General features: G+C 42.8%; 11 protein-coding genes, 1 long non-coding RNA gene, 1 other non-coding gene and 1 pseudogene across 17 annotated transcripts; 7 read left to right on the top strand and 7 right to left on the bottom strand.

The window, feature by feature from the left end:
• Nucleotides 1–17,635: 17,635 nt before the first annotated feature.
• Nucleotides 17,636–41,709, bottom strand: LOC139539569 (GTP-binding protein Di-Ras1). The gene is made up of 2 exons (XM_071342636.1): nt 41,411–41,709; nt 17,636–22,366 (listed from the first exon to the last, which is right to left on the bottom strand). The coding sequence occupies exon 2, from the start codon at nt 22,209–22,211 to the stop codon at nt 21,615–21,617; it is 597 nt and encodes a 198-aa protein (XP_071198737.1). The 5' UTR covers nt 22,212–22,366; nt 41,411–41,709; the 3' UTR covers nt 17,636–21,614.
• A 6,749-nt stretch (nt 41,710–48,458) lies between these two features.
• On the top strand, nt 48,459–92,885 carry apc2 (APC regulator of WNT signaling pathway 2). Its single transcript, XM_071342635.1, has 15 exons — nt 48,459–48,579; nt 70,585–70,746; nt 72,072–72,162; nt 72,336–72,627; nt 72,831–72,939; nt 73,873–73,986; nt 74,194–74,280; nt 79,304–79,390; nt 81,666–82,053; nt 82,164–82,262; nt 82,388–82,527; nt 84,286–84,363; nt 84,522–84,638; nt 84,773–84,987; nt 85,108–92,885. Exons 2-15 carry the CDS (start codon nt 70,606–70,608, stop codon nt 90,617–90,619), a joined length of 7,470 nt encoding a protein of 2,489 aa, XP_071198736.1. The 5' UTR covers nt 48,459–48,579; nt 70,585–70,605; the 3' UTR covers nt 90,620–92,885.
• A 963-nt stretch (nt 92,886–93,848) lies between these two features.
• LOC139540537 (UPF0449 protein C19orf25 homolog) lies at nt 93,849–94,449 on the bottom strand (the record flags this gene model as incomplete). The annotated part of the gene is made up of 2 exons (XM_071344418.1): nt 93,849–94,126; nt 94,329–94,449. Coding segments are annotated over 2 exons (273 nt in total), but the record flags the coding sequence as incomplete, so codon positions are not given.
• Nucleotides 94,450–95,122: 673 nt separating this feature from the next.
• Nucleotides 95,123–109,873, bottom strand: LOC139539567 (receptor expression-enhancing protein 6-like). Of its 2 annotated transcripts, none has more exons than XM_071342633.1 (5): nt 109,560–109,873; nt 107,199–107,292; nt 103,413–103,551; nt 102,864–103,032; nt 95,123–98,022 (listed from the first exon to the last, which is right to left on the bottom strand). In XM_071342633.1, the coding sequence occupies exons 1-5, from the start codon at nt 109,690–109,692 to the stop codon at nt 97,913–97,915; spliced, it is 645 nt and encodes a 214-aa protein (XP_071198734.1). In that variant the 5' UTR covers nt 109,693–109,873; the 3' UTR covers nt 95,123–97,912. The 2 variants fall into 2 exon arrangements, with proteins under 2 accessions (XP_071198734.1, XP_071198735.1); XM_071342634.1 differs by having other exon boundaries at nt 95,123–96,013.
• A 15-nt stretch (nt 109,874–109,888) lies between these two features.
• On the top strand, nt 109,889–116,042 carry LOC139539566 (tetraspanin-33). 2 transcript variants are annotated; one of them, XM_071342631.1, is made up of 8 exons: nt 109,889–110,009; nt 111,452–111,509; nt 111,778–111,902; nt 112,125–112,199; nt 112,372–112,467; nt 112,736–112,864; nt 113,372–113,533; nt 115,706–116,042. In XM_071342631.1, the coding sequence occupies exons 3-8, from the start codon at nt 111,795–111,797 to the stop codon at nt 115,859–115,861; spliced, it is 726 nt and encodes a 241-aa protein (XP_071198732.1). In that variant the 5' UTR covers nt 109,889–110,009; nt 111,452–111,509; nt 111,778–111,794; the 3' UTR covers nt 115,862–116,042. The 2 variants fall into 2 exon arrangements, with proteins under 2 accessions (XP_071198732.1, XP_071198731.1); XM_071342630.1 differs by lacking the exon at nt 109,889–110,009 and adding an exon at nt 110,922–111,106.
• Nucleotides 116,043–124,236: 8,194 nt separating this feature from the next.
• On the bottom strand, nt 124,237–138,215 carry LOC139539560 (thimet oligopeptidase-like). The gene is made up of 14 exons (XM_071342625.1): nt 138,071–138,215; nt 136,868–137,074; nt 135,471–135,619; nt 134,799–134,906; nt 134,461–134,563; nt 133,981–134,138; nt 133,519–133,654; nt 132,351–132,493; nt 126,875–127,098; nt 126,221–126,422; nt 125,681–125,867; nt 125,381–125,509; nt 125,094–125,230; nt 124,237–124,834 (listed from the first exon to the last, which is right to left on the bottom strand). The coding sequence occupies exons 1-14, from the start codon at nt 138,081–138,083 to the stop codon at nt 124,673–124,675; spliced, it is 2,058 nt and encodes a 685-aa protein (XP_071198726.1). The 5' UTR covers nt 138,084–138,215; the 3' UTR covers nt 124,237–124,672.
• On the bottom strand, nt 134,291–134,416 carry LOC139540575 (small nucleolar RNA SNORA16B/SNORA16A family). The gene has a single exon (XR_011668235.1). It is a non-coding gene; the product is annotated as a small nucleolar RNA SNORA16B/SNORA16A family (small nucleolar RNA).
• Nucleotides 138,216–138,229: 14 nt separating the features above from the next.
• On the top strand, nt 138,230–144,034 carry LOC139539561 (small glutamine-rich tetratricopeptide repeat-containing protein alpha-like). Its single transcript, XM_071342626.1, has 12 exons — nt 138,230–138,356; nt 138,997–139,145; nt 139,277–139,380; nt 139,465–139,555; nt 140,322–140,421; nt 140,599–140,703; nt 140,818–140,953; nt 141,040–141,102; nt 142,517–142,554; nt 142,717–142,914; nt 143,094–143,216; nt 143,362–144,034. The coding sequence occupies exons 2-11, from the start codon at nt 139,046–139,048 to the stop codon at nt 143,203–143,205; spliced, it is 1,047 nt and encodes a 348-aa protein (XP_071198727.1). The 5' UTR covers nt 138,230–138,356; nt 138,997–139,045; the 3' UTR covers nt 143,206–143,216; nt 143,362–144,034.
• Nucleotides 142,556–145,750, bottom strand: LOC139539565 (uncharacterized). The gene is made up of 2 exons (XR_011667962.1): nt 145,579–145,750; nt 142,556–142,970 (listed from the first exon to the last, which is right to left on the bottom strand). It is a non-coding gene; the product is annotated as an uncharacterized lncRNA (long non-coding RNA).
• LOC139539562 (zinc transporter ZIP3-like) lies at nt 145,706–150,529 on the top strand. 2 transcript variants are annotated; one of them, XM_071342627.1, is made up of 3 exons: nt 145,706–145,821; nt 147,795–148,126; nt 148,511–150,529. In XM_071342627.1, exons 2-3 carry the CDS (start codon nt 147,917–147,919, stop codon nt 149,246–149,248), a joined length of 948 nt encoding a protein of 315 aa, XP_071198728.1. In that variant the 5' UTR covers nt 145,706–145,821; nt 147,795–147,916; the 3' UTR covers nt 149,249–150,529. The 2 variants fall into 2 exon arrangements, with proteins under 2 accessions (XP_071198728.1, XP_071198729.1); XM_071342628.1 differs by lacking the exon at nt 145,706–145,821 and adding an exon at nt 145,836–146,983.
• Nucleotides 150,530–152,124: 1,595 nt separating this feature from the next.
• On the top strand, nt 152,125–171,732 carry LOC139539564 (excitatory amino acid transporter 5-like). Its single transcript, XM_071342629.1, has 11 exons — nt 152,125–152,939; nt 155,000–155,079; nt 155,629–155,844; nt 162,458–162,500; nt 162,662–162,869; nt 165,633–165,732; nt 166,714–166,947; nt 168,120–168,314; nt 169,311–169,445; nt 169,678–169,780; nt 170,048–171,732. Exons 1-11 carry the CDS (start codon nt 152,628–152,630, stop codon nt 170,210–170,212), a joined length of 1,791 nt encoding a protein of 596 aa, XP_071198730.1. The 5' UTR covers nt 152,125–152,627; the 3' UTR covers nt 170,213–171,732.
• Nucleotides 171,733–178,523: 6,791 nt separating this feature from the next.
• LOC139539559 (multidrug and toxin extrusion protein 1-like) lies at nt 178,524–202,272 on the top strand. Of its 2 annotated transcripts, none has more exons than XM_071342624.1 (17): nt 178,524–178,955; nt 179,262–179,363; nt 179,609–179,677; nt 179,909–180,012; nt 187,216–187,258; nt 187,364–187,408; nt 195,270–195,367; nt 195,463–195,560; nt 195,997–196,110; nt 198,454–198,521; nt 199,138–199,246; nt 199,576–199,651; nt 199,800–199,869; nt 200,698–200,830; nt 200,925–201,019; nt 201,164–201,227; nt 201,350–202,272. In XM_071342624.1, the coding sequence occupies exons 1-17, from the start codon at nt 178,617–178,619 to the stop codon at nt 201,550–201,552; spliced, it is 1,830 nt and encodes a 609-aa protein (XP_071198725.1). In that variant the 5' UTR covers nt 178,524–178,616; the 3' UTR covers nt 201,553–202,272. The 2 variants fall into 2 exon arrangements, with proteins under 2 accessions (XP_071198725.1, XP_071198724.1); XM_071342623.1 differs by having other exon boundaries at nt 178,526–178,955; nt 179,864–180,012.
• On the top strand, nt 201,774–211,850 carry LOC139540536 (B-cadherin-like; annotated as a pseudogene).
• A 4,470-nt stretch (nt 211,851–216,320) lies between these two features.
• Nucleotides 216,321–255,337, bottom strand: LOC139540535 (B-cadherin-like). Its single transcript, XM_071344417.1, has 23 exons — nt 255,188–255,337; nt 246,676–246,760; nt 246,525–246,562; nt 246,282–246,422; nt 246,039–246,194; nt 245,783–245,927; nt 245,492–245,664; nt 245,277–245,405; nt 244,936–245,136; nt 244,515–244,756; nt 243,954–244,093; nt 243,610–243,834; nt 243,313–243,473; nt 219,020–219,181; nt 218,469–218,553; nt 218,318–218,355; nt 218,075–218,215; nt 217,832–217,987; nt 217,576–217,720; nt 217,283–217,455; nt 217,067–217,195; nt 216,778–216,915; nt 216,321–216,550 (listed from the first exon to the last, which is right to left on the bottom strand). Exons 1-23 carry the CDS (start codon nt 255,218–255,220, stop codon nt 216,440–216,442), a joined length of 3,147 nt encoding a protein of 1,048 aa, XP_071200518.1. The 5' UTR covers nt 255,221–255,337; the 3' UTR covers nt 216,321–216,439.
• Between the last annotated feature and the right edge of the window lie 1,256 nt (nt 255,338–256,593).

Below are 256,593 nucleotides of genomic sequence, written 5' to 3'. Positions count from 1 at the left end.
TGGTCAGACTCTATGTCTAGTGTCCAATTGCTTTAGGCGCCTCTCTGTCTGACATGTATGTACGTAATGGAATGGTCAGACTCTATGTCTAGTGTCCAATTGCTTTAGGCATATTTCTCTGGTATGTGTGCTTTTAGTGGAATGTGTAGACTATAAGTCTAGTGTGTCCAATTGTTTTAGGTGCCCATGTGTCTGGTCAGTCTGTCAGCACAATGGAGAAAATAAGAGGGCCAGAACGTCCCTTAGTATATCTCCATTACCACAGTCTCATGATCAACGTGAACATGTGGTTCGTTACTTTAATGTTCAGCTGTCTTATGTCTTTATATGTTATCCATGTGTCTTATGTTACTACTACACTAGGTATCAGGATAGATAATAAACAGAATAGCAGCAGCGTGTGTGTGTGTGTGTGTGTGTGTAGAGTCCAGTAAGTGTGCATAGAGTCAGTGTAAAAGAGTGTAAAATGTAGTGAACATCTTCTTCATGCACTCCCCTAAAGGCACAAGCACAGAGGAAGATTTGGAGGACCATATTAGTAATGAAAAGTTGTATTAATTAAACACTCCCTTTCAAGGAAGGCTAAACTCTCCACTGGTTTATGTTCAGGGATCAAATCTTAATTTCAGATTCAGAATAACCTCTCAACTCCCAAGAAAGATGCTTGTTAGTACCATTCTGTACTAATACAGTACAGGCCTAGCTGGGCAAGTATCACAACATAATGACAAGTATTATAAGGTAAGTACCACACATCCAGACATCAAACAGCACAGTAATGTGATTGGAAATGTGAACATATTTCCACCAGGTGGCGCCTAATCACTACAATACAGTATTCTGGCTACTCAAGGTAATCGTGACAGTGTGATGGCTCCAACCTGTTATGACATATAACCAAAACTAAACCATGATATCTACATAGTGTTATTCTTATTCTGAGTTATTTTGCTCTGATATAGGTTAGATGCCATGGCACACTAACATGTTGGATCCTGGTGCAAGATCAAACAGTATTGAGAAGCATGTGAACAGTCATGGGACTCCTTACCTGAAACAAGTATCCCTGCTTATTGGTATGCAATTGCTCCCTTCCCAATATCTTTAATCCAATTTAAAGTATGCTTCTATAGAACCAACCACATATTTGAAGTATGATTGAAGAATAGGTGACGTATCAAATACAAACCTAAGAAGTTGGACCATAGAAAAATGCTGCCGTAAAGTAAGTTGCTGTTAGAGATGAGGAGTTGATCCTGCATTGATAGAGCTAACAAGCAGCCAATCTGGCATGTCTTTAGAACATATCAGCCTATTTTGCCTTATTATGGTCCTGCATACAACACTAAGACAGCCTAGCTTAGCTTCCATGCATTTAATATGACCCACAAGTAGCTATAAAAGCTGCAGATGTAATTACAGCTACTGTCTTAAGTAAAGTGATTGATACTAACAATTAGTGCTCCGAGCAAGTCTATCAAAAAGTTGTACTACAAAGGGTCCTGGTAGAATTTAGGAGAGAAACAGTGACCTCATCAACAAGCCTGATGGAAAAACAAAGCTGAACAGAAAAGTATGCCTTGTCGATTCTTTGAAGCCAGAGAGATTCATAGATCAAACTACAGTAGTCCCTTGCCAGTTGTCTATCCCCACATAAAAAAGACTGCAATGCACACACTTAAGCAGGACTAGGCTAACAGCAGGTGCACATCTGGAACATCGCTATTTTTTCAACTGAATCCAATGCGACACAGTGCACCATATCAACTTCTTCTTTGTGAGGCTTTCCTGCAGACTAGATGCTGTGTTGCGTATTGCTGCCTTTTGCAGGTCGGAGTACGGATTGCACAGTTTGGTCACCGAAATAAAATGGAAATGAGGAATGGGGGAAAAAATGTACCCTGCACTTATACACTGACTATCTCCAAAAACCCACCCCCCATCCAACTACTTTGGCCCTAAATGATTCTGGGGGGATGGAAACCTTTCTCTCTCAAAAATCTCTCAAACCCAAATATTTTTCTGCTGCTGTAACTACTGTACCACATCAATTTTCTGTGATTTCCGCCCCATGGCTATAAACGCAAGAAATCCAACCTTACTAAACCTCACCCTCTCTGTCTCTCTCTCTTCAGGTCTACTCACTGGAGGCCTCCCAGTCAACTTAGACTGTCTAGTTTGAGAAACAGATGCCTCACAAGTCCTCAACTGGCAGCTTCAGTAAATAGTACCCACAAAACATGGTCTCAACGTCAACAGTGAAGAGGCGACTGTGTCTGTGTTCTTTTGTCCATCTTAATATTTTATTTTTATTGGCCAGTCTAAGATATGGCTTTTTCTTTGCAACACTGCCTAGAAGGCCAGGATCCCGGAGTCGCCTATTCACTGCTCTGGATAAGTACTAATGTACTTGTCCTCTTGCTCAGTTGTGCACCAGGGCCTCCCACTACTCTTTCTATTCTGGTTACAGCCAGTTTGCGCTGTTCTGTGAAGGGAGTAGTACACAGCGTTGTATGAGATCTTCAGTTTCTTGGCAATTTCTTGCATGGAATAGCCTTCATTTCCCAGAACAAGAATAGACTGACGAGGTTCAGAAGAAAGGTATTTGTTTCTGGCCATTTGAGCCTGTAATCGAACCCACAAATGCTGATGCTCCAGATACTCAACTAGTCTAAAGAAGGACAGTTTTATTACTTCTTTCATCAGAACAACAGTTTTCAGCTGTGCTAACATAATTGCAAAAGGGTTTTCTAATGATCAATTAGCCTTTTCAAATGATAAACTTGGTTTAGCTAACACAATGTGCCATTGGAACACAGGAGTGATGGTTAATGATAATGGGCCTCTGTACGCCTATGTAGATATTCCATTCAAAATTTACAGAATTTACATTTACAACATTAACAATGTCTACACTGTATTTCTGATCAATTTGATGTTGTTTTAATGGACAAAAAATGTGATTTTCTTTCAAAAACAAGGACATTTATAAGTGACCCCGAACTTTTGAACGGCAGTGTATATTATTTCAAAAAATAAAGATTTCAAGGGCAAACGTTGGAACACTCTACCACACTTGTTGTAGGTAGGCCCACTACATCCTGGACTGGCTTCACTTTGAGATCATCAAGGTTCTCAAGAGAGCATGAAGACCTATATGTAAGATTAGTTGGTTTGTAATCAGGAGATGTTTTTATGTACACCTCGAACAAAGGTGTAAACTCAGGAGAAGAATGTCTGATTATAACAGCGCCATTCTTACACTTTCACTTAATCTCAGAACTTTGTAGGGAATCATGTCAACAAACCTGAGCCACCTGTCACGTTCTGACCTTAGTTCCTTTTTTATGTCTTTATTTTAGTTTGGTCAGGGCGTGAGTTGGGGTGGGCATTCTATGTTGTTTTTCTATGTTTTGTTCTGTAGGTAATTTTCTATGTGTTTGGCCTAGTATGGTTCTCAATCAGAGGCAGGTGTCAGTCGTTGTCTCTGATTGGGAGCCATATTTAGGTAGCCTGTTTTTCATTGTGTGTTGTGGGTGATTATTTCCGTTTCAGTGTTTGCACCATTCGGGACTGTATTGGTTTTCATTTGATTCGCTTGTTCTTTTTTGTATTCATTCTCGATTAAACATTTATTATGGATACGTACCACGCTGCACCTTGGTCCTCCTCTCCTTCCACCAACGAAAGCCGTTACACCACCATAGCAATGATATATAATCCATTGTTTGATGGAGCGTGTGAGCGCGTTCCAGTGGATCACTTTTGTCGAGTCAGTGACCATTGATCAATGCATTTATAAGTGTGTTGCATTTTTTTTTAATTGCCGGACTTGCACCTACGTACAGTACCAGTCAAAAGTTTGGACATACCTACTCATTCAAAGGGTTTTCTTTATTTTTACAATTTTCTACATTGTAGAATAATAGTGAAGACATCAAAACTATTAAATAACACATATGGAATCATGTAGTAACCAAAAAAGTGTTAAACAAATCAAAATATATTTTATATTTGAGTTTTCTTCAAAGTAGCCACCCTTTGCCTTGATAACTGCTTTGCACACTCTTGGCATTCTCTCAACCAGCTTCATGATGTAATCACCTGGAATGCATGTCAATTACCCGGTGTGCCTTGTTAAAAGTTCATTTGTGGAATTATTTTCCTTCTTAATGTGTTTGAGCCAATCAGTTGTGTTGTGACATGGTAGGGGTGGTATACAGAAGATAGCCCTATTTGGTAAAAGACCAAGTCCATATTATGGCAAGAACAGCTCAAATGAGCAAAGAGAAACAACAGTCCATCATTACTTTAAGACATGAAGGTCAAAGGTTTCTTACATTTACATTTACATTTAAGTCATTTAGCTGACGCTCTTATCCAGAGCGACTTACAAATTGGAAAGTTCATACATATTCATCCTGGTCCCCCCGTGGGGAATGAACCCACAACCCTGGCGTTGCAAGCGCCATGCTCTACCAACTGAGCCACACGGGACCGTGCAGTGCAGTCAAGTGCAGTCACAAAAACCATAAACTGCTATGATGGAACTGGCTCTCATGAGGACCGCCACAGGAAAGGAAGACCCAGAGTTATCTCTGCTGCAGAGGATCAATTCATTAGAGTTAACTGCACCTCAGATTGCAGCCAAAAAAAAATGCTTCACAGAGTTCAAGTAACAGACACTTCTCAACATCAACTGTTCTGAGAAGACTGCGTGAATCAGGCCTTCATGGTGAAATTGCTGCAAAGAAACCACTATTAAAGGACGGAAATAATAAGAAGAGACTTGTTTGGGCCAAGAAACATGAGCAATGGACATTAGACCGGTGGAAATCTGTCCTTTGGTCTGATGAGTCCAAATTTTAGATTTTTCTTTCCAACCACCGTCTCTTTGTGAGATGCAGGGTAGGTGAACGGATGATCTCCGCATGTGTGGTTCCCACCGTGAAGCATGGAGGAGGAGGTGTGATAGTGTAGGAGTGATTTGCTGGTGAAACTGTCAATGATTTATTTATAATTCAAGGCACAATTTTAAAACTCATAAGGATCCTCCCCTTTTTTTCAAATTTTTGCCTAAAATGACATACCCAAATCTGAGCCTGTAGCTCAGGACCTGAAGCAAGGATATGCATATTCTTGATACCAGTGGAAAGGAAACACTTTGAAGTTTGTGGAAATGTGAAAGGAATGTAGGAGAATATAACACATTAGATCCGGTATAAGATAATACAAGATAAAACCAACCGTTTTTTGTTTTTTTTGCACCATTTTGAAATGCAAGAGAAAGGCCATAATGTATTATTCCAGCTCAGGCGCAATTTAGATTTTGGCCACTAGATGGCAGCAGTGTATGTGCAAAGTTTTAGACTGATCCAATAAACTATTGCATTTCTGTTCAAAGTTTTGTATCAAGACTGCCCGAATGCGCCTAATTGGTTTATTAATAACTTTTCAAGTTCAAAACTGTGCACTCTCCTCAAACAATAGCATGGTATTCTTTCACTGTAATAGCTACTGTAAATTGGACAGTGCAATTAGATTAACAATAATTTAAGCTTTCTGCCAATATCAGATATGTCTATGTCCTGGGAAATGTTCTTGTTACTTACAACCTTTTGCTAATCGCACGTTAGCTCAACCGTCCCGTGGACAGGACACCGATCCTGAAGACATTTTTAAGATGAGGGAGGACAATTAATTTTTTCATGAGAATGGCCTTATTTCTATGACAGCATATTGGACGACTGTCATTCATTTTCCGTTCACCAAGTTCAATGTAACATTGATAGGTTTAGGCTTACATGATAGGTTTTGATAATACTCACATTTTCTCTACGCCCATCATGAGGTTGCTACAACCTAGCCTATGAATGTGTCACGACTTCCGCCGAAGTCGGCCCTTCTCCTTGTTCGGGTGGTGTTCGGCAGTCGACGTCACCGGCTTTCTAGTCACCATCGATCTATTTTTCAGTTTCGTTTTGTTTTGTCTGTTTATACACACCTGGTTTCAATTCCCCCATCATGTTCCCTATTTAACCCTCTGGCTTTCATTTCTGTTTTGTCCGTGATTGTTTTGTGCGTTAGGTGTTGTGATGATTACGTGTATGTTTATGATTATTTCCATTTGTGGAATTTTTGCATATATTTTGAGTAAAACACTGTGGTTTCACTCAACACCTGTGTCCTGCGCTTGACTCCGATACTTCTCCGCACACAACCCTGACAGAATCACGGACCATCTTCAAATGGAGTCAGCAGGCGCCACCAGCCCTTCTCTCCCAGTAGGAGAGCAGGTTCAGCAGCACGCGAACATGTTGCATAGTTTAGGGACAGCCATGGATCGCGTGCTGCAAACAATGGACAGATGGGAGAGAGGAGGTCTCCCAGTAAATCATACCCCAGCACCTCTACCTACACCACCGTCCATCCTTCCATCGTACGGACCCAGTGGGATTCGGCTCTCGCTCCCAGGAGCATACGACGGAACAGCAGCCGGGTGCCAGGGGTTTCTCCTACAGCTGGAGCTCTACCTGGCCTCTGTTCATCCGTCCCCTTCGGGACACGAGAGGGTGGGCGCCCTCATCTCCTGTCTGACTGGTAAAGCCCTGGAGTGGGCCAACGCCATCTGGGGAAGAGAAGGTTCTACCCGGGATAACTATGATGACTTCTCTCGCCGCTTCCGGGCAGTCTTTGATCATCCACCTGAAGGGAGAGCGGCGGGAGAGCGATTATTCCATCTAAGACAGGGGATGAGGAGCGCTCAAGAATTCGCCCTGGACTTCCGTACTCTGGCCGCTGGTGCGGGATGGAATGAGCGGGCCCTGATCGATCATTACAGGTGTAGTCTACGAGAAGACGTTCGTAGGGAGCTAGCCTGCAGGGACACCACTCTCAACCTGGACCAGCTGGTGGATTTATCTATCCGGCTGGATAACCTGTTGGCCTCCCGCGGGCGTCTAGATCGGGGTCCGTCCATTCCATTACCCAGCTCCTTGGATCCAACCCCTATGGAGTTGGGAGGGGCTGATAGGAGGGAGACCGGAGGGGGAACCACTCCATGTACCAACTGTGGACGCAGAGGGCACACTGCTGTCCGGTGCTGGGGTGTTTCTCCTGGAAGTCGAGGTAGCAGGCGGAGCACTGGTGGGTCGTCTCAGGTGAGTAGGCACAGAACTCACCCAGAGCCTTCTGTTGCCCTCATGTGGTTACCTATAGAATTTCCTGAGTTTTCCCCGCATCCCCAGCATAAGGCGCTAGTAGATTCAGGCGCAGCTGGGAACTTTATTGACCGCTCTTTGGCTCATAGCTTAGGGATTCCTATTATTCCTGTTGATGTTCCCTTCCCTGTACATGCCTTAGATAGTCGTCCTTTGGGGTCGGGGCTGGTTGGGGAGGTCACAGCGCCCATCGCTATGAGAACGCAGGGGGATCACGAGGAGAGAATTAGTCTCTTCCTGATCGACTCTCCTGCGTTTCCTGTTGTGTTGGGTCTTCCCTGGTTGGCCTCTCATGATCCGATTATTTCGTGGCAACAGAGGGCTCTCAAGGGATGGTCCTGTCAGTGTTCAGGGAGGTGTGTAGGTGTTTCCTTAGGTGCCACTACGGTGGAAAGTCCAAACCAGGTTTCCACCATGCACATTCCTCCCGAATATGCCGATTTGGCACTCGCCTTCTGTAAAAAGAAGGCGACTCAATTACCACCCCATTGACCGGGGGATTGTGCGATAGATCTCTTGGTAGACGCTAAACTTCCCAGGAGTCACGTGTATCCTCTGTCACAGGAGGAGACGGTGGCTATGGAGACATATGTCACCGAATCTCTGGGACAGGGATACATTCGGCCTTCCATCTCACCTGTCTCCTCGAGTTTCTTTTTTGTGAAGAAGAAGGATGGAGGTTTGCGCCCGTGTATTGATTATCGCGGATTAAATAAGATCACGGTAAAATACAGTTACCCGCTACCACTTATAGCCAGTATGACCGAGTCATTACACGGGGCGCGCTTCTTCACAAAATTGGACCTCAGGAGCGCTTACAACCTGGTGCGTATCAAGGGGGGAGATGAGTGGAAGACAGCATTTAGCACCACTTCTGGGCATTATGAGTACCGAGTCATGCCGTACGGGTTAATGAATGCTCCATCAGTCTTCCAATCCTTTGTGGATGAGATCTTCAGGGACCTGCACGGGCAGGGTGTAGTGTTGTATATAGATGACATTCTAATATACTCCGCTACACGCGCCGAGCATGTGTCCCTAGTGCGCAGGGTGCTTGGTCGACTGTTGGAGCATGACCTGTACGTCAAGGCTGAGAAATGTCTGTTCTTCCAACAGTCCATCTCCTTCCTAGGGTACCGCTTTTCAGCGTCAGGGGTAGAGATGGAGAATGACCGCATTTCGGCCGTGCGTAATTGGCTGACTCCAACCACGGTAAAGGAAGTGCAGCGGTTTTTAGGGTTTGCCAACTACTACCGGAGATTTATCCGGGGTTTTGGTCAGGTAGCGGCTCCCATTACCTCACTGCTGAAGGGAGGACCGGTGCGACTGCAGTGGACAGCTGGGGCGGACCGGGCGTTTGGTCACCTGAAGGCTCTGTTTACCTCAGCTCCCGTGCTGGCTCATCCTGATCCTTCCTTAGCATTCATAGTTGAGGTGGACGCGTCCGAGGCAGGGATAGGGGCTGTGCTGTCTCAGCGCTCGGGTACGCCACTAAAACTCCGCCCCTGTGCGTTCTTTTCGAAGAAGCTCAGCCCGGCGGAGCAAAACTATGATGTGGGGAACCGGGAGTTGCTGGCTGTTGTCATGGCTCTGAAAGCGTGGAGACATTGGCTTGAGGGGGCTAGACACCCTTTTCTCATTTGGACTGACCACCGCAATCTGGAGTACCTCCGGGCGGCGAGGAGAATGAACCCTCGCCAGGCAAGGTGGGCCATGTTTTTCACCCGTTTTGATTTCACCCTTTCCTACAAACCAGGTTCCCAGAACGTTAAGGCAGACGCACTGTCCCGGCTGTATGATACAGAGGAGAGGTCCTCAGATCCCACTCCCATAATTCCAGCTTCTCGCCTGGTGGCACCGGTGGTATGGGAGGTGGACGCGGACATCGAACGGGCGTCACGTTCAGAGCCCATTCCACCTGACTGTCCAGCTGGGCGTATGTACGTTCCGTTTGATGTCCGCGATCGTTTGATCTGTTGGGCTCATACGTCACCCTCCTCTGGTCATCCTGGTATCGGTCGGACGGTGCGCTGCCTTGCTGGGAAGTACTGGTGGCCTACTTTAGCTAAGGACGTGAGGGTTTATGTTTCCTCCTGTTCGGTATGTGCACAGTGCAAGGCACCTAGACATCTGCCCAGAGGGAAATTACAACCCCTTCCCGTTCCACAACGACCGTGGTCACACCTATCGGTCGATTTTATGACGGATCTTCCCCCGTCGCAGGGTAAAACCACGATCCTGGTAGTTGTGGATCGGTTTTCTAAGTCCTGCCGTCTCCTTCCTTTGCCCGGTCTCCCTACGGCTCTACAAACTGCGGAGGCTCTGTTCACCCACGTATTCCGGCACTACGGGGTGCCTGAGGATATAGTTTCTGATCGGGGTCCCCAATTTACGTCTAGAGTCTGGAGGGCGTTTATGGAACGCCTGGGGATCTCGGTCAGCCTTACCTCAGGTTTCCACTCCGAGAGCAACGGGCAGGTGGAAAGAGTCAACCAGGATGTGGGTAGGTTTCTGAGGTCCTATTGCCAGGACCGGCCGGGGGAGTGGGCAGCTTACATCCCCTGGGCGGAGATGGCCCAAAACTCCCTCCGCCACTCCTCTACCAACCTATCACCATTTCAGTGTGTGCTGGGTTACCAGCCGGTCCTGGCACCATGGCATCAGAGCCAGATTGAGGCTCCTGCGGTGGATGAATGGTTTCGGCACTCAGAGGAGATTTGGAACGCTGCCCATGTGCGGTTACAGCGGGCCATCAGGAGACAAAAGGCGAGTGCCGATCGCCACCGCAGTGAGGCCCCGGTGTATGCACCGGGGGATCGGGTCTGGCTCTCGACCCGAAACCTACCCCTTCACCTGCCCTGCCGGAAGCTGGGTCCGCGGTTTGTGGGGCCATTCAAAGTCCTGAGGAGACTGAACGAGGTTTGTTATAGGTTACAACTCCCCCCTGATTACCGTATTAATCCCTCGTTCCATGTGTCTCTCCTCAGGCCGGTGGTGGCTGGTCCGCTCCAGCAGTCTGAGGTGCTGGAGGTCCCTCCGCCCCCTCTTGACATCGAGGGGGTCCCGGCGTATATCGTAAGGGCCATCATGGATTCTAGACGTCGGGCGAGGGGCCTTCAGTACCTCGTGGAGTGGGAGGGGTACGGTCCGGAGGAGAGATGCTGGGTACCGGTGGAGGACATTCTAGATCCGTCCATGTTACAGGAGTTTCACCGTCTCCACCCGGATCGCCCTGCACCTCGCCCTCCGGGTCGTCCCCGAGGCCGGTGTCGTCGCGCTGCTGGAGCCGCGCGTCAGGGGAGGGGTACTGTCACGACTTCCGCCGAAGTCGGCCCTTCTCCTTGTTCGGGTGGTGTTCGGCGGTCGACGTCACCGGCTTTCTAGTCACCATCGATCTATTTTTCAGTTTCGTTTTGTTTTGTCTGTTTATACACACCTGGTTTCAATTCCCCCATCATGTTCCCTATTTAACCCTCTGGCTTTCATTTCTGTTTTGTCCGTGATTGTTTTGTGCGTTAGGTGTTGTGATGATTACGTGTATGTTTATGATTATTTCCATTTGTGGAATTTTTGCATATATTTTGAGTAAAACACTGTGGTTTCACTCAACACCTGTGTCCTGCGCTTGACTCCGATACTTCTCCGCACACAACCCTGACAGAATGAAAGTTTACAACGTAGGTGCACACAGGTTGAGAGAAAATGTTTAGTTGACAGACAGTGACACATGGACCGATAGTGACACATTCAATATCGCCTTGCACACTCTTGCCTGCATCAAGCTGATCTAGAGTGGAATCATGTGTCCAACAGTTGCAAACAAGAGTTTCTATTGGACAAATTCAGGTATGTTTGCTTCCGTTCCATTTGCTTCCGTTTAAGAAACGTTTTCCAACAGATTCAGCAGAATGAATACACCCCTGATTACATGTAAACACAGTTCACTTTCATAGCAGCCACGTTGTATTCCTTCTCGCATCTTCTTCAACCGATCGCTGCCCGCACCTGCCCGCCCAACTAGCATCACTACTCTGGATGGTTATGACTTAGAATATGTGTACAACTACAAATACCTAGGTGTCTGGTTAGACTGTAAACTCTGCTTCCAGACTCACATTAAGCATCTCCAATCCAAAATTAAATCCAGAATCGGCTTCCTATTTCGCAGCAAAGCCTCCTTCTCTCATGCTGCCAAACATACCCTCGTAAAACTGACTATGCTACCAATCCTCGACTTCGGCAATGTCATCGACAAAATAGCTTCCAATACTCTACTCGGTTGAAAAGCATGCATTTAGTTTTACTAGTGTTTGGAAGCAGTTGGAGGCCACTGAAGGAGTGTTGTATGGCATTGAAGCTCGTTTGGAGGTTAGTTAACACAGTGTCCAAAGAAGGGCCAGATGTATACAGAATGGTGTTGTCTGCGTAGAGGTGGATCAGGGAATCACCCGTAGCAAGAGCGACATCATTGATATATACAGAGAAAAGAGTCGGCCCGAGAATTGAACCCTGTGGTACCCCCATAGAGACTGCCAGAGGTCCGGACAACAGGCCCTCTGATTTGACACACTGAACTCTGTCTGCAAAGTAGTTGGTGAACCAGGCGAGGCAGTCATTTGAGAAACCAAGGCTATTGAGTCTGCCGATAAGAATACGGTGATTGACAGAGTCAAGAGCCTTGGCCAGGTCGATGAAGACGGCTGCACAGTACTTTCTTTTATCAATGGCGGTTATGATATCGTTTAGTACCTTGGGCGTGGCAGAGGTGCACCCGTGACCAGCTCGGAAACCGGATTGCACAGCGGAGAAGGTACGGTGGGATTCAAAATGGTCAGTGATCTGTTTATTAACTTGGCTTTCGAAGGATGCAGGATGGATACAGGTCTATAACAGTTTGGGTCTAGGGTGTGTCCCCCTTTGAAGTGGGGGATGACCGCGGCAGCTTTCCAATCTTTAGGGATCTCGGACGATACGAAAGAGAGGTTGAACAGACTGGTAATAGGGGTTGCAACAATGGTGGTGGATAGTTTTAGAAATAGAGGGTCCAGATTGTCTAGCCCAGCTGATTTGTACGGGTCCAGGTTTTGCAGCTCTTTCAGAACATCTGCTATCTGGGGAACCTGGGGAGGCTCGGGAAAGTAGCTGCGGGGGGGGCTGTTGGCCGGGGTTGGGGTAGCCAGGAGGAAAGCATGGCCAGCCGTAGAGAAATGCTTATTGACATTTTTGATTATCATGGATTTATCGGTGGTGCCTGTGTTACCTAGCCTCAGAGCAGTGGGCAGCTAGGAGGAGGTGCTCTTGTTCTCCATGGACTTTACAGTGTCCCAAAACTTTTTGGAGTTAAAGCTACAGGATGCATATTTCTGTTTGAAAAAGCTAGCCTTTGCTTTCCTGACTGACTGCGTGTATTGGTTCCTGACTTCCCTGAACAGTTGCATATCGCGGGGATTATTCGATGCTATTGCAGTCCGCCACAGGATGTTTTTGTGCTGGTCAAGGGCAGTCAGGTCTGGAGTGAACCAAGGGCTATATCTGTTCTTAGTTCAACATTTTTTGAAAGGGGCATGCTTATTTAAGATGATGAGGAAATTACTTTTGAAGAACGACCAGGCATCCTCAACTGATGGGATGAGGTCAATATCTTTCCAGGATACCCGGGCCAGGTCGATTAGAAAGGCCTGCTCGCAGAATTGTTTTAGGGAGCGTTTGACAGTGATGAGGGGTGGTCGTTTGACCGCGGACCCATAGCGGATGCAGGCAATGAGGCAGTGATCGCTGAGATCCTGATTGAAAACAGCAGAGGTGTATTTGGAGGGCAAGTTGGTCAGGATAATATCTATGAGGGTGCCCATGTTTATGGATTTAGGGTTGTACCTGCTGGGTTCCCTGATGATTTGTGTGAGATTGAGGGCATCTAGCTTAGCTTGTAGGACTGCCGGGGTGTTAAGCATATCCCAGTTTAGGTCATCTAACAGAACGAACTCTGAAGATAGATGATGGGCAATCAATTCGCTTAAACCACATCAGGGGATTACTTTTGAGGTCTGGGGATTTAAAAAAAAAAAAAAAAGATTTTTATTGTAGTTGCCCTTTATTTCTGTAAACATGCCCTGCAGTGTTGTTTGGTTAGCAGTGTTTATGTAGGGCACATGTAGGGCATGTGATGAGTTTGCAAATCAAATGCTCACTTGTGATGCCACTGGACAGCTAAAAAATAGTAAGTTACCTTTTATTTATTGTAATTTAAATTAGTTTGTAGTAGTTAAGTGTTGAGTTAGATTACATAGCTACCTCAATAGTTATTTCAAATAATTTCAGTGACTTCACAGCAATTGCTACCTAGCTAGCTAATGAAATTTAGCTAGCTAGCAGGATCAGCTAAATCCCTTGAGATACAGCCACGTCTCATAGCCATGTCATGAGTGTGTAAATAAAAGAGGAATACAAAAATAAGAATGGAGGTTCCCATCTCCTCTTTTGGAGTATTTCTGGGCCAGCAAAGAAATGCCCTTATCCAGATGTTGTGACAAAGGCATTTCCTTACATACCTGCTAACTTGATTTGTTGTTACTTTAAGGTGGGAACCAATATGCAGTACCTCCAGCAGGCAGAGGCAAGAACCATTCATCCACCAGCTCAGGAACAAGCTACACTGTTCACACTGTTCACTGTACACACTGTTCACTGCCCTGTGTAATAATGTTCAATGTATTTACATTGCTGGACTTTTTTAAACTTAATGTATGTGTATTGTTTAAAAAATGTGGGGAAATGTATGGTTTAAACATGTCTTTAATGTTTATTTGTATTAACTGTTAGTGATAATTCCCTAAGTATTAATACATTTGTGTTTACATCATTAAGCCTTTAAGTATGTGTTATGGATGACCAAAGATGTCTCACTTTATGGTAAGTACAGCATCATATGATACAAGGCATTTATGTATGTGTTATAAATTACTAAAGGGGTCTGACTTTAAAGTAAGGACATTACATAAAGTGTCAATAAATAGGTTATTAACGTTCTTGTAACATGTGCACTGGGAGCCGGGAAGCAAGTTCAGGGAGTGAATCAGTTAATAAATAAATGAAAACATAATACAAAACACGAACAACCCACAGAACTGAAACAGAAACAATGACGCCTGGGGATGGATCCAAAGGGAGTGACGTATATAGGGCAGGTAATCAAGGAGGTGATGGAGTCCAGGTGAGTCTGATGACGCGCAGCTGCGCGTCGCGATGGTAACAGGTGTGCGCCATAACGAGCAGCCTGGTGACCTAGAGGCCGGAGAGGGAGCACACGTGACAGTTCTGCTGATATATGAAGGTTCTCTCATGAGCCGAAGGTTACTGTAGAGTGAGAGCTACTTAAATTGGTTGATGGACCTGCAAAGCTTGTGTTTGGGTGTGTGTGTGTGTGTGTGTGTGTGTGTGTGTGTGTGTGTGTGTGTGTGTGTGTGTGTGTGTGTGTGTGTGTGTGTGCGTGTGCGTGTGCGTGCGTACGTGTGTCAGAGCGAAGATGATTTGGAGTACTTCAACCTGAGACTACTGCACCAGGTATTCCTCTTCTGTTCCCATGGAGACCAGGGAGTGATTACAACCTGTTACAACGGTGCCAACATGTTGTGTCTGATCTTTCAGTGGGGGAGTGGGTGAATGGGTCAAAGACCTGACTGAGCCCAGCCACGCACGGTAAGGTTCATTATACTGCTTTGTAGGTGTTTGTGTAGTGAGGAACATGTAACTTGGTTCCAGAAGAAAGCCACTTTCAATTTCCTTATGTTGGGGGCTTTCATCAAGGTAAGAGTTTCTTGGTGTAATGTTGTCCCCAGGCTATTGCACACACAGCACATATAAGCCTGGTATATCAACCATTGAATGTTGGCCTTAGTGGGAGTGACCATAGAATTCTATGGTAGTGACCTTACCAAGTAAAGTATTTGTCATCATTCGCCCTGATCGTCACTAGTTAATACAGTCACAAAGTCATAATTATGGCGAAATCCTGCTCATTTGCACAATTTATCTTCTTGAAATTAGATCTTAAACCTAACCCTAACTAATGAAGGCCACGTTTGATGCATTGGTCCACCAGACCTTCCACCTTTATGAACCCTGTATAAAGCCTGACATACGGTTATAGATGCTTTGTAACACATTTATGTAGTGCTCATGAAGGCATTATGAAGGCTTTATAAGCTGAACGTCATTTAAAGCGGGACCAATATTTCTATGGTAAAATCATGAACTATGGGAAAAGCCTCAAGGTAACTTTAAAATCACCTGGTGTAGCCTACTGTACAGATTACAACATTGTTTTATTTATAACAGGCAAACTTTATCAGAAGAAGAATATTACAGTAATTCTGTCAAGAATTTTTTTTTAAATTAAACAAGAAAATCATCACTTCCTACTGGGTACACACATTTTTCAACCTATCGTGTTTGCGGAATCTATGTGACAAACACTTTTGGATTTGCAAAAAGTAATCAACTAGTACTGTTTTCATCTCATTTCAACCAATGTTTCCATTACTTTAACATTACACTCTCTTTAGTTCTTGGGGGTTCTTGCAGGAACCTAACTGCCCAACAAAAAAATGTGGATTGGAATAGCAAGTGCAGGCACTTAACTGAAAAACTTTAAGATCTCCTCAATTTTAAGATCCATATCCAAAGGTAAAGGTTTATTATTAATATTATGAATTTGCCATTCTATTTATAGGGCCAATGGTGACTACTTTTAAACTTCCAAATATCCAATCAACCATGGATGAATGATAGTATACTTAGCTTCACGTCGAAATGATGTTGTCCTTTGGACAAATGTAGCCTACAATGTAGCCTACATAAACCCAACCGCACTCTGAATTTACAGCTTGTGTAAAAAAAGAAGAGTAACTTTCTACTATTCAAATGAGGCATGGACCCTCCTCTTTTTGCCCTCTGAACAGTCTCAGTTGGTCAGGGGCATGGACTCTACAAGGTGTTGAAAGCGTTCCACAGGGATGCTGGCCCATGTTGACTCCAATGCTTCCCACAGTTGTGTCAAGTTGGCCGGATGTCCTTTGGGTGGTTGACCATTCTTGTTACACACGGGAAACTGTTGAGCGTGAAAACCCCAGCAGAGGTGCAGGTCTTGACACAAACCGGTGTGCCTGGCACCTTCTCCCATACCCGTTCAAAGGCACTTAAATCTTTTGGCTTGCCCATTCACCCTCTGAATGGCACACATACACAATCCATGTCTCAATTGTGTCAAGGCATAAACATATTTACTTAACCTGTCTCCTCCCCTTCATCTACACTGATTTAAGTGGATATAACAAGTGACATCAATAAGGGATCATAGCTTTCACCTGGATTCACCTGGTCAGTCTATGTAATGGGCAGGTGTTCAACATGTTTTTTACACTCAGTGTATATCAGTAGAAGTCACTGTTCAGGCAGGAATCGTTGGATGGTGGCTTCTAATTCTATTTAAATATACCTCTTTATTTAGGTTGATGACATGATGTCGAAACAATGACGTTGATTCAAAGATGCCATTTTACTATCAACATTGAAACAAGATCAATTAAAATGTCTAATCAAATATAAAATCCTGTGTAGTGCAGTGACCTGGGTGTGGTTTCATTCTCACCCAGTAAAACAGGTTTTAGGGTAATTGAAGTTGACCCTTGACCCTCAAATCAAAACAAATACAAAGTAGTCTACATTTAGGTGTTGTTCATAATTGCATGATATGGAGGTAACATATCTCTGGATGATGGTGTTAATATAAAGTGAAACTTTAAACTGTCATGGGGAACAAATCTTCTTGACCCTTCCCCAGTCAGTCAGAGCACATTGGGGTCAGTCATGTGTTGCTAATTATGAGATATAATAGCCTTGAATCTGTATCTGTCAGTCAAACAGTGACACTCTGTAACCCTGTATTCTGTAGTGTACATTGGTCCCCTGGCTAGGCTACTATGGCCCAGTGACCCTGTGTAATCCCCTTATGGCAGTCTGTTGGCCCACTGCAAACAAGTGTACCTCTATCTCTCTCTCCCTCTCCCTCCCTCCTGCCTTCTACTTATTGAGCATCCCGATGACAGCTCGCGCTCCTTCTAAGCGGTGATCAAACACTGTCTGCCTGCGGCCTGTCCAATCCCTCTGAGAAAATCCTGCCATTGATTTTAGCCTGCTCCTTCCAGCCCCCCACGAATTGAATATGAATTCATATAATACTTCCTTCTCATGTATAACACACCTGAGAACAAGTATTTTTTCTATACATGTATAATACATCTGAATACAATTATCATGCAGCCTAATCCCGCAGGTTCATGCTCACTCGAAATACATTTTGCCACTAGAGACAGCGACTCAGACTTCAGAAATATGTGAATTAACCAATGACCAATTAATTATATGTACATTTAGTTGTCTTTATTTAGCAGTTCCTTCACATGATTCAAGTGAAAGTGTTCACGTATTAAGATAGGAGAATGTGTGACGCAACCAGAGGCCATCAAAGGGTTTACCAAAAGATCAAATGTCACTCTGCTCCAAATCCTCAAAGTGCTGTCATGTCATATTGCTAAAGCAGCGGTATGTGATTTTGGGATTGGAAAAAATATTCAATGGGGGGCATTACGAGCATTTGGAGCGTAAAAATATATTATTTACAGTGCATACAATATATAAATAACAGTGGATTGTAAAAATGTAATTAAAAATCCATCAAAGAGTTTTATCGAAGGTAAAATCAACGTTGATACAGACACCTAAATTGATGGTATGAGGGTCCAGACATTTGTGCTAATAGATATTAAATAAACGTATTCAAAAACATTTACATTTCAAACGTGCTTTGTCTGCTTGTTGCTTTTGTTCTGGTTGTGCTTTGTTCGGCTAAAGCTCACTTTGATTATGAAATTATGCAAAATGTCAAGTCAACTGGTAGGAAAGGCATTTCAAATGTACAGCAAAATGCAGAGACCACTTGCAGCTATCTTTTCCATATTTTTATTATCTACACTCACAGTCGCATGCTACTGTTAATTAGCAATAATTAGCAACCTTTGATAGGCCTAATCTGTACCTGTAATATACTGTATAAAGTATTAATAACTTTCAATGAACAACTTTATTGATTGCAATACGTAGTTCTCAAATCCCATCCATTCACCAGGTTACAGGTAGACACGGAGATACTGAAGGCGAAAGCCCAACTTGTGCTTACGGACGTCCATTTGAATTGATGAAAGTCGTGTTTCCATTACTCTAACATTAAACTTGATACTTCTCTCATTCTCCTGCAAATCCACCCTATTACCTATCCAATCATTGGAGTCAAGGGGCTGCCCAGCAAACAGGGGACATCCTGAGGACATTCAGTGACGTTCCTTTAGGTCCCTTAAGGGTTTCAGCTTGACGTTATCCTTGTGACGTTCTGAGAACTTTCTAAGAACATTGCGCAATGGTCTCAAGGGACCTTTGTCTGGTTCCCTGTAAATTCCCAGTCACTGAGTTAATCTGACTATTGTCTCATTTATTTCAATGACCTATTTCAGCAATTTGAGTTTGGATTTTCAGTATAGTTGTCTAATTTTGGTGGGGCATATTTTCTCTTTTAATGTTACTCCTGAATCACTATGATAAATATAACCGTTTTCATGAGTTTACAGTACCGTTCAAAAGTTTGGGGTCACTTTGAAATGTTTTGTCCATAAAAAAAATATCAAATTGATCAGAAATACAGTGTAGACATTGTTAATGTTGTAAATTACTATTGTAACTGGAAATGGCTGATTTTTTATGAAATATCTACATAGGGGTACAGAGGCCCATTATCAGCAACCATCACTCCTGTGTTCCAATGGCACATTGTGTTAGCTAATCCAAGTTTATCATTTGAAAAGGCTAATTGATCATTAGAAAACCCTTTTGCAATTATGTTAGCACAGCTGAAAACTGTAGTTCTGATTAAAGAAGCAATAAAACTGGCCATCTTTAGACTAGTTGAGTATCTGGCGCATCAGCAATTGTGGGTTCGATTACAGGCTCAAAATGGCCAGAAACAAAGGACTTTCTTCTGAAACTTGTCAGTCTATTCTTGTTCTGAGAAATTAAGGCTATTCCATGCAAGATATTGCCAAGAAACTGAAGATCTGGTACAGCGCTGTGTACTACTCCCTTCACAGAACAGTGTCAGGATTCACCTAGGGGTCATGATTTGGGGCTGTACAAATGTTTGATGTATTAGAATAATTGATTATGCTTATGTTATATTAATAGAAGGGGAGGGGTTATAAGACTCCTCCCTCCTTACATTTATAGGGTCCTAGACTACAGATTAACAATATTTATATTCATTATATAGTTTTAGAATTGTTCCACAGTTGTTTGCTCTTTCTCTCTCTTATAATGTGTGACTGAGACAGAACTCTGCAGGGGAGTGTGGGAGATAAGAGACTACTCAGACATTCCACTATAAATCTACTTTGGGGAGGGGACATTTATTGCCTAGCTTTTAGATAAACACTGAAACTCTATGTTTTTATAGCTATGGATGCAGGGTTTTGGTGTCAGGAGTAAAAAGGTAATGACGTTGTCAGTGACATCACTAAGGCGGGACTTCGGTTTAATAAAACAACTTGAGACCTTTTGTTTGATGCAGAACTTACTCAGAAACATGTGTGCTATGTTCCTGTTTGTCAACTTCTGTCTGCAATTGCATTAATAAAGGTTTTTGAATGATTTAATTAAAGATATTGTCAAAATGCTAATTTCACCAATGAGCCAATGATGATTGACAAGGAGGAAAGGAACAAACCTAACAACAGCACAAACTGGCCCTAACCATAATAGAAAGAGGAGTGGGAGGTCCTAGTGCACAACTGAGCAAGAGGACAAGTACATTAGAGCGTCTAGTTTGAGAAACAGACACCTCACAAGTCCTCAACTGGCAGCTTCATTAAACAGTACCCGCAAAACACTGTCTCAACGTCAACAGTGAAGAGGCGACTCCGGGTTGCTGGCCTTCTAGGCAGAGTTCCTCTATCCAGTGTCTGTGTTCATTTGTCCATCTTAATCTTTTATTTTTATTGGCCAGTCTGAGATATGGCTTTTTCTTTGCAACTCTGCCTAGAAGGCCAGTGTCACGTTTCAAATGGTGAAGGAAGGAGTCAAGCGCAGAGAGCAGGAATTTGAGCAAGTGGAATAAACTTTAATATTCCGTTCAGAATATAAATGTGACGCCTACGCCAAACAACAAAAGGGCGCGTCAAAAATCCAGTCCAACAATAAACTCGGACAAAATTCACATAACAAAACACCACCACACCAAACAGAATAACAAGCCCGCACAAAAGTCGGCGGGCCAACTGGGTTTAAATAACCCCCTATCCTAAACACAAAACAGGTGATACAAATTAGACAAATTAGACAAACTCAAAAGAAAACAGAAAAGGGGATCGGTGGCAGCTAGTAGACCGGAGACGACGACCGCCGAGCGCCGCCCGAACGGGAAGAGGCACCATCCTTGGCGGGATTCGTAACAGCCAGCATCACGGAGTTGCACCTTCACTATTGACGTTGAGACTGGTGTTTTGCGGGTACTTAATGAAGCTGTAGATATTCCATTAAGAAATTTGCCGTTTCCAGCTACAATAGTCATTTACAACTTTGACAATGTCTACACTGTATTTCTGATCAATTTGATGTTATTTTAATGGACAAAAAATGTGCTTTTCTTTCTATGGACATTTCTATGTGACCCCAAACGGGTAGTAGTGTATGTTTCACAGTGCTGAGATTAAATTTAAAGTGCAAAGTCTCCATGGGACTATGGCACAACGTCCCAAGAACGTCCTAAAAACATCCTCGGAACAAACCGGGAACTAGACAAAACCTCCAGGGGACCATGACACAACATCCTGACGACTTTAGGCGACCATTTTGTGATGTCCTGGGGACGTCTTAACAACTCATTATTGTTTGCAGGGTGTATCATATTAGCAGGAGAGAGACAGCTATAGGAGAAGAGGGCGAACGTGGTGTGAATAATATTGAAATGGGCTCTGAGTTAGTAATAATGCCCTGAACTTGAGAGGATATCAATTGTCAGGGCTCCATATTCTTTCATTTTCCCCATCAAAGTAGAATTGCATCAAGGCTTGATCTTCTCCTCTCTTTGAACTTGAATAGCCTCTTTGTGGGGGGGGGGGGGGGTCACCTCTTTCGGGATAAAATAACCCCTCTCAGACAGGCCCCGTCCCACCCCTACCTTCCCTCCATTCCTCGAAGTGACTCTCTTAAAGAACATCTACACTTTGCACCACCACCACCACCCTCCCCAACCCCAGTCTTTCCTTCTAGGGGTCAGGCATCAACTCTCCCTCCCTACATGATGCTGCACTTGCCCTTGAGCTTGTCGGCACGCTTCTGCTTGCCGGAGCGCTTGCCATCGATGCTCAGACTCATGTTCCTCTTCTTCTCCAGGGTGAGCAGCTCCTGGAAGAGCTCTTTGACGTTGTAGTTCATCTTGGCAGAGGTTTCCATGAAGGCACACTTCCATGTTGCCGCCTGCGCCTCACCCTCCGTGGTCTCCACCTCACGCTGGGTTTCGTCACTCTTGTTACCTACCAGCATGACAGGAATGGCGTCCACGCTGCCCTTGATGGCAAGCACCTGCTGGTAGATGGGCTTGAGCTCCTCCAGGGACTGGCGGCTGGTGACAGAGTAGACCAGGATGAAGGCGTGGCCCTTGGAGATGGACAGGCGCTGCATGGCGGGAAACTGGTGGCTGCCCGTGGTGTCGGTGATCTGGAGGGTGCACACGCTCTTGTCACAGCTGATCACCTGGCGGTAGGTGTCCTCCACAGTGGGGATGTAGGTGTCCCGGAAGGTGCCCTTGACGAAGCGGAGGACCAGGGAGCTCTTGCCCACGCCGCCGGCCCCAAACACCACCACACGGTAGTCGTTGCTCTGCTCCGGCATGTTGGGCCTCTTGGAGGGGTTTCCTAAGACCTGTTTCCTAAGACCTAAGGTTTACCTAAGACCTAAGGTTTCCTAAGACCTGTTTCCTAAGACCTAAGGTTTCCTAAGACTTGTTCCCTAAGACCTAAGGTTACCTAAGACCTGTTTCCTAAGACCTAAGGAAGAGAGAAGAAAGAGAAGATCAGGTCATCAATGGAGGGGATCAGAAGCAGTATCAGGAAAAACATGAATGCCATTCTATGTTGATTCAAATCCAATCAAATTTTATTGGTGACATATACATGTTTAGCAGATGTTGTTGTGGGTGTCGCGAAATACTTGTGGGTGTAGCGAAATGCTTGTAGGAGGGATTGCAATTTTTCTTGTTGTTGAAGCTACTCCAGTAGTTGAAATGATGTCAAATGATGTCAACCACTTTGGCCAGTTGGGACACGGCTACAAAACAACAACAACATAACAATCACATCTGGGCAGGCTTTAGCCTTTTGGCGGCCCAAAGTGAGATTTGGTTGTGGGGCCCCCACCTTTTGGCAAAACCTTTTAGTAGCCCCCCTCTTGACGGTGGAGAGAACAATTTAAGCTTGAAAGTTAATTTCCTGCAATTCTATTATTTGACCATGGGACGTAGAGAAAATGTTGCTGTTTTAAAACAAGTTTTCTGCAATTACACAAATTTTGCCATGGTGCAGAAAGAAAACATTGCAATTTAATAACACATTTCATGCAAGTCTACAGATTTTGCCATAGGACAGAGAGAATATTTTTGCAGTTTGAAAGCAAATTTACTGAAATTCTACCCACTTTGTCATGGGGTGGAGAGAAATGTTTGCAGGTTTAAAGCAAATGTTACGCCATTCTACACATTTTGTAATGACATGCCATATTAATAGCATAACTGAGTGAGAATTAGTAACAAAATCAATGGGAGCCCCCTGGAGGTTAGCTGGCTAGACAAAGTAGCAACATGAAAATGTTTAGCTGACAATGCTAATTGAGAGAGAAACTGCTGATGCATAACCACATTTTGAAATTGCACTGGGTGTATTCTACTATTCTTACTCAGTAAGTTGAGACCCCGATTTAGTTATATATACACAGTACCAGTCAAAAGTTTGGACACACCTACTCATTCAAAGGTTTTTCTTTATTTTTACTATTTTCTACATTGTAGAATAATAGTGAAGACATCAAAACTATGAAATAACACATATGGAATCATTTAGTAACCAAAAAAGTGTTTATCAAATCCAAAAATATTTTAGATTCTTCAAAGTAGCCACCCTTTGCCTTGATGACAGCTATGTACACTCTCGGCATTCTCTCAACCAGCTTCGTGAGGAAGGCTTTTCCAACAGTCTTGAAGGAGTTCCCACATATACTGTGCACTTGGATGCTTTTTCTTCAATCTGCAGTCTAACTCATCCCAAACCATCTCAAATGGGTTTGAGGTCAGGTGATTGTGGAGGCCAGGTCATCTGATGCAGCACTCCACTGTCCTTAGTCAAATAGCCCTCCACAGCCTGGAGGTGTGTTTTGGGTCATTGTCCTTTTGAAAAACAAATGATAGTCCCACTAAGCCCAAACCAGATGGGATGGCGTATCGCTGCAGAATGCTGTGTTAGCCATGCTGGTTCAGTGTGCCTTGAATTCTAAATAAATCACAGACAGTGTCACCAGCAAAGCACCATCCCGCTTCACGGGGGGAACCATACATGCGGAGATCATCCGTTCACCTACCCAGGCCTGTTCTGTAAAGGGAGTAGTACACAGCGTTGTACGATATCTTCAGTTTTTTGGCAATTTCTTGCATGGAATAGCATTAATTTCTTAGAACAAGAATAGACTGACGAGTTTCAGAAGAAAGTCCTTTGTTTCTGGCCATTTTGAGCCTGTAATCGAACCCACAATTGCTGATGCGCCAGATACTCAACTAGTCTAAAGATGGCCAGTTTTATTGCTTCTTTAATCAGTTTTCAGCTGTGCTAACATAATTGCAAAAGGGTTTTCTAATGATCAATTAGCCTTTTCAAATGATAAACTTGGATTAGCTAACACAACGTGCCATTGGAACACAGGAGTGATGGTTGCTGATAATGGGCCTCTGTACCCCTATGTAGATAGTCCATTCAAAATCAGCCATTTCCAGCTACAATAGTCATTTACAACATTAACAATGTCTACACTGTATTTCTGATCAATTTGATGTTATTTTAATGAACAAAAAACTTGCTGTTGCTTTCAAAAACAAGAACATTTCTAAGTGACCCCAAACTTTTGAACGGTAGGTAGTGTATATATAAAAACTGGTCTTGGAGACCATACCCAACACAATATCTTAATCATGGCATAAAACAAGTTTTTATCTAAATAGCATCCTCGCTTACACAGATTTTGTTGTGCACTTGAACAATATATAAGCGACCCTGAACTGAGATAAACAGTGTGATAAGCTGGTTTTTCCCTTTAAAGCCAGGCTTGCCGTCATAGATTATGCCAATCAATGAGTTCTCAGATCTATCCACAGCACAGTGGGCAGAAGACGCCAAGCACATTGTCGTCAAACGTGTGTTTGATCCCAGATCCCAGATCTGTTTGTGCTGTCTTGCCACCTCCTATTGAGATTGCTTGGAATTGTCACGCCAACAGTTTTTGGAATGACAATTACCATAGGAGTTGGCAAGACTGCAAAACATATCTCGTACTCGGCAAGTGCTTGTGCGATCCAATGTTACATGGGGGCTGCATTGCAATAATGCCAAAGAATAGAAAGGTATGGAAAACATCAACACAAAATAGTGATCCAAATAGTAATTGAAAAATAATGATATGTACTGTATCATTGATCTTAATGTTCATTAGTTGGTAATGGATAAAAATGGATGTTAGAAAATGCAATACTGTAGCTTCGTAGTTGGAGTGTTATGTAGGCCTATTGCATTTTCAGATGCGAGCTCATGTGCATGACAATGAGTGTAAAGGAGGTGGTTCAGTAAGCTATGCTTGCATTTTGAATAAACTTGCCCAGGCTTTAGCTCAGTGGACTAACACAATCCTGAGGTGACAGACAACCCAGGTTCAATACCCAATCAGTCACATGAGCACGGGTTCAGACATGCAAATAAGTACACACATGGGAGTGTTAAGGTATGTGTCTGTGTGCAGGCATGTGTGTGAAAGATCGTGTTTGCTGCCATCAGCACTATAGTCAGGGTGTATTAGGAAGTCATTCATCTTGCTGTGGCTGAGCAGTGGGCTATCAGTCTTTGGGTGTGTAGGTGGAGAAACAAGGTGGAATGGAAGGGGGCCAAGCCTGGGGAGGGCTGACAGATTGCCACTCTGAGTGGGAAGATGACTGAGTGAGAGACTAAGAGGAAGAACAGTCCGGATCTAGTGTCAGAATGTGTCACGCCTTGATCTGTTTCACCTGTCTTTGTTATTGTCTCCACCTCCCTCCAGGTGTCGCCCATCTTCCCCATTAGCCCCTGTGTATTTATACCTGTGTTCTCTGTTTGTCTGTTGCCAGTTTGTCTTGTTTGTCAAGCTTACCAGCGTTTGTCCTGTCAGCTCTTGTTTTTTTCCAGCCTCTCTTTTTCTTGCCCTCCTGGTTTTTGACACTTGCCTTCCCTGTCCTGACCCTGAACCCGCCCGCCGGACCACTCTGCCTGACCTGACCCTGAGCCTTCCTGTCGTCCTGTACCTTTGCCTTTGTTGCTGTAATAAACATTGTTACTTCGACACGGTCTGCATCTGGATCTTACCTTATCCTGATAAGAATGACTAATTCAAGGTTTTGGTTGGGGGATTTGCTCAAACATAGGGACATGGTCAAAAGAGCGTTTTGCCAGCTTTCTGTCGGTTAATCAAGTGATCACTATCAGTTCTATCTATGTACTCTAAGTGACATTAAAACACTCAAAATATCACTTAAAATATATTACTGCAGTTTGAGTGTCAACCCAGACTATTCCAGGCAATCAAAAGCCTTAACAAGGCCATCCAGGTGACCATCAAAATGGAATATCAAGGTACATAGGACAAGACAACACTCATCTACAAGACAGTCTACCAGGACTTGATTCATGGGTCTCTGAAGGTTCCTGGAGCATTTTTTAAACCGAATGGTATGCCCTTAAACTCAGAGACCATAGGGGAGACAAAACGTAATATTGGATCTGCTATCAGCTAACATCTCCACCTGCTAGTTGTTTACTTTCAAAAAACACAAGATTCCAATAATTCCTCTAAGATCAAGAATGGAGTTCCTTCAGTAAGTAGAGCAGTGGTGAAAATACCCCCAGCCATTAATGTCTACTGCAGGAGAGTGCTTGAGTACAGAGACACTGACAGGATTGGGATTCGGATAATGGAGGGTCTAGGTGTCATAAATCAACAACTATAAGTCAATCACTGTGAATGGAGAGTTAAAGGGTTACATAATAGGTAGCATACTCCACCACTATGCCTTGCTTGTCTTGTGAGTATTGATCATTAAACCTGGGCAGGTAGAAGCAATATCATCACACCCATGATCGTTGACGTTAAAGGGATAGTCCACTCTAGCTTCACAAGGTGTGGGACATAGACTCATCTCGACATCGGACCACATCTGATGTCTGAAAACATCTGAGCAACTTGGATTTTTCAAGCAAACTATCATTCGAATGTACTGTACTAGAAGACTACACCATGTTGCTCCTACCTATTCAGTGCTTTCAGCTCAGCGAACAGTAGGAGACATATTTCCCTGTGTGGGTATCTGAGTCTTGTATGTTACAGCCAAATGATTCCCAGTGACCAGACAGATGCTAGATGGACCACCGCCGTTCGTCTGTGGATGAAGGCTCAATGTTAATGTTGTTGCTTATAGCACAACATTAATGTCCTGTATGATGAACTTAAAAAACAACTCTGATTTAGTTTATGTCAGGTTTGTTCATATTTCTACATATTGAAATGGTGATGTGTCACTCCTAGGGTTTAAGTCACTGCTCTGTCTCTGTCAGTGCCTGCTGTACTGCTGTGTCCACCCAGAGAGATTGCTGGGTTGGTAATGAAGGCTCTGTGGACCAGTGGAGAGATAGGGTCCCCCGCCAGAGACGTTTCCATACTTCCACCCCCATCTATATGCCTGTGATAGCAATACGTAGTGACAGCCTGCACACTGCTGCTCTGGGCTCCCCCTGGCCTGCATGTCTGGTGGCCAGACCATATAGCCCAAGAGGTCACTGTTAGCCCAAGAGGCCTTAGCCAGGGAAATTGTCATTTGTTCCATGATTTACATTGCCTTCAGAAAGTATTCACACTCTTTGACTTTCTCCTCATTTTGTGGTGTTACAAGGTGGGATTAAAATGGATTTAATTGACATTTTTTGGTCAACGATCTACACAAAATATGTCAAAGTGTAAGAAAAACTCTAACATTTGAAAAAACTAAAATGAAAAATAAAACACTAATATATCTTGATTACTTACAGTACCAGTCAAAAGTTTGGACACACCTACTCACTCAAGTTCATAGTTTTTCTTTATTTTTACTATTTTCTACATTGTAGAATAATAGTGAAGACATCAAAACTATGAAATAACACATATGGAATCATGAAGTAACCAAAAAAGTGTTAAACAAATCAAAATATATTTTATATTTTCAATTCTTCAAAGTAGCCATCCTTTGCCTTGATGATAGCTTTGCACAGGCTTGGCATTCTCTCAACTAGCTTCACCTGGAATGCTTTAACAAAAGTCTTGAAGGAGTTCCCACATATGCTGAGCACTTGTTGGCTGATTTTGCTTCACTGTGGTCCAACTCATCCCAAACCCTCTCAATTGGGTTGAGGTCGGGTGATTGTGGAGGCCAGGTCATCTGATGCAGCTCTCCATCACTCTCCTTCTTGGTCAAATAGCCCTTACACAGCTTGGAGGTGTGTTGGGTCATTGTCCTGTTGAAAAACAAATTATAGTCCCACTAAGTGTGGTTTTCTTTGCAGCAATTCAACCATGAAGGCCTGATTCATGCAGTCTCCTCTGAACAGTTGATGTTGAGATGTGTCTGTTACTTGAACTCTGTGAAGTTTTTATTTGGGCTACAATTTCTGAGGCTGGTAACTCTATGAACTTATCCTCTGCAGCAGAGGTAACTCTGGGTCTTCCTTTCGTGTGGCGGTCCTCATGAGAGACAGTTTCATCATAGCACTTGATGGTTTTTGTGACCGCACTTGAAGAACCTTTCAAAGTTCTTGACATTTTCCAGATTGACTGACCTTTATGTCTTAAAGTAATGATGGACTGTCGTTTCTCTTTGCTTAGTTGAACTCAAATTCATTAAGAAGGAAAGAAATTCCACAAATGAACTTTTAACAAGGCACACCTGTTAATTGAAATGCATTCCAGGTGACTACCTCATGAAGCTCGTTGAGAGAATGTCAAGAGTGTGCAAAGCTGTCATCAAGGCAAACAGTGGCTACTTTGAAGAATCTCAAGTATATAATATATTTTGATTTGTTTAACACTTTTTTGGTTGCTACATGATTCCATATGTGTAATTTCATAGGTTTGATGTCTTCACTATTATTCTACAATGTAGAAAATAGTAAAAATAAAGAAAAACCCCTAAATGAGTACGTGTGTCCAAACTTGAGTCATTACATGTTAGAATCACCGTTGGCAATTATTACAGCTGTGAATCTTTCTGGGTAAGTCTCTAAGAGCTTTGCACACCTGGATTGTACAATATTTGAACATTATTCTTTTAAAATTCTTCAAGCTCTATCAAGTTGGTTGTTGATCATTGCTAGACAGACATTTTCAAGTCTTGCCATAGATTTTCAAGCCGATTTAAGTCAAAAATGTAACTAGGCCACTCAGGAACATTCAATGTCGTCTTGGTAAGCAACTCCAGTGTATATTTGGCCTTGTGTTTCAGGTTATTGTCCTGCTGAAAGGTGAATTTGTCTCCCAGTACCTGTTGGAAAGCAGACTGAACCAGGTTTTCCTCTAGGATTTTGCCTGTGCATAACTCTATTCCATTTCTTTTTATCCAAAAAAACTCCCTAATCCTTGCAGATGACAAGCATACCCATAACATGATGCAACCACCACCATGCTTAAAAATATGTAGAGTGGTACTCTGTGATGTGTTGTGTTGGATTTGCCCCAAACATAATGCGTTGTATTCAGGACATGAAGTTAATTTCTTTTTGCTGTTTTACTTTAGTGCATTATTGCAAACAAGATGCATGTTTTGGAATATTTTCATTCTGTACAGGCTTCCTTCTTTTCACTCTGTCATTTAGGTTAGTATTGTGAAGTAATTACAATGTTGTTTATCTATTCTCAGTTATCCTATCACAAACATTAAACTGTCACGGCTGTTGAAAGGAGAGGAGCAAGGTGCAGCGTCGTGAGCGTACATTTTCTTTATTAAATCAAAATGACGCCGAACAAAACAATAAACACTACAAAAACAAACCGGGAAGCTCAAAGGCTATGTGCCCTAAACAAAGTCAACTTCCCACTAGGACAGGTGGAAAAAAGGGCTACCTAAGTATGGTTCTCAATCAGAGACAACGATAGACAGCTGCCTCTGATTGAGAACCACACCCGGCCAAACACAAAGAAATACACAACATAGAACATAGAATACCCACCCCAACTCACGCCCTGACCAAACCAAAATAGAGACATAAAAATGATCTCTAAGGTCAGGGCGTGACATAAACTCTAATTGATTTTAAGTCACTATTGGCCTCATGGTGAAATCCCCGAGCAGTTTACTTCCTCTCCGGCAACTGAGTTAGGAATGACACCTGTATCTTTGTAGTGACTGGGTGTATTGATACACCATCCAAAGTGTAATTAATAACTTCACCATGCTCAAAGGGATATTCAATATCTGCTTTTTTACTCATCTACCAATAGGTGTCCTTTATGCAAGGCATTTGAAAACCTCCCTGGTATTTGTGGTTGAATCTCCGTTTGAAATACACTGCTCAACTGAGGAATCTTACAGATAATTGTATGTGTGGGATACAGAGATGAGGTAGACATTCAAAAATCATGTTAACCACTATTATTGCACACAGAGTGAGTCCATGCAACTTATTATGTGACTTGTTAAGCAAATATTTACTCCTGAACTTTTGAAGCTTGCCATAACAAAGGGGTTGAATACTTTTTGACTCAAGACATTTCAGCTTTTCATTTTCTATTAATTTGTAAACATTTCTAAAAACACAATTCCACTTTGACATTATGGGGTATTGTATGTAAGCCAGTGACACAAAATATAAATGTAATCAATTTTACATTCAGGCTGTGACACAACAAAATGTGGAATAGAGACCTAATATTGTTTCATCACATGTGCTTCATGTTTTTTTTTAATAAATAACTTACAAATAGATCAATTCAATCTCTCTGGTCTTAAAGGGAGAGTGTTTGTGATTCTACATATAGTTAACGCTATATTTTTACTATATGAACAGAGCTTAAAGATGAAAAGATTATAAGTAATTTCACACAAAGTGGCATCTCCAGAAGGAGCTTTTTTTAGTCGCTCATGTTTGACGTCAGTCCTCTACCCACAGTGAGAGACAGATTTAGAAGAATGACTTGAAGGTCTGGTAATCAATCTACTCCCAATATTTGGTTCATGTATGCTCGCCCTCAGAGACAACCGTAAACAACTGTGTGTGTGTGTGTGTGTGTGTGTGTGTGTGTGTGTGTGTGTGTGTGTGTGTGTGTGTGTGTGTGTGTGTGTGTGTGTGTGTGTGTGTGTGTGTGTGTGTGTGTGTGTGTGTGTGTGTGTGTGTGTGTGTGTGTGTGTGTTCCCTCCCTCTGCAGCTCTGGTATTTCTCCGTTGTGTGTATTGTTTTTTACAGATCTCTGGGCGTTCTCTGGTTACCGTGGTAACAAGGCCCAGAGGAAAATCTAAGACAGAGGAAGAGAGGGTGTGTGTGTGTGTGTGTGTGTGTGTGTGTGTGTGTGTGTGTGTGTGTGTGTGTGTGTGTGTGTGTGTGTGTGTGTGTGTGTGTGTGTGTGTGTGTGTGTGTGTGTGTGTGTGTGTGTGTGTGTGTGTGTGTGTGTGTGTGTGTGTGTGTGTGTGTGTGTGTGTGTTTGTGTGTGTGTGTGTGTGTGTGTGTGTGTGTGTGTGTGTGTGTGTGTGTGTAAAAGGAGATAGACAAAGACAGCAGAGGGGTGATGACTTGTACATTTTGGGACAGGTTATAAACATGTAATCGCCCCTGTCATCACTCGGTTGCCATGGTTACCTGCCCACGCGTTTTTATGTCATATCCTTTTTCAGAGAGGTCAACAACACAACAAGAGAATGTCAGGGATTGACGTCAAATTTTCCCAGACTCGTAGCTTTCTGGCATTGACAGTATGGCAATTCCTATCATTATCAAATGTTTGGACCATTACTGAGAATTGACAACTTGCTAGCCATATAGAGTACCACAGTTTGAACCATAATACCCATAAAACCTAGAGGTCAAATAGGGAAATGGTTCCAATCGTTTTTCTACCATTCATTTTTCCCATGGGGGATTTTAGACACACTTAAAATAATGGCTGTATCTTGTGTAGGCTTACCCTGGCGTGAAGTTTTGATAACTGTGTAAATCTCTCGAGGACAAGGTCACTTTTATCAATATATTTGCCTGTATTTACCCCCCAAAATTGAAAGGCTAATTAGCTGCTAATCATAAAGAACTACAAGAGGGATTTACACGGTTATCAAAATGTCACGCCAGGGTAGGCCTACACAAAACACAGCCCTTATTTTCCCCTATAGGAAAAATGAATGGTGGAAAAATGATTGGAACCATTTCCCTGTTTGACCGCTAGGTTTTATGGGTATTATGACACCTCCAATGTGGGGCTCCAATAAGCCTCATCTCTGTTTGAAGGTATCTATACTGGAAGGCTTGAATAAAGTAGGAGTTTGAATTCATATGCACTATGCTGGTTACTCCCATAAGACCATTCAAACATTTGGCACATTTGATAGCACAAAATCCCTGACAATCTCCAGAATCTTAGGGCTTACTAAAGCCAATTTAAATTCTCTATGTCTGTTTCATCCATGCATTTCCATACAACTCATATCCTATCTGTGTAGCGCCTAGCCATCTGCATAGATGCCTACCTACTGTAGTAACCATATTCACACCAGCATTTCATATTACAGTAATAACTATCTAAAATCACAAACCACCACATTGTAAGAATGCCAAAGCTACATATCTCATCGCTCCACCACCAACATCAACAACAACAGCCAAGATGGAGAACTCCTCCAGAGAATCGTCCAGTGAACAACATGGCTTCCTCACACACACCTAATGAATGGTGCCATTGTCTGTGGCAGGCATGTAACAGCCCAGATAAAGGGAGTAGCCTTGTTCTGCCATCTCCCTTAGGCCCAGCTTAGTGCCTCTCTTCCCTGCCTGCCTCCCCCAGTGTAGTCTTGGGCTTTGTGTGGACAACACCCTGGAGAATGCAGCACGCTGTCCTGAGAATGTGTGTTTGAGCGAAACGTGCTGATGCCTGCAACAGTCCAAGGTGCCACACGTGATTAAGTGTATAGCCTATCCTGGGGATGAGATATCTACCAACACACACACAAACCACACACACACACACAGAGAGAGAGCCATCTATAATAGACATTAAGTGCCGTCCAGACCAGTATTGCCAGAATGGTGTGGGGGAGGTAGTAGACAGACCACAACAGTATGTCAAGAGAGAGGGATTTCGATGTCATGACAATTGGGAAATAACGCCAGCCTCAAATATCTTGATTCCTGTGCATTTTGGCGAGGAAAACCATGGCAACACAACTGCAAAACCATGGCAACACAAACACGTTCGCAGGCACGCACATCAATTTTTCAATGGTTGGACAGATTGTTCCACAGGGACTGAGTTTCAATACTTTTGAAACCTCGGCTGCGATTCCCTTACTACACGTTTATAGTGGCACCCACCACCCGCCACACACCACACACCACTCACCACTAACCACTAACCACCCACCACCCACCACTAACCACCCACCACCCACCACCCACCACCCGCCACACACCACTAACCACTAACCACCCACCACCCACCACTAACCACCCACCACCCACCACCCGCCACTCACCACTAACCACTAACCACCCACCACTCACCACCCACCACCCACCACACACCACTAACCACTAACCACCCGCCACACACCACTCACCACTAACCACTAACCACCCACCACACACCACTCACCACTAACCACTAACCACCCACCACCCACCACCCGCCACACACCACTCACCACTAACCACTAACCACCCACCACCCACCACCCACCACCCGCCACACACCACTCACCACTAACCACTAACCACCCACCACTCACCACCCACCACTCACCACTCACCACTCACCACCCGCCACCCGCCACTCACCACTCACCACCCACCACTCACCACTAACCACTAACCACCCACCACTCACCACCCACCACTCACCACTCACCACTCACCACCCACCACCCACCACCCGCCACACACCACTCACCACTAACCACTAACCACCCGCCACCCGCCACACACCACTCACCACTAACCACTAACCACCCACCACTCACCACTCACCACCCACCACTCACCACTCACCACCCACCACCCACCACCCGCCACTCACCACCCACCACTCACCACCCACCACACACCACTCACCACTCACCACTAACCACCCACCACCCGCCACACACCACTCACCACTAACCACTAACCACCCACCACTCACCACCCACCACTCACCACTCACCACTCACCACCCACCACCCACCACCCGCCACACACCACTCACCACTAACCACTAACCACCCACCACCCGCCACACACCACTCACCACTAACCACTAACCACCCACCACTCACCACCCACCACTCACCACTCACCACTCACCACCCACCACTCACCACCCACCACTCACCACCCACCACTCACCACCCACCACTCACCACCCACCACCCACCACTCACCACCCACCACTCACCACTCACCACTCACCACCCACCACTCACCACTCACCACTCACCACTCACCACTCACCACCCACCACTCACCACTCACCACTCACCACTCACCACCCACCACCCACCACTCACCACCCACCACTCACCACTCACCACTCACCACTCACCACCCACCACTCACCACCCACCACTCACCACCCACCACTAACCACTAACCACCCACCACTCACCACCCACCACTCACCACTCACCACTCACCACCCACCACTCACCACCCACCACTCACCACTCACCACCCACCACTCACCACCCACCACACACCACTCACCACTAACCACCTACCACACACCCACTGTGCCACAACCCCATGACACTAATAGACCCATCCACAAACATGAACAACCCCTAGTTCCTCCATACCCCTCAATGTTTAGATTTGAAACGATTGGATATGTTGGAAAATTTCACACATCAACCAAAATGATAGCAGAAAAAAGTCATTGTAATATGGCGTAGGCTAGATTGGAAAATATATTCTTAACATCTGGTACAGGGGTCATTGATGTGGAGTTGGTTCCGGTTCGACTGGTGGTGGTAAAATGATGAATGATTCCCTATAGTGATCAAGCTGTGATGATTGCCCCACTCCTTTCCTAACACATGCTAAAGTTAGCGGTTATAGAGTCAGGGGTGGCAGGTAGCCTGGCGGTTAGGAGCGTTGGGCCAGTAACAATATAAAAATCTGTTCCGCCCTTGAGCATGGCAATTAACCCTAATTGCTCCAGGGTCGCCGTCAATAATGGCTGGTCCCCTGGCTGTGACCCCACTCTCCGAGGGTGTCTCAGGGGGAGTGAGATATGCAAAAAACACATTTCCATTTCACACCTGTAGAGATTACCCACTTGTACATACAGAGAAACAGGACTATATAAGCACCCCCTAATTTGTATTATTATTATTATTATTATTTATCAGGGTCTCACCCCTACAATACATTTTTCTTACATCTGTAAGGACAGACGCTGGGAGCCGAGAAGCAAGTACAGCGAGTGAATATTTAATGAATAAACAGACAGGAAACAAAACACAAACAGCGTCTGGACAAGGGACACATTACGACATTAATGCCGACTCAGAAAATAAACTGAGGAGGTGACAGATATAAGGGAGGTAATTAATAACGTAATGAGTCCAGGTGAGTCCGATGAAGCGCTGATGCGCATAACGATGGTGACAGGTGTGCGTAATGATAAGCAGCCTGGTGACCATGAGCGTCAGCGAGGGGGAGCGAGAGCAGACGAGACAGTACCCCTCCTCTAGGGGCGTCACCTGGCATCCCACCTGGGGAAGCCAGACGGGCCGCTGAGGCGTGGGAACCCGACGAGCCGGCCGAGGGGAGGGAGCCCGACGAGCCGGCTGAGGCGCGGGAGCCCTTGAGCCGGCTGAGGCATGGCGTGGGAGCCTGACGAGCCAACCGAGGCTTGTGAGCCTCTGGAGCCAGCTGAGGCATGGGAGCCTGACGAGCCAGCTGAGGCATCCCCGGTTGCTTCGGCAGCGGCACCCGGACCCAACGCCACCAACAAAAACAAAAAACTCCCTGATGCTTCTAATTGTGGAGTCAGCATTCTGCAAGGACAGACGCTGGGAGACGAGAAGGAAATGTACAAGGAGTGAATATTTAATTAATAAACAGACGGGAAACAAAACACGAACAGCGTCTGGACAAGGGACACATAACGACATTAATGCTGACTCAGAAAATAAACTGAGGAAGGTTCTCAAATGAAAAAGGTTCCCTGCTGAACCCTTGAAGAACTCAAGATTTATTTGTTTGTTCTAAGAGTGTACTATGTCAACGCTGCAATAACAAGACCTTACCAGTGCTTCAAAACTATTAATGGGCAAAGAAAATTACCTACAGTATCTGGGTTAATTCTTTGAATGAGAACGTCCCATTGGGGTACCCTCCTGATGTCCAAGTGGGGGACCCTCCTGTCTGAGGTGTTCAGTGTCCCGTCGTAAAAGACACCTCACCCTCTGCCCTACTAGATCCTCAGTCTATATCCCACCTCGCATGTCGTCGCAGCAGGGGACCAGCTGAGCTCTCCTGCTGCGGCCTAGCATCAAAACCCGGGGTCTTCGTCTGGTCACCCTACTTTGCCCTGGTCTCCTGATCTGAGGCCTTCGCCTGGTTCCTCAGCCTGGGTCTGGCCTGTCCGGTGGCCACCGCCCGTTGCTGCTCCGTGGGTCCAGCCACCCAAGTATCCAGTCTCAGACTCCTTGTTGAGCTCTGTCGCTGCGGCCTTGAGGTCTCCAGTCCGAGTGTCCTCAGCTGACACCATGCTGTGGGTCAAGATGACTCCTGTTCCTCCGCTGGAGGCCTCACCTGCCCTCACTGCCGAGGTCCTTCTGTTGCCTGTTTCTTGGCAGAGGTTGGCGCTCCTCTTCCACAACTGCTGCACAGCCTGCACTGGTATCGGCCTCATCAAACAGCCAGGTTCGGTAACCTCAAGCACCTACTTGCCGGGGTGGCCAGATGCACCAAAAAACAATTCCTGCTTGACCAGATGCCTATGCTCTATGATGTTTCTGACGGGGTGGCCAGACACACTCAAGGACTGGACTTTCCCTTGTATGGCTCCTTCACAGCTCTGCCTCCCTGAGCATTTTGTTTAGAGTTCACATTTACACAGTAAATGTGGGGGTGGCTGATAAAAAGGACAGCTCTGATTTAGCAGTTCAGCACCACTTAACTATTAGTTAGTTGTACTTGCCCGACACCCCTTATTTTCTTATTAGTCGTACCTGCAAGTCACCCGACTTGTATTGGCCAATCACATTTCGCCTTTCCCCGTGCACCTCACTCAACCCCGCTCCCGCCGTCAGAGTGAGATTGTGCCTGTATACACTGAGTGTACAAAATATTAGGCTCTTTCCATGACATAAACTGACCAGGTGAATCCAGGAGAAAGCTAGGATCCCTTTTTGAGGTCACTTGTTAAATCCATTTCAATCAGTGTAAATGAAGGGGAGGAGACTGGTTAAAGAAGGATTTTTAAGCCTTGAGACAATTGAGACATAGGTTGTGTACACTACCGGTCAAAAGTTTTAGAAAACCTACTCATTCAAGGGTTTTTCTTTATTTTGACTATTTTCTACATTGTATAATAATAGTGAAGACATCAAAACTACGAAATAACACATATGGAAACATGTAGTAACCAAAAAAGTGTAAACATATCAAAATATATTTTACATTTGAGATTCTTCAAATAGCCACCCTTTCCCTTGATGACACACTTGTCATTCTCTCAACCAGCTTCATGAGGTAGTCACTTGGAATGCATTTCAACTAACAGGTGTGCCTTGTTAAAAGTTCATTTGTGGAATGTCTTTCCTTCTTAATGCGTTTGACCGAATCAGTTGTGTTGTGACAAGGTAGGGGGGTATACAGAAGATAGCCCTATTTGGTAAAAGACCAAGTCCATATTATGGCAAGAAAAGCTCAAACAGCTCTCCTCTCCTTCCAGACTCACATTAAACATCTTCAATCCAAAGTTAAATCTGGAATTGGCTTCCTTATAGACTTATATCTCCCTCACTAACTTAAAGCGTCAGCTGTCAGAGCTAAAGCAACTGCTTTGTTTTATCTTGGCCAGGTCGCAATTGTAAATGAGAACTTGTTCTCAACTTGCCTACCTGGTTAAATAAAGGTGAAATAAATAAAATAAAATATTATAGTTTTGAATGTCCCTTTGGTAGCTCAGTCTTCTGCATAGGTCATGTATTTTATTGTCCATAGATTGCACGTTTGCTAGCAGAATGGAAGGAAATGGAGGTTTATTCGATCGCCTACGAATTCTCAGAAGGAAGCCCGCCCTCTGGTCCCTTTTTCTCCGCTTCCTCTTTACGCAAATCACGGGGATCTGGGCCTGTTCCCGAGAAAGCAGTATATTATTTGCGTCGGATTCGTCAGGCTCGTTAAAGGAAAAAAAGGATTCTGCCAGTCCGTGGTGAGTAATCGCAGTCCTGATGTCCAGAAGTTATTTTCGGTCATAAGAGATGGTAGCGGCAGCATTATGTACAAAATAAGTTACAGACAACGCAAATAAACGAACAAAAAACACAATCGGTGGGGGACACGTAAAACGTCATCCTTATTCTCAACACACCCCCAGGCTGTGTAAGGGCTATTTTACCAAGAAGGAGAGTGATGGAGTACTGCATCAGATGACCTGGCCTCCACAATCCCCCGACCTCAACCAAATTGAGAGGGTTTGGGATGAGTCGGACAGCAGAGTGAAAGAAAAGCAGCCAACAAGTGCTCAGCATATGTGGGAACTCCTTCAAGACTGTTGGAAAAGCATTCCAGGCAATGCTGGTTGAGAGAATGCCAAGAGTGTGCAAAGCTGTCATCAAGGGAAAGGGTGGCTATTTGAAGAACCTCAAATATGAAATATATTTTGATTTTTTTAACACTTTTTTGGTTACTACATGATTACATATGTGTTATTTCATAGTTTTGATGTCTTCACTATTATTTTACAATGTAGAAAATAGTAAAAATAAAGAAAAACCCTTGAATGAGTAGGTGTTCTAAAACTAGTGCCATTCAGAGGGTGAATGGGCGAAACAAAAAATGTAAGTGCCTTTGAACGGGTAAGGTAGTAGGTGCCTGGCACACCGGTTTGTGTCAAGATCTACAATGCTGCTGAGTGTTTCATCCTCAACAACTTCCTGTGTGTATCAAGAGCGGTCCATCACCCAAAGGACATCCAGCCAACTGGACAGAACTGTGGGAAGCAATGGAGTCAACATCGGCGAGCATCCGTGTGGAACACTTTCGACACCTTGTAGAGTCCATGCCCTGACAAAAATTAGGCTGTTCTGAGGGAAAAAGGGGGTGCAACTCAATATTCGGAAGGTGTTCCTAATGTTTGGTATACTCAGTGTATATTGAATGTAAGCCAGTACTCATGGTTATTCCTTTCTATTCTTTCTCCATAGAACCTCTTCTTATAGACTTTCACGTCGGTGAGCTGTCAATACAGAGGACTGTGTGGTGTGGTTGAACCCAATATCTAATAAACCTGTTCTGAAGACATTGAGACTTGTTCTTGCCGGACAGACCTGTGGTGGCTGAAATCTATCCATTGGCACCTAATAGCTCTCTACTAGTTAGTGCCTATTCTACATGGTCCCCCCCAGATTGGACCTTTAGTATTTTTCACAACTGTTACATTCCTCAGTCTCCCTGCTGTATTTCTTTCCCCTGTGTTATGTGCATGGATTTGCTCAGGTAACCTAAACCAGGGGTGTCAAACTCAATCAGGGCACAGGACAAACAGCCTATTATGTTTGTTTTTCAACAACAGAAAAAAAGGGAATACAACTGGCCCAAACTTGCAATTGTTTTATTAGAAAAAATTGGGCCCTTATAATATCCTCTTATGTACGTAGGATGCTGTATGTAGCATTTCAACATATTAAAACAAAAGAAGAAATGCATCATATTTTTCCAGCCTTTGCTGCTATGCTTGCAGATGTGCATACTATGCTGTGACCCTAATCAAAAAAGTATTTAATTACTCCAAATAACAAAAACGTACCTATAGGTTGTTGTGACATTTAAAAGTAAAAGTGTTTCATTTTTTTGCACTGCATGTATCACTGGTGCGGTTGAATGCAGCATTGTTGTATGGTGCACTCAATGTATTGTAGTTGAGTAGCCAGCCTAGACTACTGCTTAAATGTTGCTGTAATAGGCCTGCATGTTTCTCCTTTGTCTGGTATTTTGTTGCAGGTTCTGTTTTTTTAGTTATTCATTGTCAAGCTTTAAAAACCAAAGCCAGACTGCAACATTTTAGTAGCCTAGCAAGGACTGTGTCATGTCTCTGTACACTCTCCCTCCACTGAGTGCTGTCGGGACACATGAAAGCAGCGCAATTGAAGTTGAATTCACGAATGCGAGCACATTAGGCTGTAATTTCATAAATTAGAATACTCAACTGTTGACTCATTTATGCTCGCTTGTTTGTCCTTTTGCCCATTAGTAGTAATTTATACCCGCGTGTGAATCCTTTATCTTGTAACTTTTTGACAACCAAGATTACATTTTGTGTGGCTACAGCAATGACCAGTTGGAACTGCAACTTGGCATGGCCATTTCGTCTACAACTTCAGTTCGGGTAAAAGACTTGACCAGTGCCATTAGTGATGATTTGATACAGAGCGCAGGCTGGCTCGTGTGTTGGTGGGTGTGAGGCAATGCCGTTTGGCTTGCAGCACTTTGACAGTGCTTGCTGTGACTTGTAGTGCAGCGCGTTGCGGGCTGCATGGAATGGGGCCAAAATGAATTGACAACCCAAATAATTGCGCAGGCCAGATAGAGATGTGTCACTGGCTGGATTCGGCCCGCGGGCCTTGTGTTTGACACGTGACCTAAACCCCATAGAAAATGTATGACATAATTGCAACCACGCGTCTTGGATAATCATCCAGGTATTTGACTTAACGGGCCAAACTACCGATTTAACGACACTAAATCCAAGCATCAATCACTCATTCATGGCATAATGTTTGGCGGCTACCTCCCCATTGTGGGTTGAATGTACGACAGGTTGATAGCCCTCCATCATACGCGTTTATGCTACACAAACACACACTCCGCATTGTAGCACATTCCATATGCATGTCCATATGATATTATAGCAGCTACTATAGCCCTGTATAACAGTGAATCCTATGGTAAACTATGGGAAGTCTGAAATTAGATATAAATCAAAATCATATTAAGCTTATATTTGCAAAGTTTATTGTGGGGTTAACTTTGAGAGAGAAATGTAGGGTTTCGAGCCCTGCATAACACAAACTTATTTGAACACAACGGTGGTTGTCAGACGCATCTGATTTCATTCATAAACTTGTCTTGAAAACGCCGCGACAGTGTCTCATCCTATGACCAGGTATCATTATCACACGGCAAAACAAAGGATTGGCCGCATGATACCGCTGTAACATGGAGCCAAACGCAAATAAAAAATGTCCACCAGATACTGAACAATAGAAATTAGAATGTTGAATGAGTCAGTAGGCTAGATTAGTGGAGGAATGGAGAGTGAGTGAATGAATGGATGGAAGTACGTGTTGAGTTGAAATTAATCGAACTTACCTTTAAGCTAACTTTCCCAGATCCGTTGTGATTTTGCGGATTTACATATGCCCGCATGTAACACTTGTAAGTAAATACATTGATGCTAGAGTCCTTGTATAGTGGGCTAATAGCATTTTACAGTATGCGTGATGTGCTGTTTAGCCAGGTCCTCCTCTTTTTACTGCATCTCTCTCTCTCTCTCTCTCTCTCTCTCTCTCTCGCTCTCTCTCTTTCTGATTTAAACCCCCTGATGCCAAAGATAGGAGGTGCTTTACTTTCTATTTCGTCTCTCATCGAATACTGACGCAAGCGAATGGGCAGATCAATTCCAGCAATCTTGCGCTCTTGACACTCCTTCCTGCTTTTGCTGAAGATGTAAGCTCCATCATTCTGCTAAGCGTCTGAGATATGTCTCTCATTCCACTCTGTCTTTGTCTTTCTTCTTTTGAATACCTAATATGGTTACCTGATTCAATATTTGAAATTATTTGTAGGTTCTAGACTATTATTCGTGAAACCTCAATCGGTTTATTTTTTAGAGCTGGAATAGTACATTGTCAATCTGACATCAATATACACTACATGACCAAAAGTATGTGCTCATCGAACATCTCATTCCAAAATCATGGGCATTAATATGGAGTTAGTCCCCCTTTGCTGTTATTACAGCCTCCACTCTTCTGGGAAGGCTTTCCATTAGATGCTGGAACATTGCTGCAGGGACTTGCTTCCATTCAGCCACAAGAGCATTAGTGAGGTTGGGCAGTCAACGTTCATTCATCCCAAAGGTGTTCGATGGGGTTGAGGTCAGGGATCTGTGCAGGCCAGTCAAGTTCTTCCTCACCGATCTCGACAAACCATTTCTGTATGGACCTTGCTTTGTGCACGGGCCTTCCCCAAACTGCACAGAATTGTCTAGAATGTCATTGTATGCTGAAGTGTTAAGATTTCCCTTCAAATCAAATGTTATTGGTTACATACACATGGTTAGCAGATGTTAATGTGAGTGTAGCTGTAACGAAATGCTTGTGCTTCTAGTTCCAACAGTACAGTAATATCTAACAAGTAACCTAACAATCCCACAACAACTACCTAATACACACAAATCTAAGTGAAGGGATGGAATAAGAATATGTACATATAAATATATGGATGAGTGATGACCGAGCAGCATAGGCAAGATGCAATAGATGGTATAGAACACAATATATACATATGAGATGAGTAATGCAAGATATGTAAACATTATTAAAGTGGCATTATTAAAGTGGCTAGTGATCCATTTATTCGAGTCTGTATGTAGGCAGCAACCTCTCCGTGTCAGTGGTGACTGTTTAACAGTCTGATGGCCTTTCGATAGAAGCTGTTTTTCAGTCTCTCAGTCCCAGCTTTGATGCACCTGTACTGACCTCGCCTTCTGGATGATAGCGGGGTGAACAGGCAGTGGCTCAGGTGGTTGTTGTCCTTGATGATCTTTGTTAGCCTTCCTGTGACATCAGGTGCTGTAGGTTTCCTGGAGGGCAGGTAGAGTGCCCCCGGTGATGTGTTGTGCAGACCGCACCACCCTCTGGAGAGCCTTGCGGTTGTGGGCGGTGCAGTTGCCGTATCAGGTGGTGATACAGCCCGACAGGATGCTCTCAATTGTGCATCTGTAAAAGTTTGTGAGGGTTTTTGGTGACAAGCAACATTTCTTCAGCCTCCTGAGGTTGAAGAGGCGCTGTTGCGCCTTCTTCACCACACTGTCTGTGTGGGTGGACGATTTCAGTTTGTCCGTGATGTGTACGTCGAGGAACTTAAAACTTTCCACCTTCTCCACTGCTGTCCCGTCGATGTAGATAGGGGGGTGCTCCCTCTGCTGTTTCCTGAAGTCCACAATCATCTCCTTTGTTTTGTTGACGTTGAGTGAGAGGTTGTTTTCCTGACACCACACTCCGAGTGCACTCATCTCCACCCTGTAGGCTTTCTCGTTGTATTTGGTAATGAAGCCCACTACTGTTGTGTCATCTGCAAACTTGATGAATGAGTTGAAGGCCACCCAGTCATGGGTGAACAGGGAGTACAGGAGGGGGCTGAGCACGCACCTTTGTGCGGCCCCAGATGTTGTTTCCTACCTTCACCACCTGGGGGCGGCCCGTCAGAAAATCCAGGACCCAATTGCACAGGGTGGGATTGAGACCCAGGGCCTCAAGCTTAATGATGAGCTTGGAGGGTACTATGGTGTTGAATGCTGAGCTGTAGTCGATGAACAGCATTCTTACATAAGTATTCCTCTTGTCCAGATGGGATAGGGCAGTGTGGCGATTGCATCGTCTGTGGACCTATTGGGGCGATATGTAAATTGGAGTGGGTCTAGGGTGGCAGGTAAGGTGGAGGTGATATGATCCTTGACTAGTCTCTCAAGGCACTTCATGATGACAGAAGTGATTGCTATGGGGCGATAGTCATTTTGTTCAGTTCTTTTTGCCTTATTGGGTACAGGAACAATGGTGGCCATCTTGAAGCATGTGGGGACAGCAGACTGGGATAGGGAGAGATTGAATATGTCCGTAAACACACCAGCCAGCTGGTCTGCGCATGCTCTGAGGACGCGGCTAGGGATGCCTTTTAGGCTGGCAGCCTTGCGAGGGTTAACACGTTTAAATGTCTTACTCACTTCGGCCACGGAGAAGGAGAGGGGTGGCCTGCAATCCTTGGTAGTGGGCCGCGTCGGTGGCATTGTATTATCCTCAAAGCAGGCAAATGAGGTGTTTAGTTTGTCTGGAAGCAAGACGTCGGTGTCCGTGACATGGCTGGTTTTCTTTTTGTAGTCCGTAATTGTCTGTCGACCCTGCCACATACACCTCGTGTCTGAGTCGTTCAATTGCGACTCCACTTTGTCCCTATACCGACATTTCGCTTGTTTGACTGCCTTGCGAAAGGAATAACTACACTGTTTATATTCAGCCATATTCCCAGTCATCTTTCCATGGTTAAATGCAATGTTTCGCACTTTCAGTTTTGCGTGAATGTCGCCATCCATCCATGGTTTCTGGTTAGGGTAGGTTTTAATAGTCACAGTGGGTACAACATCTCCAATGCACTTCCATATAAACCAATGTTATTCTCTGAGGCTGCCCGGAACATTTCCCAGTCTGCGTGATCAAAACAATCTTGAAGCGTGGATTACGATTGTTCAGACCAGCGTTGAGTAGTTCTAGTCACGGGTACATCCTGTTTGAGTTTCTGCCTATAGGACTAGAACTAAGGGGCCAAGCCCGAACCATGAAAAACAGCCCCAGACCATTATTCCTCCTCCACCAAACTTTACAGTTGGCACTATGCATTGGGGCACGTAGCGTTCTCCTGGCGTCCGCCAAACCGAGAGTGCAATGGCGATGACCTTTACACCACTCCAGCCGACGCTTGGCATTGCGCATGGTGATCTTAGGCTTGTGTGCGGCTGCTCGGTCATGGAAACCCTGTTGTGGAAATTCACCACTAAGGACTCAAAGTCAAATTAAATTAAGTAATGTTTATTAACGCACAGAGAGGTTCACAAACTCAATACAAGCCTGATGAAACTCTGAAAAGGGGCGTTCCCTTTCAGTCCCTTTATACTGCTACACAAACAAGTCATATAACCTTCAAACTGAGACATTTTATAACTCTTCTAGTCCCAAGATAATGTTTTACAAATTGCTTATTAGTGATAGTGTGGTTTACTCCTTTGTGCAGTCAATCTGTCACTCGCATGAACCCAACCAAGACAGGTTATTACAAAACAGCATTGTGCTAAACATACGATCTGATACACACAGAGACAATTTCCATTACAAACCATTCCATGAAGCTCCCGACAAACAGTTCTTGTTCTGACGTTGCTTCCAGAAGCAGTTTGGTACTCAGTATTGAGTGTTGCAACTGAGGACAGATTATTTTTAGGCACTACTTGCTTCAGCACTCTGCGGTCCCGTTCTGTGAGCTTGTGTTTCCACTTCAAAACAGAACTTACTTTTGAAGCTCTAGCAGGGCAGAAATTTGACAAAGGGACTTGTTGAAAAGGTGGTATCATATGACGGTGCCACGTTGAAAATCCCTGAGCTCTTCAGTAAGGCCATTCTACTGCCAATGTTTGTCTATGGAGATTGCATGGCTGTGTGCTCAATTGTATACACCTGTCAGCAATGGGTGTGGCTGAAATAGCCAAATCCACTAATTTGAAGGGGTGTCCACATACTTTTGAGTTGTATCTAGCATATGATTATCTTTGATTAGATGGGGTTCTTTAAGTCGGTCAGTTTAATGTAGTGTAGGCCAACATGCGGTGCTTTAGGCTGCCACATAATTTGTGTCAGTGAGTGGATACCGTTTGCTGCCTGTTAAATATCATAGTGGCTCCAGAGTGACATGGTGCAGAAGGAACAGCTCCCAGGTTTTTTTCTCTCTCTCTCTCTCTCTCTCTCTCTCTCTCTCTCTCTCTCTCTCTCTCTCTCTCTCTCTCTCTCTCTCTCTCTCTCTCTCTCTCTCTCTCTCTATTGGTGGGAGTGAACATGAAGCTAAGCTTCAGGCCTCAACCCTAACAATACATTTAACGATTAATTTGCCCCTCCCCCACTAAATGGCAGTAAGGTAGGCCTCACTGACCTAGAATTAATGTGCTTTTGAGTGACAACGGCAGAAAGGTTGAGGCTAGAAAGAAAATTCACGCATGGGATCGCTCAACAGACGCTTCCGATGAACGCAATCCAGCATCTGACCATGTGAAATTAACCCTTCACAGTGAAAACTTGGTCCCACAGAGAGCGGAAGGAGAGAGGGAGTCAGTATGCAGACAGAGGTGGGAAAGAGGAGGGAGAGAGAGTAGGGAGAGGGAGAGAGAGAGATGAGAGGAAGGCAGGGAAAGACAGAAGGAGAGAGAATGGAGGGGCGAAGGGAGAGAGAACATGGGGAGAGGGGGAGAGGGTTAAGGAGGGATGGGAGAGAGATTAGAGTAGGGGGAGGAGGGAAAGAAGGAGGGAGAGAGAATGGAGGAGGAGGGTGCGAGAGAGAGAGGGAGGGGGTGAAGGAGGGAGGGAGGGGGAGAAAGAGGAGGGAGGGGAGAGAGAGAGTCAGTCAACAGACAAACAGAGGTAGGAGAGAGGAGGGAGAGAGACGATGGAGAGGGAGAGAGAGACGAGAGGAGGGGGAGGCAGGGAAAGAAGGAGGGAGAGAGAATGGAGCGGGAGGAGGGAGAGAGAAAGGGGAGACTGGGGGAAGGGGAGAGAGAGAGGGAGAGGGTGAAGGAGGGATGGGAGAGAGAGGAGGGAGAGAGAATGGAAGAAGGAGGAGGGAGAGAGAGAAAAGGGGAGAGTGAGGGAGGGGTAGAGAGGGGAGAGAGAGAGAGAAGGTGGGAGCGGGGTGAAAGAAGGGGGAGGAGAGAGAAGAAAAGGAGTGGGGATAAAAAGGTGGAGAGAGAGAGACAGACATGAGATGAACAAGAAAACCGTCAACCCTGTGACACTCATATTTTCCCATTGACTGCAATATACTGAGAAAAATTCACTGATGTGAGAGAGATGGCGCCACTGTCTGTAGATTTTCCCAGACAGCCTTTCTTGGTGCAGCTGACACTAAAGATTAGCTGTCGTCTCCCTCCAGTGGTAAATTGAGAAATTACAAGAATAAGAGGCAACGCCCACCTCTAAAACAATGGCGCATGGTTAACCAATTATGAATGGGGTCATGTGTCTTTCTTCATTATTTATCAACGAGTTGGGTAAGGTGAATGAATAACTAAATTATACCTGGATAGGCAAAGTACTCAGGGGATCTGTCCGTTCAGCACCCCACTGCCCTGGTCAGGAACCTCTGTCAAGGCAGCGGCCCCATTCACCTGTTCAGCACCATGGACAGCAACCCCTGGCAAGGCATCGCCCCCATTCACATGTTCAGCACCATGGACAGCAACCCCTGGCAAGGCAGCGCCCCCATTCACCTGTTTAGCACCATGGACAGCAACCTCTGTCAAGGCAGCGGCACCATTCACCAGTTCAGCACCATGAACAGCAACCCCTGGCAAGGCAGCGGCCCCATTCACCTGTTCAGCACCATGGACAGCAACCCCTGGCAAGGCAGCGGCCCCATTCACCTGTTCAGCACCATGGACATCAACCCCTGGCAAGGCAGCGGCCCCATTCACCTGTTCAGCACCATGGACAGCAACCCCTGGCAAGGCAGCGGCGCCATTCACCTGTTCAGCACCATGGACAGCAACCCCTGGCAAGCTTTGAGCAGAACATGTCAAAACTAAGCCTTGATACGACCAAAGTTTGCACAGTATTATGATTCACAGATGCACACATTATAGGTGGGAACCAAATCTGACATCTGTGTGCTTTCCCATATACACGTTTAAAGTTAAAGTTAAAAGTTTAGGCTTAGATTTTGCTAACCAGTCTTTACGCCGAACGTATGAAGCAAATCCGAAGGCAAATCATTTTTTCCTCAAAACAGCTTCAATTCATCTGGGCATGGACTCTACAAGGTGTCGACTCTACAAAGCGTTCCACAGGGATATTTGCCCATATTGACTCCAATGCTTCCCACAGTTGTGTCAAGTTGGCTGGATGTCCTTTGGGTGGTGGACCATTCTTGATACACACGGGAAACTGTGGAGCATGAAAATCCCAGCAGTGTTGCAGTTCTTGACACAAACCGTTTAGCCTGGTACCTACTACCATACCCCATTCAAAGGCAGTTAAATATTTAGTCTTGCCCATTCACCTTCTGAATGGCACACATACACAATCCATAGCTCAATTGTCTCAAACATAATTCTGTAACCTGTCCCCTCCCCTTCATGTACACTGATTGAAGTGGATTTATCAAGTGACCTCAATAAGGGATCAGAGCACCTGGATGTCCTTAATATTTAGTACAATAAGCGTATACATTTCGAGTCTAGATAAAGGTACAACCAAATATGCGTGAAATATTTATAATACTTTCTATATTCAAAATTGCCTACCAAGAAAAATAAATAGCGTTTTTAGGGAAATTGAGAGACAGCGAGAGAGAGAGCGCGAGAGAGATGGGGAGAGGTTGTGGTGTGTGACAGACTAGCATCACAACAGTAACACGCAGCAGCTAGTGGCGAATTCAGTTTCACTCCCACAGATTCCCGAGGTCTCCTTCCACACCCTATTGAAATCAACAGCTCGGGAAATGAGGTAAGAATAAAGCACAATTGTATGTCTTCTAATTATTTTACATGCCAGCAACGAATGCATCATCAAACGTAGATTTAAAAGCTACGATTTTTTTTTTTTTATCGGTTTCTTACGATGCTGCATGAAAATGGAGGTCGGGTTGGTTACGTTGCGAGCTGAGCAGAGGGGGAATAGTCCTGATGCGAATAGAATGTTAAACAGGCGGATGAATGGACGTTTTTTTCAAGATACACATGACGCTTTTAGCCTTGAATGCATTTTATTTTCAATCTTCACTGCAAAAAGGGATTTGTAGCCCAGATTGTTCAATGTATAGGCAGGTACTGAAAATGTATTGCAAGGTCGATTGAAACAGGTAGGCTTGTCCAGGTGACCTAATGTGATGGTTTCGAAATGGTACATGTGCAGGCTATTTCTCTAACTGATCATCTCTCCACTCGACGTCAATAAATCATGGACATATTTTGCATTGAAATCGATTCGTGTATTTTCGTAGCTACGTGGTGGCCTATTTGAAGTCGCCAATGGAAGAAAACAGTAGACCATCGCTGTTGTGTGATTGATGGACTCCTATTTGTTTTTATTAAGTTGTTTGGCTGAGCGATGTAAGGCTATATGGATATGCACAATGTTTAACAACAATGCATGCTGTTTTAAGCTTTTACATTTTTATTAGGCCTATGTGGTAAATTCCAGAGATATAAGGCCTACACTTGATTATTGAGAATGGTGGATAGACATTTAGAGCTGTACTGGCTTATGTGCAGGAGGCTGCGTGTGTGTCTGTCCTTATTTTGTAGCCTATGGATTACAAAATGTATCGAATTTACATTAGAATGCATACGCACACAAAAAGTTCATAAAATTAGGTTATTTTTTGTCAGTTTGAATCAATCACCGGAACCTCATCAGTGTAAAATATAATTTTTGTGACATTGTGACATTTGTGTAAAATTACATCACACCTCATTAGAAAAATATATATTGTATGGAAAGGAAATTAGTAGCCACATACAGCTTAATACTACATGAATAATAATGTGTAAACCCAGAAGTAGAGAAGAAAATATAATACCTATTTTTTAAATCAGTTTTATAGCATCATTGATCTCACTGTAGACACACAATCAGTACAGATCCTACTCTAATGAGTCTCTTAGGGACTGGCCACCCACTGTGGCCATGGCTTTGATTATCCTGTGAGTGGCTTCTATCATACAACTAGGGTGTGGCTGTGCCCTATTAGATCTGTTGCAATCTGTGTATGTGTAACAGTATTGCTTCCGTCCCTGTCCTTGCCCCAACCCGGGCTTGAACCAGGGACCCTCTGCACATATCAACAATTGCCTCCCATGAAGGGTTGTTACCTATCTGTCACGTTCCTGACCTGTTTTCTCTTGTTTTGTATTTATTTTGTATGGTCAGGGCGTGAGTTGGGTGGGTTGTCTATGTGTTGTTTTCTATGTTGGGGTTTTGTGCGTTCGGCCTGGTATGATTCTCAATCACAGGCAGCTGTCAATCGTTGTCCCTGATTGAGAATCATACTTAGGCAGCCGGGGTTCACGTGTGTGTTTGTGGGTGTTTGTCTTTCGTGTTCGTATTCATGCCACACGGGACTGTTTTCGGTTGGATTCTATTTGTTAATTTGTTTTATTGTAGTGTTCAGTTAATTTTATAATAAATTATGGACACTTTCCACTCTGCGTCTTGGTCCGATCCCTACACCTCCTCTTCAGACGAAGAGGAGGAAATCTGCCGTTACACTATCGCTCCACAAAAGCAAGGGAAACAACTACTTCAAGGTCTCAGAGCGAGTGACGTCACCGATTGAAATGCCACTAGTGTGCACCGCTAACTAGCCAGCCATTTCACACCGGTTACATATGTCTCATATCAAGCATTCACGACAACATCCAGGAATCCAATGTTATTTTCTCCGTTTTCACTTCCATCACTGCAGTTGGTTAACTAGCAGCGAAACTGTATGCCATGATGTTCTGAGCTGTCTGGACACTGTCTGGACAAAACTGCCCAAGGGAACTGAACTTGACCACGAGAGAACTGCCAGGTTAAACAGACCATCGATTCATAGCCCCTTTAGGCCTGGAAACTAAGCCATCGCCAGGCCTTAAAAGGCCTCAACATGGAAGGCGCTTACATAATGTTATATAATGTGATGATTTTTTAGTGAAGGGATGGGCTACATGTACTACACTACATGACCACTTTCTCGTCTCATTCCACCATTATGAGCATTAATATGAGTTTTTTCCCTCCCCCTTTGCTGTTAGAGCAGCCTCCACTCTTCTGGGAAGGCTTCCTACTAGATGTTGGAACATTTATGTGGGGACTTGCTTCCATTCAGCCACAAGAGCATTAGTGAGGTTGGGCACTGATTTTGAGAGATTAGCCCTGGCTCGCAGTTGGTGTTCCATTTCATCCCAAAGGAGTTTGATGGGGTTGAGGTCAGGGCTCTATGCAGGCCAGTCAAGTTCTTCCACACCGATCTCGATAAACCATTTCTGTATGGACCTTGCTTTGTGCATGGGGGCATTGTCATGCTGAAACAGGAAAGGGCCTTCCCCAAACTGTTGCCACAAAGTTGGAAGCACAGAATCGTCTAGAATGTCATTGTGTGCTGTAGCGTTAAGATTTCCCTTCACTGGAATTAAGGGGCCTAGCCTGAACCATGAAAAACAGCCCCTGAGCATTATTCCTCCTCCACCAAACTTTACAGTTAGCACTATGCATTGGAGCAGGTCGTGTTTTCCTGGCATCCACTAAACCCAGATTTGTCTGTCGGACTGCCAGATGGTGAAGCGTGATTCATTACTCCAGAGAACGTATTTCCACTGCTCCAGAGTCCAATGGCTGCGAGCTTTACACCACTCCAGCCAATGTTTGGCATTGCGCATGGTGATCTTAGGCTTGTGTGCGGCTGCTCGGCCGAACAGCGCCCGGCTGCCGACGAACAGTTTTTGTGCTGACATTGCTTCCGGAAGCAGTTTGGAGTGTTGCAACTGAGGAAAGGCGATTTTTACTCGGCGGTCCCTTTCTGTGAGCTTGTGTGGCCTACCACTTCGCGGCTGAGCATTAGTTGCTCCTAGACATTTTCACTTCACAATAACAGCACTTACAGTTGACCGGGGCAGCTCTAGCACGGCAGAAATTTGATGAACTGACTTGTTGGAAAGGTAGCATCCTATGACGGTGCCACATTGAAAGTCACTGAGCTCTTCAGTAAGGGCATTCTACTACCAATGTTTGTCAATGAAGATTGCATGGCTGTGAGCTCAATTTTATATACATGACAGCAATGGGTGTGGCTGAAATAGCCTAATCCACTAATTTGAAGGGGTGTCCACATACTTTTGTATATACAGTGCCTTCGGAAAGTATTCAGACCCCTTGACCTTTTCCACATTTTGTTACGTTACGGCCAATTCTAAAATTGATTAAATCATTTTCTTTCCTCATCAATCTACACACAATACCCCATAATGACAAAGCGAAAACATTAAATGTTTTTGTAAATGTATTAAAAATAAACAACAGAGATACCTTATTTACATAAGTATTCAGACCCTTTGCTATGAGACTCGAAATTGAACTCAGGTGCATCCTGTTTCCATTGATCATCCATGAGATGTTTCAACAACTTGATTGGAGTCCACCTGTGCTACATTCAATTGATTGGACATGATTAGGAAAGGCTGTCTATATAAGGTTGACAGTCCATGTCAGAGCAAAAACCAAGCCATGAGGTCGAAGAAATTGTCCGTAGAGCTCCAAGACAGGATTGTGTCGAGGCACAGATCTGGGGAAGGGTACCACATGTTTTGCAGCATTGAAGGTTCCCAAGAACACAGTGGCCTCCATCAGTATTAAATGGAAGAAGTTTGGAACCACCAAGACTCTTCCTAGAGCTGGCTGCCCGGCCTAATATAACAATCTGGGGAGAAGGGCCTTGGTCGGGGAGGTTACAAAGAACCCGATGGTCACAGTGACAGAGCTCCAGAGTTCCTCTGTGGAGATGGGAGAACCTTCCAGAAGGACAACCATCTCTGCAGCACTCCACCAATCAGACGGAAGCCACTCCTCAGTAAAAGGCACTTGACAGCTCGCTTGTAGGCACCTAAAGACTTTCAGACCATGAGAAACAAGATTCTCTGGTTGAATGAAAACAAAATTGAACTCTTTGGCCTGAATGCCAAGCATCACGTCTAGAGGAAACCTGGCACCATCCCTACGTTGAAGCATGGTGGTGGCAGCATCATGCTGTGGGTATGTTTTTCAGCGGCAGGGACTGCGAGACTAAGCAGGATTGAGGGAAAGATGAACGGAGCACAGTACAGAGAGATCCTTGATGAAAACCTCCTCCAGAGCGCTCAGGACCTCAGACTCACATTCGATTCACATTCGCCCCAGTCAACAATCCTAAGCAGACAGCCAAGACAATGCAGGAGTGGCTTCTGAATGTCCTTGAGGGACCCAAACAGAGCCCGGGCTTGAACCCGATCGAACATCTCTGGAGAGACCTGATAATAGCTGTGCAGCAATGCTCCCAATCCAACCTGACAGAGCTTGAGAGGATCTGCAGAGAAGAATGGGAGAAACTCCCCAATTACAGGTGTCTCATCTGAAAGTTGTAAATTCTTGGTTATCTTCACGAACCCTGGCTTAGAAGTTGAATCAGCAATACAAAATTTGGTTTAATTATTTATTTACTAAATACGTATACATATACACAGAATGTATCATACATTGATTACAAATTATGTCATAAAGGAAAACATCCCTAGCGGACGGAACAGATATGACGGCTGGTTACACAAAGAAAGGGGGTTGGGTTTGAGTGAAAGAGCAGGAAGACTGAGGAGCAAAAAGGTTTTGTGTCTCTATCGGGCCGTAGGCAACTATGCTATCGTAAATACAGTATCTTATGCAGTCTAAATAACCGCCCATTTGAAAAAGGATAATGCAATAAATATTTACTCTGAGCTGCGCTTCGGTAGATTGGTCGTAGATAGTTGGTCCAGCATGGATCTCTGGTCCTCTGAAAGATGTCCAGTGGTGAATTGGTGCGTGGTAGAATGGATACTCTGTCCGTCCTCTCCTAGCCCACGTCTACAGTTGCTGCGCTAACGCAACGGCTAGGAGGTATCACTTCTTTAGTGAATAAGAGTTCAAAGTTCATACCAAGTTGCCATACTTTGCTCATGCTATTTTCTGGTTGGTATAGTCGAAATCCATCCTTTCGGCGTGTGGATCGTCATCTTCACGTTGAAATTCGATGGTAATTTCGTTAGGTTCTTGTCGTTCAACCAGAGCTCACGCTGAGGTTGGCTTAGTTCTGTAGGTGACCTTGTCCTTTTTAACGCGGGGACCACAAGTCCTCACGTCCTTGGAACAGGAAGTAGAATTTTCGTCAACGAGTTTATATAGTGGTGAAAAAAGGGCGTGTTTCATAGTTTACAACCAAAGTCTGTTCACTTGGGCGGGGCCTCTGAGTGAGCAGAGTTTCTCTATGACAAACCGTTCTCTCATTTAAGAAGCTAAAATTACATCTCATCTTTTCACAAATAGTTTCATATTTAAACATTTAAATTGCACAACAATTCCATGTGAATCTGATAACTATAATGTGTAGACTTTCCAAGATACCGTTTATGTTGTCCTATCATCAGCAATAATGTCTCAGACGCCAACTGATCTGACATCATGTTCATTAAGTACTAACGCATATTTTCAACTGGTTGGATTACCGAAATAGGGTTCCATTTCCCACCTTTTGATGTTCACAGACTCTCTATGTTAACAAAGGGATTTTCAATAGTCACATTGGTAGAATAGAGAGAGAGGAAAATGGGAAAGGTATTTATGGGGGTCATAAACCTCTTCCAACAGACCAACGTCATGACACCATTAATTAGCTAGCCTCCCATAATTTTACTGACTGTTCCAAAGCATTTAACATCATATTTGAAGCAAATGTAGGATATAGCACTTTATGAGTGTCTAATGACATGGTCAGTCAAACCCAGAGAATCAGTATGAAGAATTGGTATTATATATTTCTTTGTAAGACATGGTTCTTGAGGGAGGCATTTGTTACAGTACAATAGCTATGATATATTCGTTTTTCCGAAGGATGATGTGTATTTCTTGACACGCTCAAGGGAATATCCAAGTTCAGCAATGTCTTCAGATTACAAATGTATATCACCTAATCATATCCATTTCTATTTTCCTAATATTTCGGCAGTTGGTTGCTGAACCTCACTTCAGATGCATGTCTATTAAATTGAAAAAACAACCATCTAGACATTTGAGCAGTTTGCCAGTTTCTCTCTATATAGCCTACTGCAATTGACATTCCCAAACATTGGTAGGAAGGAACGCAAATCTAATACAGTTAAGGGCCTTATTTCCATTATCACTGAACGCATTCTTTCCTGTAATGGATGCTGAAATGTTGCTGCTGATGACTCTGCTTCAGATACAATCTCTGAGGCAGTGCCTTTAAACTCAGAGCCAAAGTCATTGACATAATTAGCCAATGTGAACAAAGGCTTGCCTTGCTCACAATGAATGTACGTCATTCAGAATGCAATGGAAGATCTCTTATCCATAGAGGCTATAGTGGGATATATAATGTTGATCTCTGTCACCTAAACTGTAGGAAATGTCATCCCTTCTACCTATGGAAGCCTACCACCTCTTTCCATTGTAAATTTATCGGTTGATGGTGTAATGCTAACCTCCTCTTTTGACTCATCCTTACTGTAGTAGTTGCTAGGAGACCCCCTTAGGTTACATACCATAGGGTTGGTCTATCTAGTGACTGTACGTTCCAACCCCAACCAGAAACCATGGATTACAGGCAAAATTCGCACTGAGCTAAAGGGTAAGCTGCCGCTTTCAAGGAGCGCGACTCTAACCCGGAAGCTTATAAGAAATCCCGCTATGCCCTCCAACGAACCATCAAACAGGCAAAGCATCAATACAGGACTAAGATTGAATCGTACTACACCGGCTCTGATGCACGTCAGATGTGGCAGGGCTTGCAAACTATTACAGACTACAAAGGGAGGCACAGCCGAGATCTGCCCAGTGACACGAGCCTACCAGACGAGCGAAATAACTTCCATGCTCGCTTCGAGGCAAGTAACACTGAAACATGCATGAAATGACTGAGATCACACTCTCCGCAGCCGATGTGAGTAAGACTTTTAAACAGGTCAACATTCACAAGGGCCAGACGGATTACCAGGACATGTACTCCAAGCATGCGCTGACCAGCTGGCAAGTGTCTTCACTCACATTTTCAACCTCTCCCTGTCTGCGTCTGTAATACCAACATGTTTCAAGCAGACCACCATAGTTCCTGTGCCCAAGAACACTAAGGTAACCTGCCTAAATGACTACCGACCCGTAGCACTCACGTCTGTAGCCATGAAATGCTCACATCAACACCATTAACCCAGAAACCCTGGACCCCCTCCAATTTGCATACCGCCCCAAAAGATCCACAGATGATGCAATCTCTATTGTACTCCACACTGCCCTTTCCCACCTGGACAAAAGGAACACCTATGTGAGAATGCTATTAATTGACTACAGCTCAGCGTTCAACACCATAGTGCCCTCAAAGCTCATCACTAAGCTAAGGAACCTGGGACTAAACACCTCCCTCTGCAATTGAATCCTGGACTTCCTGACGGGCACGCCCCCAGGTGGTAAGGGTAGGTAACAACACATCCGCCACGCTGATCCTCAACACGGGGGCCTCTCAGGGGTGCGTGCTCAGTCCCATCCGGTACTCCCTGTTCACTCATGACTGCACAGCCGGGCACGACTCCAACACCATCATTAAGTTGTCCGACAACGATGAGACAGCCTATAGGGTAGAAACCTCACCGTGTGGTGCAAGGACAACAACCTCTCCCTCAACGTGATCAAGACAAAGGAGATGATTGTGGACTACAGGAAAAGGAGGACCGAGCATGCCCCCATTCTCATCGATGGGGCTGTAGTGGAGCAGGTTGAGAGCTTCAAGTCCCTTGGCGTCACCAACAAACTAACATGGTCCAAGCACACCAAGACAGTCGTGAAGAGGGCACGACAAACCTATTCCCCTTCAGGAGACTGAAAAGATTTTGCATAGGTCCTCAGATCCTCAAAAGGTTTTACAGCTGCACCATCGAGAGCATCCTGACGGGTTGCATCACTGCCTGGTATGGCAACTGCTCGGCCTCCGACCGCAAGGCACTACAAAGGGTAGTGCGTATGGCCCAGTACATCACTGGGGCCAAGCTTCCTGCCATCCAGGACCTCTATACCAGGAGGTGTCAGAGGAAGGCCCTAAAATGTGTTCAAGACTCCAGCCACCCTAGTACATAGACTGTTCTCTCTGCTACCACACGGAAAGCGGTACCAAAGCACCAAGTCTAGGTCCAAGAGGCTTCTAAACAGCGTCTACCCCCAAGCTTTAAGAGTCCTGAACATCTAATCAACTGGCTATCCCCCTCTTCTACGCTGCTGCTACTCTCTGTTATTATCTATGCATAGTCACTTTAATAACTCTACCTACATGTACATATTACCTCAATTACCTCAACACCGGTACACCCTGTATATAGCCCTGCTATTGTTATTTACTGCTGCTCTTTAACTAAGTATTTGTTATTCTTGTCTCTTATTTTCTTAAAACTGCATTGTTGGTTAAGGGCTTGTAGTAAGCATTTCACTGTAAGTTCTACACCTGTTGTATTCGGCGCATGTGACAAATAACATTTGATGTGATTTGATCATATGTCTGTCATTGGGACCCATGTATGGTTTTAGAATCTGTAGAGACAGCTATAGCTAGCAAAGCCTTTCCCTTCTTGGTGTAGGCTTGTATAAACAAAAGGCCCAGTGCGTGACACTAAGATTATGCAATCTTCTTTAGTGGTCTTTACCATGCACATATCTCCCTTTACATCTGACATGTAATACTTCCATGTAATTGATGAAAACAAAATGTTGCGGTCACTTTTGAAGGACGTGTCCCCAGAGACATTTATCGTTTTGGGTCTGGGTCATTTAAGAACTTGTGCACAGAGTCGAAGGCTTTTGACTGGCAAGTGAATTCCAGTCAACTCCGATGATAACACCGTATTGATTCTTCACTTAGTGAGCATGTACAGAAGATTCAATCCCAGCTGTGACAAACTGATAGAAACAGTCTAGCTTTTACAGTCCATTCCCTAAGCTGGGATGGCCAGTCAGTTCCAGGCTAGCAAAGATCGGTTCTGTTAGCATTAGCTGTAACGTTAGCAATGTTCTAGCTAAGAAGGCCTACTAACTATGTTCTAACTATTGTATGTGCTGACAATGCTGTGTAAGCTATGTGCTAGCTCAATCAACAACAACAAAAACACTCTGCTCTATGATATTTCCCCGTGCGAGGACAATCCTTCTGTAAGCTTAGGATGTGTCCAATTGTCATGACAGTCACCATTTTGAAAGAAGAAAAACATCTGTGTCTGGAAACCTCACATAACTTCACCATTAGGAAATAAGCATTTGATCAGATTGCACAACTTCTTCCCCCGTTCACAATATCTGAATAATTCATGTTCTGGGTTTCATTTTGGATTAAATTGTAAATGCTCCTCCTACTTGGGTCAATCGAAGTGTATTGGAATGACAGTATATTACCTGGCCTTTTGACCCCAAAAGCTCCATCTCTGTCAGTATGGGCTCGTCTGACCCCATGCTCAATCCATGGAAGTGGGTTCCTCCATTATTGGAAAATGGGGCTGTGGTGATGCATTTCTTGTAAGATGGAAAATGTCCCTTATACTGCTTCATACGTATAAGAACTAGTTTTCATTAAACACCTGTGTTTGACTATATATGTTTTGGACCAAATTGACCATAATAATAGGTAGGATCCAACAACCTGAGCACGGCCTCATTGTTAATCCGTAGCCTATGGCTATTATTCTATTGCATTTTATACTAGCAAAATACTTAATAGCGGTTTAGACATTCATCAACACCTTGAACGCACCCGTGGTACTGCCCTACTGTGAGAGCTTTGTTGATTTTTAACCTACACCTACAGTATGATAAGATTGATTCTATTCAATTGTGCACAAGGACAAGACAGCCTGGTTGAGAAGAGAGATTCTCAGGCTCGCCATCTTCACTGGCAGGTGACGTTGCCGTGGTAACCAGACAGTCTTGGAGTGAAAGGGTGATGTAGGAAGAAATGCAGCAGTGGTGGGCGGGCGTGTTGGTTGGGGGAGAATCCTATTATGTATGCTACTCCTGTTCTTTGTTCCGGCCTCACATTCATGGCCTTCGTATGACTGTACCAATAATAACAGTGATAGCGTAATAAAAGTAAACTTATAGCTATGATAATCATGATAATGCAAATCTATTACTAATCTTTTTTAAGACTGAAATACATGCAGAAGTTCAGTAATGATAGAAAATTAGTAGCCTATTTTTATTATAAATAATTATGAGTTTTTATTAATCATTACTAATAACAATATTGTTACTACAGTATAAGTTGTGGTAAGAATGTTTTTACGGATTCGACTAGGGGATGAATTATTTTGTACAAGCTTCCATTGACAGACAACAAACCTGCTATTAGTGGCTAATTACTTAAACAAATTACCATAATTAGGAAAAACAAGATGGGAGAGGCAACAAACAGCTTGTTTGGCTCCGACTAATACTCATGGACCCCTGGACTTGAGCCCTTGACTGCTTAACCACAACAGACAATACTCAGAAACCAAATGTGCTTGTTCTTTCAGACTCAGATCCCCATTTATGTCCACGCAGCGTTTAAGTCATCGTCCGTCAGGAGAAAGTGCTCTTGATTAGCCTCTGTTTCGCATGACTTGGTTCGCTGGCTACACAAGCGGCAGTTGCATCCAGTGGATGTGGCTCAGACCTTTGGCTCCTATTGTGTTTGCATGACTGGAGATAGAAAGAGCCTGCTGTACAGAGCTTACTAGCTAATCACAGCACTGCTCGGCCCTAGCCCACTGCTGCTGTGGGGCATCTATGCTCTAGCATGGTTGATGTTCAGCCTGACCTTATAGGCGTGAAATGAGGCTCTGTGTTACGCTTTGTTTCTTTAAATTGTCTAAACATGGTTATTACAAAATCCTAAACTGGCCATAAGTCCATTTGGGTTCATCTTGCCACACTGCTCCATAGAGAGTTGGTGTGTACTGTGTTACTCACAGTAGGTGAGATAGTAGTGCCAGCTGAAGGCTGACTTCTTCCAGGTCATGGGTTGTGTAAGTTCTGGCTACTGCATATATTAGTCACTCACTGATCAAAATAAACATTCATTTAATGTCAGATTGCGGTTCTGAATGGAAACTGCACAGACCAGTTGTGAAGTAGGCAGCACATCATGTCAATGGCATTCGTTTAGCTGGTATCAATAGCCTTACACTATATGAGATGCCCACTTAACCACACACAGCAGGGGTGTGATGTCCAACATGGTTGCAGGACAGAGGATATGATATGGCATTTTTTTGCTCTATGACATCGATTACCCCTACCCTTCTATTACCCCTTCTGCTTAGTTCGCCTTCATTCATCTCATCCTCTCTTTTACCACCTTTTCTGAGCGTGAAAAGGGGATTGGCTGTTGCCATAGAAACTGTCTCGAACTGTAGCACGCCATTGGCAGGCTCGCTAACACTCGCACGGCTCCGTCTGAATTATATTCCTCTTGGGGACGATTTCCTCCTCCAGATTATCCAGCATGCATTGCGGCCCCACCAGCAGCAAATAGGACACAACATAAAGAGCCATGTAGGGGGGAAGAAAGAGAAAGGGAGGGGAAAAAACGCCAGGGAAATAGTCATCACCTGACAAATGTCACTGCAATTAATGCTTTTGCCACCGGGGCAATTAAGATGGAAGAAGGTCGTGATAACATTGGCCCGCAAGCCAGCTCATGAATAAATTGCTTTGATGGAAGAAACCTAATGGGCAAAATCAACCGACTGTATTGAATTCCCTTTGGACCACCATTCAGCACGCCCTCTCTCAGTCTCTACTCACTATCAGTGGCTGGCCTTCAGTAACACACTGCCACACTGCCTTCAAAGCTGTCCAGCAGAATAATAAATGTGTTTCATGTCTCCCACTTTGAAATGATAAAGAGAGTGGTGTGTTCAAGGCATGGGCAATGATGTGTCTCCATATGTCCACAGCCATTAGCTAGACATGCTGAGGCTGCTTTGTGCAGGCCGGATGCATATATTATCTTGCACCTGCCTATTTTCAGTACATATTGCCTTGCTTATTTCTATATGTGGATACAGATAAATGTGTAAAGAAATGCGACTCACTGATGGGAAAAAGTAGGAAAAAGACCACCTCTCTCATTGCTCCAACCCTCTGGGTTTATGGTAGAATGGCCAGACGGAAGCCACTCCTCAGTAAAGGCTCATGACAAACCGCTTGAAGTTTGTCAAAAGGCACCTAAAGGAATCTCAGACCATAAGAAACCAGATGGCCTGAATGCCAAGCGTCACGTCTGGAGGAAACCTTGCACCATCCCTACGGTGAAGCTTGGCCATATACCACAACCCTCTCGGGCCTTATTGCTTAAATATAAAACATTTAAACACGTACAATACTACATCAGCCTGATCTCTATTTTGTTCCACTGTGAATTCCCTAAGTGGTGACAGACACGCAGTAATGAAATGCAGTGCTATTCCAGCGGAGGGTTTGCTGCACTGACATTGCCTGCCTGCCCGAAAGCAGTGGTCCATAGCCTGACCTTTGTGACCCGCCAAAGGCGTAGATGCCCTCCCCAGTAATATAGAAGTGGCCTGAATTGTGCTGGTGTGTGCAGAAATACCTCTAATGTCTGGAAAGCACCTCCCCCCTCATCAGCACTGCCGCTGCGGGGAGGAAATCTCATCACTCAGGCTGACAAAGAACTGGCCGAGGTCCTTTAGCAATTCAGATGGCTACATTGTGCAGGAATGAACGTCTGTTCAAATGAAATTATGTGTCGTCAAAATCCATTGAATAAGACACCTTTTTTTGTGTATCTGTGTGTATTCATAGGAGTAATTCTTAAACAAATGTTTCCAGATAATATTTACAAAAATGAAATGGTGGACTGTATAAGGAGGCCAGGTAAGGAGTGATGTTACCACTATGGTGCATCTGTAAGAATGAAGGAATCATTGTTGGAGACAAGGTTTCCAGTTCAGGGTATTTATTAACTAACAATTAAGCCCAGCACAAGGACACAAGAAGTAGGATGGAGATTTGATGGCTTCTAAAGCAGGTAGGTTAGTTTGTGATACAAGTTCTAAGCTTGTGGTAGTGGCTGGAGCGGAATCAGTGGAATGGTATCCAAATACTTTCCAGCCATTATTTTGAGCCGTCCTCCCCTCAGTAGCCTCCACTGAGAGGTAGATACAACACATTAACAGAGAAGACAAAGTGCCATAACTAAGGAGAAATGTAAAAGTATAACAACCATGCTAACCAAACAAAGTTGTCAGGAGAGGGGGCATGTCCAGAGGGTAATTAGGGAATAGGTGGGCTGGCATGATCCTTCAGAACAATAGTAGGGCAGATGGATGCGCTTGCGCTCTCTGAAAAGCCAACTATGTTTACATTCTCAAACTACTTGCCATGCAAGCTTTATGCTTGAAAATGATGTGTGAAATTACAGGCCCAGGAGAATCACTGTCGCAGGTGCTGTTATCACCAGTCATGAAGAGCAGGAAGGCGTTAATAATGCACATCTGTCACTGTCGTCTGAGTCTCCATAAAACGCAGTGACTGACTGCTTCAGGCATAATGCACAAATGCGTACTGGCTTCATTTGTTTTCATTGATGTCAAGGTGACTAGGGGGTGAATTTGATTTGTTTCTATATAATTGCATTAAAGCCACCAGAAGTGAGTCGTATTCGATTTTTTGCATGCGTCATATATTTATGATACACTTTCAAATCCTTGAAATCTCATTAGCAAAGCAGCAATGGCTCCCTGCACACAGTCATTTATCAAAATGGCTGCGCTGTATTCCCTCACTGACAGCATTTCTGATTTTGTAAAAAGAGGTCCAAATCATCAAAGAACATAGCCCAGACAAAATCTATGAATTTGATGCATACATAATTGATGGACACAGAGGTTTTAGAATGATGAGCAACTATAATAAGTATGCTGTAATGTCAATTTGATATGGTTTGGTATTCAACTGATGTAACCAGCAAGGCTCCCGAGTGCCGCAGCGGTCTAAGTCAGTGCAAGAGGTCTCACTATAGTACCTGGTTCAAATCCAGTCTGTATCACATCCAGCCGCGATTGGGAGTCCCATTGGGCGGTGCACAAATGGCCCAGCGTTGTCAGGGTTTGGCCGGAGTAGGCTGTCATTGTAAATAAGAATTTGTTCTTAACTGACTTGCCTAGTTAAATAAAAAATCTCATACCATAATAACATCCAATATCTGTACCAATAACAGATTCTTAACCAGATTAACAAGATGCTTAAACAAAACACAGAGCATCTGTGTTACTGTGTCATGAGGCTTGAAAACGGGATAGACGCTCGCTGCCTTTTAGTCCTGTGTCTGTGTGTTTTGTAGCATATTGAATGGCCACACACAGAGTGAATACAGGCTCGGCCAAGCACAAACATTGATCAAAACGGAGCTAAACTTGATTTGACAGATGATACGTTTCTCTGTGTACCATCTGCTGCCAACCATACACTGCAGAGAGGAGAGATGTGGCCATTGTTTATATGTATGGAAGAGCCCTAAGCATTGCTCTTTCTATGTATGTTGTTTATACAGTACATTTAGAAAGTATTCACACCCCTTGACTTTTTCCACATTTTGTTGTGTTACAGCCTGAATTGAAAATGGATTCAAAGTGGAATTATGTACAAACAATACTCAATGATGTCAAAGTGGAATTATGTTTTTCGAAATTTGTACAAATTTATTAAAAATGAAAGACTGAAATGTCTTGAGTCAATAAGTATTCAACCCCTTTGTTAAGGCAAGCCTAAATAAGTTCAGGAGTAAAAATGTGTTTAACAAGTCACATAATAAGTTGCATTTACACTGTGTGCAATAATAGTGTTTAACATTATTTTTGAATGACTACCTCATCTCTGTATCCAACACAATTATCTGTAAGGTTCCTCAGTCGAGCAGTGAATTTCAAACAAAGATTCAACCACAAATACCAGGGAGGTATTCCAATGCCTCACAAAGAAGGGCACCTATTGGTAGATGGGTACACATTTTAAAAAGCAGGCATTGAGTAATCCCTTTGAGCATGGTGAAGTTATTAATTACACTTTGGATGTTGTATCAATACACCCAGTCACTACAAAGATACCCAGTTGCCAGAGAGGAAGGAAACCATTCATAGATTTCACCATGAGGTCAAGGATGACTTTAAAACAGTTACAGAGTGTAATGGCTGTGGTAGGAGAAAACTAAGGATGGATCAACAACATTGTAGTTACTCCACAATAATAACCTAATTGACAAAGTGAAAAGGAGGAAGCCTGTACAGAATAAACATACTCCAAAACATGCATCCTGTTTGCAACAAGTAAAACTGCAAAAAATGTGGCAAAGCAATGAACATCTTTGTCGACACGGAGCCCCGCCGCTCCATCACGACTGGTCTGCCGACGTAATTCCATCCATTGTGCCTGAACCGGCCTTCGTAATTCCATCCATTGTGCCTGAACCGGCCTTCGTAATTCCATCCATTGTGCCTCAACCGGCCTTCGTAATTCCATCCATTGTGCCTCAACCGGCCTTCACCGGACGTCAAAGCAGAAGCTTCTACTAGCCCCGGCCTGCTAACTTTTTGAACGCTGTGTCTCTCGCTTGCTAGCGTACTAACGACTACCTAGCGGCTTCCCTGTTTCATCTATTGCTGTTCACTGGACCCTATGATCACTTGGCTACATAGCTGATGCCTGCTGGACTGTTCATTAATCATGGTACTCCATTTTGTTTATTTTGGTTATCTGTTGGCCCCAGCCTTGAACTCAGGCCCTGTGTGTAGTTAACTGACCCTCTCTGCCCAATCATCGCCATTTTACCTGTTGTTGTTGTCTTAGCTAGCTCTCCCAATCAACACCTGTGATTGCTTTATGCCTCGCTCTATGATTCTCACTAATGTCAAATAGCGCTTGTATACTATTGTTTAGGATTGTTATCATTGTTTTAGTTCACTGCGGAGCCCCTAGTCCCACTCAACATGCCTCAGATACCTCCTTTGTCCCACCTCCCATACATGCGGTGACCTCACCCAGCATAACTAGTGCGTCCAGAGATGCAACCTCTCTTATCGTCACTCAATGCCTAGGTTTACCTCCACTGTACCCGCACCCTACCATACCCCTGTCTGTACATTATGCCCTGAATCTATCCTACCACGCCTAGAAATCTGCTCCTTTTATTCTCTGTCCCCAACGCACAAGATGACCAGTTTTGATAGCCTTTAGCCGTACCCTCATCCTACTCCTCCTCTGTTCCTCGGGTGATGTGGAGGTTATCCCAGGCCCTGCATGTCCCCAGGAGCTCTCATTTGTTGACTTCTGTAACTGTAAAAGCCTTGGTTTCATGCATGTTAACATTAGAAGCCTCCTCCCTAAGTTTGTTTTACTCACTGCTTTAGCACACTCCGCCAACCCTGATGTCCTTGCTGTGTCTGAATCCTGGCTTAGGAAGGCCACCAAAAATTCTGAGATTTCCATCCCCAACTACAACATTTTCCGTCAAGATAGAACTGCCAAAAGGGGAGGAGTTGCAATCTACTGTAGAGATAGCCTGCAAAGTTCTGTCATACTTTCCAGGTCTATGCCCAAACAGTTCGAGCTTCTAATTTTAAAAATGAATCTCTCCAGAAATAAGTCTCTCACTGTTGCCACCTGATATAGACCCCCTTCAGCTCCCAGCTGTGCCCTGGACACCATATGTGAATTGACTGCCCCCATCTATCTTCCGAGTTCGTTCTGTTAGGTGAACTAAATTGGGATATGCTTAACACCCTGGCAGTCCTACAATCTAAACTAGATGCCCTCAATCTCACACAAATTATCAAGGAACCCACCAGGTACAACCCTAAATCCATAAACATGGGCACCCTCATAGATATTATCCTGACCAACTTGCCCTCCAAATACACCTCTGCTGTTTTCAATCAGGATCTCAGCGATCACTGCCTCATTGCCTGCATCCGCTATGGATCCGCGGTCAAACGACCACCCCTCATCACTGTTAAATGCTCCCTAAAACACTTCTGCGAGCAGGCCTTTCTAATCAACCTGGAAGGATATTGACCTCATCCTGTCAGTAGAGGATGCCTGGTCGTTCTTTAAAAGTAATTTCCTCACCATCTTAAATAAGCATGCCCCTTTCAAAAAATGTTGAACTAAGAACAGATATAGCCCTTGGTTCACTCCAGACCTGACTGCCTTCGACCAGCACAAAAACATCCTGTGGCAGATTGCACTAGCATCGAATAGTCCCCGCGATATGCAACTCTTCAGGGAAGTCAGGAACCAATAGTCAGTTAGGAAAGCAAAGGCAAGCTTTTTCAAACAGAAATTTGCATCCTGTAGCTCTAACTCCAAAAGGTTCTAGGACACTGTAAAGTCCATGGAGAATAAGAGCACCTCCTCCCAGCTGCCCACCACTGAGGCTAGGTAACACTGTCACCACCGATAAATCCACGATAATCAAGAATTTCAACAAGCATTTCTCTACAGCTGGCCATGCTTTTCTCCTGGCTACCCCAACCCCGGCCAACAGCTCTGCACCCCCTGCAGCTACTTGCCCCAGCCTCCCCAGCTTCTCCACCCAAATCCAGATAGCAGATGTTCTAAAAGAGTTGCAAAACCTGTACCCGTACAAATCAGCTGGGCTAGACAATCTGGACCTTCTCTTTCTAAAATTATCCGCCGCCATTGTTGCAACCCCTATTACCAGTCTGTTCAACCTTTCTTTCGTATCGTTCGAGATCACTAAAGATTGGAAAGCTGCCGCGGTCATCCCCCTCTTCAAAGGGGGTAACACTCTAGACCCAAACTGTTATAGACCTATATCCATCCTGCCCTGCCTTTCTAAAGTCTTCAAAAGCCAAGTTAACAAACAGATCACTGACCATTTCGAATCCCACGTACCTTCTCCGCTGTGCAATCCGGTTTCTGATAATGGTCATGGGTGCACTTCAGCCACGCCCAAGGTACTAAACGATATCATAACCGCCATCGATAAAAGACAGTACTGTGCAGCCATCTTCATCGACCTGGCCAAGGCTTTTGACTCTGTCAATCACCGTATTCTTATCGGCAGACTCAACAGCCTTAGTTTCTCAAATGACTGCCTCGCCTTGTTCACCAACTACTTCTCAGATAGAGTTCAGTGTGGCAAATTGGAGGGCCTGTTGTCCTGACCTCTGGCAGTCTCTATGGGGGTACCACAGGGTTCAATTCTCGGGCCGACTCTTTTCTCTCTATATATCAACGATGTCGCTCTTGCTGCGGATGATTTCCTGATCCACCTCTACACAGACGATACCATTCTGTATACATCTGGCCCTTTTTGGACACTGTGTTAACAAACCTCCAAACGAGCTTCAATGCCATACAACACTCCTTCAGTGGCCTCCAACTGCTCTTAAACACTAGTAAAATTAAATGCATGCTTTTCAACCGATTGCTGCTCGCACCCGCCCGCCCGACTAGCATCACTACTCTGGACGGTTCTGACTTAGAATATGTGGACAACTACAAATACCTAGGTGTTTGGCTAGACTGTAAACTCTCCTTCCAGACTCAAATTAAACATCTCCAATCCAAAATTTAATCTAGAATCGGCTTCCTATTTCGCAACAAAGCCTTCTTCACTCATGCTGCCAAACATACTGTTGTAAAACTGACTATCCTACCAATCCTCGATTTAATTTACAAAATAGCCTACAACACTCTACTCAGCAAACTGGATGCAGTCTATCACAGTGCCATCCATTTTGTCACCTAAGCCCCATATACCACCCACCACTGCGACCTGTATGCTCTCGTCGGCTGGCCCTCACTACATATTCGTCGCCAGACTCACCTGGTCCAGGTCATCTATAAGTCTTTGCTAGGTAAAGCTCCGCCTTATCTCAGCTCACTGGTCACCATAACAACACCCACCCGTAGCACGCGCTCCAGCAGGTATTTCTCACTGGTCATCCCCAAAGCCAACACCTCCTTTGGCCGCCTTTCCTTCCAGTTCTTTGCTGCCAATGACTGGAACGAATTGCAAAAATTGCTGAAGTTGGAGACTTATATCTCCCTCACTAACTTTAAGCATCAGCTGTCTGAGCAGCTTATCGATCGCTGCATCTGTACACAGCCCATCTGTAAATAGCCCATCCAATCTACCTACCTCATCCTCATACTGTTTTTATTTACTTTTTTGCTATTTTGCACACCAGTATTTCTACTTGCACATCATCATCTGCACATCTATCACTCCAGTGTTAATTTGCTAAATTGTAATTACTTCGCTACTATGGCCTATTTATTGCCTTACCTCCTCACGCCATTTGCACACACTGTATATAGACTTTTTTCTATTGTGTTCTGGACTGTATGTTTGTTTATTCCATGTGTAATTATGTGTTGTTGTTTGTGTCGCACTGCTTTGCTTTATCTTGGCCAGGTCGCAGTTGTAAATTAGAACTTGTTTTCAACTGGCCTACCTGGTTAAATAAAGGTGAATTTTTTTGGGTGTAAAATAAAATTCTGTCTACTTTCCACCAGACACTGGGAGATGAATTCACCGTTCAGCAGGACAATAACTAAAACACCAAATCTACACTGGAGTTGTTTACCAAGAAGACAGTGAATGTTCCTGAGTGGCCGAGTTACAGTTTTTACATAAATCTACTTGATAATCTATGGCAAGACCTGAAAATGTTTTTCTAGCTGTAATGAATACGATGGGAGACAGAGAGCTGGTTTCAAGCACAGCGCACAGCAGATGTTTATTTGTAAAGGACCACAGGAGGAGGCAGGTAGCTGGGTCCAGGGGCAGGAAGGTCATACACAGGAGGAGGCAGGTAGCTGGGTCCAGGGGCAGGAAGGTCATACACAGGAGGAGGCAGGTAGCTGGGTCCAGGGGCAGGAAGGTCATACACAGGAGGAGGCAGGTAGCTGGGTCCAGGGGCAGGAAGGTCATACACAGGAGGAGGCAGGTAGCTGGGTCCAGGGGCAGGAAGGTCATACACAGGAGGAGGCAGGTAGCTGGGTCCAGGGGCAGGAAGGTCATACACAGGAGGAGGCAGGTAGCTGGGTCCAGGGGCAGGAAGGTCATACACAGGAGGAGGCAGGTAGCTGGGTCCAGGGGCAGGAAGGTCATACACAGGAGGAGGCAGGTAGCTGGGTCCAGGGGCAGGAAGGTCATACACAGGAGGAGGCAGGTAGCTGGGTCCAGGGGCAGGAAGGTCATACACAGGAGGAGGCAGGTAGCTGGGTCCAGGGGCAGGAAGGTCATACACAGGGGGTCCAAAAAGGCAACAGTACAGGCAGGGAAAATGCTAGTATCGTTGTCTGGGAGATCAGGCAATAGGTTGATAACAGGAAATCCGATAGGCTAAAGTACAAGCAGGGAATAGGCAAAAAGGGTCGTTAGTGAGCCAGGCAAAAACTATCATACACGAGAGGATTAAATTACAGGAAAACCAGCGCTCCGAATAGAAGCGTGTCACAAAACAAACAATACCTCACAATAATGGGGTGCAACGAACTGAACTAAATAGTGTGTGATAATGACACACCGGTGTGTGAACAGGTGATCAGAATTCAGGTGATTGGGATCTGGAGTGAGCTGCGTTCAGGGGATCTATGTGTTTGAGAGTGTGAGCTGGAAGCAGACGTTACACTAGCAAAGATAAACAACCAATTTGACAGAGCTTGAAGACTTTATAAAAGAATAATGGGCAAAAGTTGCTTGAATAATTTTGAAAATGATGATGTTGCACAATCCAGGAGTGGAAAGTTCTTAGAGACTTACCTAGAAAGACTCACAGCTGTAAGCACTGCCAAATGTGCTTCTACAAAGTATTGACTCAGGGATATTTATTTATTTTATTTCCACTAAATGTGAAAAAAAATTATAAAAACATGTTTTCACTTTGTCATTATGGGGTATTGTTTTTAGATGGGTGAGCTGTTTTATATAGGGACTGGGAGATTAGTCAGGATCGAGGGAAAACGCACACAGCAAAGTACACACCTCAGACTGGGTCGAAGGTTCACCTTCCAACAGGACAACAACCCTAAGCATACAGCCAAGACAACGCAGGAGTGGCTACGGGACAAGTCTCTGAATGTCCTTGAGTGGCCCAGCCAGAACCTGGACTTGAACCCGATCGAACATCTCTGGAGAGACCTGAAAATAGCTGTGTAGCGATGCTCCCCATCCAACTGACAGAGCTTGAGAGGATCTGCAGAGAAGAATGGGAGAATACAGGTGTGCCAAATACAGGTGTGCCAAGCTTGCAGCGTCATACCCAAGAAGACTCGAGGCTGTAATCGCTGCCAAAGGTGCTTCAACACAGTACTGAGTAAAGGGTCTGAATACTTATGTAAATGTGTTATTTGTAAAAAATAAAATAAAAAACAACAACATTAAAACCTGTTTTTGCTTTGTCATTATGGGGTATTGTGTGTAGATTGATGAGGACACTTTTAGAAAAAGGCTGTAATTTAACAAAATGTGGAAAAGGTGAAGGGGTCTGAATACTTTCCGAATGCACTGTATTATGAAATAAACTGCCTGTTTTCCTATAACTGTTGCTGCAAAGACACAATGGAATTATAATAAGCAATGCATAATGTGCTGGAGTTAGCCATGAAAGTTATCTCCAACGCTCATTAACCTCCGGCCCCACTTGTTCTTCTGCCTTGCAGGGACCACAACATTGTCTGAAGATGGCAAACTCCACGGCTTCCTATGACCAACTAGTCTACCAGGTGGAAGCTCTCCGCCAGGAGAATTCCCACCTGCGTAGAGAGCTGGAGGACAACTCCAACCACCTGTCCAAGCTGGAAAACGAGACCACCGACATGAAGGTGAGAGAGGTTAGAGGGACAACCCCAGGGCTAAGGGAGAAGAATAGGAGGATAACATTGGGGTGTTGATTTGATGATTGGTTAGAAAGGTGGAATTTCAACCATTTCCTTGACCTCTTCATTTGTTATGTTTGTTATTTCTATTCATCTGGACTTAAGATTTTTTTAAATATGAAGACACAGATGAGAATATGTTGCTTTGATGCTCATAAAGATGGCAGCAATTGTCATTTGTTTTTTAAAAGGACACATTTTTCTTTTGGGATTTTCTCTATGCCTACATGCCCTCCATTTTGTCAAGCCATGGCTAATAGTATGATTTAGATAGAGATAGGACATTTCCCCATTCAAAATCCACTCAGTTCTGCCTCAGATGGATAGAGTTCAGCCCCAATTCTGAAGGATGCTGTAGACTTCATGTAACTCCTTCGCTAGTGACCCGGTTTCTCTCCTGAGTGACTGAAGACACTAATGCTTCATGGCTAGAATTCCTGGCCTGGATAGACGAGGCACTGAGCTACCCTTCAAATCATTCTTCTTTCTGCACTTGTCTCAATCCCTGATACCACCAGGGATTGAGACAAGCTGCAGAGGAAGAAGGAAACCATTAGACAATATAGCCCGCTAAGACATTTTCTCGTTATCGATTATTTTGCTGCTTGAAATCCCAGCTTGTCTGACAGGATATTTCTTCTTTGATAGTCATTTTTGTCTCTGTGGCTAAACCTGCTTCAGATTTCTATACACTCCTCCCTGTCACAACATGTGCAATTAGGGTTTACTGTTAGGTATCTGTCTGTTTGTCAACAAAACGTTTGGCTTTTATAGACATGCATCATATAATAGTCTGGATAGGTCACCATTTTGAGATTTAATTGTAGGTGCCAACCCCAGTTCATGCTGGTCTGCCCTATCACTCCTCTGGCACACAGCTGGATTCTCCCCAGCTAAAGCCTTTATATTCCTGAGGGCAGCTTGAGCTATCAGCAGACAACCAGGACGCTCTGTAGGGAGCTCACAAAGCCAGACACTGGTGGCAAACAGACCTAACCTTCCAACCTCAAAACAACCCCTTGGAGAATATTGATTTGAGGAAAAGGCTTGGATTTTACATTGACTTGGCTGTGATTTCAGGCGGCCTCCTGAGGAAAAAGAAAGAACAGGAATAGGAGGCATACAGTAGTTGCTTTGCTTTTTTCATCTCTAGGAGGACATTGTAATCCCAACAGGTTGTGACTCATTTTTGGTTTCACTGTGGCCACAACAATTTCATTTGACTGGGTTTCTGGTTGGACACAGATAGTGAATTGCTTTCTCTTCTCTAGGGGGTTTTGAAGGGGCTGCAAAGCAAACTGGAGCTGGAGGCTGGCACTTTGGCCTCCTCCGGGAGGACTGATGTGCTGGACCAGCTCAAAGGTATGTGTGCCTTAACTGTGCTTTTCTGTCTATTATCTCACCATTTAATGTCTGTTTAGACTGATATTGTACACAACTCATTAATTAATTCAATATCAGCCATTTCAATCATTCATTTTTAGAAAATAAAATCATATTTATTTTTCCAAATATGAATGACATTTCTCTCTCAGAGTTGCACATGGACTTGACCAACTACTATGAGCTGAAGTACCAGCCGCAAAACATGCGCGTTCTCCCAGACAGTCTAGCCAGTCTGGCAGCTCAGTCGGGTGACATGGACGATTGTCTGGCCTGCTTGCCTCCCTCCTCCTCCAGAGCCAGGAGCCCCCTGCGGCCTTCATCCCGCCAGAGCTCCTCTCTGTCTGGGGAGGGCACGGCTGTGCACCCTGGAGCCCTGGCCAAAGCCATGCTGGGAGACGGACGCATTACGGCCCAGCATCTGGAAGACCTCTACAAAGAGAGGTTAGCACTTTACCATAGTTCAATCAGATGTATGTATTACTAGTAATACTAAACCAAACATCTTTAAAATAATACCTTAAAAATTATAATTCACTATAAATCACTAGTCCCTTCAAAAAAAACAAAAGCGAGGTACTATGAATCCCCAGTGATGTTGTGGTGGATGGTAGTCAAAGTGTTAAATGTATCTGGGTGTGTTCCAGAACGATGCTGCTAAGTGAGATAGACAAGGAGGAGCGGGAGCGTCACTGGTACTACAGCCAGCTCCAGGGACTGTCTCAGCGGCTGAACCAACTGCCACGCATCGACACGGTGAGAGCACTTTAACACCATTGAGTCTCCAGAATATTCTCTCCTCACAGTACTCAGACACAGTGGACCATAACAGACAGCAGTACAGTACAAAGTATACTTGTACTCAGCACTCAGTTGCAGGAAATGTAGGCACTTTTTTTAAACTGTCACCCCCTCGTATTTCATTGTGTGCTTGTTGTTTGAAAATGACTCTTTGGAAACAAGTTTAGAGTATGAGTAGAGCATTACTTTATTCTTTCATAGACAGACACAACATGTCTTATTGCTCATTGCTTTCTTGCATGTTCATTGTCATGAAATCAACTCATTATTGTTTTAACAGGCGCACAGGCGAGAGTTAAACCATCAAATAGAACAATGAGACAGATATTTCACAGGATGTATAAATGTGAAGCATCCACTTGGTGTTTCCACTCACTACCAAATATGGTGATGAGAGGAAACCCAGTGGCCGGCAGTGTGAGAAGATGGAGCGAGATGGATTTTGGCCGACATTCTGCAGATTCTTTCGTCAATGAAACATTCGGTCTCCATACAGTTCTCTTTCCAAAACTATAATCTGTAACAAACAGAGTGGACTGCTTCTTAAAGACTTTACCCTTTGCCTAAGTAAAAAAAAAAAAAATGTTTAGAAGGAGTGCAAGGGCGAATTCAGTTATTGCACACGCGCACTTCACAGAGTAGGCGTTCCATAACAGAAATATGCAAATAAATGCTAGATTGCGCCAGTAGGATCTCTCTAGCTCATGCTTGGTTCTGCCCACTTGGATTAATTTGGTCCCATTGGAAACAACAGGCTCTGGTCTATCTTGGGTTAAATCTTTGGTTAAACTCTTTGACAGAGAAGCTAGCATCCATTTAGTTTCAGAATGCCCCTAAATGGAGGCTTGTGTTGTGCGGAAACTAATCTCTTTTTCCTTATCTTAACAGTTCTCCATACAGATTGACCTCATTCGCCAGCAGCTGGAGTTCGAGGCACAGCAGTTGCGTTCTGTCATGGAGGAACGCTTCGGAACCAGCGATGAAATGGTCCAGAGGACACAGGTAAGGAGAGGCACTCTGCCCTGTCTGTCTCTGTCATGGCAACACACACAGTAACATTTGGCAACTGTTCACATCTTCACATTTTACATGAAAATACCAAGATATTAAAACTGCCCTCAGAGGGTGTTGTACAATGTTTGGACAATGTTTGTCGTGCCACAAAATGACTGTGGCGACTAAAGACTCTCTCTCTGTCTCCCCTCACAGATCCGTGTGGCTCGTCTGGAACAGCTGGAGAAAGAACTACAGGAGGCCCAGGAGTCTAGAGGCACCCAGGAGAAGAGCCTGTGTGAGGTGAGAACACAGTTCGGACATATAAAGTTTGTATTTGAAAACTATTTCTAGATGCATATTTTCAGTTTTTCCCGAACCCACTTCAGTCGCGCAAAAAAAGGAGGCTCACGCTGCTCTTGCTGGCACATGTGCAGATCAAATACACCGCAGTAAGTATGATGAAGAAGTTTACATGTCCTTATAATTTGAAAGATCGCTCATAAAACCAGGTGTTTTAATCGGCGTATGCTTACTTCGATTATGACCTAACGCCGATTAAGATAAGCAGAGTAAGGTTTTTACATGACTAATGCCATACTCGGCTTACTGCCATAATCAGTTTAATATCAAATTATTAGTCTGCATGTAAACATACTGTATTCAGAGATTGAGACAAGCAAGTGACAGTGACAGATAATCCTGTGTTCTGTTTTCACAAAATTATTTTGTACTGTAAAAATGAAAGATGACAAGGATTATTTCCTCTCAGAGGTGATTTATTTATTTCACATTGTCCGCCGCCTCAGTAGCTTTCAGTCAATTTAGATCATATTGTCAATTTTCCTCGTCCTCACTACTTCCTCTCCTGAGTTGAGTTGAGTTGATGTTATTTTTACAGGGACAGTGCACATTAATGAACGTTTCAGTAAAAGTGCCGGAGCTCATGCTTTCTGAGGATGTAACAGTGATGATGGCTATTGGGCTTCCTATCAAGCACTTTGAGAGCCTGTTTGTAGACAGACTGAATAGGTTTTAATGTTGTACAGCAAGCTCGGGCCCAACTAGTCAAGCAGTATGTTAAGTGGGGGAGTATCATAGATTTGAAGTACAGTTTTGCTACCTCTGTAGTCAAACAATTTCGTATAAATCGGAAATTAGCTAGGTTGAATTACCTTTTTCACATGCTTTTTAAGAGAGGTTGGAATCAAGTTGTCACGTTCGTCGTATAGAGGAGACCAAGGCGCATCGTGATTGGAATACATTCTTCTTTTAATGAAGAATAAAACAAAATAACAAAACGAACGTGAAGCTATAAACACTGAGTGCTGACATGCAACTACATATAGACAATAACCCACAAAACAAAAATGTAAAATGGCAACCTAATTAGGATCCCCAATCAGAGACAACGATAAACAGCTGTCTCTGATTGGGAACCAATTCAGGCCACCATAGACCTACATTTACATAGACAATATCAAAACCCCATAGATATACCAAAAAAACCTAGAGAAGACAAAACACCCATACCACCCTCGTCACACCCTGACCTAACCAAAATAATAAAGAAAACAAAGATAACTAAGGTCAGGGCGTGACACAAGTATGTCAGTACTTGTGTCAGATACCACCTGGAGCTTCTCCCCTGACACATAGACATCTGGCTCAGTAGCATCTGTTGCCCTCTTTGTGAAGAACATGCAAACAGTTTTTTTCACATTGAGATGCAAACACGAGTCACTCAGCCACTTTGTAACCTGGACCATTACAGTAGTGAGTTCTTGTGCAGCTTGTTGTTTGCTCTTTGCATGCACATATATCACTGTATCATCTGCATACATTTGAACTTCAGACCCAGTACAGACAGAAGGCAGATCATTAATGTACAGGCTGAACAGGAGGGGCCCCAGTATTGACCCTTGGGGCACACCCACATCATAGCTAAGAGTGGGCGACAGCTCATTACTCACTCTGAGACACTGAGTTCTGCCTTCAAGGTATGATTTCATCCATCTCAAGGCATCGGGGGAAAAGTTGAACTTGAACAATTTTGTGATGAGAGTCTCATGGTTAACAGTATCAAAAGCCTTCCTTAGGTCCAGAAACACAGCCCCAACAACGCCCCCTTTATCCATCTTGGACTTCACATTTTCTAGAAGAAAGCAGTTGGCCGTTTCTGTGGAGTGTTTCGCTCTGAAGCCAAACTGCATGGAGTGTAATGTGAAGGGGCTGTTGTTGAGGTGGGCAATCAGTTGTTCTGCTACACACTTTTCAACAACCTTTGACACCACAGGTAGTATACTAATGGGCCTGTAGTTACTCACGTCAGATGGCCGTTATTATGGCCGACTTCCATACCCTTGGAAACACCCCGAGACCAATAGATGTGTTGGTGACCTTAGTAATGGGGCCAATGAGTGACTCTTTGTAGTTTTTAAGAAAGGTAGAGTCCAGCCCAAACACATCTTTGGCTTTAGAGTTCTTTAGTGAGCTAATCACCTTGTTTACCTTTTCTCTATCTCTCTCTCTCTCTCTCTCTCTCTCTCTCTCTCTCTCTCTCTCTCTCTCTCTCTCTCTCTCTCTCTCTATCCCCCTCTATCCCCCTCTCTCTCTCTATCCCCCTCTCTCTCTTGCTCTCTCTCTATCCCCCTCCGTCTCTCTATCCCCACCTCTCTCTCTATCCCCCTCCATCTCCCCACTCTCTCTCTCTCCATCCCCCTCTCTCTCTTGCTCTCTCTCTCTCTCTATCCCCCTCCGTCTCTCTATCCCCACCTCTCTCTCCATCCCCCTCCATCTCCCCACTCTCTCTCTCTATCCCCCTCCGTCTCTCTGTCCCCCTCCGTCTCTCTATCCCCACCTCTCTCTCTATCCCCCTCCGTCTCTCTATCCCCACCTCTCTCTCCATCCCCCTCCGTCTCTCTATCCCCACCTCTCTCTCTATCCCCCTCCGTCTCTCTATCCCCACCTCTCTCTCTATCCCCATCCGTCTCTCTATCCCCCTCCGTCTCTCTATCCCCACCTCTCTCTCTATCTCCCTCCGTCTCTCTATCCCCCTCCGTCTCTCTATCCCCACCTCTCTCTCTATCCCCCTCCGTCTCTCTATCCCCACCTCTCTCTCTCCATCCCACTTACCATGCGCTCTATCGGTGCCGTGCTGCTATGCAGAACACAGCTCGGCTCCAATTGGTCGCTCCTCCCAAAGAGTATAGTGTTGCTTGGGCACTGCAAGCTTGGCACAGCAGGAGTGGGTGTTTCGGTTGAGTGGGTCTCAGACCAGCCCGTTTAGGTGTCTGTGTATCTATCCTCTGGGGCTCTGTAGGAGAATAGCAATGAGTTCTCTAGTACCAGGATGCAGGAAGAATGTGAATTAAAAGGGACAACAATAGACACATTGTTCCATGTTTTTCTGGGCTATTGTCAACCATCTTGCATCACACAGAAGGTTCCTATGCAATCCATTGTAAGCGTTTGATTATTTATTTGAACTGTGTGGCTACGACAATTAAATGGGTGAAAGCCACGGCAGATTCAATCCATCAAAACACAGACACATTTAGCATGTTTATCTTGTTATCGGCGAGATCACACTTTATTCTCTTACAACATGATGGAGCTATTCAGACTAGAATATGTCTAATAGCCCTTCCCCTTTGTCTGAAAGCTAGTCTTCGGTGAGATCAGGCACAAGCCTGGTTACCATGGTGATCGACTGGGGGGATGAAAGAGTTGATAGATGACTCTCTGAAGATTTGTCATGGAGCCAATCGGTTTGTTGAATCCAAATGGAGTGTGTCTGTATGCTGGGAGTGTGCAACTCATACCTTATGAGAAAAGACATGAATGTCTGTCTGCAGTGCCAATATTAAGATGCAGGAGGTGAAATTAAATGTATTGATATCGGTTAGTTGCTACTGACAATAACATCTCACTCTGGTGTTCACTTCAGGAGATACTGATGCTGACTACTAAATACTTTTTTATGTTTGGACAGCAAATTTAAGTCATTTCTTTTTTTCCTATTATCTACTAATGCCAGAGGCTGGATACATTTGTTATTTATTCTGGCCTATTTATCTGGTATAATTATATTTGCACGATAATTAATGGGATCTTAACAAACATTATTTTAAATTAGATGTTCATAATCTTTCTATTCAGATGTAATTATTTAAAAATAAGTTTGTTAAACCCAATAAACTTAACCAACTCAAATTTGAATACATACAGTATTGAATATAATTATAGAATATAATTTATCTACAACGATATTAGTCTATTTTAAATAATCAATAAGATTGTAATTTAGACTGAAATGAATAACATAATACATTTTTTCAAGGGCACTTGAAGGTCAGTCTTGATTTGTTTTGGATGATATTATATCAGTACTTTGACTCCAAGTATCGATTTGTACAATTATTATAATATATACAGTAAATCAAATGTATTTATATAGCCCTTCTTACATCAGCTGATATCTCAAAGTGCTATACAGAAACCCAGCCTAAAACCCCAAACAGCAAGCAATGCAGGTGTAGAAGCATAGTCAAAGGTTTGGACACACCTAGTCATTCCAGGGTTTTTTATTTTTGCTCTTTTCTACATTATAGAATAATAGTGAAGACATCAAAACTATGAAATAACACATATGGAATCATGTAGTAACCAAAAAAAGTGTTAAACAAATCAAAATATATTTTTGATTCTTAAAAATAGCCACCCTTTGCCTTGATGACAGCTTTGCACACTCTTTGCATTCTCTCTGGGATGTCTTCACTGTTATTCTACAATGTAGAAAATAGTAAAAATGTAAAACTCTGGAATGAGTAACTTTTGACTGGTACTGTATATATATATTTATTATGATTTTTTTCTAGGTAGTATTAGCTAGCGCTAGTCGGCTGTACCTGCACAAAACTCTGGTATTTTTCATCCTGTTTTCCATCTTCTTTTTCAGTTGAGCCAAGATTTTTTCAGCACTTTTATTTCCATGACTGATCAACATTTTTCTCATGCTCTCTCGTCTCTCTGCAGCCGACATATAGTGAGCAATATGCTTAGGAAATTGCAATAGAATCACAGTATAGAATCGCAATACATATAGAATCGTGACAATCGCAATACATATCGTATCGGCAGCGATGTATTGTGATAATATGGTATTGTGAGGCAATTCTCAGCCCTAATAGAAAGTTCTAAGCAAACCGCCTGCAATTTACTTTTATGCTACAAAATGAGAAATTATTAATGTCAGTTACATGACCCTTATTGACATGAAGCAGTTTGAAACCATGTCATTTACGATCCCTCTCTTTCTTTGCAGACCTCAAGCTGTGAAAAGCAGCCTATTCCAGAAACTGAACATGCGTTGACTGGTTCTGCTCTGGATGCACAAGGAGATGGAAGCAAAGTAAGGCCATCTTCACATCTTTAGTAATAATGAATGGAGTTTGCATTAGTGGCTCTGCATTTTTTAGATGACTATTTGTGTGTGGACAATAATCAGATCCCATCGAGCCATGTGTAGTGAAAGTCGATCTTAAATGCTTATGATAATATTCAACCACCATTTTCCAACAGGGTATTTCGATGGTTTTACATATGTAACCCTCTCACCAGGCTCGAATTTGACTCTTACAATATTACCTTACTTAGATTTCTGAACAACATGGGATATTAGGTGAGATATTAGGACATAAGAATCCCTATTGTAAACTCGCTAGGGTGATTACAAACTAGAGTATTAACTTCAGATAAAATGATTAGGTTTCTTCCTAGGTTCTGGCCTTTCTATGGAGTTTTTCCTAGCCACTGTGCTTCTACATCTGCATTGCTTACTGTTTGGGGTTTTAGGCTGAGTTTCTTCTGTACGGCACTTTGTGACATCGGCTGATGTAAAAAGGGCTTTACAAACGAAGCATCGGGGAGTGCTGGCTTTCCGGTTGGTGGTGACGTCGGGTCCGGGGGCCGCCACCGATAGAACCGGGGGTGCCTAAGCCAGCTCGTCAGGCTGTCACGCCCAAGCTGGCTCGAGAGGTTTCTTGCCCCGGTTGGCTCGGAAGGCAGCCATCCCACATCAAGCCTCATCCAGATCGTCAGGTTTTTACGCCCAGCCGGCTCGTCAGGCTGCTACGCCTCCAACGGATCATCGGGCTCCCACACCTCAGCGGGATAGACAGGCCTTTATGCCTCAGCCGAATCGTCAGACTCCTATGCCTCAGCCGGCTCGTCAGGCTCTCACACCTCTGCCGGTTCGTCGGGATTTCACGCCCAGCCGGCTTGTCCAGCACCCGTGCCTCGGCTGGCCCATCAGGCTCGCCCAGGTGGGACGCCGGGTGGTGCCACTAGAGGGGGGGGGGGGTACTGTCACGCCTGCTCCCGCTCTTTCCCCCTCCCCAGCATTACGCACTCCTGCCACCATCATTACGCACACCTGCTTCCTCTGTCACGCGCATCAGCGATTATTGGACTCACCTGGACTCAATCACCTCTGTCATTACCTCCCCTATATCTGTCTGTTCCCCGCTGTGTTCCCTACTTCAGCATTGATTGTCATATGTCCTTGTATACCCGTGTGCTGACGCTGTTCCTGTCTTGTTTCATGTCTGTTCCTAATTAAATGTTTGACTCACCGTACCTGTTTCTCTACTCTAGCGTTGGTCCTTACAGTTACTGACTACTCGTAGATATTTCCTCAGCAACGTATAGCAGTTTGGTGCAGGTGTCCTCACAAGATCCACAGCAAACACAGTTTTCAATGCAGCCAGTACTCCGTAGCAGCAACGGACATCCCGTGAAAACCATAATTCGCCGATCGTCCACAAGTAATTCTCTCCAGACCTTGCAAGATGCTAGGCTAACCTTGAGGATGTTGAATGTATCCACAATGCGAAGGCAGCTCCAGTCTCCAATAGGTCTTTCTTAACAAAATAATAATACTCTTATAAAAAATAAAATCCGTATTTCCCTTCAAAACTCTGTAGGTATGTCGTTGTTCCCTCCTTATAGTCTTCTTTAGTCGTTTTTCTTCAACACTGATAACGTCTCTCCATTCTCTTTTTTCAACGTCCCCCTCTCTCTTATTTTCAACGTCCCCCTCTCTCTTATTTTCAACCCAGGCCTCCTGTTAACCAGGTCAACTATCCCATTGGCCACATCTTAACAAGCTACTTCATTAGTCACAACTTAACCAGATACATGGGAAACTTAAACTTAACAGTAAACCAACCTATTCACTTGTACATTAAAGAAACATTGCTTCAAAAGAAATGCATTAACGACATAACAAATCAGGAGTAATTCAATCACATTTTAAATCTAATACCAATGAATTATGGCGGCAGGGTAACCTAGTGGTTAGAGTGTTGGACTAGTAACTGAAAGGTTGCAAGTTTGAATCCCCGAGCTGACAAGGTACAAATCTGTTGTTCTGCCACTGAACAGGCAGTTAACCCACTGTTCCTAGGCCGTCATTGAAAATAAGAATTTGTTCTTAACTGACCTGCCTAGTAAAATAAAAATTATAACAAATAAACTCTATGCTTGGTTTTCACAAAGGTATTACACAATCTGCAAGTTATGCTTATAATCATTGCTATAAAATCTCTCAGTCGACTTATCTGCCAAAATAAAAGTTAATGAATAAAATATGTACTCTCCACGGCCATGTATTTCACCTGGATTAGGTGGAGATGGTGTTCTGGCTGCTCTCCATGCTGGCCAACCGGGACAGAGATGAGATGTCCCGCACTCTGCTGGCCATGTCCAGCTCCCAAGACAGCTGCATCGCCATGCGCAAGTCCGGCTGCGTCCCCCTGCTGGTGCAGATCCTGCACGACGGCCCAGGGGGCGCCGGAGAGTCGGCCAGGAGTGTAGCATGCAGCCGGGAGGCCCAGTCCAGAGCCAGCACTGCCCTGCATAACATTGTGTACTCCCAGCCCGACGAGGGCCAGGCCCGGCGGGAGATGAGGGTGCTGCACGTGCTGGAGCAGATCCGCTCGCACTGTGACAGCGGCTGGGACTGGATTGAGAGCCATGTGCGTACTCCCTCTCCTGGAGGTACTACAACCACAGGTTAGTAGAGGAGGATTATTTTAGGAGATTAATGTGATCTCTATAGCAGACTGTGGATTATATAGTGATGTGAGAGTAATTCAAGATGTACTTGTCCGTGTTCCGTTCAGACATCCCTGAGCCAGTGGAGCCCCAGATATGCCAGGCCATGTGTGCTGTCATGAAGCTCTCCTTTGAGGAGGACTACCGAAGAGCCATGAATGAACTAGGTTAGTGAACAACACGTCAATGGGAAATATACACAGACGATAAAGCATAACCATAAAGAAAAATATGATATGTGAATGAATCTATTATTCAGTTTGTGATGTGCATGGCGGGTGTATCTGTTTAGGAGGGTTGCAGGTGGTTGCAGAGGTGATGCACTTGGACCAGGAGCTGTACGGCATGCTGAACGATCCCATCAATATGGCACTTCGACGCTACGCGGGAATGGCACTGACAAACCTTACTTTCGGAGATGTCGTCAACAAGGTATCATCCGAAAAGCATCGAACCACTGAGAGGGATACATATTTATCTGATTTGTAAAGGCATTTTTCAATAAAGATAAATTACTTACAGTTGAAGTCTGAAGTTTACATACACCTTAGCCAAATACATTTAAACTCAGTTTTTCACAATTCCTGACATTTAATCCGAGTAAAAATTCCCTGTCTTAGGTCAGTTAGGATCACCACTTTATTTTAAGAATGTGAAATGTCAGAATAATAGTAGAGATAATTATTTATTTCAGCTTTTATTTCTTTCATCTCATTCCCAGTGGGTCAGAAGTTTACATACAATCAATTAGTATTTGGTAGCATTGCCTTTAAATTGTTTAACTTGGGTCAAATGTTTTGGGTAGCCTTCCACAAGCTTCCCACAATAAGTTGGGTGAACTTTGGCCCATTCCTCCTGACAGAGCTGGGGTAACTGAGTCAGGTTTGTAGGCCTCCTTGCTCGCACATACTTTTTCAGTTCTGCCCACAAATTTTCTATAGGATTGAGGTCAGGGCTTTGTGATGGCCACTCCAATACCTTGACTGTGTTGTCCTTAAGCCATTTTGCAACAACTTTGGAAGTATGCGTGGGGTCATTGTCCATTTGGAAGACCCATTTGTGACCAAGCTTTCACTTCCTGACTGATGTCTTGAGATGTTGCTTCAATATATCCACATAATTTTCAGTCCTCATGATGCCATCTATTTTGTGAAGTGCACCAGTCCCTCCTGCAGCAAAGCACCCCCACAACATGATGCTGCCACCCCCGTGCTTCACGGTTCGGATGTTGTTCTTCGGCTTGCAAGGCCCCCCCTTTTCCCCCCAAACATAACGATGGTCATTATGGCCAAACAGTTATATTTTTGTTTCATCAGACCAGAGGACATTTCTCCAAAAAGTACAATCTTTGTCCCCATGTGCAGTTGCAAACCGTAGTCAAGCTTTTTTATGGCGGTTTTGGAGCAGTGGCTTCTTCCTTCCTGAGCGGCTTTTCAGGTTGTGTCGATATAGGACTCGTTTTACTGTGGATATAGATAATTTTGTACCTGTTTCCTTCAGCATCTTCACAAGGTCCTTTGCTGTTGTTCTGGGATTGATTTGCACTTTTCGAACCAAAGTACGTTCATCTCTAGGAGACAGAACGCCTGTCCTTCCTGAGTGGTATGATGACTGCGTGGTCCCATGGTGTTTATACTTGCGTGCTATTGTTTGTACAGATGAAAGTGGTACCTTCAGGCATTTGGAAATTGCTCCCAAGGATGAACCAGACTTGTGGAGGTCTACACATTTTTTTCTGAGGTCTTCAGATTTAGCTGATTTCTTTAGATTTTCCCATGATGTCAAGCAAAGAGGCACTGAGTTTGAAGGTAGGCCTTGAAATACATCCACAGGCACACCCCCAATTGACTCAAATGATGTCAATTAGCCTACCAGAAGTTTCTAAAGCCATGACATAATTTTCTGGAATTTTCCAAGCTGTTTAAAGGCACAGTAAACTTAGTGTATGTAAACTTCTGAGCCACTGGAATTGTGATACAGTGAATTATAAGTGAAATAATCTGTCTGTAAACAATTGTTGAAAAAATTACTTGTGTCATGCACAAAGTAGATGTCCTAACCGACTTGCCAAAACTCTAGTTTGTTAACAAGAAATTTGTGGAGTGGTTGAAAAACTAGTTTAAATGACTCCAACCTAAGTGTATGTAAACTTCCGACTTCAACTATATGTCTGACCTTTCTTTTACACAGGCCACTCTCTGCACAAAGAAAAGCTGCCTGCAGGCCATTGTCACCCAACTTGCATCTGATAGTGAGGAACTACATCAGGTTCGATGTTGTTACTACTATACTAACTACTTCCAGAGTGTATTAATTCTGTCACCCTTTCAGGATCACTAGGCATTACTCTTTTTAGTTTCAGTGCTTCAAATACATTTTTCCAATACCACATGGCTGAAGAGGTTATGTCTATTGTTCCCTCACAGGTAGTGTCGAGTATTCTTAGAAATCTGTCATGGCGTGCAGACATCAACAGCAAGAGGGTCCTGAGAGACGTGGGGAGTGTAACAGGATTGATAACATGTGCTCTTCAAGCTACAAAGGTAAAATCACACCTAGATTATGTGATTAATACATGTTGGCAATTGTAACCAAAGCAATTATCAAAGGAAATAATTGCAAAATATATATTGTTTTTTAATCTCTAATGCAATGTTAATGCAAAAACCCATTTTAGGAATCCACCTTGAAGAGCCTCCTCAGCGCTCTGTGGAATCTGTCAGCACACAGTCCTGAGAACAAGGTGGCCATTTGCTCAGTAGATGGGGCTCTGGGTTTCTTGATCAGCACCCTCACCTACAGATGTCAGACCAACTCACTGGCAATCATTGAGAGTGGAGGTGGCATCCTGCGTAATGTGTCCAGTCTTGTGGCCACCAGGGACGATTACAGGTATTTCCTTGAATGGAATTCCACATCAGTGCAATTGTTCAATGATTATTGTCATCAATGTCTGCACATTTCATTCTGACATGCTTGTATACTTAGTATGTTCCCATTCTTTCAACACAGGCAAATCCTCAGGGACCACAACTGCCTCCAAACGCTGCTACAGCACCTGCGCTCCCACAGCCTGACAATTGTGAGCAACGCTTGTGGGACCCTCTGGAATCTCTCTGCCCGCAGTCCCAAGGACCAGGAGCTGCTGTGGGACCTGGGAGCGGTCAGCATGCTGCGCAACCTCATCCACTCCAAGCACAAAATGATAGCCATGGGAAGTGCCGCAGCTCTACGGAACCTGCTCACGAACCGGCCCCTCAAGTATAAGGATGCCGCGGTCATATCCCCTGGTTCCTGCATGCCCTCACTCTACATGAGGAAGCAGAAAGCACTAGAGGCTGAGCTAGATGCAAAGCACCTGGCGGAGACATTTGATTCTATTGAAAAAAAAACCTGTGCCAAGCATCCAAGCATCAACAAGCCACTGCGGCACATCGAGAGCCTGGCAAAAGATTATGCATCTGACTCAGGCTGCTTTGACGATGATGAGGCCCCTAATGTCTCCAGTAGTCTGGACACAGGGAGTTTCTCCATGCTCTCCATGTTCCTGACCAACTCCAACTTTCTTCAAAACCAGCCTCGCAAGAAGGACAGTGAACTGGAGAGAGATGTGGAGCCACCACAGACAGAGGATAAGAAGCCAGCGCCTCCAGAAGATGAGGTGTCTGTTGCAGCAGAAAAATTAGCAAAAAAGATCACCAACACTGTGGCTAAGATTGATAAGCTTGTGGAGGACATTACCATGCATACATCTTCAGAGGACAGCTTTAGCCTTAGCTCAGAGGACCATTTTGCAGACCTGCCCTATGGATCAGATGAACTCCATGAGGCCCGGGCCAAGTCATGCTCCCCCTGCCGCCTCTCTGATACCAGCAGCTTTGCACACAGAGAACGTCTAAACAGAGCCCATGCTATCTTACGTCTCAAAACTACCCATGCAAGTTTGTCCACTGACAGTCTGAACAGTGGCAGCACCAGTGATGGCTATTGTGGTAGCAAGGACCAGATTAGGCCCTCAGCGAGACGGCCTAACAAGCTTGATCTTAGGGTGGCCCATCAAGAATACCTTAACGTCGGAGCTCATGTCCTCAATGAGACAAGTCAGATCGACGTACCAGAGAGAGATTCTGTGGACAGCAAAGATGTGAAATTGCCTGATCTTAATAGCACAGAAACAGAGAAGAGCCAAGCGCTGCCCCCTCAAACACCAGCTAGTGCATCAACTAAATTCTCTTCTGATGTCAGCATGACTTCCATAAAGCTTTCCCCTTCCTATCAACATGTCCCTCTAATTCAAAGTGTCGCTAAGTTTGGTGTTGCAAAGACTGCCATCAATGTACATGCAGCTCAAGCAATGAGGAGACAAGCCTGGGTCCCAACTGTGATGACTGGGGGGAGTTTAACCAAGTTTTCTCCAATGAGCTCTGCTAGAAGTCCTACCATTGGACCAATGGAGACACTGCAGAAGTATTCAGTGGAGAACACACCAATCTGTTTCTCCCGTTGCAGTTCCCTGTCCTCCCTCTCCTCTGGCGATGAAGCTCTTGACGGGCAGAGTCAAAGTGAAAATGAGTTGGAGAGTGACTCATCACTTGAGATCATTGAAGTGGAAGATGAGGATCTGGTAAAAAGGGAGGAGGAGAATGAGACCTTGGAGGATCTTAGTGATAGCCAACTGCTAGTCACTGATTCAAAAACCTGTCAAAGCCTTGGGACTGATCCAATTGAAATTCCCTGCCCCACCAAACATGAAAAGGTGTTCCTGAGGGGTGTATCACCAGGCATACTTGAGGACAGATCACCTTCAAGTTCGTCAGAGAACTACATCCATGAGACCCCACTTGTGATGAGCCGTTGTAGCTCGGTCAGCTCACTGGGTAGCTTTGAATCTCACTCAATTGCCAGCTCCATACTAAGTGATCCATGCAGCGAAATGATCAGTGGGACCATAAGTCCAAGTGATCTTCCTGACAGTCCAGGGCAAACCATGCCTCCCAGTCGAAGCAAAACCCCATGCTTTGCTGAATCAAATGGACCAGAAACCCAAAACGCCGGGACAGCAGGGCAGTGGGAAAGCAGCTTGCGCAAGTTCATGGACATTGCAGACTTTAAGGAAAGGTTCAACCTGCCTCCAGATTTAGACATGATCTACTTTACAGTGGAAAAACCCACAGAGAACTTTTCATGTGCCTCCAGCTTGAGTGCTCTACCTCTTCATGAGCACTTCATTCAGAAGGATGTGGAACTGAAATTGACCCCCATACTCCAGCAAAAGGACAACAATCCAACATTCCCACAGGCTCAGGGAGAGCCAGATGACAATGAGGGCAATTCAGATGATGATATAGAAATTCTCAAAGAATGCATCAATTCAGCAATGCCCTCCAAGTTCAGGAAAGTAAGGCCCTCCCTGATCTCCACCTTACCCACCCATGTTCTAAACTCACAAACCCGAAAACCTATACCTGTTTATATGATGGTTCCTAACAATGCCAATCAAATGTGCTCAGGGAGAAGGATTGTAATGCAACAAAAGGACTTATATCTTGATGATTCCTCATATACTGATTCTGCCGAGGGCACTCCCGTAAACTTTTCCAGCACGACATCGTTAAGTGACGAAACACTTCAGTACCCAGTGAGGGACAAGGGGGCAAAAGATTGGAGGGTAAGAAATATGAACAAACAGGAATTGTTGGATCAAGAGGCAAAGAGAATTGAAGACCTTCGGGTTTTCTCGCACTTCCACAAGACCACTAAAATGACCAGTCAGCCTGACATACCAGTCAATCAAATGAACAGGTCAATCAAACATGTCATTCCCACTCAAAGAGTACTGATGCAGAGCAAAGAGGTGGCTGATAGAGTGGCTAACCAGAGAAACCATGATCAATCACCCAATCAACAAAGACAAAAGCAGGGACAGGTCCTGACAAGGAAACTGGATCTGCCTATCATAAAGCCAAACACGGAGGGGAACCAAAATCAGAGAGCACTCCAGGGGAACAAGGCTTTTCAGTCCATCCGCTGTCCTACAAAGGAAGCCATTTACTGCTTATACAATGAACAGACAGACAAAGAGGAGGGAGTGATTAAAAGGGCAGGGAAAAAACAGATGAGAGAGTCCAGCAAGAACACTCTCTCCCGAAGTATGACTAATATTGGTCGGATTGACAATTCCCAGACAAGACCCAAAGGTTTTAATAGGATCAAGCACAAACTAATAATGGACGAAACGCCCCCATGTTACTCTCTTAGTGGATCTCTTAGCTCTTTGATTGATGCAGAATTTGAGGAACACCAATCAAAAGCCCAGCAAATATGGGTGAAAAACAAACACAACAAGATATCTAACCAGGCCCAACAAAAAAGACCAATGCACATCCACAATCAGTATGAGGAACAAAGCTCACTAAGCTCAGTCAGTATGGATTCAGAGGATGATCTTCTGCAAAAATGCATAACATCTGCAATGCCCAAGCAGAGGAAGAAGCTCTCTGCAAGAAAGAAAGCAGAGAAGAAGCAGAAACAAAGAAACGTAATGCAGAATGTGGCCAGTGGATGGAACAAAGAACAAGAATTTGACAGTGATGATATGGCTTCGGATAAAGACTCAGACCTCAACAGTGTTGAATGGAGAGAAATACAAGAAGGCGCTAATTCTGTTGTCACACGGTTACAAGCATCAAAGTCTCAAGAACCGTCCTCTGAAGAGACTGAATCTGTCCTCTCTTTTATGTCTGGATCTAGTTTTACTCCTAAAGAAAAGAAGATCTTTAAGGACAAAAAAGCTAACAAACCTCTGGACTTTAACCAACGTAAGCCAGTTCCAAATCTGCCAGTGGTCTTCAGAGGTAGAACAGTGACATACACCCCTAAGAAAGAGATAAATCTCTCACAAATACCTCCTCCTAATAAAATGTCACCCAAGACAGATGCTCCAAAGAATCCAAACCTTGCTCAACAGAGGTCAAGGAGTCTCCACCGTTTGGGACAACCCCATGACTCCACACAGTGGTGTTTGCCGAAAAGAAGCTCAACCCCACCTCCAAGGATACCAAAGAGCTCATCATCTGGATCATCTCAAAGCTCTACTCCATCGAGACAGTCACCGAAGAAAATAACCTTCCCCTCACAAACTAGTCAATCTGTTTCCAAAAAAGATACCACTCCAGCAAGTAGTCCACCTGAAAGGAAGGGACGTTCCACTGTTCCTTCAAATCCGACCCCAAAATCTCCAGCACACAAAACACAAAAGTCACCCGTTCGAATACCCTTCATGCAGAATGCAGCAAGACAGTCCAGAACTCTATCACCATTGGTAACCAACCAACCCACAAGTATCAGCAGGCAAAACAGTCAGGTGGCAGGAAAAAGAATTCCTCCAGCCAATCGCATGACATCTGTCCATTCAAGCTGCAGCGAATCTGACCGCAATGGGTTCCTGAGGCAATTGACCTTCATCAAGGAATCAAAGACTATGATGAGACGTGACGGTCCGTCCTCACGCTCTGTTCCTACCTCGCAGCATGCATCGCCCAGAAAAGCAATCCCAGGTGCTCCAGCCGTCTTCCTCTGCTCATCTCGATGCCAAGAGCTAAAGGCAGTTGCTCAGGGACCAAAGAGGATGCAAGGAAGGGGGCCAGGGCAAAGGCAAGAGTCAAGGCAGGGGCTACAAAGGCAGACTGTGACTCTGTCCAGAGCCTGCTCTAGTGACCGAGACCTCTCAACCAGGCATCCAGCCAGGAGAACCAGCTCAGAGAGTCCCTGCAGGTTGCCTCAGAGGAACGTCTCTGCAACCAAGCAGCAGGAAAGAGACACAATCAAGCGCCATTCCTCATCGCCCAGCATTAACATACTGAGCAGAGTAACCAGTCGTTCCTCCCTCCGCTCCTCGTCCTCTGACTCAAGTGGGCGAGCCAAGAGTGAGGACGATACAAAGAAGAAGCAGCAGAGAACTGGATCATGTCTCAATGACAGAGTCACCTGGAGGAGAATTCGGGATGAGGATGTTCCTCAAATCTTGAAGAGCACTCTGCCATCTACTGCACTGCCTCTGTTGCCTGTTCTTGAAGGGCCAAAACCAAAACCACCAGCACTGCCAGGGAAAATGCCGACCATATTACTTAAGTCAAGAAAGACGAGCGATGCCACAGTCCAAACAGAGGATTTCTCGTCCAACAAGACCAACTCAAGCACCTCTCCAACTGTTGAGACAGCTCCAGTCATCTCAGAGGAGGCAGCGAGACTAGCCCTCCTTAGAAAGATCAGCATTGCCTCCGGCCAAGATGGAGGCTCTGATGGATCCCTAAAGAGCTACAGCACAGCCTCTACTGGAAATTCACACTCTGTGGAAACTCACACAGGTGGCGTCGGTCATTTCCGTCAGAGCTCCCCCAGCATGGCGGTTAGGGTCACCCCATTCAACTACATACCCAGCCCCATGGCTTGCTGCCTGCAAGACGCACAGAGCCAAGAAACAACAATCAATGAGAAGTCATGTGATAAACCTGAAGCGCAGTAGCTACTACGTAGTACCGTATGTACTTCTGTACATTTGAGATGAATAAAATCCTACTGTGTTCCTGATTGATACTAACACTCAGGTGGCTTAGTTGTGAATATCAATCATTTTACCTCGGGTATTGAACCTTTTTTTTTCTCACTGCATCAGAAATGTGTCTTCAAAAAAGAACACTTCTCATGTCAAATCATCTGATCCCACATGCCATTCATACAAGTTGGATGTATGCATAAGACAAGAGTTCAATGGATAGACTAACACTATCCTTTAGAGAGGAGTTACGGGGAATAGCCTATTCTCATACAAAATAACATTTTTGTACTTTTTGTATTTGTATATAAATCATTGCCTGTTAGAAAAGTAGTGTAGACATGACAACATACAAAAACAGAAAATTGTATGTGGATTTCAAGACATAGAGTACCATCATCAAAATGAAGGAAGTACCATTAATGAAAAACAATATGCAAATGATTGAGTGAAAACCCAGCTAGAAGACTTGTGTGTTTTTGGAAAGGTACTACTGTGTCTCCAAACTCATTTGAAAAAGACCATTGAAATACATCAAAATAAGGACATCATCTCATGTACAGTATTTCTTATGTACTCACATGTTACTGCTTCGCCTTCACCACACTACTCACTACTGAGGATACAACACTGTTAGACTTCACTTTTGAACCACTGCAGGAATTATTATTGCTAATAGTTAACCTTAAACAATCAGCACTGCTGGAACTCTGTGTTATCTGTATTCTGTCTTTAAAGTAGTATTTAAACGCGTGCAGGCATACAGTAGAACTATAAGCTTCCCAGTGAGCAAAACCAACTCTGTGTTGCTCCTTACAGCATGTTAAATACACCTGTATTACACCTCTTAATATTGTGGATGTTGAACTAAAATCAACTTCTCAGTGGTATTCTTCATTATTTCAAAAGTTCAACAAAAAAGAACCAGTAAACATGCATTTCTAGTCCATCTGCAATCTGGATCAAGTGGCAATGAGGAAACGTCATGCTCATTGATGCTCGTTGTACATGAACAGGCTGAATGACTTGACTGTATTTCAACTTAATAGCTGTAAATGCCTTTGTCTATTGAATGCTATAACATATTTGTGTTTGCCTCTAGAATCAGTTATACTTAAAGTAATCACAGGCAGGTAAAAGATGGTGTTAAGGTGGCTGATGGTCACTAAGAGAGAAACAACTGTTGGGTTTTACAGAAGTGTACTCTTACAGAAATTATTCTGTATAACTATTTACAGAAATGTGTTAATATTTGCTTAAACGTCTTGCTGCCAGTAGTGATAGGTCAAAGAACTCGAGCATTAAAAATTTAAATTTACATTCTCTGTAGTTGTAACATCACCTGTTCATATGTTCTCTGGTCATATGTTCTCAGAGATGTAACCAAGACAAAAGTGCTTGACAAAAGTTAAACTAATCTGGCTTAATCTCCATGAAATTTAAGGGTTGTTTATTCTCATTAAATGTGCAGTGTTGAATTGTGTCAACAAGTAACATTTCCATGTTTTACTCATGTTTTCAGTAATGCAATGAACCAAGTCTCTTTGTCACACAAACATTGTCACATAATGGCCATTGATAATGTATAAACAGCCCTTAAAGACAAATAGTGAGTGTGCAGTATGTAGGAAAGTTTTGTCAAAGACGAAGACATTATTCTTGAAAGTTTTGTCAAGATCCTTGCAACTGAAATGTTGTATATGCTATGTTACGAATCGGATTAAAATGTCCAAGGTCGTCCACCATGAATGTCATATGCTTTGTTTACACCTGGCATTACATTACTTAAAGTTATATTCAGTGCTTGGAAGTGCCGGAATGATTTTCAAACTGGTTGTGAACGAGTCTAATGAAATCACCTCCAAAGTTAGAATATAAAGCTGATTTGCATCGGCCATGACTTGGAAGTGGAATACTGTAGCAGTTTCCTATGAAGATAACTGTCATTTTGATATTACCCACTTTGCTACAACTAGAATAAATGAAGTTGGACCACTGGGTGAAGGGAAGGAGGATTATAACAGATCAGATATGGGGGACAAGAAATATCATGCCAGGTGGGAACAGAGCCATAGGCAGCAAATGGTACAATGTGATATAGTCCAAGAAATGAAAGTCATCATAATAAATGTTCTCATCAAATAAATTGTGGACACATTTCATTAACCTGGCTGACTTAAACCTTCATTAGAATTTTTCTTGAATTTATCAAAACAATAAAATGGGCTTTCAATTATATTGACTTTGCCATGCACTCATGCCAATGAAATGTGGACATACTGACAGTTTTATGAGCTAATCGGGATATAAACAAATACACTTCTACTTCATCCTGGCATTAATTTCATAATGACCTTTAAGTAAAAAATATCACATGGCTAGATATTATCACATGGCTAGATATTATCACATGGCTAGAAAATATCACATGGCTAGATATTATCACATGGCTGGATATTATCACATGGCTAGATATTATCATATGGCTGGATATTATCACATGGCTAGATATTATCACATGGCTAGATATTATCACATGGCTAGATATTATCACATGGCTAGATATTATCATATGGCTGGATATTATCACATGGCTAGATATTATCACATGGCTAGATATTATCACATGGCTAGATATTATCACATGGCTAGATATTATCATATGGCTGGATATTATCACATGGCTAGATATTATCACATGGCTAGATATTATCATATGGCTGGATATTATCACATGGCTGGATATTATCACATGGCTAGATATTATCATATGGCTGGATATTCATATGACCCATGTAGCTTAACTCCTGCCTGACCCTTGATCCATGCACATAAAGTCTGTGTGGTTGAACATTAAAACCAAGTTATATTTATTCACAAATCAATATTTTATTCATATTCATTATATAAAATCTAGAAATGTAGACAATACACATAACTAATTTGTTTGACCATTTGTGAAAAGTCACACCAATTTATGGAGACAATGTTAATGCCAACAATTATTTGGAACAACAATTAACTGACAATATACAATCAATCTGTTGAGTCCCATTTCCATTTCTGAAACACTCCTGATTGAGGTGGTGTGACTCAAGGAATGCCAAGTTTTCTCGTGATGAATCTGTTCAAGCTGAGGTAAGGTGCTACCCCAGCCCTGAGGTTAGGTTCTCCCCCAGCCCTGAGGTTAGGTGCTCCCCCAGCCCTGAGGTAAGGTGCTCCCCAAGCCCTGAGGTAACGTGCTCCCCAAGCCCTGAGGTTAGGTGCTCCCCAATCCCTGAGGTGTGATGCCTCAAAGACTAGTTTGAGGGCTCTCCCTTTGACCTCAGCCACACTGATCCCCAACTGCCCGCAGTTCCTCCCTCTGCTGCATGAGTTCACCTCTGACCTCTTGAAGCCGCTTGTTCATCTCCAAGTACCTGCAGCTCTGAAGATACTTTGTCTCCACTTCATTATCTGATGACCCCTTCTTGGCATCTGTGGAAGGGGGAAATCCAGTTTAGTTCAATAGGTTTCCTGAAACACAGGCCACCAAATCGAGTAGACAATTTGCTGAAAGCTACAAATTAGATGCTCTCCCTCATAACATTACATGTGAAATAAAGTGAAGGGTGTCTGCTTGAATTCACTTAGTAATAGTGTCGTCTATTTGACTGATGTACAGTAGCTAGGTGCATACCTTGGTTAGCATCCTCCAAGACGCTGAAGACTGGATCATTCGGAAAGACTCTGATGTCCGCAAGAATGTGATCCACAGTGGGCGGATCTGGTCGACTATGAAGCACCACTCGCTTCTTATTTTAGCACCCATGCTGATATTCATTCTGCAGAACCAAAATGTGGACTATCTGGAATAATGGCACCGTGGAGAAGTATGTCTTAGATAGCCAGCGAATTTATATGTCCAATTAGCTATTATAGCTAAGAGTCCTATTTTGCTACTGGTGTCTGTCTACACATGTCAAATTTCATAAGTAAGACAGTCATGGTTTTACGGGGTCTCCTAAATTTGCCACTTCTCTGTTGGTAGCTAGCTGAAGACTTTCTACGGTGCAATTTCACCAAGCTGTCTTACAAACGTTTAGAACTGTGCATACAACATAACTTAAACAAAATCAATATGCAAAAAAAAACATTATTGTGCGCGTGCGTGAACCTGAAGTTGAGACGTCATTTGTGTGAGACAGACACGACATTACGCACGTATTTGTTATATTCTTTGTTAACCTTGTTCATTATGTTTTTAATGTTGTTTTTTTATTTTTTATATCTGTTGAATAATACATCAAATTTTATGTTTTTATTGCCAACACGCAATTTAGACGCCGTTTTTCATTGCTGTTGAGACAATGATGATGACGACCAATAGAGGGCACTCTCCTCTAAAATGCTTTGTCTCCGTTGCTCCATGCCAAAGAATCTGTGATCATCTTGATAAGCAACATGTACAGTAAAAAACACACTGAATAAGAGGACACTTTTATTCATACACAATTGGTACAACTTTATGTGCTTTTGAGAGTACAACATATGTACATGTATAATAATAATAATAATGGAATGTTATTGAAATATCTTATTGCATTGCTAACTCACAACTACAATAAGTAGCACTTACTCCGTTTCTCATTCCATTTAAATTATTGGTTAAATACATAGTAGCAGTATTTACCATTGGAAAATGATCTCACTAGGATTCCAAGACCCACTGCATTAAAATCTAACTTACAGTAGAGGTATGTGGCAATTTCATTTTAATACAGCCTAGATCTGACTATAATACAATTTTACAAGACAAAAAGAGAAAAAAACATGTTCAAATAAAAAAAAAAGAAACAAAAGACAACGATGAATAAATATTCAATTCAGCACAATGAAGTATGTGAAAACAAAAACAAAGAAGTCTAAGACTAGAACACTGTGCCTATTGTTGAAGCATTGAGCCCACACACTCCCTTATCGGAAGACAAGGACATTCATTGTAAAGCAAAGACATATCAGACAAATTCAGTTACTATAATCAGGTGATGAGAAGGTCAAAATATCAGACATTGCATAGCATTCAACTGACCAGACACACGACCACGCGGCTGTGAAGTGATTTCAGCTGCAATGGTTTTGGTCGATATGAAGCGGCATTATTTTAACTTGGCTATGTTTCTTTCCTGTCCCGTTATCTGTCTGTGTAATGGTATCCCATCTCTGTCAGATTTGTTTAATCGTTTTCCCACCATAGGACATCAAGTATAAGTGGTTCAGTAGTTTGCAAGTCAACATGGAAACCAAAGTCCTTCCGGTGAATCTGGCATGGTTTGGTTTGCTGTCTTCAGTACCATCACTGAGACGTTGCCTCTACCTGTGGATCTGTAAATATAATGAAAGACACTTGCTCATAGTTCACTCAAAGTTGCTCATTGTTCTCTCAAAGTTGCTCATAGTTCACTCAAAGTTGCTCATTGTTCTCTCAAAGTTGCTCATAGTTCACTCAAAGTTGCTCATTGTTCTCTCAAAGTTGCTCATAGTTCACTCAAAGTTGCTCATTGTTCACTCAAAGTTGCTCATAGTTCACAAAATCTAATTTTGTAAAATACTTTCAAATCCCAAAGGTAGTCTTATGTCGAAAGTAGACCATGTCTATATCTCTATTATTCATTTGCGATTGAGGCATAGCTGGATCTACACAATGATGTCATGGAACATAAACTCATATCGACATAAGACAACTTTGGAAGTCTGAAAACATCTGACAAACTTTTGGAGTGAACGATGCTTTTAAGAAGTTAGGTATTTTGCTTAATGCAATTAGTAATCTATCTATGCCACCAGATCCAGCCACTGCCCTTGTGGTTGACCAGGTGAATACAGTGAGTAATCCTGTGTACATACAGTATCACTGCGTGTCACTTACCATTAGTCTACTTTGGGTTCAGTGTAGGTCAACTCATGAATCATCTTATGAACAGACATAGAATAGGACCAGACAAGACAATGAGGAGGAATTACTTTCAGAAGAGCTTCACAACCATGTTATGAAAGGGAAACAAAGCAGTGGGAAGCATACGTTTAGCATCCTTGAAATATAGGCTAATTGGCCGATAGTCGACTACCTCTTTTCACAGCTCAGGTAATGGCCTTTGTAGTGGTTCTAGATAAGACCCTGAGGAGGGAAGCCTGGGAGAAGCTTTAGTCCTGGCATGTGTTCTTCTCACAAGCGGGATTTGCTGATTTATGTCCTTTTTTTTCTTCTTCAGAAAACAGCCCTCAAATCCAGACCTCACCATGTGGTTGCTGTGATAAAGTCTCTGACGAACCATATTTGAAAGCTTATTTTGTGTTGAGGCTGCACTTGCTACTACATTTCCTTCAACAAACCACACAAAACTGAATGTACAATAGACCCACATTCAAGGCTTGCAGAAAGAGAAAAATAACTTTGCTACTCATGGCAGCATTATCAGTATCCATTGTCCACAGAGGAGAGCGATTGGTTTGTTAGCACCCCCATTAACTTCAGCATGACTCTACAGAGGAATCGCTCAGGACACACCAACAACATTTACCAGCCGAAGGGGAGAAAATAGTGGTCCACAGTGTGACTGAGGGGTTTGACACTTGCACCATACAATGACAAGCACTTTCAATAGTGTTTTGACTTTCAATCCCACCGAATGTTTTCATCTTCTGTTTTCGACAAATAATAGCAATAAAATTAGATATACAATTGTTGATTTTCTATGGCTATGTTCATTAAGGGACTGACAGGCGACTAGAATGAAGGAGTGGTTTGCATAAGGTTACAACAAAATGACAAAAATCATGAAAAGGGGGCTTGCCAAGAAAAACTTCCTAAAGGACTAAGGGCCTATTCTCATTGAAGAGATTTGGAGTGGAGATATCGGGACGATTTTTCAATTTACATAATATGTACATAAGTTTATCAATTCACATTAGCAATGGGAGTGTCATGAGCCGAGAAAGGGAACCATTGTTCAAGATGAGATCAGTCACCTGTACGCTCATTCTGAACAATGGAGTAAAGTGAGCTAATAATAAATGAATCTCTTGTTGAGTGCTGCAACTCCTTTCTGCCACAAATGTGTCCTTTTGGAAGTTTTTCCTGGTAAGCCCTTTTCATGATCTACGGGAAACACCTCGCAGGCTCAGCTAACGTGCAAGTTAACTAATAGTTGGACTATGTTAGCTGAGCTGGAGGGTTGTTAGGGAGTAACTAGGGACCAAGGAAATAAAGTCATAAGGAGTTTGTTATGAAAATAAACAGTTTGTTTTACATACAGGTGAGTCTGATGTGCTGGGTAAGCCTTTTGTCTCTGATGCTTGTTGCATAGTCTTGTTTTTCACCAGTGTTTGAAGGACTGAGGCCAGACAGGAAAGAGAGAAAGAGACATGCAAACAAAGAGACATGAAGGTTCCTACAGAAACAAGCAATCTATGCATATGATATTGCAAAAGTAATTGGGAAAATTGTATACAAATAATCAAGGCTGAAACACACACAGATGCACACGCATGCACACACAACAGAATAGCTCTGTTTTTACTGAAATTTAAACGGTTCTCAATATTTAGGCTAATTAGATTGTTCCGTATACTTTGCATTATTCTTACAGCAAGTATGCATTATTTCAACAGGTTCCCTCTTTCAACAGGTTCCCTCTTTCAACAGGTTCCCTCTTTCAACAGGTTCCCTCTTTCAACAGGTTCCCTCTTTCAACAGGTTCCCTCTTTCAACAGGTTCCCTCTTTCAACAGGTTCCCTCTTTCAACAGGTTCCCTCTTTCAACAGGTTACCTCTAGATCTATTTATATCAGCTGACCTGGTTCCTGCCATCCTTTCGTCTACCTGGTGTAAGCTGTCTATGACCTCAGCCGACAATGTTAATCCCTGCTAGACCATTTGCCAGTTTATGAAATCCACCACTGGTGTGACCTCATACAGTAGTCTACAGCACATTGATTCTATCCTCATTGTTTACACGCAGGTCTCTAATAGGATTTATACTGTGAAATAATTTAGGGACTGCATAGAGAAGTAATTTAGGGACTGCATAGAGAAAATAGCTATGTAGCTGAATCTGGTGCAATATGTTGGGCATCCTTTTAAATGCACCGCTAACCGATACAATACGTTTTCATTAGCATTGCTACATTCTCCAAACATGCATAATTGAAACAATGGAGGCTCCTCAGAGGAGGAAGGGGAGGACCATCCTCCTCAGTGAATTTCAGAAGAAAATAAAAATAGTGAAACATTCAAAAAGTTATCAAATAAATATATTCACGTCACCAAATAATTTATTAAAACGCACTGTTTTGCCATGAAGGTCTACAGAAGCCATAACAGCACTCTGTAGGGTAGCACCACGGTGTAGCCGGAGGACAGCTAGCGTCTGTCCTCCTCTGAGAACATTGACTTCAATACAAAACCTAGGAGGTTCATGGTTTTCACCCACTTCCATAGACTTACACAGTAAAAAACTTCCGGAGGACTTCCTTCAACCTATCAGAGCTCTTGCAGCATGAACTGGCATATTGTCCACCCAATCAATGCATCAGAGAATTAATCTAGTACTGAAAGCATAAACTACAGCTAACTAGCACTGCAGTGCATAAAATATGGTGAGTAGTTGACTCAAAGAGATAGAAAGACAATAGTTGAACAGTTTTGAACATATTAATGTCTTCCTAAATTAAGGAGAAGCAGCAGAGAGAGAGCGCTAGCTACAGTATATTTGGTTTTATGTTTTTTAACTTTCACTTAGTTAGCAAATGCAGCTAGCTAGTTTAGTCTATTCAAACACCTGGCTCAAACAGAGAGGGATGCTATGTTAGCTAGCTGGCTATGGCTATCCAACACTGGAACTCTTCCAAGTCAAGCTAAGCGTTTGGTTTTATTAATTTATTGTCATCGGGGCCCGCCGGTGTAACTGCTAAACTGTTTTCTGGCTGTACACTGTACTGCGTGATTGTAGCGGGTTTACTAACCTCATTAGTTCTAGTAGTTCTAGTTGACAATGAAGTGACAACTATGTAGGCTGTGTGTAGGGGTTAGAGTTTTTTTCGCCTGGTCACAGACAGCTGATGTGTTGTGCACTGAAGTCCACAAGCGAGGGAAAAGATGAGAGGAGGAGAGCACGCAGATAGTTGGAGAAGGAATTGTATATACAACGAGCAAAGTGATCATGCTGTTTTTATGTGGCTGCTATGAAAGTGAACTGTTTGCGTGTGATCAAGGGTGTATTCATTCCGCCGATTCTGTTGAAAAATGTTTCTTAAATGGGACGAAACGGAACGAAACAGGGATAAACATACCTGAATTTGTCCAATAGAAACTCTCATTTGCAACTGTTGGACTAATGATTATACCCTAGTTCAGCTAGATGCTGGAAGAGTGTGTAAGGTGCTATTGAATGTGTCACTGTCTGACATCTTGATTACTCGATATTCTCTCGACCTGTGCACCTACTTTGTAAACTTAATTCCTAGGTTGTAGGTTCCTAGGTTGTAGCAACCTCATGATGGGTACGGGGGAAATTTGGGTATCATGTAGTAGCCTAAACCTATTGATGTTTCATTGAACTGGGTGAATGGAATATACTGTAAATGACAGTCATCCAACATGCTGTAATTGAGATAAGGCCATGCTCATAAAAAACAAATCATCCTCCCTCATCTTAAACGGCACCGGCCGCCACTGAATATGAACATTTATTTTTGGTGGGGGTAGGAACTCAATGTACAGTGCCTTCGGAAGGTATTCAGACCCCTTGACTTTTTCCACATTTTGTTACGTTACAGCATTATTCTATAAAATGGATTACATTATTTTTATATTCCTCAGCAATCTACACACAATACCACATAATGACAAAGTGAAACAGTCTTTTAGAAGTGTTTGCAAATTTATAATAAATGAAAAACAGAAATACGTTCTTTTCACAAGTATTCAGACCCTTTGCTATGAGACTCGAAATTGACAACAACTTGATACAACTTGATTTTAGTCCCCCTGTGGTAAATTCAATTGATTGGACATGATTTGGAAAGGCACACACCTGTCTATATAAGGCCCCACAGTTGACAGTGCATTTCAGCGCAAAAACCAAGCCATGAGGTCGAAGGAATTGTCCGTAGAGCTCAGAGACAGGACTGTGTCGCGTAACAGATCTGAGGAAGGGTACCAAAACATTGCTACAGCATTGAAGGTCCCCAAGGACACAGTCAAATCAAATCAAATCACATTTAATTTGTCACATGCGCTGAATACAACAGGTGTAGTAGACCTTACAGTGAAATGCTTACTTACAAGCCCTTAACCAACAATGCAGTTAAAAAAAAAAAAAAGTTTTGAGTAAGAAATAGAAATAAAAATAACAAATAATTAAAGATCAGCAGTAAAATAACATTAGCGAGGCTATACACAGGGGGTACCGGTAAAGAGTCAATGTGCAGGGGCTCCGATTAGTCGAGGTAATTGAGGTAATATGTACATATAGGTGGAGTTAAAGTGACTATGCATAGATAATAACCAGAGAGCAGCATCAGCGTAATGGGTGGGCAATGCAAATAGTCTGGGTTGCTCTTTGATTAGCTGTTCAGGAGTCTTATGGCTTGGGGATAGAAGCTGTTAAGAAGCCTTTTGGACCTAGACTTGGCGCTCCGGTAGCGCTTGCTGTGCGGTAGCAGCGAGAACAGTCTATGACTAGGGTGGCTGGAGTCTTTGACAATTTTTAGGACCTTCCCCTGACACCGGCTGGTACAGAGGTCCTGGATGGCAGGAAGCTTAGCCCCAGTGATGTACTGGGCCGTACGCACTACCCTCTGTAGTAGTGGCCAAGCAGTTGCCATACCAGACCAGGCCGTGATGCAACCAGTCAGGATGCTCTCGATGGTGTAGCTGTAGAACTTTTTGAGGATCTGAGGACCATGACAAATCTTTTCTGTCTCCTGAGGGGGAATAGGCTTTGCCGTGCCCTCTTCACGACTGTCTTGGTGTGTTTGGACCATGATAGTTTGTTGGTGATGTGGACACCAAAGAACTTGAAGCTCTCAACCTGCTCTACTACAGCCCCGTCGATGAGAATGGGGGCGTGCTCGGTCCTCCTTTTCCTGTAGTTCACAATCCTCTCCTTTGTCTTGATCATGTTGAGGGAGAGGTTGTTATCCTGGCACCACACGGCCAGGTCTCAGACCTCCTCCATAAAGGTCTCGTCAATGGCGGTGATCAGGCCTACCACTGTTGTGTCGTCGGCAATCTTAATGATGGTGTTGGAGCCGTGCCTGGCCATGCAGTCATGAGTGAACAGAGAGTACAGGAGGGGACTAAGCACGCACCGCTGAAGGGCCCCCGTGTTGAGGATCAGCGTGGCAGATGTGAGTGCTACGGGTTGGTAGTCAATTAGGCAGGCTACCTTAGTGTTCTCGGGCTCAGGGACTATGGTGGTCTGCTTGAAACATGTTGGTATTACAGACTCAGTCAGGGACAGGTTGAATATGTCAGTAAAGACACTTGCTAGTTGGTCAGCGAATGCTCGGAATACACGTCCTAGTAATCCGTCTGGCCCTGCGGCCTTGTGAATGTTGACCTGTTTAAGGTTTTACTCACATCGGCTACGGTGAGCGTGATAACACAGTCGTCCGGAACAGCTGATGCTCTCATGCATGCTTCAGTGTTGCTTGTCTCGAAGCGAGCATAGACGTAATTTAGCTCGTCTGGTAGGCTCGTGTCACTTGGCAGCTCGCGCTGTGCTTCCCTTTGTAGTCTGTAATAGTTTGCAACCCTGCCACATCCGACGGGTATTGGAGACGGTGTAGGACGATTCAATGGCCTCCATCATTCTTAAATGGAAGAAGTTTGGAACCACCAAGACTCTTCCTAGAGCTGGCCTCCCGGCCAAACTGAGCAATCGAGAGAGAAGGACCTTGGTCAGTGAGGTGACCAAGAACACGATAGTCACTCTGACAGAGCTCCAGAGTTACTCCATGGAGATGGGAGAACCTTCCAGAAGGACAACCATCTCTGAAGACCTCCACCAATCAGGCCTTTATGGCCAGACGGAAGCCACTCCGCCGTAAAAGGCACATGACAGCCCGCTTGGAGTTTGCCAAAAGGCCCCTAAAGACTTCAACAGAGTGAACTATCACTTTGAGATGTACATTAACTACAATGGGGCTAGGAGCTAGCAGTTTCTCTGTACCTTCTCTGGTGACGGACTCGGCTGCGTTCATGGCTTTCCCGCTGAGGTCATTGACCATGCTGTCCACAGTGGCCTCGTGCTTGAGGAAGAAGGGTCGCACCACCCGGTTGTACAGGATCTGAGAGCCGTTCCATGTAACGGGGGCCATGCACCACAACAAGAACAAGCACTGGGAAAGAGGGAGGGAAAAAACAGGAACATTGTGACACGTTGAAGGGCAGCACATACTAAAGGAACGACATAAGCAAAGCATGACTCCCCCATGAGCATAGTAAACCATAAATACATGTGTTTGACAGGTATTTCACAGCATACCCAGGATTTATTGACAGGAATGTATGAATTGTATGTATAGCTAGCTTATAATGGCTTGTTAATTGTTTATTAATGTGTTATATACCATTCCGTAGCCTGTAGTGATTTTGAATTAGAGTGTAATTGTAAGGTCAGTGGTTGGTCACAATGAGTGAGTTGAATCCGTTTTTGCTTAGAACATAAAGCACACAGATAGTGTCTTTCTGTGTGAAACACATCTAATGCTCTCCTTACCTTGAAAGCATAGTAGAAAGGAAACCAAAAAAGGAAGATGTCGGAGAAGAATTCCCCCACACTGAAGATTCCGTAAACCACCCAATAGGTCAGCCATTTTGTGTCATCATCTTTGTTTTTACCCTCGAGGGCTTTGATTCTACATAAAAGAGTGGAAAAAGTAACCAACATTACATAAGCCTACTTGACGCAAGGTACTACATAACATAAAATGGCAATACATACACGGTCTGGCTAATAAATAATACTATCCTGGGCCCAGATTCACAAAACCTTAAGACATTTCTTCTTAACTGACATTGTTTCCTTAACTATAGACTTAAGTAGAAAGTGAAGTAAAGTTGTTATTCCTCCAAAAGGTTCTTGGAAATTTTCTTACGTAATTTCTCATGTTTCTCCAAACAGTTTAGAAGAAATTCGATTCTTGAAAATACATTTATTGGAAATGTTCTTAATTCCAAGATTGCTAAACCCTTGTCTTAAACTCAGGGCATTGGGAGAAAAAGCTCATGAAAGCAATTTGTAACGCGCTTCCTCCTTCTCCTCATCAGAAGAGGAGTAGCATGGATTTGACCAACGTGCAGCGGGTTTTGAATACATCATGAAACTTTATTTACAAGACAAAACTAAACACACGAAGAACACTTGAATATTTTACAAAACGAAGAAGACAGACCTGAACGAGAGTACTTACATAAAACACGAAGAACGCACGGACAGGGAAAAACAGACTACACAAAAACCGAACAAACGCTACAGTCCCGTGTGGTACACCGACAAGGACACAGGAGACAATCACCCACAAACAAACAGTGAGAACAACCTACCTTAATATGACTCTCAATTAGAGGAAAACGCAAAACACCTGCCTCTAATTAAGAGCCATACCAGGCAACCCAAAACCAACATAGAAACAGCAAACATAGACTGCCCACCCAAAACTCACGCCCTGACCATCACACACATACAAAACAACAGAAAACAGGTCAGGAACGTGACAGAACCCCCCCCCTCAAGGTGCGAACGCCGGGCGCACCAGCACAAAGTCCAGGGGAGGGTCTGGGTGGGCATCTGACCACGGTGGTGGCTCAGGTTCCGGACGCTGTCCCCACACCACCATAGTCACTCCCCGCTTCTGTATCCCCCTCCCAATGACCACCCTCCAACTAAAACCACCTAAATGAAGGGGCAGCACCGGGATAAGGGCCAGCACCGGGATAAGGGGCAGCACCGGGATAAGGGGCAGCACCGGGCTGAGGGACTCTGGCAGGTCCTGGCTGAGGGACTCTGGCAGGTCCTGGCTGAGGGACTCTGGCAGGTCCTGGCTGAGGGACTCTGGCTGATCCTGGCTGGACGGCTCTGGCTGATCCGGTCTGGCGGAAGGCTCTGGCTGATCCGGTCTGGCGGAAGGCTCTGGCTGATCCGGTCTGGCGGAAGGCTCTGGCTGATCCGGTCTGGCGGAAGGCTCTGGCTGATCCGGTCTGGCGGAAGGCTCTGGCTGATCCGGTCTGGCGGAAGGCTCTGGCTGATCCGGTCTGGCGGAAGGCTCTGGCTGATCCGGTCTGGCGGAAGGCTCTGGCTGATCCGGTCTGGCGGAAGGCTCTGGCTGATCCGGTCTGGCGGAAGGCTCTGGCTGATCCGGTCTGGCGGAAGGCTCTGGCTGATCCGGTCTGGCGGAAGGCTCTGGCTGATCCGGTCTGGCGGAAGGCTCTGGCTGATCCGGTCTGGCGGAAGGCTCTGGCTGATCCGGTCTGGCGGAAGGCTCTGGCTGATCCGGTCTGGCGGAAGGCTCTGGCTGATCCGTTCTGGCGGAAGGCTCTGGCTGATCCGGTCTGGCGGAAGGCTCTGGCTGATCCGGTCTGGCGGAAGGCTCTGTAGGCTCTTGGCAGACGGGCGGCTTTGCAGGCTCATGGCAGACGGGCAGCTTTGCAGGCTCATGGCAGACGGGCAGCTTTGCAGGCTCATGGCAGACGGGCAGCTTTGCAGGCTCATGGCAGACGGGCAGCTCAGGCGCCGCTGGGCAGACGGGCAGTTCAGGCGCCGCTGGGCAGACGGGCAGCTCAGGCGCCGCTGGGCAGACGGGCAGCTCAGGCGCCGCTGGGCAGACGGGCAGCTCAGGCGCCGCTGGGCAGACGGGCAGCTCAGGCGCCGCTGGGCAGACGGGCAGCTCAGACGGCGCTGGGCAGACGGGCAGCTCAGACGGCGCTGGGCAGACAGATGGCGCCGACGGCGCTGGGCAGACAGATGGCGCCGACGGCGCTGGGCAGACAGATGGCTCCGACGGCGCTGGGCAGACAGGCAGTGCAGAAGGCGTTGGGCAGACGGCCGACTCTGCCCTGCTGAGGCGCACAGCAGGCCTGGTGCGTGGTATAGGCACTGGCTGCGCTGGAGAGGAGGAAAGCTCTGACAGCGCTGGACAGGTGGGAGCAGCTGGAGAGAGAACCCGGAGAGACAGCCTGGTGCGGGGGGCTGCCACCGGTGGACTGGTACTTGGAGGTGGCACCGGGTATACCGGACCGTGAAGGAGGACACGTGCTCTTGAGCACCGAGCCTGCCCAACCTTACCAGGTTGAATGGTGCCCGTAGCCCTGCCAGTGCGGCGAGGTGGAATAGCCCGCACTGGGCTATGCTGGCGAACCGGGGACACCATTCGTAAGGCTGGTGCCATGTATGCCGGCCCGAGGAGACGTACTGGAGACCAGATACGTTGGGCCGGCTTCATGACATCTGGCTCGATGCCCAACCTAGCCCTCCCAGTGCGGCAAGGTGGAATAGCCCGCACCGGGCTAAGCACGCGTACTGGGGACACCGTGCGCTTTACCGCATAACACGGTGTCTGACCAGTACGACGCTCTCTCACTCCACGGTAAGCACGGGGAGTTGGCTCAGGTATCCTACCCGGCTTTGCCACACTCCTCGTGTGCCCCCCCCCCAAGAAATTTTTGGGTCTGACTCTCGGGCTTCCAACCGCGTCGCCGCGCTGCCTCCTCATACCAGCGCTCCTGGGCTGTGGCTGCCTCCTCCTCCCGAGAGCGGCGATTCTCTCCCACCTTAGCCCAGGGTCCTTCTCCGTTGAATACTTGCTCCCAAGACCATAAATCCTGCTTCGTGCGCTGTCGTTGCTGTCCATTAACCCGCTGCTTGATCTGGGTTTGGTGGGTGATTCTGTAACGCGCTTCCTCCTTCTCCTCATCAGAAGAGGAGTAGCATGGATTTGACCAACGTGCAGCGGGTTTTGAATACATCATGAAACTTTATTTACAAGACAAAACTAAACACACGAAGACACTTGAATATTTTACAAAACGAAGAAGACCGACCTGAACGAGAGTACTTACATAAAACACGAAGAACGCACGGACAGGGAAAAACAGACTACACAAAAACCGAACAAACGCTACAGTCCCGTGTGGTACACCGACAAGGACACAGGAGACAATCACCCACAAACAAACAGTGAGAACAACCTACCTTAATATGACTCTCAATTAGAGGAAAACGCAAAACACCTGCCTCTAATTAAGAGCCATACCAGGCAACCCAAAACCAACATAGAAACAGCAAACATAGACTGCCCACCCAAAACTCACGCCCTGACCATCACACACATACAAAACAACAGAAAACAGGTCAGGAACGTGACACAATTGAACATTTTCTTTTATAATCATTCTAGGTAGTTGCTGTAGTGTACATTAGAAGTAGATATACAGTACATAAAGATATACAGTTTTAAGTTAATGCTAAATACATGTAACTTTAAACCTAATTCGCTACTGTACTTACGAGTAATATGCAGGATACACAAAACCAATCATGTTACAGAGGAGGGAGGCGCCATAGCCATATACCAAATACAGTCCTGTCATAGACACTGCACCTGTCGATAACAGAAAAGACACGACGAGAGGTCAAACTTTATACTGCACAAATATCTTAATCAAGCATTGCACTGCTACTTCATGAGAATGTAAGTAGTCTTACGGAAATTATGAAAAGAGTCTCAAATGCTGTTATTGACTTTTGGTAAAGGATTTACAGAACTGTAGAATGCCATGCAAAATGCATAACTGTCTTCATAATTATGGAAGAGAGAGAGAGAGAGAGAGAGAGAGAGAGAGAGAGAGAGAGAGAGAGAGAGAGAGAGAGAGAGAGAGACCAAGCCATGAGGTTGAAGGAATTGTCTGTAAAGCTTTGAGACAGGATTGTGTCAAGGCACAGATCTGGGGAAGGGTACCAAAACATTTCTGCAGTATTGAAGGTCCCCAAAAACAAATGTGTCCTCCATCATTCTTAAATGGAAGAAGTTTGGAACCACCATGACTCTTCCTAGTGTTGTCCGCTTGGCCAAACTGAGCAATCGGGGTAGAAGGGAGGGGAGGTGACCAAGAACCCGATGGTCACTCTGACAGAGCTCCATAGTTCCTCTGTGGAGATGGGAGAACCTTCCAGAAGGATAACCATCTCTGCAGCACTCCACTAATCAGGCCTTTATGGTAGAGTGGCCAGACGGAAGCCACTCCTCAGTAAAAGGCACATGACAGCCTGCTTGGAGTTTGCCATAAGGCACCTAAATGACTCAGACCATGAGAAACAAGATCCTTTGGTCTGATGAAACCAAGACTGAACTCTTTGGCCTGAATGCCAAGCGTCACGTCTGGAGGAAACCTGGCACCATCCCTACGGTGAAGCATGGTGGTGGCAGCATCATGCTGTGGAGATGTGTTTTTAGTGGGGGATTGGGAGACTAGTCAGGATCGAGGGAAAGATGACCAAAGCAAAGTACAGAGAGATCCTTGATGAAAACCTGCTCCAGAGTGCTCAGGACCTCAGACTGGGGCGAAGGTTCACCTCCCAACAGGACAATGACCCTAAGCACACAGCCAAGACAAAGCAGGAGTAGCTTTGGGACAAGTCTCTGAATGTCCTTGTGTGGCCCAGCCAGAGCCCTGGCTTGAACCTGGTTGACGATCTCTGGAGTGACCTGAAAATACTTTACGTTTTTTATTTTTAATACATTTGTTAAAATTTCTAAAAGCCAAACGTAACATGTCATACTCAATGGAGTGTCTCGGATTGACGTACAGAATAATACGAAATGCTCTGAGTATGGTGGCGCTGTCCAGGGCTAATACCAACATGTAACATGTATCAGTGGAGGCTGGTGGGAGGAGCTATAGGAGGACGGGCTCAGTGGCTGGAATGGTATTAATGGAACGGTATCAAACACATCAAAGATGTGAAAACCACATTATACTCCGTTCCATCAATTCCATTCCAGCCATTACAATGAGCCCATCCTCCTATAGCTCCGCCTCTCCTCCAGACTCCAATGATCAGTACCACCCACTGGCATGAATACACCTGTCCCATGCCTTGTCTAAGTCCTCTGGAGGCTGACAATGATATATTAGACATAACTACGAAGACATTTTTTTATTTAACTAGGCAAGTCAGTTAAGAATAAATTATTATTTACAATGACGGCCTACCCTGGCCAAAACCTAACCCAGGCGAGGCTGATCCAATTGTGCTCAGCCCTATGGGACTCCCAATCACGGCTGGTTATGATACAGCCTGGAATCGAACCATGGTCTGTAGTGACACCTCTAGCACTGAGATGCAGTGCCTTAGGACACTGCGCCACTCGGGAGCCCATAAATGGCATGGCATGGTATGGTATTGGCACTGTGGTTGGATTTCTGACAGTGAAATCTTTGAATGGAGTTGCGTTGTTTTTGTTTACATAGTAACAGCAGTAGCATGTTATATTATAATAATGCACCATTAAAATATTCCTATTCCTAAACATAAAAACATGATATTATTAAGTAGTTCGATTTATTTCAAGTTACATTGATAGAGTTTCCCCCGATGAGAGTGTGTAAGTTGGTCAATACCAACTGTGTGCGACAGCCTAATTTACGTATAGGTCTACCATTTGGCTGGCTGTAGTTCGTGTTCACAGCCAGGATTAACCGAAACGTGTTGTACATTCAACGAACATAGGTTTACAATGCATTATAGCCTTCACAGGTTGCCATCATAGACATAACTAGACATCATATTTCGATTTAGGTATCCAGTTATCATCTTTTCATGCACATAAAATGTGTCATCATAATAGGCTACACAGAAATTACATACCTATGGCAAAACATTTTTTCTTGATCCCCGTTTTCTCCTCCAGTTTCCCAAGGAAATCTGTCACTATGTTTTTCTCATTTAGAAATGTATCTGCGCGATCTCGAAGTTTGTCAAGTAGTTCTGAGATTCCCATGGTGAAGAATTACACGTTTCGGAGTTTAAGGGTAAATTATAATAATAAACATGTAAATAATATAATTTAAAAAAAAATCCCTGTGGAGATCTAAATCCCGTGCAGTTCAAATCCGCTGACGGGACATGTTTCGGATCCCCAATCCGCTTTGCTGGAGAATCCCTGGGTGCGTCATTTTGCGGTGGAGAGGGAATCGTCAATGATCACGTCTGGCTAGAAGGAACTCAAAAGGAATAGGCTACAGGTTATAATTCTCTGAAGTTGTACAGTGCCAAATTCCAACAGGTGTATCCGCTACACTGTATTCATTTCAGCAGGTAAACAACCTGTAATTATATGGGTGTGTGCCTATAATTTGTCTCTATTTCCAACGGGAATAATATTTGTTGCTGTGTGGAATGTATTATGTTACCCAGCAGTGTATGCAGTGTATGCATTCATAGTGAGGCATAGTGGAATGAAATTGCCCTGGCCTAGACAATGACCTCAGGTCAGTTTTGCGTAAAAACGCAAGTTTTAGTGTAAAAACACTAATGTTGAAGTTTAGCCCTTTGGAAAGGTAAGCTGATCCTGCATATGTGCCATGGGGCAACTTCAACTTTAAAGCTAGAATCATTAGTTCAGGGGAGTCAAACTCAATCCGCGGAGGGCTGTGTCTGCGGTTTTTGTTTTTTCCTTTCAATTAAGACCTCGACAACCAGGTGAGGGGAGTTCAAGGGTGGAGCGAAAACCCACAGACACGGGCCCTCCATGGCATGAGTTTGACACCTGTTCCTTAGTTGATACATCCATTTTTGTATTATAAATGAATGCATTGATTCTTGAAGTGTATTATAAATGCCTAATGAGCTTAGTTCAACTGTCATACTCCCTCAGAACCCTACATATAAGCTTGTTATACTCCAATGTTGGTAAACAAAAATGAATTTAAACAAACACCTTATAGCCTCAAAACATGGTTAAAACTATACTTTTGATATCATGGATGGTGAGTCCTGCATACGTAGGTCTCTCTTTGAATTTGAGAGCTGTTACAGCTTTTTACCAAAACACAGGCGTGGTGACTGCTTTGTTATTGTTTCAATTAAAGGATTCCAGTTTTAAGTGAACTTGACCATTATAAATAATGAGGAACGTATTTGGGGTCGACGTCAAGTAGCCAAAGTTCTCTCTCAGGTGTAAAGAATGTGTCTTGTAGTGTTGCAACCAGTCCCTAGACAAGCTGAGACACATCTTGAGAGTATAAGCAGGAGAGGGGAAAGGGGAAGAGAACTCTTTGCTGTAGTCTGGCGATTTCAAACCACCACACCCGACTTTTCAAGAACTCACATAATACACAAGGAGAATGGTGAAAGGAATTAAAAAATATATAACCATTAAATACACTTTATTCATCTGCTGTTACATTTTTTGGGTAAGTTGACAAAAACTATATCATTAGCAGAGACATGCCTTGTGTAGCCCATATATATTTTCCTTTTAATATTGTCAAAGGATGCTCTGCTACTCTATTTTCTCATCAGAAAGATAAGACTGCCGATAGAAGTAGATGTCCTGTGTGTATGTCGTTAACAGTCACAATATCACAAAAAGCCTGCTGTGTTTACTTTAAAGTTCAGTGATTGATTATTCCTTGTAGCTAATGACAGCCTGCCTACACAGAATATTCAAAGTGAAAGGCTACTATGAAATACAAATGACAAGTTTGTAAATCCAACTGCATGCTATATTACAATTAGTTCAACATTCCTTTCTCCAGGTAGCAAGTGCTGTTCTTATAGCAGTAGGAATCTACGCCAAAGTTTCCAAAGAGAAAGGTCAGTCTAAATGTCATAAACACACATTTTCAATGGCAAGTGCTTGTCTAGACTCAACTGACACATATAGCCTATTTAGTGCGATACATGCCACTGATGAGACTGTGTGTGTGTGTGTGTGTGTGTGTGTGTGTGTGTGTGTGTGTGTGTGTGTGTGTGTGTGTGTGTGTGTGTGTGTGTGTGTGTGTGTGTGTGTGTGTGTGTGTGTGTGTGTGTGTGTGTGTGTGTGTGTGTGTGTGTGTGTGTGTGTGTGTGTGTGATTCCACAGATGTTGTGGACACTTTGATGACTGACCCAGCTCTCTTGCTGATCGTCATTGGCTCCCTAATGTTTATGATCACCTTCTTTGGGTGCTTCGGTGCATTGCGCAATGGAACCTGCCTACTGAAGACAGTGAGTCGCTCCTTGCTTGAGACAATAGTTTACAATATCACTGTGATGAGCTAGCCACACATAACATATTGATTTAAGTACATTGGAAAGCCATAGATAGATGGTGGTGAATAGTAGACATGTAATTATCTAAACATTGTTTATCATTATAATGATTACAGAGAGTAATTCATGCAACTGTCCTGGCCTACTACAAGGTTGAAATGTCCCTTCTGTTGCCAGTTTTCAGGGATATTGGTGGTAATCCTTCTCCTACAGATTACAGCTGCAGTGCTTGGATTCCTGTTCACTGACAAGGTAATGTGAGAACCCTGAAAGTCAGTTTTATGCTGAGAATTGCATGCCCTTTATAGCCAAGCAGGATGCAATTCTCAGCATGCCAACATTTAGAATACAAGTTTACACCATAATCAAATGATGTTGTATTAGATACTATTGACTCATGAGATGCTTTCTGATGTTCTTTCAGGTTTTGGAGAGGACGGAGAAGTTAATGAGAAAGGCAATTGTTAGCTATCGGGAGGATTTGGACTTGGAAAATGTTATTGACTTTGTTCAGAAAAAGGTGAATTACACTGATAATCACAGTCAACGTGGTTCCGATGGTTCAGTTGGACGAAGCATGGTGCCGGCCCTAAAATAGAATTACTAGAATTGAGGGTTTTATTTCTTTATAGATCACATATACCGAGTATTTGTGTATTGGTGTCTTTGGATAAAATAATCTGATAAATGAAAATATTATTAATATATTATCTATTTAAGTACAGCACTATTCACTTTGCTGTACAAGGGTTTATTGATACTAATGCACTTGTCGGTTCTGATTTCAGTTCCAGTGCTGTGGTGTTCACACCTATGAGGACTGGTCCGATAACGTCTACTTCCAGTGCTCTGCGGAAAACCCCAGTCTGGAAGCCTGTGGAGTGCCTTTTTCCTGCTGCCTACGACTGCACAATGAGGTCAGACAAACAAATAACCTCAAAACAACACATTCATAATTCATAATATATTTCCTTCACTCAGCTTTATTAAAGCACTACAGTATATAAATTACCTCTGGGAACAACCTTTGCTATGATTATGAAATGAGAAGAAGTCGACCACAACACTATGCACTGCATACCTACAGAACAATGGACAGCAGGCTGCTGAGTCAACTGAAATACTTCCTGTGTTAGCAGAATCCATGCAAGAGCAATGAAACACAACCTACTATCCTAGAATAGAATGGCGCAACTGCAGTGAAGCAACTCAATCTAAACCTCAGGAAAACATTTTTAAATCAAGCTTATTCACTATAGTCAATCAGTTTGCCTGGTGTCAGAAGATTCAGGTGTTTTAGAGCAGTGCCGCAACAAAAGCCTGCACACCCAGTAGCTCTCCAGGAAGAGCGTTGGCCATTCCTGGACTTCAGTGTCTGTCCCAAAACTCATGCTTACTAATGTTATATCCACTGTATTCCCCAGACAGTTTTCAACACCATGTGTGGCTATGAGGTCCAGAGTATGGAGCCGAGTTCAGCAGGGAGGAGAGTGTACACCAACGGCTGCCTGGATAAGGTTGTGTGGTGGGGGAAGCAGAACCTCTTCCTAGTGGGGGGGATTACTGTGGCTCTGCTCTGCCTAGAGGTAAGACATGGCTCAGTAGTAGGAGATTCCAAACATAGTCGATTCTGGAAAAGTACAAACCCCTTTCCAATGTAGTGCAGTTAAGCAGTTACAATTTAAATACATTTGTTATTTGCTCTGGAAATCTACCTGGCAACAAAAATCAATTTAAAATCATTAGGAATCAAATGTATGATGAACCAGTAAGAAGATGGCATGAACAAATATACAATGTTACATACACTAGCGTTCAAAAGTTTGGGGTCACTTCGAAATGTCCTTGTTTTTGAAAGAAAAGCACATTTTTTTCTTTGTAGCTGGAAGCGGCTGATTTTTTAAATGGAATATCTACATAGGCGTACAGAGGCCCATTATCAGCAACCATCACTCCTATGTTCCAATGACACGTTGTGTTAGCTAATTCAAGTTGATCATTTTAAAAGGCTAATTGATCATTAGAATACCCTTTTGCAATTATGTTAGCACAGCTGAAAACTGTTGTCCTGATTAAAGAAGCAATAAAACTGGCCTTCTTTAGACTAGTTGAGTATCTGGAGCATCAGCATTTGTGGGTTCGATGACAGGCTCAAAATGTCCAGAAACAAATAACTTCCTTCTGAAACTCGTCAGTCTATTCTTGTCTATTCCATGCAAAACATTGCCAAGAAACCTAAGATCTCGTACAATGCTGTGTACTACTCCCTTCACAGAGCAGCGCAAACTGGCTATTACCAGAAAAGAAAGAGGAGTGGGAGGCCCCGGTGCACAACTGAGCAAGACGACAAGTACATTAGAGTGTCTAGTTTGAGAAACAGACGCCTCACAAGTCCTCCCCCCACTAGAAGGCCAGCATCCTGGAGTCGCCTCTTCACTGTTGACATTGAGACTGGTGTTTTGCAGGTACTATTTAATGAAGCTGCCAGTTAAGGACTTGTGAGATGTCTGTAACAGCTTACAGACGGTAGGCAATTAAGGCAACAACGTCACCTATGGGCACAAACCCACCGTCGCTGGACCAGACAGGACTGGAAAAAGTGCTCTTCACTGACAAGTCGCGGTTTTGTCTCACCAGGGGTGATGGTCGGATTCGCGTTTATCATCGAAGGAATGAGCGTTACACCGAGGCCTATACTCTGGAGCGGGATTGATTTGGAGGTGGAGGGTCCGTCATGGTCTGGGACGGTGTGTTACAGCATCATCGGACTGAGCTTGTTGTTATTGCAGGCAATCTCAACGCTGTGCGTTACAGGGAAGACATCCTCCTCCCTCATGTGGTACCCTTCCTGCAGGCTCATCCTGATATGACCCTCCAGCATGACAATGCCACCAGCCATACTGCTCGTTCTGTGCGTGATTTCCTGCAAGACAGGAATGTCAGTGTTCTGCCATGGCCAGCGAAGAGCCCGGATCTCAATCCCCATTGAGCACGTCTGGGAGCTGTTGGATGGGAGGGTGAGGGCTAGGGCCATTTCCCCCAGAAATGTCCGAGAACTTGCAGGTGCCTTGGTGGAAGAGTGGGGTAACATCTCACAGCAAGAACTGGCAAATCTGGTGCAGTCCACGAGGAGGAGATGCACTGCAGTACTTAATGCAGCTGGTGGCCACACCAGATACTGACTGTTACTTTTGATTTTGACCCCCCCCCCCCTTTGTTCAGGGACACATTATTCAATATCTGTTAGTCACATGTCTGTGGAACTTGTTCAGTTTATGTCTCAGTTGTTGAATCTTGTTATGTTCATACAAATATTTACACGTTAAGTTTGCTGAAAATAAACTCAGTTGACAGTGAGAGGACATTTCTTTTTTTGCTGAGTTTATATTTGTAGGGAATTCTCAGTCGCAAAGAGGCCACAAAACCACAATTAGATTACCAGTCCAATAACATGTGTAATCACATTTGAAGATGCACTGTGTCAGTGCAGTTGAAAACAAGCAGAAACACATAAAGCTACACAAGTCACAGAAACAGAAACAAAAATACTGTGATTTCTAAATTAACAGAAAGACAGTGATTTCTAAATCAACACAAAGACAGTGATTTCTAAATCAACACAAAGACAGTGATTTCTAAATCAACACAAAGACAGTGCTTCAAAAAGGACTTGAGAAAATATGAGTGATTGTAGGCATGTTTGTTGTGGCCATTCTTTTTTCATCATGTACCAACTTTTTGTTTTTGTTTTCTTGCAGCTGTGTATGATTACTTTGGCATCTTGCCAGGTGTCTCGAATAAAGACGGTTCAACAGAGGCCAAAACAAGATGGTGGAAAACACCCTTCTTTGACTAGAGAAAGACTAGACAACAATGTTTGGTACCCTGCTTCCTGGGACTTCAATAAGGAATGAAAGGGCCCTCCTCTCGGTCCATTAGAGTTGTACATGAGCAACAGCTTTGAACAGAAGTAGTCTGTACCCACTGTGAATCTATGTACTTTCATGTCAAAAGGTTGTTCAAGAAAGCACTGTGTGGTCCACTGTGCACAGATGTGGCCTTGATTTTTGTATGTTATTAAAACTGTGATTCTGATCATCGCCTGGTTTTTCATTGCAAGCCGGAAACCAAAGGCATTAACTATTAAATACATGATTTCCAACCACAGGAAATGTCTCAGATTATCTTATCAATATAAGAAACTTTATTTTAAAACGGATGTTCTATCTTAATTTGAACAGTTTCTCACATCAGGAAAATAATCCTGTAGCAACAGGAAATGTGAATGAAAATGACAAACTTAAGAAGCCGTTTTAAACCTTGAATACACTAGAATTTGCATAATAGTGAAGAATCAAAACTATGAAATACCACATATGGAATCATGTAGTAACAAAAAAAGTGTTAAACAAATCAAAATATATTTTAGATTTTAGATTCTTCAATGTAGCCACCCTTTTCTTTGATGACAGCTTTGCACACTCTTGGCATTCTCTCAACCAGCTTCATGAGGAATGCTTTTCCAACAGTCTTGAAGGAGTTCCCACATATGCTGAGGACTTGTTGGATGCTTTTCCTTCACTCTGTGATCCAACTCATCCCAAACCATCTCAATTGGGTTGTGGTCGGGTGATTGTGGAGGCCAGGTCATCTGATGCAGCACTCCATCACTCTCCTTGGTCAAATAGCCCTTACACAGCTTGGAGGTGTGTTGGGTCATTGTCCTGTTGAAAAACAAATGATAGCGCAAATCAGATGGGATGGCATATCGCTGCAGAATAAGTGTGCCTTGAATTCTAAATAAATCAGACAGTGTCACCAGCAAAGCACCGTCACACCTGCTCCTCCATCCTTCACGGTGGGAACCATTCACCTACTCTTTCTCACAAACACGGCGGTTGGAACCAAACAATCTCAAATTTGGACTCGTCAGACAAAAGGACAGATTTCTACCGGTCTAATGTCCATTGCTCGTGTTTCTTGGCCCAACCAATTCTCTTCTTCTTATTGGTTTCCTTTAGTAGTGAAGCATGTATTTGGGCTGCAAACTGAGGTGCAGTTAACTCTAATAAACTTATCCTCAGCAGCAGAGGTAACTCTGGGTCTTCCTTTCCTGTGGCGGTCCTCATGAGAGTCAGTTTCACCATAGCGCTTGGTGGTTTTTGCGACTGCACTGGAAGAACCTTTCAAAGATCTTGAAATGTTCTGTATTGACTGACCTTCATGTCTTAAAGTAATGATAGACTGTCATTTCCAAATAATAGAAAAATAATAACACAAGGAATAAATGCACTTCGACATGTTTCAGTAATCTGTACCTGATAGAGAAAGCCCTCCTTGGATGCTATAAGTAGTCTGCCATGTTTTGCAGTGAAAGGGTAGTTGTAAGGGTCAAACTATGTGAAGAGTTTTCCAAACGGGTCTGCACTGTCTTGGCCTCGGCGGATGGGTGGGAAGATGTGCTGCGTCTGAGAGGGAGACGACAATTCTGTTCAATACTCCAAGAATGGAGATACCGGTATCTTTGACTTGGAAGAGTATGTCTGCTGTGTTAAGATGCCATACTTTCACCTGCAGGTAAAGCAGAAGTGTTAAAGGGGTGATGATAATAATTTGGGAGTCCCTACTGTACGTATCAAAAAAAGCTAGAAACAGAATGATTGAAAAGGTGCATTTGAAGGAAAATTCATAATTCATTTTTTTGTTGTTGATATAAGACAATTAACTCCTTCACATCCATGTCATACATGGCCTCCAGAGTGGGTAAAGACGAGGGCCCACTCCTCAGACACGTGGATGTGTGAGGTGGAAGGCGAGGGGTTACTAGACACCGCCTCCAGGGTACAGTACAGCTGCCTGCCACTCAACAGGCTCCACCTCCTCAGAGTCCCGTCAGCAGCCAATGAGAGACAGTGATCACCGCTGTCAATCACTCTCACTGATAGCACTTTAGCTGTAGAGCACAAACAAGTAGACACACACAGACAGAGAGAGAGAGAGACACACACACACACAGAAATAATAAGCAGAATTTGGATATGCCTCACAGCGATTCTGGCAAGGAGATTATTACACAATCAAATACCTTTCCTAAGAAATGAATGCACGCACACACACAGAGAGAAAGAATGAGCAAGAAACACACACACACACACACACACACACACACACACACACACACACACACACACACACACACACACACACACACACACACACACACACACACACACACACACACACACACACACACACACACACACACACACACACACACAGAGAGAGAGAGAATGAGCAAGAATAAGCAGAATTTGAATATGCCTGACAGCGTACCCATACTAAATCCTAACCTTAACGATTGGAGAGGTGAAATACAGACTGAACTTAGATCATCCTATACTCCTGGGCTCATTTGCATTAAATAAGCAAATCCTACAGTACTGTGTACCAACCTTTCTGGAAACCAGCGAGCGTTGTCTTTAGCGCTCCTCCTGGAGACTGGAGGAAGGTGCACTTGGGGATGAGGATGGGGTCGGGACAGCACGAGAGCCAGTCGTGACAGTGGTTGCAGAGTCGTCCTATCAGTGAAGGGTACATCTCAGCGAAAGAGTGGAGCCTGGCCAAGACCTCTGTGTAGAAGAGGGAGGGGTCTTTGGAAAGGAAACATAGTATTAGAATGGAGTGAGATGGTTGGTGAGACACTGTGAAGAGCAGGCTCTCCTGATATCATCCATCCAGTATAATGTCAATGTTTCTGGTTCCAAGCCATAGAGGAATGTATTAGGGACTCAAATCCATCAATAACCAAATAATCTACCCTACAGCATGGCTTGTAAATATGTGACATAGTGATCTACTTTATCAGAAACAGGACAGATTTAAACCCAACAGAACATGCATCAATTCAAACATGTGACACTTGACTAAGATGCCAGCCCCTGACCAAATAGAGACTGCCCCATCTGTCCATCTAGGAAGTCCAGGGTGGGCTTGAGGAGAATGAAAGTGTCTCGGATCAGTTGAGTTTCGGGACAGTCCATGTTCGGTGCAGAGGGTCACGTCCACAATGACATTGGCCACCCCACAGGTCAGAGTCTCAGCTTAAAGGTAGACTTTGTAATATGACATCATACACAGTAATTCAAATTGACATTCTTGACATTAGCCACTCCTGTAGCGAAACACAAGGGCTGAGGGGCACCTTGAGAAGACAGGTGTATTTTAATGATTCAACACCACACAAATATCCCATGGGAACATTTTCACTATGGAAACACGTCCGGTTAGCTTCATGCTAGTTTCAGTCCTTATTTACTGTGAGGTTCTGGCTGTGGGTGGCGTGAGACAATTGGTCGAACTGAACTGAAATCCCATCATTCTGTTACCTTGCGGTCAGCATCCATTGTGGTATTCAGTGGAGGTCAAAGGACCGCTATGAATTGGCAATGGCTCCAGCAAGCCAGGAAGTACTCTGCCAGGACCCTGTGTTTCTCAGCCCGCTGCTCTGACCTCCTCTACCTCTCTCGCACTGTTTAAAATTGTTAAAGTGGGCTGTCCAGACCATTTTGATTCAGATCTAGATTTCAGATGTATTGTCCTCAACACTCATATTACCATATCAAAATATACAAACACTGTACACTGTGCAATTGTACAACACTGTACAATTGATCGAGGGCGTCTAGTAAGATAAAAAGTGTGTGGCCTCGCTCCGACACCCCAGCTAGAAGGCTATGGAAGAACCTCATCAGGTCCTCATGCATGTGTGCTGTTAGTGGGGTGGGCGGCGGCAAACTGAACGCAGCGCAGATCCGGAGGATGCAGTCCACGTCAGAGCTCTTGGCCGACATCCCCAGAAACCTTAACACCACCACGGCCCTGGGATCCAGGAGGCACCTCCTGAGCCAGCTTGCAGAGCAGCACCGTCTAACCCACGCCCGGAAGCCCGTGCACCACCAGGGGCGCATGGCAGGAGTTGGTGTACTCCCACATGGCCAGGCAGATCTTCCCCAGGAAGAACTCCCTGCCGCAGAACATACCCAAACCCTTCCTGGTGCTCAGAGCCATGTGGTGGCTCAGCTCCTGGAGCATCCACCCTTGGTTTATTAACTGCAATCGTAGGGTTTATTAGGGTTTATTAACTGCATTCATGTCGTGTATGCAGTCCGGGAGTGTCCATTATGCGTGTGCTTTGAATTTACGGCGACTTTGTGTAAATATGCTAAAGGCTTCCATGCAGCAACCTGTTTGGATAATGTATTATATATGTTTTTGCTAACCTGATGCTGGGCATGTCGTGTGGAATTACATTAGTGCCAACATTGTGGATTTTGGGGAAGTCTTGTCATTTTATTTTTTTCTGGAAAAGTGAAGTGTTCCCAGGACAGTCCCGGTTACCCATGTTAATCCCTACCGTCGGATACTTAAGGTTCGGCAACATTGGAAGATGTAGATCATACATAAACATAACATTTGATGCTTTATGGATATTTAATATAAATCAGATTTCAGAAACCCTCCACAAAGTAGTATAACCTGATTATAGTTGCTTGCCTTTCGAATAAATAAAGATATCTGAGATAGTGTATTCATGTAGTTAATCATTTGCACAATAACTAGGCATTCCAGCTCATTACCCTGGTCCTACGTCATGATGTTTGTTCCCCAGTACTGTACAACCCTTAAAATGTTTTGACACTGGGTACATTTTACCAAACGTAATCCTGGTAACACGACAGGAACGTGTACCACCAGGGAGTTAATTTGATCATCAGGGTATTTAACTACAGGTTCAGAGCTCACAAATTAAAACGAGTCAAGGCTGAGTTTGCCTCTGGTTACGACTGGCAACAATATCTACTGCAATAAAATGCAATGTTCCTGGTAGTGCAAGTTCAAAAACGGAATAAAAACACCTACAGTTGAAGTCGGAAGTTTACATACACCTTAGCCAAATATATCTAAACTCAGTTTTTCACAATTCCTGACATTTAATCCTAGAGAATGATTTATGGAGGGTTTCTGGAATCTGATTTATATTAGAATGATTTATTTCAGCTTTTATTTATTTCATCACATTCCCAGTGGGTCAGAAGTTTACATACACTCAATTAGTATTCGGTATCATAGCCTTTGAATTATTTAACTTGGGTCAAACGTTTCGGGTAGCCTTCCACAAGCTTCCCACTATAAGTTGGGTGAATTTTGGCCCATTCCTCCTGACAGAGCTGGTGTAACTGAGTCAGGTTTGTAGGATCCTTGCACGCACATGCATTTTCAGTTCTGCCCACAAATGTTCTATAGGATTGAGGTCAGGGCTTTGTGATGGCCACTCCAATACCTTGACTTTGTTGTCCTTAAGCCATTTTGCCACAACTTCGGAAGTCTGCTTTGGGTCATTGTCCATTGGGAAGACCCATTTGCGACCAAGCTTTAACTTCCTGTCTGATGTCTTGAGATGTTGCTTCAATATAGCCACATAGTTTCCTTCCTCATGATGCCATCTATTTTGTGAAGTGGACCAGTCCCTCCTGCAGCAAAGCACCCCCACAACATGATGCTGCCACCCCCGTGCTTCATGGTTGGGATGGTGTTCTTTGGCTTGCAAACCTCCTCCTTTTTCCTCCAAACATAAAGATGGTCATTATGGCCAAACAGTTCTATTTTTGTTTCATCAGACCAGAGGACATTTCTCCATGTGCAGTTGCAAACCGTAGTCTGGCTTTTTTTATGCCGGTTTTGGAGCAGTGGCTTCTTCCTTACTGAGCGGCCTTTCAGGTTATGTTGATATAGGACTCGTTTTACTGTGGACATATATACTTTTGTACATGTTTCCTCCAGCATCTTCACAAGGTCATTTGCTGTTGTTCTGGGATTGATTTGCACATTTCGAACCAAAGTACATTCATCTCTAGGAGACTAAACGTGTCTCCTTCCTGAGCGGTATGATGGCTGTGTGGTCCCATTGTGTTTGTACTTGCGTACTATTGTTTGTACAATCAAATGGCTACCCAGACTACTTACCGTGCCACCCCCCCTCTCCCCTTACACCACTGCTACTCTCTGTTGTCATCTATGCATAGTCACTTTAATAACTCTACCTACATGTACATACTACCTCAACTAACCGGTGCCCCCGCACATTGACTCTGTATCGGTACCCCCCTGTATATAGTCTCGCTATTGTTATTTTAATTACTTGTTACCTGCTCTTTAATTACTTGTTACTTTTATCTCTTATTCAAACATTTTTTTTTTGATTGGCAGTAGAATGGCCCATACTGAAGAGCTCAGTGACTTTCAACGTGGCACCGTCATAGGATGCCACCTTTCCAACAAGTCAGTTTGTCAACCTTCTGCCATGCTAGAGTTGCCCCAGTCAACTGTAAGTGCTGTTATTGTGAAGTGGAAACGTATAGAAGCAACAACGGCTCAGCCACAAAGTGGTAAGCCACACAAGTTCACAGAATGGGAGCGTCGAGTGCTGAAGCACGTAAAAAAAATAGTCTGTCCTCAGTTACAATACTCACTACCGAGTTCAAAGCTGCCTATGGAAGCAACACCAGCCCAATAACGGTTCGTTGGGAGCTTCATGAAATGGGTTTAAATGGCAGAGCAGCCACACACAAGCCTAAGAACACCATGCGCAATGCCAAGCATCGGCTGGAGTGGTGTTAAGCCCTCCGCCAATGGACTCTGGAGCAGTGGAAACGCGTTCTCTGGAGTGATGAATCACACTTCACCATCTGGCAGTCCGATGGACAAATCTGGGTTTGGCGGAAGCCAGGAGAACGCTACCTCCCCAATGCATAGTACCAACTGCAGTTTGGTGGAGGAATAATGGTCTGGGGCTGTTTTTCATGGTTCGGGCTAGTCCCCTTAGTTCCATTGAAGGGAAATCTTAAAGCTACAGCATAAAATAACACTCTAGACGATTCTGTGCTTCCAACATTGTGGCAACAGTTTGGGGAAGGCCCTTTCCTGTTTCAGCATGACAATGCCCCTGTGTATAAAGCGAGGTCCATACAGAAATGGTTTGTCGAGAGCGGTGTGGAAGAACTTGACTGGCCTGTACAGAGCGCTGACCTCAACTCCATCAAACACCTTTGGGATGAATTGAAACGCCAACTGCGAGGCAGGCTTAATTTCCCGACCTCACTAATGCTCGTGGCTGAATGGAAGCAAGTCCCCTCAGCAATGTTCCAACATCTAGTGTAAAGCCTTCCCAGAAGAGTGGAGGCTGTTATAGCAGCAAAGGGGGACCAACTCCATATTAATGACCATGATTTCAAATGAGATGTTCGACGAGCAGGTGTCCACATACTTTTGGTCATGTAGTGTATACTCAATGGTTTCTCTGACGTGGTTCGTCAGTGATCAATCCGCAGAGATATGTTAAGATTATAATTATAAAGTAAAAGTTGTATTCTTACGACAGTGTGCTGTAACAGCTTTATGGCAGCGAGTGTAACAGTTGTATTCTTACGACAGTGTGTTGTAACAGCTTTATGGCAGCGAGTGTAACAGTTGTGTTCTTACGACAGTGTGTTGTAACAGTTTCATGGCAGCGTGTAACAGTTGTATTCTTACGACAGTTTGTTGTAACAGCTTTATGGCAGCGAGTGTAACAGTTGTATTCTTACGACAGTTTGTTGTAACAGCTTTATGGCAGCGAGTGTAACAGTTGTATTCTTACGACAGTGTGTTGTAACAGCTTTATGGCAGCGAGTGTAACAGTTGTATTCGTACGACAGTGTGTTGTAACAGCTTTATGGCCGCGAGTGTAACAGTTGTATTCTTACGACAGTGTGTTGTAACAGCTTTATGGCAGCGAGTGTAACAGTTGTATTCTTACGACAGTGTGCTGTAACAGCTTTATGGCAGCGAGTGTAACAGTTGTATTCTTAGGACAGTGTGTTGTAACAGCTTTATGGCAGCGAGTGTAACAGTTGTATTCGTACGACAGTGTGTTGTAACAGCTTTATGGCAGCGAGTGTAACAGTTGTATTCTTACGACAGTGTGCTGTAACAGCTTTATGGCCGCGAGTGTAACAGTTGTATTCTTAGGACAGTGTGTTGTAACAGCTTTATGGCAGCGAGTGTACTTCAAGTGAAAGGCTAGAGCCTCATTTTATCAGACAGGATACTGAATCTGTCAGAGATACTGACCAAAATGAGTTTGAGGCCCCATGCTCAAGGTACAGTACATATTGCAGCTCTGCAGAAACTGGAGAGCTACTTCTTCTGAGAAAACTGACAGAAGTCAACAAATGCCGACAAAAGGGTCAAGTCAATTCTTTGTTAGTGTATTTTGCTCTTCCTTACTTGAATACAATTGCAGTTTAAAATATACCTCCAAACTCAAAACACAGCACAAAAGGGGGGAAACTGGGTGATATTGCATGCAGAGCAATCTTTCCCAACCCTGGTCAGTACACATTTTTATTGTAACCCTGGACAAGCACACCTGATTCAACTCATTTAGGGCTTGATGATTAGTTAACAAGTTGAACGAGGTGTGCTTAATAAAAATGTCTACTGTTGGGATACTGGAGGACCAGGGTTGGGGAACACTGCTGTAGAGCAGCAGAAACTGGAAATTCTTCTCTTTATCAATTCTTGTCTTCGTCTTTTTTTTTGTTGTTGTTGAAAATGGAGGTCCCTTGTGCCCATGTCCTAAGTGTATGATTGGTTGGGGATGTTCACGCTGAGCTGGTTGTGATTGGTCAACATGCACATGGAGTGTCCGCCTCCAGCTCAACCGTTAGTCCTTTGCTCAGAAGGAAAGCTTCCTGCTTTGGCTCCCGCCCTAGGAAGTTCTTCAGCATCAGTTCAGCATCCTCCGAGCCTCCGGGCTTCAGGATAAAGTTTCTGTAGTCAAGCCCCACCTGGGAGAGATGGAAAAAGATCTCGGCATCAAACAGGAGGCCATTTTAGCCAAAAAACAATTACATTTCTGCCATGGTGAAATCATTTGGAGCTCAAAAACCAAAGTCAGATGACATGACTCCAGTCCTGGAGGGCTGCAGGCAGTCACTGCTCACTAGCATCAATAACCAATGACACCTGATATAAATTACTAGATAATAGCTGAAGATGGTCAAGTGTAAAAACAGCATTGTAAATAACTAGCTCAGCTGTGCCAACCTTTGGGTTCATGATGCCCTCCTGCTTGAAGCGGGCGTAGAACATGTCCATGGAGTAGACCTCGCTCCAGAGGTAACCGTAGTACTGGGCGTCATAACCACCTGCCAGGTGGCCAAATGTGGCAGGCATGTTGGTTCCTATGGGCACAATGGCAAAGAGAAAGGATTGTTTAAAAGCTGTGACAATGACCATAGGAGTTGGCAAGATGGCACAAACATATCTGGGACCAGGCTACCAAACTACAGCTGTGATGGTGGTCTGGCTCACTGGTTGAGGTTGTCTCTGACCTGAGGATGCGGGCACACCCAGGATCTCCTGGCACAGCCGGGCATACTCCTCAGCCGGGTCCAGGCCATTCTTGGTGTGGAGTGCCTGGTCCACCTTGGCCAGGACAATCTGACGCAGGTTAAACAGACCTGCATGGGAGGGAGAGAGTTAACACAACACACTGATACCTGTAAACCAGGTAGTTCATCAGGAGTCTGGTTGGTGACCACAGCTGAATAACCCAACCTCCAGCACTGGTGTACAACGTGTTAAGGGGTGTTCTATTAAGGAACCAGGACATTTTTTTTGTGGTGACCCACCCGTGTTGGCCAGCCGGGACTTCATGAGTTTATCCAGCAGGTCGTCAGGGATAGGGGCGCCCGTCTTGTAGTGTTTGGACATGCGCTGCAGGGGCTCTTTCTCCCACACCCAGTTCTCCAACATCTGGGAGGGTGCCTCCACAAAGTCCCGCTCCACGTGAGTCCCGCTGAACATGGCAAAGTTCGCCTGGTAGCAGCAGAGACAGAAGAGAGACGGGTATCTGTTAATAAACGAATCCTGAGGTGTAGTAGGTTTAAGTAGTTCATATCAGTCTGAATAAAAAATATCATACATGTATAATATGAAATATATATTTTAGATTGAATGATCAGAGGAGGACAATACCCTCTCTGGCATTAAAGTGACTTGTAAGAATTCCTTGCTTACAAAGTCTTTTAGGTTGATTTGACAGGAAATATATAAATAAAAGCCAGAGTGGGAAATATATTAACCATCACACTAAAATGCCTTTATTCAGACAAACATTAATTTCAGTGCACAGGAACAGAACAATGCTGTATACTAGTAATGACACACACCTGAGCGCAGAGCTGGTGCATGACATGGCCAAACTCGTGGAAGTAGGTCTCCACCTCGTCATGCTGCAGCAGGGAGGGGGCATCGGCCGTGGGCTTGCTGAAGTTGGCCACCATGGCTGCCACCGCCATTTGGCGGGTCCCGTCCGACAGCAGACAGCCGGGCTGCAGGCCGAAGCAGGCAGCGTGGCCGTACTTTCCCTCTCTGGGGGGGGGGGGGATAAACACAATCACCATGACTGTTAAACATGACTGGCTAAATCTGAGTTTTTTTTTATTGTCTCCCTCATTATGTTGATGAGCAAAGGTGAGCTCCTTCTCTATTTTGATTGCAGTTTAACTTCATTTACAAAATGAAACCGTAACTCTGCAGAGCAATGAAATACAGATTTCTTCCCCTCCAAAAAAATGACAAAATCCTTATAAAAGATAGATATATCAAAACAATCGTACAAAACACATTGCTTTGCTTTTCATGTATTGATGTGAATATTGATGTGTATAGTGTTTGATGTGTATACAGGGGGCACATGTTAAAGAGACCTTGGTCTCAGCATGATTCCCTGTTAAAATAAAGGCTAAATAAAATAAAATAGTAAACCAAAGGCGGCCATCTTTAAAATCCTTTTCTATCTCCTCTGCTTTCCTTCGACTCACCTTGGGAAGAGGTCCAGGTAGAACTGGCCCACCACCGTGCCCGAGGTGCGGTCCTTGACGCAGTAAAGGGTGACGTCGTCGTGCCAAACTGGGGCGCCCTCCACCAGATCAAAGGTGAGGTTGAGCAGCTCCTGGTAGATGTCCAACAGGCCCCGGGTCACCACCTCCATTGGGAAGTACTCTTTCAGCTGGTTCTGGTCCACCGCGTACTGGGTCTCCTCCACCTAAAGGGGGGCAGAGCAGAGGAAATATATTTAATTAAACACTTCAAAACTGTATTTATACCCTCAGGGGCAAATAAAAACCACACAGCCGAAAGGGTCAGCTCTACCGCCGCAGTAAAAAAAATTGATGTTTTTATTATCACAGTATTATTTTGTTTACATAAATATACACAATACACACATATACAGTGGGGAGAAGAAGTATTTGATAACCTGCAAAATCGGCAGTGTTTCCTACTTACAAAGCATGTAGAGGTCTGTAATTTTTATCATAGGTACACTTCAACTGTGAGAGACGGAATCTAAAACAAAAATCCAGAAAATCACATTGTATGATTTTTAAGTAATTAATTTGCATTTTATTGCATGAGATAAGTATTTGATAAATCAGAAAAGCAGAACTTAATATTTGGTACAGAAACCTTTGTTTGCAATTACAGAGATCATATGTTTCCTGTAGTTCTTGACCAGGTTTGCACACACTGCAGCAGGGATTTTGGCCCACTCCTTCCTCCATACAGACCTTCTCCAGATCCTTCAGGTTTCGGGGCTGTCGCTGGGCAATACGGACTTTCAGCTCCCTCCAGAGATTTTCTATTGGGTTTAGGTCTGGAGACTGGCTAGGCCACTCCAGGACCTTGAGATGCTTCTTACGGAGCCACTCCTTAGTTGCCCTGGCTGTGTGTTTCGGGTCGTTGTCATGCTGGAAGACCCAGCCACGACCCATCTTCAATGCTCTTACTGAGGGAAGGAGGTTGTTGGCCAAGATCTCGCGATACATGGCCCCATCCATCCTCCCCTCAATACGGTGCAGTCGTCCTGTCCCCTTTCCAGAAAAGCATCCCCAAAGAATGATGTTTCCACCTCCGTGCTTCACGGTTGGGATGGTGTTCTTGGAGTTGTACTCATCCTTCTTCTTCCTCCAAACACGGCGAGGGGAGTTTAGACCAAAAAGCTCTATTTTTGTCTCATCAGACCACATGACCTTCTCCCATTCCTCCTCTGGATCATCAGGATGGTCATTGGCAAACTTCAGACGGGTCTGGACATGCGCTGGCTTGAGCAGGGGGACCTTGCGTGCGCTGTAGGATTTTAATCCATGACGGCGTAGTGTGTTACTAATGGTTTTCTTTGAGACGGTGGTCCCAGCTCTCTTCAGGTCATTGACCAGGTCCTGCCGTGTAGTTCTGGGCTGATCCCTCACCTTCCTTATGATCATTGATGCCCAACGAGGTGAGATCTTGCATGGAGCCCCAGACCGAGGGTGATTGACGGTCATCTTGAACTTCTTCCATTTTCTAATAATTGCGCCAACAGTTGTTGCCTTCTCACCAAGCTGCTTGCCTATTGTCCTGTAGCCCATCCCAGCCTTGTGCAGGTCTACAATTTTATCCCTGATGTCCTTACACAGCTCTCTGGTCTTGGCCATTGTGGAGAGGTTGGAGTCTGTTTGATTGAGTGTGTGGACAGGTGTCTTTTATACAGGTAACGAGTTCAAACAGGTGCAGTTAATACAGGTAATGAGTGGAGAACAGGAGGGCTTCTTAAAGAAAAACTAACAGGTCTGTGAGAGCCGGAATTCTTACTGGTTGGTAGGTGATCAAATACTTATGTCATGCAATAAAATGCAAATGAATTACTTAAAAATCATACAATGTGATTTTCTAGATTTTTGTTTTAGATTCCGTCTCTCACAGTTGAAGTGTACCTATGATAAAAATTACAGACCTCTACATGCTTTGTAAGTAGGAAAACCTGCAAAATCGGCAGTGTATCAAATACTTGTTCTCCCCACTGTATATATATACAGTAGCAGTCAAAAGTATGGACACGTCACCTCATTCAAGGGGTTTTCTTTATTTTTACTATTTTCTACATTTTAGAATAGTAATGAAGACATAAAAACGATGAAATAACACACATGGAATCATTTAATAACCCAAAAAGTATTAAACATATCAAAATATATTTTAGACTCTTCAAAGAAGCCACCCTTTGCCTTGATGACAGCTTTACACACTCAGTCACCTGGAATGTATTTCAATTAACAGGTGTGCCTTGTTAAAAGCTCACTTGTTGAATTTCTTTCCTTCTTAATGCGTTTGAGCCAATTAGTTGTGTTGTGACAAGGTAGGGGTGGTATACAGAAGATAGCCCTATTTGGTAAAATACCAAGTCCATATTACAGCAAGAACAGCTCAAATAAGCAAAGAGAAACGACAGTCCATCATTACATTAAAATATGAAGGTCAGTCAATCCAGAAGACTTCAAGAACTTTGAAAGTTTCTTCAAGTGCAGTTGCAAAAACCATCAAGTGCTGTGATGAAACTGGCTCTCATGAGGACTGCCACAGGAAAGGAAGACCCAGAGTTAACTCTGCTGCAGAGGATATGTTCATTAGAGTTAACTGCACCTCAGATTGCAGTCCAAATAAATGTTTCACGGAGTTCAAGTAGCAGACACATCTCAACATCAACTGTTCAGAGGAGTCTGCGGGAATTAGGCCTTCATGGTCAAATTGCTGCAAAGAAACCACTACTAAAGGACATCAATAAGAAGTAGAGACTTACTTGGGCTAAGAAACACGAACAATGTACATTAGACCGGTGGAAATCTGTCCTTTGGTCTGTTATGAGATGTCTTTGTGAGACGCGAAGTAGGTGAACGGATGATCTCTGCATGTGTGGTTTCCACCGTGAAGCATGGAGGAGGTGGTGTGATGGTGCTTTGCTGGTGGCACTGTCAGTGATTTATTTAGAATTCAAGGCACACTTAACCAGCATGGCTACCACAGCATTCTGCAGCAATATGCCATCCAAACTGATATGCGCTTAGTGGGACTATCATTTGTTTTTCAACAGGACAATGACCCAACACACCTCCAGGCTGGGTAAGGGCTATTTGACCAAGGAGAGTGATGGAGTGCTGCATCAGATGACCTGGCCTCCAGAATCACCTGACCTCAACCCAATTGAGATGGTTTGGGATGAGTTGGACCGCAAAGTGAAGGAAGAGCAGCCAACAAGTGCTCAGCATATGTGGGAACTCCTTCAAGACTGTTGGAAAAGCATTCCTCATGAAGCTGGTTGAGAGAATGCAAAGAGTGTGCAAAGCTGAAATCAAGGCAAAGGGTGGCTACTCTGCAGAATGTAAAATGTACAGTCAGGGCCAAAAGTTTTGGGAATGACACAAATATACATTTTCACAGAGTCTGCTGCCTCAGTTTGTATGATGGCAATTTGCATATACTCCAGAATGTTATGAAGAGTGATCAGATGAATTGCAAAGTCCCTCTTAGCCATGCAAATTAACTGAATCCCCAAAAAAACATTTCCACTGCATTTCAGTCCTACCACAAAAGGACCAGCTGACATTGAACCGCAGTCAGTGATTCTCTGGTTAACACAGGTGTGAGTGTTGACGAGGACAAGGCTGGAGATCACTCTGTCATGCTGATTGAGTTTTAATAACAGACTGAAAGCTTCAAAAGGAGGGTGGTGCTTGGAATAATTGTTCTTCAACTGTCTACCATGGTTACCTGCAAGGAAACACGTGCCGTCATCATTGCTTTGCACAAAAAGGGCTTCACAGGCAAGGATATTGCTGCCAGTAAGATTGCAACTAAATCAACCATTTATCGGATCATCAAGAACTTCCAGGAGAGCAGTTCAATTGTTGTGAAGAAGGCTTCAGGGCGCCCAAGAAAGTCCAGCAAGCGCCAGGACCGTCTCCTAAAGTTAATTCAGCTGCGGGATCGGGGCACCACCAGTACAGAGCTTGCTCAGGAATGGCAGCAGGCAGGTGTGAGTGCATCTGCACGCACAGTGAGGCAAAGACTTTTGGAGGATGGCCTGGTGTCAAGAAGGGCAGCAAAGAAGCCACTTCTCTCCAGGAAAAACATAAAGGACAGACTGATATTCTGCAAAAGGTACAGGGATTAGACTGCTGAGGACTGGGGTAAAGTCATTTTCTCTGATGAATCCCCTTTCCGGAAAAAAGCTTGTCCGGAGAAGACAAGGTGAGCGCTACCATCAGTCCTGTGTCATGTCAACAGTAAAGCATCCTGAGACCATTCATGCGTGGGGTTGCTTCTCAGCCAAGGGAGTGGGCTCACTCACAATTTTGCCTAAGAACACGGCCATGAATAAAAAATGGTACCAACACATCCTCCGAGAGCAACTTCTCCCAACCATCCAGGAACAGTTTGGTGACGAACAATGCCTTTTCCAGCATGATGGGGCACCTTGCCATAAGACAAAAGTGATAACTAAGTGGCTCGGGGAACAAAACATCGATATTTTGGGTCCATGGCCAGGAAACTCCCCAGACCTTAATCCCATTGAGAACTTGTGGTCAATCCTCAAGAGGCGGGTGGACAAACAAAAACCCACAAATTCTGACAAACTCCAAGCATTGATTATGCAAGAATGGGCTGCCATCAGTCAGGATGTGGCCCAGAAGTTAATTGACCACAAGCCAGGGCGTATTGCAGAGGTCTTGAAAAAGAAGGGTCAACACTGCAAATATTGACTCTTTGCATAAACTTCATGTAATTGTCAATAAAAGCCTTTGACACTTATGAAATGCTTGTAATTATACTTCAGTATTCCATTGTAACATCTGACAAAAATATCTAGACACTGAAGCAGCAAACTTTGTGGAAATTAATATTTGTGTCATTCTCAAAACTTTTGGCCACAACTATATTTTGATTTGTTTAACACTTGTTGGGTTATTAAATGATTCCAAATGTTTTATTTAATAGTTTTGATGTCTTTACTATTATTCTACAATGTAGAAAACAGTAAAAAGTACAAATAAAGAAAAAACCTTGAATGAGTAGGTGTATCCAAACTTTTGACTGGTACTATGTGTGTGTGTGTATATATGGTGTAGCAATTATTTAATAGGTTTCAAGTTTTATTAGACATATGTAGGGGATACACATGGTTCCTTCTCGACAATGCAACAATAAGAAATAATAAAAAATAAGAATAGGAACATTCTAAATGGTAAATGGCTCAGTAAAATATAATAAACATTTTAGCATGAGTATAATACAGGAAGGCACAATTTATAGTCCAATATTTACACGGGGGATTGGGGGGAAATACAACAGAACAATAATCTTTGCATCCTGCAACTCTGATATCATCCCACACCGATGTATTGATGTGTTAAATAAAGCGGTGTTGGGTAACTGAGCATAACAGAGTTGTAGACATTTGTCTTTATTCCCCCTCTGCCCTACCTGGGTCATGAAGTAGCGCGTGTCCCAGGCTTGCAGCTCGCCATTGAAAGGCAGGCTCCTCTTCTGGCACTCCTTCTCCTTCAGCGCGAGGATAACCTTGCGCTCCTCCTCCCCCAGGGGCTTCAGCTTACGGGCCAGCTCCTCTGGAAAATACAAACAGTACCTTATTGTCAAAGGTACTTACGGGCCAGCTCCTCTGGAAAATACAAACAGTACCTTATTGTCAAAGGTACTTACAGGCCAGCTCCTCTGGAGAATACAAACATTACCTTATTGTCAAAGGTACTTATAGGACAGCTCCTCTGGAAAATACAAACATTACCTTATTGTCAAAGGTACTTACGGGCCAGCTCCTCTGGAAAATACAAACATTACCTTATTGTCAAAGGTACACAAAGGATATGTGTATCCTCCGAAAGACAGACACAGACGTTGGAGCAGAGCGGTGGTAACTAGTGTGTGTATTGTTTTTTGCAATGTGAAACATTTTGTGTTGTAGCAGTTGTGTTTGTTAATGCATAGTTGAGTGTGAGCAGTGCCCTCAACAAATACAATATGACACAAATACTTTGACTAAAATGGAACAGGGTGGTTACGGCCACTGGGGTCAGGGGAGTATAGGGAAGCAGCTGCAGCACACACACTTCAAAATGTTTTATTGTCACATACACCGGATAGGTGCAGTGAAATGTGTTGTTTTACAGGGTCAGCCAGAGCAGTACAGTGCCACTGGAGCAACTTAGGGTTAATTATTACATATTTTTCACGTTGTCGGCACAGGTATTCATGTGACCTTTCGGTTAGTGGCGCAACGCTCTAACCAGTAGGCTACCCGCCTTCCCAATACCTTGTTTCTGATAGAACTGACAGCAGCCTCTGCAGCTAACAATAGTAAACCACAAACAACTAGCCAAATTGTACACTGGTCAGTTGAAAATGGAACCGCGTACCATAACAACCTTTCAATGAGTTGTACAGTCCCGTGTGGCTCAGTTGGTAGAGCATGGCGCTTGCAACGCCAGGGTTGTGGGTTCATTCCCCACGGGGGGACCAGGATGAATATGTATGAACTTTCCAATTTGTAAGTCGCTCTGGATAAGAGCGTCAGCTAAATGACTTAAATGTAAATGTACGAACTCCTTTCTCAACCCCTCCCATCTCGACCCACCTAGGAAGCCGGCCACCTTCTTGCCAGACTTGGCCATGTTCATCTCCAGGACAAAGTCAGTGTGGGTGGTGAAGCCCAACAGGGAGCTCTTCTGAGCCCTCAGCTGCACCAGCTCTTTCAGGATGGCAGAGTTTTCCTACACCAGGAGAAAATTACAGAGGTTGGAATCTGAAATGAATTCCAGGGGACCATTTTTCAGGTTATACTTGGTGCTCAGAGAAAATAAAAAATGTGGAGCTGAAACGCACTTTGTTGTCTATCATATATTTTGGCTGAAATAAACTTAATGGTACATTTCCGTGCAGCAGTCTGACTTTATTTGAGGGGGCTCAGCAATTTTCTTGCTTCGAATACTTTCTCTGGCCATTGCCGTGTTTAAATTTTTTTATTACAGTAGGGTACCCAATTCTCTTCCAATACCGGATAGTATCTCTGTCTCACAGAGAACAGACAATGGCTCACCTCTTTGCAGCGAGAGTTGAAGGCCTCCTCCAGCTTCCTACGGGTCTCAGGGATGAAGCACTTCTTCATGGTGGGGAAGTAGTGAGGGTACTTGAGGGTGATCTTCAGCTTGTCCCCGTCCTTCTCCAGCGAGCTCAGGAAGTCCTCGGGGAGACCGCCTAAAGTGCATCGTCATACATGTCAGAAGTCATACTTCGGGATTTGCTTTCAATGATACAGCCAGCGCTTGTTGCTTCTTTTTTTAAGCAATTCAATTGGAAACCTGAAAACTGGACTAGAAACAGAGATCAATTTGCTGAGTACAATTTACAGGTGTCCTTCCCCTGAATCAGTTATTGTCGAACTGCACAGCCACCGTCGGTAAAAGTGATGTTTTTGGCATTCTTTAGACCGTGACTTCTACAAAAGAACAGGGACCGCTTTGATAGGTGTCTGACCAAAGATCAAAAAGCAGACCAAATCTATATCCTGTGAACTCACCCAGCTCCTCTCTGGTGAAAACCAGACTGGTGGTGTCTTCGTTCAGGTGTTTATTGAAGTCAATGCACAGGTTGCTAAGCTTCTTCTTAATCCTTTTGACTTCCTGTTTTGAGATCGAAGTAAGACAATGGATTGACAATGACCCTAATGATCAGAGGTAGAGCTGGGTTGAAATACTATTAGAAATCATTTCAAATACTCTAGCTGTGCTTGTCTGAAGCACTACAGGCAGGCTAAAGCAATCGCTCAGTATTGGGAAGATGGCAAATAGTATTTGAACCCAGGTCTGATCAGAGTATGAGCTTTGGAATTTAAAACCTTTCAGTAAAGTCCCTTACATTCTGTGTCTCTTTGGTCAGGTGGAGGCCATTCCTTTGACCCAGCTTGATCAGCCTCTCCATGTACCTCTTGGATTCATCAGTGAGCGTGTCAGCGTCAACCTTCCCCTGTGAGAGGACGGAAAGCAGAACTCAGCTGATGAGAATGATTCTGCACCCAGCTTTGCGTAGCCATAGGATACTTCTAAAGACAACATGATGAGGCAATAACATGTGAAAACATACAGGCCTCACCTACTGAGATCCTATCGGTACATCTCAACAGGCCAAAGGGCATTTTCCCCTTCTTTATTAGTCCTGATCGCTCAACAAAGTATTTATCAGCTGTACTGATCTGATGAAGTAGGCAGATGAAAGCACATCCACTGAGTGTGTTTTCAGATCAGTTTTCATCAGTCAGACTGCAGATGAAGAATAAATAAAGAATAAATAAATTGTTTTTCTTCCCCTTAATAGCTTGTACCTCACAGATAACTACTTTATTGAGGAAAAATGTACTCACTATGACTGATATGTGGTTGTCCCACATATCTTAAGATGAATGCACTAACTGTAAGTCGCTCTGGATAAGAGTGTCTGCTAAATGACTAAATGTCAATGTAAAGAGATGAGGACAGGAAGCCACTTCAGACTATTGAGATGGACCTCCTTTATTGACCTCTTCCTCCTCACCTCCAGTGCCACGATCCTCTGGTAGACGTCCTCCCTCATGCTCATCTCCACGTCAAACTCGGACAGCTTCTTGTCGGCGTCGGTGCTGGCCGTGCGTACGTCCTTGGAGGAAGACACGTGCTGGGGGAAGTCCAGCATATTGCGCTCAACTGGAATAACATGTCAAAATGCAAGAGTGAGCAGGTATTATGAGTGTCATTTTCTTTGCAAGTGATTTTTAGTATTATTTAAAACAGGGAATCCCCCTGAGAACTTACAAAACACGATCATGAAAAAGACATTCCTCACTAATAGAGTAATCAACTGTATCATGATGCACTGTATCATGACGATGATTATATTTTGGGCTTTTTCAGTGCTCAAAATTATTTCGTACTGAAAGAGGGGGACTCACCTCATCCTTTACCAATGTGTAACACCCACCTGTAGTTTATAAATCCAGTCTAATGTGACCATTTTTAGCTTGAAACATAAGCTCAGGTTTTGGGGAATGTGCATTGTGATGAAACAGTTAATAAAAGGCCTAAAATGATGAGAGGCAGGATAGTGATAATAAAAACATGCTCTTTTGTACATTTTGTATGAGATATTTTGCTGCACCGGGTTTATAAAAGGCTACAACTGCCTGATGTAACATGTACAGCCCAGTGTCCACTGCCTGTGCCCTGGTTTCAAAACAATGCCAAAAACACTATTGTGGTGAGCATAGGCTGGTCAGCTAGTCTTTATGTAAAAAGTGCTGATTTGTCTATAACATTGCATACCTCTTTCCTGCCAACTCAGACTTTTCCCCATCGCTTACAATGGCAGTGGAATAGATGCTAGGGGTGGTTGCTATGAACTGAACTGCTGGACTGAACTGATTATATATATCTTTAGTTTTGTTTTTGTGAAACCTGCCCATCAGCTACCAACAAAGTGCATGGACTTGTTCTTTGCCCTCTTTACACAAGTATATGGTTCTACTGAACAAATGCACCAATTATGTATCAACCAATTTTTTCTTTTATTTAACTAGGCAAGTCAGTTAAGAACAAATTCTTAATTACAATGACGGCCTACCGGGGAACAGTGGGTTAACTGCCTAGTTCAGGGGCAGTTACTGGCCCAACGCTCTAACCACTAGGCTAACTGCCGCCCCAAACCTATAGGTTCGTACATAGAGGAAATTATAGGGGAAACCTGTTGGGAAGCACTTGTCAAGTCACATACACTTAATATCCCTCCTACCATCTAATTATTTCCTTGATGGCAGACAACTCTTTAAATAACTGGAGAGGTTGACACCATATTTTCACCATACTGCTGTAACCTTAATTCAGTTATTTCAATTCACTGTCACAATAGAGGAAAGGGGTTAAAGAAAGGTGTCTTTTTGGAGTATGAGTCTCACCCACCTGTGTACTCCACCTCTACATCAGCGAGGGATTTCAGGGTGTTCTCATAGGAAACACTGGCCAGGTCCAGGGCCCCAACACAGTCATACACCTTTTTGGTCTTGTCAATAAGCTCATCTGATAGCTGATGGATTTGCTCGGGGGTCAGGTCCCAGCGCAGGCGGTTGTCAGCACACACTTGCGCACCACTGCCAGACGCCACCTCTCCTGTGGGGTGAAATAAGGAATGGTCACGAGTTGGATGGTTCGTCTTGGAAAAGGCGTCTTGGAAAAGGCGTAACTGCTGAACTGTGAGGAAATGTACAGGTTATAAGGAAATAGCTTTTTTTCACTATGGCGACATTCAATGGCATTTTCTATAAACTATGCCTAGTTTCAGCATCAGCACTGCTCACGTGGTTAGAAGATACTGTGGCTGATGTACAGTCAACACTACTGTGACCGTTTTAACACCCCATAAAAATACTAGCTAGCAACAGTTCAGTGCTGCCCTTAAAACACTAGCAACCAATTGGCAGTATGCAAATGACAACCCGTGATTATAGTAATAGTGTTGACATTTCTACTATTTACTCTATGGAAACTATGTGGATGTGCATTGTAGTAGCTAATCCAGTGATACTTTGGGGTTCAACACTGATTATCTAAAACAATTAGCTAACGCTAGCTAACTATCGTTTAATTAAATTAGGCGGTTGTCATCCTCCCTACTGAAATATATATATAGTTAGCAAATGTAAGAGGCATTGTCAGTACTGCTTACTTTGTACTTCACAAATATTGTAACATTTGGAAGGTTCATTATCAAAACGCGCCAGTGGGATTCTTGCCAATTTGTAATCACGCCTGGCTTTTGATCTAGTTGGCTAGGTAGCTAACTGAATGGGACGGATGCATGCTGTATTGGAACTAGCTAACTATCAATCGTGTTAGTGCGTGGCTAAGCTGGTTATTTAGCTAGATGCGATGAACCTGCAGAGATGTGCTTGCTTGCTACAAACAACATTTTAATAGCATGCAATACATTTTCTGTTAAATAAGGTTAACGTTAGCTAACTAACGTTAAAGCGTTAGTATACAGAAAGCGTTATCAAGTCCAGCACAGACTGACGATCGAATATGCAAAACGTTGAGTTTATTCATTTGACAATGACGTGTTACAAAATACCCAATGTAATATTAATGAATTTCGTAAAGACTCACCTGTCGGTGCCATATTTCAGAAATCTGAGAAGCAACGTTCGCGGTGAGTTTTACAGCCTGTGGTTGACGATGCCAATTCAGCGATTAGGGGTTTTGACCACTGATGTTTCCCTTAGGTACCACAGCCACAAAGTCAAAATTGGGGGCACGCACACTGACGTACAGACGCATGCTTCAGCCTACACTGATATGACGCGTCACACATGCGACGAAAATCAACAAAAAAAATTCTCCCATCACCACCAGCTAACGTTACTGCGAGGAACTTCTGAAGCAAAGGCAACTGGTAAGACTAATTATTGCTAGTTAACACATTTGTATATATGTTATATCGTGTGGCATAGCTGAACGCTCTTTAAACCACATAGCTATCTGTCAGTTGAGTAAATCGGGGTAAAGTGCTCAGAAAGCCATGTTATTGCCGTCATGTCAGTAATGCTAAGCTAGATAGCTACAATCAAAATACTAGTTAGCCCTAGTTAAGCTATCCACGTAAGTTTAACCAGCTCCTTACACGTAAACAAAATTAGCTCGTCTGTTAATGTGGCAATACAGTGAGTGCTTTCACATGGCAGACCAACTGCTAGCTGTGTTAGCCGTATTAGCATTAGCTAGCAGCCGACCATAAGCAACTTACTAGAACAGTCTAGTTAGCTAGCAACGTCACCTGCCAAGTAAACTAACTAGCTTGTTAGCATGTTTGTTATTAGTTTAGGATTAAGAAACGAAACGATCTAGTCACTAGCGGACTTAACTCCACGGTGAACTTCAGTCCGCTATCGAAATAGATGGTAACGTATAGGCTTTTATGTTATGTAGCTATAATATAAATGTAGGAGACAATTAATCCCAACCAGTTGCCAGTTATTTACAGTGGATGTTGTTGTTTTTTATACCTACAACATCTCATTAACTTTCTTCTTCAGGGTCCCTCGCAATACACATTCTACTGAGAGGTTTGGACCTCAATCCAAAATGACAGACACAAAGCGTCTTGCCATCTCCATCATTCAGTTTCTTCATGATCAACTGGGCTCTGGGAGTCTATCTTCAGATGCTCAGGAAAGTTTAGAAGGTAAGTTGGAGTAAGGAAGCCAAGAGTCAGTCTGAGGAGATGGGTTCTCAGCCTTTGTTGGAAGATGGCCAGGGACTCAACTGTGTCCAGTTAGTGTCATTGCCATTCCTCAACATCTGATTATTTTCCAGTTGCAGTCCAATGCCTGGAGACGGCCTTCGAGGTCTCGACCGATGACCAGACCCTATCTGTCACTCAAACATTACCAGAGATTTTTGCCTCTGCGACACAAAAGGTAGACTCAAAAGACATCCACTTAATATGAAGGTGATTGTGGCCAATAGGCCTTTGTCTCAGATGTGTTGACTGTCTGTTGCAGCATCCAGACACCTCCCAGGTGAAAATAAACACAGCCACAGATTCCCCTACTGAGGAGGAAGTAGCAGAGGCAGAGAGACTCAAAACTGACGGTAGGACCTCCCCGTAATAGTTTGTGCATTACTCAGTCTTCACGATCAGCTTTAGTATTTTATTAGGATCCCCATTAGCTACTGCTAAAGCAGCAGCTACTCTTCCTGGGGTCCACATAAAACATGATATTACGGAACATTAATAGACAAGAACAGCTCAAGGACAGAACTACGTTCTTTAAAATAAGATTGTATGAAAATGTGCACTTATGCCTTGACATTCCATGCATTGTGTACTCATCATCATCAATGCTAACGGCTATACTGCAGCAATTAATTTTTCCCATACGTGCTCTAGTGCTACAACTGCTTTCTCTAAGCCGGCCCTGATATCCTTATCTCACAGCTCCAGTGTTCTGTCACAACACCAGAAAGAATCTCACAACATCAGGGGGAGAAAAACAGAAACAATCCCTGTTCTTATACCTTTAGCAGTCTGACTCCAATATTATCAACAGATATGAACATTCGAGTCTAACATCCTCAACTTAGTACAAACACACTGGCAGAATCATGTGTTTACCATCTGTGTCCTTCCGTCTGATGTCAATGCTAAGCATAAACATGTGATGCAAAGATGCTATTGAATGTGAAGTTCAATCAAAGTAATTTAATCCTGCTCGGTTCCCCTGATGTGAACAGATCCACATACCATACGGAACGTTGCGCTCCCTCTAAAGTTCCCATGACGTGAACTTAGCTCTCTTCAAATCTAAGGTAAAGAGCTGTTTGTAGGCCTATAATATTTGTATTTTCTTTATGGCAGGCAATGATCAAATGAAGGTTGAGAAATTTGGGGCAGCTGTGGAATTCTACTCAAAGGCTATTGCCATAAACCCCCGGAATGCAGTTTACTACTGCAACAGGTATTGACCAACAAACTCCTGAACTTGGACTCTGACAATTAGTCACACATTGTGTATGTCCAAATGCACATTTTGAGGATTTTCACGCATGTGTGCAGCTTTAGTCAAGCAATAAATTAATTTAAGCTTTTGTTTTAATGTGAAGTACTGCTAATTGTATGGAATTGTTTTTGCTAGGGCTGCTGCATACAGCAAACTAGGCAACTACGCTGGAGCAGTTCAGGACTGTGAACTTGCCATTGGGATTGACCCAAACTACAGCAAAGCATATGGAAGAATGGGGTAGGTTAGACACTAGCGTTCAATATTACCGTGGACATGGGCCAGTGTGTTGCTGCTTTGTTATTGACTGATGATTGTGAACATACATCGACTTCAAACGTCCCATGCTTCCAGGTTGGCTCTAGCCAGTTTAAACAAACACACAGAAGCTGTAGCTTATTACAAGAAAGCCCTAGAGTTGGACCCAGAGAACGACACCTACAAATCCAACCTGAAAATAGCAGAGCAGAAAATGGAGACTCCAAGCCCAGTAAGTTGGTAACATCTCAACCACAATGGAGAATACATATCAGTTGTAATATATCATTGTTGATCATGTTATTATTTTTTCTTCAGACAGGAGGAATGGGAGGAGTTGATCTGGCTGGTTTGCTCAGTAACCCTGGTTTCATGAACATGGTGAGTTCCATGAAAGCGGAAATATGTAACTTTTTGGGTGACCTGACCAAATACACATAGAAATAGGAGTTATAGATCTGTCATTTTATTTATTTTTTATTTGTACAAATTAATTAAAAATATGTTATGGCAAGACTAAATAAGGTCAGGAGTACACATTTGCTTAACAAGTCACAGAAGTTGCATGGACTCACTGTGCAATAGTGTTTAACATGATTTTTGAATGACTACCTTATCTCTGTACCCCACACATACAATTATCTGTAAGGTCCCTCAGTCAAGCAGTGAATTTGGAACACTGATTCAACCACAAAGACCAGGGAGGTTTTCCAATGACTCACAAAGAAGGGCACCTATTTATAGATGGGTAAAAAGCAGACATTAAATATCCCTTTGAGCATGGTGAAGTTATTAAATACACATTGGATTTGTATCAATACACCCAGTCACTACAACGATACGGTCGTCCTTCCTAACTCAGTTTTCAGAGAGGAAGGAAACTGCTCAGATTTCACCACGAGGCCAATGGTTACTTTAAAACAGTTAGAGTTCAATGGCAGTGGTAGACCTGAGGATGGATCAACATTGTAGTTACTCCACAGTACTAACCTAAATGACAGAGTGAAAAGAAGGAAGCCTGTACAGAAACATGCATCCTGTTTGCAACAAGGCACTAAAGTAATGCTGCAATAAATGTGGTAAAGCAATTAGCTTTTTATCCTGAATACAAAGTGTTATGTTGGGGGCAAATCCAATACAACACATTACTGAGTACAACTCTCCATATTTTCAAGCATAGTGGTGGCTGCATCATGTTATGGGTGTGCTTGTAATCATGATTCATTCTGCTATCCACCAGCCACTGGGGGATTAATTCACCTTTCAGCAGGACAATAACCTTAAAATGCAAGGTCAAATCTACGCTGGAGTTGCTTATCAAGAAGACGGTGAATGCTCCTGAGTGGTCGAGTTACAGTTTTAACTTAAATCTATGGCAAGACCTGAAAATTGTTGTCTAGCAATGATCAACAACCAATTTGACAGAGCCTGAATTTCTTATTTTTAAGAATGATAGGCAAAAGTTGCACAATCTAGGTGTGGAAAGCTCTTAGACTTTACCCAGAAAGACTCTCCGCTGTATTCACTTCCCAAGGTGCTTTTACAAAGTATTGACTCAGGGGTGTTAATACTAATGTCAATTAGATATTTCTGTATTTCATTTTCAATAAAAGTTTAGAAATGTCTAAACTTGTTTTTAAATGAGTTTCCCACTAGTAATTATTAGTTGGCGAGGCGTTCACCTGGATTTCCCCCCCCCCAGTCGTATTTATGAGATGTCATGAATGCAGCATATGTAGAGAAGGTTAACTAAATTAGAAATCATATTGACATTGTTAGGGCTGCTTTGTCCTAGGCATCCGGTTTGATGAACAACCCACAAGTACAGCAACTGTAAGTTATCCATTAATTGTCTATCAAATACATTTATTTTTTATTTTTTAGATGTAGCACAAGGACTTTAATTGCACTCTGAGATTTCACAATTAGTTGTGAAATGTAGGGCGCTTTTAAAGTAAATGCATGTAGACCACCTTTCTTGTCTGTATTGTACAGGATGTCGGGGATGATGTCAGGGGCTTACGGGCCAGTGGGAGCTCCAGCAGCGCCTGGAGTAGGGCCTGGGTTAGGAGCAGGTCCAGAGTCAGGGTTAGGAGCCGGACCAGGGTTAGGAGCCGGACCGGGGTTAGGAGCTGGACCGGCGGTTGGAGTAGGGGGAGCTGGTCCAGGTGACATCTCTGGTCTCATCCAAGCGTAAGTCTACCACCAGCTCTATGCACTCTGTGCCAAATATTACTTCTATATTATACCTGTGGCATCAGTGATAAAGACATGATAACATTTTAATGTGAGTATTAATAAAATGCATTGTTTTTGTGACTTGTACTTGGTAACTGCCATTCCATCACCTTGCTGTGTCCATGTCCATTTAGGGGCCAACAATTTGCGCAGCAAATGCAACAGCAGAACCCAGAGCTAATTGAACAGCTGAGGAGTCAAATTCACAGCCGGACACCTAGTGGTAGCAACGAAGAACAACCTTGACCCTCAGACGGGTAAGATTATCATTTTTAAATGGTTATGGGTTGGTCCATGTATCGTAGATTCGTACTGGGTTTTTGCAATGTCTTCTTTATTCCCCTTTACAAAGCGCACATGTAGAGCTAATCATAAAATTGTCTGCTCTCCCTTTTCTGACAGAGGAAGATTTGTGTGGAGAAGTGAAGACGTGTATTTTTTTTTTAAATGTATGATTTGTATTATCTCCCAACTCCATGGACAAAAAGCTTTTCATCACTGAGTAATTATTGCATGTGTGCTCCACCCCCCCTGTCTTTAAGGAAACTGATCAGCAAAACCTTGCGGGAATGATGAAATTTGATAAACCTGTTGTCAACAGATATCTAGTCCGAAGTGTCTGCAATGTCACACCAGTGTAGCTCTTGGTTTAGCTGTTTATTGTTACTATTCCTTGCCAGTGAACTGTTGTCGGAACTGAATCCCCCCCCCCCGTGACCTAAATGCAGCTGCATCACTTGAGCTTTATCATTTCAGGTACACAGAAACATCTTGAGATTATTATGCGATGATACAGTTTAGCAGTCATATATATTTGAGAAGCATCTATTTGTACAAAGAAATACTCGTTGGCAGGGATGGTATCTAGAGTACTGTCAACATTATGGGAATATCAAATGAGCATATCAAATAGGACCTATTGGTGTCCTCTGTAATCCAGGAGTTGTTTAAGCATGATACACTGTTTTTTGTTATTTTATAATGGGAATGTCAGTGTTACACTTTTGTTTTTGTCTAACATGGGTGGCTGTCTGTTTTTGTTCACAATCTTTGATTAAATCATACTAATAAATTAGCCTAACATGTTTGCTTGATTTTTAAACCCATGTGTTATTTCAATTTAGGAAATTAATTGAAATTAAATTGAAAATTCCATTTAGAAAATATATTCATGAATTGAAATTATTTATTTGACTTGATTGCATTGATATTGATGCATTTTGTACAAAACTAAACTCAGGAGTTTAGATTTAATTTACAGTAGAGAAACCTCAGTCATCTGGAGACCTGTTTACAAAAGCCCTTTCATCGAAACGGCATCACTTAGCTCATTGCAAGCTTTTGCAAAAAGCTCAAAACTCGTAAATTTCCAACTTCAGCGTGTTCAAACAACTGGGAACTTGCGTAAAAGAACGAGCCTTTGCTGGGAAAATTGTTTAATGGTCATTCAACTTGGAATTCCAAGTCGGAAACTTGGAATATTTATACAACCAAAGATTATGGATATACTATCAAGATGCATGTCTCTCCGCCCTGACAATGGGTGGGGGGGTGCATTTATTTATTTTCTTCTCCAAATTCGACACTCATTGATCTCCATAAAAAAAAACACCCCAAATACAATAGGATTTTGAGAGTTATTTGTCAGAGGCCATATTGTAGAATGGAAATGATAAATGTACTGTAGATAATCATAGAAAACAATCTTCTGGAATGATCTCAATTGTCTACAGTATGGGCTGGTTTCCCAGACTCAGATCACACCTAGACTTAAGACGGGAGAGGACGGAAGAGGGTGAGTTGGAATATACAATATTTAGCTTCGGTACAAGCATGCTAGGGGTTGGAATATACCATATTTAGCTTGGGTACAAGCATGCTAAGGGGTACACCAGATGAGACGAGCTGACCGTGGCCCCTATTGCAGCATAAACACTGGAGACTGGGACAGGGGTATCGAGAGACTGTGGCGCCGTCCAACGCCAACCCTGAGTGCAACAAGCCAGGGACTCAGCCCCCTGTAATAGTCAGTGGTATGGAATCTCAGTTGAGAGTGGGGAGTCGACCAAGCAGAGACCGCAAGGATGGTTCATCAGTCCAACACCTTGGGACCTGATGCCTCTGCTTGGCTCTCAGCATTAGGGAACTAGCGTCCTGTCCAGGAGGTATAGGCTACTAGTACATTAAACTGCCTTACGTGACAGAAACAGGAGAGGCTTCTGCCCGTATGGGCCGCACAGGCAAGGATTATTTGTCCAAGGTTTAGATACGTAATGTAATTTACAAGACTGAAATCAAGCCTGAGTCTCTCACATAAGAGGAGCTTTGTAGGAGAAAGCCCTGTATCCATCTGTTTTCTTAAATATTGGAGGAACAAGAAGTCCTGCATCTTGTGGTTCTCTTCTGTTTTCCCTTTAACACATACGCTATTGCAAGTTTTCACGAGAAGTTAAACAACTGACAAGTTAGAATAGCAGTTCATTTTTATTGTTAACTTGATGGATGATCTAACATCGATTAACACCCACGTCTGTCTACTTATTGTAGCTATCTAACGTTAGTCATCAGAGTTAGCTAGTTTACTAACGACCTAGACTAATATCACTCCTTTGAACTCACCCTTCTGTCCAGACGCTTTATAATTGTTGTTTACAACAAATGTTGTCCTTGTCTTCTGTTTATAATGGTTCAGATTGTCTTCAAGAGCTTGTAGGCTAGTAAAATACTTTGCAGACGGGACTATGACGTATCTTTTACAAAATCGATATCCCTTCTAGCCAGTTGTCTTGAAAGCATCTCCACCAATCAGAAACGTTTTCGTCATGTGAACAGGAAGTGTTACGGGGGGAAAAGCTGTGAAAGGTCAGTGTAGAGGTATTTCATATTTCTCGTCAAAAAGCCCGATAGAAATTATTATGTACGTTTCAGCTGCTGGGAAAGCTTGCAACGTGACGCAAATTAATATGAATGATAACTAGCATCTACTTAAAGCTTTGTTTTGTGAACTGGTCGCCCCGATAATTTGCCAACGTTATGTTGACATGTGTGCTAGTTTGGCTAGAATAGCTATAAGGGACTTCTCATAAACTAGGGTACCAGTGAGGATTTCCTACGCTGGACAACTTTGTTACAGCTGTTGCTAAATTATTGATAATCTGCTTATTATTTTAATGTCATTACATTAAGATATAAGGGGGAACATAGCTATATAACGTTATATTCAATAATATTCACGAGTTGATTTAAAACCGACGTTTAACCCATTATCATGGTTGGTGTCTTAAAACATTACTTTTCTGTCCTTGCATTTATGGCAGTGTAAATTGTAGTTATATCAAATATTAAGCATGAATCAGTTAAATTAGACATTCAACTTGAACCTTGTAAGAATCCTGGATCTAGCTATCGGACTGTTTTTTTTTTGTGTGTGTGTATAGAGATCTCTCAAATGTTTCATGTGATTGTAAAATCGAATGCTTCTAACCGAAAATCACTTTACCTTGATACTGTTAGGGCCTACATAAAGCTGTCCCAACAGCAGAGATTTCTTTCCAGCACAATGGAGTGAATCCTTACCATGCTACACCTGGCTATTAGCGGAGCCTTGTCTGGCAGCGAAATAATTAATCATGCCTTGTTTACTGCCTTTTTTTTAAACAGCTGATATGGCTGCCCATATCTCCCTGGCATATTACATAATTTATGCAGAAGCATATAAGACATTTTTGGACTCACCTTGTCATTCACTTGCAAATTTTGTCATCAAAGAAAGAGAGATTTACAATTCTGAGTTGGATGACAAAGCGTATTTTTCAAGTCTGACTTCCCAGTTGCAATGCTTGCGGTTAGCAACTGTCACCGATTCCTTCCAAACAACTCATTGTTGAATTTGCGATGGCTGATGAGCACCGATACGTTTTATCTATAATTTTTCCTTATTTCTCTTCATATGACAAGGATTAAAAAGGATTTGCCAGTAGATTGTCTACTTGATTTATGATGACTGCAAGCTAAGATTTTGAAAGTAAGATGTTGACATGATCAGTCCAATCAAAGCTACTGTAGATATGTGATTTGAAGTCATTTTATCTGTGGCCAATGACCTTGAGCCTTCTTGGAAGGGCACTTCTAATCTAAGTCTATGGTTGGACCCAAAGGGCTCATATTCTTGATATCTACCCTTACTAAAGGCGGGTGATGTAGTGTCCCCATGGTTGACAGAACACTGAGCCAATCACGGTGCAATGCTCCTATTTTCTGCTGGTCTGCCCCAGCACAAACAGCACTGAGTTAGGCTGAAACACCTGCATTTTGGAGCTGCCTGTTTTGTATGTGGCTTTATTAACTTTTTTTTTACATTGTTTGCAAACTGATATGTGACACGTATTAATTCCAAAATAACATGCAGAACAGGCAAGCCCGCCCCATTTCATTTTTTTGCAAAAAATGTGGGTCTCAAAACAGGTGGGGATCTGGTTTTTGGTCGCTTAATCATTATGAAAATTGCGATGGTAAGATTCAAATGGTGAGATTAATTCTACCGCTATTCACGACCTTATTATTTGTGCCTGCAATATGGATTTTTGTCCATATTGCCCAGCTCTAAATGATGCTTTGCAACATTCAAGATTACACATCTAGCTTTCACAACTGTTATCATGTTGAATCAAACCAGTCAACAAGGTGGCCATATTATCTTAGTTAAATGATAGCTAGCTAGCTGTTTTAGTTTCTGATTGACTGTCATGACAAATATGACATATGACAGATAAAAGTTTACCTAGTTTGTTTGCACATCTTTGACATTTTTCTTTTTTAATTTGTTCATGTCACAGTTGGAATTGTCTCTAGGACCAGGATGACGAGGCTCTCTGTGACCTGACAGAGAAAAGGAGCAGAAGAGGCTTTGAGGGTTATGTGCCACTCATATTACTGAGCAATACCATATCTGGACATCATGGAGCTTGTAGTGGCCAAGGTCCTTTGCCTTCTGGGAGTGTTTGCCCTCATGTTGGCTGGGATTCTTGTCCCAGTGCGCCTGATGATGCAGGTGGACTATGAAAAAGCCCAAAACTACAGGAAGGCTCTTGCACTCTGCAATTCTTTTGGCGGTGGTGTATTTCTGGCCACTTGCTTCAATGCTCTTTTGCCAGCAGTAAGAAACAAGGTAGGTAGCCATGTCTTATCAAAAGGGAACCATGGGGCTCTCCCAGAAGCTTGGCTGATGTGTAAAACCCATGAATTCAGACAAAGAAGTGTAATGAAGTTCGTACTCAAAAAGATGTTGCGTAAAGCTTACTTCATTATTCAATGTTTTTAATTATTTTCACTGCATCAGGGACGTCTCGGCTTTACAGCTTTCTTCAGTGTGTGTAGGTCTTGAAAACATGGTATTTTGCAGAGTAAAATGTGTATATATATATTTTTTTAAATGATTATCTTTTTAATTATATTCTGACAATCTGTTGAAGCCGCAAACCATTTTGCTGTTGTAGAATAGAAGCAGAATGTTTATATGCTGATGTTAATTTACTGAGTGTCTTTTCTTTAGGTGGACGAGGTCCTTAAGCTGGTGAATATAACCACAGACTACCCCCTGGCAGAGACCATGATGATGCTGGGCTTCTTCCTCACCGTCTTTGTGGAGCAGGCAGTGCTCACCTTCAAGAAGGAGAAGCCATCTTTCATCAACCTGGAGACCTTTAACGCAGGGGTCTCCGAGGCTGGGAGTGACTCTGAGTACGACACTCCATTCATTTCTCCCACCCGGGGCTCCCCTGTGGGCCACCACCATGGGCATCACCACGGACACCTCAGCCCCACTGAGCTGGCCAGAGCTGGGCCTCTGCGGCTGGCCAGCCTGGTCCTGGCTCTCTCTGCCCATTCTGTATTCGAGGGGCTGGCCCTGGGCCTCCAGGAGGACGGGGCCAAGCTGGGAAGCCTCTTCCTGGGGGTGGGCATCCACGAGACCCTGGCCGCCGTGGCTCTGGGGGTGAGTGTGGCCAAAGCTGCTTTGCCCATGAGGGATGCCATCAAACTGGGTGTGACGGTCAGCCTCATGATACCCATTGGCATCGGACTGGGCATGGGCATCAATAGTGCCCAGAACCTGGCAGGTAGTATTGCCTCTGTGGTGCTCCAAGGCCTGGCTGCTGGTACTTTCCTCTTTGTCACCTTCTTTGAGATCCTGTCTCGGGAGCTGGAGGATAAACATGACAGACTGTTAAAGGTGCTCTTTCTCATACTGGGCTATGGGGTACTAGCAGGCCTAATGTTCATCAAGTGGTGATGGACAGAAGAGGCCTTTTTAATGCACTGAGATGTCTATGAGTATCTTACTGGCCACACTTTGCATTGTGCGCACACCTGCACTACCACAGTAAACTTTTTTTGTTTTGATAAAGGGGTACAGTAAATCAAGTTTAATAGTTTTTTTTATTTTGCATTTACACTGGGACATGTTTGCTTACTAAGTAAGGCTACGTTGCTCTTTTAGTTTCTGCCATAGGGAATGTCCCATGTTCCTGCCATTGAGTAGCAATAGTAAAGTGAGTCACTTTGACAGTATAATTTTGCATGTGTTGCCAGACACATGATTACATCTCATGTAGAGAAATCAGGAAAAGTACTCCACCACACTGTTGTCTTATTGGCATTTTGCAAGACGAGTGAAGTGATATACAACTTTATGTTATAAGTAGGTTTACTACTGTATTCCTAATCAAATATAAGAACCAGTTCCCATGAAACCTTTTGAGTAGCCTGTTGTATGGTCCTGATATCTATCGTCCGAGATTAAATCCATGGTTTGCTTTTCAAGTTTTTATTGTATTTTAAACATTATACATTTTAACAGGGAGTCACATTGAGAACCATGTATCTTTTTATAAATGATGGGTTACAGCTTTTATGGGTAGTAGAAGGTCTATTAAATTTCAAATTTTGTTTTAATGATCATAAAGTATTGGAAGACCACTGTGGTCTCTACTGTACATTGTTGTCACTTTTGTGCTGTTTGCAAATAATGGGATCCCTGTGACTGAAACCTTCAGACTTGGAGCTCTTGTTTGTATTATGTGTTAGGTGTCTTTACCACAGTTCGCGATGACAGATAATGTTATACAGCTTCTTAGATTAATTCTAATTTAGCTATTTTCAACTAAACACTCCTATTTCAAATATTGCCCAGGAGTATCCTTGTTTGTTTAAAAAAAAAAAAAAAACTTGTTTATTTTTCTTTTCTCCTAATGTGAATGTGTAGAACTTGTTTTGTAGAAGCCACTTACTGGAGGAAGCCTACAGATAAAGGTACATTTATCAAGTTCAGATCTTACTGCACTCCCGAAAATCTACATAAGATCAATTCAATTGCTGATGGTCACATACACATATTTAGCAGATGTTATTGCGGGTGTAGCAAAATGCTTGTGATTATTTAAACATATAGTAGGCTAGGTCAGTTTGAATTTGTCCATATCAATTTGTGCTTTCAGGGACTTTAAACAAAAGGAAACATGAATTGCTATTTTAATGCTGTATTCCAAAATAAATTGTACTGCTAAATTCTTCAGTGGCAACCAGATTTCCTTTTATAATGAGCAGTGGAAATGCACATAAGTTACTTGTATTGCAACATGTTAATGGTTTAAAAAACTACTTTATGTTAGATAAAATAGTAATCCTTCAAGGAAAACTGTTTGCAATGTTATGACAATTAATTTATTTTCCTTTGTTGAAACTATACCATGTGTTGTCAGTAAAAGTTTCCAGAAATTTGAATTCGATTGAATTTAGCATTAAAGTAAAACCTTACCCACTCCTTGGCCAGGAAAGTCTGTGCCTTTTCAGATGTTTTATAAACATCAGATGAACAGTTCTCCATTCCAGTTGGTGAACTGGCTCCTGGCCAAAACCATTCTGTTAAATTTAGCATTTATATTTTTGTTCAGTGTATTTACATTCACACCTTCAATGACATGTTCCAAATAGCACTTTTCCAAGTAAGGAGATGTGAGGACTAGAATTGGCAATACTACAGTAGTATCCTGTTAAACACATCTAGAGGGTCAGAGTAGACATGCTTTTGACACAACGCCCTGTTCAGCATGTTAAAAGTTAAACTTCTAGCTAATTACTGAGTGGGTATTACTGAAGGTTCTGAGTATTCCCCTACCAAAATAATTCCTATCAAAGTAAATAAACCATGGGAACAGTCAACAGTGATTCAAATCTACTACTGTAATAAATATGTTTCACATTCTCAAACATGAAGGGATATAACAACCAAGGGTATAGGGGGAATTCAACCTAATTACAAATTCACCTCACCATATTAATACCCAGAAAGACAGCAAATCATCAGTCACTGACTCTCCAGGACCATACATGCTAGGTATCCATGAGATGTTAGCTCCGGCCCTCATAACTCACTGCAAATGGGTCAGTATAGATCAGAAAACTTTGGTGGCAACAGGAAATATTACTGCTGTCCTGTGCTGGACAAAAGTATACCAAAATGCTTAGGTTGTTATATGTTAATGAAATGTTATAACACGTTAATTATTATGTAGCAAAGAGTACGTCAATAGTAAATATAAATGTAAATCCACAGAAAAGATATTCAGTGGCACATTAAGAAGATCTTGAATTAATTGAAGACCTTTTGGCCCACACATCTAGGTCAAAATGGGGCACAACCTCTTCCCAAGCCTCTCAAACTAGTTGCATTAACCATTGCTTAACTGTTGGCTCACCTTTCCACCTACACATCTTATATAGCCTGTGCAGGGTTAGGATTTGATTGGATTGCAGCCATCCCTTTGTTTTGTTATCTAGATCACAATGACGATCAAACTTTATAAGATTGACCTTAATGGGGATTAATCTACTGATTCTTAGATGTTCGAGATGGGATCAGTTTAATTGGGATTCATTTAATCTCAGTTCATAAATTCATTTTGAAAGCACATTTTAAAAAAGAATCAAGGATGCGAATGCAAACGTTTCTGAATGTATAATTTAATTGTGCAATGCTGGGGGGAAAAATGTCCTACAGGCGGCCATATTGGTCAGCTAATACGGGACTAGTAAAGACACAGTGCACTACTTTGTTATTTAAAAAAGATATATATATTTCAAAAAAAAAAATTTATTCCGATTTTTCAGGGGGTGCTGCAGCATCCTCAGCACCCCTACTTCCCACAGCTATGCCTTCAGTAGCCTATTACTTGTCCAAGAAAGTTAAAGATCCTGCGAAAAGCAAGGTTGTAGCAGATTGCCTGTTACAGCTAGAATAGGATGGACCTTACGTTCTTAGCTTTGTTCCTCTCTAGGTTTTTCTCTAGGCCTCCAGGGAGTTTTTCCTGGCCACTGTGCTTCTGCTTCCACTTCTGCTTGCTCTTTGAGTTCTATGCCGGATTACTGTAAAAACACTTTGTGACAACTGCTGATGTAAAAAGAGCTTTATAAATGTGATGATTGATTGAGTTGACAAGACATCAACAATGAAGAAGTACAAAAGCATGGCAGCCGCCTGACAAGAAAGACTTGTTAGATGTTATTACACACTTGTAAGCCTCTTAGTCCCACTAATTCTCCCTGACTGTAGGCTGTGGCTGGCAGGTGTTTACTCTACACAGCAATGATGGCTTAATCCCCATGTAGGCTATATGGTTCCTCAGAATCGCCCCACTCCAGAAGAATTTGACGGTCTTCACAGTGAAGGACTTGGAACTATGGAGGAGCTACTACTGCCCACTGAAGGCGAGGAGACGCGCTCCAACAATAGCTCGTATTCTCCAAGAGGAGAAACCATGTACCAACGTGTCAATAGATTTCTCCATGGGGCTTTTGTTGATGACGTGAAACAGTGGTTAAGGGGCTACCTGAAGCGCAACGGCCTGCTGACGCTCTCGGTTTTTGCCGTGTTGACGGGCTGTGTCCTGGGGGCTGTGTTAAGAGGGAGCCATCTCTCTACCCAGGTAAGTTGCTCTTTATCACAGTCAGATGCATGTGCAAATTCTGTTTGATTATTTGATGTGCCAGCCCTCCAGGTCCATATGTCTCTTGGTTTGGAAGTCTCTTAGCAGTGTATACATACACTGAGTGTACAAAATATTAAGAACACCTTCCTAATATTGAGTTGCCCTCCCCTCAGAACAGCCTGAATTTGTCGGGGTATGGACTCTACAAGGTGTCAAAAGCGTTCCACAGGGATGCTGATGCATGTTGAACCCAATGCTTCCCACAGTTGTGTCAGGTTGACTGGATGTCCTTTGGGTGGTGGACCATTCTTGATAGACACAGGAAACTTGAGTGTGAAAAACCCAGCAGCGTTACAGTTCTTGACACAAACCGGTGTACCTGGCACCTACTGCCATACCCTGTTCAAAGGCACTTAAGTCTTGCCCATTCACCCTCTGAATGGCACACATACACTATCCATGTCTCAATTGTCTCAAGGCTTAAAAATGCTTCTTTAACCTGTCTCCTCCCCTTCATCTCCACTTATTTACAATGGATTTAACAAGTGACATCAATAAGAGATCATAGCTTTCACCTGGATTCACCTGGTCAGTCTATGTCATGGAAAGAGTAGGTGTTCTTAATGTTTTGTACACTGCGCACTTTTCTGTTTGACCACCGCTCCCTCTTTTCGTGACGGTGTTCCACTTAAATGCCTACAGAGCTCCTGTTTGCATTGCCTTGATGCACTGGAGCATTTCGTTGTTGGGTTGTGGAAAACTAAAGGATATCATCAGCAGCCAGACCTAATGAACCATTGAGAGGAGCTTCAAGTGCACAACACTATCAGCAAAGGATGGGACTGGAACCCTGTAAAGTAGTGTGCGTTACAGTTGTTATAGGAACAGAGAGCCAGTGCACAGCTATAAGAGCAGCCTGCATTCATCCCCTTGATTGAAAAAGTGGTTGTAGGGAAGGAGATAATGACCTCTACTAAGCAAAATGTTTCTGAGAGGAAAGCACATGTCTCAACGCATTTTGTGGAGGAAGAAATTCTCATCTAGACCATAGATGGTGAATCGATTACTGGCTTCAGAAAAAGAATTGCAGCATATTCTTGTAAAGCAACAGGAGATACCTAGATGGTTATAGGCCATCTTTTGGGACTCATAAGTTTAGGAAGGAAATGTATCATCTGCCCACATTATCACGCCCTTCCAGTTCACTTTTACGTGAAAGACGAAAGAAAACCGATGTTCAGAACAGGTCAATCCAAGCTCAGTCGTGTCAGGAGAGGAGAGGGGATTATTTGATCTCAGACTGAGAATTGGCTTGCCAAAGCAAACATGGCCTTAAGTGTGCTCGATAATCACAGGTGACGTGTGACCCAAGGCTGATGTTTAAAAGTGAGCAAAGGTTTAACTGGAGGGAATTACTGTGCGTGTTACAACTAAGGACTGTGTCACTTATCAGGGTTGTGGTCAATTCCATTCCAATTCTCTTCAATGTATACTTTCTGAATTTAAATGAAATTGACCCCAACCCTGTCACTTACAGCTAGTCATCTATGGCTCTGAGACCTACAGTATCAAAGCCATCCAAACATTTGAAACCACATTGTTTTTAAATTTGATCAATGACTAATGTAAATTATAAAGTTTCCATTCCTATGAACCTGATCGAATCAACCAAGATTCTTCCACCTTTTTTTGTACTATTTTGAAAACCAAGAACAACCTTTTCACACGGGGTGAATCTGAACAGCAAAAGGCATTTGAGATTCACCCAAGTGTGTGCTGATGGGAACTTTTTCCTATAGGAAAGGAATACTTGAAACAAAAATATCTGTCCAACCTTTGAAAGGGTCTCCTGTGGAAAGAGTTAAAGTTAGGAACACTGCTTGGGTTTCTTAAGTTTTGTAATATGTTTGAAGATGCTCTTTGGCTCTTTTTTCCAAAATCATCATCTTCCTCAAATTAAGTCACCAGCTGCCACTGCTTTGGATTGATTCATGTCTACTTATAAGGTATAATAATTGTTTTTATGTAACTTATCTTTCTTCTGATTTCTCCTCCAGGCTAAGATATATTTCTCGTTCCCTGGAGAGCTTCTCATGAGAATGCTCAAAATGCTGATCCTCCCCCTCATCACATCCAGGTAAACATGTGTGATGTCAGCCTCTGTCCAGTAAAATGCTTGTATATTTAATCAGCAACAGCGGAATACAAATATTTGATGTTCACTCAACACAAAAGATATTCAGCCTCAAAAGTGACTTAAAATGCTTTTGAGAAAATTGCATAACTGGCCAAGGGATGTTGACCAATTTTGCTGCTGTTATCACACTACACCTGATGATAGTAGCTTACCCCCTACAGAATGGTAATTTTTGGAAACCAAATGTCAATAGATTCCATATTGTCTACAAAACATGACCGGTTCCAGTTATATCACACCTGTCCGGTGGTATAACAAGTAGTAGTACTTACAACAAACATTTGAAACGGGGTCCTTCTGCCACTTCATTAGAAATTAGAATTAGATCTCGCTTAGGTCCACACTCCTGGTCATTCTCCGTAGCTTCATTTAACAGGTCGTAGATTGGAACAATATTTGAGTACAAATTTAGGCACCAGAGCAATTATGGGGACATTTTTTATTGTATATTTGCGTTATTTGATGCTCTCGCTCTTTTCCCTTTTACAGTTTAATGTCAGGCCTGTCGTCCATGGAGCCCAAAGCCTGTTGTCGTGTGGGTGTTCTCACTGTTACCTACTACCTGTGGACCACCTTCATTGCGGTGGTGGTGGGTATCCTGCTGGTGATCATCATCAAGCCTGGGGTGGGCACTGAGATGGACAGCATCAGGCTAGGAGGAGGGCCCGTCATGACTTCTGCTGATGCCTTGCTAGATCTCATCAGGTGAGTGACCAATGAAGATAAACCTGAAGCTCGACAAGCAATATCTACAAACAATCAATACTGTCTAAGGCAGGGGTAGGCAACTAGATTCAGCCGTGGGTTGATTTTTGTCAGAGCGGATGGTCGGGGGACAGGAACAAAATTGTAATAATTTGTACACTGCAAATTGACCACAACTAAGCCCAAAAATGTATTTTATTCTAAAATAACAATAATTTCATAGCTTGATTACATTGAGACACGATCACATACACTCCATGGCCAAAAACATGTGGACACCCCTTCAAATTAGTGGATTCGGCCATTCCAGCCACACCCGTTGCTGACAGGTGTATATTTCTGCCCTGCTAGAGCTACCCCGGTTAAGTGCTGTTATTGTGAAGGGGAAACATTTAGGAGCAACAATGGCCCAGCCGCGAAGTGGTAGGTCACATAAGCTCACAGCGTATAGTGTGTAGAAATTGACTGTCCTCAGTTGCAATACTCACTACCGAGTTCCAAACTGCCTCTGGAAGCAACGTCAGCACAAGAACTGTTGGTCGTGAGTTTCATGAAATGGGTTTCCATGGCCGAGCAGCCACACAAGCCTAAGATCACCATGCACAATGCCAAGCGTTGTCGGGAGTGGTGTAAAGCTCGCCGCCATTAGACTCTGGAGCACTGGAAACACGTTCTCCGGAGTGATGAATTATGCTTCACCATCTGGCAGTCCGACGGACTAATCTAGGTTTGGCGGATGCCCGGAGAACGCCATTTGCCCCAATGCATAGCGACAACTATAAAGTTCGGTGGGGGAGGAATAATGGTCTGGGGCTGTTTTTCATGGTTCGGGTTAGGCCCCTTAGTTCCAGTGAAGGGAAATCTTAATGCTACAGCACACAATGACATTCTAGAGGATTCTGTGCTTCTAACTTTGTGGCAACAGTCTGGGGAAGGCCCTTTCCTGTTTCAGCATGCAATGCCCCAGTGCAGAAAGTGAGGTCCATACAGAAATGGTTTGTCAAGATCGGTGTGGAAGAACTTGACTGGCCTGCACGGAGCCCTGACCTCAACCCCATCGAAAACCTTTGGGATGAATTGGAACGCTGACTGCGAGCCAGGCCTATTCACCCAACATCACTACCCGACCCCGCAGCAATGTTCCACCATCTAGTGGTAAGCCTTCCCAGAAGAGTGGAGGCTGTTATATCAGCAAAGGGGTGGCCAACTCCACATTAATGCCCATGATTTAGGAATGAGGTGTTTGACAAGTAGGTGTCCACATAGTTTTGTACATACTCATGTAGTGTGTATCTCTTTCCTAAATGACTTGTACAAAAAAAAAATGTGGGGTTTACTTTGGGGGGCCAAATATACGTCTAGGTGCTAGGGACAAGCAATATTACAAAATGCCTATATTTTATGGACAACCAATATCTACAACAATACCTTCAGTCTAGGGACAAACAATATGGTAATTTTCATGTTAAAGGAAACATAAGCACCAACATGTGAAGATCATAGGAGCATGTCAATTTGGGTGTCAAATGAAAGCTAACAGTATATATATATTTTTTTTTATTAAGGCATATCAAGATTTTCAACCATTTACCATCCTCAAAATGTGAAAGAAGCAAAAGCTTTGATGCTCAAAGAGTCTTATAAAACATCCTACCAGAAAAAGTCTCAAGGTATTAGAAATACATCAAAAGTAAAGACCCCTGCCAACTAATATCAACATTTATATTAAGTTTAGGATCATTTTTTGCCTTGTGCCTTGAAATTCCGTTACCAAAAAATATATTTTCTAATTTCTCTCCCTCATGAGGATAATGAAAGTTCACAGAAGTAACAGGTCAAGGTAGACATATTAACTAGTTACATTTTTTACTGATATCAATTTTATTTATGAATTATTACGTATTCTTTCAATTTGATTTATTTTACCTTTATTTAACTAGGCAAGTCAGTTAAGAACAAATTCTTATTTTCAATGACGGCCTAGGAACAGTGATTCAAAATCGAAATTCTGTTACCAAATCGGTAATGGAATTTCAGAAAAATATGAATTGCTGCAATTTAATTAGCTACAATGGGAAATCATGGTAGTTACAAACCCCAGTTGGGTCACCTGCTATTGTCTTCCCTTCCACTGGCATACTGTTATGTTCAGCTGATGTTCAACTGTTTTCTCTCTCTTTCTGTCATCTGGTGGTCAAACCAAAAGTCTGGACAACCCCTCCTCTCTCTCTCTCTCTCGCTCCAATTAATGTCACCTCTCCCAGCTCTTACTGACCGGACCACATCCGAACCAGTCATAGAGGTCTATGTTTCACAAATTCGGACATCCCAGTACAGTACATTACAGTAGAGCACACTACTGTACACTAAAGAAAAGTATAGTACAGTACAGTAGTGTAGAATAGAGTGGAGTAGAGTTGAGTACACTATAATGTACTATACTCTACTCTTCTTTACTATACTGTACTGAACTATACTCTACTTGACTATACTCTACTGTACTGAACTCTACTGTAATGTACTGAACTATGTTCTATGTTGTACTGTACTCTACTGTGCTGTACTGTCCAAACTTGTAAAACCTAGACGTCTATGATTGGTTCAGATCCGTACCAACCAAATTTGGTTTTGTTTGGTGGCAGAGCTCATTAAAATAATAGCCAGTGTATAGAATAATACCCAAATATGAAAAGAGAAATATACAATATCCTCATCTTTATGTACCTATTTAGAATACATCACCTTGAAGAGAATGGCATTCATATTCATTATTATGCATTTCTGTACAGATCAGGGACCCATGATGAAATTCCTTTACCCCAATTCTGTTACCGCGTATAAATCCACTTAATTTACTGTAGTTCAATAACCAAAATATAGTTTTTCATAGTCAAGGTGTCATGTCATAGCTGACACCTCATTCTTAATTCAGAGCAGATATTAACATTTTTGGAAAATGTGATCACATAAAAAACTGAGGGAGATTTTATTGTTACCAAACTTCGCATCTGCACAGTTCTTCCAGTAAATGTGTTTTTGTAAACATTTCTTTGTAAATTGTAAAAAGTAGTCCTTGTGCATAGAGTTGTATGGTTTGTTCAACTTTGAAATCAGTGGTTTTTATGTGGCATATATTTTAAGTGAAAAATATGAGAATCAGCGCAATTCCGTTACCGTGGAATTGCCCATATAAAATACTTACAATCTAGGTACCAACACAGCGGCCTTGTGGTTAGTGTCTCCGCTCTGAGATTGGAAGGTTGGGAGTTTTATCACTGGCTGAGTCAAGACTGTAAAAATGGTACCCGATGCGTCTCTGTTTGGCACTCAGCATTAAGGAGATTGATTGGGGGTAAGGTCCTGCGATCGACTAGTGTCCTGTCCAGGGGGTCTACATGAACATCAAGCTGCCTCACGGTACAGTAATAGACTCCTGCTCTGTTCCGGCTCAAGGCTACTTACTTTTTCTTACAGTCTAGGGACAACTAATAACCTAAATCTTTAGACTGATTGCCAGCAAAACCTAGGCCAGTGTTCAATCAATTGCAGATAGCGATTTTCCAAAAAGTGCTTTCAGGAGTATAGGCCTAAATTGGATTTGTTACAGCAGTGTATCCTGGGTAAAGGGGAGCTGGCACCAGATTTAGGGACTCTCAGTCCTGTGGCATGACACTTCAGTGCTGATGACAAATCAGGCTGAGAAGTCATCCAGCACCCACAACCAGACTGCCAATTTCCATATCAAATGTCCACTCCCTTCATAGGACTTCTTTCTGTGCAAATTAAACACACTTTTGCTAACTGGGAATCCACTGTCTACAGTTGATTAAATACTGGCCTCAGTCTAGTTACAACCTTCACCTAATGTCTCACAGAAACTAGCATTCTCAAGCAAACTAGTATCTGTAGTTTCACAACAGCCTATATATCCAGTCTAACAACAATCAATTACCAGAATCTCACATCAAACTCCTATCTAATATCAGTCCCAATCACAGTGGGGCAAAAAATAGGGAGATGCATATAGGCTTTTACTGTAATACAAGACATGCTAACGTTTCAAGCCTATGTCTTAAAGTAATCTCTAATGTTTGGGTGTTAATCAATATGTTTTTTATAACGGAGTGCTGCACGTTATATGCTTTCTGTTCTGTGTCTTGAACAATCAGTGTCAAGTAAATCACCGGTTGCGCAGGCCAGACAAACTATGTAATGTAGCGCGCACAGCCCCATTGTCCTCCGGTATTTATTTACTAGCAAACGTGATAACACACCACCCCCAACATACACAAGGAATAACTCTTCACAGACATGTTGCAGTACCCTACACCTAAACTGTATGGGAAGAAAACGAGACGATTTTTCAGTCTGATCAAGTAGGCTACTGATAACAACAGCAGCTGCATAGGCTACAGCCAATGCGCCCTGTCCCGTCTTGCCCTCTGGCCAGGGTAGACGAAATGGTCATGTTATGTAGCCTATTTATATCCCCTTTATTCGTGTTAGGAGAAAATGTATATGTTATCAAATAAATTTGGTTTAGGCTATATTCAAATTTGGGGTGGCTGGCTAGGCTACCTTGACCTTTTCAGTCCAAAATGATGAACTGAAATTAATCAAACAGCGCAATACTGATTATGTAAATAGACTTTGAGAGTAACTTTTTTAACTGCAGTTGCATAGGCCTTTACGATGCAAACCTGCATAAAGCAAGCTCAGCCCTGTGAGTTATATTGTCCAGTTGCAGTGGTTGCGTCTGTGTAAAGGGAAGGAAAGTTTTCAAATAAAATGTTATATAAGTAAATGTTAAATAAAATGGTTGCTGCAGTCTGACAGGATTTTCATCCTCCCTAGGGCCAGGAGTTTTTCCAGGATTTATTTAAAACCATGTGACCTGTTTAGAACATACTGTGTCTGTATACCTAGGTGAGTAGGTGGCAGGTAGCCTAGTGGGTAAGAGCGTTGGGCCAGTAACCGAAAGGTCAGTGGTTCACATCCCTGAGCTGACTAGGTGAAAATCTGTCAGTGTGCCCTTGAGCAAGGCACTTAACCGTAATTGCTCCTTTAATTCGCTGTAAATGTTAATCTGGTCCCACTCCCATATAAATACCTTTTTGCAAGTACTAATTAATCACTGTCAGACCCTATAGGGTCCTGATTTATACCTGGTTAGGTTACCAGATTAGGAAAAGCTCCAGGCCCCAGGGAAAACAATTTGCCCCACCACTCTGGGACCTGTGGGGCCACCTCTGCATCAGGGCATCATCAGTCCCAAACATTGTTGCATTCAGTTTCAAAGACTGTGGTAGTGGGGGGGAAAGGGATGCAGTTTGTAAAACATGTGGTCCAAAATCACTGATGTATTGCAACTGCATTGAAATTGGCATAAAACACAGTGACTTGAGGACTCTAAACCCCAAATTAGTGACTTGACCTGAGCTATGGAACTTGGAATTTTACTTGAGACTTGCCCATTATTACTTGGGAATTCACTCGAGACTCGAAGATTAAGACTTGAGACTTACTTAAGACTTCCAAATTGTGACTTGGTCCAGTCTCTGGTACTAGATATAGGCCTAATATGCATGCTACTACCTATTATTGTCTATGCTTGCGTAGTCCTGTGCAGTAGCAATGACTGTCTCACAATCCAGTTAAATCACAGGGGTGATTAGGGTATTTTTAGTAATCCATAAGGGATGATTTACAGATTAACTCAATCATGAACGGTGGGGATACAATGATCTCGGTGGAGGATCTCTTGGCCGGCACACGTCAGGAGGGAGTCTGGCTCATGTCTGTCTGATCGTACCTCCCTCTTGTAAGGGCCCTCGTGGGAGTGGTCTGTTCGTACCTCCCTCTTTTAAGGGCCCTCGTAGGAGTGGTCTGTTGATCGTACCTCCCTCTTTTAAGGGCCCTCATGGGAGTGGTCTGATCGTACCTCCCTCTTTTAAGGGCCCTCGTGGGAGTGGTCTGCCCACTTTATCCAACTATTAAGGACAGACCGGAAGAGAGGAGAGCCCGACTTAAACTGATAACATTTATTGACATTTTTATTTCACTAGGCAAGTCAGTTAAGAGCAAATTCTTACTTACAGTGACGGCCTATAACATACTGTAGGGGGCCTATAACATACTGTAGGGGGCCTATAACATACTGTAGGGGGCCTATAACGTAGGGGGCAAATGGCCTCTACTGTGTTCACAACTGAGACACTTCACAAGTTCTTACTTTCTTTGCAAATACATCAAATTACTTGTTTGGCCCATGCAAATACTTTAAACACATCAAATATTTTATGCAGACATATCTCAAAATGTGTATTCATCACTGAATATATACATTCTGTAGAATACACCACATCAATTCTCAGAGTGCAGAGGACCACTTTCCTTTGTATGGCTCACAACTTCCTGTAACAATTCAAAAGGATGCTATTTGTGATAATCATACTCATCAAGTTGGAATAATTATAACCTATTATGACTCTCTCTTGTGCTGTATTCATTACACCTTACTGACACTGATCATTAATGAATGACCATGTGTTTCACCCTTAATGCAGACACCAACATATCAACATGCTAAATTATAACATATTATCTTTTACAGGAATATGGTTCCTTCCAATCTTATTGAGGCAACATTTCAGCAGGTGAGTAACACTAGACCAATGCGAATGTACAGGTATGACACATTTACCATTGTTCCTAATAAGTCAGATGCTCCATTGGTTGTGATTAACAAATCCCTACAGCTGATGGGTATTGTAGTTTATATTGCCTTACTCATCCGCAATGTTCTTATTGATTCCAGTACAAAACAGATCTGGTTCCTATCCTGAAAGTCTCCAGGGTCAAAGTGCAGCCCAACTTTGTGTACGACATACCTGATGAAAGTGACCCCAGTGGTCGGACAGTGTTCCTGGAGCTCACTCCACCCCCTGAGATCCACTACAAGACCAGACCTGGCAACAGCCAACAGATGAATGTGCTGGGGATCGTCATCTTCTCTGCCACTATGGGTAAGACCAGCAGTGGTGTAAAGTACTTAAGTAAAAATACTTTTAAATACTTCTTTACTTTACTATTTATATTTTTTACAACTTTTACTTCACCACATTCCTAAAGACAATGATGTACCTTTTACTCCATCCATCCGGACACTCAAAAGTACTCGTTACATTTTGAATGATTAGCAGGACAGGAAAATGGTCCAATGTGCGCACTTATCAAGAGAACATCCCTGGTCATCCCTAATGCCTCTGATCTGGCGGACTCACTAAACACATGATTTGTTTGTAAATGATGTCTTAGTGTTGCAGTGTGCCCCTGGCTATCCGTAAATGATGTCTAAGTGTTGCAGTGTACCCCTGGCTATCCGTAAATGATGTCTAAGTGTTGCAGTGTGCCCCTGGCTATCCGTAAATGGTGTCTAAGTGTTGCAGTGTGCCCCTGGCTATCCGTAAATGATGTCTAAGTGTTGCAGTGTGCCCCTGGCTATCCGTAAATGATGTCTAAGTGTTGCAGTGTGCCCCTGGCTATCCGTAAATGGTGTCTAAGTGTTGCAGTGTGCCCCTGGCTATCCGTAAATGATGTCTAAGTGTTGCAGTGTGCCCCTGGCTATCTGTAAATGATGTCTAAGTGTTGCAGTGTGCCCCTGGCTATCCGTAAATGATGTCTAAGTGTTGCAGTGTGCCCCTGGCTATCTGTAAATGATGTCTAAGTGTTGCAGTGTGCCCCTGGCTATCTGTAAATGATGTCTAAGTGTTGCAGTGTGCCCCTGGCTATCCGTAAATGGTGTCTAAGTGTTGCAGTGTGCCCCTGGCTATCCGTAAATGATGTCTAAGTGTTGCAGTGTGCCCCTGGCTATCCGTAAATGGTGTCTAAGTGTTGCAGTGTGCCCCTGGCTATCCGTAAATGATGTCTAAGTGTTGCAGTGTGCCCCTGGCTATCTGTAAATGGTGTCTAAGTGTTGCAGTGTGCCCCTGGCTATCCGTAAATGATGTCTAAGTGTTGCAGTGTGCCCCTGGCTATCCGTAAATGATGTCTAAGTGTTGCAGTGTGCCCCTGGCTATCTGTAAATGGTGTCTAAGTGTTGCAGTGTGCCCCTGGCTATCTGTAAATGATGTCTAAGTGTTGCAGTGTGCCCCTGGCTATCTGTAAATGATGTCTAAGTGTTGCAGTGTGCCCCTGGCTATCTGTAAATGATGTCTAAGTGTTGCAGTGTGCCCCTGGCTATCTGTAAATGATGTCTAAGTGTTGCAGTGTGCCCCTGGCTATCTGTAAATGGTGTCTAAGTGTTGCAGTGTGCCCCTGGCCATCCGTAAATGATGTCTAAGTGTTGCAGTGTGCCCCTGGCTATCCGTAAATGATGTCTAAGTGTTGCAGTGTGCCCCTGGCTATCTGTAAATGATGTCTAAGTGTTGCAGTGTGCCCCTGGCTATCTGTAAATGGTGTCTAAGTGTTGCAGTGTGCCCCTGGCTATCTGTAAATGATGTCTAAGTGTTGCAGTGTGCCCCTGGCTATCTGTAAATGATGTCTAAGTGTTGCAGTGTGCCCCTGGCTATCTGTAAATGATGTCTAAGTGTTGCAGTGTGCCCCTGGCTATCTGTAAATGGTTTGCTTATATAAGGAATTTGAAGGGATTTACCGTGCCTTCAGAAAGTATTAATTTCCCTTGATTAATTCCACGTTGTTTTGTTACAGCCTGAGTTCAAAATGGATTAAATAGCTTTTTTTCTCTCACCCATCTACACACAATACCCCATAATGACAAAGTGAAAACATGTTATTAGAAATTTTTGCTAATTTATTGAAAATTAAATACAGAAATATGTTATTTACATCAGAATTCACACCCCTGAGTCAATGCATGTTAGAATCCCCTTTGGCAGTGATTACAGCTGTGTGTCTTTCTGGGTAGGTCTCTAAGAACTTTGCACATCTGAATTGTATAATATCTGCCTATTATTCTTTTAAAATATTCTTCAAGCTCTGTCAAGTTGGTTGTTATCATTGCTACGCAGCCATTTTCAAGTCTTGCCATAGATTTTCAAGACAATTTATGTCAAAACTGTAACTAGGCCACTCAGGAACATTCAATGTAGTCTTGGTAACCAACTCCAGTGTATATGTGGCCTTGTGTTTTAGGTTATTGTCCTGCTGAAAGGTGAATTTGTCTCCCAGTGTATGTTAGAATGCAGACTGAACCAGGTTTTCCTCTAGGATTTTGCCTGTGCTTAGCTCTATTTCATATATTTTTATACTAAAAAACTCCCTAGTCCTTACTCATGACAAGAATAACCATAACATGAAGCAGCCACCACCACCATGCTTGAAAATATGAGGAGTGGTACGCAGTGATGTGTTGGATATGCCCCAAACATAACACTTAGTATTCTAGACATAAAGTACATTTCTTTGCCACATTTTTTGCAGTTAAGTATATTTTGGCAATTACATTTACTTTTGATATTTAAGTATATCAAAACCAAAAACTTTTAGAATTTTACTCAAGTAGTATTTTACTGGGTGACTTTCACTTTTACTTGAGTCATTTTCTATTAAGGTATCTTTACTTTCACTCAAGTATGACAATTGGATACTTTTTCCACCACTGACTGTATGCTGAAGGCCAGTCTTTTCTGTTTCTTTCTTTTTTCCCATCTGTCTGTTTACATTATACATCTGCAGCTGTCTATCCCTCTAGTATCAATATTATATGTATCCATCTCTCTAGACTGAGTAGATAGAGCGAGATTTATATTTTTATTTTATTCCTTCAGGGCTGTTGCTGGGGAAAATGGGCGAGAGAGGAGCACCACTAGTCAACGTGTGTCAGTGCGTCAACGAATGTGTCATGAAAATCACCAACACTGCTGTTTGGTAAGCGGGGTACCAGCTTTATAAGTACCAGCATCTGTGTCCGTTACCATATTTATCTTTAGTTTAAATGATAAAGGTTCTAATTTACTGGCTCAGTGGGTTAGAGGATGGTACCGGCAACACCAGGTTTGTGGGTGTGATTCCCACACTGTATACTGAATACTGTACACTGTATACTGAATACTGTACACTGTACACTGTATACTGAATGTGTGTCACTATAAACTGTCACTTTGGATACAAGCATCTGCTAAATTACCCAAGAAATAGGCAACCTAGCCTTTTGGATTTCTGCTATGAGCAGCATAACCCATGACCATTCAAACTAGTGGGATCTAAAGAAACAGTCTGCTACCCAGATGTGTGTTCAGTGTGACTTTCTGAGGCTACGACCTGTACACGGGCATGTGGTGAGAACGTGGTCATCGTCTTGTGGTCAAGCTGTGGTGGAGACGTTAGGCAATCATCTTGCCTTGTTCCACCCAGCAGTGAACTGCACATGCCGAGGATTAGTCGACCAGGAGTAGCACACTCTGTGCTCAGGGTCAACAGTGACTAATCCCAGGGACCTTTGGCACCACCCATGCAGCTCAGGTTTACCTCAAACGGCCCGGCCATATTGTTCAAACGGCCTTACCATAGAAGTTCAATTGCTAATAGGATTGACCTCAGAAGCCTTGAATGACTCTTGGCTCTGACATGGTTTTAGAGGCAGGGATCAACTCGGGTGACACAACAGGGACATTTTTTTCTTATGATTTTTTATGAATAAAGTACTTGTCTAGTTTTCACAATACATAACATAATAGAAAATTACGATGTATTTCGTTTTATTCTGTTCCACTGGGTGGAAACTACTCATTAGGAAAAACACATTGACATTTGACCTAGTATAGACAGTGTTTGGAGGTGTGTATTTAACAAAAGTGAAACACAGTTTTATATATACAGTAGGTAATTCATTCTTCCTTTTTCTTTCAGGTATTTTCCATTTGGGATCATATTCCTCGTAGCTGGAAAAATCCTTGACATGCAGGACCCATCTAATCTTGGGAAGAAGCTGGGCTGGTACACCATCACTGTTCTGACCGGGCTGTTTGTTCACGGCCTCATCCTCCTCCCCTTCTTCTACCTTGTCCTGACTCAGAAAAACCCCTTCACTTACATCAGAGGCCTGCTACAAGCCTTGGTCATAGCACTGGCCACCTCCTCAAGGTAAGCAGTTGTCTCTCTGTGCCCATTTTTCTCATCGAACAATGATGTTCATTGTCCTGAAGGTCTGCAGTATGCAACCAGGGTTGGGTTCATTTCCTTTCTTAATTCAGTTAGTTCAGCAAGAAATTAATTGGCATTCAACTCATGTTGAATTGGAAATTGAGCTTTGCTTTTTATGAGGAATTGAATTTCAGCTCACCCCCTGAATAGAAAAGGAACTGCCCCCCATTCAACGAAGTTCCATAACACCTGATTCATCAGGTGTGTTAAGGCATCAGCATGCTTCAGGTTCGGCTGGCGCCTAGCCAAACCAAACCTGTGTGCTCGCATATTCCCTTAAAAGACCTTCGCTTGAAAAATAAGAAAAAAGCGACAATAGTACTGTTTGTCCATTTTGAGATGCCATAGCCAGTATGCATTTCCTCAAAATAGTCAGGATGAATCTAAGATAACTCAAGAAATCTGTCATTTATTTTAGCGTTCTTGCAGAGATCTTAGTCACGTCGTTTCACATCTAACTATACTGCTTGGTGCAGTATTTTTCAATAAAAAAAAATTGCAGATAAACGAGTCGTCTCTGGTTGAATGACAGCTAAGACTTTATTGAAGAATCCTTCCTGTTGACCAATCACAGAAGAAGGGGAGTAGACTTTGGCTCCAAACTTCGGCTTTCCCCCAGCAAAAAATGTAAGCAATAATGTAATGTGCCCGAACAGCCGAAAAAACGCTCACTGAAGTCTAGTGTTGGGCAGGGACAAATGCTTGCAAACACTGTGGCCCTCCAGGACCAGATGTGAAGAAAACTGTCAGAGGTTTGAGCTGAATGCATGAAAAAGGTTCCTTATAAACATTGTAATGGTGAGTTTGATTGATCAGCTTCAAACACTACAAAACCCTTACCGTAGTCAAATTCATCTGTATCATGTTGCAACTGATCTCCAGTATGGTGAGTTTCAAGGGGAACAGTCAAGGACAGAAATGTATTAAGATAATAATAACTTAAATGTCAAAATTCACTTTAAATGGCTTTAAAGCTCAGTGTTGCAATTGTTGTAAGTAAGGAGTGTAAACAGAAGGATGCGAAAAGGAGGAAAACTGACAATATTCTATCCAGAGGATACCAGTTCATAATGGTAGAAGCCCCTTAGTTAACGATCTCTCTCTCTCTCAAGTTCTGCCACTCTACCCATCACTATGAAGTGCTTGCTGGAGAACTGCAATGTGGATCGGCAGATAGCACGCTTTGTGCTGCCTGTGGGGGCCACCATTAACATGGACGGAACGGCTCTTTATGAGGCCGTGGCGGCCATCTTTATCGCCCAGGTCAACGATTATGAGCTGGACTTTGGCCAGCTGGTCACCATTAGGTATGTACAGTGGTGGAGAAAGTACCCAATTGTCGTACTTGAGTAAAAGTAAAGATACCTTAATAGAAAATGACTCAAGTAAAAGTGAGTCACCTAGTAAAATACTACTTGAGCAAAAGTCTAAGTATTTGGTTTTAAATATACTTAAGTATCAAAAGTAAATGTAATTGCTAAAATGTACTTAAGTATCAAAAGTGAAAGTATAAATAATTTAAAGTTCCTTATATTAAGCAAGCCAGATTGCACCATCTTCTTGTTTATTTAAATTTACAGATAGCTTGGGGCACACTCCAACACTCAGACATCATTTACAAATGAAGCATGTGTGTTTAGTGAATCTGCCTGATCAGGTAGTAAGGATGACCAGGGATGTTTTCTTGATAAGTGTGTGAATTGGACCATTTTCATGTCCTGCTAAGCATTCAAAATGTAATGAGTACTTTTGGGTGTAAAAAGAAACAGTATGGAGTAAAAAGTACATTATTTTCTTTAGGAACGTAGTGAAGTAAAAGTAAGTTGTTAAAAATATAAATAGTAAGGTACAGATACCAAAAACACTACTTAAGTAGTACTTGAAAGTATTTTTACTTACTTTACACCACTGGGTATGTATTGGGTTTCAAATCATAAAGCTACCATTGCATCTGCAGGGTGAAACTTTGAGTCCAAACTCAAAAGCAGTAAGCACCCGGTGTAGTCTGCCATGACAGCCTTGGTCCTGGGTGCTGAGATTATAACCGGTGTGACAAAAGTAACATTCCTCCTGATATTACATTTGTTTCACACAACATTAGTACATGTGAATGTGCATTATCGCTGTACTGAGTAAATATAATTATTTTCATGATGAGATTCAATCACTGTGTTTGATTTAATAAAAAATCCTTACAAGCAATAAGGCTGTCAAAAGGTATTGCTCATATCAGTGTTACCATGGCAGAATAGGATTGTAATGCACCTTCTTGCTTTGTAATTGATTGTTTTGGTCTCTAACAGTATAACAGCTACAGCTGCCAGCATAGGTGCTGCTGGGATTCCCCAGGCCGGCCTCGTTACCATGGTCATTGTCCTGACGTCAGTGGGTCTGCCGCCTGATGACATCACCCTCATTGTGGCCATCGACTGGGTGCTGTAAGTTCACTATGACATAAATTAATTATATTCAATATCTACAGTAGGCCTACAACATATTCGAACATATGCTACACATGTAGTTAATAGGGAAACCTTAAATCGTTTACTAACTTCATGGCATAGGAGAGACTGGTTGTTATGGGGAAGTATTTTGGTGCATTCAGAGACAATGTTTGTGGTTGGAGTGGGAGGCTGATCTCTGGAGCTTTTGTATTCCCTGTCTTTTCAGGGACCGATTCCGAACCATGATCAATGTGCTTGGAGACGCCCTGGCAGCAGGAATCATCGGCCACTTATGTCGGAAAGACTTTCCTCGCAGTGGTACTGGCAAGGTAGGCAGCTGTCACTGTCTAGCTGCAACCATACCATATCATCCACCTATAGTCCTGAGTTTCTGTAAAACTGTTTTAATGTGAGGTATAAGAGACCCTGCACAAAATAATTACTGAGGTCTTAATTGAATGTGTGTGCTGGCCAGGGTTACAAAAACAACAATATGAAAGCAATATGTCATGTGAATATAGACCTCTGAACGTCTGCACAGTTTCTGTCACTTATCACAGAGATACTGATCACTGTGTGTGTGTGTTCCTTCCCAGTCCCAGCCTTCATACGGCACACAGAACAAACACAACTTGCACGACATGCAGAATGGCATGCCACTGACCGAGTTGCCTTTGCACAAGCAAGACTGCTGTTATGAGGTGATGGAAGACACAGTCAACGAGAGCCCCACTATATACTACAACATCTGTCAAGTTTAACTCCTGGGAACACGCCAACCTCAAATGCTGGACATTTTTGGAGCGCTTTTCCCTCACCTCTGCCATGAAACAGTATTAAACTGCTGTCACCTACCCCTTTTTTTGTGACTTAACTTTTTGTGACGGAACATTTTGTTCCGCTTTGATGGTGACACTGCAAAGGACAAATCAGTGTTTTCCACAAATAATTTTTTAAATATATTTTTTAACAGTGATGAGTTAGGAATTGCCCCATTGTACCACTACTATCTTATGTGGTATTGACTATGGCAATTGACTCTGCTCGTCCAACATCAAGTGGATTCCCTGGATATTTGTATTGTATTTATTATTGTTCTCTACTGAACTGTTCCTCATCATGATCCATGTGTTAATAACTACATCCATTTTGAACAACTTTATTGGGAGTTGTAGACTATGTGCGTTATTGATTTGTTTGACAAGCATAGGAAGTATTGTATGGTCATATTGTACATTCTGGGTCAATTGCAATGAACTCATATTTAACTCAACTAAATCTTCCTTTTAATGTACCTAACATTTAGTGGCAGTTTCAACCATCTCTAAATGTAATAAAGTACAGGGAGAAATGCTGTAAAATTCAAAACACCTCCTCTGATTATCATTGTATGAGCCCACTTTATTAATATTCATAGACTTTCAAAAAACAAAATGTAGTGTTGCCTTAAATAAAATATTTAATTTATCATCTACACAGACACCAACCATTTTGTCTGCCAACAAATAAGCAAACTAACCATAACTATACCATTCCTCCCTTAATCCTAGCAACATATTACTTTAGGAATAACATTGTTTCTTCAGATTAATTTATTGTACATATTTTGATAAATATATTTTTGTTTTTGATTTCAAGTGATTTCTGGTCTATTTATATTTTGCGATAAAATGCAACATCAACATGGACTTGAGTTCCTTCCCACTGGGCACAAACTGAATGAATCAACATTGTTTCAACGTCATTTGTCAACATATTTAGACTTGGAATCTACATGAAAAATAAATGTAATTTGAAAAAAGTCAACGTAAACTGTTTTGAGGGTGAAATTTCAACTACAAGATTATGTCATCATGGGAACCAACTTTCAACATAGACAAACCTTGTAAAGAATTTGTACCTTTGAACAATGTCAGATCATCATCGTTATATCCACTGTCAGAGAGAAAAAAAACAATAGGCTGGGCAGCACCTCCTACTGGAGAGTTGATCTATCTACAGCTATCCATTTGGTCTCCCATCCAGGGTTTTAACTAAAACCAGTCCTGCTTAGCATTGATATTTGTTACTGACTACTACCAATGTGCTATCTTGAGAATTAATGTTGCGAGACCTCTTTATATCTGGTTCTATCGAAGTCATACCGAAGGATTGATTTTGCAGAGCAAATTTTTAAGTCTTATATATTCAATGATACTATACTGAACAAAAATATAAACGCAAAATGTAAAGTGTAGGTCCCATGTTTCATGAGCTGAAATAAAATATCCCAGAAATTGTTTATATGCACAACAGTTTATTTCTCTCAAGTTTGGTGCACAAATGTGTTTAAATGCCTGGTTACACACACATTTGTTTTCATTGAATGTTAATTTCTCTACCATATGTCGTTTTAGAGAATTTGGCATGTCTAATCGGCCTCACAACTGCAGACCACGTGTAACCACACCAGCCCAGGACCTCCACATCCGGCTTCTTCACCTGCAGGATCACCTGAGACCAGCCACCCGAACAGCTGACGAAACTGTGGGTTTGCACAACCAAATAATTTCTGCACAAACTGTCAGAAACCATCTCAGGGAAGCTCATCTGCGTGCTCGTCGTCCTCACCAGGGTCTTGACCTAACTACAATTCGGGGTCATAACTGACCCGTGGGCAAATGCTCACCTTCGATGGCCACTGGAACGCTGGAGAAGTGTGCTCTTTACGGATGAGTCCCGGTCAGATGGCAGACAGCATGTATGGTGTCATGTGGGCGAGCAGTTTGCTGACGTTGTGAACGTTGTGAACAGCGTGCCCCATGGTGGCGGTGGGGTTATGGTATGGGCAGGCATAAGCTATGAACAACAAACACAACTACAACCTCATGCTGTGGGGCGACAGGTAGCCTAGTGGTTAGAATGTTGGACTAGTAACCGAAAGGTTGCAAGATCAAATCCCCGAGCTGACAAGATAAAGATCTGTTGTTCTGCCCCTGAACTAGGTTAGTTAACCCACTGTTCTTAGGCTGCCATTGAAAATAAGAATTTGTTCTTAACTGACTAGTCTAGTTAAAGAATACTACATGCCTCAAAAGAGTAGTTTGGATTTCTCAAACTTGGATCTTTTCATTTCTGAATGTATATTAAACTACATTATATCCGTGTGTTTAGCCCCTTGAAAAAGTATTTTAATTAATTGTTTTGCCTTTCCTCCATCTCACTACATTGCTCCTGCCCTGAACTGGTGTATCCAGGTCTTAAGTGTGAAATGCACATTTAACGCAATATATCCATGGACTTAGTTATGTCTTTTTCAAAACAAATTTTGTACAGTTTTATCGATGGCAATTTTAATGCACAGAGATACCGTGACGAGATCCTGAGGCGCATTGTTGTGCCATTCATCTGCCTCCATCACCTCATGTTTCAGCATGATAATGCCTGGACCCATGTTGTAAGGATCTGTATACAATTCCTGGAAGCTGAAAATGTCCCAGTTCTTACATGGCCTGCATACTCATCAGACATGTCACCCATTTAAGCATGTTTGGGAAGCTCTGGATCACCGTGTACGACAGCGTATTCCAGTTCCTGCCAATATCCAGCAACTTCGCACAGCCATTGAAGAGGAGTGGGACAACATGGGACAACAGGCCACAATTAACAACCTGATCAACTGTGGTGGTTAATTTCTGTATTACCAAATAAGGAGAGAGACAAACTTCACACACCAGTCAGAGTGTGATAATAATAATAAGCTTTGCAATAGCATTACATTCTATTTGACTTTCAATAATTCACAATTTCTAATGAACCGTTGAGAGTGTCTACAGAAAATGACAAAGATCTTTTATAGCCAAGATGCACCCCCCTAGTCAACATGACAAACCACAGATATATTAGGAACTGTTCACAAAGAAAGACTTTTACTTGAGAGAGGAGTATCCCATAGCCAGATAGCATTTGCTATAAATTATCGTTCAGTTTGGTCTCTAAGAAGAGGTTCTAATCTCGTTCCTGGTACTTCATAGTACAAAAACACCAACTCATCCAATGGCATATATCAATTGTCAACTCTAGATACTCCCATCTCAAGTAAACCCCCTCCTGACCCCACTCCTGGGCAAGCTCACTGAGGGGAGTGAGCCTCTAGGTCATACGCTATCCCAGGATAAGTGTAAGATCAGAGAGGACATACAATGTTTCCAGACACTGCCATACACCTCCCCCCAATGGGAAAAGGAGGGAGTGACTGGTGCACAGACATTGTGGAGACAAGTAATTGGTTCCCCATTAATCACGCCATCCCTTCGCATGGTTTAAGAATAGGTAAAGACACATTCACATATGAAGACAATGTTCCAATCTGTCCTCTTCCCTTTCTGATATTCTGCATAGCACCAGGGACATGTGAAAGACAAGCCTGACCTCTCCCCTCTCTGGGCCCCAAGTGACTGAGTCCTAGCTGAGGGAAAAGTGCAACTGCCAACACTATAGTCCAAAAGGATACATTCTAATGACAAGTATCTCACATAAGCATATTATGCAAATAAAACGTCTTAATTATCTATATTACCCAACTAATTCTGATTCATCCGCCACACAACTCTACTCGAAGGAGATGTGTCGCACTGCATGAGGCAAATGGTGATCACACCAGAAATTGACTGGTTTTCTGATCCACGCCCCTACCTTTTTAAGGTATCTGGGACCTACAGGTGCATATCTGTATTCACTGTCATGTGAAATCCCTAGATTAAGGCCTAATTAATTTATTTAAATTGACTGATTTCCTTATATGAACTGTAACTCTGTAAAATCTTAGAAATTGTTGCATGTTGCATTTATATTTTTGTCAGGCCTATATAGTTTTTGCGAAGTCATCAACAGCTGTTGTTTCAATTCAAACAGGCGTTCAACTAAAAATCGACAATACATATAGGCCTAGGGTTTAAAGATTTGGTTGACATCAAATGTAATCTTCAAATTAATAATTAATATGTTGGATTCACATCTCCATCTCAACCAAAAATCTAAGTTAAAGAATAGGTCTAAATCATTTCTCAGATGAAACTATCCAAGCATTAGATACATCTCTTTAAAATATTGATATTTGGTTGCTTTGTCAACCAAACAATTCAATATTACTTTTGTAATACAGTAATTAGTCTAAAGTTAAGGCAAACTACTGTAACAGCATTTATTATAAAATGAGTAACACATCCATGGCCACATTTTGAAGTTACTGTAACTATTTTTGTCTTGTTATGTAATCATAGAAAGTGTGCATGTTCAAGATGGCATGAAAGGTCACAGGTCAGTGGAGAACTTCACAATTGCTATAATAATCTGTGCAGAATCTCGAACTGCATTGATCACTTGCACCATGTACTTTTAATGTAATCTCAACTGCAATCCAGGTCATTTGGTTCTGCTATTAGATGAAGCACAGAGATAACACATTAAGTTATTGTATAAATACAAATGTCTGACATTGTATTCCCATTTGAACTTTGTTTTGCTTTGAAATGGTTGAAAGCGCAACAAAGATGACAATCGAACCAACAAGCAGATATTGTTTTTCCATTGGAATTTGGTTGTGCTTTTCAGATGGTTCAAAGCATAGTGAAAATACATTGGGAAACTTCTGGCTTAGTTTTTGAAGTGGGCGAATAAAGGTTGAAATCTCATTGATCAACGTTTCAACCAAATATTACCCAAATGCCACGTTTAAATGATGTGTTGTGCCCAGTGGGTTCCTGTAATTAATCCAGTTAGTTAGTTAGGACATGAGGAAGACACGAGACTGAAGCCCTCGGGCGGCATGCAAGTGCAGGTGCCGCCGGTGTTAGCCAGAGATTAAATCATGATGAAGTCTTGGACAAACGACAAGGATTACGGAAGAGGGTATTTAAATAAACTAGCCTTTTGGGTAAATGTGGGTGTGGAAGATACAATTGTTGTTAATGGCATGCTTTTGGCTAATCTTGTTTAGTTGTCTAATAAGGCTGAGGGTTGCCTAATGCTGTCTGTGAGATGTACCTATCATGTAGGCATATAACCTTTTCTGTTACCTTCTAATTTCAGCTGATCATAGTGTGGTGGCTGTTTAGTTCAGTGGATGGGACTGTCTGGTGTCTTTCCCTCAAGATCAGGATTGGAACTGTCATTCTGCATCAGGGGTGGCTATAACTTCCTGAACTCAAAAGCCTGAGAGATCAAATTAAAATGAAAGAAAGGTGTTACACCAACATTCCAGTGAAAGATTTTCTCAGAGACTTGTATTGGTATAATATGTTTTACTGTACTGAATGTTCACCTGTTTCCACTTCCTGTTAAATACTGACCCCAATACCTCATGCAGATCATTACACTGGTCTCCCTCCTCTGAAGGCGGGATAGGTCAAAACTACAGTATGTAATGGAACAAAGAAGGTTGTTTTATGCAGTGGAGGTTGCTGAGGGGAGGATGGCACATAATAATGGCTGGAACGGCGTGAATGAAATGGCATAAAATACATGGAAACCATGTATTTGATACCATTTCATTAATTCTGCTCCAGCCATTACCAAGAGCCTGTCCTCCCCAATTAAGGTGCCACTAACCTCCTGTGGTTTTATGTTAAAAGTATTCCATTGCTGACAAAAGGACAAATCTACCCTAGTATTGTTCACCAGCTGTCTGTCTGGTAGAGGTGAGGCTAGTGCATATAAGTGTTTCCCACTGGAGTATAGGAGCTGTGTGTCCAGCAGATGTCCCTGTGGTGCAGCGGATGAGGCTTAGCTGTCTTTCACCAGCCATGAACACTACATGGCCAAAAGTATGTGGACACCTGCTTGTCGAACACCTCATTCCAAAATCATGGGCATTAATATGGAGTTGGTCCCCCCTTTTCGTGCCATAACAGCCTCCACTCTTCTGGGAAGGCTTTCCACCAGATGTCGGAAATTGCTGCGGGGACTTGTTTCCATTCAGCCACAAGAGCATTAGTGAAGCCAGGTACTGATGTTGGCCGATTAGGCCTGGCTCGCAGTCGTTGTTCCAATTCATCCCAAAGGTGTTCGATGGGGTTGAAGTCAGGGCTCTGTGCAGGCCAGTCAAGTTCTTCCACACTGATCTCAAAAATTATTTCTGTATGGACCTCGCTTTGTGCACGCGGGCATTGTCATGCTGAAACAGGAAAGGTTCTTCCCCAAACTGTTGCCACAAAGTTGGAAGCACAGAATCGTCTATAATGTCATTGTATGCTGTAGCGTTAAGATTTCCCTTCTGGAACTAAGGGGCCTAGCCAGAACCATGAAAAACAGCCCCAGACCATTATTCCTCCTCCACCCAACTTTATAGTTGTCACTATGCATTCAGGCAGATAGCATTCTCCTGGCATCCACCAAACCCAGATTTGTCCATCGGACTGCCAAATGGTGAAGAGTGAGTCATCACTACAGAGAACGCATTTACACTGTTTCAGAGTCCGATTGCAGCGAACTTTACACCACTCCAGCCAATGCTTGGCATTGCGCATGGGGATCTTAGGCTTGCTTGTGGCTGCTCGGCCATGGAAACCCATTTCATGAAGCTCCTGATGAACAGTTTTTGTGCTGACGTTGCTTCCAGAGACAGTTTGGAACTCGGTAGTGAGTGTTACAACCAAGGACAGACGATTTTTACACACTAAGCGCTTCAGCACTCGGCGGTCCCGTTCTGTGAGCTTGTGTGGCCTACCACTTCGCAGCTGAGCCGTTATTGCTCCTAGACGTTTCCACTTCACAATAACAGTACTGCTCTAGCAGGGCAGAAATTTGACGAACTGACTTGTTGAAAGGTGGCATCCTATGGCGATGCCACATTGAAAGTCACTGAGCTCTTCTGTAATGCCATTCTACTACCACTGTTTGTCTATGGAGATTGCATGGCAGTGTGCTCAATTTTATACACCTGTCAGCAACGGCTGTGTCTGAAATAGCCAAATCCACTAAGGTATCTGCCTTGCCTGGCTACCCAGACTCCTTGCCACGGCCAAACGCTACGCACGCCCACGGACATAAGTTTCTTCTCCACAATAGAGAGCAATAGTAATGGCGTCTTTTTGTAGGCTCTAACTCCGCCATGGTTCGTTGGGAAAATGTATGGAGTTTTTGTAGGCACTAACTCCGCCATGGTTCGTTGGGAAAATGTATGGAGTTTTTGTAGGGTTTTTCGATAAACGCAGGAAATAAGGTCTATGGTAAACACAGGCTTAGGAGATCATATACGTTTTGTTCTATGACATAATCACCATCAGCTAACGTCACTCTTTCTGAATTTTTAAGCATTTAGGTAATAATAAAAAACACATAAAGCAGAGATAAAAGCTTCATAATTCATAATGGCCAAGGTCAATGCTCCTTACCAGATTGATGAGGAGGAACATGACAGCAAACCATTGTTGTCGAACTGTCTGTCACTCAATCTTTACTTTGAGTGATAATGTAACATTCAACAGATAATGTAACACCCCCTTACAAAAAGTAATACAGGATTCCTGCAGGATTTGTTTACCATTGTGAAGGAATTGCGGTGACTTGCAGAAGTCCTGTAGGGCTTTATTGTAAGAGTTTCAACACATAATAGTTATAATGCCCTACATAAGTATATCCTCATTAATTTAGCATACAAGTGTTTTTGTAGCAAATTGTCTTGACATAACACACACTCAGCAACTCGCGCACTCAGTCTTGACCCTTCAGGTAGGCTATATGTTAATGTGGACATTGGAACTCAGAGATCGACCTCTCCTGAGAGTCCCCTCATCAAGCTTGAGCCAGCAACTAAGGATTCTGACGCGTTTGGTCGGTTTAAGGATGTGTAAACAGACCAATGTCACTTTCTGGTCGAAGCTGCTACTCTTTCGAGTTCGAGCATTAAAAAAAACAAGCAGGACCGAGGCAATCTTAATATAATTTAAAAAATGCCTTTATTTTAATGGCATGTTCAATGGAACAAAGATTTCAAAACTCCGGCGCGTTTCGGCAGCATGGCCTTCGTCATAGGCCTACAAAGATACAACGATGTCTTGTTTTTGAACAAACCATGTTCCGACCGTTTGTAGCTCCAGTAGAATAGTCACGCACACGCATTAGCGAACAGATGACACCGGGGGACAATAGGGGTGTATTCGAGGAAGGAAAATGGGAGGGACCTAGATGCATTTAAATAGAAACTTGTTTTCGTTGCAAAACGCTAATGTTTGGACAAATGGACAAAAAACTCCAGTTTTTGTTGGTACCAACGGCAACAATCATTTGTACGCAGCAAAATTATCAAAACGTTTTCAATACATAGGCTGTGGTCAGTGCGGTAGTAAAATGGAAGAAGTTACAACATGTATCCCAGTGGGCCCTGCCTCGAAAGGTAATTCACCAATTTATGGCTCCATCATATCTAAATTACCTGCAGAGGGCCGCTCTTTCAGTCGAGCAAGGAGATGGATGTCAGTCGAAATAGAGGAGATGGTTGAAATTCTTAAACTGGCTGGACCAATGGTAAGCTTGATACTTCTAGAAAAAAATGTTAAAATGCACTTCGTATACTTTTTCTAGGCTACAGTTTTTTATTGGTATTATTTGATATTGAGTACCGTAGTACTTTTACAACGTTTCCTTTTGATAATGACTGCACGGATTATGTATCTGTTGTTGTTGAACGTGATGGGGACTTGTTGATTTAAAAACAAGGGAACGTATTGGTGAATGCACCAATTTGTAAGTCGCTCTGGATAAGAGCGTCTGCTAAATGACTTAAATGTAATGTAAATGTATGAATAAATTGATACAACTATTTTTCCTCAGTTCATCTCCATGCTGATGCTCATGCTAATCAGTTTTGTTAGCACGGTGTTCTGTGGACACTTAGGCAAAACGGAGCTGGCAGCTGTGACTCTGGCCACTTCGGTAAGAGCAACTCTGACTACTTTGAACTGAACCGTGTGTAGCCAATAGCCATGGCTTGCTTTGAGATCACTGTCTTCCTGAAAAAGCAATTCATACAAGTCACAAACATCACCATTTACCTGCAATCACTCAAAGTCCCTTGTGTGGTGCTCTGCTAGGAGCTCATGAATAAAACAATTCTGTGCCTTCTGACCAGTGTGCATGTAATCTTAACTCATGACAGAATCTCGCCCCTATGTCAACAGGTGGTCAATATTACAGGCATATCCATCGGCACCGGGCTGGCATCAGCCTTCGACACACTGATTTCTCAGGTAAGGCGACTGACTGACTGATGAATTTGGGGCATTTCAAAGGAGCTTCCTGAATTGACTAATTAAAATGGAATTAACCCTAAACATGTTAACTTTGTACCTAAAATGATAACATATCATAAAGGATGATCCTTGAGATCAGCAGCACCTTTATCCTGTCAATCCATCTCTGCTGTGTGACTGTAGATTTTCGGAAGCAACAATCTGAAGTATGTGGGTGTGACTGTGCAGAGAGGAATTCTGATCCTGCTCCTGTCCTGCTTCCCCTGCTGGGCTCTCCTCATCAACACAGAGCCCATCCTACTGGCCATCCACCAGAGCCCGGAGGTCTCCAGGTCAGCCCCACCATCACATACTATTTCACATCCCATACCTGGGTTATGTTCCAAGTAGGTGCGAAATGGGAGAAACAGTTTTAATTAGAAGAATGTGGTACTGGCTGAGCCCAGAGGTCTCCAGGTCATGCTCACTGTCAGTCACATTCCATATCTTGGTCAAGTTCCTAGTAGGAACGAAACTGGATATTATAATAAAAACATTTATTATAAGAACGAGGTACTGGCTGAATTTAGAATGCTCTTTTTTTTATATATACACTGCTCAAAAAAATAAAGGGAACACTTAAACAACACAATGTAACTCCAAGTCAATCACACTTCTATGAAATCAAACTGTCCACTTAGGAAGCAACACTGATTGACAATAAATTTCACATGCTGTTGTGCAAATGGAATAGACAAAAGGTGGAAATTATAGGCAATTAGCAAGACACCCCCAAAAAAGGAGTGATTCTGCAGGTGGTGACCACAGACCACTTCTCAGTTCCTATGCTTCCTGGCTGATGTTTTGGTCACTTTTGAATGCTGGCGGTGCTCTCACTCTAGTGGTAGCATGAGACGGAGTCTACAACCCACACAAGTGGCTCAGGTAGTGCAGTTCATCCAGGATGGCACATCAATGCGAGCTGTGGCAAAAAGGTTTGCTGTGTCTGTCAGCGTAGTGTCCAGAGCATGGAGGCGCTACCAGGAGACAGGCCAGTACATGAGGAGACATGGAGGAGGCCGTAGGAGGGCAACAACCCAGCAGCAGGACCGCTACCTCCGCCTTTGTGCAAGGAGGTGCACTGCCAGAGCCCTGCAAAATGACCTCCAGCAGGCCACAAATGTGCATGTGTCAGCATATGGTCTCACAAGGGGTCTGAGGATCTCATCTCGGTACCTAATGGCAGTCAGGCTACCTCTGGCGAGCACACGGAGGGCTGTGCGGCCCCCCAAAGAAATGCCACCCCACACCATGACTGACCCACCGCCAAACCGGTCATGCTGGAGGATGTTGCAGGCAGCAGAACGTTCTCCACGGCGTCTCCAGACTCTGTCACGTCTGTCACATGTGCTCAGTGTGAACCTGCTTTCATCTGTGAAGAGCACAGGGCGCCAGTGGCGAATTTGCCAATCTTGGTGTTCTCTGGCAAATGCCAAACGTCCTGCACGGTGCTGGGCTGTAAGCACAACCCCCACCTGTGGACGTCGGTCCCTCATACCACCCTCATGGAGTCTGTTTCTGACCGTTTGAGCAGACACATGCACATTTGTGGCCTGCTGGAGGTCCTTTTGCAGGGCTCTGGCAGTGCACCTCCTTGCACAAAGGCAGAGGTAGCGGTCCTGCTGCTGGGTTGTTGCCCTCCTACGGCCTCCTCCACGTCTCCTGATGTACTGGCCTGTCTCCTGGTAGCGCCTCCATGCTCTGGACACTACGCTGACACACAGCAAACCTTTTTGCCACAGCTCGCATTGATGTGCCATCCTGGATGAACTGCACTACCTGAGCCACTTGTCTGGGTTGTAGACTCCGTCTCATGCTACCACTAGAGTGAGAGCACCGCCAGCATTCAAAAGTGACCAAAACATCAGCCAGGAAGCATAGGAACTGAGAAGTTGTCTGTGGTCACCACCTGCAGAATCACTCCTTTTTTGGGGGTGTCTTGCTAATTGCCTATAATTTCCACCTTTTGTCTATTCCATTTGCACAACAGCATGTGAAATTTATTGTCAATCAGTGTTGCTTCCTAAGTGGACAGTTTGATTTCACAGAAGTGTGATTGACTTGGAGTTACATTGTGTTGTTTAAGTGTTCCCTTTATTTTTTTTGAGCAGTGTATATTTTTTGATTAGGAGAACCTGAGATCACATTTTAATATAGGGCATTCTGAAGCCCAGTCAGACCTGACCTCCGTTAATGTCTTGTTCTTTATGATTGATGACAGGTCTAGACAACACGTACCAACTCCACGAGGGCTTAGTCCCCTAAGCTCAAACTTGGGCCCCCTCAGTTTTAGTTGCATCTCCCTATATAAAGAAGCAAATGATTGAGTGACTGGTTGGTGCCAAAAATATTCTATCTGCACTGTCAAATCAAATTTTATTAGTCACATGTGCCAAAGACAACCTTATAGTGAAATGCTTACTAAAGAGCCCCTAACCATCAATGACATTTTTTAAAATACGGATAAGAATAAGTGATAAAAGTAACAAGTAATTAAAGAGCAGCAGTAAAATAACAATAGCAAGACTATATACAGGGGGGTATCGGTACAGAGTCAATGTTCGGTGGCACCGGTTAGTTGAGGTTATATGTACATGTAGGTAGAGGTATTAAAGTGACTATGCATAGATGACAACAGAGTAGCAGCGGTGTAGAAGGGGGGGGCATATAGTCTGGGTAGCCATTTTGATTAGGTGTTCAGGATTCTTATGGCTTGGGGGTAGAAGCTGTTTAGAAGCCTCTTGGACCTAGACTTGGTGCTCCACTACTGCTTGTCGTGCGGTAGCAGAGAGAAGTCTGACTAGGGTGGCTGGAGTCTTTGACAATTTTTAGGGCCTTCCTCTGACACCGTCTGGTATATAGGTCCAGGATGGCAGGAAGCTTGGCCCCAGTGATTTACTGGGCCGTACGCACTACCCTCTGTAGTGCGTTGTTGTCGGAGGCCGAGCAGTTGCCATACCAGGCAGTGACGCAACCAGTCAGGATACTCTCGATGGTGCAGCTGTAGAACCTTTTGAGGACCCATGCCAAATCCTTTTAGTCTCAAGGGGGGGAATAGGTTTTGTCATGCCCTCTTCATGACTGTCTTTGTGTGTTTGGACCATGATAGTTTGTTGGTGATGTGGACACCAAGGAACTTGAAGTTCTCAACCTGCTCCACTGCAGCCTCGTCGGTGAGAATGGGGGGCGTGCTCGGTCCTCTTTTTTCCTGTAGTCCACAATCATCTCCTTTGTCTTGATCACGTTGGGAGAGGTTGTTGTCCTGTCACCACACGGCCAGGTCTCTGACCTCCTCCCTATAGGCAGGCTCATTGTTGTCGGTGATCAGGCCTACCACTGTTGTCATCGGCAAACTTAATGATGGTGTTGGAGTCATGCTTGGCCGTGCAGTCATGCGTGAACAGGGAGTACAGGAGGGGACTGAGCATGCACCCCTGATGGGCCCCTGTGTTGAGGATCAGCATAGCGGATGTGTTGTTACCTACCCTTACCACCTGGGGGAGGCTCGTCAGGAAGTCCAGGATCCAGTTGCAGAGGGAGGTGTTTAGTCCCAGGGTCCTTAGCTTATTGATGAGCTTTGAGACACTATGGTATTGAATGCTGAACTGTAGTCAATGAATAGCATTCTCACATAGGTGTTCCTTTTGTCCAGGTGGGAAAGGGCAGTGTGGAGTGCAATAGAGATTGCATCAGCTGTGGACATGTTGGGGTGGTATGCAAATTGGTGTGGGTCTAGGGTTTCTGGGATAATGGTGTTGATGTGAGCCATGACCAGCCTTTCGAAGCACTTCATGGCTACAGACGTGAGTGCTACGTGTCGGTAGTCGTTTACGCAGGTTACCTTCGTGTTCTTGGGCACAGGCACTATGGTGGTCTGCTTAAAACATGTTGGTATTAGACTTGGACAGGGAGAGGTTGAAAATGTCAGTGAAGACACTTGCCAGTTGGTCAGCGCATGCTCGCAGTACACGTCCTGGTAATCCGTCTGGCCCCATGGCCTTGTGAATGTTGACATGTTTAAAGGTCTTACTCACATCGGCTGCAGAGAGCGTGATCAGTCTTCCAGAACAGCTGGTGCTCTCATGCATGTTTCAGTGTTATTTTCCTCGAAGCGAGCATAGAAATAGTTTAGCTCGTCTGGTAGGCTCGTGTCACTGGGCAGCTCTCGGCTGTGCTTCCCTTTGTAGTCTGTAATGGTTTGCAAGCCCTGCCACATCCGACGAGATTCAGAGCTGGTGTAGTACAATTCAAGCTTAGTCCTGTATTGATGCTTTGCCTTTTTGATGGTTCATCGGAGAACATAGCGGGATTTCTTATAAGCTTCCGGGTTAGAGTCCCGCTCCTTGAAAGCGGCAGCTCTATCCTGTAGCGCAGTGCGGATGTTATCTGTAATCCATGGCTTCTGGTTGGGGTATGTAAATACGGTCACTGTGGGGACAACGTTATTGATGAAGCCAATGACTGATGTGGTGTACTCCTCTGCCATTGCAGGAATCCCAGAACATATTCCAGTCTGTGCTAGCGAAACAGTCCTGTAGCTTAGCATCTGCTTCATCTGACCACTTTATTGATCTGGAATATATTGGTCACTGGTGCTTCCTGCTTTAATTTTTGTTTGTAAGCAGGAATCAGGCGGATAGAGTTATGGTCAGAATTTCCAAATGGAGGGCGAGGGAGAGCTTTGTATGTGTCTCTGTGTGTGGAGTAAAGGTGGTCCAGAGTTTTCCCTCTGGTTGCACATTTGACATGCTGATAGAAATTTGGCAAAACAGATTTAAGTTTCCCTGCATTAAAGTCCCCGGCTACTAGGAGCGCCGCCTCTGGGTGAGTTTTCTTGTTTGCTTATGGTGGAACACAGCTCAATCAATGCTGTCTTGGTGCCAGACACCGTGTTGGATGAAATTTCTCCTGCTGTTCCTACAGGGGCCTGCCCTATCATGGGGTGTGAGGTTTTCATTCTGACATTGACTGACATTGAATTGATAATGCCCGAGCAGTGGCGTGTATTCATGGAAGTCAAGGGACCCGCCCCCACAAAAAAAAGTTACCAATGTATTTCGTTCAATTCGCAAAAGACGCTCAATGTATATAATATACATTCATACCATTCTCCAAGTGGAAAGTGTGTTTGGAGAGCTCACAAACTGCATAACACTCATGATGAATAACTTTTGGTTCATTTAATTGCGTTTACTAGTTTACTGTCAAGATCTTTGGTGAGCATGTGTCCGGTTTCTCCATGTTTAATGTTGTGGTTGCAGAGACAAAGACCGTGTTTGAGAGGGGTTTAACAGCAATGCATCATAGGTGAATTGTGACTGACTGATCTACAAATAATGAGTCGTTATTTAGGATGCAAGGTGATTTTAACTACTGTGATTATTATTTGACCATGCTGGTCATTTATGAACATTTGAACATCTTGGCCATGTTCTGTTATAATCTCCACCCGGCACAGCCAGAAGAGGACTGGCCACCCCTCATAGCCTGGTTCCTCTCGGTTTCTTCCTAGGTTTTGGCCTTTCTAGGGAGTTTTTCCTAGCCACCGTGCTTCTACACCTGCATTGCTTGCTGTTTGGGGTTTTAGGCTGGGTTTCTGTGCAGCACTTATATAAATAAATTTGATTTGATTTTGTAGATCAGTCAGTCGGAAGTAGACCTGCTGTCATTTTGATCCTTTCACACGGCCAATATTTTCCTGATTTCCTGCAACCCTACACAATTTGTCAAGGGGCTGAGATAAACCATTTCAGTTTTAAAGCTAATTTCTTACAATTCTACACATTTCGCCATGGCTTATGCCATATTTTTATGCTCTGAGTGACTAAAATGTTATTACAAAATCAGTGGGGGTCCCATGCCATTTTTTGAATTTGATTCTGACTGTCTAGTTTTCATTTTGGTTGTTATTTGTCAAATATGATCTTATACAGTTGAAGTCGGAAGTTTACATACACCTTAGCCAAATACATTTAAACTCAGTTTTTCACAATTCCGAACATTTAATCCTAGTCAAAATTCCCTGTCTTAGGTCAGTTAGGATCACCACTTTATTTCAAGAATGTGAAATGTCAGAATAATAGAGAATTATTTCAGCTTTTATTTCTTTCATCACATTCCCAGTGGGTCAGAAGTTTACATACACTCAATTAGAATTTGGTGGCATTGCCTTTAAATTGTTTAACGTGGGTCAAATGTTTCGGTAGCCTTCCACAAGCTTCCCACAATAAGTTGGGTGAATTTTGGCCCATTCCTCCTGACAGAGCTGGTGTAACTGAGTCAGGTTTGTAGGCCTCCTTGCTCGCACACGCTTTTTCAGTTCTGCCCACAAATTTTTCCTTTTCCTCCAAACATGACTATGGCCAAACGGTTCTATTTCTGTTTCATCAGACCAGTGGACATTTCTCCAAAAAGTACGATCTTTGTCCCCATGTGCAGTTGCAAACCTTAGTCTGGCTTTTTTATGGTGGTTTTGGAGCAGTGGCTTCCTTGCTGAGCGGCCTTTCAGGTTATGTCGATATAGGACTCGTTGTACTATGGATATAGATACTTTTGTACCTGTTTCCTCCAGCATTTTCAAGGTCCTTTGCTGCTGTTCTAGGATTGATTTGCACTTTTCACACCACAGTACGTTCATCTCTAGGAGACAGAATGCTTCTCCTTCCTGAGCGGTATGGTGGCTGCGTGGTCCCATGGTGTTTATACTTGCGTACTATTGTTTGTACAGATGAACGTGGTACGTTCAGGTGTTTGGAAATTGCTCCCAAGGATGAACCAGACTTGTGGAGGTCTACAATTTTTTTTCTGAGGTCTTGGCTGATTTCTTTTGATTTTCCCATGATGTCAAGCAAAGAGGCACTGAGTTTTGAAGGTAGGCCTTGAAATACATCCACAGGTACACATCCACAGGTACACATCCAATAGGCTAATTGACATCATGAGTCAATCAGAAGCTTCTAAAGCCATGACATCATTTTCTGGAATTTTCCAAGCTGTTTAAAGGCATAGTCAACTTAGTGTATGTAAACTTATGACCCACTCGAATTGTGATTCATTGAAATAATCTGTCTGTAAACAATTGTTGAAAAAATGACTTATGTCATGCACAAAGTAGATGTCCTAACCGACTTGCCAAAACTATAGTTTGTTAACAAGAAATTTGTGGAGTGGTGTTAAATCAAGTTTTAATGACTTCAACCTAAGTCTGTAAACTTCTGACTTCAACTGTAAATACTGTATGTAGCGCCATTTTATGTTTTCTACATACAGTACTTTATCTGGTTTAAGTTTACACTGAACATGTTTTGCCATCCCGAACATTCTATTCATATGTGTATATATTATTTTTTATTAAATCTTTTTTGGAGTGGCGACAACGATTTAGCAGCAGTGGCCCACCGCTGCTAAATTAATATAGGGGAAACACTGAGATGACTGTTTGCTCCTGCATGTTCATTAGTTGGTATTTATTTTGTGTGTGTGTGTGTGTCCCTCAGGCTTACTCAACTCTATGTGAGGATCTTCATGCCTGCTCTTCCAGTGAGTTAACCAAGCCCGTAGTTCTTACAGAATTCTACAAAGTGTTGGCTCATCCTACTGATTTAAGATCTGCATGTGAATCTCATGGCTGCAGTGTCTCCACAGGCATGCTTCATGTATCAGCTGCAAGGAAGATACCTTCAAAACCAGGTGCTGTATGCGTTTCAATAGAACTTGTTTGTCATTGTGGTCGTGATTTGGACCCAACAGACCAATCAGTGGGTGAGGTTAGGCCACCGTTTTCCCATTCCATCCTCATATGTCTAGTATATATGCTTGTGTGTATTACTCACAATAATTGACAGCAATTTTATATTAAGTTAAAATAAATGGCACCAAAATGCGTTGTACTTGATGCTCTCGCAAGCGGAAGTATTCCATACTTGTTTTGGATTACATGCCGTCTATTTTAAGCCTTATGGTTATTTTACATCCTTTTGAGGGGGAAATTAAAATGGAACACCGTCTGCCCACCCACCGAGCTCATGAGATCTGAGGGGTATACTACAAAGCAGAACCAAATCAAATTTGATTGGTCACATACACATGGTTAGCAGATGTTAATGCGAGTGTATAGCGAATAACAATTCCCAACAACTACCTAATACACACATCTAAAGGGGTGGATGAGAATATGTACATATAAGTATATGGATGAGCGATGGCCGAGCGGCATCGGCAAGGTGCAGTAGATGGTATAAAATACATGTGATATGAGTAATGTAAGATATGTAAACATAATGACGTAAAGGTAACGTAAGGGTAATGGCGGGCTGAAGGGATTTATGTAGAGCACCTCAAGATAAAACATAATATTCGAATTATCTGCTAAATTAGACTAAAATATTAGCACTACATAATCTGGTGAGTGATAACCTTCAATCTGGACAATAACACAAAACAAATCCTAAAACTAGAGACATTTATCGACAAATATTACGAAAACAGGCAACAACCAAACATGACGGAGAGTAAGACAGGGGAACCGATTACAAAACGAAAACGTGACTCTTCTACAGACACTGATGATTTAATATTCTCACCACCGGGAATGGTAAAGGTCGAAACCGATCTGTTAAAATCAATAAATGACAAACTGGGTATACTTGAATTACTTAGTAAGGATATAAAAGAGTTGAAGGCAAGCCTAGAGATGAGTGATGAAAAAGCTGCGACATTGGAGAAGGAAACACACAAGCTAAAAGGGACAGTCAATAAGATTGAAACCGAAATGAATGGAATTAAAAAGGAGAACACCGTTCTGAAGGAAGCCTTACTGGACATACAAACTAGATCCATGAGAGAGAATTTGGTACTTACAGGTATCCAAGAAAAAGGAGGAGAAGTTCCTGAATCTATAGTTAGAGTTCCTCCTTACAGCGCTTCAGATTCCACGCGAAGTTATCGACAAAATCCAACTTGAACGTGTTCACCGCTTCGGACAGAGAGGGCAGAGGTACGAACGCCCAATCGTTGCCAAATTTGCTTCATTTAAAGATAAAATAATGGTTAAAAGCCTGGGTAAAAGACTTGCTGGGACCAAAATTGGCATGAATGATCAGTTTCCGAAGGAAATTGCAGAACGGCGCAAAGTTCTGTATCCAATTTTCAAAGAAAATAGATTAAAAGCGAAACGAGTAGCTCTCGTCGTTGATAAACTATATATTGATAACCAGTTGTTCAGAGACACAAAGACTACTCCATGGTTATTTTAAAAATTATAAAGTTCTCATAGACGAGGAAAATAAACACAATTCAAGCCCGGTTACTGATTGTAACAATACAACAAAAAATATAGCTTTTCTATAAATCTTCACATATAACTAATTGAACACACAAGCACTATTTTTACATAGTGAAGATAAAAAACTAAGTAAACACAAGGCACAGTATGTGTGAATGGTTTGTGTTTATTTTTGTATTTTATTTGTTATGTTTGGAAAGTTGAGTGAGTGAGTAATGAAATGGTTGCATATCCCAGAGCCAATGTATTGCTGTGAGCCGGGTATGAGAGGGCTTTCAATGTTGTTCAGATGATGGATATACTTTTATAATGAATTATACGTCTTATTTATTTATTGTCCTATCATGGAGAACTACATTTTTATTTATTTTTTTATAAATTATATCTAATTATTTATTATCCTATTTTAATGGTACGGTCCATGGCCCTATACCCTAGACACCCACCTGAATGACCCAGATACTAAGGAGAAGTCCCTAACTGTTTTATGTGCTCGCTGTAAGCGGTCTGTATGCAGCTAAAATGAGGTCAGAGACCAAGAGCAGCACTGCCCCCTCAAGATTCTGAGCCTGCTTGGCAGGGTTGGTCCTGCAAAGCCAAAGCCCCCTAAAGGGAGAGCATAATATACAAGGAAATTCTCAAAGCTGCTAATGAGAACCTTGACGACCTTGTACCTAGCCGGTGGGGATTCCGGTGGGGTGCCCCCACCCAGGCAGTGGCAGTGCTGGCAACACTAGCTGCAGTAACCCATGGGGAGGGGGGTCACACTCGGACATTCAGAGAGGGGGTATATTATTGTGGCCCTGGCGGCACAAAATCAAAGTCGGACTGCATGGAGATGCGTGGGGACATGGTCATGACGGGTGGCCGTATTGTGGGTGTTTCAGGAATAAGGTGTACATTTGACCACCATTATCTAGGATGTGACAATGGTAAATAAATCTCTCAATTTTTGCTCATTTTTGCGCGGTCTTGCAGGCCTTCTCATGCAGCTGCAACTGCAATAGCATTTGTAAATCATGACCCATCTTGAGTTGGGCTTTGGGATGGTGCAATTGTTGAGAAAGTGAGTTTATGGTTGTGTGGGGGTAAGGGCTGAGTGTGTGTGGGTGTATGTGTGTATTTACATTTACATTTAAGTCATTTAGCAGTGTATCCCACAACTGTTGCGAAGGAAGAAGTAAAAGATGTTAAGGGACAATAGAGGATGATCCACAGCTATATATAATACAAATCGAGGTGAGGGCGATGGAAATGCATATGGCAATTGATCTACTTCAATTCGGTAAATGGCACTGTATGCTCTTTTCAAAGAATGGATCCCAGTCGGTTCAGGGCTATGGGATACAGGGGGTCGAGGGTGGTCTGCCGGGCATTGGGATGACAACCCAACTCGGGATGAGGGCTTTTAGAGGGTGGAATAGTAGGGACCAATTGGAGGTTTACTTAGTAGAAATGCAAATATCATGGTACAACTATATAGACACTCAATCATTATGTTACTTTTTAATAGTACGTTTACAAAAATATATTCTGATTAAAAGAATGAAAGGTGTGTCTCATTATGGTAAGTGGTGAAATAAGTATAGCCAGTTACAATTGTAATGGCTTAGCAGATAATAAGAAAAGACGATCAGTATTTACCTGGCTAAAAGAGAAGGATTATAATATCTATTGTTTACAGGAAACCCATTCAACAGTTTTAGATGAAGTTTTGTGGAAAAAGAACTGGGGGGGCAAAATATATTTCTCCCATGGGCAAAGAAATTCAAAAGGGGTGATGGTCTTAATTAACAATAATTTGGATCCAAATGTGCAAATTGTCCAAACAGATCCTCAAGGTAGATGGATTATTTTAAATATGTTGTTGGACAATAAACAAATATGGCTTGTTAACCTATACGGTCCGAATAATGATGATCCAAGTTTCTTTGAAAATATATATAAGAATTTATCAACTCTACAAGCAACACTAGACTCTATTATTATAGTGGGAGATTTTAATACGGTCTTAAATACCTCTATAGACCGGAAAGGAAATCTCACTACAAACTATCACCCCCAGGCACTTAAGGAAATCATGAATGTCATGGATATATTGGAATTAGTGGATATATGGAGACTTAAATACCCTGATTTAGTGAGATATACATGGCGGAGGCTGAATCAAGCTAGTCGTCTTGACTACTTTCTTATACCATTCTCTCTGGCACCAAAAGTTAAAGTGTTGATAGGGGACAGAATGCGGTCGGATCATCACATAATTGGCATATATATTTCTCTTACAGAATTTCCACGTGGGCGAGGATATTGGAAATTTAATCAAAGTCTACTAGATGATAAATTGTTTAGAACTAGGACAGAAGATTTTATAACTGACTTTTTCAGACATAACATAGGTACAGCAGATCCCCTTATTGTATGGGACACTTAAGTGTGCCTTTAGAGGCCATGCAATTCAGTACTCATCTATAAAACAAAAGCAATTTAGATCAAAAGAGTCCATATTAACAAAGGAAATTGAAGGACTAACAGTACAGTTAGATAGCAATAAAAACGGTACCATAGAGGCACAGAATAAGTTAGAGGAAAAACTAAAAGAAATGGAGGAACTTTAGAAAGATCCAGTGTAATATATTATAAAAATAAAGCGAACTGGATGGAATATGGGGAAAAATGCACCAAATTCTTTTTCAATCTTCAATATAGAAATGCTACCAAAAAAAATGTATTAAAACTTGTTACAAATGATGGAGTCACGCATGATTCACCAAATGATATTTTGAAAGAGGAAGTAAAGTACTTTAAGAATATGTTTTCGTTTCAGGCTCCTCCATCTCCACTAACTGAAACTAATTGTATGGATTTTTTTCCTATTAATGATGTAAAATTAACATCTGTACAGAAAGACTCATGTGAAGGCCAAATTACAGAGGAGGAACTGCTTGATGCAATTGGGGCCTTTAAGGATGGGAAAACTCCAGGGCTGGATGGCATACCAGTGGAAGTATACAAAACTTTTTTTGATATACTCAAAGGACCATTATTAGCTTGTTTTAACCACTCCTATATAAATGGTAGATTATCAGACACGCAACAAGAAGGTCTGATATCGTTATTACTGAAACAGGACCCAAGTGGTATATATAAAGATCCAGTCCAATTAAAAAATTGGAGACCTCTTACACTTCAGTGTGGTGATGCAAAAATCCTAGCAAAATGCTTGGCGCATAGAATAAAAAAAGTTTTGTCAGATATTATTCATCCTAATCAGACAGGTTTTTTACATGGACGATACATTGGAGATAATATAAGGCAAGTACTGGAAACAATAGAACACTATGAAATATCAGGGACACCAGGCCTGGTTTTCATAGCTGATTTTGAAAAGGCTTTTGATAAAGTACGACTGGAGTTTATATATAAATGCCTAGAATATTTCAATTTTGGGGAATCTCTTATAAAATGGGTTAAAATTATGTATAGTAACCCTAGGTGTAAAATAGTAAATAATGGCTACATCTCAAAGTTTTAAACTATCTAGAGGAGTAAAACAAGGTTGTCCACTATCGGCACATCTATTTATTATTGCCATCGAAATGTTAGCTGTTAAAATTAGATCAAACATTAATATTAAGGGATTAGAAATCCGTGTCTTAAAAACTAAGGTGTCATTGTACGCTGATGATTCATGTTTTCTTTTAAAACCACAATTAGAGTCTCTCCAGGGCCTCATAGAGGATCTAGATACCTTTGCTATCCTCTCTGGATTAAAACCAAATTATGATAAATGTACCATATTACGTATTGGATCACTAAAAAATACACATTTTATATTGCCATGTAGTTTACCAATTAAATGGTCTGACGGAGATGTGGACATACTCGGTATAAAAATCCCAAAAGAAAGAAATGATCTCACTCCAATAAATTTTTATAGAAAGTTAGCAAAAATAGATAAGATCTTGCTACCATGGAAAGGAAAATACCTGTCTATTTGTGGAAAAATCACCCTGATTAACTCTTTAGTCATATCACAGTTTACCTATTTGCTTATGATTTTGCCTACACCTAGTGACCTGCTTTTTAAATTATATGAACAAAAAATGTTCAATTTTATTTGGAACGGCAAGCCAGATAAAATTAAAAGGGCCTATTTATATAACGAATATGAATTCGGAGGGCAGAAATGATTAAATATTAAAGCATTAGACCTCTCACTAAAGGCATCAGTCATACAAAAGTTATACTTAAATCCAAACTGGTTCTCTAGTAAATTGGTACGAATGTCTCATCCTATGTTCAAGAAGGGCCTTTTTCCCTTTATTCAGATTACACCTGCTCACTTTCGGTTGTTTGAAAAGGAAATAATCTCCAAAATCTCCTTATTTTTTTAAACAAGCCTTAGAAAGTTGGTTGCAATTTCAGTTTAATCCACCTGAAAGGACGGAACAAATAGTACAACAAATATTGTGGTTAAATTCAAATATAGTAATTGATAAAAAAAACTTTATCGAAGAAATGTTTAAAAAAGGTATAATTTTTGTGAATGATGTCATAAATAGGACTGGTGGAGTTATGTCACACATGCAGCTAACACAGACATATGGAAATGTCTGCTCTACCCAAAATTACAACCAATTAATTGCAGCATTACCACAAAAATGGAAGAGGCAAGTAGAAGGGGAAAAAAGTAAGGAACTTGTATGTCGGCCCTGTATTAAAGAACATAAATGGTTAAAGAAAAGTGTGATAAATAAAAACATATACCAATTTCATTTAAGGACCAAAAAACTGACAGCTGTGCCATATAAATTGCAAAATAGTTGGGAAGAGATTTTCGATGTACCCATTCCATGGCAGATGGTTTATGAATTGATACACAAAACAACGCCGGATTCAAAACGTCGAATTTTTCAATTTTTAAATGACTGTACAAAATTCTTGCAACTAATAGAATGTTATATATATGGGGTATACAAAAAGCAGAAGTGTTTATTAGTTTACTCCATTTGGGGGATCGGTGGTAGGGTTGCGGGGAATAATAATAAAGGTATATTCTTTAAAAAAGTATGTATGTGTATATGTATGCATGCGTGTATGGATATATATTTACCCCAAAAAATATGGGGGATTGGAAATGATGCAGACAATTATGATGCAAACATTGGAAGCAACATTCTTTCCGCAATATTAAGCTGATCCACCCCGCAAAAAAAAAAAAAGATATGTAAACATTATTTATGGTGGCATTGTTTAAAGTGACTAGTGAGCCATTTGTTAGGGAGTTAGCCAGTTAACTTGCCTGAATATTCTGAAATAACTTTTTTGGTTTTCAGTAAGATAAGCTTGAAATGGGCATGGTCTCTATTTCTGTTAACATTAACTTGACAAGTGCTTATTTAATTTATTTTGTCGACATTTAGAAAGTTTGCATAGAAAATAGATGTGACAATTGCCTGCTAGGGTTTGTTTGTTGAACTATCTTGTGTTGATTTAAAAACAGCTGGACGTAATGATGTCGTAAACAAAATAGTTGATCAAAAAAAAAAACTACATTTTTGATAAAAAAATAAATGTAGTAGTTAGTGTTTCCATTATCCATTTGGGCAAATTACGCATTCATAAATTGGCTACAGCCTGTATGCGTTCTAACCTATCTGTTTCATGTCTCAGGTAGCCTGCGAAAGCCAGCATGGATAGGATGCAATAATTAACTAAAATTTGCCATATTCTTATGTGCCGACGTATCGCCACAGTCTGTGCCATGGTGAAGTTCCCGTAGATCTGAAATTGTATGGTGAAACTTACCAGCAAAGCAATTCAAGCATTCTTGAAAGTCAGGACAATCTTTATTGGGATAAAAAATGTATTTAGCAAGTGGTAGGCATTTGGAATTAAACGTGGTGACATCATGTTCCCCCGCATTTCTTCAAAACTATTCAGCAATCATCATTTATTCGAATAACACTGTTTCCATCATTTGTTGCAAAAAATAAAGTTTATTCTATATCTGCCATTTCCATTACACATGTCGCAAAGATTTTTTTGTTAAACCTAGGTCAATGGAAACGTGCCTACTGACTCAACAACCAAAAACAAGTATCTGTTTGGCTTTCTTAATGATCTAGAAAATGAACTGTTTTATAAAAAGTTAGCTGGCTAACTGATTGATTATGTTTTGTAGAATACCCCTCAGTTCCAATGCACACTGTGACATTGTAAGAACAATGTTGTCCTGACGTTGAGACTGTATTTTCCCGACAGGGTATCATATGGCCCCAGGTGATCACTGGAGTGGTGGGGAACCTTCTAAATGCGATCACCAACTACACCTTCCTCTATCAACTCAACTTGGGCGTGGCGTGAGTTACATTTATAAAAACCAACGTTGTTATACAGCCATATCAGAAAACATGAGATGGCGGTCACCCCTCAACTTTCATCCTCTCCATCACAGGGGCTCTGCAGCTGCTAACACCATCTCCCAGTACACCTTGGCTATAGTCATCTATGTGTACATCCTATGGAGAGGGCTGCACAAAGCCACCTGGGACGGTGAGTCCCTGACCTCTGAATTCAGTTTGTATTGATGTGATAAGTCAATATATTGCTTTGCACAATAGCCAGGGGACAAGGTTGATATTGATGTGGTTAGCTTTAGATCATGTCATATAGATGGGGAAAGTCCCCCAACCAACTGTAGTCAGACATTGCTAATTGCTGAAGCGAGTGATATAAGTGTACTTGTGAATAGAAATTATTTAAATGTATTTTCTCTTGGTCACTTGGAATTTTCATGATTTAAAATAGCTGTTTAACACCCCCCAAACCATGTGTGTGTACAATTACGATACTTCATTGACAGTGACTGATATTTTAATATGGATGTGTCAATCTAATGGCAGGCAGTCCAAATCGTAATGTGTAAACCAGTGTTTATTTACCCTGCTGTCAACTAATTGTCACCGTGCCCTGTCCTTTTGACCCCAAGGCTGGTCACGTGACTGCCTGCAGGAGTGGGGGCCTTTCCTCTACCTGGCTGTTCCCAGCATGCTCATGATGTGTCTGGAGTGGTGGACCTATGAGATTGGAGTATTCATGGCAGGTCAGGGGTCACATTAGGGCATCTACCTTCAGAACTACCATGGTTTGTTTAAAAAATATATGTATACGCTAGAGGTCGACCGATTATGATTTTTCGATACTGATTATTGGAGGACCAATAAAAGCCAATACCGATTAATCGTCTTTTTTTTAAACATTTTTTATATATATATATTTGTAATAATGACAATTACAACAATACTGAATCAACACTTATTTTAACTTAATATAATACATCAATAAAATCAATTTAGCCTCAAATAAATAATGAAACATGTTTAAATAATGCAAAAACAAAGTGTTGGAGAAGAAAGTAAAAGTGCAATATGTGCCATGTAAGAAAGCTAACGTTTAAGTTCCTGTCTCAGAACATGAAAACATATGAAAGCTGGTGGTTCCTTTTAACATGAGTCTTCAATATTCCCAGGTAGGAAGTTTTAGGTTGTAGTTATTATAGGACTATTTCTCTCTCTACCATTTGTATTTCATATACCTTTGACTATTGGCACTTTAGTATTGCCAGTGTAACAGTATAGCTTCCATCCCTCTCCTCGCCCCTACCTGGGCTCGAACCAGGAACACAACAGCCACCCTCGAAGAATCATTACCCATCGCTCCACAAAAGCCGCGGCCCCTTGCAGAGCAAGGGGAACAACTACTCCAAGTCTCAGAGCGAGTGACGTCACCGATTGAAACGCTATTAGCGCACACCTCGCTGACTAGCTAGCCATTTCATATCGGTTACACCAGCCTAATCTCGGGAGTTGATAGGCTTGAAGTCATAAACAGCTCAATGCTTGAAGCACAGCGAAGAGCTGCTGGCAAACGCACGACAGTGCTGTTTGAATGAATGCTTACGAGCCTGCTGCTGCCTACCATCGCTCAGTCAGACTGCTTTATCAAATCATAGACTTAATTATAACATAATAACACAGAAATACGAGCCTTTGGTCATTAATATGGTCGAATCCGGAAACTATAATTTCAAAAACAAAACGTTTATTCTTTCAGTGAAATACGGAACCGTTCCGTATTGTATCTAACTGGTGGCATCCCGAAGTCTAAATATTGCTGTTACATTGTACAAACTTCAATGTTATGTCATAATTATGTACAATTCTGTCAAATTAATTACGGTCTTTGTTAGGAAAAAATGGACTTCACACAGTTCGCAACGACCCAGGCGGCCCAAGCTGCTGCATATACCCTGACTCTGCTTGCACGGAACGCAAGAGAATGACACAATTTCCCTAATTATAAGAAATTCATGTTAGCAGGCAATATTAACTAAATATGCAGGTTTAAAAATATATACTTGTGTATTGATTTTAAAGAAAGGCATTGATGTTTATGGTTAGGTTTGGTGCAACAACAGTGCTAAATAATAGCCCGTTTGGCGAAGTAGGCTGTGATTCGATGAGAAATGAACAGGCACCGCATCGATTCTATGCAACGCAGAACACGCTAGTTAAACTAGTAATATCATCAACCATGTGTAGTTACTAGTGATTATGTGAAGATTGATTGTTTTTTTAAAGTTTAATGCTAGCTAGGAACTTATCTTGGCTTCTTGCTGCCCTCGTGTAACAGGTAGTCAGCCTGCCACGCAGGCTCCTCGTGGAGTGCAATGTAAGGCAGGTGGTTAGAGCGTTGGGCTAGTAACCGGAAGGTTGCAAAAACAAATCCCCGAGCTGACAAGGTAAAAATCTGTCATTCTGCCCCTGAACAAGGCAGTTAACCCACTGTTCGCCGGTAGGCCGTCATTGAAAATAAGAATGTGTTCTTAACTGACTTGCCTAGTTAAATAAAGGTGTGTAAAAAAAATAAAAAAAATAATAATATTCCAAATCGGTGTCAAAAATACCGATATCCGATTGTTATGACAACTTGAAATTGAATTGTATTTGTGGACAAATCATGAATTGAAGAGGGAACACTTCAAAGACTTGTCTCAAACAGAGGAAATAGCAAGCATTTTTTTAAACCTAGAATGTCATACTCCTGAGGAGAATGAGCTAGCAAATCAGGGTCTACTCATTAATATTTCGATTGACTGGTATACGCCCACACCATACTTAGTTTTCCTTCACATCTTTTTAAATTTCACACACATTGGTCATATTTCAAAGCAGTCTGGAAACACTGGACAGTTACTTTTAAGATTACTGTTTATTTAAAGATAAAAGTGGTGTCAACCCTTGTCGGCATAAACTGGTAAAGTATATTAGTGCTTCAAATGCATTTAAGTTCTGTGAGCGTTTTCCTGTATTTCACTTTCTCAACTTTTAGCATATTGAAAATATACTAGTTATGTTGACAATTCCTCACATTCAGATTTCTCCAGGTCTTATCGGTGAAGCTGAGCTGGGAGCTATGTCAGCCCTCTACCAGGTGTCCAGCATCACATTTATGGTAAACTTAAAGGGATGCTCCGTAATTTCAGCCAGTGGTTTTGAAGGTAGTGCTCATTAACCAAAACGGGTCCCTGAAAAATGGTGTTCTACGTCATCCATTTCATATGTTACATCCTGCAATTCAATTCATATGATATGTTACGTCCAGCAATTCAATTCGTATGATATGTTATGAATTCGTAAGTGCTTAAGACCTTGGACTGCACCTTTTTTTTAAACGGATACTTCGGGATTTTGGCAATGAGGCCCTTTATCTACTCACCAGTCGGATGAACTAGTGGGTACAATTTTTATGTCTGTGTCCAGTATGATGTGAGTTCGAGGTAGTTTTGCGAGCCAATGCTAACTAGCGTTAGCGCAAATACATGGAAGTCTGTGTATATGCTAGCAGATACCCATAGATTTCCCATCTTTGTGCTAGCTCTAGTTGGCAACTTCTTTCAAATTGCAAGCAGAGACATAAAAATGCTATCCACAATTTTAATCTGACTGGGGAAGTAGAAAAAAGGGCTAATTTATTGCCACTTTCTGGCTATCATGTCAATTTTTTTGCATTTACAGCTGGTTGAGAGTTGCATGAATTAAATAATTTTAAAAAATCTCTTTCTCACAAGTTTCCTCTAGGGTTTGCTGTAGCTGCCAATGTGAGGATGGGGAATGCTCTGGGTGCTGGGAACACAGAGCAGGCCAAGCTGTCTGGCAAGGTCTCCTTCATCTGTGCATGTAAGAGCCCACCCCTGCTCCCTGGCTACACATTAACTAACGATAACTAAGGCCAACGGCAATTAGCCACCTCACACATTCAGTAAAAAAAAACAAGGATAGTTTGATCTTTTGCCTGATTAGTAACTTCTTTAACTCGGACACCCTCTTCTTGTTGTAACTTCATTGTCAGCTGAATCGCAATTGTTAGGCAGTTTGTCAGATTTGGTGTTCGTCTCGGGCTTGATGCTATATTCTAACCAGCTGGTGTAAAAGTTCAAACATCCCAGCCATAATTTTTTTTAAATAAATTCTAAATGAGCCTGTTTGCTACTTGTGCTCTGTCCCAGTCACAGTTTCCCTCGTCATTGCCATTATCCTTGGGTTGACTAAAGACGTGCTAGGATACATCTTCACCCAGGATGAGTGAGTAGATTTGTGGGCTGCCGCTGGGCCAATGACAGATGATGTAGTCCTGCAAGGTCTTCAGCTGTGGCTATGTTACTGTGTATTGATAAATTTGTGTAATGGGATCTGGGTATTGTTCTTCATTAACTCTCTCTCTCTCTCTCAGGGACGTTATTAAAAAGGCAGCTCCGCTTTTACTGTTGTATGCCTTCCACCATGTATTCGATGCCGTAGCGGTGAGGGCTGCGCTGCTTCAGCTAAAAGCCAATTGTACATCTTTACACTCATTGACTTGCTTGGTTGGTGACTGAATCATTACTCCAATTAGGATGTAAGTCCACAATGATCACCTCCCATTGCATGTCGTGGTGGATAGGCTTGAGGTGTACAGTATAATATACTACAGCCTAGAAAATACCTTTGGTCTAATAACTTCAGTGATTCAGATGACTCATAATTTTGTGCACATGATCATTGAGCTTTGAAACCCCTTCATCTCTGGTCCTGCGTTATCCCCCCCCTATTTTTTTTATGTTTTATGGTTAGACAAATCTAAAGGTATTTGCCAAAATAAAGGGAACCCTTGTAGGTCCACTCAACCCCTCAAGGTGAACGCCAATAATTACACAGCCATTCTGAGTGATCACCTCAACCTATGGTGAATCATTTCTATCCTGATGGGAGTGGACATCCCCCCCCCCCCCCCCCAAACACAGGGCACAAGTGATCACTGAATGGTTTGACCATATGCCGTCTCAGTCACCAGATGTCAACCCAATTGAACACTTATGGAAGATTCTGGAGCGGCGCCTGTGACAGCATTTTACACCACCATCAACAAAACTTCAATTGATGGAATTTCTCCTGGAATAATGGTGTCGTATCCCTCCAATGGAGTTCCAGACCGTTGTAGAATCTATGCTAAGGCGCTTTGAAGCTCTTTTGGCAGCTCGTGGTGGCCCAATTTTTATTTTATTATTTTGGCAGTTACCTGTGTATGCATATATAACAGGGCCTTTTTCCTCCTTGGGAAGCGAAGTAAAGCCTTCTGGGTGTTTCTACAGGTGTTGATGGGTGGCATTGTAAGGGGAGCAGGAAAACAGATGGTTGGTGCTGTGTCCTACCTGGTCGGTTACTACATTATAGGCCTGCCCATTGCAGTGTCTCTCATGTTTCCCTTCAAAATGAGCATATTCGGTAAGGCATTAGACATTTGGAGACTGCAATAACCCATCATTGTGATGTACAGTGTAACCTTTTCTCACATGGTCATATTGCCCATTTCTCTCAGGATTTAGGATCGGGTTCTTCCTATGTAGCATCCTACACTCTATTTTCCTTATTGTCTACATGTGTAAACTCAACTGGAAACAAACCACCTACGAAGTAAGCAGACCCTCTTCTAACCTTTGTTTTTTTCATCCTGTGTTAATTGTTTTACCATCTTTACTGAACCAATGTTATACTTCTGACGATAATACATGTGGATTGTTTGTCAGTGACGCATACTGAAGATATTTTTTTTGTCAGGCACTGGTGAGGGCAGGAGTGCAGAGCATTAAAGAGAACGCTCCCTGTCTGGAAAAGACTCTGGGTATTTACAGGAACACTAACTTGTGCAAAGTCAACCATGGACACCAGCCCTTAAAGAAACAATGAAGCTGGATTTCCATGTCTTCTAACCCAATCTTTCCATTCACCTCTGTCTCCTCATAGGCTCGTACCAGACCCTTTTGACCAATGAGCTGAGTCCGGTGGGTGTGGTTCTGTCTGTCAGGCATCTGGTTCTTCGGCGTGGCTTGGCTGTGGTCATCATGCTGCTCATCCTCGCCATTGGAATCGTCACCAACCAGCTGCTGACTGTTACGCTGCCCGCCATGCCTGCCCCCCAAGCCCACATTACCCCTTCTATTCCCTAATGCAACAAACACACAACTTGCATAGACATACTCACACAAACTTTAAACCTAGTTGGCCTTTATTATTTCAACCACATTTATTGTGTGCTATCAGTAACCTGCCAGTAATAATGTGCCTTAATATAAAACCTGAAACTAATCCAACATTATTGCAAGTTTCAGGGAGATTTCCACACACACGCAATGTTTTATAAAGGTTATTGATATCGTTCAGCTTAATAATGGTCTTCTTCTACGACAGCTTGGTTAGTCGGCTATGTTATGCATTGGGTCCATAGACAAGCGTTGGTGTCTGTTTCCACTCTGACTTACTCTTATTTCTCTCACCAGATTGTGGCCCTGCTGTGAAGTTATTGATTCATGAAAATAAAAAAAACATAAAATGCACTGTTTGCCTCTGGCAAAAGACCAAACATCAGCACTGGTCACTGTGGTCGGTCACCATTGTCATGTGATTGCTTTGAAGAAATGTGACTGGACCATACAGTTTGTCCACTTAGTTGTGGGCTGTAGTACATATTTGCAGATTGAGTAATGTGCATTTGCAAAAAAAAATCATATAAGCGCCTCAACATAAAATTGTTGAGTGCACTGACTGTAAACTGATTACATCAGCAAATGTAATTTTGATAAACTTGTTTGCATTCTTTAACAGATCTAAATACACATTTATTACTATGAATTGTTTCAAATATTAAAGTGATTCTTACAAAATATTGTTTGCAAGCTATGCTGCATGTTACACGACTTTGTTATATTTTGCACATTCTATAACATTGACGACGCATAGCATACAAATGTGTGCTATGTATTTGCAGTTGGAAGTTTACGTATGTAACGGATGTGAACGCGCTACTAGCGTTTCAATCAGTTACGTCACTTGCTCTGAAACCTAGAAGTAGTGTTGCACCTTGCTCTGCGATGGGTAACGACGCTTCGTGCGTGACTGTTGTCGATGTGCAGAGGGTCCCTGGTTCGCGCCCGGGTCGGGGCGAGGGGACGGTTTAAAGTTATACTGTTACACGTACACTTCGGTTGGAGTCATTCAAACTCGTTTTTCAACCACTCCACAAATTTCTTGTTAACAAACTAGTTTTGGCAAATTGGTTAGGACATCTGCTTTGGGTTTAACATAAGCAATTTTTCCAACAATTGTTTACAGATTATTTCACTGTATCACAATTCCAGTGGGTTAGAAGTGTACATACACTAAATTGACTGTGCCTTTAAACAGCATGGGAAATTGTCATGGCTTTAGAAGCTTCTGATAGGCTAATTGTCATGTGTCAATGTAAAAAAAATAAAAAAATAAAAAAAATAACTTTATTTAACCAGGTAGGCAAGTTGAGAACAAGTTCTCAATTACAATTGCGACCTGGCCAAGATAAAGCAAAGCAGTTCGACACATACAACAACAGAGTTACGCATGGAGTAAAACAAACATACAGTCAATAATACAGTAGAAAAATAAGTCTATATACAATGTGAGCAAGTGAGGTGAGAAGGGAGGTAAAGGCAAAAAAAGGCCATGGTGGTGAAGTAAATACAATATAGCAAGTAAAACACTGGAATGGTTGATTTCCAGTGGAAGAATGTGCAAAGTAGAGATAGAAATAATGGGGGGCAAAATAAATAAATACAGTAGGGAAAGAGGTAGTTGTTTGGGCTAAACTATAGATGGGCTATGTACAGGTGCAGTAATCTGTGAGCTGCTCTGACAGCTGGTGCTTAAAGCTAGTGAGGGAGATAAGTGTTTCCAGTTACAGAGATTTTTGTAGTTCGTTCCAGTCATTGGCAGCAGAGAACTGGAAGGAGAGACGGCCAAAGGAAGAATTGGTTTTGGGGGTGACCAGAGAGATATACCTGCTGGAGCGCGTGCTACAGGTGGGTGCTGCTATGGTGACCAGCGAGCTGAGATAAGGGGGGACTATACCTAGCAGGGTCTTGTAGATGACCTGGAGCCAGTGGGTTTGCGACGAGTATGAAGCGAGGGCCAGCCAACGGAGCAGAGCGTACAGGTCGCAGTGGTGGGTAGTATAAGGGGCTTTGGTGACAGAATGGATGGCACTGTGATAGACTGCATCCGATTTATTGAGTAGGGTATTGGAGGCTATTTTGTAAATGACATCGCTGAAGTCAAGGATCGGTAGGATGGTCAGTTTCACGAGGGTATGTTTGGCAGCATGAGTGAAGAATGCTTTGTTGCGAAATAGGAAGCCAATTCTAGATTTAACTTTGGATTGGAGATGTTTGATGTGAGTCTGGAAGGAGAGTTTACAGACTAACCAGACACCTAGGTATTTGTAGTTGTCCACATATTCTAAGTCAGAACCGTCCAGAGTAGTGATGTTGGACGGGCGGGCAGGTGCAGGCAGCGATTGGTTGAAGAGCATGCATTTAGTTTTACTTATATTTAAGAGCAATTGGAGGCCACGGAAGGAGAGTTGTATGGCATTGAAGCTCGCCTGGAGGGTTGTTAACACAGTGTCCAAAGAAGGGCCAGAAGTATACAGAATGGTGTCGTCTGCGTAGAGGTGGATCAGAGACTCACCAGCAGCAAGAGCGACATCATTGATGTATACAGAGAAGAGAGTCGGTCCAAGAATTAAACCCTGTGGCACCCCCATAGAGACTGCCAGAGGCCCGGACAACAGACCCTCTGATTTGACACACTGAACTCTATCAGAGAAGTAGTTGGTGAACCAGGCGAGGCAATCATTTGAGAAACCAAGGCTGTCGAGTCTGCCGATGAGGATGTGGTGATTGACAGAGTCGAAAGCCTTGGCCATGTCAATGAATACGGCTGCACAGTACTGTTTCTTATCGATGGCGGTTAAGATATCGTTTAGGACCTTGAGCGTGGCTGAGGTGCACCCATGACCAGCTCTGAAACCAGATTGCATAGCGGAGAAGGTGCGATGGGATTGGAAATGGTCGGTAATCTGTTTGTTGACTTGGCTTTCGAAGACCTTAGAAAGGCAGGGTAGGATAGATATAGGTCTGTAGCAGTTTGGGTCAAGAGTGTCCCCCCCTTTGAAGAGGGGGATGACCGCAGCTGCTTTCCAATCTTTGGGAATCTCAGACGACACGAAAGAGAGGTTGAACAGGCTAGTAATAGGGGTGGCAACAATTTCGGCAGATCATTTTAGAAAGAAAGGGTCCAGATTGTCTAGCCCGGCTGATTTGTAGGGGTCCAGATTTTGCAGCTCTTTCAGAACATCAGCTGACTGGATTTGGGAGAAGGAGAAATGGGGATGGCTTGGGCGAGTTGCTGTGGGGGGTGCAGTGCTGTTGACCGGGGTAGGGGTAGCCAGGTGGAAAGCATGGCCAGCCGTAGAAAAATGCTTATTGAAGTTCTCAATTATAGTGGATTTATTGGTGGTGACAGTTTCCTATCCTCAGTGCAGTGGGCAGCTGGGAGGAGGTGTTCTTATTCTCCATGGACTTTACAGTGTCCCCAAACTTTTTTGAGTTTGTGTTGCAGGAAGCAAATTTCTGCTTGAAAAAGCTAGCCTTGGCTTTTCTAACTGCCTGTGTATATACAAGCCTGTGCTAGCTTGTTAGTCATGTCATGCATATAGTATCAGTGCTATAGTCTGTTTTGGACTAGGGAACTGCCTAGTCCATCTTTTGACGTCCAGCCTTCTGCTCTCCTAAGATGTTTCCCTCCTCCATCCTTTGACGTCCAGCCTGCTGTTGTCCAAAGACGCCCTGGGAGTCCCCTCCAGTCTCTGCGGTCCATGTCTGCTGTCCAGGTCCTGTCAGCCCCGGCCTGGTGGGACCTGCCTGTCCAAGTCTTGGGGTTTAGGCTAGCCCCTCGAAACTATGTTGTGCTAGTTTCAGCTTTGGGATACCCTCCTGACGTCGCAGTGGAAGACTCGCCTGACGTCCCCTTTGAGGACCAACCTCACCGGGGTGTTCAGTATCCTGTCGTAGATGACACCTCACCCTCTGTCCTATTAGGTATTCAGTCTATAGTTTCTATAGTCCCAGTAGGTCCAGAGCATCTTAGCCCTCAGTTCCCTGATCACCTAGTGTCTTCAGTCACCTGCTATGCTAGGTCTCCAAATGTCTATCCCAGTAGGCCCAGAGCTTTCCGTCCTGATAACCCTAATATCCCCAAGCTCATAGTCTGTAGCCCAATCAGGCTCCATGACACTAGCTCTGTCAGGTCCTATGTGGTCACAATACCTGTGTTGTCTGATATTTTATTGTATGTGCATCTAAAAGTAAGTGCCTTAAGATGTTTGTCTTGTGGTTTACGGGGCTCAAAATTGCCTATTGTTGTAATCGCCATTTATGTTGAGCGTGTTAGCTAACTCGTGCTCCCGCTAATGTTAGTTCTAACATTAGCATTTCCATTCAGAATGAATTCGTATTTAGCATGCCTGTTAGTGATTAGCCATTTGTTAGCATTACTCAATATTTTCTGTGTATATCGCTCATGCTAACTTTTTACTACAGTGGGCTAAATCAGGGTCACATAGTGTTCTTGATAGTCTTAAACAAATATATTTTGTAACAAAAGTATACACCTCACACACATGGTTATGGGCTTAAAAAAAGAAGGGACCTGTATCATGTCAGATATAGAGTTGAAATGTATTAAATTTTGAGTTTGCATCCCAATATTACACTTTATATATCACAGAAGACTGAAATATAACAAAACCATTTGACTCAGAAACATCGGATTCTCTGCACTTAAAAAAATAAGTTTATTAATGATGAAATAATGAAAAATATTAACATTCCACCCATGAGGCCACTAGAGGGTGATTTGGCCATTCGACTGCAGGAAAGGGGTGTGTTAATGTTGTGTAGACAAATGGATTATACTGCACTCTTTACATTAGTATATTTACTAAGTTTACCATGTCTACAAGTTCCATAGCCTTTGTAGATTATTGCCATGTGAACACACATTTCCTGCTACAGTGTATAGCCCGTGCTTTTATACACAAGTCTGTGCTAGCTTGTTAGTCATGTTAAGCATGTCAGTGCTATAGTCTATGTTTTACCTCTGTTTTCAGAACCACAATCCTTGTCAGACACAATTACTGTCAGTGGTGTTAGGTGTGGGTGGATCATTTATTTAACCCCCTGAGACGGAAACTGGTTCCTTGTGTTCTGGACGGACACCGGGTGGTGGTTGCTACCGGCCTAAAACCAGCTCCCATATATTTTAAACGATGCTTTGATTCTACAATCTAGCCATATTTTTCAGATCCTATTGGGCATAACATTATCCAAAAGAAACCTACAATTCATCTGTCAATATTGCAATGTCACAAGCTTGATGTAGAATATGCAACCAAATACTAAACTTTGACCACTTTAATACACTATGTCAATTTGTCCAAATACATACGACTTCGTCAAATGGAGGGACTAGATACATAAAGTGCTTTCATTTTTAAACGGGGGAACAGATGTGTATGAAAATATGCTCAAATAAAAGCTGACATTCTGTACTGCCGCCTAATATTAAACATTCTCTCTAAATGTAAAAGGCTGGAATGTAGAGCCAAATAAAACCATTTAACTTCACTGTCCAATAACATATGGAGGGAAGTGCAGATCATGTTTTTCAATATTAGTTTTCCTTCAAACCTCAGTGTTGGGCCCTGGGGAGAATATCTGAGACTTTACAGTCAGGTAATGGCTTTGACTATCCACTGACTGGAGGGGAAGAAACTGAGGGTGACTTATTTTACTTTTTAGAATATTATATTGCATTATACAGAGTAGTAGCAACATACTGTAGTGGCATTGTTTGCTTTTAAACGGTTCATATTCATTTGATCTCCTCACAGAGGGCTTCGGCCATGAGGATGCTGGCATTGTCTTTCAGGTGAGAATGTGGATCTTACAACTTAGTGTCAGTTTCATTCCTCTAACTCTACTCATATTTGTCTCCCACCTGCAAGTGCCATAGGGCTGGTCTACTTTTTCTAATTTGTACAAATACTTTTGGCACAGCCTAAATATCCTGCAAATCTTCCAGTTCTGGAGTTTCCAAAGCCTTTGGTAGGTCTGGTGAGAAGGAAAAGGGATTGGGTCATTCCTCCCATCAACTTCCCAGAGAACGACAGAGGCCCTTTCCCCAAGATTCTGGTGCAGGTTAGTGATTAGATTTATGTTGGCAGGAAAAAAGGTTGGTTCAGGATTTTGCTCTGGTTTTAACATTTGATTTTTACACATTCAGATAAGGTCCAACAATGATAAAGAGGTGAACATACTGTACAGCATCACTGGTTCTGGAGGAGATAAACCCCCTGTGGGACTGTTCACTGTGGACAAAAACTCTGGGATCTTTATGTGACCCAGCCTTTGGACAGAGAGAGACAAGACCATTATCTGGTAATGTCAGTTTGTGTTTTGCCTTTCGAATGCTAGAACTTTGAATGTATGTGTTATTTTGATGAAATGTTTCTATATTTTCCCCTTTAGCTTGTGGCTCATACTGTTGCAGTTGGTGCGGGTAAAGCAGAAGCACCCATGGAGATGATTGTTAAAGTCATTGATATGAATGACAACAAGCCGGTTTTCACTCTAGTTACTTTTACAGGGACTGTCCCTAAAGCATCCCTACCAGGTGTGTCTCAGTCAACATTGAGTCAAATATACTCAGCTGAGTTTTAGAATAAAAGTACAATATCAATATAGTTTTTTATTGTCATCCATGAATATCATTTTTTGAAATATTTTCTTCTCAGGCTCTGAGGTGATGCAGGTCACAGCCACCGATGCAGATGAGCATCACAGCCACCGATGCAGATGAGCATCACAGCCACCGATGCAGATGAGCATCACAGCCACCGATGCAGATGAGCGTAAAATAATTAATTACTGTAAAATTACCATAATTACTGTAAGCACTGGACCTAGTAGACTGTGTCATGACATTGGCCTGGGGGTAGGTTTATGACAGTCATAAATACCTCTTTCCCCCTTTTCCCCTATCCCTACTATACTGATGTGACATAAGAAAACCCTTTGGTTAACATAGAGATTCTGGGAACATCAGAAGTTGGGGGGAAATTAACTATATTCTGGTAATCCGACCAACTGAACATATGCGGTGGTACTTAAGGTATATTATGTCAGTTCAGTTGTCATCTGAGACATTCTCATCAATGATAGGATGACATAAACTCTACTGTGGAAACATCAGAGGTATCAGATTCACATGGAATTGTTGTTTAATTCAAATGTTTGAATATGAAATTATTTGTGAAGAGATTAAATGTAATTTTAGCTTCCAAATGAGAGATTTGGGCTTTCATAAGTTTGGGCCTCTGCTCAACCAGTGGCCCGCCCCTGTGAAGAGAGATGGTGTCACGTTCCTGACCTGTTTTCTGTTAGTTTGTGTATGTGTTAGCTGGTCAGGACGTGAGTTTGGGTGGGCAGTCTATGTTTTCTGTTTCTATGTTGGTTTAAGGGTGACCTGATATGGCTCTCAATTAGAGGCAGGTGGTTTTCATTTCCTCTGATTGAGAGCCATATTAAGGTAGGTGTTTTCACACTGTTTGTTTGTGGGTGGTTGTCTTCCGTGTCTGTATGTTATTTCGTACCACACGGGACTGTTTCGGTTTGTATGTAGTCTGTTCCTGTTCGTGCGTTCTTCGTGTCTATGTAAGTTCTCATGTTTAGGTCAGTCTACGTCGTTTGTTATTTTGTATCATTTCAAGTGTAGTTCGTGTTCGTTTTTTCGTCTTGTCAATAAATTCATTATGTATTCACAACCCGCTGCACCTTGGTTCAATCCCTGCTCCTCCTCTTCGAATGAAGAGGAGGAGGACAGCCGTTACAGATGGGTTATAAACTTTTCAGACACACCCCTCTCCCTCCACTATATAAGCCATTGACAAAAATTTAACCTTCTGTTCCGAGGATATGAGGGTGACGATCCCATGTCAGAATGGTTCAGGTAATAACTACAGAACTAAGCCAACATCAGCATGAGCTTTGGTTGTGAATGGTATAAACTTTGAACTCGTATTCACTACAGAAGTGATACCTCCTAGCCGTTGAGTTAGCAACAGCTGCTACAAACGCAGGTTAGGAAGGACAGTCAGAGTATCCCGTCTACTACACAACGACGTTACTACAATGTATCCAGTGACCACCAGAGACATTCTTCAAAGGACAGAGGACTCGGTTTGGCAACACGGTCTTCCATCTACCACCAACCTACTGAAGCGCAGCTCAGAGTAAATATTTATTGCATTTTCCTTTTCAAAATGGGCGGTAATTTAGAATGCATAAGATACTGTATTTACGATAGCACAGCTTCGCCTCTGTTCCAGTCTCCCGCTCTTTCACTAAAACCCAGCCCCCTTTCCTTTGTGTAACAAGCTGTCATATCTGTTCCGCCCGCTAGGGACGTTTTCCTTTATGACGGCAATTTGTAATCAAGTTATGATTTAATTGTGTATGTGTGATTCTGTGTGATTAGTTAGGTATTTAGTAAATAAATAATTAAACCCAATTTTGTATTGCTGATTCAACTTGTTAGCCAGGATTCTTGCAGATAACCAAGGATTTACAACTTTCAGATGACACTGAAGTAAGATGACGATTGATGTTGACTGCTATTGATGTAAAATATTGCTAAATCTTTAAGAGTTTATTCGGAAGATAACAACTCTATAAATATTATTTTGTGTTGCCCGACTCTCTAGTTAATTACATCTACCCGATTAGCTCAATCAGGTGATATTAATTACGGAGAAAGTATTTTATAGGATAGCATGTCATAGTAATTAATCCGGCATAGCCAAAGACACGACAACTGGAAGGAATCATCACCACAGCAAAGGTACCTGCTTGGTTTCTTGGTTTCTTTGTTCAGATGCGTATGTGAATGGAACCAAGTTACAGCAAATATGTATTTGACTGTGGTCTGAATTTCACCATAGAACCATACAAATATTTGACAAAATTGTTGATGTTTTTGTCATTGTGTCATGAACCTGGCTGTGTCTCGTTCCCGTTTAGCCCCTTGACTTTGAGAAGGACAATCGCTACACCCTGTTGGTGACTGTGGAGAATGAGGTCCCATTTGCCACCCCTTGCCCACCTCCACTGCCACAGTCCAGGTGAATGTGGAGGATAGGAATGATGTTCCTGTCTTTGACCCAGTGGAAAAGGTTGTTTCTATATCTGAACACCTGCCAGTGGACAGTGATTTGGTTCTGTATACAGCTATTGATCCAGACATCATGGCACATAGCTTCATGAACTCACATGAGTTCAATCTGCAATTGATTTAATTAAGTTGAGGTCCTGGTATAAATATGGAGACAGATACATTATGCTGACAAGTCAATTCAATGATATACATGCCCTTTATGATGAAGTACATTCAGATGCATATGCATTAAGATTGCAAGAAGCCTTGTGAATGGTGATGTTTTAACTCAATATACTATATGTTCTAGGTATCGCATGGACAGAGATCCGGCTAAATGGCTGGACATCAACAGTGAGACCGGAATGATCAAAACCAAACACTCCCTGGACAGAGAGTCTCCCTTTGTCAAAGATGGCAAATACAGAGTTCTCATTCTCGCCATCGAAGGTGGAATTCTGATTTTGTTGTAATCTTGCTCACCAGCAGGCTTCAACCTGGGAACAAGGTTAATTTAGTTGACGTCTTCATTACTCCTTTTGATAAAAGTATCTTGTTTTGGGTTATCAGATGAAATCCCTGCAACTGGAACTGGAACCATTCTGATAGAGCTGGAAGATGTCAACGACAATGCTCCGACTATTAATGACACCCCGTTGAAGCTCTGCAACCAAGACCCCCGTCTAGTGAGTTTGGCTGTGACAGACTGAGACGGGACAGGCTTTGCTGAACCCTTCAGAGTAGAACTTCTGGAAGGGTCCAATATGTATTGCACTGCCCAAATGTACAAAACAGGTGAGAAATAGGGGGATATGTCTTTTAATGCTTCTGCAACCCTTTGTGTCAACTGCACTGCAGGTGCACAGTTCATTGCTTTTCACATATTCACTCTGTATTAGTCTGTTCATTTGTATTCATAATAATATCAACAGACCAAGTATGTCATTATGTCTGCATGTTCTTTTGACAACATTCTTCAAATGTTTCTCCTGTCCCAGGAACTGTGGTTGAATTGACATTCAAGGCCATGAGGGAGCAGAGAAACTTCTACATTAATCTGAGGGTCACTGATGCTGGCGGGCTGAACCAAGACCATGTCATTCACGTCACCATAAACGAGGACAGCTGCATGACCTGGGGGGATGTCTGTGTTAGATCCTGACATTTACTATATATATCATTTTAAAATGTTCTTAGTGTTTATATAGCTAGTTGAACTAAATTGCTTGTTACTTTATTTGACATCAGGGGTATGAGAAGTTTTAAACTTCACAGATGAATGCCAATTTTTCCAAAAGTACTGTAAAGTGGTCGCAATTACTTACGTCAAGACATGTTTTTTTTTGTTTAATAAAAAAATTCTCACTTAAATTTTAGCTAGTTGTGTACATCAATGAAAATGCATTTTTACAATTCAAGGCAAAGGTGAGGTTGAATACATTTCCTAATGCACTGTTGCTATATTTTACCATTGTGAAGGTTGCTTGTATTTTATTTCCATGGAGAACATAATTTGCATGCTTGTGGAGAGCTTTGAATGTTTCTAATCAAAGTTGACTAAAGTCTTTTTGGGTATTTACCTTTTTGTCTGTCTTTGTACAATGAAACCTGCATCTCGTTCCTATTGGTTAACTGCCCTCCCATACAACACAATCTTTATTTGCTTCATGCTTTTTACCACAGCCTAGCTTTCAGAACCATGGAGTGGAGTTTTTTTATGTCTACTGTGCAGGACATTAGTTCCCAACCTGTTGGCTGTGCCATAAAGCAGGATCATTAAGTTACCCAGCTAACCATTCAAGTATTTTCCTTGATTTTCATTTAGAAAAATGAACTTGAATATGGGTAAATTCTACCGCGCTAATTTTCAGTGAGCCCTTTTTGTAGAAAAGTTCTTCAAATCAATCTACAAACATTCAGAACATGGCCATGTACTTAATACTGGCATGTCCCTCAAATATTCAGATTTCAGCAGCATTTTTACAAGGAGCTCCATTGCACTGCAGTTAGTAATATGAACACCAATATAGGTTAACGATTAATTTATAAGTAAAAAAAAATAGAATTTAACTGCTGCTTGCCCCTTCAAAAGGCAAAGCAAAAAATAATTTCCATGTTCATTAAAGGCAAGTCCACCAGCCTGTCACAGCACACATTTTCCTCTTTGTAGGTTTGAAATAAAACATTTATTTTTACATGTACAGTGCATTTGGAAACTTCAGACCCCTTAACCTCATCCACAATTTGTTACAGCCTCATTTATCTACACAAAATACCCCATAATGCCAAAGCAAAAACAGGTTGTGTTTTTTTAATTTGCAAAAAATATCTAGGTATTCAGACCCTTTACTCAGTACTTTGAAGCACTTTTGGCAGCAAATACAGCCTCAAGTCTTCTTGGGTATGGCTACAAGCTTGGAAATCCTGTATTTGGGGAGTTTCTCCCATTCTTCTCTGCAGATCTTCTCAAATTCTGTCAGGTTGGATGGGGAGTGTCGCTGCACAGCTATTTTCAGGTCTCTCCAGAGATGTTAGATCGTGTTTAAGTCCGGGCTCTGGCTGGGCCACTCAAGGACATTCAGAGACTTGGCCCGAAGCCACTCCTGCGTTGTCTTGGCTGTGTTTAGGGTCGTTGTCCTGTTGGAAGGTAAGCCTTCTCCCCAGTCTGAGGTCCTGAGCGCTCTGGAGCAGGTTTTCATCAAGGATTTCTTTGTACTTTACTCCGTTCATCTTTCCCTCTCCTGACTAGTCTCCCAGTCCCTGCCACTGAAAAACATGATGCTGCCACCACCATGCTTCACCGTAGGGATGGTATAGGCCAGGTGATGAGCGTTGCCTGGTTTCCTTCAGACTTGACGCTTGTCATTCAAGCCAAACAGTCCAATCAGACCATAGAATCTTGAGAGTCCTTTAGGTGCCTTTTTGACAAACTCCAAGTGGGGTGTCATGTGCTTTTGAGGAGTGGCTTCCCTCTGGTCACTCTACCATTAAGGCCTGATTTGTGGAGTACTGCAGAGATGGCTGTCTTTCTGGAAGGTTCTCCCATATCCACAGAGAAACTCTGGAGCTCTGTCAAAGTGACCATCAGGTTCACCTTCCTGGCCAAGGCCCTTCTCCCCCGATTGCTCAGTTTGGCCTAGTGGCTGGCTCTAGGAAGAGTCTTGGTGGTTCCAAACTTCTTCAATTTAAGAATGATGGAGGCCACTGTGTTCTTGGGTCCCTTCAATGCTGCAGAAATGTTTTGGTACCCTTTTCCCAGATCTGTGCTTTGAAACAATCCTGTCTCTGGGATCTACAGACAATTCCTTCAAACTCATGGCTTGGTTTTTGCTCTGACATACACTGTCAACTGTGGGACCTTATAAAGACAGGTGTGTACCCTTCCAAATCATGTACAATCAATTGAATTTGACACAGGTGGACTCCAATCAAGTTGTAGAAACATCAAGAATTATCAGTGGAAACAGGGTGCACCCTGATTTCAATTTCAAGCATCATAGCAAATGTTCTGAATACTTATGTAAATAAGGTATTTGTTTATTTGTAGCAAAATTGCAAAAAACTGTTTTCGCTTTATTGTGTGTAGATTGATGAGGGGAAAATATGTGATCTATTTTAGACTAAGGCTGATAACGTATTGAGTTTGAACATACAAGAGGAAAATGTGTGGTGTGACTAACAGGCTGCTGGACTCACCTTTCATGCACAAGGTTCCAATCCAGCCAGGCCTCTCTGGGGCAATCAGATGTTAAAATCCATTTTTGGACTACCCCATCGGAACCCAGAACATACATTTTCTTCCCGCCAGTGTTTGTAAACAAATTAAATGTAAACATGGTTGAAACTTAGTGGCATTGACTTGCTGACCAGCAGGATCCTCACTTATCTCAAACCTGATATTGGTGTTCATATTACTAACAGCAGAGCAATGGAGCTCCTTGCAAAATGCTGCTGAAATCTGAATGAGGGGAACACCAGTAATAAACACATGGCTATGTTCTGAATGTTTGTAGAAAAGGGGGCTCACTGAAAATTAGCTTGATCTACCCATATTGAAGTTTAGCATTCTAAATGAAAATCAATAAATATATCTGAATGTTTAGCTGGCTAACTTAATGATCCTGCTTTATGGAACAGCCAACAGATGCGAACTGATGTCCTACACAACAATGACATAAAAATATCACTCCAAGGTTCTGAAAAACAAGGCTATATTAAAAGCAAGATGTGTGTTGTATGAGGGTAGTTAACCAATAGGAAAGATACAAGTTTCAATGTACAAGGAAAGAAAGACAAAAAGGTGAGAATGAACCAAAAAGGCTTTATTCAAGTTAAATTAGAAACATGCATAAAGCTCTCAGCAAGCATGCAAATGATCATGTTCTCCATGGAAATAAAAAACAAGCAACATCCTCTGCAAGCTATAAAAAGTCATATGTCAGGATCTAACACAGAAATCCCCCCAGGTCATGCAGCTGTCCTCGTTCATGGTTACATGAATGACATGGTCTTGGTTCAGCCCGCCAGCATCAGTGACCCTCAGATTAATGTAGAAGTTTCTCTGCTCCCTCATGGCCTTGAATGTTAATTCAACCACAGTTCCTGGGACAGGAGAAAAATGGGACACATTTCAACCTTGAATGTGAAGAATGTTGTCAAAAGCACATACTTGGTCTGATATTATTCTGAATACAAATGAAGAGACTAATGTAGAGTGAATGTGAAAAGCAATACACACCTTTTTCGTACATTTGGGCAGTGCAATACATATTGGACCCCTCCAGAAGTTCTACACTGAAGGGTTCAGCAAAGCCTGGCCCGTCTCTGTCTGTCACAGCCAAACGCACTAGACGGGGGTCTTGGTTGCAGAGCTTCAACGGGGTGTCATCAATAGTCGGAGCATTGTCGTTGACATCTTCCAGCTCTATCAGAATGGTTCCAGTTCCAGTTGCAGGGATTTCATCTGATAACCCAAAACAAGATACTCTTATCAAAAGGAGTAATGAAGACGTCAACTAAATTAACCTTGTTCCCAGGTTGAAGCCTGCAACAAAATCAGAATTCCACCTTCGATGGCGAGTATGAGAACTCTGTATTTGCCATCTTTGACAAAGGGAGACTCTCTGTCCAGGGAGTGTTTGGTTTTGATCATTCCGGTCTCACTGTTGATGTCCAGCCATTTAGCAGGATCTCTGTCCATGCGATACCTAGAACATACAGTATATTGAGTTAAAACATCACCATTCACAAGGCTTCTTGCAATCTTAATGCATATGCATCTGAATGTACTTCATCATAAAGGGCATGTATATCATTGAATTGACTTATCAGCATAATGTATATGGGGCGGCAGGTAGCCTAGTGGTTAGAGCGTTGGACTAGTAACTGGACTAGTAACTGAAAGGTTGCAAGATTAATCCGAGCTGACGAGGTACAAAATCTGTCATTCTTCCCCTGAACAAGGCAGTTAACCCACTGTTCCTAGGCCGTCATTGAAAATAAGATTTTGTTCTTAACTGACTTGCCTAGTTAAATAAAGGTAAAATAAAAAAATCTGTCTCCATATTTATACCAGGACCTCAACTTAATTAAATCAATTGCAGGTAAAAGAAAGCTTCATTAACTCACATTAATTTATGTGCCATGATGTCTGGATCAATGGCTGTATACAGAACCAAATCACTGTCCACTGGCAGGTGTTCAGATATAGAAACAACCTTTTCCACTGGGTCAAAGACAGGGACTTCATTCCTATCCTCCACATTCACCTGGACTGTGGCAGTGGAGGTGGGCAGCAAATGGGACCTCATTCTCCACAGTCACCAACAGGGTGTAGTAATTGTTCTTCTCAAAGTCAAGGGCCTAAACGGGAACGAGACACAGCAAGGTTCATTACACAATGACAAAAACATCAACAATTTTGTCAAATATTTGTATGGTTCTAGGGTGAAATTCAGACCACAGTCAAATACATATTTGCTGTAACTTGGCTCCATTCACATACTCATCTGAAAAGAGAAACAAAGAAACCAAGCAGGTATCTTGGCTGTGGTAATGATTCCTTCCAGTCTACTAGGTCCAGTGCTTACAGTGAACATTCCACCTGGGTCTCCATCTACAATCCTGTACTTGGTGGCCCAGTTGGAAGACTGTGGCTCATCTCCATCATTCACTGGCATTTTGACCACCAGGGCATTCACTTTATTCTCTGGGACAGACACCGTATTCTGAAACGAGAATACATGAAGAGAACATGTGCTGTATGCCATTCATCAAGTTAAAATTTCTCAAGTCAGCTCCTTCAATCAAAATATTTCCCTCTTCAAGTCACCTTTTACTGTTTAATGAGCGGTACGGTTTGCTGATTTGTACACTTACCAAATACTTCTCAAATTGAGGAGCTATGTCATTGATGTCCGCTACAGTAATTATGGATTTTCCGAAACATGTCAGACCATTGCCCTCCATATCAGCAGCTTGGATTTCCAATGTATATTTTGGAATTTTCTGGAAAAATGACACCAGATGGAGCACATTGTGAAATGTAGCGGTTACTGTAAGTTAAAATGGTATGCTAGTAGTATAGCCACTAACCTCTCTGTCCAGTCCAGCAGCATTGACCCGAATCCCTCCTGTGACAGGGTTCATGACAAACATGTTGCGACTCGGCAGTTCAGGTTCCTGATTTATAATAGTGTAACTGACATCAGAATTGGCTGAGCCAGTCTCATCTGCATCGGTGGCTGTGACCTGCATCACCTCAGAGCCTGAAGAAAATATTTCAACATAAATGATATTCATGGATGACAATAAAAAACTATATTGATATTGTACTTTAATTCTAAAACTCAGCTGAGTGTATTGACTCAATGTTGACTGAGACACACCTGGTAGGGATGCTTCAGGGACAGTCCCTATAAAAGGATCTTGGGTGAAAACCGGCTTGTTGTCATTCAAATCAATTACTTTAACAATAATCTCCATGGGGTCTTCTGCTGTACCCGCACCAACTGCAACAGCATGAGCCAAAAGCTAAAGGGAAAATATAGAAAAATGTTAAAATAACATGCATTCAATGTTGTAGAAATCAAAAGGCAAAACAAACTGACATTACCAGATATTTGTCTTATTTACAAACATTACCACATATTGGTCTTTTCTCTCTCTGTCCAAAGGCTGGGTCACATAGAGAGTCCCAGAGTTTTTGTCTACAAAGAACAGTCCCACAGAGGGTTGATCTGCTCCAGGACCAGTGATGCCGTACAGTATCTTCACCTCTTTATCATTGTTGGACCTTATCTGAATGTGTAAAAATTAAATGTTTAAACCAGAGCAAAATCCTGAACCAACCTTTTTTCCTGCCAACATAAATCTACAATCACTAACCTGCACCATATTCTTGGGGAAAGGGCCTCTGTCGTTCTCTGGGAAGTTGATGGGAGGAATGACCCAATCCCTTTTCCTTCTCACCAGGCCTACCAAAGGCTTTGGAAACTTCAGAATTGGAAGACTTGTAGGATACTTAGGCTGTGCCAAAAATGTTTGTACAAATTAGAAAAATTAGACCAGCCCTATGAGTAGAGTTAGAGGAATGAAACTGACACTAAGTTGATAGATCCACATTCTCACCTGAGAGACAATGCCAGCATCCTCATGGCCGAAGCCCTCTGTGAGGAGATCAAACAAATATGAACCGTTTTAAAGCAAACAATGCCACTACAGTATGTTGCTACTACTCTGTATAATGCAATATAATATTCTAAACAGTAAAATAAGTCACCCTCAGTTTCTTCCCCTCCAGTCAGTGGATAGTCAAAGCCATTACTTGACTGTAAAGTCTCAGATATTCTCCCCAGGGCCCAACACTGAGGTTTGAAGGAAAACGAATATTGAAAAACATGATCTGCACTTCCCTCCATATGTTATTGGACAGTGAAGTTAAATGGTTTTATTTGGCTCTACATTCCAGCCTTTTACATTAGAGAGAATGTTTAATATTAGGCGGCAGTACAGAATGCCAGCTTTTATTTGAGCATGTTTTCATACACCTCTGTTCCCCATTTAAAGATGAAAGCATGTTGTGTATCTAGTCCCACTATTTGAGAAAGTCTTAAGTATTTGGACAAATTCCTTTTTTGTGCCAGTTTCATAATCTAAGCCCTGTCTAAACCAGGATTAGGCCTTAATGTGTACTAGTTAAAACGAGTATATTTAAGTATAAAGGCACGAGGCGAGACCCAGATGCAGGAGGCAGATGGTTTGAGTCTGATATTTGTTGTATCCAAAAGGGGTAGGCAAGAGAATGGTCATGGACAGATAAAAGGTCCAAACCAGTTCAGAGTCCAGGAGGTACAGCGCGGCAAGCAGGCTCAAGGTCAGGGCAGGCGGGTCCAGAAAACAGGCAAGGGTCAAAACAAGGAGGTCTAGTAAAAGAAAATCAAAACAGGCAGGCGCACAGAAAACCCACTGGTTGACATAAACATACAAGACAAACTGACACAGAAGGAAGGATAACACAGGGATATATACACCAGGGATAACAAGCAACACCTGGAGGGGGTGGAGACAATAACAAGGACAGGTGAAACTGATCAGGGTGTGACATTAAGTAGCTTTCATGAACGTGGCTTAAATTTGGTGTAGTTAGTAGGAGACTATGGAGTCCTGGAGTAAGGTAAGTAAGCCTAAATGAGAACACCTGGGATTAGCCAGAGAATTTCATGAAAATGAAATATCTGAAGGAAGAACATGAAATGAAGATGAGAAATCTACAGGTTGAATTCGATACGAAGTTGGAAGAGAGAGACAATAACGTGACAATTGTGATGACCAGCCATGGTGAACAATATGACATGTAAAAAATGAATGTCTCGTCGTTTGAATATTCATGAGTGAGTTTTATTGATCACCACAAAGTACATTTTAAACCATCCTTGGTTTAGTCACTCATTTAAATTTTGCTGCACACTATTTTAATTTTGTACAGAACATACATTGTCAAAGTGAAAATAAGCCATAATGAATACATTCCATATTTAAATGCATCTCATCTAGTTGAAGTGCTGCAATGTGAAAGCAACTCTGTATGCAAGTCCTCATTGGTCATTGCCTGCCTCAGCCATGGACACATCTGCTTGATCCTGATCTTCCATTGGAGGATCAGGATAACAATGCTGCTTCAGGTAGTTGTGCAGCACAGCTGTAGCAATGATCACCTTGCAGCATCTTTTTGGCTTGAAACGAAGTGTATTGCGGTAACACTGGAATCGACTTTTCCATACTCCAAACATGCATTCGACAATCCCTCTCGTGCTGATATGAGCTTGGTTGTATCTTTGCTGCTCAGCGGTTGTGGGATTTATGTATGGCGATAATAAAAAGTTACTCTGACCATATCCACTGTCACCAAGTAGTAGTCCACTATGTTGTCCTCTCTGAAGCTGAGCACACAAAGAAGCGCTGCATCTTTCCAACGGGCAACAATGTTTGAAAACTCTACATTAGGTGTGCATACACCCTGAACATTGATGGAAAACCAGTTCTTACGGTTACTGTACTCCTCAACATCAGGAGTTGATGGACACTTGATGGGAACGTGACATCCATCTATACAGCCAATCACTCCTGGGAAGTGCCCATATTCATAGAATTGCACTTTATAGTTGGCTTGGCCAGCCGCAACAGGAAACTTGATGTGAGGACTCCTCAGTTCACAAATGTCCCAGCAGACTTTGAACTATTCTACACAGTTGCTTCTCTGGCACCACATAAATCAACAGTTTCACGATGAAAGATTCCAGATGCCAAAAACCTCAAAGTGATCAGAACTTGGAGAATTGGGCAAAGGCCTTCCTCTTTGAGACCGAGAGGAAAGTATAGGCTCAAGCAAAGATATTATCTCCAATGCATTTTCTTTCTACATACGAAAGAGGTCTCAAAGCTATTTCAAAGTAATTTAATGGATTACTCCTATCCGCAAGTACTCGTCTCGCTGGCCTCTGTAGTGCAGGTTGGTCTTCATTTAAAATTCCAAATAGCCAAATGCTCCCTCACAAACAGTACTAAGCAGAAGTTAAACCTGCCTCTGAAGGATTCATTTGAACTGCAATTCAGTCCTAGAGTAGCTCTAATCCTCCCTCTTGCAATCGGCTTTGTTTAATCCAGAACAGGCTAAATCTACGACTATTTTAAGATAAGTCTGTGCAAGTTGCTTTTGAGTTAAGACCGCTCAAACAGGCATTTTAGTCAGGGACTAGGCTTAAGCCTTGTCTGTGAAACCGGCCCATAGTGTATTAAAAGTAGTCAGTTTGGTATTTGGTTGCATATTCTACATCAAGCTTGTGACACTAAACTTGATGGATGCATTTTAGGTTTCTTTTAGATAATGTATTTCCCAATAGGATCTGAAAAATGTCTAGGTTGTAGAATCAAAGCATTGTTTAAAATACGTGGGTGCTGTTTTTAAGCCGGTAGCAACCACCACAGGGTGTCCTTCCAGAACACAAGGAACTAGTATTTCAGTTTCAGGGGGTTAAATAAATGATCCACCCACACCCAACACCACTGACAGTAATTGTGTCTAGGGTTGCAAAATTCCAATAACTTTCCCAAAATGTCTAGGTTTTCCAGAAAACCAGGTTGAAAGATTTCCAGAATCAGAAGGAAATACGAAAATCCTACAACCTGGATTTCTGGAAAACTTGGGAATTTTCTGGAAAGTTACTGTAATTTTGCAACCATAATTGTGTCTGACAAGGATTGCGGTTCTGAAAACAGAAGTAAAACTAAACTTAGTAAATATACTAATATAAACAGTGCAATATTGTCAGTACACCTTTCCTGCAGTCAAATGGCCAAATCGCCCTTTAGTTGCCTCATGGGTGGAATGTTATTTTTTATATTCATATTTTTCTAAATGTGATGTTTCTGTGTCAAACAGTTGTTATATTTCAGTCTACTGTTATGTATATAAAGTGTAATATTTTGGGATGCAAACTCAATGTAAAACATTTAAACTCGATATCTGACATGGAACAAGTAACTTTTTTTTAAGCCAATAACCACATGTGTGAGGTGATTTACTTTTGTTTCGAAGTAGATTTGTTTAAGACTAACAAGAAACACTGTGACCCTGATTTAGCCCACTGTAGTAAAAGGTTAGCATGAGCGATATACACAGAAATTAGCCTAGCACCACAAGTGAGAAATGCTAACAAACAGCTAATCACTAACAGGCATGCTAAATACTAATTCATTCTAAATGGAAATGCTAATGTTAGCGCTAACACGAGCGGGAGATTTTTAGCTATTTTTAGATGCATGCACAATAAAATATCAGAGACATATATTGTGACCACATGTGGCCTGACAGAGCTAGTGACTTGGAGCCTGATTTTTGTATTTAACTAGGCAAGTCACTTAAGAACAAATTATTATTTACAATGACGACCTAGGAACAGTGGGTTAATTGCCTTGTTCAAAGTCAGAACGACAGATTTTTACCGGGGATACGATCTAGCAACCTTTTGGTTACAGGCCCAATGCTCTAACCACTAGGACAACCTACCTCCCCGGGCAGGTAGCCTAGGCCTGATTGGGCTACAGACTGTGAGCTAGGGGATATTAGGGTTATCAGGACGGAAAGCTCTGGGCCTATTGGGATAGACAACTGGAGACCTAGCATAGTAGGTGACTGAAGACACTAGGTGATCAGGGAACTGAGGGCTAAGATGCTCTGGACCTACTGGGACTATAGAGACTATAGACCTAGTAGGAAAGAGGGTGAGGTGTCACCTACGACCGGATACTGAACACCTCGGTGAGGTGGGTCCTCCACGGGGACATCAGGAGGGTCTCCCAAGGCTGGAACTAGCGGGACACAGTTCAGAGGGGCTAGCCTAAACCCCAAGACTGCGACAGGCAGGTCCCACCTGGCAGGGGCTGACATGGCCTGGACAGTAGACATGGACTGTAGAGACTGGAGGGGACTCCCAGGGCGTCTTTGGACAGCAGCAGGCTGGACGTCAAAGGATGGACTAGGCGGTTCCCACCAGACATGGACCGGAGAGGTCTGAGGGGCAGGGCTGGACTTCTCACCTACAACGTCTGCAAGCTGGACTCCCACGTTATGAACCAGCTGACATTCGGAGGCATCGGTTTAGAGCACAGTGGTAGGGTGCTCTCCCAGGGTCAGCTAAGGTAGCTCCTCTGTCCACGGATAAAGCTGTAGGTCTTCCTGCTCCCGATCAGGCAGGGAGTTGTGGATTGATATTGGGTCCAGAACAGGGGGTCGGCAGAATCTCTGTCAATGGAGACAGCGAGGGCACCACTGTGGGAACCAGTTGAGTCTGCGACAGTAGCATGTTGGAGCACGGTGGGGTGCTCCCCGAGGGTTGAACCAGTTGAGACTCCATAGCAGGAGCTGGATGAAGCACAGCGGTGGGAGTGGCGAGCTGAGACTCCATGGCAGGAGCGGGTGTAGTAAGCCCCACTACTAACTTGAGCTCAATGGTCAGAGCAGGCTTGATCTTCATGGCTGGGATCGGCTGGAGCACAGTGGTGGGGTGCTCCACCAGGGTGAGCTCTGATAGGTCCTGGAGAATGCTGTATCTCCGCTGTGAGGGAGTCCACAGCAAGGGTTGGATCCAAGACCAAGGCTGATGGTGAAGCTGATGTGGAAGGCTGTAGCTTCTCAAGCAACTTCTGGCTTCGTGGAGTTGGCCGCGCTGGTGCTGCAGAACCTCGATCTGGCACTTCTGTTCATTATCTGTTGCATGACAATCTCTGGGATGTCATGTTTTTGGGCAGCTTGGTGGCCCAGGTCCCTGTTCTACCCCTCTAAGACACCTTTCAGTTGTAAGAGGAGATAACTGTTGAAGGACTGCTGAGACAGTCAGGTGACAACTGGCAGTGTCCATCAGGTAAGTACTGGCAATGGTGGACTGTAGGAACCTTCCATCTTCCTGACCACTTCTATGAGCGCATCAATCTCATTACGCTGGCAGTGTAAACACAGTGCGTGCTCTCCGGTTGTCAATGGCAGTCCACGCTGAGGTCAACGCTGATCCCGGTGATATCTGGTCGAGGTTCGATGCTGATCCTCAGGATCTCTGGTCGAGGTTCGGCCCTGATCTTGGCGATCTCTGGTCGAGGTTAGCTTGAGGTGGGAACCCGGTGAATTAGCACTTGGTGAAAAGGCTGAGGCTCTATCCTGCTGGTCAGCCTTGGTGGTGACTTAGACCGGTGATGAGTCGTTGAAGGGGAAGAAGGCCATTTTGAAGGCAGTATGTCATGTCTTGAGTGCTCAAGAGAACCGTCTAGCTGCTCTCCCTCGTAGGAGTGGTAAGTGTATGTGTGTGGTAATCTGTTCCTTGACTCGTAGCCATGCCATACTTTTCAAGATATTGTGGCAGGTGAGCTGGTCGGTGCAGATGGACCACATCTTGTCGAGGATCTTCTCTGTTAACTGGCATCCTTGGGCTGTAGCAGTTACTGGATCCGGCTCGAAAGGACCAGGAAAAATAGGTGGGGAAACGTAGGCGCTGGTTTTAGGCCAGTAGCAACCACCACAGGGTGTCTGTCCAGAACACGAGGAAGCAGTATTTCAGTTACAGGAGGTTTCAATTATGATACACACACAAATACAACACCACTCTTACAGTAATGGTGTCTAACAATGATTGTTTTACCTCTTTGTTTTCAGAATCAAACTATAGCACTGATACTGTATGCATGACTAACAAGCTAGCACAGGCTTGTATATAACAGGAAATGTGTGTTCACATGACAACCTACACAGGCTATGGAACTTGTAGAAATGGTAAATATACTAATGTAAACAATGCAGTATTGTAAGTACGTCTACACACCATGAACACATTAACCATGAGCAGTGTACACAGAAAATAGCATCGCAGCACTCGTGAGAACTGTGGTTTATCGCTAACAGGAATGCTAAATACTAATGCATTCTGAATGGAAATTCCAACGCTAGCGAGCTAGCTAACAATCCCCACATAAATGTTCATTACAACAATAGGCAATCTTAAACTCCGAAATCAACAAGACATAAACATATTCAGGCACTTACTTTTAGATGTACGCACAGTAAAATATCAGACAGCAAAGGTGTGTGACCACAGGAGGAGGAGTAGGAGTGCTCGTCATGGTAGGGAAAGCATGTTTCTGACATCTTGCCTGCCCGTGCTGGGGTCCTACACTGAATGTCCCGGGAATTCTATTGTTGATAGGCTGATATAATACTGATTGGTGTGACCTTGACCAATAGGACCTAAAAGAATGGTGAATAATGTTTTGTGACATTTTGGTGTCAATTTTCTTCTAAGTAAGAATAGAAAATGTTTATGAACACGGCTACATGCATGTGGATGCTACCAGGATTATGGATAATTATGAATGAACCGTGAATTAAAAGGTTACAGAGGAACAAGGATCATACCTCCTAAAAAACTGTTGAGCTGACAGTCACCGGAGGCCATCGGGGTGTGTACATGTGAGGAACTTGATTTAGAGAAATGTGGGGACAAGTTCTCTTGAAGGAAGGGAATAGTTTAGCACATTAATCAGCTTTATAACCAGTGTAGAGCCTAACCGGCATACATCGGATGCGTGTGAGTTTCAAATTTGGGGCAAGCATTTATCATTAAAATGTTATCCTCCCCTGTTATTGGTAATGATAAGATGTTAGAATGTTTGTTGCCTCTGAAAGGCATCTTACTCATCATTATTCATGATTTATTCATGATTTTTCTTAATCATGGCCTTATCAAGATTTATTTTGAAATATTCAGAAACATCTTAGAAAGAAATTATTCAAGTCACCATTCACCGTTTAGTTCCTATTGTGCAAAACAGCATAATTATTATTATTTTTAACTGCAAATGCTTCCAACAAGATTAGAGCCTCAAACTTGATGTAGTCATTCTGTGCAAGGAATATGGGACCAAATCCTAAACCTTCGACTGCTTTTATACACTATAAGAGAATTTGTCCAAATATTTATGACTTAATAACATGGGTGGGGAACTAGATAGTGTTTTAATTTCTAAACTATAAAACATATGTATAAAAGAAACTCAAATAATAGGTGACATTCTGTACTGTCGCTTCATCTGACACATTTGATCTCAAGTCCAAAATGCTGTAGTATAGAGCCTAATTGAAATTTTAGCTTCAATGTCCAGAAACAAATTGAGGAGAGTGTACTTCACCTGTCACGCCAAAGCGCTACATCAAATGATATCATATGCATGCATCTTTATATTATAAATGTTGTAGAGTATATAAGCACAAGGTATTGGGTCAAGCACTTGTGTGCCCCACATTCAGAAAATATTGAATTTATTGATTTTACTTTATAGTAAACATTGAAATCTAGACCTATTCATTAATCAAATTTAGCCAGAGCTCACCCAGATCAAGAAGATGGTGATGTCATATGCCATCGGTCGGAATACTAGTAATTTCAACAACTGATTAATATTAAAAACTTGACAAAATAACTCAATTTGGCTAAAGTGACACTTATCATCAACCAACTTTGCATTCAATGTCAGTTTGTCACGCCACAATTTCCTGATGGAAACTAGTGACACTCTTCAAAAGACCACATGGTTATGAATAGTTGCATGGACTGAAAGATATAGCAAAACTATCACTACTACAGTATTGAAAACTACTTAAGTTATACAAACAAGGCCACAGATCTATAAACTAATGACTGGACAAGTAATCAGATGAAAGGCCATGATCAGTAGGGCACAACAATGTTTTGAAACAAAAAGCAGAAATGACATTGTCTTACTGTCTTGGTAAAAAACTAATGACCAAGAGGGTAGACACATGTGTTGTGCATGTTTTCAGATTCAAGGGTTGTGTGGTAGCCACAGCCCACTGGGTACAACACAGAAATGAAATAAGAATTTGTTCTTAACTGGCTTGCCTAGTTAAATAAAGGTTACATAAATAAAACATAAATATAATTACAACAGGGATAATTGGGAAATATTTGGTTGAGATGATCAATGCGATTACAACCTATATTCACCCACTCAAAAAGACAGCCAAAAGTGAGTTGAATTTCCAATGTGTTATCACTACGTTTTCAACCATTTTAAAAGAACAGAAAAGTTCAAATGGGAATACAATGTCAGATATTTTGTATATATACAACAGATTAATGTGTTATCACTGTGCTTCATCTAATAGTAGAACTAAATGACCTGGATTGCAGATGAGATTACTTTAAAAGTACATGGTGCAAGTGATCAGTGCCGTCCGAGATTCTGCACAGATTATTATAGTAACTGTGAAGACCTCCACTGACCTGGAACCTTTGCATCCTATCTTGAACATGTTTAATCCCATTTTTTAATTTAGATTTTTGGTTGAGTCGGAGAGGTGAATCCAACATATGTTAACTTGTCCACGAGTAGTTAATAGGCTATTTATTGTATTTCAAAAGTGATATTCACATCTCCATCTCAACCTAATTCACTACACTGGTGTCAAAAAGAGAGATGGCGTCCGTGAGGCCATCGGAGTGGCGTGTACAAGTGAGGGATTTGGCAAAGAGAAATGACTGAATACTGTAGCGACATTAATCCAACACCTAACCACCTTGTCAAGAGTTTCGGGCCTCCTTTCGTGGCGCTTCCAGGCAGCCGCTCAACAGTAAAATGTGTACAATGTTTGAAATAATTGTTGGTGGGTTTTTTTTTGTGTCGCACTGCATACTGCTCCCTGCTTTGGTGCAGTATGCAGTGGCTTTGACAACGATGGAGCATGGCTTTGACAACGATGGATTGTACAAACGTTGTGGAATACTCATCAAATTTTCTACAGATTTACAAAAAACATGCACCTCCACTGGCACTGCATATCCGAGACAAACTTCAGTGCTTCGGGATCATGCGCGCAGGAACCCGGGTGAGAGGGACTACAGCTAGTAAGGGCAGACAGGAAAATACTGACAATAGAAGGTAACAGACCTAAAATGCATCAAAAACACAATCGCTCACGTCAATGCAGAGCTGTAACTGAATTATGTGATGTCGCAAATACGCCGCAAAGACTCCGAATGTGCTTGTTTGTAATTCAAGATCATTGATAAACAAAGGGGATGCATTTGAACTGCTTCTTCAATTAGTAAATGCAGACATTGGATGTGTCACTGAAACTTGGGCCCACGAAGATATCCCAGATGAATCTCTTTTCATATATAACTATCAGCTGTTCAGAAATGACAGGTCCAGAGAGGGGATGCGAGGAGGTGTGTGGCTATGTATGTGAACCACAGTATGCAGGCAAAGAGAAGAACTGACCTAGAGAAAGAGGAATGTGAGTGTATGTGGCTTCAGCTCCAGAACACAGTGGATTATCTCATCAACACTGTTGATATGATCAGGATGTCCTATCTCCAAATGGGTCTGTTTGGAGACTTTAATCACCTGCCTATCAAGATGCTGACAAACTCCCATCCAGACATGAAACAAGTGGTCAAAGACAAGACCAGAGGGGACGCCATCCTAGATCTGATCATTACAAATATGAAGAATCACTACAACACCCCCACCGTACTTGCTCCTCTCGGATCCAGTAATCACAGATGTATGCTGTTCTCCCCAAACACAACATCAGGAGGGAGAAGCCAGGTGCAGCAGAATAAAGGATGTCTGGTAACCCAGAACAGAAAGGAGGCCTCGGCACAATGTATGGCCTGTACTAACTGGTCTGCCGTATATGAGGTGGAGAGCATTGATGCAAAGGTGGAGACGTTCAACTCCTGCTTTCAAACTGCACTTGATGTATGCATGCCAAAAAGAAAACAACAACACTGGACAAGCCCTGGATGACTGAGAGAATAAAGACCGCCATCAGGAAAAGACAGGTGATTTTCAACAGATGGGGTAAAACATTGAAATGGAGAAAATACAGAAACACAGCGCAAACACTTATCAAAGAAGCAAAGACATACTACTACATAACTGAAATCCAGGACCTAAAGAAGAAAAACACAAAGGAATGGTAGGACTACATTAACAACGGACTGGTGACGAAAGAAAACATCAGGAGAGAGAATACAGGTGAAGGGAACTGAAGACAACGATGCGGCTGATGTTTTTAATGTCTTTTTTGCTGAAGAATAGACAAGCACCACACCTCTTGCCATCTTCCCCCTGCCCATGCCTACAAGGCAGGTTGAGCTGTGCAGCATAGGCCAGATAAAGCAAGCTCTGGCCAGATGGAGCCCACGTAAAGCGCGTGGGCCTGATGGCATTCCAGCCTGGCTACTAAAAAAGCATGCAGAAGATCTAGCCCCTGTCATCACACACATTGTTACACCTCCTACTGGCAGGGGACTGTTCCTGCTGCCTGGAAGATTGCCAATATGTGTCCCATACCTAAAGTGTCAAACCCATGTACAACGAGTGACTGGAGGCACATCTCTCTAACATCATGCCTTGGAAAAATCCAGGAGAGCTTCATAAAAAAAAACTCATGCCAACAGTTTTATCTGAGTGCACTAATCAGTATGCCTACCTCCCAAAGTCCAGCACTACTACCGCCCTCGTGAAAGCCACACACTCCTGGCTGGCAGCTGCAGACTACAAAAAAAATGTTTTCAGTGACACTGGGTATGCAGACGATGTAGGGCTGTCCTGAGCCATACCATTAACCAGCATCAAAGAGGACATTTCCACTGGCTTGGAGGCAAAGCAGCTGGAAGACTGTGCCACATCCAACAACATGCTCCTGAATGGGAAAATGTCTGGAAATTAGGATATGTTTTTCTAGAGACCACCCACAACCTGCACCACTAATCCTAGGAGGACAGGAAGTACCAGTGGTAACAACAACTAAGTATCTTGGTTTTCATCTTGATTTTTAACTCAGTGGTGACACACATGTGGAGCAGTCAGTGAGGAAGGCCTCAAAACACCTGCACTTTGACTGTTCTTGACAGAAATGGCCTACCCACTGAAGATCTGGTCACAGTCTATACTACACTGGTCAGGCCTTGTCTGGAATACGGTGGAGTTCTGTTAGTTGGATGCAGTAAAAAGCAGCAGGCCCAACTAGACAGGTTGCAGAAGAGGGCCTTGATCATCTCCAGAGGTGGAGCAGTCCAACCTCAGCGCCCCTCTTTGCAGAGCAGGCGAGAGCAGGCTGCAGTGTATCTGGTGAAGGACATGCACACTCTTGACCATCCACTGAATGACCTGCTCCCTCCAAAAAGAGGTAAATGCACCACCAGGCTCCTGAGAAACAGCCACAAACTGTCCTGTATAACTGTCCTGTATAACTGTGCTGTATAACTGTCCTGTACGAACCACCTGCGAAATGCCACTCTCCCCACGGCTATCAGATTGTATAATAACTCTAGCTCTCCCAAAAAGTATATTTTTTAATCTCACATTTTTATATTTAAATTTCCGTCCTGTAATGTTTACAATTGTTCAATATTCTATTTGTCACGTATTACGTGTTATGTTTTTTAAATTAGTGTTTTAAAATTATTAGTAATGCAAATTCTGCATTTCTTCAGTTTCATCTGTGAGCAAAAATAAATAAACTCAAACTCTTAGCGTAATGATTAAGGTGTTGGCTTGACAGTCACTGGACCCCGGTTTGAGCCCCCGTTGGGGCTACCCCCTGAATTAGCTTAATTGGGGTCAAAAGTGAGATGGTGCCCGTGAGGCTATTGGAGGGGTCTGTACAGTGGTTCCTCCTTTAAAAGTTGCGTCATACTGCGGCACACCTTGCGTGCTGCCACAGCATTCTTTGGCACTTCATTTTATTGTCAGCCATTTTTTCTGTTGCTGCAAGTTATTGCTAGTTTGACCACCAGAGTGCATCTTTGAGAAGCATTTGATAGTATTCTGTATTGGCATTACCAGAGAATTTAAACCCTTTTTTGTAATAACAAGTATATAGTATTGATTTTAAGAAATTTGGCTTAATTAATTGAATTAATATTATGGTGTTTCTATTCAGAGAAAAACGAAACCCTCACGGTTTCCATTAGGATGGAATGGAAAATATGACGCTGTACAATGTGACGGTCGGGAGAAGGCAACAGGATTGGAGGATTCTAAATTGTTTGCCTTCATTAGACAACTTTGTTCCAATATTTCTGTAAATCAGTGATATTTATTCCCATTATGGATCCATAACTAAATCAACATCTGCATTTTGAAAGAGTATTTTTTTTGTCATTATTTTATTAACGAAATGTGTTTGTTTGTTTATTAGGCTACTGTGCAGTCTACAATACATACTGTAGTAAACATGGGAAAGTGGCTAATTCCTTACATAAGGGAGAGCAGGCCATGTCTGTACTACAGAATGCAGGGCACGCGGGAGACCGGTGTTACTTCATAGTTGTGATGTCTTCACTATTATTCTACAATGTAGAAAATAGTAAAAATAAAGAAAAATCCTGGATGGAGTAGGTGTGTCAAAACTGTTGACTGGTACTTGCTTAATTAATTTGATTAATATTATGTTTTTTCTATTCCAAGAAAAACCCTCTGGGTTTCCATTAGGATGGAATGAAAAATATGGCGCTGTACAACGTGACGGTCGGCAGTACAGTACTTGGCTATTTAGCTAAAGGATCCCCGCAGGGCACGAGGAAGGAGTAGGCTGTCCTTGTAAATAAGAATTTGTTCTTAACTGACTTGCCTAGTTAAATAAAGGTTACACTAAAAGCATGACATTAATTTTCTAATTCTTGTCTAACCAATACCCAAATGAAGATTAAGTGAAAGTAAAAATCTCATTGATTTATCAAGACCAGTCCCCATGCTTGCCTCAGAGCAGCGCGAAACGGTGCTAAAATAGTTGTAGGCTTTTGCTTCAAAATGTTACATTTACATTACATTTAAGTCATTTAGCAGACGCTCTTATCCAGAGCGACTTACAAATTGGTGCATTCACCTTATGATATCCAGTGGAACAACCACTTTACAATAGTGCATCTAACTCTTTTAAGGGGGGGGGGTTAGAAGGATTACTTTATCCTATCCTAGGTATTCCTTAAAGAGGTGGGGTTTCAGGTGTCTCCGGAAGGTGGTGATTGACTCCGCTGACCTGGCGTCGTGAGGGAGTTTGTTCCACCATTGGGGTGCCAGAGCAGCGAACAGTTTTGACTGGGCTGAGCGGGAACTGTACTTCCTCAGAGGTAGGGAGGCGAGCAGGCCAGAGGTGGATGAACGCAGTGCCCTTGTTTGGGTGTAGGGCCTGATCAGAGCCTGAAGGTACGGAGGTGCCGTTCCCCTCACAGCTCCGTAGGCAAGCACCATGGTCTTGTAGCGGATGCGAGCTTCAACTGGAAGCCAGTGGAGAGAGCGGAGGAGCGGGGTGACGTGAGAGAACTTGGGAAAGTTGAACACCAGACGGGCTGCGGCGTTCTGGATGAGTTGTAGGGGTTTAATGGCACAGGCAGGGAGCCCAGCCAACAGCGAGTTGCAGTAATCCAGACGGGAGATGACAAGTGCCTGGATTAGGACCTGCGCCGCTTCCTGCGTGAGGCAGGGTCGTACTCTGCGAATGTTGTAGAGCATGAACCTACAGGAACGGGTCACCGCCTTGATGTTAGTTGAGAACGACAGGGTGTTGTCCAGGATCACGCCAAGGTTCTTAGCACTCTGGGAGGAGGACACAATGGAGTTGTCAACCGTGATGGCGAGATCATGGAACGGGCAGTCCTTCCCCGGGAGGAAGAGCAGCTCCGTCTTGCCGAGGTTCAGCTTGAGGTGGTGATCCGTCATCCACACTGATATGTCTGCCAGACATGCAGAGATGCGATTCACCACCTGGTTATCAGAGGGGGGAAAGGAGAAGATTAATTGTGTGTCGTCTGCATAGCAATGATAGGAGAGACCATGTGAGGATATGACAGAGCCAAGTGACTTGGTGTATAGCGAGAATAGGAGAGGGCCTAGAACAGAGCCCTGGGGGACACCAGTGGTGAGAGCACGTGGTGCGGAGACAGATTCTCGCCACGCCACCTGGTAGGAGCGACCTGTCAGGTAGGACGCAATCCAAGCGTGGGCCGCGCCGGAGATGCCCAGCTCGGAGAGGGTGGAGAGGAGGATCTGATGGTTCACAGTATCAAAGGCAGCCGATAGGTCTAGAAGGATGAGAGCAGAGGAGAGAGAGTTAGCTTTAGCAGTGCGGAGCGCCTCCGTGACACAGAGAAGAGCAGTCTCAGTTGAATGACTAGTCTTGAAACCTGACTGATTTGGATCAAGAAGGTCATTCTGAGAGAGATAGCAGGAGAGCTGGCCAAGGACGGCACGTTCAAGAGTTTTGGAGAGAAAAGAAAGAAGGGATACTGGTCTGTAGTTGTTGACATCGGAGGGATCGAGTGTAGGTTTTTTCAGAAGGGGTGCAACTCTCGCTCTCTTGAAGACGGAAGGGACGTAGCCAGCGGTCAAGGATGAGTTGATGAGCGAGGTGAGGTAAGGGAGAAGGTCTCCGGAAATGGTCTGGAGAAGAGAGGAGGGGATAGGGTCAAGCGGGCAGGTTGTTGGGCGGCCGGCCGTCACAAGACGCGAGATTTCATCTGGAGAGAGAGAGGAGAAAGAGGTCAAAGCACAGGGTAGGGCAGTGTGAGCAGAACCAGCGGTGTCGTTTGACTTAGCAAACGAGGATCGGATGTCGTCGACCTTCTTTTCAAAATGGTTGACGAAGTCATCAGCAGAGAGGGAGGAGGGGGGAGGAGGGGGAGGAGGATTCAGGAGGGAGGAGAAGGTGGCAAAGAGCTTCCTAGGGTTAGAGGCAGATGCTTGGAATTTAGAGTGGTAGAAATTGGCTTTAGCAGCAGAGACAGAAGAGGAGAATGTAGAGAGGAGGGAGTGAAAGGATGCCAGGTCCGCAGGGAGGCGAGTTTTTCTCCATTTCCGCTCGGCTGCCCGGAGCCCTGTTCTGTGAGCTCGCAATGAGTCGTCGAGCCACGGAGCAGGAGGGGAGGACCGAGCCGGCCTGGAGGATAGGGGACATAGAGAGTCAAAGGATGCAGAAAGGGAGGAGAGGAGGGTTGAGGAGGCAGAATCAGGAGATAGGTTGGAGAAGGTTTGAGCAGAGGGAAGAGATGATAGGATGGAAGAGGAGAGAGTAGCGGGGGAGAGAGAGCGAAGGTTGGGACGGCGCGATACCATCCGAGTAGGGGCAGTGTGGGAAGTGTTGGATGAGAGCGAGAGGGAAAAGGATACAAGGTAGTGGTCGGAGACTTGGAGGGGAGTTGCAATGAGATTAGTGGAAGAACAGCATCTAGTAAAGATGAGGTCAAGCGTATTGCCTGCCTTGTGAGTAGGGGGGGAAGGTGAGAGGGTGAGGTCAAAAGAGGAGAGGAGTGGAAAGAAGGAGGCAGAGAGGAATGAGTCAAAGGTAGACGTGGGGAGGTTAAAGTCACCCAGAACTGTGAGAGGTGAGCCATCCTCAGGAAAGGAACTTATCAGGGCGTCAAGCTCATTGATGAACTCTCCAAGGGAACCTGGAGGGCGATAAATGATAAGGATGTTAAGCTTGAAAGGGCTGGTAACTGTGACAGCATGGAATTCAAAGGAGGCGATAGACAGATGGGTCAGGGGAGAAAGAGAGAATGTCCACTTGGGAGAGATGAGGATCCCAGTGCCACCACCCCGCTGACCAGAAGCTCTCGGGGTGTGCGAGAACACGTGGGCAGACGAGGAGAGAGCAGTAGGAGTAGCAGTGTTATCAGTGGTAATCCATGTTTCCGTCAGTGCCAAGAAGTCGAGGGACTGGAGGGAAGCATAGGCTGAGATGAACTCTGCCTTGTTGGCCGCAGATCGGCAGTTCCAGAGGCTGCCTGAGACCTGGAACTCCACGTGGGTCGTGCGCGCTGGGACCACCAGGTTAGAGTAGCAGCGGCCACGCGGTGTGAAGCGTTTGTATGGTCTGTGCAGAGAGGAGAGAACAGGGATAGACAGACACATAGTTGACAGGCTACAGAAGAGGCTACGCTAATGCAAAGGAGATTGGAATGACAAGTGGACTACACGTCTCGAATGTTCAGAAAGTTAAGCTTACGTTGCAAAAAATCTTATTGACTAAAATGATATAGTACTGCTGGCTGGTGAAATAGGCTAGCTAGCAGTGGCTGCGTTGTTGACTTTGTTTGAAAGTGTAGCTGGCTAGGTAACCTCTAACTGGCTAGGTAACCTCGACAATTACTCTAGACTACACAATTATCTTGGATACAAAGACGGCTATGTAGCCAGCTAAGATCAAACAAATCAAACTGTTGTACTGTAATGAAATGAAATGTAATACTACCTGTAATACTACCTGTGGAGCAAAGCGTTATATGCTCTTTAAATAAATAAGACCTACACCATTTTTAACAGCACATTACTCAACACTAGTGAGACAGATTATGCCTACGGTAGTCCTACAGTATATTGAAAAATATTTTTTCAAAGATGTGACTCCGCCAATAATTACATTTAGAGGATTGGAGGACTCTAAATGAATATCTAAGGGGCATTTTCCATTAGATATTCTCACAGATCCTAGGGGCTTTTATATAATTCAAAATGTATTAATAATAATCGCTTTGTTTCAAAAGTAATGATATTTGGAGATTTCGTTTTTATTTAACCTAGAGTGAGTGAGAAAAAGGCAATTCTTGGACATGGGGTGAGACATTCTCACTAATTTGTAAATAATGCCAGTTAACAAACTAGAATTATACATTTTTGGAGAAACCTAACTTGATTATTCAGCAGACATAGCTTGCTTATATTCAGTCAACACATATCTAAAGAATATCATGGAATATTTGAACAAGTAATTCGTTATGGATCCATAACTAAATAAACATTAGTATTTTGAAAGAGTATTTGTATCATTATTTTATTAACAAAAGCATAAAGGTGCTGATGATGAAATACAGTATATGCTTTTACATTTGGATAATAAAGCATTTAAAGCATTTTGAAGCTATAAGCCACCTGCATTTGTTTTTTAGGCTACTGTGCAGTCTGACAAGTAAACATAGCATACAGTACATACTGTAGTAAACATGGGAAAGTGTACATGTGAGGGACTTGATTTAGAGAAGCGTGGGGACATGCGCTCCTGAAGGAAGGGGGTAATATAGCAACCTTAACCCAACACCTATCATCCTCGTCAAGAGGTTCAGAACTCTTGGTGTTAATGTGTCGGCTTGACAGTTGATGGAACAGAGTTCGAGTCCCGGTTCGGACTACCCCCTGGTTTTGCTACAGTATTGTCACATTTGAAATTAACCCGAGTTTGAAACCCTAGGCCTATTGTATTTTGTAGTTTTAGTTTAATTCTGGTTTGAATTGAAACAATAGCTGTTGGTGATTAAATAGCATCATTGATGATACAGTATATGATTAATAAAGTATGGTTACATTTCATTTGCTCTGTTAAACCTACCCTTTGGAATGACTTTGATAGCAACAGTGAATCTATTTAGTTTTTAAGTGGAGATCTCTCAGAAATCATTGTCACAATAGAACTTTGGTAATAATCAGTGACAAATATCATAGATAAACAGGGCTTGTTTAAAACCAGTGGTGGGCCGTCAGGGCCAGCAAGGCCTTCTCTGCTGGCCTAAACATCATCAGAATATAATTTTAAAAAAAATATTTTTTCTCACAAATATGTATTAAATTATTCCCCAGAGTAAGAGTTATACTCTTCATTTCATAGCTTTCCTCTTGGTTGCACTGCTTCCAGCCCCAGGTTGAGATTTGGAGGGCTGGTCTTTATGTTAGATCTTTTATCCAATCATATTCAGCCATCATGTGTTGCCAGGGTTCTAAAATCTGCCCTCAGGCCTTCAGAATCAGCAGTGCGGGCGCTTGTAAATTAAAGTGAATGGAAATGAAAATTTAGTGTCAACCAATCAGCTTTAGAGTTGGCTATTGTACCCCTGCTGGCTGGCTCCAGTGTTACACAGGAGCCAGCTAGCAGGCGTAGTGCGTACACGTCTTTTGATTGGATTACCAATATTGAGAGGAAGGTCCTATGGGCAGGTCTATGCAGAACCTCAAAACTAGGAAACTGAATTTGATAAACAAATTAATTCGCGTACTACTAAGCTGTTTTTTCAAACCACAATGGCGGAAGGAGGAGAAGATATCGATTTGGTCGAGGATATAATTATAACGCCATTCTCAAGACGAACTTTCAAGAAAAGAGAGGTCACCCGACGCCGACGCTACAAAGCCTGTCACAGGCAGGAAAGGGGTTCGTTCGCCACTTTCAAAGTTCCAACTACGAGCGCTATCAATGGCTCACAGGCTCCGAGAAGCACTGCAAACTGTACTGCTGGGAATGCCTATTATTTGCAAGTGATCGATTTGGTGTTTGGAGCCACACTGGCTTTGCAAACTTGAGTTGTCTAACCAAGGCAGCAACGAGACACCAAAGTACGGCTGGGCACTTACAAGCAATGGTGCTTTTGAAAACTTTTGGGGACACCCGAGTGGATCTACAGCTCAACGAACAAGCGCGCAGGGCAACGGAGCTGCACAATGAAAAGGTGAAGAAAAATAGGGAAATATTGAAAAGACTCATTGATTGTGTCATGTTTTTGGGTAAACATTGTTTACCCAAAAATGTCAATTTTTGTCAATTTCAAGGTGACGCAACGCCTGGTTATACTGCGTTTCTGTCTAAATGTATAGTGTCTAGAGCCATGGCATCATAATGATGGTAATAAGAGGTGGATTCATTTGGGTGGGACTGTGTAGGACCTCACTGAAGGCCCAGGCCCACGGCACGCCACTGTTTAAAACCCTGGATGTGACACCAAAGGGTAGCCAAAGACAATATGAAGATAGGCAGACACTGCTTCTCCAATAGAAATTCCCGATCACACTTGTAGGTTATGTCATGGCGTCGTGGATAACCTCAGACGCAGAAATAATTCATAAGGTATAACGCTCGTCTCGCTCCAAACTGTGCATGTTGTGACGGCCCTGAATTTTTCTGAACCGTCTCAGTGCTTCTCCTTCCAATAAATAGGGCCCTTCCCCTTTAATTCCCAATGAAATAGTGCTTCTCCTTCCAATAGGGCGTTTCCCCTTTAATTCCCAATTAAATAGCCAGCATCAGTTGCAAAACAGTGGGGTTGTGATGGAGATGTGAATGAGGATGTGGGCAACCCTCAGTTCCCGAAGCTTCTCTATTCCGTTTGTTTTGTTGCCTTTGAAAGTGTGTTTTGTAGCCTAATAGCAAGTTTACCCAGGATCGGATTCACTCTTTGCGTCTGTGGACTACACATCTCCGTTGTTCTTAGTGGCCTTTCTCAGCTGGAGATCTGTTGGCGGATTGGATTGTCTGACTGACCGACTGATTACAACCTTTTTGTATACGTTATTTCATTTGTTTTGGTGTGATGTATACCGTGATGATTTATGTAGTTGTAGTTGAGGACTTATTAAGAGTTGATACGCTTGATAGTTGTGTGGTAAAATAATTGTTATTTTGATTGTATGATTGATACTGGGTTTACGCTACACTTGAATGAACGGACAAACATTGCGTGACTAAGGTCACTTGAGTTCCCTGAACTTCTTTACCGGGCTGGACTCTTTTAGGCCCCGAGGTACAGGACATTTCTGGAGGAACCAGAGCTCATTATTTGTTATATTATGTGTGTGTGTGAGATCATTTATGTTGGTAATACAACCCACGCAAAAGAATACAGTTGTTTTTGAAGTTCTTTCCAATGTTTTAAGGGTTTATGAAAAGTGTGTTTCCATCCTGACTTTTACAGAAGTCCTTTGTATTGGTGTAGACTTGACGGACCAGATGGGACTCATTCCCTCCCAAACCAAAAGGAGAAACCAATGTTTTCTCTGGTAGGCACAACCTACCTGGCACCCCTATACATAATAACATCAAGTCAAAACCGTTACAATGTGCAGGCAATCAAATCAAAGGCGGTCATTTGAAAACTTGTCAGTTTGTCACATTCAAGAGGTTGGAGTAATAACATTGTCTTAAAGAAACAAATGCAACAAATTTTATATAAGGTTTGTCTATGTTGAAATTTGGCTATCATGGACACATGATCCTTTAGTTGAAATTCCACCCTGATAACTTTTTTAAAAAGTCCATTCAACCAGTGTGTGGCCATTGGGAGGTTTCATTATGCAGACTGGAGGTGATAAAGATGACTACGATAAACGATTTATTAAAATGAAAACAACAGTTTTACCTTCTCCATTAAAGAGTCCGGTTTGAACATTTAGAAAAAGCATCTTGTTCTAAAAAATGATCACTGACCATGTGTAGTTTGTTAAAGAAACGTTTCCATCGTGGCTTTTTTGTGTTATTTAGCTCATGTACACATTTTGAGGAAGTAAGAAGAGCTGTAATTGGAACTATTCAAACTGGCCTCATTTTTCTATCTGTTAAACTCATTCATTCTACAGGCCGAAACGCATTAGTTTTAATATTAGACGCATTATCAACTTCCACTGTCCTCAAATACTTGTTGTATTTTAATTTCCTCTTAACTATTCAAACTGGACTCTTAGAAAAAAGATCTGGATAGAACCAAAAAAGGTTCTATGCTTGCTTCATATATGGCACCATTTAAGGTTCTGAACCGAAATTGGTCACATATAAAAAAAACAATAATGAACTAATTTTGGTTCACTAAAGAAGAATCCCTGGAGTTCTCAAAGAACCCTACAAAAGGGCTCTATATAGAAACTTTAGGGGTGCCATATATGAAGCATGCAATATAACCATTTTTGGATAGTTTTAAGAGTGTGGGAAATAGTTTTATGTCACAGACAATTTCCCTGAACTATGCAGATGTCATATTTGATTTATTCTTTAACCAGGACAGTTGACATGGACAACATCAGCGTTAAAATACAATTAAAGTGCATGGTGATGACATGGGAGCAATGATAGCATGCATCTCAATCAGACATAGGCCTATACTACTCCAGGGTGGGGAAGAGGTTCCCATGGTCCCATCAGCTAACTATCTGGGATGGCACTTGGGATCTACTCCCTCTCTCACTCAGATCAGTTCCAATGGAGATGAAATACTGTTCAGTTTATATAGAATCTCTGTGGGAGATGGCATCAATGTGTCGATGCGGATGGCATTCAGTGGATGACCAGATTCAGTGGATGACCAGTTGGTTCACTGCCCTTATTAGATCTGTGGAGTACGGTCATATTCTGCTTGTGTGCTGCATATTCCACACAGTAAGTCACCTCTGATTTTACTGCAATCAGACTTTTTACTGTGTTTTTGTCTCTTGTAATAAATTCATGTTTTCGAGAATTATAGGGAACAAAAATTGGAGTTATATAATTTACTTGATAACCAACAACCCATATTCAAGCCTCGCGTTTTAAATGAATGTGAGAATAAGTAAATATATCTGAAAGGTTAGCTGGTTAACTTAATTCATGAGTCTGCTTTCAGGAACAATTTTCGCTCTCCATGGTTCTGAAAGACTAGGCTATAGCAAAAGGTAAGAAGCAAATCAAGATTGTGTGTTGTATGGAGAGCAGTTAACCAATAGGATCGAGACGCAGGTTTCATTGTACATAGACAAAGACAAAAGGTGAGAATGAACCAAAAAGGCTTTGTTCTCTGCAATCATGCAAATGATAACCAACCTTCACAACAATGGTCAATTATATCAACAGTGCCCAAGTGAAATTTTTCACACCCAGTTTTTGCTTTCTTGCCTAAATTTCATGTGTAGAAATAATCAAATGTTCATTTATTTTCACTGATGTGCACAACCAACTACACACTTACAATGAAAGACAAAATATAACATAACATATTCTAATGAATTAACAATGAAAGAAAACAGATGTATTGACTGCAATGTTCCCTCTAAATGTGCGCAAGCGATTGAACGTCACTGTGTTCGCCCCATAAGTTTGCACTTTATAGATCAAAGTTTCTCTGGGATCGAATCAACATTTTTAATGCAAAAAAATAAAACCCGACTTTGGAAGATTGAGTCTATGGTTTTGTTTTAGACAGAGCCAGATCTCAACTGAGTACAATTCTATTGATGGGAATCCCACAAGCGTCTTTCAATTACCCTGGAGTGAATATGCTGTTCGGATCAGAACACAGAGCCAATGGTGTGCACATTTGTTGATATTCTTTGCGAGTTATTAGCCCAGTTATAGGTACAGTGTATTCAGACCTCTTCACTTTTTGCTATGTTAGCCTTATACTAAAATGTATTAAATATTTTTTTTTCTTATCATCGGTCTACACACAATACCCCATAATGACAAAGTAAAAAATGGGTTAGACATTTTAGCACATTTATAAAAAAAATAAAAAGCCTGAAATTTCACATTTACATAAGTATTCAGACCATTTACCCAACTTTGTTGAAGCATCTTTGGCAGCAAATACAGCCTCGAGTCTTCTTGGGTATGGCTACAAGCTTGGAAAACCTGTATTTGGGGAGTTTCTCCCATTCTTCTCTGCAGATCTTCTCAAATTCTGTCAGGTTGGATGGGGAGTGTCGCTGCACAGCTATTTTCAGGTCTCGCAAGAGATGTTAGATCGTGTTCAAGTCCGGACTCTGGCTAGGCCACTCAAGACATTCAGAGACTTGGCCCGAAGCCACTCCTGTGTTGTCTTGGCTGTGTTTAGGGTCGTTGTCCTGTTGGAAGGTAAGCCTTCTCCCCAGTCTGAGGTCCTGAGTGCTCTGGAGCAGGTTTTCATCAAGGATTTCTTTGTACTTTACTCCGTTCATCTTTCCCTCTCCTGACTAGTCTCCCAGTCCCTGCCACTGAAAAACATGATGCTGCCACCACCATGCTTCACCGTAGGGATGGTATAGGCCAGGTGATGAGCGGTGCCTGGTTTCCTTCAGACTTGACGCTTGTCATTCAAGCCAAACAGTTCAATCTTGGTTTCATCAGACCATAGAATCTTGAGAGTCCTTTAGATGCCTTTTTGACAAACTCTCAAGTGGGGTGTCATGTGCTTTTGAGGAGTGGCTTCCCTCTGGTCACTACCATTAAGGCCTGATTTGTGGAGTACTGCAGAGATGGCTGTCTTTCTGGAAGGTTCTCTCATATCCACAGAGAAACTCTGGAGCTCTGTCAAAGTGACCATCAGGTTCACCTTCCTGGCCAAGGCCCTTCTCCCTCGATTGCTCAGTTTGGCCTAGTGGCTGGCTCTAGGAAGAGTCTTGGTGGTTCCAAACTTCCTCCATTTAAGAATGGAGGCCACTGTGTTCTTGGGGCCCTTCAATGCTGCAGAAATGTTTTGGTACCCTTTTCCCAGATCTGTGCTTTGAAACAATCCTGTCTCTGGGATCTACAGACAATTCCTTTGAACTCATGGCTTGGTTTTTGCTCTGACATACACTGTGGTCAACTGTGGGACCTTATAAAGACAGGTGTGTACCCTTCCAAATCATGTAAAATCAATTGAATTTGACACAGGTGGACTCCAAGTTGTAGAAACATCTCAAGAATGATCAGTGGAAATAGGGTGCACCCTGAGCTCAATTTCAAGCATCATAGCAAATGTTCTGAATACTTATGTAAATAAGGTATTTCTGTTTATTTGTAGCAAAATTGCAAAAAACTGTTTTCGCTTTATTGTGTGCAGATTGGTGAGGGGAAAAAATATGTGATCTATTTTAGACTAAGGCTGATAACGTATTGATTTCGAACATACAAAGAGGAAAATGTGTGGTGTGACTAACAGGCTGCTGGACTCACCTTTCATGCACAAGGTTCCAATCCAGCCAGGCCTCTCTGAAATAATTTTTTGCTTTTAAAGGGGCAATCGGATGTTAAAATCCATTTTTGGACTTATGAATACCTACCCATTGAGTCTTGATTAATTTGTTTTTAATGCCTCAAACTTATTTCAACTGTCATACCCCATCAGAACCCAGAATATACTTTTTTTTTTGCCAGTGTTTGTAAACAAATGAAATGTAAACATGGTTGAAACTAAGTGGCAGCTACTCCCTCTAGTGGCATTGACTTGCTGACCAGCAGGATCCTCACTTATCTCAAACCTGATATTGGTGTTCATATTACTAACAGCAGAGCAATGGAGCTCCTTGCAAAATGCTGCTGAAATCTGAATGAGGGGAACACCAGTAATAAACACATGGCTATGTTCTGAATGTTTGTAGAAAAGGGGGCTCACTGAAAATTAGCTTGATCTACCCATATTGAAGTTTAGCATTCTAAATGAAAATCAATAAATATATCTGAATGTTTAGCTGGCTAACTTAATGATCCTGCTTTATGGAACAGCCAACAGATGCGAACTGATGTCCTACACAACAATGACATAAAAATATCACTCCAAGGTTCTGAAAAACAAGGCTATATTAAAAGCAAGATGTGTGTTGTATGAGGGTAGTTAACCAATAGGAAAGATACAAGTTTCAATGTACAAGGAAAGAAAGACAAAAAGGTGAGAATGAACCAAAAAGGCTTTATTCAAGTTAAATTAGAAACATGCATAAAGCTCTCAGCAAGCATGCAAATGATCATGTTCTCCATGGAAATAAAAAACAAGCAACATCCTCTGCAAGCTATAAAAAGTCATATGTCAGGATCTAACACAGAAATCCCCCCAGGTCATGCAGCTGTCCTCGTTCATGGTTACATGAATGACATGGTCTTGGTTCAGCCCGCCAGCATCAGTGACCCTCAGATTAATGTAGAAGTTTCTCTGCTCCCTCATGGCCTTGAATGTTAATTCAACCACAGTTCCTGGGACAGGAGAAAAATGGGACACATTTCAACCTTGAATGTGAAGAATGTTGTCAAAAGCACATACTTGGTCTGATATTATTCTGAATACAAATGAAGAGACTAATGTAGAGTGAATGTGAAAAGCAATACACACCTTTTTCGTACATTTGGGCAGTGCAATACATATTGGACCCCTCCAGAAGTTCTACACTGAAGGGTTCAGCAAAGCCTGGCCCGTCTCTGTCTGTCACAGCCAAACGCACTAGACGGGGGTCTTGGTTGCAGAGCTTCAACGGGGTGTCATCAATAGTCGGAGCATTGTCGTTGACATCTTCCAGCTCTATCAGAATGGTTCCAGTTCCAGTTGCAGGGATTTCATCTGATAACCAAAACAAGATACTCTTATCAAAAGGAGTAATGTAGACGTCAACTAAATTAACCTTGTTCCCAGGTTGAAGCCTGCTGGTGAGCAAGATTACAACAAAATCAGAATTCCACCTTCAATGGCGAGAATGAGAACTCTGTATTTGCCATCTTTGACAAAGGGAGATTCTCTGTCCAGGGAGTGTTTGGTTTTGATCATTCCGGTCACACTGTTGATGTCCAGCCATTTAGCAGGATCTCTGTCCATGCGATACCTAGAACATATAGTATATTGAGTTAAAACATCACCATTCACAAGGCTTCTTGCAATCTTAATGCATATGCATCTGAATGTACTTCATCATAAAGGGCATGTATATCATTGAATTGACTTATCAGCATAATGTATATGGGGCGGCAGGTAGCCTAGTGGTTAGAGCGTTGGACTAGTAACTGGACTAGTAACTGAAAGGTTGCAAGATTAATCCGAGCTGACAAGGTACAAAATCTGTCATTCTTCCCCTGAACAAGGCAGTTAACCCACTGTTCCTAGGCCGTCATTGAAAATAAGATTTTGTTCTTAACTGACTTGCCTAGTTAAATAAAGGTAAAATAAAAAAATCTGTCTCCATATTTATACCAGGACCTCAACTTAATTAAATCAATTGCAGGTAAAAGAAAGCTTCATTAACTCACATTAATTTATGTGCCATGATGTCTGGATCAATGGCTGTATACAGAACCAAATCACTGTCCACTGGCAGGTGTTCAGATACGGAAACAACTTTTTCCACTGGGTCAAAGACAGGGACTTCATTCCTATCCTCCACATTCACCTGGACTGTGGCAGTGGAGGTGGGCAGGGGGGTGGCAAATGGGACCTCATTCTCCACAGTCACCAACAGGGTGTAGCGATTGTCCTTCTCAAAGTCAAGGGGCTAAACGGGAACGAGACACAGCCAGGTTCATGACACAATGACAAAAACATCAACAATTTTGTCAAATATTTGTATGGTTCTAGGGTGAAATTCAGACCAGAGTCAAATACATATTTGCTGTAACTTGGCTCCATTCACATACTCATCTGAAAAGAGAAACAAAGAAACCAAGCAGGTACCTTGGCTGTGGTAATGATTCCTTCCAGTCTACTAGGTCCAGTGCTTACAGTGAACATTCCACCTGGGTCTCCATCTACAATCCTGTACTTGGTGGCCCAGTTGGAAGACTGTGGCTCATCTCCATCACTCACTGGCATTTTGACCACCAGGGCATTCACTTTATTCTCTGGGACAGACACCGTATTCTGAAACGAGAATACCTGAAGAGAACATGTGCTGTATGCCATTCATCAAGTCCATCATATTTTCCTCAAGTCAGCTCCTTCAATCAAAATATTTCCCTCTTCAAGTCACCTTTACCGTTTTAATGAGCGGTACTGTTTGCTGATTGTACACTTACCAAAGACTTCTCAAATTGAGGAGCTATGTCATTGATGTCCGCTACAGTAATTATGGCTTTTCGGAAACATGTCAGACCATTGCCCTCCATATCAGCAGCTTGGATTTCCAATGTATATTTTGGAATTTTCTGGAAAATGACACCAGATGGAGCACATTGTGAAATGTAGCGGTTACTGTCAGTTAAAATGGTATGCTAGTAGTATAGCCACTAACCTCTCTGTCCAGTCCAGCAGCATTGACCCGAATCACTCCAGTGACAGGGTTCATGACAAACATGTTGCGACTCGGCAGTTCAGGTTCCTGATTTATAATAGTGTATCTGACATCAGAATTGGCTGAGCCAGTCTCATCAGCATCGGTGGCTGTGACCTGCATCACCTCAGAGCCTGAAGAAAATATTTCAACAAATTATATTCATGGATGACAATAAAAAATATATTGATATTGTACTTTTATTCTAAAACTCAGCTGAGTATATTTGACTCAATGTTGACTGAGACACACCTGGTAGGGATGCTTCAGGGACAGTCCCTGTAAAAGGATCTTGGGTGAAAACCGGCTTGTTGTCATTCATATCAATTACTTTAACAATAATCTCCATGGGGTCTTCTGCTGTACCCGCACCAACTGCAACAGTATGAGCCAAAAGCTAAAGGGAAAATATAGAAAAATGTTAAAATAACATGCATTCAATGTTCTAGAATTCAAAAGGCAAAACAAACTGACATAACCACATAATGGTCTTATTTACAAACATTACCACATAATGGTCTTGTTTCTCTCTGTCCAAAGGCTTGGTCACATAGAGAAACCCAGAGTTTTTGTCCACAGTGAACAGTCCCACAGGCGGTAGATCTGCTCCAGAACCAGTGATGCTGTACAGTATCTTCACCTCTTTATCCTCGTTGGACCTTATCTGAATGTGTAAAAATTAAATGTTAAAACAAGAGCAAAATCCTGAACCAACCTTTTTTCCTGCCAACATAAATCTACAATCACTAACCTGCACCATAATCTTGGGGAAAGGGCCTCTGTCGTTCTCTGGGAAGTTGATGGGAGGAATGACCCAATCCCTTTTCCTTCTCACCAGACCTACCAAAGGCTTTGGAAACTCCAGAATTGGAAGACTTGTAGGATACTTAGGCTGTGCCAAAAATGTTTGTACAAATTAGAAAAAGTAGACCAGCCCTATGAGTAGAGTTAGAGGAATGAAACTGACACTAAGTTGTAAGATCCACATTCTCACCTGAGAGACAATGCCAGCATCCTCATGGCCGAAGCCCTCTGTGAGGAGATCAAACGAATATGAACCGTTTTAAAGCAAACAATGCCACTACAGTATGTTGCTACTACTCTGTATAATGCAATATAATATTCTAAACAGTAAAATAAATCACCCTCAGTTTCTTCCCCTCCAGTCAGTGGATAGTCAAAGCCATTACTTGACTGTAAAGTCTCAGATATTCTCCCCAGGGCCCAACACTGAGGTTTGAAGGAAAACGAATATTGAAAAACATGATCTGCACTTCCCTCCATATGTTATTGGACAGTGAAGTTAAATGGTTTTATTTGGCTCTACATTCCAGCCTTTTACATTAGAGAGAATTTTTAATATTAGGTGACAATACAGAATGCCAGCTTTTATTTGAGCATGTTTTTATACACCTCTGTTCCCCATTTTAAAGATATAAGCATGTTATGCATCTAGTCCCCCTATTTGAGAAAGTCTTACGTATTTGGACCATTTCACTTTTAGGGCCGGTTTCATAATCTAAGCCCTCTCTAAACCAGGATTAGGCCTTAATGTGTACTAGTTAAAACGAGGACATTTAAGTATAAAGGCACGAGGCGAGACCCAGATGCAGATACAGGAGGCAAATGGTTTGTGTCTGATATTTGTTGTATCCAAAAGGGGTAGGCAAGAGAATGGATGTGGACAATTGAAGGTCAAAACCAGTTCAGAGTCCAGGAGGTACAGCGCGGCAGGCAGGCAGGCGGGTCCAGAAAACAGGTAAGGGTCAAAACCAGGAGGTCTAGTAAAAGAGAATAGAAACAGGCAGGCGCACAGGAAACCCACTTGTTGACTTGGAACATACAAGACAAACTGGCACAGAGGGAAAGATAACACAGGGATATATACACCAGGGAAAACAAGCGACACCTGGAGGGGGTGGAGACAATAACAAGGACAGGTGAAACTGATCAGGGTGTGACATTAAGTAGCTTTCATGAACGTGGCTTAAATTTGGCGTAGATAGTAGGAGACTATGGAGTCCTGGAGTAAGGTAAGTGAGCCTAAATGAGAACACCTGGGATTAGCCAGAGAATTTCATGAGAATGAAATATCTGAAGGAAGAACATGAAATGAAGATGAGAAATCTACAGGTTGAATTAGATACGAAGTTGGAAGAGAGAGACAATAACGAGACAATTGTGACGACCAGCCATGGTGAACAATATGACATGTAAAAAATGAATGTCTCGTCGTTTGGATATTCATGAGTGAGTTTTATTGATCACCACAAACTACATTTTAAACCAGCCTTGGTTTAGTCACTCATTTAAAATCTGCTGCACACTATTTTAATTTTGTACAGAACAAACATTATCAAATCAAAAATAAGCCATAATGAATACATTCCATATTTAAATGCATCTCATCTAGTTGAAGTGCTGCAATGTGAAAGCAACTCTGTATGCAAGTCCTCATTGGTCATTGCCTGCCTCAGCCATGGACACATCTGCTTGATCCTGATCTTCCATTGGAGGATCAGGATAGCAATGCTGCTTCAGGTAGTTGTGCAGCACAGCTGTAGCAATGATCACCTTGCAGCATATTTTTAGCTTGAAACTAAGTGTATTGCGGTAACACTGGAATTGACTTTTCCATACTCCAAACATGCATTCGACAATCCCTCTCGTGCGGATATGAGCTTGGTTGTATCTTTGCTGCTCAGCGGTTGTGGGATTTATGTATGGCGATTAATAAAAGGTTACTCTGACCATATCCACTGTCACCAAGTAGTAGTCCACTATGTTGTCCTCTCTGAAGCTGAGCACACAATGAAGAGCTGCATCTTTCCAACGGGCAACAATGTTTGAAAACTCTACATTAGGTGTGCATACACCCTGAACATTGATGGAAAACCAGTTCTTACGGTTACTGTACTCCTCAACATCAGGAGTTGATGGACACTTGATGGGAACGTGACATCCATCTATACAGCCAATCACACCTGGGAAATGCCCATATTCATAGAATTGCAATTTATAGTTGGCTTTTGGCCAGCAGAATCAGGAAACTTGATGTGAGGACTCCAGAGTTCACAAATGTCCCAGCAGACTTTGAACTATTCTACACCGTTGCTTCTCTGGCACCACATAAATCAACAGTTTCACGATGAAAGATTCCAGATGCCAAAAACCTCAGTGATCAGAACTTGGAGAGAATTGGGTAATGGCCTTCCTCTTTGAGACCGAGAGGAAAGTCTAGGCTCAAGCGAAGATATCTCCAATGCATTTTCTTTCTACATACGAAAGAGGTTTCAAAGCTATTTCAAAGTAATTTAATGGATTACTCCTATCCGCAAGTACTCGTCTCGCTGGCCTCTGTAGTGCAGTTTGGTCTTCATTTAAAAATTCCAAATAGCCAAATGCTCCCTCACAAACAGTACTAAGCAGAAGTTAAACCTGCCTCTTTGAAGGATTCATTTGAACTGCAATTTAGTCCTAGAGTAGCTCTAATCCTCCCTCTTGCAATCGGCTTTGTTTAACTGAAAGACTTGGGAATTTTCTGGAAAGTTACTGGAATTTTGCAACCCTAATTGTGTTTGACAAGGATTGCGGTTCTGAAAACAGAGGTAAAACTAAACTTAGTAAATATACTAATATAAACAGTGCAATATTGTCAGTACATCTTTCCTGCAGTCAAATGGCCAAATAGCCCTTTAGTTGCCTCATGGGTGGAATGTTAATATTTTTTATATTCATATTTTTCTAAATGTGATGTTTGTGGTGTCAAACAGTTGTTATATGTCAGTCTACTGTTATGTATATAAAGTGTAAAATTTTGGGATGCAAACTCAAAATGTAAAATATTTCAACTCGATATCTGACATGGAACAGGTACCTTTTTTAAAGCCGAAAACCATGTGTGTGTGAGGTGTATACTTTTGTTTTCGAAGTAGATTTGTTTAAGACTACCAAGAAACACTGTGACCCTGATTTAGCCCACTGTAGTAAAAGGTTAGCATGAGCGATATACACAGAAATTAGCCAAGCACCACAAGTGAGAAATGCTAACAAATAGCTAATCACTAACAGGCATGCTAAATACTAATTCATTCTGAATGGAAATGCTAATGTTAGCGCTAACACGAGCGGGAGAGCGAGCTAACTATTTTTAGATGCATGCACAATAAAATATCAGACACATATTGTGACTTGGAGCCTGAGTTTGTATTTATTTAACCTTTCACGGCTACTAACCCCGGATCCGGGAGCACCCCCCACCCCCCACACACTGATTAGCATAGCTAGCATAGCTTCACAAGTAGATAGTAGCATCTAAATATCATTAAATCACAAGTCCAAGACACCAGATGAAAGATACAGATCTTGTGAATAAAGCCACCATTTCAGATTTTTAAAATGTTTTACAGGGAAGACAAAATATGTAAATCTATTAGCTAAACACGTTAGCAAAATACACCACTATTCTAACTCCATCAGTTTCTTACTCCTTCAGGTGCTATCACCAATTCGGCTCAACTAAGATATTGATAGCCAATAACCTATAAAAAAAACCATCAGATGACAGTCTGATAACAATTCATGGTATAGGATAGTTTTTGTTAGAAAAAAGTGCATATTTCAGGTAGAAATCACAGTTTACAATTGCACCGACCATCACAAATCCACTAGAATTACTAGATAGAGCAACGTGTATGACCAATTTACTCATCATAAAACATTTCATAAAAATAGACAAAGCATAGCAATGGAAAGACCCAGTTCTTGTGATTTCAGACCATATTTCAGATTTTCTAAGCGTTTTTCAGCGAAAACACAATAAATCGATAAGTTAGCATACTACATGTGCAAACGTTACCAGAGCATCGATTCCAGCCAAAGAGCGCTATAACGTAATCACCGCCAAAAGATATTAATTTTTTCACTAACCTTCTCAGAATTCTTCCGATGACACTCCTGTAACATCATTTTACAACATACATATACAGTTTGTTCGAAAAGGTGCATATTTAGCCATACAAAACCGTGGTTACACAATAAAAATACTAGGAAATCAAGCCTCAATATGTCTGACGTCATCTATCAGAGTGATCTAGTTTAATTGAAAGCTAATCATATACTTGACTAAAAAATACAGGGTAGACAGGAATCGAAAGACAAATTAGTTCTTAATGCAACCGCTGATTTACATTTTTAAAATTATCCTTACTTTTCAATACAGGGTTCGCCAGGTGAAGCTATACCAAACAAAATGGCGAAATATGCGTTTAAAATATTTCGACAGAAACACGGTTTATCATATTAAATATTGCTTACTTTGAGCTGTTCTTCCATCATATTCTTGGGCAATGTATCCTTTCTATGTTATAAACGTCTTTTGGTCGATAGATGTCCTCTGTCCTTCGAAATGTCCACCACCAACGACCGACACCCCGAAACGTTTCCGAAGCTAAAAAGGGCACGACAAAGAAATTCCTCAAAATCGCACTAAACGGATATAAATTGCTATAAAACGGTTCAAATTAACTACATTATGATGTTTTTAACAACTATAACGACTGAAAACATGACCGGAGAAATATCACTCTCTAAAAAACGATTTGGAACGAGGCAAGTCCGATGGCCTTCACGCTTCAGGCGCACGACGAGAAAGGGCGGTCTCTATACATTTTGGTCTTTTATAATGGCTGTGAATGTCCCATCGATTTCATTGAAAACGTGATGACGTACAGACACCCAGAGGAAGACGTAGGCAGTGTCGGTTTCTTCATAGCATTCACTGTCGCCTTAAAAACAGACTCCAGATCAGAGGTAAAAATTTCTGAAATCTGAACCCTGTCATGAAAAGTGCTGTAGAAATTGTTCTGTACCACTCAGAGACAAAATTCCAACTTCTATAGAAACTAGAAGGTGTTTTCTATCCAATAATAACAATAATATGCATATTGTACGATCAAGAATTTAGCACGAGGCAGTTTAATTTGGAGACCCAAATATGCTAATGCGGAACAGCACCCCCTATAGTTGCAAGAAGTTAACTAAGCAAGTCAATTAAGAACAAATTCTTATTTACAATGACGACCTAGGAACAGTGGGTTAATTGCCTTGTTAAGGGGCAGAACGACAGATTTTTACCGGGGATTCGATCTAGCAACCTTTCGGTTACAGGCCCAATGCTCTAAACACTAGGACAACCTTCCTCCCCGGGCAGGTAGCCTAGGCCTGATTGGGCTACAGACTGTGAGCTAGGGGATATTAAGGTTATCAGGACGGAAAGCTCTGGGCCTACTGTGATAACTGGAGACCTAGCATAGCAGGTGACTGAAGACACTAGGTGATCAGGGAACTGAGGCCTAAGATGCTCTGGACCTACTGGGACTATAGGGGCTATAGACTGAGGACCTAGTAGGACAGAAGGTGAGGTGTCACCTATGACAGGATACTGGACACCTCGGTGAGGTGAGTCCTCTACGGGGACATCAGGTGGGTCTCCCAAGGCTGGAATTAGCGGGACACAGTTCAGAGGGGCTAACATAAACCCCAAGACTGCGACAGGCAGGTCCCACCAGGCCGGGGCTGACAGGACCTGGAGAGCAGACATAGACTGTAAAGACTGGGCTGTAAAGAGAAGCATGTTGGAGCACGGTGGGGTGCTCCCCGAGGGTTGAACCAGTTGAGACTCCATAGCAGGAGCTGGATGAAGCACAGCGGTGGGAGTGGCGAGCTGAGACTCCATGGCAGGAGCGGGTGTAGTAAGCCCCACTACTAACTTGAGCTCAATGGTCAGAGCAGGCTTGATCTTCATGGCTGGGATCAGCTGGAGCACAGTGGTGGGGTGCTCCACCAGGGTGAGCTCTGATAGGTCCTGGAGAATGCTGTATCTCCGCTGTGAGGGAGTCCACAGCAAGGGTTGGATCCAAGACCAAGGCTGATGGTGAAGCTGATGTGGAAGGCTGTAGCTTCTCAAGCAACTTCTGACATCTGGCTTCGTGGAGTTGGCCGCGCTGGTGCTGCAGAACCTCGATCTGGCGCTTCTGTTGCAGTATCTGTTGCATGACAATCTCTGATGTCATGTTTTTGGGCAGCTTGGTGGCCCAGGTCCCTGTTCTACCCCTCTAAGACACCTTTCAGTTGTAAGAGGAGATAACTGTTGGACTGCTGAGGCAGTCGGGTGACAACTGGCAGTGTCCATCAGGTAAGTACTGGCAATGGTGGACTGTAGGAACCTTCCATCTTCCTGACCACTTCTATGAGCGCATCAATCTCGTTACGCTGGCTGTGTAAACACAGTGCGTGCTCTCCGATGGTGAATGGCAGTCCACGCTCAGGTCAACGCTGATCCCGGTGATATCGGGTCGAGGTTCGATGCTGATCCTCAGGATCTCTGGTCGAGGTTCGAGGTTAGCTTGAGGTGGGAACCCGGTGAATTAGCACTTGGTGAAAAGGCTGAGGCTCTATCCTGCTGGTCAGCCTTGGTGGTGACTTGGACCGGTGATGAGTCGTTGAAGGGGAAGAAGGCCATTTTGAAGGCAGTATGTCATGTCTTGAGTGCTCAAGAGAACCGTCTAGCTGCTCTCCCTCGTAGGAGTGGTAAGTGTATGTGTGTGGTAGTCTGTTCCTTGACTCGTAGCCATGCCATAGTTTTCAAGATATTGTGGCAGGTGAGCTGGTCGCTGCAGATGGACCACATCTTGTCGAGGATCTTCTCTGTTAACTGGCATCCTTGGGCTGTAGCAGTTACTGGATCCGGCTCGAAAGGACCAGAAAAAAATAGGTGGGGAAACGTAGGCGCTGGTTTTAGGCCGGTAGCAACCACCACAGGGTGTCCGTCCAGAACATGAGGAAGCAGTATTTCAGTTCTAGGAGGTTTCAATTATGATACACACACAAATACAACACCACTCTTACAGTAATGGTGTCTAACAATGATTGTTTTCCCTCTTTGTTTTCAGAATCACAGACTATAGCACTGATACTGTATGAATGACATGACTAACAAGCTAGCACAGGCTTGTATATAACAGCACGGGCTGTACCACTGTAGCAGGAAATGTGTGTTCACATGACAACCTACACAGGCTATGGAACTTGTAGAAATGGTAAATATACTAATGTAAACAATGCAGTATTGTAAGTACGTCTACACAACATGAACACATTAACCATGAGCAGTGTACACAGAAAATAGCCTCGCAACACTCGTGTGAACTGTGGTTTATTGCTACAGGAATGCTAAATACTAATGCATTCTGAATGGAAATTCTAACGCTAGCGAGCTAGCTAACAATCCCCACATAAATGATGATTACAACAATAGGCAATCTTAAACTCCGAAATCAACAAGACATAAACATATTCAGGCACTTACTTTTAGATGTACGCACAGTAAAATATCAAACAGCAAAGGTGTGTTACCACAGGAGTAGGAGTGCTCGTCATGGTAGGGAAAGCATGTTTCTGACATCTTGCCTGCCCGTGCTGGTGTCCTACACTGAATGTCCCGGGAATTCTATTGTTGATAGGCTGATATAATACTGATTGGTGTGACCTTGACCAATAGGAACTAAAAGAATGGTGAATAATGTTTTGTGCCATTTTGGTGTCAATTTTCTTCTAAGTAAGAATAGAGAATGTTTATGAACACGGCTACATGCATGTGGATGCTACCATGATTATGGATAATTATGAATGAACCGTGAATTAAAAAGTTACAGAGGCACAAGGATCATACCTCCTAAAAAACTGTTGAGCTGACAGTCACTGGAGGCCATCGGGGTGTGTACATGTGAGGATCTTGATTTAGAGAAATGTGGGGACACGCTCTCTTGAAGGAAGGGGGTAGTTTAGCACATTAATCAGCTTTATAACCAGTGTAGAGCCTAACCGGCATACATAGGCTGCGTGTGAGTTTAACATTTGGGGTAAGCATTTATCATTAAAATGTTAACCTCCCCTGTTATTGTTAATGATAAGCTGTTAGAAAGGCATCTTACTCATCATTATTCATGATTTATTCATGATTTTTCTTAATCATGGCCTTATCAAGATTTATTTTGAAATGTTCAGAAACATCTTAGAAGGAAATTATTCAAGTCACCATTCACCGTTTAGTTCCTATTGTGCAAAACAGCATAATTATAATTTTTTTTAACTGCAAATGCATCCAACAAGATTAGAGCCTCAAACTTGATGTAGTCATTGTGTGCAAGGAATATGGGACCAAATCCTAAACCTTCGACTGCTTTTATACACTATAAGAGAATTTGTCCAAATATTTATGACTTAATAACATGGGGGGAACTAGATAAAGTGTTTTCATTTCTAAACTATAAAATAGATATGTATAAAAGAAAAACTCAAACAATAGGTGACATTCTGTACTGTCGCCTCATCTGACACATTTGATCTCAAGTCCAAAATGCTGTAGTATAGAGTCTAATTTAAATTTTAGCTTCAATGTCCAGAAACAAATTGAGGGGAGTGAGTGTACTTCATCTGTCACGCCAAAGCGGTACAGTAAATGATATCATATGCATGCATCTTTATATTATAAATGTTATAAAGTATATAAGCACAAGGTATTGGGTCAAGCACTTTACTTTGTAGTAAACATTGAAATCTAGACCTATTCATTAATCAAATTTAGCCAGAGCTCACCCAGATCAAGAAGATGGTGATGTGAGATGCCATCTGTCGGAAAACTAGTAATTCAAAAACTGATCAATATTAAAAATGTGACAAAATAACTCAATTTGGCTGAAGTGACACTTCTCATCAACCAATTCTGCATGCAATGTCAGTTTGTCACGCCACAGTTTCCTGATGGAAACAAGAAGTGACACTCTTCAAAAGATCACATGGTTATGAAAAATGGTTGCATGGACTGAACGATATATTGCAAAACTATCACTACCACAATATTGAGAGAAAAAAAAGTTTTATTAACAAGGCATCAGATCTATAAACTAATGACTAGACAAGCAGTCAGATGAAGGGCCATGATCAATAGGGCACAACAATGTTTTGAAACAAAAAGCAGAAATGACACTGTCTTGCTGTCTTGGTAAAAAACGAATGACCAAGAGAGTAGACATGTGTTGTGCATGTTTTCAGATTCAAGGGTTGTGTGGTAGTGTAGGAGTACAATTACACACATGGATAACATATAGAGGTATAAGATAGGTGAACAGTATAATTACATTTGCATTTGGGTCATTTAGCAGACGCTCTTGTCCAGAGTGACTTACAACTTGGTGTATTCACCTTATGATATCCAGTGGAACAACCATTTTACAATGGTGCATCTAACTCTTTTAAGGGGGGGGGGGTTAGAAGGATTACTTTGTCCTATCCTGGGTATTCCTTGGAGAGGTGGGGTTTCAGGTGTCTTCGGAAGGTGGTGATTGACTCCGCTGACCTGGCGTCGTGAGGGAGTTTGTTCCACCATTGGGGTACCAGAGCAGACATAGACATAATAACATACATGTCAGACAGAGTGACGCCTAGAGGTAATTGGACACGCTGGGATAGAGGGTCCAGCCACTATTATAAACAAATTGAAAGCAGATGGTGGTGAATGACTTCATAGGGGACGGACAATACTGTGTGTATAAATAGAGTAGCTGGAGTTCTGAGAAAGTGTGGGTTCCGCGGGGTGTGTTCCGCGGGGACATGCCAGTGGGCTGTACAGTTGTAATAAAGAGCATGTTTGATTTTAAAAGTTCTGGTAAGCGTTGTATTTGAAAATGATTTTCCACGACATAATTGGCGAGCTAGCCAGGAGCTGATAGGGACTGGGACGTTCTTGGCTGATGATGGGTTCTTTGGACAATCTAAACAAACAGAGGTGGCCGCCCAACTAGACGGTAAGCAAGTTCTTACAATAGTTGAAATGTTTGTGTAAAATTGCTCCAGAGATACTGTCTCAGCGAGAGGAGCGCCACGTAAGTCTCTCTTTCAAATTTCCTAAAATGAAACCAGTAAATACAAAAGAACTTTTAAATTCAATGAATTTGCATGTATGTGTAATTTGGGGAATGGTATTAAATGTAAATGTATGCGCA

The sequence above is a fragment of the Salvelinus alpinus genome, chromosome 15 (assembly GCF_045679555.1).
Source record: "Salvelinus alpinus chromosome 15, SLU_Salpinus.1, whole genome shotgun sequence".
Classification (NCBI taxonomy): domain Eukaryota; kingdom Metazoa; phylum Chordata; class Actinopteri; order Salmoniformes; family Salmonidae; genus Salvelinus; species Salvelinus alpinus.
The sequence above is the reverse complement of the archived record's forward strand: the minus strand, read 5'-3'. Positions and strand labels throughout refer to the sequence as shown.

What these genes read in the sequence shown, in the direction of transcription:
- LOC139539560 (XM_071342625.1), bottom strand. An exon ending in TTTCACCAGAGAGGAGCTGG is followed by an intron (nt 134,139 to 134,460) that starts GTGAGTTCACAG and finishes GATGCACTTTAG; the next exon opens with GCGGTCTCCCCGAGGACTTC. An exon ending in CGCGCTACTTCATGACCCAG is followed by an intron (nt 127,099 to 132,350) that starts GTAGGGCAGAGG and finishes GCCCCCCTTTAG; the next exon opens with GTGGAGGAGACCCAGTACGC.
- LOC139539564 (XM_071342629.1), top strand. Translation starts at nt 152,628, where the DNA reads ATGGTTCCTCAGAATCGCCCCACTCCAGAAGAATTTGACGGTCTTCAC. An exon ending in TTGAGGCAACATTTCAGCAG is followed by an intron (nt 162,501 to 162,661) that starts GTGAGTAACACT and finishes TATTGATTCCAG; the next exon opens with TACAAAACAGATCTGGTTCC. An exon ending in ATCACCAACACTGCTGTTTG is followed by an intron (nt 165,733 to 166,713) that starts GTAAGCGGGGTA and finishes TTTTTCTTTCAG; the next exon opens with GTATTTTCCATTTGGGATCA.
- LOC139539561 (XM_071342626.1), top strand. Translation starts at nt 139,046, where the DNA reads ATGACAGACACAAAGCGTCTTGCCATCTCCATCATTCAGTTTCTTCAT. An exon ending in AAATGGAGACTCCAAGCCCA is followed by an intron (nt 140,954 to 141,039) that starts GTAAGTTGGTAA and finishes TTTTTTCTTCAG; the next exon opens with ACAGGAGGAATGGGAGGAGT. An exon ending in ATCTCTGGTCTCATCCAAGC is followed by an intron (nt 142,915 to 143,093) that starts GTAAGTCTACCA and finishes ATGTCCATTTAG; the next exon opens with GGGCCAACAATTTGCGCAGC.
- LOC139539559 (XM_071342623.1), top strand. Translation starts at nt 178,617, where the DNA reads ATGCATTTAAATAGAAACTTGTTTTCGTTGCAAAACGCTAATGTTTGG. An exon ending in TGTCCAGCATCACATTTATG is followed by an intron (nt 198,522 to 199,137) that starts GTAAACTTAAAG and finishes CTTTCTCACAAG; the next exon opens with TTTCCTCTAGGGTTTGCTGT. An exon ending in GGTCTCCTTCATCTGTGCAT is followed by an intron (nt 199,247 to 199,575) that starts GTAAGAGCCCAC and finishes GCTCTGTCCCAG; the next exon opens with TCACAGTTTCCCTCGTCATT.
- LOC139539567 (XM_071342633.1), bottom strand. Translation starts at nt 109,692, where the DNA reads ATGGGAATCTCAGAACTACTTGACAAACTTCGAGATCGCGCAGATACA. An exon ending in GTGTATCCTGCATATTACTC is followed by an intron (nt 103,552 to 107,198) that starts GTAAGTACAGTA and finishes TCTTTTATGTAG; the next exon opens with AATCAAAGCCCTCGAGGGTA. An exon ending in CTTTCTACTATGCTTTCAAG is followed by an intron (nt 103,033 to 103,412) that starts GTAAGGAGAGCA and finishes CCTCTTTCCCAG; the next exon opens with TGCTTGTTCTTGTTGTGGTG.
- LOC139539566 (XM_071342630.1), top strand. Translation starts at nt 111,038, where the DNA reads ATGGTGAAAGGAATTAAAAAATATATAACCATTAAATACACTTTATTC. An exon ending in GAACCTGCCTACTGAAGACA is followed by an intron (nt 111,903 to 112,124) that starts GTGAGTCGCTCC and finishes TTCTGTTGCCAG; the next exon opens with TTTTCAGGGATATTGGTGGT. An exon ending in GATTCCTGTTCACTGACAAG is followed by an intron (nt 112,200 to 112,371) that starts GTAATGTGAGAA and finishes ATGTTCTTTCAG; the next exon opens with GTTTTGGAGAGGACGGAGAA.
- apc2 (XM_071342635.1), top strand. Translation starts at nt 70,606, where the DNA reads ATGGCAAACTCCACGGCTTCCTATGACCAACTAGTCTACCAGGTGGAA. An exon ending in AAATGGTCCAGAGGACACAG is followed by an intron (nt 73,987 to 74,193) that starts GTAAGGAGAGGC and finishes CTCCCCTCACAG; the next exon opens with ATCCGTGTGGCTCGTCTGGA. An exon ending in GTGCTCTTCAAGCTACAAAG is followed by an intron (nt 84,639 to 84,772) that starts GTAAAATCACAC and finishes AACCCATTTTAG; the next exon opens with GAATCCACCTTGAAGAGCCT.
- LOC139539569 (XM_071342636.1), bottom strand. Translation starts at nt 22,211, where the DNA reads ATGCCGGAGCAGAGCAACGACTACCGTGTGGTGGTGTTTGGGGCCGGC.
- LOC139539562 (XM_071342627.1), top strand. Translation starts at nt 147,917, where the DNA reads ATGGAGCTTGTAGTGGCCAAGGTCCTTTGCCTTCTGGGAGTGTTTGCC. An exon ending in TGCCAGCAGTAAGAAACAAG is followed by an intron (nt 148,127 to 148,510) that starts GTAGGTAGCCAT and finishes TCTTTTCTTTAG; the next exon opens with GTGGACGAGGTCCTTAAGCT.
- LOC139540535 (XM_071344417.1), bottom strand. Translation starts at nt 255,220, where the DNA reads ATGGCATCTCACATCACCATCTTCTTGATCTGG. An exon ending in TGCCCAAATGTACGAAAAAG is followed by an intron (nt 243,474 to 243,609) that starts GTGTGTATTGCT and finishes CTCCTGTCCCAG; the next exon opens with GAACTGTGGTTGAATTAACA. An exon ending in ACCTCCTGGACTCTGAACTG is followed by an intron (nt 218,554 to 219,019) that starts GTTTGGACCTTT and finishes TTCAAACCTCAG; the next exon opens with TGTTGGGCCCTGGGGAGAAT.